Source organism: Polyodon spathula, chromosome 22, assembly GCF_017654505.1.
Source record: "Polyodon spathula isolate WHYD16114869_AA chromosome 22, ASM1765450v1, whole genome shotgun sequence".
NCBI classification, from domain to species: domain Eukaryota; kingdom Metazoa; phylum Chordata; class Actinopteri; order Acipenseriformes; family Polyodontidae; genus Polyodon; species Polyodon spathula.
In genome coordinates this window covers 20476328-20755640 of record NC_054555.1, presented here as the reverse complement: position 1 = coordinate 20755640, position 279313 = coordinate 20476328, and the positions used below count along the sequence as shown (strand labels likewise).

At 39.5% G+C, this 279313-nt stretch overlaps 1 protein-coding gene across 1 annotated transcript; it reads left to right on the top strand.

Annotated features, from left to right (window-relative positions):
- The first annotated feature begins 35828 nt into the window (after positions 1–35828).
- LOC121297027 (mediator of RNA polymerase II transcription subunit 13-like) lies at positions 35829–171241 on the top strand. Its single transcript, XM_041223042.1, has 32 exons — positions 35829–37483; positions 72293–72530; positions 107604–107688; positions 113971–114054; positions 131361–131506; positions 131697–131891; positions 132702–132854; positions 135861–136008; positions 136452–136544; positions 137969–138616; positions 138840–139035; positions 139957–140032; positions 141142–141272; positions 142029–142128; positions 143172–143389; positions 145495–145700; positions 148619–149562; positions 150132–150311; positions 152004–152227; positions 152578–152773; positions 153525–153719; positions 153803–153830; positions 154948–155167; positions 156439–156627; positions 156874–157097; positions 157878–158020; positions 158680–158838; positions 160168–160332; positions 162522–162661; positions 166996–167157; positions 167398–167510; positions 168528–171241. Exons 1-32 carry the CDS (start codon positions 37412–37414, stop codon positions 168658–168660), a joined length of 6204 nt encoding a protein of 2067 aa, XP_041078976.1. The 5' UTR covers positions 35829–37411; the 3' UTR covers positions 168661–171241.
- Positions 171242–279313: the final 108072 nt, after the last annotated feature.

The window sequence follows — 279313 nt, the reverse complement described above, 5'->3', positions numbered from 1 at the left end:
ATACCAAATGGAGGGCGTACAACTAGAACAGGTCTATCAGGAAGAAGACTTGGTTTTGTAGAGTCATTGCTGACCGCAGCCAGGTAGTGCTGGAGGCAATTCAAAACTGGCTTTGCTAAAGAGGTTGTATAATGCACTTATTGGAAGTGAGGCAAGAAAATGTCTTTTGCTAGAGGAGTCACACCAAACCATAACTAATTCTACATCCAAAGCCATTTCAACATAGAAGACACGCACTCCTGGGGAGAGTGCACAAAAAAAAATTACATAAAATCTTTCCATTTCCAAATTCACTCACTCTGCTCTGCAGCCACTGTGACTCTTCCCATTGATAGAAATATATTAGAAAACAACTGGACTCTGCTCTCCAATTGTTCTAGCAGTCCTGCTATTACTCAATAACGGAACAGCAAATAAAGCATGGCTGAGAGAAACACTAGTTAATGTCACCTGTTCTAAAACCACTGCTTACTGCTGAAACACTGCACACAGGCACACTGCTCTCAGAAACTAAGAGTTTCATAATTATAGATTGAGGGAACTGAATCTAATTAGCCCAGAACAAAGAAGGGTTAGAGGAGAGTTGACTGAAACCTGTAAAATCCTGATCTTGCCACTATTTTAAGGACAGCGTAACCAGGACTTTAGAGACCAGCTTGACAACAGAAGACTTTAACTGACTGGAGACAAACTCAGGACAGAAGGTAGAAGGTACTTGTGCGATTGTATGGAATGGGTCAGACAAACGGTAGTGCAATAGAGAAAGTCTTCAACAATATATTTTGGATGTAGACTTTACATTTTCTAGTCTGTTCTAGACCGATTCGTATCACTTAACACTTCCATTCTGGTGTCTGACTGAGTTTTTGCTTCCTCTAAAGGTTCCTTTAGCTTTTTTGACAAAGAACGTCCAAACATGTAGGCTCCAAAACAAAACTCAAACTGCCTGGCAATCCTAGTAATCAGCTCTGTCTGTCTGTATGGTGCTGTTCTTGCTTCTGTGTTTTTGCAGAGCACATTCTGAGCAGCTCCTCCAGCTGGCTCTGTATGGAGATGCCAGACCTACTAAAATAGACAAGTCAGTCTCCAGTTCTGTAACTCCGACACCTTTTGCAGGCACTCTTTTAATCAAAAAGGATTTTTCAAACAAAATAGCAAAAGCAGGCCTGGCTGTCCCTCCGGTAATCCGCAGTCCTCCTGTTCAAGCGCGTTTCTGCTCAGAGCTCTGCTTTTCTCATGCGGATAATTGGAATTATCTGAAAGTAGCCAGTGAAGGAGAGCTGGAGCAGCGTGCCGACTGTTGAGTAATCTTTTAATTGTGTTGCGAGGAGGCAGGCAGGCATGATGACGGGCCGTAATCAAATCCACTAACATTCTATTAGACAGCTCCCTGAGAGGAACGAGGCTGCAGCAGGGAGCTGGGGAGGAGCAGATCTGATCACTCAAAATCATTCCCCGCCCTGTGATGGATGGGGTGTTAGCGGGGTTGGCAAAGTAGGGACCCTGTTCATCTGTCATTCCAATCAGCACAGGCCTCTGTTGAAATGCACACACTGTTATACACACTGGTACACACACACTGATACAGACACACATTGATACACACAGACACTGACACACTAATGTACACAATGATACACACACACACTGACACAAATGACTGATTTTATATATACGTATATATATAATACACACTGATATATTAACCAGGTTAATAATTATACATGCACAGATACTGATAAGCAGTGGTAATGAGGCACATACACGCACTTAATGATACACACAAATACAATGACACACTCATGGTGAAACACACACAGGCGCACACACACTCTAAAACACACATTGCAACACACACAGACGCTCAAACACTTAAACATTTACAAACAGACACTCGACCTGAAACAGACATACACCCATAGGCACCTATCACAGTGACAGGCTCATGTGTCTGTTCTGCAGTAAGGAAGCATTGATAAAGTACTAGAGGCTGGTGTTGTGGGCTAATCATTGCTTTGTGTTTAAATTAGCTATGTGCTTTTCAAAGTGCTAGGGTGTTCATTTTATCATCAATTTTACAGCCACAGAGGCACAATAAATTACTGCCAGTAGGTGGCACTGTGGCTCTACTCACCAACACTACAAATACCAATGTTCTCATTACTCCAGTAACTGGAGGACAACGGTCACCCCTGCAAGTGTCTTCTTGAGCTCACCGGCACCTAGCATCATGAGGAAACACAGTCCGGACAGTTTTGCTTCCCTAACCTGTGTGATGCTCTCTGTGGAATCCCCATCGAAACCCAGCCACTGTGTACATCCTGGACCTTTTCCAGTAAGCTCTTCCTTCTGTGCATTGAAGCACGCTTCTCTGCACTGCCCATGCCTTGCCTGTGGATTACAGATCGAGGTGGCTATCACACAGGAGGATTACCATCTATGTCAGTACCGATGCTGGCCAAATGAAGGTGGTTTTTAAGATGTATTCATCAAAACATTCAAACCCACCATATAATTAGGTTGGGTGGTAGGATCACTGCCCCACTTGCCATTGTTTAGAAACATCTCTGATGAGCAAATCAATGGGGAAGCTGTCTTTGCGTTTCCCTGATATGCTGCTGTTAGAATGAGCACCAATATCATTTGTTCGTAAAGATGACTAGTGCATTTTTACTTTATGTTTAATTCATGGTCTGAGATGCTGATTCATTACAAATTCATTACTAATTAAGGATAATTTTGTAGTTTCATATCATATTCTGTTCAGTATGTGCCTTAATATTTCTGGGGCTGTAGACAACAATACCTCGCCACTCTCCTGTTCAGATAAATTGAAATTACTTTTTTTCTTCCAGTGACAATGGGAGATATTGCATCAATTTGAAAAGTTGGGTGACTGTGCATATATGTTTATTTAAAATAATTAGCAAGACTCCACTAATCCAGCAATCTTGGTTGGCATTTAAATTAATTGCCTAATTATTCCTTCACAATTTAAACAGTCCAACTATGTTCCCTCACTGCAACAACTTCCCATTTGGCTCAGGAGGACTGAAGTTCCTCTGATCCCACAACCAATCCAATTGCCTGCCAGCCCTGAGCTCAACAGGCACCGTGCCAGCAGGGCCCTCTATATTGTGGTTGGTGTTGACTGTCGATTGACTGCCTAACCCGCAGGAGTGCCAGAGTCAATGCAATGCGCCCTGTGGAATCTCCAAAAAAGAACGACTGCTTGGCACCTCCAGGACATGACCCTGCCCTTCCATGACTGCCTGACTCCACTGGAACACCACACAGATGTGTCTTTAATCAAGTGAGCCACTCCAGGGTTTACCATTCCTAATGGATACCAAACACTACCACCACTTAAGCTGCATTAGATGAAAACCTTATCTACTTGACTAGAAAATATGTTTACATTAACCAGTCATATTTACAAGGACAACAATATGGTATTTATATTAAATTTGCTTGCCTGTAATAGTCATATCATCTAAAGATATTCTTCAGTTAAAGCATTTAAACAAAATCTTTGGAAACTATGACAAAATTCCAACAAGAAAAAAAGCTGTCTTTTTATTTGAAAACAGTGAAGTTCACCTATAATAAACTGACCTGTTTTGTTCTGTCTCTTCAGTAATATGGGATTGTGGGTGCTCAAGGAGGAGGCTTTAACTGCTTCACACTCCTGCCAGAACCACAATACCTGGGAGCCTGCGGCATGTTCAGGGAGTGACTGAGGCTGAGGAGAGGCTCTGTATTGCAGGACTTCTATCCAGGCTTCAATGGGGTCTGCTAAGGACAGGTAAATAATGAAAAAAACTACTCATCAATGATTTTTAAATGTTTTATTACACAGGACTGTTCCTGTTAAAGTAAATTTAAAAAAAAAAAAAATAGGGAAAATGAATAGTATAGCCAGGGCAAAAGGAGGGGAAAACTGCAAAGATAAAATGCACATTTACTGGGGTAAGTTGGTATGATCCCATTAATATATATTGTTTAAACCTTAAAAGAAGTGATCTGAGGAATGTACATAATATAGAAAAAAAAAATCAAGTGCAATCAAATAACAGCACACATGTAGGGTACACTGTACTTCTACTGCAACTGTATGGAGGATTAAGAGAACCAAAAATATGTAGTCCCTGGGGTTATACAGGTTATAACCTAAAATCAGGAATCCCAGCTATGTAGCCTGGTTATAACATCACTATGGAAACACTGCTGTAATACACTGAACTCATGATCAGGTGGTCAGCATATCAAAGAATAGTGTGGCTGCACGGAACAGAAGTTTTAAAAAAACAAAGGCAAAGGTTCATTTTGAATCTAGTCGTCTCTGTACAATTGCCTGCATGAATATATGAGACATTATAGTAAAGATACTTCCTGAGTTGACATTTCCCTAAAGTTTGTTAAGATACAACATTTGAATGTGATTCCATTTCAACTTCAATTCTGTTTGTTTCCCCACACCCTGCTGTGTGTAAATGCGCAGCATGTTCCAAATCTGCATGCAGTGGCAAACACACCGCTGTTGTGAATCTAGCTGGCCCTGAAACACCTGTGTAGGTGTGACTGGCATTCACACTGCTGTTTACTATCACTCAGAATCATTAAACTCTCACTAGTGCTAAATTTAGAAATACTGGAAGAAATGTAATAAATTCAGTGACATACACGTCAACTAGGTGTCTCCGTTTTAAATTTAGTTTAACAATACAGCATGCTTTCAAAAAGGGAATTCCCATGGTTAGACTAGCTGGTGTAACACAATGTTTGAAAATGAACGGGGAGGCAAGGGCTGGACGCAAACCAACATCTTACCACTAATGAACTAAAGAGCAAACTCCCTTGTCAAGAGGCATGTGTGTGTCTCATGCTGATGTCAGTATTATTACCTCATTAGCCACTAGGAGGAGATCCATTAGACTTGCAAGAGTCAAGATGTCATCCACTTGAATCAGGAGTGCTGACCAAGCTTATACAAGCCAATGTCTTCCCCCTTAATACAAGCAGAATTATCACTGGTCCTCATATATTAAATAATGGAATATTACTGATATTTAAAAAAATCCTGGAACTAAATCACTTCCTGTGCTGTATTACAATTTCACTCCAATGACCAAGCTGCAATCAGGTCACGTGACTGCAGGAAGTGATTAGATACCAGGAAGAAACAGTTTAAATCTTCATAAGCCAGTTCTATATAAGTTAAAACAATACACCTTGCTCCTGTTTTTTTTTTTCCCCGGTACAATCATTTTCAATACTGTTTCATAATTATAAACAGCTTTGCGTATCTCCGTCGAAGCTTGGTGGCTGTGTTTATATTGTTGGCTGATGTAATTAAGAAAACTGAAACTCTTTGGGATCATGTGGGTTTAAATCTTGATGTTTTAAGTTTGCTATAGGGTTTAGAATAATGATGAATTGGGATCCAGCAATGTTGGCTCTCAATATATTTTATTAGGAGTATGTTTCTGAACAAACTGATGACAACAGGAATTATACAGTTTAGTAAAAATCTTTATAACAGTACTGATGGATATAGCCCTTCAGGTTTGCTTGGTATGCAAATGTAAAAAAAAAAAAAAAAAAAAAAAAAAAAAAAAATCACAGTTACAGGTTTTCAAAACTGAAGATCACAATACAGGCAAAAGTTTTTGAAGCAATTGTTTCTGATTCTGAAATCAATATGTATTGCTATACTAAAGTGTTGTCTTCTACATTGCGTCACAGATTGAATCTTACTTGGCTGTAAAATAGTTGAACAAAGATTTGAATAGAACAATGTAAAGCAAAAGTGCTTAATCCCAGTCCTTCAAGTCCAGAGGTTGTGTCAGTTTGAACTGTAAAGGATTAACCAATAAAAACCCCACAGGCACATTGGTTTTAATGGCTATATACATTAGTAATGAATGTTGTGCACTTTTTTCAGAGCTGCACTAGGAGAGTCAGATGAGATCACAGGAGTGAGCTGGAATGTCACTTGTTCACTGTGCAGAGATTGAGAGCTAGCCAGACTGCGTTGTATGTCATTTCAACTTTAACACAGAGCAGTAAAGAAAGAGTGAGGACTACCTGGAATCATTTCTGTCTCCAATGACGAGGTCACATGGTGAGGTAGTGCTCTTTGGCAGCAAGGTTGCCAACTGTGTGTAAATTTATATAAACCCACAAAATAACAAAACAATGTCTGTGGTTTTGGATCAAATTAAAGGATGGTATATTTTGTATTGCTTTGCGGCTTTCCACCCCAATCAGCTCGAATGACACATACCTTCACCTTATGTGATGGCAGTGATAAGTATCAAAAGAAGAATGCCAATTAGCAATACTGTGCTGAAATTAGTATATGCGTTCTTCAACTATGTAGCCAAAGTACAGCAAGCGAGGGAGACACCTTCCAGCTTGCAATACTTTTCCCACAGATTGTTCTTGGAAATATGTTGGCTAGCCTAGAAATTTAATTTATGTCGTACAAAGTGATTGACTTGACAGATCTTAGACGGGATCTGGCAGCTAATGAATTCTGGCACACAAGTGCACTCTTGTGTACACCTAGCAGAAAGCCACGTTTTCCTACACTTTCCAAGTTTGCCATTAATATATTGGCTTTGAGTCACAGTATTACAGAATTAGAACACGTTTTTTCTCAGATTAACCTTGTAAAAATAGACATAAGAAATCAACTGTTTCTGACATTCTGGATGGAATTCTGACTTAAAAACAGCACCAGCTTCAGATCAACGAAGCAAATGATCTAATCTGCAAATATGTCCATGTATATGGCAAATCAAATGATCATTTAGAGATATCTCAATATCTGAGGCTGGGCGCGAACGGGAGAACTCGCACAGCTCAAGTGAGCATCCAATCACTCCATGTGAATTGGGCTTTAGAGCAAACAATTCGAGATCAGAAAAATAGGTGGTCTTGGCTCATCTGGACAATTGACCCTGGTGCAGATCTACTCTTTTTGCCCTGTGTGAATGCTAACTTGTCTGGGGGCGAATCGTTTGCAATCACACCAGCCCAGGGCTCACGCAGCATGTGTGATCATATTTATTTAAACACTTTAGTATTCATAGACTGTGATGTTTCTGCTAGCTCTGGAAATCAGATCTAGTCTAACAAGTCATTGGCAATAAGTTTGATGCTAATAATAGTCCCAGTCCTTCATTTGACATTTATTATTATTATTTTGAATTGTGTTTTTAAGCACACAGATTTTAAAGCAGACCAAGCAGATTCTAAAGTGGATACATGTATGCTGTTTGTTTTAGTCTTGTCTGGTTCACAGTTATATACAAAGTTGCAATTTTCAACTATGGTATTTTTGCAAAATTGCTACGTGTTGCAATTATACAAAAGCGTTGCAAAGAAGAAAAATCCTACATAGGCCTACATTGTAACGTAACAAAACCTGCCAATTTCTTTGATAGAGAACTTGCAGAAATATAGTTTCCTATCTAAATTTGATTAGTTTTAGTTATGGGAGAATACATCTGAAAAACGTTTTGTTAAAGATTGCAGGTAGTTTACAAACCTTGACATTTCACTGTGCAGGGGAAACGTTGTTCTAAGGCAAATACATTGAGTGAGCATCTTTTTTCTCCTGTATTGAAAAGTTTGTCGCCTTTTGAACTGTCACTGTTGTATCACTTTTCCTGCCCACTTACATCGCACATTGCTACAATGTTGAAATAAAACCTTAAACACAAATGACATAGACATAATAACAAATCCCCAAACTTCATTGCTATTCGTCATTATCTACACATATTGAAAAATACAGTGCAGCATAAAAATCAATTGGGCATTTGATGCCCCTATGTGAATGGACGGTAAACCACAAAGCAAAAGAGCCAGGCTCATTTGCAGTGGTGGTTTTAGAGCTTTTAACATCATCTCATTTCACTGGCACAGGGCAGGATCTGTAATGGCAGTGTGTCACACAACGGTGCCTGTTACATTGTAATAAAATAAGCAGTCACGAAGTGTACAAATAACTGGATCATTTATAGGTTATATTTAAATGTTTAAGCAAGAGGTAGAAGTTGAAATAATTAAAATCTTATAATAATATTGATTGTTAACAACAGAAAATTAAACTAAATATAATGTTTAAAAGTAAACCAGTAAGAGTTGGTAATTTTTTTTTTTTTAATAGAAACTAGTAGGAACTTTTGAGTGTACTGAAATGGAAATCAACACATGAGTTTGTGAGATAGCATTTCCTGGAGGGAATGTTTAGTAGCAACACAGTTCCCCCTTCAGGGTGAAAGCGAGTAGCTTGTTATCAGTGCTCACACAGCAAGCGCCCAGTCCGTGAGTTCATGTTGAATGTCTCTACTGTATTATTGGTCCCTGATTAAAGTCGCCTTGTTGAAGACGAAACCTGGAACGGTTTTCAATTGTTGAAATCCACACGAAGTCTCTGAAAAGTCTTACACAACTTTAAGGTAAACTTAATCCCCCACAACCATAACGCAGGATCCTGCAACGGAAAAACAAACAGCACTTGATCTCCACACTCCCTCTGTATCATCCGCAAGACCTCAGCTTCCAACAATCCCTCAAAACCTTTTGGGTGATTCATGATACAGTGAGTGTAGTTTATCCATGAAAGTTTTGAAGCAGTTTATAATAGATTCTTCTGTAGCTGTGTCATGAATGGCAAGTTCCAATCTGAACAATGCCAGATAGTAATGTGTGTAAATTGATCTTGTGTGATGGGAAGTGTTGTGTGATACACTGCTGTTATGCATTCTGCACTTTGTCAGCTCTATTACTGCGAATGCAGACGAATCCTGGTTAAGACACTCACTTGCGATGTGTGGGGTCGGCGCTTCACAATCATTTTGCAATCCTGCTTTTTTTTATCCAGCACAACAGCAGCAATGTCTGAATCTATCTAGCCTGGAACAAAGAAGAATCAAGAGGGCATGACTGAAGTCTTTAAAATCTTAAAAGGAGTTGACAAGTTAACCCTAACAAATACTTTAAGCTCAGTACAGAAACCGGGACCAAAGAACACAGCTGGAAATTAAGTGGAGATAGACTTAAGACTTAAGGAAACCTTCAGTTAAAAGCCTTTTAAAATCTTAACTTGTTTAGCACAAGTACTTCCTTTATTAACAGTGACATCATCATTTACATGGCAGATCTCTCCAGTGACGGGCATTGCGCGGGTCAGACCAGGTCAAACTCCACAGATGAGAGCGTGAAGCGTAGACGACAATTTACTGTTACATTACAGTTTCATTAAATGGAACAGGAAAGCAGGATTTTTACAATTTTGTAAATGATATGTAAATAGTATTTATTTTTGCTACAAAAAATATGATGTTTCTTTTTTCAGATGGTTCATCTGCAAACTGTATAATTCTTGCCTGTCACTCAGACAAAAAACTTACCTGATCTGGTATCCACTGTGATCCTGCTCTAATGAAACCCTGGAAATAATGTAACCATTTGAGGGTATTGTAGTTCTTATTGGAACTCACTGTTTTATATAATATCTAGTATGACATGATAAGTATTACTAAAATGTAAAGTATACATTTCACGTAACTATTTAACTGACACACATTTCTGTCTGCCACACTCTACACGGTGTACATGATAACTGTATTGGTTTTGCATATGAATTAAATACTTATGCCAGGCAGAGAAAAGTGTTACCAAACCAAACTAAAATAAAGATTCTGGACTATAGATCTCAGTGGTAAGAAACCTTTCACCCAGATGATTCAAAGCTTTTCAAATCCGTTTTAGTAAAGTAAATTGCAAGTTTTGCATTTTAATGATAAACCACAGACATTTTAAAGGTATTTGTTCGGGCGTGTGTGTATATGTGTGTGTGTGTGTGTGTGTGTGTGTGTGTGTGTGTGTGTGTGTGTGTGTGTGTGTGTGTGTTTGTCTCTATGTGGAGAGGTACATTTAATTAGAATCAGACCAACTCTGTGATTCATGAAAAGTTGGCAGGGGGAACTTTTACAATGTGTTCTGGCAGCTCTACAGAAAATAAAGAACTGACAACCAAATTGTGTCATTGGGCTGAGTTTACAAAGTTTAGATTCCAGAGTTATTGAGCATCCACCATCATGTTGCTGCGGTCAGCAAAGCAAAATACTCTGCTTATATCTCTGGGACTTTTAGTTGCACCCTTGGGGACTATACTGAGTGTCCTTTCCCTTGAACTTCTATTCCAAATGGATGTCTAGCAAATATCTTATTTTCTGCTTGTGGTAACAGTATCTCCAGAATGGCTGGATTTACCCTTCATGTAACGGTCTGTCCTGAGATGGATACCAGCAGAACTGGTCAAGTGGGATGGCTTTAGGTTCTCAGCTGGTCATCCTGGTTCAGGAGCTGCTTAAGCTCCTTCTAAAAAGACATTTTTCCAATAAAAACCCCTTTACTATAAAGTTCAAAGTCTACTGTGTTGTTTACATTTTCATGTAAATTGGATCAAAACTGGCCTACTAGTACCCTTATCTATTATTTCCCCTTTTACATTTACATAATGCTGCCAATGGAATTGCGACACTTCATTTGAAGGCATGCTAATTATCCATGCTTGTCATGTATAGTCTTGTGGATAATTACTGGAGATGCCTATCTGTCTTCATATCACACACTTTACCTCTATCTTGATAACCGCCCATCTTATTGTCCAAAAACTTTTGAATATTATGTAGCAGAAATTAAGGGAATTAAAATCCTAACATATACCTAATATTGATTGGCTGAACAATTAAGATTAATATCTTTGAGGTTCACGAGTGGCTCACCTGATAAAAGCATGGCCATCTGGTGTGCAGGGTGACCCATCCAGTCAGGGGAGTGTAGGTTCATGTTCCGGCTGTATGAAGTAGCTGGTGTTCGCTGGGAATTCCGGAGTGAGTGTCGCATTGGTAAGTTCCTTAAGTTAGGGAGGCAAAACCAGAAAGTTTCTCCTCATCGTGCTACAGCAGACCTTACCAGCCAGGCACCTAGTAAGCTCAGGCAGACACCTGCAAGGCTAGCCTTTACCTCTAGAGCCTGGTAGCTCACTGACATCCGCTTTCAAGTTCCTGGGTGTAGAAGAGGAATCTGGCTTGGTTGTGGGATCAGACGATGCCGACTGAACCTTCAGTTCTCCTGAACTGTGTAGAAATTGCTGCAATGAAGGGCACTTTTTATTCTAAATTGGGGAGAACATGTAGGTAAAATATTGGGCTCTCTAAATTGAAAATAAAAATATTGCTTTTTAAATGATATGCTCAAGAGGATTTAAGGACTTGGGTAAACATCTGGATGATGTCTATTGAAACTGAGCCACGGCCAGCTTAAATTAAAACACATGACAAATCATTATAAGAACGTATTTTTAATGTACTGTTCGTTAACCTAAATCGACAGTTACAGAGATCAGGTTTTGGCTCCTGTATTTTTGCTTATTGCTATCGAGGGTGACTGCTCCTGATTGTGCAAAAGCAGTTGAAATGCATGTGGACATGGCTATGTGACAGGAATGAACCCAAACTAATTCTAAAGAGTTCTGTATGTTGTGTAAGATAAAACAAATACATTAAAAGTAGGGCTACCCTTTTGACTCATCTGTCCATAGAACACTGTTCCAGAACTCTTGAATATCATCCAGGTGCTTTTTTGGCAATAACTTTTTCACACCTGAAGATTGCATGTTTGATTACCTTGTACATCAAACAAATGAAAGAAGCACCAAACTTTGGTGTTTCTCTCAGACTCCCTCTATATATTATTACAACCCACAAAAAGATCTGACCAAATTCAATGTGAAAAATGTGCAAAATTGCTGAAAATCAGACAGGGAGCAAATACTTTTTCACGGTACTGTATATACAGGCTACTTTAGATAAGCAAGGTTTCTTGAGTTTTTAACAGTCTTTTTTATTTTTCCTTACCGAGTGTAAATAACACTATGTAACACAATTTTTGTTCCTGGGTAGTAAGTGTTATTTCCTAATTGCTTATGCCTCAAAAGTATAGAATTCCCCACAAACTTTGCTTTTGTCACCAGGAAATACAGTATAATCATAAATCTCGAAAAACTACTCACTTCTAAATCTTTTGTAGTCATTTTTGTATCACTTTAGTATAAATACATTTTAATTTGGATTCATATGCTGTTTTTTTCTGACTTTATGTGAATGAAAAGACACACATTTGCCCGTTTTCCCATTGGAAATAGTGATATTTTGAAATATCACTGTCCTGGTCACAAAAGCAAAGTTTGTAGGGAATAATAGCCATTTTCTATACTGTTGAGGCATAAGCAATTAGGAAATAACACTTACTACCCAGGAACAAAAAAAAAAAAAAAAATTGTTACACGGTGTAATAGGTGACAAATTTGGTGGGTCAAGCAATAGATTTGTATTTAGTACCCTACATTGAATTCCCTTTGTCTGAGCAATGTAATGAAGAAGAAACACCTTGTGTGTGCTATGCAGTAACCAAAATAATCAGAATGAGTCAGGGGCACTGGAATCAATTCTTTAAATGTTCCGACCTCATAAAGTTTAAAACTGAGCAGTGGAAAAGAGGGAGGTGGTGTTTGTTGTCTGTTTTTTAACTCAAGCTCAAATCCCCATAGGCTATCATTGAGTTTGAAAGGAGCCTGTTTGCAAATGGTATCACACTTTTGAGGTTAAGGATGGAGCCTGTCTGTGGGTCAAACCCTGACAAACCCGAGCAGCTCTGATGGCAGTGTTAATGGGGTATGGGCAGCTATCATTGAAGAAATTAACAAGAAATGCCCCAGCCCCATTCATTCTGCATTTGTTTGTCTGTGCCAAAATTGGTTGGCAGCCAATTATTTTTCCATATGTGTTAATGTGTTTGTAAAGCATCACAGATAAACACAATTCATTAGCAGCACCAGGAAGATTATACCTGATTCCCTTTTTTGTGTTGAATCTCCAGTATTTTAGTTTTTTGCTGTTGCTTCCTTAAACCTAATCACAAGGTTGTTCATGCTAATAAGTAAGGAACTGGCGATGAAAAAACATGATAGCAAGGTTAGTATCTGATCAGTGGAACTCAGTAGGTTCCAAGTTGGGTCTTAAAGGATTCCAATGATTCAGCATGAACAAAATGACCAGGTAATCCGTTCCTTACCCTAACCACTCTCTCTGTAAAGCCTGCTATCCTCTTTTGTCTGTCCCCACTTAATGTAAGAACACAAGTACATTCTGAACAAGAGGGGGTCATTCTGACCATCAACGCTAAACAGGTTCCTCGTGACTGATCTCAAACTTTGTCACAAGAACCCTTCAGTAATGAAATCAGCAGCAGATTCCCTATAGACTGCACTGCAAAGGAGCTTGCGTGTTCCAGGGCTACACTAACAATTGGAATTACAACTCCAGTGCAGTATTGGAGTCCCTCATTTGCGAGCTGAACTGGAGTAATTTTCTTGGGGAGATGATGGATGAGATGGTGTGGCAGCTCTTTATTATAATTCAGACAATCAATTACCCTGTCCTGCTTTCTGCCTCCCGCCTCCCTTAGGAAAACCCCAGCCCTACGAAGGAGTCATAGCCAAGCACTGAGATCATTTACTGAACATCACTATTGTGTGTGTGAAAGCGTGCATGTGTTCAATTCAGTATTTTCTTATTTCTAACAGCCCTATTGTCTTGCTTTGTCTTTCTACTGATTCTCCTCGCTTTATAGTGCCTATAGGAAGTATTCACCCCCTTTGGACGTTGTCACAGTTTGTTTTGTTACAACCTGAAATCTTGATTCATTTAAATGGGATTTTTTTCCTCTGACTTACACAACCTACTCAACACTTTCAATGTGTGAAAAAATGGGGGTGAATGTGGTGAAAAAACAAATCAATTAAAAATAAAAACCTGAAAAGTCTTTATTAGATAAGTATTCACCCCCTTTGCTGTGACACTCCCAAATAAGCTTAGGTGCAACCAATTGCCTTCAGAATTCACACAATAAGTTAAGTGGAGCCCATCTGTGTGCAATAAAAGTGGTTCACATGATTTCAGATTAAACACACCTGTCTCTGCAATGTCCCACAGTTGGGGTGCATTCAAAGCAAAGATATTACCACTAAGACCAAGGAACTTTCAAAACAACTCCTGGATAAAGTTGTGGAAAGGCACAGATCAAGGGAGGGGTATAAAAAGATTTCAAAGGCAATCAATATCCCTTGGAGCACAGTCAAGTCGATCATTAAGAAGTGGAAGCTATATGGCACCACCCAGAATCTGCTTAGAGCAGGCCATCCTCCCAAACTGAGTAGCCAGGTAAGAAGGGCATTGGTCAGAGAAGCCACCAAGAGGCCAATGACAACTCTGAAAGACCTACAGCGTTCCATGGCTGAGATGGGAGAAACTGTCCATGTGTCAACAATAGCTCAGGTACTCCTGGTCTGTATGGTAGAGTGGCAAGAAGGAAGCTATTTCTGAAAAAGCCCATGTAAAATCCTGCTTGGAATTTGCAAAAAGGCATGTGGGAATCTCTTTGAAGATGTGGCAAAAGATTTTGTGGTCCGATGAAACAAAAATTGAACCATTTGGCCTAAATGCAAAGCGTTATGTCTGGAGTAAACCCAGCACAGCACATCACCCACGTAGGGGTCTACTTAAATTTACTTATTATTTACGGGTAGGTTGAGGAATAAAATTAGGATTTCCAATAATTTATTTTATTAGCACTAAGTCAAAACAAAGAAAGTGCCTATTCGGGTTTAAAATTCCAACTGCGAAAATGTAAGCAGCAGGGTGAAGCGAGGTGGCTGTGCTAGATCGTTTTAGTACTGATTTAACTTGCAGACAGGAATACTTTTTGTCTGGGCTGACTTTTCAGTTTGGTTTCTGAAAGCTGTTTATTTTACATTCTGTTCAGCAGTCTATGTAGCCTTAAATTAATGTATGATTCTGAAGCTAAATAGCAGTTGATCGTATTTTCTCCAAGGACACATTAAGCTATGCAAAACAATTACCTCAATCTGCATGAACAGTTTCTTTGGGAAATATCTTGAAATGATCATTAGCCGAAATATACTTTGCTTTTTCTGTCGTCCATTTCCACTATTTTATCTCCAATGCTGAAAACTAGATTTTAGCAACCTTAATGAAAACAGTGCAGCACCAACTTTGTCCCACCCCCTACTGCACAGTACATGTCACAGAAAAGCAGAAAAGACGCACTGATAGGCTGATTAAAACTTCGTTCTCATTTAAATAGTAAACAACAACATTAACGGCTTTGGATAATTTTTTGTGTAAATGCTATTTTTGTAAATGGATGTTTTTTGTTTGTTTGTTTTTTGCAATGCACACAGGATGGCGAAGGAATCTACAGAAGGAAGATACATAGTTTGCGTCTCTTGCGTTGTGCAGTAGTTCATTTAAACAAGGTTTTTTTTTCTCCATTCTTGTCCATACACATTGGCCCATAAAAGAGATGAATTTAGTGGTGACCCCTCAATTTCACGATTTCCGTGAAATCGCGATTTAGGTAGATCCCCTACACCCAGGTAACATCATCCCTACTGTGAAGTATGGTAGTGACAGAATCATGCTAATGGGATGCTTTTCATTGGCAGGGACTGGGAAGCTTGTCAGGGTAGAGGGCAAAATGGATGAAGCTAAATACAGGAAAATCCTTGAGGCAAACCTGCTTCACTCTGCAAAAGACCTATGACTGGAACAGAGATTCACCTTTTAGCAGGACAAAGACCCTAAGCAGACAGCCAAAGCGACACTGGAGTGGCTTAAAAACAAGAAATTGACCGGCTTTTGACTGGAGTGGCCCAGTCAAAACCCGGACTTGAATCCGATTGAGAATCTGTGGCTAGATTTGAAGATTGCTGTCCACCAACGATCCCCATCCAATTTGACAGAGATTGAACAATTTTGCTAAGAAGAATGGCTAATATTGCCTGATCCAGATGTGCAAATGTGGTAGATACTTACCCCAAAAGACTCACAGCTGTAATTGCTGCCAAAGGTGTTTCTACCAAGTATTGACTCAGGGGAGGTTTTTTTTTCATTAACTGTTGTTTCACAATAAAAATTCTCTTGCCTCTTCAAAGTGTTGAGTAGATTGTGTAAATCAAAGGAAAAAAAAAATCCCATTTAAATGCATCAAGAGTTCAGGTTGTAAAACAACAAACTGTGAAAATGTCCAAGGGGGGGTGAATACTTACTATAGACACTGTATATAAGTATTGCTAAAGTTAACCAACAAATAATGCTAATATACAGAACCGTTGCATTGAGGGGTCTGTGCTCCTGCTCTGCATTCCAGTGGCAGGTTGCAATACGTTGTGCATACAAAGTTTTTCTACCTTTACCTGAGAGAATATTTTGCTGTAATCTGTACAGTGGAGAATGAAATGGATCTATATTTCTGAGTCATGAATTCAATTTGTGTCTGTCAATGTTGTCACGTGTGACCCTAAAAACACTTCCTCCCTTATACAAGGTGCGAGCACCATTTTTTGAGTGAAAGATCTATGTGGTAGATCTTTGCTTCATTGCTTTGAGGTTTTCCCACTGATGATGGGAATGAGAATGTAAAGATGGAAGCCCTGCTAACAAGTTTTTTGCAGGTATCAGGCTTTTAAAGACACCCACAGTTGTGATGTGCAAAAATGGATAAAAGATCCTCAAGTGGCTGTGACAATCACCGAGAGTAGAAGCAGGACGATCTTTAGGTTACAAATTGAACATTTGTGAAACTACAACAATGTTAATATATAGTAATAACTGTACTGTGTTTTAAAGACTATAAAGCCAGCAGAAAAATTATTGTGAAAAGGGAGAGCAGGCATTGACCCTAATGTTTAAGCATGTCTGTGTGCCAATGCTTATTGGTTCTTGGAAATTGATCATTAACACCTGTGAATTGAATTAAGTTTGTCCTTATTTACATGAGATTAATTTTAAATGAGTTACCAGGACTTTTTAAATATATTATTCACTTAAAGATTAGAGCTGCCAAAATAGACCAAATGTTTAGATTTAATTAAGTCTTCTGATGCACAAAGCGATGGAAAAGTTCTATAAAAGTTGAGGCAAGACTACAGTCAAGTATCATTCAGCTTGCTAGCTCAAGCTGTTTGATCCATTCTCTGAAGATCTCTGAAAAAGCTGGTTGCTGTTCAGTCTTATTCAGAAGCCTCTGTCTTCGAAGACAGTGCTCGTTTTTATACTTTATTCTACACAACACTTCCATATATTGGGATGTAAGCATAATCTTGAATTTATATCTCACTTATATTGAAGCATTGCTATGGTGTTAGGAATTATATTTTAGCTTATGAGTGACCTATTGGATGCTTTAGGATTTAGCGGTGGGTGCTTTAGCATTTTGCATGTCTGGCCTAAGGGCGAAACATATGATAACCAAAATTGTATTGAAGTGTTAATGATGCTGAATCTGTAAAGCACTGGATCACCAGATTGACTATCAGCTACGATCCGATGTGGTCTGTAGCAATCCATTTTTAAGCATTTAATAAATCGAAGGAGTACTAATACTGTTCTGATATGTCAAAACTTGAATTGTGCGATTTTCTTGATTACTTAAAAGTTGTCTAGATATATTGTAAGCCAGTGCACGAACAATCCATATACAGCAGTCCAAAACATCTCTGCATTCTCCTTAAACATCTCCCCTGAGTTTAAGAGTGTGCTCAGAGCAGATATATAGATAAAAGACAGATGTGGACTCTGACACTGTTTTGGATACGTGGATATTGTGTATCTAATCTGTCCAAAGACATTTCACACATAAAAAAGTTAGAAGAAAGGGACCATCTGTATAAAGATGTGCAATCTACAAAAGGGGCCAAGATATATACAAAAAATAATCAGTCCTGTAAAGATGTAATGTAAAAGTTAAACAAGACACAACTGTATTTGTATTGCAGTAGGAACTAGCAGAAACAAGAACAGCATTTCCCAATTCATCTCATTCCTTACAAGTCTGCAGTGTTCCACAAAGGTCTGCCTTCATTTATTGTTTTTCCTCTTCAATATATCGAGTGGTATTACAGTAAAGATGGTTTTGTATGTGATGATAGAGTGGGTGTCTCGAGCTGTCCAGAAAAAGATCATTTTGAAGGGCTCTGAAGCAACCGCTGTCGTGGTGTTGTAATACAGAGCTTATATCACCACCAGCCAGATAAGTATGTCAAGGTGCTTTCACAATACTACAGGAGTACAGTTATATTAATAACTAGAGGAGTAGGCTATACAGGCTTGTAAATATAAAAAGATCTCAAGCATAACGACACAGCTCACAGCTCCCCAAATCTGAGCCAATTCATTAGTGCAATGCAGATCACAGTGTAATATTACAAGTGACTGCCAACACTAGTCAATACAGTTCATCTGTTTTACCCCAGGCAGACAAAACATTGCAAAAGGGAAAAAGAAATGGCATGCTACTGCTACCAATGATTAAATCAGCTAAAATACTGCAAGGGTGGAGTAGTAACATAGGTTAACTGGTAACAGAAGCTGCAGTCTAAAACACAAAGCAAACATTTATTAAAGACGAAAGAAAGAAAAAGACACAAGGGCCAAAATAAAAGGTTAAATAAAACAATCGACTCCAGACTCCAGACTCCAGACTCCAGACTCCAGACTCCAGACTCCAGACTCCAGACTCAGGTGCAAAATTCCTCCACCAAACAAAGGATTTATCCTTCCTTATATGCATATGGCCATTCCCCCAATTAGCATCAATTACCTAACTGGGGAATGGCCACACCTGTGATTGCTGGCAGGGATAGATTTAACCCCATTCCCTGCCGACATTACTTAAAGGGGCAGGGCTGCTGTTCTGCCACACTCAACTTTACAAAAAGGACATTGCGCCTTTGAAGGAGAGTTCAGAGAACAACAACCACATTAACCCCAGGGCTAATAAGAATACTTTACGAGAAGAGGTTGGGAGAACTGAAGCTATTTAGAAAGTAGAAGTGTTAGGGGGGACTTGATTGAAATGCATATGGAATAATCAAGTACAACCGGCACCGCCTAATCGGGATACTGATAATCGGGATTTCTGCTTAAATGGGATACAACTCTGGGGGACGGTTCTTCCCAATGCTATGTATGTTGTGTAATTGGGACGTCACTTCATTTAATTGGGATACAGTATTTTCAAATGAGGATGGAGATCACTTTGCAGAGCAGGCTACGTAGCACAGGGCAGTGAGTGCGTGATTAAACTGTGACTTGCGTAAATTTCGTAAACCATGTCGAACCCTGGCAGGGGCTGCTGGAGTCTCCTGTGGTTTCCTGTGGTGGCGTGTCAACATCACAGGTGTCTCGACTTCAGAAAAAATAGAAAAACAATAAATTATGTATTTAACATTTAATCATAATGTGATGTGATTTCTTTCTTTTTCTTTTGATTTAGAAACAAAAAAGTGTGACTAAGGTCATCTCAAATGCCTCTCATTTATTGGGACAGCTGCTTATTCAGGATATTTGTACTTCTTTAGGGGCGTCCCGATGAAATGGTGCTGACTGTAGCAGTGCATGGTTACAGAGGAGATATTTACATGCAGCCAGCAGGAGTGTACAGTTATGGCCAAAAGTTTTGCATCATCTAGAATTTTAGGTTTGAGACATCATTTAATATATAACTATAGGAACATAATTTTGATCTTATATTTCCATGGTTTAATCAAAGAAACTACAAAATTATATTGAAAAGTCTACCAGAAGCCATAATAGCAGTATTTCATGTTAGATTTTGAAATGTCACATTTTTTTTAATTTTTGTCAGTTTTTCATTAAGTATATGGAAAACTACTTGAAAAAAATTACTCAGCAGGTTTCATTCGACTTTATGAAGCAAAATGTATTAATTATGCAGCGTGATTCAAAACTTTGGATTTGCACTTTATCAAAAGCCTTATGAAGTCCATATACAGTATGTAATGTATAAAGTCCAGTGTGTATGTATATAGAGTCCAGTGTGTGTGTAAATTCCAGTATGTGTATAGAGTCCAGTATGCGTATAAAGTCCAGTGTGTGTATAGAGTCCAGTATGTGCATTGAGTCCAGTGTGTATAAAGTCCAGTATGTGTATAGAGTCCAGTGTGTATGTGTATAAAGTCCAGTATGTGTATAAAGTCCAGTGTGTATATAAAGTCCAGTATGTCTATAGAGTCCAGTATGTGTATAGAGTCCAGTGTGTATAAAGTCCAGTGTGTGTATAGAGTCCAGTGTGTAGGTGTATAGAGTCCAGTATGTGTATAGAGTCCAGTATGCATATAAAGTCCAGTGTGTGTAAAGAGTCCAGTATGTGTATAGAGTCCAGTATGTGTATAAAGTCCAGTGTGTGTATAAAGTCCAGTATGTCTATAGGGTCCAGTGTGTGTATAGAGTGTGTGTATAGAATCATTCAATTGGAGTTGCGGTACAACTGCATGTGAATTAATAAAGTGCAATTCCCTGTGCTCACATATTACATTTTACTTGCATGTGAAGTTCTGTGCAATCCTCTTGCCTAAATACAAATATACATTTTAAACACTCGTGTTACACAGACTCGTTTATATCCTGTGTACCAATGACTATACACCAACATTAACATACAACACAAAATACACAAAGGGGTGGGAACTTTGCCACATATACCCCCCCATGGCCACCTCCCCCCTTAAAATACCAAAAGTCTCGCTCAAATTACTGGGCCAAGAACAGGGACTTTAAGGGGTTGATGGGCGGCAATGTTGCCAACACTTTTGCCTATTGGTAGGTGTCACTGACCTTTTTCTATCAAAGCTGTTGATAGGCCCCCTCCCCTCGGTAACCCCCTCGGTCCTACCTCCCGAGGGTACTTAACCGTCACACAGGGGAGGATCATTCTTTTTCGCTTCTCACAGTTGGTATGGTAAGACCTCTGTGTTGCATTGAGCCTCCTTTTGCTTCTAAAAAGCGCTGCGTAAGCTACTGCTAGTTCCCCTGCACTTTGTGCTGAAAGCTGGCTGTCGCCGCTTTTCCTGGAATCAGTAGTTTAAAAATTTGTAGCCTTTTTATTCTATTTTATTCTATTTCTATCAGCACCTGCGCGTTCCGCGTGTCACTGCTTCTTTCTGCACGTCTGTCTTAGTACGGTAAGTATTATTGTTAAGAATTGTATGTTTTTCACCCTTTCTTACTTCAGAGAGCACTATTACTCCACGGGAATGGGCTTGTGCATAAGACTCTGCCCGTGCTACTTCGATACCATAGTGCGCACGGTGCCCATTGTCGCTGTACCAATATAGGCTAGCGCGCCGGTGCGGCACGGTACTTGGTGTACGCGGTTCACGCGGCACTCGGTGCGCTCAGTGCGCACAGTGCCTGCCGCTGCACGTTACTTGTGCATCTCTGCGCGCAGTTCTCAGTGCAAGCAGTAACCTGGTTCTCAGTGCACGCTGTGCTTGGTGCACGTGGTACTCAGCGCACTCGGTGCTCGGTACAAGCGGTACACACGGTGCTTGGAGCACATGGTGGATATTATACCAGTGCTGCATGGTACACATTGTGCTCAGTGCACGCGGTGCCTGGTGCGCACGGTGCTCGGTGCACGCAGTGCACACGGTGTTTATTGTTGCACGGTATTCGGTGCACGTGGTGCACATAGTACTTGTTGCTCTTAAACCCGGTGCCCCAAGACTCACGGTATCCATGGTGCTCGGTGCATGTGGCGCACACAGTGTTTACAGCGCACAGTGATTTCCAACCCTGCGCTATGATGGGCAGGGCTGGCTTCCATGCCTGCAAGGCCTGTGGAACCAATATCCCACAGGAGGACAGGCACAGCATGTGTGCGCGGTGCTTAGGTCCCGATCATGCCGCCTCAGCCCTAAAAGGCGCCTGCAACATCTGCACGGCTTTTCAGCCCCACATGCTCACTAGCCACCTGGAGAGAGTCGCAAAGGGGCGTTCTTCGTCCCCCGCAGCAGGCCCCTCCCACTCAAGCCTCCTGACGCTGTCACAGAACCCCTCCAGGGAGATCCCCTGTGCTCAGGTGTCTGTTTCGACCCGCAGCCACTCCCTGTCGCCTCCGGCTAGATGGGTGAAAAAGTCCCGGCAGGCACGGGATATCACGGACATTAAAGCCCAGATTGGTCGGATCATAGAGCTTTTGGAGATGCAGGCCCCACTGGCTTCGGCCGTGGGGCGTCCCCACCCCCTCACCACCTGAGCCGGTCACAGTCTCTGTGCTGCCCCCTGACCTCTCTGGGGGAGTACAGAGCGAGAGGATCGAGCGGGCTCTCTGTTCAGACGAGGACGTGCTTTCTATCGCTTCCTCGTGGAGGGAGTCCGCGTTCCCTCAGGATATGGAGGTTGAGGCGGAGCCTGAATTCCAGGCTGATACGGCCCCTAGTTCCGAGGCTGCCTTGGTTACTAGCATCTGCAGTTCCCCTGGACAGCACAGACAGAGCCACGCCAATCCGTATTTCGACCTCATGACGAGGATCCCCGAGCTCAACCCTTCCCAGCGTTCCCCGATTTCGTGGTAGAGGTGCGTACCTCTTGGAACCACCCTGCTACAGCGCCCGCACAATTGAGACATGGTTATCCTCTGGCCTCACTGGAAGGGGCAGAGAAACTGGGCCTGGCCGGGTTTCCTCCTGTGGACTCCATCATTGCAGCCTTGGTTAAGGCTCCGCCGGCAAAAGGTATGCCCAAGAACCCTGTGTACCCGACCCTGCAGTGCAGGATCACAGAGAGGCACGTCCATAGAGCCTATGTGGCGGGAGCCCAAAGTACCTGCCTAGCGAACACGTCCAGGATGCTCACTGCATACCTGGATAGAATTTTACGTGATTCCCCGCTACCAGAGCCTCCCATATCACCAGGCCACACCTTTGGCCCAGCAATAGATGGAGGAGATTCTACAGCAAAGCCTTAGGGAACATGAGGCATCGAGGCAGGTAGCCGCGTTGCTCCCTCTCCACACTCCAGCACAGGTCAGGTCGAACCACTGGCAGACGCATACAGTCAGCCTGATGGTGCCAGTTCCCACAGCCCCACCAGGCCTCATCTCAGGCGAGAGGCAGGACCCTCCCTCAGCATGGTGGACGTGGCCGTAGCCAGCTCATGCAGCAACAACCGCGAAGGCGATTGTAGGGTTTCTGCCCTAGACAACCATGAAAACTAGCCTTGCTCCAGCCTCAGCTGATGCCAGTGCAGTGCATAACGTATGTGGGGCTCCGACTGGACTCCACCACGATGCGCGCATACCTTTCGTATGAAAAGGTAGCAGCTTTACAACACCACCTCTCCCTGTTTCGGCAGGGTTTGAAGGAGTCCCTTATTTTGTGCCAACAACTTCTGGGTCTAATGGTAGCAGTAGTATCAGCCATCGAGCTGGGTTTATTGTGCATGTGCCCGCTACAAGCGTGGCTCAATGAGTTCCGGTTGCATCCCAAACGTGACAGGTGACTGACAGTGTGTCTCTGGTGTACGGCGGCCCTGCACTGGTGGAGGATTCCCTCTCACCTGCATCAAGGATTCCAAATGGGGGCGATGTAGACCTGCAGGGTAGTGATGATGGAAGCCTCCAACTCAGGTTGGGGCATGGTCTGCGAAGGCAGAGGAGTCAGAGGACCCTGATCAGGCCGCTGACCGTCCCTACACGTTGGAGCTGCAAGCAGTGTTCCTTGCCCTCCAGCACTTCCTACCTGTGGTGCAGAATAGACATGTGCTGATCTTCACTGACTATATATCAGTGGCAGCATATGTCAACCACCAGGGTGGCCTTTGGTCCGGGGTTGCATTGCCTAGCCTTCAGGCTGCTGATTTGGGCCCAATAGAACCTACTGTCCCTTCGTGCGACGCATGTTCTGGGCGTGGTGGACCTCCTCTTGAGGGAGGGCCTACAACCACTGGAGTGGGAACGTTTTGGGAAGGCGCAAGTCAATCTCTTTGCCTCGGCGGAGACGACACACTGCCCCCTATGGTACTCCCCCCACCGCTGCGGCGTCCACTTGGTGTCGACACCCAAGCCCACGTATGGCCCAGTGAGCTCCTTTACGCATTCCTCTGTCATTGCTTCCGGCCTTTTTTCGAAAAGGTTCGGTCAGAGAAGGCTTCAGTTCTCCAAGTGGCCCCCAGGTGGTTCTCATCCCTGTGCCAGTTATTGAATGGCCCGCCCTGAGAAATCCTGCTTCGCCGGGATATTCTCCGTCAGGCGTGAGGCATACTTTGGCACCCGGAGCCGGGCAGGCTCCAGATATGGGCCTAGCTCCTGAAAGGGACAGCTGGTCAGCCTTAGGGTTGTCTGACGCGGTCGTTGGTACGCTGCAGAATGGTAGGGCGCATTCCACTATGTCACTCTATGCCTATAAGTGGAAATTTTTTCAAGATTGGCGCCGTACTAATGGTCATGATCCAATCTCCTGTCCCATTCCTGCCATCTTGCAGTTCTAGAAGATCTGCTGTAGGCTGGTAGATCACCTTCCACACTGAAGGTTTACCTAGCAGCTATTTCTGCTTGCCATGCCCCCGTTGACTCAGTGTCCCCGGGCGCGTATTTTTTTTTGGCTACCAGGTTTCTCTGAGGCACTTGTCGATTATGCCCTCCTAGGAGGGCCACTCTCCCTGAATGGAGCCATGAGATTCTACTGGAGGCTCTCACGCAGGCCCCATTTGAGCCTATGTACTTCATCGAGTTTAAGCACATGTCCATGAAGACAGCCTTCCTCTTGGCTATCAGCTCCGCAAAGTGGGTTAGTCAACTGCAGGCATTGTCTGTGCATAGCTCCTGCATGCGTATTTGGGATGATGGTAGCAGAGTGTCACTGCGTGCAAACTCTGCTTTTCTCCAAAAGGTGGTTAAAGCCTTCCACGTGAATCAGTCCGTGGAACTGGAGTCCTTTCATCCTCCACCGTTTGCGACGGAAGAGGATAAGAAGTTGAACCTTCTCTGTCCAGTTTGGGCATTGAGATATGTAGATAGGACGAGAGCGCTGTGTCAGTCTGACCAGCTCTTCGTCTGCCATGGAACACGGACCCTGCTCTCCAAGCAAAGGCTGTCACATTGGATTGCGGACACAGTCTCGACTGCGTATGATAGTGCTGGCTTACCCCCACCTGGGCAGATAGCCGCACATTCCACGAGAGGTGTGGCTATGTCATGGGCTCTCTTCTGAGGTGCCTCCATAGCTGAAATTTGTGATGCGGCTAGCTGGGCTACCCCGCATACCTTTGCCAGGTTTTACCGCCTGAATGTGGTGGATCCCTCATTGCCCTCTGTGGGCACTAAGGTCCTCGAGGTTGCACGCTCACGCCGCTGACCTTGGTCAGGCAGGACTTAGCATCCCTCATATGCTGTCGTTCTCTCTTCCCTCTCTTCCCTGTTTTTATTACTGTGTGTGTAAGCCAATCGCCCGCCACGGCTTCAGCCCTGTCCCCCTGTTGTACGCTACGCGCTGCTCAGGCGTGTGACCACACGGTCAGGGTAGGCACCGTGCACAGCTTCCTCTGCCCATGCTACTTTGGTACCACGGTGCGCACAGTGCTTATTGACTATGAACCCGCTATGGCTTCGGCCCTGTCCCCCTGTTGTACGCTATTCACTGCTCAGGCGTGTGACCACACAGTCAGGGTAGGCACCATGCACAGCTGCCCCGGTGTTTTTTAATAACGATGTTTGGTGGCCATCTTCTCTTTCAGGGAACAAGGTTTACGGCAGGTAAACTAACGGTATGTGTATAAAGTCAGTTGTGTGTATAGAGTCCAGTGTGTGTATAAAGTCCGGTGTGTGTATAGAGTCCAGTGTGTGCATAGAGTCCAGTATGTATGTGTATAGAGTCCAGTGTGTATGTGTATAAAGTCCAGTGTGTGTATAAAATCCAGTGTGTGTATAAAGTCCAGTATGTATGTGTATAGAGTCCAGTGTGTGTATAGAGTCCAGTGTGTGTATAAAGTCCAGTATGTATGTGTATAGAGTCCAGTGTGTATGTGTATAAAGTCCAGTGTGTGTATAAAGTCTAGTATGTATGTGTATAGAGTCCAGTGTGTGTATAGAGTCCAGTGTGTGTATAGAGTCCAGTGTGTGTATAAAGTCCAGTATGTGTATAGAGTCCAGTGTGTATGTGTGTATGTTTATAGAGTCCAGTGTGTATAGAGTCCACTGTATAGAGTCCAGTGTGTATGTATATAGAGTCCGGTGTGTGTATAGAGTCCAGCATGTATGTGTATAGAGTCCAGTGTGTGTATAGAGTCCAGTGTATAGTCCAGTGTGTATGTATATAGAATGTGGTGTGTGTACAGAGTCCAGTGTGTATGTGTATAGAGACCAGTGTGTGTATAGAGTCCAGTGTATAGAGTCCAGTGTGTATGTGTATAGGCCAGTGTGTGTATAGACTCCAGTGTGTGTATAGAGTCCAGTGTATATGTGTATAGAGTCCAGTGTGTATGTGTATAAAGTCCAGTGTGTATGTGTATACAGTCCAATATGTATGTGTGTAAAGTCACTCTGTCACTCTGTTTGTACCCACACTTCTACAGGCCAATTAGTTTTGTCAGAGAGGATCAGCATCATCTTGATCCATGACTATCTATATAATACTGTGATTATGGTGTACAGATCTTTATCTTAACAATTAAGAAGAAATGAGTTGAAATTCATCTCTGTGGGCCAATAATTTATAATGAGAAAAACATCAGAGAGGTTTCCAATGGGCCTGTCCCTGAGAGGAGGCACATAATTCACATTACAGCTCACAGCACGCCTGGTTAACTGGAGAGCAGCCAGCAGGAGCGCCTGAAATGAGCTTCCACACTGTACTGGAAAAGCCTCGCTTTGCAGGGATGGTGTTAGTCTCTCTTTCATAACAGGGACATGCCTAGGTAAAGGGATCTAGCAACTCTCCCTTCATGCATCTGCCTCGATCCAACAAAAGATCACTTAAGCAACCTGTACACGACTGCCCCCTGCTGTTTCTGATCACAGCCACACTGTATCCTCCTCTCATTTAATACTTCCTCTAATTAACTCTGCGCCCCCTTCTGTTTCCGATCACAGCTCCACTGTCTCCTCCTCTCAGCTAACACTGCCTCTAATTCACTCTGCACCCCCTGCTGTTTCCGATCACAGACCCACTGTCTCCTCCTCTCAGCTAACACTGCCTCTAATTCACTCTGCACCCCCTGCTGTTTCTGATCACAGCCCCACTGTCTCCTCCTCTCAGCTAACACTGCCTCTAATTCACTCTGCGCCCCCTGCTGTTTCTGATCACAGCACTGTCTCCTCCTCTCAGCTAACACATCTGCTAATTCACTCTGCACTCCCTGCTGTTTCTGATCACAGCCCCACTGTCTCCTCCTCTCAGCTAACACTGCCTCTAATTCACTCTGCCCCCCTTCTGTTTCCGATCACAGCTCCACTGTCTCCTCCTCTCATCTAACTCAGCTAACACTGCCTCTAATTCACTTTGCACCCCCTGCTGTTTCTGATCACAGCTCCACTGTCTCCTCCTCTCATCTAACTCAGCTACCAATGCCTCTAATTCACTTTGCACCCCCTTCTGTTTCTGATCACAGCCCCACTGTCTCCTCCTCTCAGCTAACATTGCCTCTGATTCCCTTATAAATAAAAAGGTTGTAACAAACAAAAACACAGGACATGGCACTAGTAGCCAAAATAAACAGACAAACAAAATGGACTAACACTTAAACAAACAGTGGACTAACAAACAAACACGGTGAGTGAAAACAATGGTTATATAGTTTTTACTTTGTTTACTTTTCTCACTTTTAATTCTCTCCTCTCCGCACCCGTTCTCCACTCACCGAACACACAACAACCCAGAGTGAGTGAAAACATGTTGCTTTTATGCAGCTGTACTGAGACTCGATTGCTAATCAATCATTCAATTGGAGTTGCTGTACAACTGTATGTGAATTAATAAGTGCAATTCCCCGTGCTCACATGTTACTAAGTTTTACCTGCACGTGAAGTGCTGTGCAATCCTCATGCCTAAATACAAATATACATTTTAAACACTTGTGCTCGTAACCCATATTACATCTTGTGTACCAATGACTATACACCAACACTAACACACAACAAGTAATCTACAACACAGAAATGCACAGGGGCGGGGCAACATTGCAACACCATGAAACTCCTTTCACTTGAGCTGGGCAACTGGATTCAAACTAGACCTCTAGGTATTAGTGAATGAGCTGTTGCACCACCAAACTCCATATCCTGGAAGCCTATACTTGCCTTGATTGGCTGCTCTTTTCCTGGGAGTCTCTGTTGGTAGAGCTAGCCAGTCCTCTCCCACCCATGACATTGCCAGCTCACCTCCCCTAGCTCCTTCTGCCACCGCTCAACTTCATGGATCCCTTCTAATCCCCAAACTAGAAGAATGACAACCTAGCAAGTGCAGAAACAAGCAGACAATGGGCTCTCTGTGAGAAAGACTTGTTTGCCGTAGACAATCCCAGTGCTTTGAACAATTGTAAAAGGGCAGTCAAAATGTCAGCGCTAGAATTGGGACAAATCGAATCTAAATAAGAAACCCATCATTTTTTGAAGTTTGGCTATTCATTTAAAAATTGACTCCTAATGACACCTCCTCTAGTACATAGGAATGAAGACTACAGTACAGAAGGTCCTTGTCTACACACCAGATTGAGAACACAGGACAGGTTGATGTAAGTCTTCTCTTTTTTCTGAGATTCTAATTGTACCCACCTGGAAAATCCAGATATTTGTAACATTTGGAAATGCATGACTTGTTCATTAGGAGGTCTATAAATCCTCCCTGCTGGGCTACTTTAGGGTTAAAGAGCTACTGCTCTTTAGGTTGTTAATATAGATGCATATATTAACAACTTAAAGTAGTGTTTCATATATTCTAGCCGACCAAAAAACATGAAGCTACAAAGAATGAAACACCAACAGTCAGATGTTGTTGATTGGCTCCTCTTCAAATTTCAATGAACACACCTTTATAAAATGGAATCCATCCAGCCCTTTTGAGGGACTGCTTTTCAATGACCTGGTGGGTTCTGTTGCTCCAATATTGAGTTTAAGCTTTTCTGTAATCTCACCTTTACCTGTCTTTGAGTATGTTTGGTGAACAGTAAGACCTTGTGACAATATGACCTTTACACTCTGCCACCTCCACCTACTCTACCCCTCTATATATCTACAGAGAGAGAGAGAGAGTGGGCTGGTGGATCTGGCAGAGCTGAAAGGTCACATTGTCTCATGATTTGAATGAAATGAGAAAGTGTTTTCAATGCAGGCAATCAGACAAGCTCAAAGCCAGATAAATGAAAACTGATAATAACTCATAATTGGCACCCCAGAACCCAGGACCCAAATTGATTGCGAACATCATAAAATAGAAATGTACACAACAAACAGTCAAAATGACAACTGGAACTATTTACTCTTTAAGAAATTTCAATTATTTTAATTTTAATTATTTAAATAATATATTAATTGAATATCATTTTTTTTTTTTGGCTTCCAAATTACTGTTTAAGTGAGAGTTATAATTTCTTAAGTTCTGAAGACCTAAACTGTGGGAGTGAGTATTATAATTCACTGAATTCCTGTCAAATAAAAACTAATGGTAATGGTTAATTTAGATATTTAAATTAATTACAACTGAATTTCATTATTATTTATATTAAACATTATCCCTAACATGAATTTATCATGAACATCAACAGTTATGAACACACACTGGATGGCTTGGCATCTCAGCCCATTGAATTTAACAAAGAAGTAAGGGCTGGATGTGAACCACTACTTTCAAGGTTCAAACAAACATCATGCTATTGAACTAAAGCACCATCCCTGTAATCAAGAGGCAAGTGTCCTTTCCTAATATCAGTTTTATGAACTCATCAGCCACTAGGAGGAGTGTGGCAGAGCACAGCTCTGCCCTTTAGAAATTGGCAGGGATGGGGTTAAATTCCCCTACCTGCCTGAGTTCATTGTGTTCAGGTGGCTGGGGTTGATTAGATGATTAGTTTAATTAACGATCAATCAGCGCCCAGCCACCTGACATAAAAGGAGGCCTCTGCTTTTCATTTAGGGAGAGGGAGCTGAGGAAGCAGGTTTGTGTGTTTGTGTGTTTGTGTGTGTTTGTGTGTTTGTGTGTTTGTGTGTTTGTGTGTTTGTGTGTTTGTGTGTTTGTGTGTGCATTGCCCAGCATGGAAATTGTTATTTTTGTTTTTATGTCTTGCTTTATTTGTGTTTAAATCCCTTTATTTTGGTCCTTGTCCCCTTTCATTTTTGTGTTTATTTATAATAAAATAGTAATTTTTTTGAACTACAGACTGTCTCTGGGACTCTATCCACTTGCCAGCCTGCCACATTTAGTGTCAGCAGTGGGACAGTGCCTCCTAGAAGCTCAGAGCAGTATTTTTGTTTTGTGAAATTTTTGGGATAATTTTTTTAAAATAAAAACATGGGAAAGAGCAGACAACGGCAAAGGCAGGACAAGCAGCAGCTGAAGAAATGTAAGCTGCTGCAGCCACTGCTGGAGGACCCAACCAGCCTCTTCCCCTGGTGTGGGAAGGAGCCGGAGAGGGAGGAGGAGCTGCCGTCGCTCCCAGAGCCCAGAGGGGAGGAGCTATGACCCAAGGATGCCTGCCTTGCACCGCCCAAGGATGCCACGCCCGCTCTGCTCAGGGATGACTCATTTGGATTGCCTGGGGTTGCCTGCTGCTCTGTATCGCCTGGGGTTGCCTGCGTCTCCTTTTTGTCTTCTAGGGCCGCCTCGGCCACTAGAGGGAGCCGGGCTGCCGCCTTGGCCACTAGAGGGAGCCGGGCCGCCGTCGCCGTACTACCTTGGAGATCCGGGGCCCCCTCAACTAAAGAAGGATTGGGGGCTCCAACATGAACCCCGCCCACCACCACCAACCATAACAGCCCACCCAAGGGACATAATTGGACTCGTGGGGGGGAAGGGGGGAGTTGGCCGATTGCGGCAGGTGTATGTTGTACATGGGGGGAGATGTGTGGCAGAGCATAGCTCTGCCCTTTAGAAATTGGCAGGGATGGGGTTAAATTCCCCTACCTGCCTGGTTCATTGTGTTCAGGTGGCTGGGGTTGATTAGATGATTAGTTTAACGATCAATCAGCGCCCAGCCACCTGACATAAAAGGAGGCCTCTGCTTCTCATTTAGGGAGAGGGAGTTGAGGAAGCAGGTTGGTGTTTTGAATGTTTGAATCCAGTGAAGGCATTGCCCAGCCTAGAAATTATTTTGGCCCTTGTGCCCTTTCATTTTTGTGTTTATTTATAATAAAATAGTAATTTTTTTTGAACTACAGACTATAAGACTTCTAAATGTTTATCAAACAGGTTTCTATAGTATTATCATAGGGAAATGACATTAATGACCATCACTGGTGTAAGCTGGGTCACACTGGTTCAGGAGCCTTGGTGCTGGTTGAAGAGCGAGGCAAAAAAAAAAAAAAAGTCCATTCAAAATATTGTTACTGTAATGTTTTACAAAAAACTGTTTGTCCAATTTGTACTAATTGTATCTATTTGCTGTAAACTGTGTCTGGTATTTTATACCTGCTGGGTGTGCAGTGAGGGCCAGATACTCAGAGCTATTTACTCATTGTTCGTTAACACACTTATTTTCTGAAAGGATAAAAAAAGAAATATGAAATACAATTCAAAAACAAACCAGAAATAGCTTACAAGACCACAAATGAAATGTCTGAATGATTTATTTCTGGTACCCTCAGTCTTATATATACTTGTTGAAATTGATCATCAGCTCACTGGGAGTTGCTTTGGTTTTTAGCAGGGTGACTACATGTGCTGTTTTCAGAGCTACTTTGTGAATCTTTATTCAGGAATTACTTCAACATTATGCAACAGGCATGAATGAACATTCATTTAAAATGAAATGCAAACACAATGAGTTATTTCAGGAGGACAAAAGAGAAACAGATGACCTCTACACTTCCTGTCAAGCCAATCGCCCAGTTTCACCCGCTGAACCTGAGAAAAGATGTTACCAAGTTGCCATGGCAGCCTGGGAAGTCTGCCTGGACTCGTGTGGCCCTGACTAGTAGGAGGTGCTAAAGTGCAGTGAAGTGAAATAGCCCCAGTTGACCTTCTTCCATAACATGCCTGGTGTCTACTTTACATATAAATATGAATACAGTAAGTGTTGATTGTGTCATTTAAATTTTTTTTTACTAAAATTCAATATGAATGAGTGAAATCATCTAATTGCTCATATGCAGTTTTTTTTTTCCCCCACAGGAATATTTGAGTGAGAATTTTAAACCAGGAGATCTATTTACTTGATGTGTTATTTAAGGAACATTTGGTTCAGGACTGTTTTTTAAGCCCCTTTTAATGCATTAAATAGTCTTTAGTCTGCAGCTTTACAAGATAATTTAACAAGTATTCTTATTGTACAAAGCACAGATTGATCTATGACAATTCTTATAAACAAAACAGTCCTTAAAAACACTCCTTTAAACAGTTTTGTGAATAAGGCTCAAAATTGATTTCTTTAAAACCTTTTTAGTCTTATGGAGTGTCCTATTGTACTACTGTAGGGAGACCCTTTCGAGTACTATAGGAGGATATTTTTTTAAAAGAATCCTTCAAGATTTCTCTAAAACCTTTTTAGTCCCATAATGTCCTATAGTACCACTATAGGATCCTATAGGACATTTCTGTAAGGGTGGTTTCAATTTTGTTTAACTTTATTTATTAATCATAACTAGTATACACAGTGCTAGATTTCAAAATACCAAAATACAAACATAGCTAAAACATTTGACATTAAATGTTATTACGTTTCTTTTAGTATTTCATAACTGTATTAATATTAGGTTCCACATTCTGTTATGAGCCCGTTAAGATTAAATTATTTTTTAAATAACTTATGATTTATTGTGAATAGGATCCATTATCACTAATGCCTTCATAAAGACTTAATTTTACAATTGACAGCGGAAATACAAACTTCAAGCACATTCATTGCACAAGCATTGTATTGAACTCGAAGGATCTTAGGCAAAACCTGTAAGAAAATGTGTAAAAGAAATAAAAAAGAGTGAAATTAAAACTCAGTAAACTAAACCCAAATAAATTAAGAACATCATTCATATGTAATTAAAATGAATTTAGAGTAATTATTTATTTGTTATTTTTTGTATCAAAAGCTCAAATTGCGATCCCTGATGGAATTATTTTTATAATGGTCACAGTGACTACACCAGCATTACTAAGCAGTTTCCACTCAGCTATTTTTATCCCAGCGATGGTGGTTCACATCAGCATTGCTCCTGTCCCTCACTGGCTGCTGGAATACAGTCCTGCTTCAGCACACCACAGCAAAGGCAGGCTGTTCAGGCTGTGCAAAGCTGCTACCCTCAACAGTTGGGCCCATTTATAGCATGGTATTGACTGGTGATAAATGTTTCCCATAGTAAAAGCACAGAAAGTGTAATAAAGCATAATGACAACATGGTAAAGCATAGGCAAGCATTGTAAAAACTTTCCCATAATAAAAGCACAGAAAGTGTATTAAAGCATAGTGACATCATGGTAAAGCATAGGTAAGCATTGCAAAGCCCAGAGAGGTATGGTAAAGCCTATTCAAATTAAACTATGGTATATGCATAGTAACCATGGGAAAAGCATGGTTCAAACTGCAACATTTTCATGCAGCTTTATTGTGGTGAACTTTTATAAGGGTAAGGATAAACACATCAAATACAGTCCCTTTTAAGTCATTCACAGTAAACTACACTGGACAACAGGAAGTAAAAGGTATAAATGGGAAAGTAATCAATTAATGTAACTTGCAAAAACTATACAACACAAAAGCGTGGGTTGCTCCAATACAGATTTATACAGAACAAAAAGTACTGCTCTTAAAGTATGAACACATGCACAGAACATAAAGCTCTGTTCCTTTTGGTATTTACTGATACCTAATGGTATTGGTAACTACAGTACCTAAAACACAAAGTACTTTTCTTAAATGTAAGTATAGCACTGACTAAAAGGCTAATTACAGTAAGGATAGGACCCCTATGAATCGAAAATGTTGGCAAAATGGTCCCATTTGATTTCAGAAGGTATGTGTTTTGTGCATGCGGGCGGTATATGAAACAACATTAGTGGTGGATTTGCACTGAATGGGCTGAAATAATTATAATACTATAATTATAATAATATAATAACTATAATTATAATAATAGTAAAGCATTGTGGGAGTTAAATAAAACGTATAGGGCTGCTTTATGACTTGTGTTATTCAACACAAAGGGCCAGTGATAATGTTACTAGAGCTAATATGAGGTAAGAAATTGATTTTATCACTTCTATAAAAACATATATACTGCACCACTGGAAACGTTGATTGTCACCACACAATAGCATATGTTTAGTTCATGTGGTAACACGCTCCTATACATGTACATTGTTAGACGTTGAAAAAGTGACAGTTGAAGCCGCAGTAACAGGAGTGTTGAGCTGAAGAGAATCCCTAAACATCCACTCAAAAACCCTTAAGAAAAGGATCAGAACTAACGTGAAGGCCTCATTACAACCTTCCAATCTGTATAGGTTAGGCAATCAATTATAGTTCTACTTGCAAGAACCTTGTGTTGGGATATATGTATGTTGGGGAAGTTACTTTGAAAAAGTAATCTGTTAAAAATCACGAGGAGAGCCCCCCCTAGCTTTATGGAACAAGGGGCCAAGGGGAGCTGAAACAATATTATAGGATCATTTAAACTTGTGGAGGAACTACAATGAGGAGCCAACGATTATACATGAAAACTACAATTAAATTGTCATTGCGTGGGATAATCTTAACAACGGCTCACAAACAATGTCCTTTTCCCTACATTATATAAGAAATATAAAAAGTATGGATTCCTAGGTTACAGCAAAAAATATACAACTTTCAGAAAGATTATTAAAATTTCTGGTTATCCCAGGTGAAGAACTTAAGAGTGTCTACGTGAGGGGAGGCACACTAAATAGTATATTAGTAAGAGCAAAATCTCCACGAGATTCTCCTAACAGATTACAATGTGAGATCAAATCAAATATAGGCTCTTGGGTTCTAATAAAATACAGGCTCTTGGGCTATGTATTGATTTGAACCTATTCATACAATTCGATAAATTGATATTTGAACCAGTTCTTAAGCAGATCAAAGAGATAACTTCTCTTTTTATGAAAGAACCCTCATACTGGCTCCCTTCTCTGATATACATGCCTGGTTTCTAGAAATTAAAAATGAACTACAATTCCATGTGCCCTACTTTTACTTGTTGAAACATTTGTCAATAATAATAATAATAATAATAATAATAATAATAATAATAATAATAATAATAATAATAATAATAATAATAATAATAATAATAATAATAATAATAATAATAATAATAACAACATGGAGAATCAGAAGTAGAGGAGTTTTAAATAAAATGTTAAGGTACATTTTATTAAGATTTTAGTCCAGAAAAAAAATTCAATTTAAAAATAAAAGGCTTTGTAAATGTACTGTAGTAAGTCAAGCCAGTGTCCACACACTCAGCACTCTTCTTGAATACAGTATGTGATATAATAATGACTGTGTGCATATAGTTAGCACACAGCGCCTCCAGCGGCAAGATTTGGGCCGTGTGAAACATTCTAGTAATCTATCCCTTCCTTTGGTCACATGAGGTCTCCGTGCCCAATGAGATGGCGAATTTCCCTCCCATTCGCCGCCATTACATGGGTTGTGCGTGATGGGCAGCCTGTGTGTGTGTGTGTGTGTGTGTGTGAGTGTAATAGAGGCAGCGAGACGTCTCACACATATTGGGAACCACACACACGCACTCTCTTTCTCACACACAAAAATACACTCTCACACAGACACACACGAAAATAACAGTGAAGACACGGAGAAATAAAAACACTGTCTGGGAACAAAGCGACACATACAGACAGGAGCCCGCTGGCTGTGCTACTATCGCTATTTTTGGTGTCATATAATATCCCCGCTGTATTTATTTATTTTGTACATGTTTTTTTTCAGAGGATTTTCTTATTTTTGTTGTGGGCTGGAGACGCGTTTCTCGCGAGTCCATCGTTTTTGTGTGTATTTTTATTTTTTTACATTAAACAAATACATATGAAAATATGTGCCAGACTGGGGTTATTATCGCTGGTATTAAGTAAATGTTATTACCCCACATCCTTGTCGTGTTTTAGGGGTTATTGTTAATTTCTTAGTTCCTGAGGCGCTGGAGGACGTTTCGTCATGATGAATTGAAAGGAAGGAAGGCTTTTTTTTAAACCTCGTCTGGTTTTTTTTGCCTTTCTCCCGATGTAGACTAAAAGACTTTTTTGGGAGGAAAAAAAGAAACAAACATCAACTGGAATACATTTTTGGAGGGAGCTGGGATTATTTTTTTCTGGAACTGAACGGGAGAAACAAAAGCTTCCATACTTGTGTTAGTCACTGTTTATTTATTGGAAAGTGAAACAATGATAAAAAACATTTCTGAGCATCTAACTGCTTACAGCATGGTGGCGGTGAACAAAAAACTATAAATAACCAGTAATATCCGCAAAAACTAATCGGAACTGAGATAACTGGTTATCGGTATCTGGATATTTTGTATTCTTATTTTGCATAGTTTTTATTTATTTACAACATCAAAACGGATTTTCCTTGCCGCAAGAAAGAACAGGACCTGCCAGTTTTTATCAAGCCGAGGTTTATTTAAGTATTGTTATTCGGCACACATTTGGGGATTCCGGGAGTATTATTGCACACCTTTTGCAATTTACTGCTTCAGTCCAGTCTTTTGTTTTATCATTGAAAAATATCCTCAATATTTAGGAATAGCTGGGAGATCAGAATAGTTTATGAATGGAGTTATGAACACAAACTATTTGAATTTATTATTAATCAATTCTGGATCTGTGTTTTTTGTCTTGTAGCTACGGCGAGGGGATTTACTGTTATTTAATAAAACCGGCACAACATGGACCTGTTTTGGATGGAAACACACATTGGCTGCCTGTAGGAATACGGTACTGAAACACGGCATTTTTTGTTTGAATCGGTTCGGATCTGGACCTCCTCAACCAGATCTCAGGAAACTCGTTTTGGATTTACAGATATAGTTAAATTTACTCGTTATTTTGACACTGATATTGAGTTATAAAACCAGTCTATTTTGAGTTATCTTCACCTCGGGTTCGGTCGCGCATTTCTGCGTGTTTGTGGATATCATTTATTTTAGAATTTGATATTTGTCGTGTTTCTCGTGGTGATAGTGACCCGATTCGGCTCGGCTCGGTCTCAGTACCGGTCCCGGATTCCGTCATGCCCAGCTCTGTCGAGCCGCTTCGCGGAGGATCATGACTGCTGCAGCGAACTGGGTGGCTAACGGGGCGAGCCTTGAGGACTGCCATTCCAACCTCTTTTCACTGGTAAATAACCCTTTTAAAATGCAGTGCAATTAAACAAACAGAGAAACCTCTTCAGTCACAATCTGATGGGACCACTTACAAAGAGTTCTTATCATTAGCACAGGTGAACACATTACGGCTGCTGTATGCAATAGCGCAGGCACAACGCAGAGAGGGCTAGCAGCATACCGTGGTCTTTAAACGTAAGTCAAGTTTTATTCTAGTGGAATCATATATATATATATATATATATATATATATATATATATATATATATATATATATATATATATATATATATATATTACAGTATAGGTGACGATAGTATTATAAGTTAAAGGTGTTGCTAAGTTTACGAGCAAAACAAAAGCTCTATTGCGTACAGTGTAATTTGTGGCCAGCGCTAAATTAGGCTTGCATGGGGCGCTTTTAGGGTTGTAAACTTCGTGAATACCAAGTTAGCAATACGTTTCAAATAACTTTAATTGTAGTTGATGATGATTTAGTGATTGATTTGAGCAGCCTAAACCTTTTACACAACCAGAGAATCCTCCTTGGATTGCTTTCACCATGTTTTTTTGTAGTTAATGGAATCCAGGGTGATCCCTGTGCTTTATGGGTTTGAGAAGCAACCCCTCCAGTCACTGAATATTTTGCTTATTCACAGACTGGCTCACATGTTTTAACTTCCAGCATCTTGAATATAATATCAAGAGACTAATGTTAATTGTAAAATTGTGATGCATTTCTATTCTTTGTTCTTTGAAGATTCCGTAATATATTTGAATGAAACAGATTTTACAATAATGTTTGGTCTAATATTTACTGGTAAATATATTCAGTGTTAGTGATAGTAGTCTGTGTACACATTGCCAGAGCAATATGACTTATTGGCCACTTAAAACCTGGTGCGATCCACTGACATGTCATGGCTTAGAGTGGTAGGGAACAACACATTTTAACCAGTGTGTTAAGAGTAATTGAGAGTTTGAGTTTAATTCAGAAATTTTTTTTTTTTTTTGGTTGCACTTTAAAATAATGACCTCAGATTCCTGTGGATTCCAATGTCTTAGCTGCTTTTCCTGTGGTGACCCAGTTGAATTAATTATGAGTTTGTGGTCATTTTTTTAACATGGTCTTCAAAATATTAGTTATTTAGACGTCACTCCTGTGCAATCCTATGAAACCATGTTAAAATGCATATACATTTGCAGACAACATTTTAAAGTGTCACCACAAAAGATGAATGCTGTTTTTAATTGCAAGTTTCTATTCTTATTCTGTCCGTGACAGGCAACGTGAGAACAGTAATAAAGAGTGAGCATTTGGCCTACAGTATGCATACGGTACAATTTAGCAGGCTTTAAAACACAATAAGATGTTTACCATATCTACCATGGTAGTAATACAAAGTACAAGGTTGATGTGCATTTCATATTGGTTGATGCGGTGGGAACCCTTTAATATGACCAAAGGAAATGAGAACTTGTCCGAATAGAAGGCGGGTTCAAATGACTGAAAGAATGATCTTATAGCTGAGGGGGCTTTGTAGTGTTGGAGTTGCAGCTGGTCACAAGGACAGAGTTTACTCTACCTGCATCCTTGAATTATGCTCATAAAAAGGTTAATCCCTTGTTAATAATTTATAGGCGTGGTAGTGCTTCCCATGTCGATGGCTGCTGTTTGTTATCTTATGCCTGGTGATGACACCCAGGGAATTTGGTTCAGGATTAGTATCCTACCCACCAAGCAAGCTCTCAGGCACACAGCATGCAGACGGAGGGTGCCAGGTACTGCCAATTTAGGGACCCCCGTCTCGATCTAATCCAAACATTGCTGTTGTGTGTACAATATCAGGGTGGTGCGGTATCTGTGGGGGAGTGGGGTGGCAGGGAGTGCAATGGTTATGAAATGTATCTGATAATTAATCAAATATTGCAGATAGGAACTATAGCACTGGTTGCCATTTATTTAGTGCTTGTTATAGGAGAGAGACAAGGAAACAGTCAGACCACACCATCTATCGAGTACAAGTTGATGAAGCAGAGGAGTGAAATGGAAACCACATTTCCCATTAAGGTTCTTAAAGGCTCATGCTGCATTAACAGTATTCGTGGGTGGCCAGCAAACTTGAAAAAGATGTAGATGCAGCATTTTAATCAAGATACTCTCCCTAAGTGTAGGGGCAGGGTGTTTCTCATTGTAATCCTTTTATGGAAGAGCATGGTGAGCCTTGATCCCCTCATTAGAAGACTGGATCCAAAAGGAACACTCAGTGCAGTGGGAATAGAGAACAGTGAGGCAGACTGATTGATGTGTGCAGCAGAATCTGGGTTAGCTCATTTCTGGAGCAAGGATATCTTTCTCTACCTATTCATTTAGTCATTCATTCATTCATTCAGTTAGTGGAGCTGGTTGATCATGTATGCATTTCGACAGAGGCAGTAATCCCTACAATAGAACAAATACAGCTTCCTGGTGTTTTTATTTATTTATTTGTTTTTCCCAGCTCCTGTTTGTAAATTTATCCTTGCCATTGCATCTTAACAGCTCATATCGCATTCAAATTGCAATATAAGTGTTTTCACATTTTCATGTTTAAACTGTACCCTTCACTTTGACCTGTGACCTCAGGTGGACATACAGCATCACGGTCATGTGAGTGTTTGGTTTCAAGATGATAAAGACCAATGTACCTTTTCAAATGTTGACTTCACATTTGGTGTCACAACTTTATTCTGTGATTCTGTAGATCAAGATTATAGAATACACCCTTTTTGCTGCTGCAGACCATTCATCCTTTTCCTAAGTCTTATAAACACGGCAAGGTAAATGTGTGAGTAGACTTACCATGACCTCTGATGCAATGTCGCTTCCATTAAGGGCATGTGCATTTTAATAAAAAAAACAAAAAAACAAAACAAAAAAAACTTCACATATGGTCTACATCATTGTCTTACAAGTAGAGCCCTCTAAAAGCTAACAAGACTTTAGTATCTTGAAACTCACTTTTAAACAGCTACATAGCTAGCAGATAATGACAAGCATTGGACATTAACGCTTAAGTAACTCATGAGTTAAAGCTGAATAAGGGACTTTTTTTTTTTCCCTCTGTTTTTAATTAACTTATTCTACTGTCCAGGTAACCATTTCACTGCCACATTGTGTAACTTCAGGCCATATTAATAATTCCGCTACCATAATACATGTAAATCTACAGTAGAATTATTTTCACAAGTTTTTTATTTCTGAAGCTAATTTTTGGGAGTCTTAATTACAGGTAATCAGGGTCTGTGAAAGCAGCAGTTAATGTTTAGTAAATAATTTTCTTGATCAATAAATTACTGTTGTACAGTTCAGTTGCTAATTCAGAATTCTTAGTAAATACCTAAAGAAACAAAATAAGTATCAGCATTATGAAACCACCCTCGTATTTGTCTGGTGAGTGAAATAACAAATCATATGATGTGGCTTTCTCTCCCTTTTGAAAACCGCTATGCTCACAGCACATGGTATTCTGATGCAGTCAAGTTTAGCTTCTAGGTGTTTATTCATATAATTTACATTTAAAAAAAAAAAAGTGACCTTATCAAGAAAATATTTTGGTAATATATCCTTGATTACTTGTACATTATAGTATGTTGATGCTCTGTGAAGCCTGGCACTTCTAGATTTCCTGAAACACATATCACAAAATAAATAAAAAATAGAAAAAAAGATGCTTTTCCTTAATTTTACTTTCATTTATATTTCAAAGGCAAAATATGGGTACATGACTCAGAAATTCTGCAACAGTTGCACACACCGGAACACGCAGACAACATGGTTTTCCTGACTAGACACAAAACATTGCTGTTGACTTGCCTTCCGCACATGATTAACACTAGAGATTATCCAATCTGGTGTTCTGCAGAATCAGAATTTGTGGTGTTTTATAGATTATAGCTGAAAGCTTTTTGGGACCCGTGTAAAGTATTTAACAAGTCATTCTTCTTTCTGTTTTGTGGTGCAGCTTATAAGGGAAGAGTTTGACCAAGCTGCGCCTATTGTTCTTTTGTGTGGTCAACAAATATTTTACTTTTGTTTCAAGAGCATCAACTATGTCCATGTTAAACTTCAAACGAATTGAAACAGATCCCATAAATGAAGTAGAAACATGCAGACTTCTCCAACGTGCACATTTTGTTTCCTAAATATAACAACACTGCTTAAGCTTCAAAAGTAGAAATAGACAAATATGAATGTTTGCTCAAACCTGCTTATTTAGTACAGAAGTGGCACACACAGTTTTTAAAGTTTTTTTCAGTAATTGTCATGATTAAAATGCCAAATCTATTTTATCAATTGTGGCATGCTAATTTTCTGTGCCAGAAAACAAAAATTGTTAATGTATGCCACAAAAAAAGTATTTAATTAGTAAGCCCAATATACAGTTTAGCTCTTAGTATTTTTTACTCCGTTTACTACTCACTGTTTTGTGGTCTTATCCTGTTTTTAGGATGCTCTATGTCAACATTTACAGTGTGTGTGCTTGTGCTGCTGCCTGCAGAACTGGAGTGTAAAACTAGCCATGCAGCTGACAGCAACAGCAGTTTTCGACCAACAAAAAATACATTTGTTTTTCTGGAAAATTGATTCCTAGCATACTTGATTGTAATCTTTTCAAAGAAAGGCTTTTTTGGTATTGTTTCACTGCTATATTTGACCCAGAGGCTAAGTTTTTGAGGTTTGCTTATTTATAGGGACCAGCAGATTGAGTTCTTATTAAGAAGCTCGTTCTCTTGCCAGAACTCTTAATAAAGTACAAACTCTGTTACCAACACTACGAAACCACCTAATTGTGCAGAAGAGACTCCTAAAGCTATTAATCCAGTATGTCAAATTACACAATTGTTGTGACAAAAACAAACTAATCAAACAACTTTTGTCTGTCTGGAACATTCATCCGCAAACCCTTATACAAGTTTCCCACACAAAAAGCAGAGCAAAGTATAATAAAGCATAGATAAGCATTGTAAAATCCAGTGAAGTATGGTAAAACATATTAAAAAACATGACAAACTATGGTAAATGCATATGGGAAAAGCATGGTAAAACTGCAAAAATACTGTAGTAAACTTTTATAAAGGAACACTCATTCTCAAATTGAAATAATTGATCTGGCCCTATCAGTGAAATGTTGCAACAGCAGCTTAAGGTGTCGTCTTACAATATCTCGAGAAAACAATCCAAACAAGCATTTTATAGAACCAAACTGCCTTTTCTTTCACAGTGTGTCAGTTGAGATGGTAGTATTTTATAAGGCAGTGTATTGTTAACAGGAACCACAATCAAAGGAAAAAATCAGTGTGTGTTATTTTGAGATCACTGAAAATAATAGCTCCCACCCATCAAAGATAATGCAATAATTCAAGTCAGTCAGTCCATTCAAAAAAAAAATAAATAGTTGGCGTGTTTTCAAGTTGTGGTTGCCACAGTCTTTAACTTATTTACAGCTCATCACTGTGTTTTATAACAAAAAAAGTAGTTTTCTCCAAATGAAAATGCTTTTGTAAAAAGGGACCTTGATAATGTTTGTGTTTTGCAGTTTCATGGTTAGTTTGTAACAGTTGCTGAAGAATCATTTGCTGTGCTGTTTGCATCTGACACAGCAGCACAAGGCAGTTTTGTGTGAGCATGTGACCACCTCCCAAACCAATGCTGCTAACAAGTATGTCAATAACACCCGTCCTGTAAATTCTAAATCTGAGCCATCAGTATGATGAAAAAGTGGATGACCATGATGTATATCAACAGATAAAAAATGCCAATACATAGTTACATGAAAAATAGGTATGTGGTATTTGATTTCATTAGATAAAGAAGTTGGGCTGTGTGACTCATTGTGTGACCGTGAGCAAGACACTTAACCTCCTTGTGGTCCGTCTTTTGGGTGAGTCGTCGTTGTGACTCTGCACCTGATGCATAGTCCACACTCCCTAGTCTCGTATCTTGTAAAATGCTTTGTGATGGTAGTCCACTATGAAAGGCGCTATATAAAAATAAAGTATTGTTATTATTATTATTATTATTATTATTATTATTAGGAATAATTTATTGTGTTCCCAAGATACCTGTTAAAATGTAGGTGTGACATACAAATGAACAGATAGAGAGAGAGAGAGAGAGAGAGAGACACATCTCCATATATCCCATGGATCAAGGGTGCTGGGGATGTGGTAGCACCCCCTTGGCTCTGAATGGCTTCCATCACAGTTTAAGGCAGTTTTACAGATATATGCACAAGTATGACATACAGATTGACAAATTTACAGACGGTCATTTACAGACCCTATCCCCCCAGAATCCAATCCTCTCAATAGCCAAGTTTCATCACAATTGGGTAAGCAATTTTCTAGGTATGTGGTGAAAAGTTAAAGTATGTTTAGTGTTCGGCATTTCCGGTTTATTACGAATATTACTGAAAAGTTACAAGATTTTTTTATTTTCTAGGAAATACACAATATTTTGATTAAAATGCTGTTTCATTTTGACTCCAACATTGTAATAAGCAGCCTTACACTATATCCTAGGATACAGCAGACGTTTAGACGTCAGAGGATCAAATGACATTCAGATGTCCCATATTGATTCTCTGTTTACAAACTCATTATCACCTGATTCTGTTGGCCAATCAAAGTCTGATTTATTGTGGCAAGTGCTGGATGTAGTAACTAGCTTGATCAAAAGCTAAATTAAAATACTTACAGGGTTCTCCCCAGGAATTCTGTACAGCCGGGCAGCAGAACATTACAGCCAGGAGCACTTTTAATGCAAAAAATAAATTTGCCTTACCTTAAATATATAATACGACAAAGAATTTGAATAATGACTGTATCTGGTTGCGCTTTTTTATGTTCTACATTTTCTTTTTCATGACTTTTATTATGGTAAATTACCGTGCTTATTTAGGCACTCCATGATTTAACTGGGGAAAGATAACGTAGGGTTATTGGAGTTCACAGAAAAAAACAGTAACCTTTTCACTTCCTTTTTAGCTTCGTTATTGAGCTTATTGCTTCATTTAAATGTTTTTTTTTTATGTTAAGTTTTCAGGGCATTTTGTTAATGCATGTCTTTGTTTTTCGCTATTCTACATTTTTTGAATGCAACTGTTCATTCTAATAGTTTTTTTTTTTTTTTTTTTTTTTTTTTTTTTTTGCACAACAGTACTTGCACATGTTTGGCCACCATCATATCTGTTGCATGAAACCACAGTGTAATAATCCAGCACCTCTGCACTTGAGCATTTGTATCAGCTGATAACAGCTGATATCCCATCATGTCTTTCTTCTTAAAGGTGTATAGTTGTAACGATATCACAACAAAAGGAATGTGTTTTTTTTTATTTTGGGTGGGGGGGGGGGGGGGGGGGGGTTGCATATGTATATATCAACAAAAAAAAAAAAAAAAAAAAAAGAAAAACTGTACTGGAATGGAGAACACCAGGAAATAATCCTTTTTTTTTTTTTTTTTTTTTTTTTTTTTTTTTTTTAAATTTTTTTTCTTGCAGTACAATAATTTAGACAAAAAAATGTACTGAATGATAACACCAGAAAATAATCCTTTTTTTTTTTTTTTAAATAAAGTAGCCGGAGCAAATATAGTATTAGGCGTTGTATTGTGCCGATCACCGGCTTATTTTGATCCCCTGCATTCACTGTCACTATTTTTGTTTTGAAAATAATTAGTTATTTTTTTAGCAGTCATTTTTAACGTTTTAAACGCTTCACATAGAAATCCCGCTCCTTCAACTCTCTGATTGTTTAAATGCTGTCAAGACGTAACACGACTGTCGTGTTTTTTTCACCCAGCATCGCACAACTGATCTAGTCTGCTAGAAGCGCCATCAGTCCTTATTGTTAAAGGCACAGTAGCATGTGCAAGACGAGCGGATCGGGTTTTTTCAGCCAGGCGACGACAGCCATTTTGCCGGGCGGCCAGCCTGGCTGAAAAGGCCTGGGTAGAACCCTGACTTACACAGAAATATTATATTTTGAGTGGATGAGGAATGGGGAGAAAACGTAAATCTGTTTATGAATATTAAAAAAAAAAAAATGTTTCGAAGTATGCAAAAAGCCAAATAGCAGAAGTGGGCCAGTTGAGGCCAGGGTTGCAAATACTACTGTACTGAGGTACATGTTTGCAATGACAGAATAAAAGAACACACTGAAAGTAAGCGACACATTAAAAATCACTTTACAAATTACATTTGTTAATACAGATTAGCACAAACAGACACAACACTTCCTTAGGAGACTATAATGAGCTACTATAGGAAATCTGGAGATGCTTCCCTTTTCGGCTGGTGGTTGCAGTCTGTTACAAAACGCTGCAATACACGGCTTACTAGCTTTAATTTGTCTTAAATTAAAGTATGACACTAATTGTAGAAACCACATTAATGTTTATGTAGCACCCTGGAAAAGGGTAAAAGTTATTAACGTAGACTATTTAAGACTTTCAATGTAATAATGTTGTAGCTCAATTTTGCCAGAACGTGTTGCCACGAGAGGCACTCATCGATGAGCCAACTATACAGTTGGTGAGTGCGTAGGAGTAAAAAGTATCAAAGTGAAATCAAACGCAGAGTTAACCCAGTTATTAATGCCTGGATTTTTTATACTGTCTAGTTTGCACCATGCCTTTTAGCACCCTAAAGGCCTGACACACCAGTGATTCGCGGCGCTTCACTTTTTTTGTTTTGACGAGCAGTAGACAGTGGAGACAGAGGAAGAAGAGATTCGTACTGTACATAAGCGTGAACATAAATTTCCATTTGACTTGAACTTCTTAAAAAGTGAATTGAAGTAGGTTCTTTATTTCAGAAGACTTTCTTTAATCATCTTTAGTACCATGCTTATAAACATAGATAGATAACCACAGTATGTGTTTGCGTGTGTGTGGTGTACTTTTGTATATACATTTTCTGATTATGCAGCAAAAAATCTGACCAGTACATCTTGTAGCTCATATAGTGATACTTTGAGTTTTAATAAAGACTGAATCAGCAAAACAAAGCACATAAAAATAAAATAATCAACAGTCATATTAATTGTGCAATGCGAATATCGTTTCCTGAATTAATTGTAAATGCAAGGTTTCAGATCGATCTTAAGTCAAAGCATAAGACATTTTATAATGCTATAACATATACTCACTGTATTTCGTATACTTTGAGTGAAAAAATACGATCTTGCATAGAAAATGCAGGTTGGTTGTTAAAAAAAAAAAAAAAAAAGTTATACTATGTCATAACTTTGCTGTACGGTTATGACTCGGGTATATCATTGTACAGTTCTACCTTAATCACCAACTTCGCTTGAAAATGATCGGTCCATTCACGATGTCCATGGAAAAGCCCATAAAGAAATGCCCTCAGAGAAGGAATCTTTTTCTCGACCTTACATACGTAATGCATTGTGGAAATTGCAGCTATTTTACTGGAGCAAAATAACATTTTGAATACTATTTACTGGAACATACAAGTACAATTCTAACAGTTCTAAACTTTTTTTTTTTTTCTTTTTGAAATAACTATTTAGGCGGCTCAACTGGCAAAGTAGAGTCAATTTAGCTGGTCGTCAGCTGGAAATGAGAAGGCTGTAGTTGTACTCTTGGTATGTTACTTAAATTTACTAGCAATTGTGTTCCAAACCGGACTGAAAGGAACATTTTTTTAAAGTATATTATATATTTGTTGAGGTGAGGTGAGGTCACAGGGAACCTTTTGTGTATCTTGAAGAATTTAGTGAACCTGTCAAGCTACAAGGCTAGATTCACCTCTGTTAATCACTAATTGATTGATTGTGTTCACTGTTAAGTAAAACCAAAATTCTACAAATGATATTCTACTTTTTTGTATGTGTTTTGTGCAATAGGTACACACCCCTGTATATAATATTGCAATTGTGTGTTTACATTTCTTTGGTTTGGAAGATTTTGATGTTATCGCTATTTAAATGCATGCACAATATCGATAAAACATTATCATATCATTGCCCACCACTATTACTTGCTGTACTCATTACATCCTTCTTCACTTCACCACAAAACAGAGAAATAAATAATGTGCTGAATATTCACTTTGTGACTGATATTTAGACCTTCTTGATACAAAAATATGAAAAGTAATTGTACTGAGACACCCCTACATCCCTGTGCAAAGCTGAGGGACTAAAGTACATTTTACATTTAGACAAACTGGCCTAGCTGCCATCCCACTACTTGGATTCATTACCTACAGAGAAAGTGTAAGTGAAGACAATCCGAGAGCAATTTACTACATTGTATGGTAGTTTTAGCCATTCAGCATTTCGTAAGAGCTTCATTAGACACATCTTAGATTAATTTGAGCCATTATGCTAAGCTGTTTGTTTTGTTGATGCTGATATCTCCTCCTGAAAGTACATGGTGCTAACAAAATAATTTCAGTATATCTTACCTAATGCTTTCTTTGATCTCACATTTTCTTTTATTTAAAATGCACATATTATGGTGAAGATCAATTCGATTTTTTAATGATCATTTTTTTTAATCTGTTAGTGAAGACTATGTGTTGAACACTCAGATACTTCGATGCTGCATATCTGGTCAACTTCGAGAGGGTGTCTGAAGCAACCAGGTCGGCAATGAAAACATGTCAGTCATAGCAAAAGCAGAGATTGGTATTCAAAGACAATGTCTGAAGTTTTTGGGAGTTCTTGTAGAGAAAATAAATGGCAAGCATTTATAACATTTTTGGAGAAAAGTGTTTTTTTTTTTTTAAATATGCTTAGGTAGAGTTATAGTCTAAAAAAAAAAAAAAAATGTTCTAATGTTTTTCCTTCTAGAACACCAACTACCTGAAGCAACTCACTTGTCAACTGTGTTCCTTCAACGGGAAGTGCAGCAAAATCAAATACATGTCTAACCTAGTGTGTGCATCTTTCAGATAAGAAAGGCCTAAGAAGTGATGGTAATACATGTTTGTAAAGATTTACTGGAATTATTGTTAGCCCCATGTACTTCAAGGAAGTGAGTGCAAATATACATAATCCCAAAACTGTCATCAAGGCAAAGTGTGAGCTGTAAAGCTATCGGATGCCTGTGCAACTTGACAGTCCCGTTGTCTTTTAAATGACATTCTACCAGGCAGGGATTGCACCCAGGAGTGCTACATCAACATTCTGAGCGAGTACACTAGCATGCACAAAAACAAGGTAACAACATTACATCCTGGGAAAAAAAAAAAGCTGTCTTTGCAATGGAATTATCATTCTAACCGCTAGTCAGATTTAATCCTGAAGATTTTTCCAGTGCTGCTACAGTGTTATATTGTGTAGGTTTTTGTGGTTTTCTACACAGATCCAGCTCACTGTCTCTCAGTATAGTTAGTTTGGTCCTTTTAAGTGTGAAGTATTCAAGCAGGGGAAAGCCAGCTGTGTGCTATAATTAGAACCGTGCGTTTTCTTACTTAAAAACAAAATATGTTTTGTCCAGTAAATTAGGTGAAACGGAAATAGATTTCAGGCAGCACTTTTGTTTTTTTTTCCCCACTAAATACAAATACAGAAAACAGAAAATAAAACTACAGTGTGTTTGTTTTGTTAAGGCCAGTTAAGGAACCAACTAAATGTGGCTTTAATAGGGAGGAGGCCTTGCTTCTGTAGGGACGGAATTGAAATGTATCTCAAAAGATTTTTACTAATATGTGTTTATTTATTTAATATCATGCAAACTATTTATATTTACTGTTTTACTTTCTAATACTTATTTGAATAAGTTAAATTTTTTTGCATCCATGTTTTCAGACTGGTAGTTTGGGACTGCTGTCGGTGGCCTTACTATTAAGGGTAGCTTTTAATTGTGAGGTGGCCTTTTCACTACACCAAGGTTTACTGTACTAACAGACTAAACTGCTATCATGGCACATGTTTTTTACCCTCATGATTTAATAATGATTCATTTCCTGATTGAAAACATTCTATCGATTCCCTACCTACAGTCTCAGTTAGATTATAGAACATTTCTTTAAAGAACGACTATGTGTGAAGATAATGATCCCACTTTGGCTGTTGGCAAGATAATACAATTGAAAAAAAAACATTGTGACCAGTATGTTTTATTGTTTTTATAAAGACAACAATGGTGTTCTTGATAGAGATAGTAAACACTTAAACATCTGAAGTGGGAAAAGTTGCACCTAATGGTGTAGTCTTACTAGTGTCATACCAGCTGTTTGATCTGATAGTATGCAGCAGGTTTTAGGGTCTAAACATTTGCAAAACAACATTTTATTACATATGTAATAGTAATTTAAGCAATATAGCACAGTAGCTTTTTTGGATATCACCACTTGTTGGGTTTGTTGTTGACACTCAGCTTTGCGTTGTATCTCACAACAGGGTCCTGATATAGTTCACACAGTAGTTAACTCTGGTAGAGTGTCTATGGGGGTTGTAGTTTGCAACCACCCTCTCCCATTCGCTAGTGCAGCAACCACATGTATAGTAACAGCCAATGAATAAGTTTGTGACCCATGTGACTTCTGAAGAAGTGGCCATGATTTAGGGAATTTTGTGTGAACTTACGTTCTTAAAGTCTTACAAGTAAGGCTGTATTTTTTTAACGGTTATCATAGTTTTCACGATTTCCGTGAAATCGTCCCATTGTGTGTAATATGGAATTCTCCGTGAAATGTCCAATTTCTGAAAGAATAGTGGAAATCTTTTTTTTTTTTTTAATCACTTAAAACTAAATACAGCAAACATTTGCCTTGTTGACACACTACCAGTTATTAGACCTTGTGTTCAGTTCTAATTACAATTGCAGCAGGACTGTTTGCTGAAATTACAATTACAATGCTGTTTTCTTCAGTTAGTTACACTGCAGTAATTGTAATTCTATTTACAATTACACTAGAACATAACATAAACAGCTACTCATATTAACATGTCTACTGTTTATTCTACTAAGCAGTAATCACAGGTACAAATACAGAAAGCCAATAGTTTTTCAGACAAGTGGGGTCACTAAAAGTTATTGAAATTACGACAAGAATGTTTACTTAATAACACAACATGGAACTGTGACTAAGTTTGGAACACTGTATTTGAACTGTAATTGATCAATTATATGGTAATTACAAATACAATTACAGAGGTTTGCTAAAGTTTAACTACAATTACTTCTATATTAGAGCAGCAACGAAGGGTAAGTTTTGACCTTCAACGGTTCGGTACACATTACTGAAGGAAGGTTCAAACCTTCGATGGTACTCATTTCAATAATGTACATGACGTCACCATAGCTACTTTTTTATATTTGATTTAAAATCATATTTTACAGGTAATTCATATAAAACATTCTTCAAACATTCACATGTAGTTTAAAATATGTTGTATAGAACAGTAATTATGTTTTTATAATTTCAATAAAAATAAAAGTACAAGTTTATTTACATGTAATTGATGCTGCTTGCGATATATACAGTAAGCTTGCATTGCCACAGAATCAACTGCAGCAGACTTAGGAAAACAAAGCTTTATTTAACAGTCACTGTTTCAAGCAGGTTCAATCACAGTCACATTTTACTACTATTAAAAATATTAATAACACTAATAATATGAACTTATGCTTGTCAAGTGACCCTGCAGATTGGTTGTACCGCCATGAACAGTCGCGTTCATTTTGCATTCAACTTTTTTTTTGGTCGCCTCTGCATTTAACAAAAAAATCCCAAACAGCAGAGGGTGTATGCTATACAATGCTTTGCTGTCGAGATGGCGAATGAAGAAATTAAAGGTTTGCTTCTGGATAACACGAGCTGGCGGTGGGAGGGGTGGACGGTGCTCAGTTTTTGAACTTAAAATGATTAGTGTTAGAGTGTGTTTTGTACGTTTCAAACATATTCTACCATAGCACTTCTCTTACACTGTCTTGGTCAATAGGTATTCAGTACATATTTTACTGAAGCACTACAACCGCTATAGTTTTTTAAGTAACAGCTGAACACAGCCCTAAATCTTATTGCAGCTACAATTGTAATTGACACCCTGTCTGCCTTTAGGAACTGCATTTAGGAACCTGGCAGCAGGTTTATTTAGCTTCTGGTAAACGATTGAACAGACTGCATAGTGCTTCGTGGGACATTTGACATTCCTGTTGTTATTTACTTTTATTTATGTTTTTATTTTGTTCGATTAATTATCAGCGTTCACTTTGTATGATTTCAGAAAATGCTGATCCCCTTGGACAGCCCCTAATGTAGGTCATTTCACCAAAGACTGTTGTACTAATGGTCCCTCCTTCTCTCCTGGGTCAGGGAAAAAGAGCCATACTCCAGGGTTCTCCCCAGGAATTCCATACAGCCGGGTGGCAGAACACTATAGCCAGGAGCACTTTTAACGGAAAAATAAACTTGCCTTACCTTAAATATATGCGACAAGTAATTTGAATAATGTGGTGTCTTTCGTTGACTAGATCTAGTTTCTTTTTCATTATTGTTTTTTATTATGGTAAATTACCGTGCTTATTTAGGGACTCTACGATTTAACTGGGGAAAGATAATGTTGTGGTTGTTGGAGTTCACACAAAAAACAGTAACCTTTTCTCTTCCTTTTTAGTTTATTGAGCTTATTGTTTCAATTAAATTGTTTTCTTTAAGTTAAGTTTTCAGGGCATTTTGTTAATGCATGTCGATTTTTGTTTTTCGCTATTCTATGTTTTTTGAATGTTCATTTTAATCATTTTTTATCACAACAGTACTCACACACGTTTGGTCACCATCATAACTGTTGCATGAAACCGCAGTGTAATAATCCAGCACCTCTGCACTTAAGCATTTGTGTGTCAGCTGACAACAGCTGATATCCCATCATGCTTTTATTTGGTGCATATGTATAACTGTTATGTACTAAACATCACCTTACAGTACACTAATACGACAAAAAAATGGACTGAATGATAATACCAGAAAATCATCTTAATTTTTTTTTTAATAAAGTAGCTGGCGAAAACATATTATTAGATGGTGGATTGCGCCGATCGTCGACATATTTTATCCCCCTGCATTCATTGTTACGATTTTTGCTTTGAAAATAATTGGTTATTTTTTTAGCAATCATTTTTTAACGTTTTAGCCTCTTGAAGTGTTTAACACAGAAAACCCGCCCCTTCCACTCTCTGATTGGTTAAATGTTGTGTCAAGACATAACACAGCTGTCATGTTCTTCCAAGATTTTTTTTCACACAGCATCGCGCAACTGATCTAGTCACGCTTAAAGACACAGTAGCATCTGCAAGATGGATGGCGACATCACCTTTACCAAGCGGCTTGTCTGGCTGAAAAGGCCTGGGGAGAACCCTGTACTCATTGCGAGTACTCATTTCTGCTTGTACTCAGGCACTCCCCTAGTTCTTCCTATTGAAGGAATTCCTTCACGCAAGTTATTTCTGGGAGTTTGAGTCCTTGTAGGAAAAAAAAATCAGAATGTTGTTTTTTAAACAATTACCTATTTTCTGTAAAATAATAAAAACTCCCAGAAGCCAAACAGATTGGCTTACATCGGTTCCAGTCACTGCTTTTCCTCTGATTGACATGCTTTCAGTGCAGACTTTCTGTAGCATTGAAGCATCTGGAAGGTTCAGTACTTTTCAGCTTCAAATAAATTACCATTAAAAAAAATCTAAATTCGCTTTACCATAATAGGTGTGTGTTTCATAGAGTAAAATCTGACCTACAAAATGATGGCAATATATTTAGGTAAAATGAACTGGGGTTATTTTGTTTGCATCATATAAGCTAAGAAAGCCTTGCGTGTTTTAAACAGGAAAAAGGGTCTGCAGTCTATAACTAAGATCAAGCAGGGACATTTGCTGTAAACACATAATTATTTACGACATACTGTGTCTGATCCATGTATTGAACATTGTTACATTACTGGGAAATGTATGCTTTTCGGTCTGTCTGTCAAAATCTGTCATCTTTCTAATAAATAATACCATTATTTCCTCCAGGTTGATTTGTTTACTTACCTGGCTATTGTAAATGATAAAAAAAAACAAAAAAAACATGGAAGAAGATGATTTGTAGTAGAAAAAACACACTTTATTCTAGGTTACTTATTTTTTTAGACATGTTCATCTTGTTATTTCTATCAAGTATTTTTCTGTAACTAGTTAACAATATCTGCAAGTTAATACACTTTCAACCTTTAAACTGCCACTTATTTAATTTAAATCTGTTTGTTGTATAATGTTAATCTTTACTTCGATTCCTACTGTATGCAGCTCGCCAGTAGCAAAATGTCTACTTGCTTAGTAAACGCACTGTCCGTTAAGAAGTGTATGCACTGTGCTGTGTCACAAAAACTAGCGGTAGTCTATTTCAAAAATATCAACTGATAAAAAAAAAACAAAAAAAACTTGTAAGATATGTGATGAAAGTCGTTGCACAAGTCACAGTGCCTTCTGTGCACTTTCATTCACTGCTTACTGGATGTCTGAAACGTTTTAAAAGAAACACATTCTAGAAAACATTACATTTTAATACATTTAAAGTTGGTATTGTGTTGGTTTAAAAAGAGCTCTGTTTGGAAGTGATTGAGAGTAACAGAATCTTGGGGAATATGAAGGCAGTTGTCCATCTGTCGGTATGTCAAATGTACTATAGGTGCTTACAGTGGATGTTATGTTACATATAGCTCTAATTTTCAATTTACTGCTGTGGTATGTGGATGAATGTTGCCACTGGTCTGTTTGTTTTGTTAGCTAGAGCTATGCTCTGATTAAAATAAATCAAGATTAAAACCCTAAAATGGTTTTGAAAATGGAACTTTTGCAGTATTCAGTGATTCTAAGATATTTTAGTGAGCAAGGGGTTTGAACGGGTTTGAATTGTCACCCATGCACCCAGTCTGCACTTCATACATTTTGTACAGACTATAACAGATGTTCAGTAAGCAAGGATTCACAGTGTGGTATAAAGGGCAGAGTGTGGCAGATTGGTTTTGCAGTTAAATCCTCTGTTGTCATGTTTGTTTGTGTTGAAATAGTCATCAGGAGTCAAAGACAGAGAGAGCTGTGGGTGATTGGCACATGCTGCAATGATCTAGACCTTATTGTCCAAACAGAGCAACTGATTTTTATACAATATCCAGGCTTGCAGTTCCAGCATGGCCCTGACCTGAAGTGCTGCAGCTGATTCAGCACTGAGATCAACATCACATAAACAGAGAAGCAGCTAACTCCCAGGGGGCCGGGGGCCTCAGCTTGTAGTAAAAATAAGTAAATGAAAGTTAGGTATTGTGTGGGCTATTTTAATGTTCAAAACAGTGGCTGATCTTAGTTATTCAACCTGCTGATGTCCCCCCTGGGGTATTTATTTATCTATTTATTTATTTAATCCCTAATTTAGAAAGTCCAATTCCGTTCACTCACCGCAGCAATTCCTCACACTGTGGGCGTCCTCTGATCCCCCGACCAAGCCAATTGATTCTTTGCTCCCAGGAACTTGAGAGATGATGTCGCCAAGATATTGGCCTCTGGACGACAAAGCCCTGTAGGAGTCTGCTTGTGTCTGACTGTATGAATCACCTTGCACACCACATGGCTGTGCTTTTACCAGGTGAGGGGACCTGTGGAAGGGGTGTGGGTAATTCACTGACTAGGAGACAGACAGGTGTAATTGAAAACACCACACAGGTGCCCAGTTCTTACTTTTTCCGGCAGAGGACACTGTTGACCGTGGGCTGCCTATCAACGATGATAGACAGCACCACAGAAATACCACAGCTGGTACGTGAACAGCAAGTGCACTCGCAGGTGCTCAAAGAAATAATAATGAAAACAGAAGGCGAAAAGAACAATGGAAAATAAAACAGTAATAAAACTACAAATAAAAGGTGCTTTTTAAAGAAACACAAGTTGTTGAACACTAGAATAGGTTAAAGAACATTCCTAGTTTGCTTTCTTTGCGTACCATTACTTTACTTCCTTGGTCATTTCACCTTGGTAGTATCTTTTGAGCAAAGCATGTTACTGGCTAAAAGTATGTCAATCAGTAGGGCAGGGTGGACCGCGGTCGAATCCGGACCACCAGAACGCTTTGACTGGACCGCCAAGTCATATGCCAATCTGTGTTTTTACTTGCATTCACATTGGTAATGCTGTGCATTTTTCAGACATGGTTCTTCTGAGAGTGGCACGCAAGGGTACAGTAGGTGTTGCTGTGATAGTAAGTAGCAGATATAGTGAACGGCATGAATGAAACTGAATGGATAACAGTGTTAGAAGCTAAAATGAAGTGAAACTGCATGTGTTTGCTGCTGTCACCTGTTTTGCAAGTGTCAATCTTTCCCATCTCCATGGCCAGTAATTGTCATTAGTCGTTTTTTGAATATGAATTTTCAATTCATACCTTCTGGATCGAGTTTAGAAAAATCGCAATTGATAAAGAAAAAGATCAGTGAGTACCAGTACTGCAAAACCCATTTTTGTTAAGTAGATTTTCTAAGCAGATGAAAAATATTACCGATAAAACATAATATAACGTTTTTTAAAAACACGTACAAGTCAACATCAATATTCGTGTTATTCTGTAGCATTCTCTGGACTCGGGGAAAGCACACAGTATTTAAGTGATATGTGTGCTGGTATTCGTACTTTGGACTTGGGGAAAGCACACAGTATTTAAGTGATATGTGTGCTGGTATTCGTACTTTGGACTTGGGGAAAGCACATAGTATTTAAGTGATATGTATACTGGTATTCGTACTCTGGACTCGGGGAAAGCACACAGTATTTAAGTGATATGTGTGCTGGTATTCGTACTCTGGACTCGGGGAAAGCACACAGTATTTAAGTGATATGTGTGCTGGTATTCGTACTTTGGACTTGGGGAAAGCACATAGTATTTAAGTGATATGTATGCTGGTATTCGTACTCTGGACTCGGGGAAAGCACACAGTATTTAAGTGATATGTGTGCTGGTATTCGTACTTTGGACTTGGGGAAAGCACACAGTATTTAAGTGATATGTGCGCTGGTATTCGTACTTTGGACTTGGGGAAAGCACACAGTATTTAAGCGATATGTTGGGTAGTATTCATTCTCTAAGATGAACATTATATTATTAATGTTAGTGTTCTGTTTTGATTAATGCAGATCTTTGCGCCTCTGCATTGTTCTTACTGAGCTCACCTGGCGCTCAAGCCCCATGAAGACTTGTCACTTAAGTTACTGTGAGTATTAGCTGATTAGAAATTTTCTGAATGTAAAATTATGAAATTTTGTATTATTTCCAAGCAGTGGTCCTGACAAGCTTTGTATCTACCGTTTTTCTGCATTAAAAAATCCGAAATACACACTAAATTTTAATTTAATGCATAAAAATACTAGTACTTGGATGAACACAGGATTTTCATGTCCAGATGTTTTCTCTCAATTTGAATATTCGTTTGGCTATTCATTAGTTTTCAAAAAGTAATAAAATCCATTATGTTGGTCAGAACGCAGCCAGAGACAGTCTAGTTGCAGGGTCAGGGGGCGTGGTCCGTGCGTGTGCCTTTTTTTCACAGCAAGAAGTTACAATGTGTAACACGTTAAAGTAGAAAAATATCACAGGAGTAAAGAATACATTGTATAGGACTTACTTTATCCCAGTGAATTAACTACAAAACAAAGGATGCCAAATAATATAAAGTTAAGTATTGTTTTCTTTATTCCCGAAGTAAATAGTACATAAAGTTGACACCGCATTCTATTTATTTGTTACTTTTTTTCATTCCTTGCTATTGCCATTTCTTCACACTAAACAGTAGCCCTAGACAGGTTTTTATAAAGTAATAGCATGACATTTACTTGTGCCTTTTTGTATCTGACCAATAAAACAAATGTGGAAATAGTGTTGTAAAATGAAAGGGGGGGGGGAACGGTTTGGTTCTCATTTTATTGCATTCCATATTACAAAGTTGCAACAAAAAATATGATACACTGTGCATTGCAAAAGTATTCAGACCCCTGACCAATTCTCTCATATTACTGAATTACAAATGGTACATTGAAATTTCGTTCTGTTCGATATTTTAAAACACTGAAACTCAAAATCAATTATTGTAAGGTGACATTGGTTTTATGTTGGGAAGTATTTTTAAGAAAAATAAAAACTTGAAATATCTTGCTTGCATAAGTATTCAACCCCCACACATTAATATTTGGTAGCGCCACCTTTTGCTGCAATAACAGCTTTAAGTCTTTTGGGGTAAGTGTGTACCAGCTTTGCACACAGTGTCAGAGTGATTTTGGCCCATTCTTCTTGACAGATTTGCTCCAGGTTGTTCAGGTTTGATGGACGACACTTGTGGACCGCAATTTTCAAATAGTGCCACAGATTCTCAATGGGATTGAGATCAGGACTTTGACTGGGCCACTGTAGGACATTCAGCTTTTTGTTCTTGATCCACTCCATTGTTGCTTTGGCGTTGTGCTTGGGATCATTGTTCTGCTGAAAGGTGAATTTCCTCCTAAGCTTCAGTTTTTTAGCGGACTGAAGCAAATTCTCTTGCAGTATTTTGCTCCATCCATCCTTCCTTCAGTTGTAACAAGATGCCCAGTCCCTGCTGATGAGAAGCATCCCCACAGCATGATTCTGCCACCACCATACTTCACTGTAGGGATGGTGTGTCTTGAGGCATGGGCAGTGTTAGGTTTGCGCCACACATAGCGCTTTGAGTTTTGGCCAAAAAGCTCGATCTTGGTCTCATCTGACCACAAAACCTTTTCACATCGCAGCTGGGTCACTCTCATGCTTTCTGGCAAACTCCAGGCGTGCTGTCAGATGGTACATTTTGAGTAACGGCTTCTTTCTTGCCACCCTCCCATACAGGCCAATGTTATGCAGAACTCTTGATATGGTTGACTGGTGCACCATTACTACACTCCCAGCCACTGAACTCTGTAGCTCCTTCAAAGTGATTGCTGGCCTCTCTGTGGCTTCTCTCACAAGTCTCCTTCTTGTTTTGAGGGACGGCCTTTTCTTGTGGTGTGATGCAGCTTCCACTTCCTGATTATTGATTCAACTGTGCTCACTGGGATATCCAAACACATGGATATTATTTTGTACCCTTTCCCTAATCTATGCATTTGTATTACTTTATCTCTAACTTCTGTAGAATGCTGTTTGGTCTTCATTTTTCTTCAGATTCACAGCCTTACCAATGATCCTTCAACAGTGGGGTTTTTATCCAGAAAATGTGACAGCTACTTTAATGGTTCACAGGTGGAGGCCAATGGTAAGGTAATTGTGTCCTCATTAGGGCAATTTCTTTCCACATTGCAAACTGGGAGCTTCCACAGCACAGGGGTTGAATACTTATGCAAGCAAGATATTTCAGTTTTTTACTTTTCTTAAAAATATTTCCCAACATAAAACCAATGTCACCTTACAATAATTGATTCTGAGTTTCAGTGTTTAAAAATAAAATATCAAACAGAACAAAATTTCAATGTACCATTTGTAATTCAGTAACATGAAAGAATTGGTCAGGGGTCTGAATACTTTTGCAATGCACTGTGTGTAATATATATATATATATATATATCACTACACAACACTTTTTAAGTGAGGCATTTCAGAATGACATGCATATTTTTTTCTGTCCCCTGACTTGCTCTAAAGCAACACAACACGTTTTTGACCCAGATGGCGTTCCTTAGAGATTAGTAGAATCTTCTTCCATATTAATAATTTCTAATAACTTTCTTATTAGAAAGTTCCATATTATCTAAATGGAGAAAGTTTGGGACAGTAGTGAATCTTCCCAGGAGTGGACTTCCAGCCAAAATCTCTCCAAGAGCAAGGCGTAAAATCGTCCAGGAAGTCACAAAGAACCCTAGATTAACATCCAGGGATCTGCAGGTGTCTCTAGCCTCGGCTAAGGTCACTGTTCATGACTCCACCATCAGAAAGACACTGGCAAAAATGAGATTCATGGCAGAGTAGAAAGGTGAGAACCACTGCTCACTAAGAAGAACATGAATGCTCGTCTCAAGATTTCCAAAAAGCACCCGAATGGTCCTCAAGAACCATGTTCTATGGACAGATGAGTCAAAAGTGGAACTTTTTGGCCAACATGGGCCCTGTTATGTCTGGCGAAAACCAAGCACTGCATTCCAGAGTAAGAACCTCATACGAACGGTCAAGCATTGTGGTGGTAGTGTCATGATTTGGGGATGCTTTGCTACATCAGGACCTGGACGACTTACCATCATTGAAGGAACCATGAATTCTGTTCTGTATCAGAGAATTCTACAGGAGAATGTCAGGCCATCCGTCTGTGAGCTGAAGCTGAAGCGCAACTGGGTCATGCAGCAAGACAATGATCAGAAACACACAAGCAAGTCTACATCAGAATGGGTGAAGAACAAGAAATGTAAAGTTTTTGAATGGCCTAGTCAAAGTCCAGACCTAAACCCCATTGAAATGTTGTGGCAGGAACTGAAAGCAGTGGGCCAAAATTCCTCCATGGCACTGTGAGAGACTGATCAATAACTACAGGCGGCATTAGGTTGCAGTTATTGCTGCTAAAGGTGGTGTAACCAGTTACAGAGCCTAAGGGGGCGATTTACTTTTTCACATGAAGGCATTGGTTTCCAATGCAGATTCATTCATGTGCTTCCAAAAAGTAGTACCACAGCACCGTGGCTCCTGATCCTTCTCAAATCACAAGCTCTTCAAGTTTCAATCTTGTAGATGCTTGACGTCGTAAACGGCAGCTCCAGTTCTCTGCCAAACACCACAAAAAACTGCAGATTTTTTCCAACAAGCATTTATCCAACTCAAACAACTTGTACATCCACTGTTTCCATGACAGCAAATCAGATCTTTGTCCCTTTGTAAGATGTAGTCACTGATAAAGTGTCGATCACTCACACGAGGGCTATACTGTAGCCTGTGTGATGCTTTACATGTGCACTCCCAAGCATACCTGTTGCCATATTGTGGAAAACCAAGTATGGAGAAAGTTGCTTCCCTAAAAACTGCAGGATAGAATAACATGTAGCCTATTGTACTTTTAAAACTCATTTAAAATAACAACAAATGCGCCACTAATAAAATCAATTATAAATGTCGGCCGACTATATAGGAATGCATTCATTTTCACATACAAACATTTATTAAAAAATAAATAAATAAATAAAAACCTTTTTGAAGTAAAAGGAAGTTAAAATGTCTTTAGTTTAAACATAAAAATACTTTTTTGTTTATATTTTGATGGCTTTGCTTTCATCTTTAAAAAGCCATAAATAATTACTACTATTTTGTTTCTTGGGTGCTGTGGAAAAGGATGCCGAGTTTATTTTTGTGTTTATGTGCTAAAACTGTGTACAAGTTACATTCATGCCCTGCTGTTGCAGCAGGTAGTTGCAGAAGGATGGCTGATTAGTCACATTTAAGTGACAGAAAGCATGTTTGTATACCCTTTACCATACCTCTCTGGGCTTCACAATGCCCATCTATGTATTCATTGTCATGCTTTTACTGTGGGAAACTTTCATAAAGGTAAAATTAACAGGGAAGCCTAACTTGTTTCACAAGCTTTGAGGCAAGGAGCCATGCCTGATAAATTCGGATGGTGAGATCTTGATATTTTACCCACAGGCCAGATAACCCTATGCTCTTCAGCCAGCAATCTTCACTGATCTGTTCCATCTGAACAAGCCCCAGCCATGGCGGGCCATTTGACATCCACACTGTCTTAAGATCATTATGAAAAGACCATTTCTTTAGTGACCTCTTGTGTTGTGTGTCTGGCAAGGTAGGGAGTTGAGCAGGGCGAATAGGAAATGTATTCCCTCAGTCTCGGCTTCTGCAGAATCCGAACGCTGCACTTGTCTCGATTGCTAAGCTCCTTCAAAGGCTATTAAAATCTCAGCTAAGAGCTGTTAGGGTTTAATCCTAGCCTCGGGTCAGAGGTTTGGGAAACACCGATACTGTGTTTATACTCTGTGCTTGTAGCACATGGAGAGCGTGTATTATACAGATTTGTATATGTATTAACCCTGAACTCTAAGTAGACTGTAGCTTAGGTTTAATAACTTTATATGGAAATGTATGTTATGATTATATATTTTGAGCGTGTTGATGTCCATCTAATTTAATGATTTGAAATATGGATATTTTATATTCATATTACAAAAAAGTGGACTTATTTATTTTTTAGCTTAAAAAATATGAATCATAAATGTAGAATGCAGGCTTATCATACTTTACAGTAGGTAGCTTCAAATGCAATTTCATTTTATTTTTTAAATTTGGCTTTTTATTTTAGAATTCATCTGGTGCTGTAAAATCCTATTTCCGACTCCATTCATTTTGACCCTTGTAAAAGTTTCCTCCAGTGTTGTGTAAAAGAATCCACATGTCTGCACATATGAACACATCCTTGGTCTGCAGTCTTAGTATGAGCAGGTGGGGCCAGGAGTCAGGTACCTCTCAATAGGAGCTGGCAACTAGGGTTCTGCAGGCTCAAGTAGATATCAGATCGGAGCAGTAGAACCATTCTAAATGTGATCAAAAGTTACAGAGAATGTAAAAACAAGTAAAATGAGATTTAAAGTTAGTACAGGTAAAATACAGGTATCTGGTAACACAGGTATGTTTTGGAAACTCTTATTGCGGGGTAGCTATTTATTACGTTCTTCCATACCCATCTGTCCTTTTTTTGTTGTAGCGATTGACCCTTCTTTACAGCTTTCCTTTATTATTTCAGAAATGTGTCAATTTACTCAGACAGCCTTGAGAAAATATGGTACACTTCTGGGAACAGCAGCTCCTGGGGTTTGTTTGCTTCAGGGTTTTCTACATTTCAATGCAGTGACAGGGTCTGAATCTAGCCTGGCTTAATGCGATTAAACCTTAACAGAATCTGTGATGCATTGTAGGCAGTAAGATCCAGTGCTCAAGGTTTAGTACATTGTAAGCCCATTATGCCACATAAAGCACACCAAAAAAAGCAAAAGCTTTAATTTTGGAATAAGTACTGTAAAAGAAATGAGACTCGCGTTTTGGAATAGCGGCTAAACCCACAAGCCTATCTATGGCTTACTTTCCCTTTATGCAAGGAGTTTTCACACTGGTGTTTGCTTTATCGTTGGGCAGGTGAAGTAAGGACTGGGATTGGGCATTTGTTGTCTGTTCTTCACTCCACTCAGTCGCCTCCATTTCTTGAAATCCTGGAATAGATAATTGCCCCATGTTCAAATACATACAAAAGAGTGGCACTGCAAATAGTATCCATTCACTACCAATGCAGAATGATTGAAGTGGGACTGTGAATGTAATTTCAATCTTGGCAGTATATTTATTGATTGTAGTGTTTTTGTAAGTTAGGTGAGAGTACACAAGGCTAATAAAATAATTCTTGTAAATCATCTAATATGTACTGCCATCACTTTAGTCACATTTTCCCGTATGAGAGAGGCACACATTAACACCTTCACTCTCCCAGATGTATTTCTATCATGGGTCTGTTCACAGTAGTAAGGAGATTTCCCAGTCCCCCTGACTAATACCTAGGTTCTGCTCCCACAATATTTTGACTCCAGTCAGGTTGGGGTTTGCATTATCTATTAAAAATGAATATATACCAGAAGCTTTGTATGACTTCTGTAGCCACTGATTTAAAATTTTAACTACTTATAAAGCCTGTGGCATTTTCAGACCGCTCCCTAACAACCTCTTAGGCAGTGATCTACAGTAGCTGCAGCTACCTCCAGAAGTCAGTGCTAGGAGTGTTGCACTTATTTTGTATTAATTCAGGTGTGTCAGTATCCTTCTGTGTATGTCTGATATAATGTATCCTTTTTTGCCAACTTCCCCAATTCACACTGTTACCTACTTTCTTCATTTTATGATTTTTCCATGTAGGAGAGTCTTGATGCATTCCAATGGACTCTTTCAACAGTGCATGTGTCTGTGCCCAGACTGAAACAGTATGAGCTATAACAGGATTAGAACGCATTTGCTGAGGCTGTTCCTGTTCCAAGTAATCGACTGGGGAAAAGGGTATTGGCATCTTCGCTTGAATAGTTACCCAGTCTGGTCTTTCATTCCCTGTTTGAGTTTGAGAAAGCGAAATGATAATGTTTCAAGTTTGTCATTTTTAGACCCTCTTTATTAACTGTACCTTGTAATTTAGTCAGGGCTAGCCATGCATCCAGCCCCCCTCTAAGGCCAGTATAAATAAGAGGGAGAATAAAGGGCAGCCTTGCCTTGTGCCCCTACCCAGTGAGAAAGCGGGGGGAGAGCAGTCCATTTATTACTGCAGATGGGTTACCATGATGCCACTTTGATAAAGTTTGAAAGAGAGAACCAAATCCAAAGGTGTCCCATGTGTGATGGAGATTTCCTACCCCCATTCAATCTTGTCGAATGCCTTAACTACATCCAAGGGATGTTACTGCTACTGGGTCATCTAGGTCCCTGACCTCACGTATCAAATGTGCTCAGGCTGTGTTAGAAGGTTTGTTCGCTAGCCAGGGATTCGAAGATTGTTTTAAACCTTCGCAGGTTTGTCAGACACCATTGACGCACTGTTTGACAATATATGAATACTATAAATCTAGTACTGAATATCTAGTGTACAAGACAGTAAGAGAAGTAATATGGTAGAATATGTTTGAAACATACAAAATATACGATATAATCATTTTAATTTAAAAATCTGAGCACGATCTAGCCCTCCCCCTCCCGCTCTTGTTATCCAGAAGCAAACCTTTAATGTCGTCATTCTTCACCGTGACAACAAAGTGTTGCATAGCATAAGCTGTATTGAAAGAAATGTCTCGAAACCCCTCTGCTGTATGGGATTTTTTTGTTAAATGCCCAGTTGACCAAAAAAAAAAAAGTTGAATGCAAACTGCAAGCGACTCATAGCATGGAGGCATAACTAAACTCTGGGGTCACTTGACAAGCATAAGTTCGTATTAGTAGTAGTATTAATATTTTTAGTAGTAGTAAAATCTGACTGATAACCTGCTTGGAACGATTACTGTTAAGTAAAGCTTTGTTTTGCCTAAGTCCACTGCAGTTGTGCAATGCAAGCTTACTGTATGAATCGCAAACATCTTCAATTACGTGTAAATAAACAATGTGCATTTTTATTTTTATTTAAATTATAAAAACATGATTACTGTTCTATGTAACATATTTTTAAACTACGTGTGAATGTTTTATTCCTTTTATATGGATTACCTGTAAAATAATATGATTTTCAATCAAATATAAACAAGTAGCTGTGGTGACGTCACCAGTAAATTATGCAAATGAGTACAATCGATAATGTGTTCTGAACCTTTGAAGGTCAAAATGTACTCTTCGTTCTGGCCTTAAAATGTGCTACCTTTCGCAGATTGTCAGAAGCATTTCTCCCTGTGACAAAACCTACAGTACTTGATCTGGTTTAACACTAGAACCGCCATGCGGGTCATTGTGACCCATTTTGCAAAAAGTTAATTACTCTTTCGTTGTAAATCGTATGTGTGTGTGTGTGTGTGTGTGTGTATGTTTTTGAATTTTCATATATATATGAATTAAATATCCAGACAGCGTTTGATAACCAGAATCGCAAAAATGATAGTTATAAACAGTTCTACCTAGAACAGCCACGTGGGTCAATGTGACCCAGGCATTTTTTTAATATAATGTATTCTATTATTTTTGAAATGCAGCAAACAAGATACGTCCCCTCGTCCTAGTACACATTTTTTTAAATTTTTATTTCAAGCCTTTGTTTGTAGACTGACTACTAGACAGAGATTGCTATGATAGTGGATTTGTTAAGATGCCAACTCAGTGAAAGTCTAGTTGCTTATTTTTCAATGTACCTGGGAGACAACAATCCTTCGTTTTGTTCCACAAATGCAACTGGAATATATCAGAAGGAAATGTTTAATCTTGAAAGTTAGTAAATGACAGGTAGAATAACAACTTATGTGCCTAATATGAAACATTTTATATATATATTTTTTTTATATTACTTTTAGAAAAAAAACATTTTGGTTTTGCAGGTTTGTGTGTACCAGTTTACACGTGTTTACACAATAGTATTCAATGGAACTGCGTCTGTGTTTACAACACATTCAGGATGGATGCAGGCACAGTCAGCTGGCAGACGCGTACGCTCCTCCATAGAGTACGATGCAGCCGTCATACCGGAAGTAGTGTTATATTTTTTATTTTTATGTAATATTAGAAACAATGATTTCGGTTATATAGTTTTGTGTGTACATATACCCTTTTACACCTGTACACGAGTATATGTACATACCCGTTTCTTTTGAAATGTGTATTTTATTATTTTTTCTTTGTTTGTAGTCATGCTGTATATGCGCTCATTATAAAAATAAAGCATTTTATGTTTAATTTTACATTTAAATAGTGTTTCTGTGTTGCAAATGTTAGATGTGATGTTCATGAATGCAACTTTTCAGTTGTATCCGATGGTATGTCTTTCATTTTCATAACGAAGCAGTAAAAAATGTATGGGTCAAAGTGACGTGCGTGGTTTTAGTGTTAAACAACATATGCATACTTTTATTTAGTCTAATAGCGATAACCTTGGTTAAATTTTATGATCTGCATTCAGTAGAGACACTGACCTGTAGCTTCTGCATTCTATAATGTCTCTTCTGGGTTTTGGTATTATTGTTATTATTGCACTATTATGCTAGTGGGTAATGTCCCTGTATCCCATGCTTCATTGTAAAGTCTCACAAAGGACTGGGGTAAGAATGTCTCGGAAGTTTATGTAAAATCCACTAGGCAGACTGTCTTCCCCTGGTGCCTTGCTTGTTAACATTGATTTTATTGCCTCTGTTATCTCCTCTTCAGTTATTTTTGGTTTATATATTGAGTTTTGGTAATTCAATCTGGGAAAAGAAGTTCTTCTAATCTGGAGTTCCTGCTTTTGATTCTGATTGAATGGCAGTATTCTTTAAAGGTGCTATTAATATATGTCTCTGTGTAGCTGTCCAGTCTCATCTCTAACTGCTGGAATACTGGAGTTCATTTCTATATTTTTAAATCAGCGTGCTAGTAGTGTGCTTGCTTTTTCCTCGGATTGGTAATGGGGTTGTTTTAATCTGTATAGTGCATATTCTGTTTTTTTTTTTTTTATAAATTGAGTTAATCTCAAATTTATCTTTTGTCATTTTCTGCAGTTTTTCTGCAGAAGGATTACATCCATATGTTGTCTATTCCTTAATTTCTCTTTCAAATTCGCGTACCTTTTCTAATTTTTTAATTTTTTATTTGTGGAAGTCATTTGAATTAATCCACCACTTTTAAATGATTTAAAAGCTTCCCATAATACTGAGAGGTATTGTGTTGAACCTTTGTTAATATTACTTCTGAAGTATGGCACTTTGAGCTGAGTACTATCATATACTAGTAATGAGTACTGAGTACTATCATATACTTTAATCGCCGTTTCTGTGATTTTTTAATTAATTAATTATTTTTTAACTTCTTCTCCACATCCATTATAAGATCCACTTTTGAATGGTCTGATATTACAATAACTGCTATATCACATTCATGCTCCCATAACTAGAGTTTTGGAGATTAAAAAATAGTCAATTCTAGATGACGCTTTTTGCACTGAGCAATATAATGTATAATCCCTTTCCGTGGGATGTATTAATCGCCTTATATCTATCAGGCCGAGCTCTCTGCTTAGTTCTGCCAGATCTCTGCAGTTACTGGGATTTTTAGTATTACCTGGTGTTGATTTATCCTGAAACAAGTCCTGGGTCTGGTTAAAATCTCCCCCTATAACTACAGTCTAGTCTCCCAAAGCTAAAATAAGTTTCCCTACATAAGAAAACAACTCCACCACACAAGTTTGCCAGAACTAAATTACAATTGTTTGCTGTTGCCAATAATAACAAGACACTTTATTCATAGTCACTTATTTTCTTCTGGATTGCCAGATTTAATTAAAAATATTAATACTCTACGTTTCTTAAATTTCATTTCTTGTAAAAACATATGTATTAAGACCGTTGACATTCCATGTTACTATTTTAATATTATTATCTAACATTTTGTTAAGCAGGTATTCCATCTTTTTAAATGCAATTGTTTGTACCTTCTTTCTGGGATGCCCCCCACACTGGTATCTCTCAGACTCCTTGCTCTTTCATGTAGTACTTGACCTCGTTTGTGTTTTCAATTCAAAGTGATTTGCTGTAGTTGTTTTTCCACATCTGTATACAGTGATACCATTATTCTCCAGCCAGTAAAATCATAACCATTCCAAACATTGCTCTTTACCTAAAACCCCCATATACCAGCTAAGGTTTGTGGCAGGGTGCCGCCTCTGTGAACTTTATGTTTATATGTATGTGTGTGGTAGTGCATGAAGTGTGGGTTATGTAGCACGGGTGATTTTTAAAATGTATATTTGTATTTAGGCACAGGGATTGCACAATCACGTCATGTGAAGATTAAAAAGGTATGTTGGTATGTGGGCGTGTGTGTGTGTGTGTGTGATAATGGGTGACAGGGAGGGAGTTAAAATCCCCCCTGCAAAAACACATGGGAATGTTGCCGTGAAGTGATTAAATCATTAATTAAGGCTCCAGCCACAGGTTTATAAATAGGGTGATCACGGGTGATACAGGGTTGGTGTGTACACATGTGGAGTCCGGAGGTAGAGAGAAAATATAACTAACAATTATAATTGCTGTTCGTACTGGTTTTACACCAACGTGACTGGTGTGTTCATCTGTTTTGGCTAACGTGCCGTTTTGTTTGTGTTTTAGTGTTTTTGTTCCCTGTTTGTTTAAACCTTTTATTTGGATCATTTGTTATTTACAGCCCTTCATTTAGTCACAGTACTGTGTGTTTCTTCTGGGTCTGATGTCGCCACCCATGCCATCATGTCACAGGGTTATTTAAAAGTACACTCAACTATAACAGGACAAAAGAACAAAAACTGTCCGCACTGATTCAAGCTCCCGACCCCATTCCAAGTCATTTTTTAAGTAAGCAATCATTCATGGAAAAAAAAAAAAAATACCATTCAAGGAGTAAACTTTAAACTCAAACTCCATCAACAATACCTGTCCTACTGCTAATTTGGTTCACATATCAATGGTTCTTCCCTGCAACTACATGCTTTCTTATTGGCTTATAGCAGAAATAGCCTTTCAACATTTCAACAAGATTTCACATTTTAACTTGAACTTAATGTGACTTAAAGGTAAACGTTGAGTTTATTTTCCTTCTTTCTTTTTCCAAATGGGGCTCTTGTGTGTTTCTGCGGCATGCAGTTGCAGTACCATCTCCAGCCTGTCCCCGAGTTGCCCTGTTCTTTAGCAAAACCACCGTGCTTCATCAAACTTTACCATTTTTTCTGCAAGCTCTGACGATTGATCCTGAAATTATTATTATTTTTATTATTTTCTCTCAATTTAGAATATCCAATTATTATTTAACCTTGGCTCACCGTACCACCCATGCACTGACTCGGTTGCGGCGAAGAACACATGCTGTTTTCTGAAGTGTGTGCCGTCACCCAATCGCGTCTTTTCACACTGCAGACTCGCCATGCAGCCACCTCGGAGCTACAGAGTCGGAGGACAAGCAGCTCTGGGCAGCTTACAGGCAAGAACACCCTGGCCAACCTAACGCTAGCCCCCCACCCCCCCCCCCCCCCCCCCCCCCCCCCCCCCCCCCCCCCCCCCCCCCCCCCCCCCCCCCCCCCCCCCATTTTTTAGCATGTAGTTATTGACAGTAACAATTAATATCCGTTTGGATACTTTTTTGATATGTAATACAAACACCTCCTTGGTTTACCTAATGACAACTAGATCTTAAATAGCACTTACACAGTTTTCAATAAACCATTCCGAGCCATTTCTTCTATATTATTCTTACTGTTGTTACACGTCCTTTTCCATCGTACAGACAGCTCTAATTTGAATTTACAGCTGTGACAATGGGGCTGTATGGCACTGACTTGCTTGTTCTGCTTCTTCGTGGTGTATATGTATGGCACTGACACATTTTGTTTTGGTGCTTATGATTTTTTTGTTTTCATTTTTAAATGTTCTGCTGTACATTTCGGTCAAGAATGCAGACACAATAATATTTTATAATACAATAATAATCATCCAAAATACCATAATAAGCCAAGCTATTCTTTAATTATTTCTAAAGTAAATCTGTATAATGATGAAGGCACCCCATATAAAGTGTTTGTAAATTTGCACAGTAATTTAGCAGTTTTTCCAATGTTCCCATTTAGTACAGTTTGTCGTGGTGCTTTTTTAAAATATGCTTTAGCTTACCTCTCTGGCCTTCATAACGCTTACCTATGCTTGATCACTGCATTTCATTACACTCTGCTATGCTTTTACTATAGTAAACGTTGCCCTGATTTACTCTGATCTGAAGAACGGGCTCTCCAGTTGCGCAGACATTGTCACAGTCAGAGAAAATAAAAACATAGCTTTCAGTGGATTTCGGGGCAGGCTGAATGCAGTTTCACATGAAGTGGGCTGGGATGTTTACAGTGTACAGTGGAGGAATGAACAGATCAAACCATGAACAAGCATGCAGAAGAAAGCGTGTGCCACTTACAGCAGTATTGAAAACACTCGGCAGAAGATTTCTCTACCACCTCAGAAGCTAAAAACAGTTTCATGGATATCATAGGCTATTTAATCTATTTTGAAAAGCAGTGTAAAACTGGATGAAAAGAGGGGTCCGTGGGGGGTGGAATTTTGCCAGTAACAAACGAAGAGAAAATGTCACACATGCATCTCTTATGATTTTACGATCTTGATTCTACCACTGACTGAGTAGCACTACTGTAGCATGGTCTGTCAGGTTGGTTACCTTAGACCTGGTGGAACTGTCTCCTAAAATTTCATCCAGTACCTTGAGTCCTGACTTTGGGCAACAGTGACAGTTTGTATTTATTTGCTAAAAAATAAAGATTTGGCAATGAAATCTTGCCATAAGGGAATCCAAATTAAAATCAGGAAATCGCTAATACTCCTGCGATTGCAAAGTTGATGGAGTGCTTTCCCAGCTTAGAAAAGCCCGACACCAGTGCTGTGCTATCTTTAGCACAGATTATCGATGCACCAGTGTTTCTCTCTCAGATTACTCTCTCTGTGATTAGTCAGCTGAGGTGCAAAAGTCCTGGCCGTGTTTAATTAACCCTGCTCTGACCTGAGACACAGCAGCATGGCAAACTCCCTTCCCGAACGCAGCAAAGCAAAAACTATACATTTCAGTTATGAGTTGACCTAATAATATTTTAGAATACAATAATAAGCATTCAGAATACCCTAACAAGACAAGCTTTTCTTTATTTTATTATTTATTATTTTTTATAAGGAACTCAAGTAGACACTTCAGCGAATTTAAGTTTACCTAGGCACGTTGGCACTGTACTGTACTTTAGCAGTTTTACCATGCTTTTCACAGTGGTTGTACTTACGCATTTAGCATGGTTTGCAGTGTTTTTAAATCTACTTTATTATACCTCAAACAACTGAAATCTTTCTTTTTCTTTTACAATGGTTATAGCTAATTAATTAACGTCATAGATCTTCATTGTGATAAAACTTGCAAAGATATTTGTAATCAATGTTTTTTTGAGAGAATCAAAATCTTTCCAATTCTAGTAAAAAAAAAAAAAAAACTTTCCGATACAAATCTATATAACTCTTGTGCTAAAGAATGTCCTTAGCTGGTTTCATAATTGGAAAACTATAAATTACATACAGGAAAGTCGGACAGATAAACAGCCTCCATATACTGTTACCTACGATTCTGATACATTGTGTACCTTGTGTTAAAGAAAGTCCAAAACAAAGACTGACAGACACAGATAGACTAGACTGACTGATATAGAGGAAGAAAAAAAACAGATACTGACAGACTGAAACAAACAGATAGATGGAGAACATATTTGTCAGAACTACTGGGCAATTGTATGCTCAGGAACCTGGGTTTTTAATAACTGAACCACTCTGAGCTATTCAGTTAAAAAACCTGGGCAATACAACTCACTGGCGACTCAAATTAACATTTATTATTGAACAAGGGTGTTGGGGTCAGCATGCTTTGCTAGTGTGCTTGTCTCTGGGCTTGCATTCATTTCACTTCAGTAATTCAAACAACCCGAAGGAGGATAACAGTGGCCACAAGCTACTGGATTTCAGAGTTTACTAATGCTAGTCCAGAGAGAAAACACTTGAAAACTCAGCTGAAAATTCAATGAAAAAGACAGACACTTAATGTACTAGTGAAAACTAAAATCTAGAGTAGCACTCTCCTTTAAAGAAAGATGTTAACAGCTTTCAGCCAGTGCGTTGACCCCGAGGACACTGCTGAGGTGAAATGACCCAGGAAGTGTAACAGATTTACAGAGAGCAAGGCATAGAGACTGATAACTTTCTTTAATGTAATGTAGCCTAATGTCAAAACTGCATGTTTGATCTATGTAGCTAAAGGAAGTCTAGAACAGGTAAGCTTTATGGAATTAGACATAGAACTGAATTCATGGGTCAGACTTCTATGAGCATTATTATGGGATCTGATATTCCTCTGTTTCATAAAAGCGATTCTTTCCAAAGACTTGACCAAAATACTGAAATTTTAAATTCTTGAATGAATTGATATCGAAAAGGTCTGTTCCTAAACTGTCACCACAAAAATGTTGTCCAGTTAGTGTCTCCAGGGCAGTTCCTTTACACTTTTCAAAGTGCTGCCTGTCTATCCTCTTGCAGGCCGAGCTGACTGGTATCAAATGGCGTCGGTACAGTTTCCATGGGAACGGGGAGTGCGGCCCGGTGATCTCGGCGCCGGCCCAGGACGACCCCATCCTGCGCAGCTTCACGCGCTGTGTCCACGCCAACCTGCTCTGTGTGTGGCGCCGGGATGTCAAACCCGACGCCAAGGAGCTGTGGATCTTCTGGTGGGGGGAGGACCCCAACCTCGCTGACATCATCCACCATGAGCTGGAGGGTGAGTACTGCTTCTATACAAGGGCCCTGCGCACAGAGCTCAGGAGTACAGAATCTCCTACTGTGTTTTACAACAAACGCAGTACTTTACCTTTGCTGTATCCTGCATTGCCCATATCGCAGCATTTTTTCAACTTTTATTCAAGAATGTTTGCCAATAGAGTTTTTTTTTCTTTTGAAACATTACAGTTCAGTTCATGCTCCCCCCTGCAACAAAACTATTGAAATGAGTGGCGTATTGTAGGAACAGAAAACAAGAGTTGTTGCAGGAGGGGGCATGACCTGGATACACTGATTATTAGAAGATATTTTAGTTTTCTCTCTCTCTTTATCTCCACCAAGAGAAAGAAGTTGGTGTTGTAAAAGACTTGTCACTGTCAGCAACCACAGTGTGGGGAAGCAATCAAAAAGGCAATTAGAACGCTTGGGTATACAGCTGAAAGTGTAGAGTACAAATCCAAGGAGGTTAGGTTTTATAACGCCAGCTGAGACCACACTTAGTGTACTGTGTCCACCGCAGCACCAAAGGGACATTGTGACCCTGAGAGAATGGTAAGCCCTGTCGTTATTGCTGAATCTTTGGCATCCTTTAAGACCGGACTTGACAAAGTTTTGAGATCAGTCACCGCAATGAGGTGAATCAATCCATGCCAATTGCACAGGAGCATCAGGGCCAGTGCAGCACTCCCTCTTGGACCCCCAGCTTATATCTGGCCACTCCAGGTTCCCGTTAATAGCAGTTTGGGTGGAACTTATTGTCTTCATCAGTTGACACAAGCTTCCGACCCTCTTGAAACCTTATTCCACAATGTCCAACCTTTAAACAAGACTTTAGACATTAAACTTTTCGAATGTTGCCTAAATGATTAATCGTTCTCAAAAATATGCAGGCCAAATATTGGTATTAGACTTAAATAGTATGTTTACAGTGTAGGCCAGTGTATTTCATGTGCAACATTTATTTCATCACAAACTTTCCATATAAAATTAAATATACATACAGTCTTCTACACAAAGACATGTCATGTATTAATGTGTCTTAACATGATGGTTTTTGTGATTGGTTACAAACATCCCCAATATGTTAAAGCATGTAGACATTAATTTACACAGCTTAACAGTCTCCAGAGAGAGTTGATTACAGTGTATCTGTGTAGGGGTATGAGCCTAGAGGACAGCTAAGAGTTAACACACTCCACTTGTCCAATGCAAATGAGGCCTGGCCCCTGTGCTGGGGCAGAGTGGCTGGATTAAGGGGTGTTCTTTCTGGGAAAGTGGTAGGCTCTTCACATCAATACAGAATGACAGGGTTTAAATGTGTCTGTTGTGTCATTCTCCTTCTCAGATTAGTCCACAGCAGAGGGGTTCCCAAGCACTGGGGCCCATAGTCCTGCAGCCTTCCAAGTACGTTTTAATAACACAGGGACACCCATGCAAGCACAAGCTGGGAGAGCGAAGGGCAAGAAACAGAACAAAGTCGGGGCTGTATTGCAGGGATTGGTGGACCAGCACTAGCATCGAAACCAGAGAAGAGATGGTCAGCCTGGCTCACGTTGTTGGGGGAGGGGTCTTGCTTGGTTTCATTCTGAGATTAAAGTACACAAAGCTAGGGATAGAATGACTACTTCATCATGTCTGGTGCTGTATTTGTGAACATGCTATTTTGTAACACTTTGCTGTTTGTGCAGTACATTTTAAAACTGCTTATACATGTTCTAAAATGTCATTTATATGTTAATGGATTGCAACCGCAACTGCATATCCATCCATCTGAAACTGCACACTTCAATTCAAACAGCTGAATATTATAAAAAATTGACATTGCTAGTACTAGTATAAGCTTTATTATGGTGTTGCTGCTTTTAAATAGAAGCGTGTGATTAGTCCACTTTTACTTTTTTGTTGACTGTTTGGTGCATCCCCTACTTAGCGCTAACTAAAGATTCCAACAAATCTTACTTAACATTTATTGCCAGCAATTCTTACGATGAACATTTTTCTGTATGAAAGTTGCAGATACAGTGTCATGGTTTAAACAAAACAAAACAAAAAAAGGTATTTTTCTTGGACTATTCTTGAGAGAAAAGGCCATGTGGCTACAGTACATGATGTTCATTCACATTTTTTTCTTCTAGTTAATATATAGTGCCTTTCAAAAGTATTCAGACCCCTGACCAATTCTCTCATATTACCGAATTACAAATGGTACATTGAAATTTCGTTCTGTTTGATATTTTATTTTTAAACACTGAAACTCAGAATCAGTTATTGTAAGGTGACATTGGTTTTATGTTGGGAAATACTTTTAAGAAAAATAAAAAACTGAAATATCTTGCTTGCATTCAACCCCAGTGCTGTGGAAGCTCCCAGTTTGCATCGATGAAAGAAATTGCCCTAACGAGGACACAATTACCTTACCATTGGCCTCCACCTATGAACCATTAAAGTAGCTGTCACATTTTCTGGATAAAAACCCCACTGTTGAAGGATCATTGGTAAGGCTGTGAATCTGAAGGAAAATGAAGACCAAAGAGCATTCTACAGAAGTTAGAGATAAAGTAATACAAATGCATAGATTAGGGAAAGGGTACAAAATAATATCCAATTGTTTGGATATCCCAGTGAGCACAGTTGGATCAATAATCAGGAAGTGGAAGCTGCATCACACCACTCAGGCATTGCCAAGAAAAGGCCGTCCCTCAAAACTCAGTGCTCAAACAAGAAGGAGACTTGTGAGAGAAGCCACAGAGAGGCCAGCAATCACTTTGAAGGAGCTACAGAGTTCAGTGGCTGGGAGTGTAGTAATGGTGCACCAGTCAACCATATCAAGAGCTCTGCATAACACTGGCCTGTATGGGAGGGTGGCAAGAAAGAAGCCGTTACTCAAAAAGTACGATCTGAAAGCATGTCTGGAATTTTTCAGAAAGCATAAGAGTGACCCAGCTGCGATGTGGGAAAAGGTTTTGTGGTCAGATGAGACCAAGATCGAGCTTTTTGGCCAAAACTCAAAGCGATATGTGTAGCGCAAACCTAACACTGCCCATGCCTCAAGACACACCATCCCTACAGTGAAGTATGGTGGTGGCAGCATCATGCTGTGGGGATGCTTCTCATCAGCAGGGACTGGGCATCTTGTTACAACTGAAGGAAAAATGGATGGAGCAAAATACAGGAAAATACTGCAAGAGAATCTGCTTCAGTCCGCTAAAAAACTGAAGCTTGGGAGGAAATTCACCTTTCAGCAGAACAATTATCCCAAGCACGAGGCCAAAGCAATATTGGAGTGGCTCAAGAACAAAAAGGTGAATGTATTGTGTTTCATTCTGCACTGTTGTGGTTGTGTGCCAGCATGAATGCATTTTTCTCCGGTTCTGTACCGCTCTCTCCCTCACCCTCTTTTCAGCAGCGTACTCCTCTGAGCTTGCTTGTGTGAGCGGAGCGAGAGTGTCACGAGAGGGGTGGAGAAGCGGGCCGAAGTTATACCCAATGAGGGATTGTGTTCTGTTCGGACTAGTGAGAGTGGAGTGGGAGGAGTTTGCATGTTTGTTTTTTTTTTTTTTTTTTTTTTTTTTTTTTAAAAGGGTCTGAAGCAGAGAGTGGGCTCTATCCTGGCTGAGAGCCACAGCGGTGGTGAAACCTCTCTGGAGAATTGACTGAGAGAGGCGCCCAGATGGGAGCTCACCACACTGCACCGCCGTTCCAGCGAAGGCGGGACCCCCCCCTTGTGGCCCACCCTGCAGTCAACTTTTACCAAGGAAGAGCCAGTGGCTCCTGAGCCTCACACCTGCTGCCCACGGAGGATCCAGTTAGAGTTCCCTCAAACAGCTCCTGCCATGGAGAGCGAGCAGCACCCACCACCCGAGAGAGAGGTGGCATCGCCTACCCGGGACGGTCCCTGTCACTGCCGGAGAGGAGCCCGCTCACACCTCCTGCCCCTTCCCAGCAGCTTATTTCATCACAAGGCTGGCATGATTCAATGCCTTCCTCGCCCAGTTCGTGCTGTCCTCCACTGACTTCGCTTAGACAGAGCACAAGAAAGCAACCTGCTTGGCCCAAACCTTGGATGTTGCCATATATGAAGCCTTGCCACATGTACCTAGTCCAGCACTCCATCGATACAGGTGATGCCCGCTCCATCAGACAGCGCCCCCGCAGACTACCCCTGGCTCAGCAGGGAGCGGCAGACTGCATCCTCTGTGAAGTGCAAGACGCAGACATTAGTGAGCCCTCCGACAGTTCATGGGCCTCTGCTGTTGTGCTGGTACCGAAGAAGAGTGTGAGTCGGCTTTTGCGTGGACTATAAATGCCTTAATGATGTGATGGAGAAGGATTCCTACCCCGTGCAGCGAATTGATGAGTCCCTGGATCTGGTGGCTGGCTCTGCCTGTTTCAGGTCATTGGATCTCTGCAGCGGTTATTGGCAGGTTAAACTGTAAGATTACACAAAAACAGAAAATAAAATACTACCTATGTATTCTACACTTGGGTAGTTTACACTCTAATGCATTAATGTTACATTTGGTTCAACTAGGTCTATGGACTTTGCTGAACAGCTTTTCAGATATTAAATTAGCCTTGGGCTTGCACTGGGATCTTCTGTTCTAGATGGTGAAGATCATAGACCTATGTACTGTGCTCTCTGCTTTATTAAACAGCACCTTCAGTCTAGCCTTTTGTTTAAAGGAACTTGCTGTCTCTGGGATTTTCCAGAGGTCTCGAAAACCTCTAAATCATAAAAGAAAAATAGCAATTGCACAAGTGAACGAGCAGCCTCCAGCCAGGCGTGTTAGCTGTCAAACCCAGCCTGTGAGCTTCACACTGTATGGATAGACTGACCAATTTAAAGGGTACATCAGCACTACATGAAAATAAAACATAAACTATCCCACCTTGCTATTCCAAATGTATTTGGTCATTGTATAATAAAGCTGCATATGCCACACTGCTATGTCCAAAATCACTCTTCCCAAGCACCTCTTCTGAGCCAAAAAAGTTGACTTCTGCATGTACGGTCAGAATTATCGGCTCATGACCAATGAAGCATTGTATAAGCTGTATGACCTCCTTGTAGAAGCACTCTTCTCTGTGTGCCAAACATCGTCTATGTGCTGTGTTAGTGATCGCGGTATGTATTACCAATAAATAATAAATGGTGATTAAAGAGGGGCGGTGTGAGCTGGTGGGTATACCGGTTTAAAAAAAAGACAGTATGTATGCAAAAAACCCCAGATAATAATAATTGAAAATGATACTACTGCGGCAAGACTTCCGGGCCTCCTTTTCCACAAAAAAAGCCTTCGTGTTTCTGCACGAGTATGTTTGCCTTTTTAAAATGCATTTGACATTGATCTTTTGACGTTTTTATGACGCATAATCTAAAAGCTTTACGCAGTAACACTGTATACATTATAGAGAGATAAAACGTCAATTGATAAAGTTACATAATAAAATATCGTGATGATATCAGTGCCCCCCCCCCCCCCCCCCCCACACACACAAAAAAAGTTGAGGACAGGAAAGGACCTTTTCTAATTGTAGAGCAGCTTCCGAGTCTAAATTAGATGAATTATTATCCTAATTATAATGTAAAATAAACAGTATCATTGCACAGTTTTTTTCTTTTTTCTTTAGTTTGTAAATACCTGGAGTTAGCCATACTTTATCATGGTTTTGCGCATCGATGTGCAGGTATGCTGCGGGTTGTGAATTATTTCTCAAGGCCATATGTACATTTTGTACATGATTTATAATGACTCGACACTTGTCAAACTATTATGAATTGTGTTGTTACAGTAATACATTCATACATACCTACATTGTTGGGAACACTGTGTTTTACAGACCTTCGGCAAAGCACATAAGTTTCACTATGATATCCACACGCAATCACATCAAAGTGATCACTGCAGGTAAACCAACTGGTTTTCATATCAAAAGCTGGATTAGTGTGTAGGCTATATGATTATGCATGTGTTGTGTTAGGGAATGCAAATGAATAACCAAACACAAAGGATGAAAAAATGCAATATTTTTATATTTTTTGGTCAGATCATCCTCAAAGACCTCATTCCGAAAGGAAATACATTGTTTCTGAATCTCATTTGCAAAGTTTTTTTGATACGTGTCCATTCTGCAAACATTGCTACTACAAACATCTACTGGATTGCCGAAAGCTTCAATGGTAATGCTGACGTGGTCCATGAGTCGGTGGCGAGGCATTAGAAATCATGCACAAAATCTTACGTATTGGTAGTACACACCGTGACCGCTTGGGAAGAGTGATTTTGGGCATTAGCAGTGTGGCATATGCAACTATTTGGGCGCATACAGATTATTATACAATGACCAAATATATTTGGAACAGCAAGATGGGATAGTTTGTTTTATTTTTCATGTAGTGCTGATATACCCTTTAATAACCAGTGTGTGATAAATCAGTTGACTGACTGATTGGCCAGACAGACAGACAGACAGACTGTCCTCAACGACCAAGAGATCAGTTAGTTGACAGATTGGTCGACTGGCTGAATAATGACTAAAAATCCAAACCTGTTGCTGGACAGAGATGATGGAGTAGAACAATCAACCAGAACTATAAAACAGTCAATGATAGTATAGATACTGTACTAATGTAAAACAATAATACTACTACTACTACTAATAATAATAATAATAATAATAATAATAATAATAATAATAATAATAATTCAATGGCACTTGAAGCTACCTACTTATTTGTTGTTGTTTCAAATTGTGAAACGCACTGAAAGCGCTGCTGTTATCTCATTATCTATGTGGAGTGACAGCAGTCTTTCCTGTTTTTCATGAGCACGGGATGAATCATTCGTGCAACAATGCTGCACACATGAGTCATCAGAGAACACTACAGCTTCAAGGAAGATTTAAGACTAAAGGCATCAGCTCTGCCTGTTTACCCCCCACTGCAGGTGCATATGCCTGTAGAGGGAGATCGGCTCTGTACGTATTCAGCATCTTAATTTGTCTGTCAAGAGAACTTGTGAAAATCGATTCTTGTAGTCTTAATCTGGGAGTGTAGGGACAATCACGAATTTCATGTTTTGAATATTCTTTCAATATGCAAATGATTATTTATGGTAAACAAAAGTATAATTCAAATTACTGTAAAAACAAAAAAAAAACAACAAAAAACAAACCTGGAATGAAGAAATACACTGCAGTAGAATGTGCGTTCTTTATTTCAGACGGAATTTACTGATTGGTTTTCATTGCATAATATCTTTTTCATAAAACCATGTAGTCATTATTTTATATGAATAAATATGTAATGTTTTGGCACCAAATACATTTCAAAGTGGTGTTTGTTGAATTATTTAAATGTTTGTCCCAGCACAATAATGTGACCGTATGCATGTCATATTTACAAGGACATTGTGAAGCACAGCTATAATCAGAGCAAGTACTTGGGAATGCATTGACTCCACATTTTCATTGTCATATTCCTCAGTGCACAGTTTCTTTTCAGACTGTGTTTTTTCTTCTTTTAATCCTCTGGCTGATATTCAGCTTAATCTATCGGACCAGAAAGGAGGCCTCTGCTTTTATCATCAATCTCATATCATCAGTCAAGCAAAATTCCTTACTGTTGTGCGCAGAGTTCACAGGGAGTGTGTGGGACAGAGTTGGGGTCAATTCCATTTTTTTCTATTCCATTTCCAATCCCAGTTCCCTTTCATACAATGCAAATTCCACATCTTTTTTACAGCATAGTCTTTTATGCCATAGGCTTTATCGGGTTACCAGACAAGTTAATTAAGTTGTATACAGTATTTGTTTGCTCAATAAAGCCTTTGTTGTAAAATGATTGGAATACAAATTTGCATTGATTAAAAGGAAATTGGAATTGAAAATATGGAATTGACCCCTACTCTGGTGTGGGAGCTCCCTGGCTTCAGGAGAGTGAACACAGTGCTCCTAACAAGCATGACCCTCTCCCCTCTGTTCCCTATCCCTATTTATCCCTTCCTCTCTCTCCTGCTCTCCTCCTTCCTGTTTTCTATACCCTCCCTCTTCACTCCCTCTTCCCTCTCTCCAACTCTTTGCTATTACATCCCCTCTTTGCTCCGTCACTCTCTCTCCCCTATTCTTGCCGCTTCCTGTCCTCTTCTCTTTCTCTCCATCATACCTACCCCTGATCCTCCCCTTCCTGCTCCTCTTTCCCTCTCCTCCCCTTCCAAACCTATTACTCCCTATCCCTGTTCCCTTGCTTCATAATCACTGCTCTTTTCTTCCCTCCCCTCTCCCTTGTTCCCTCCCTGTCTCCCCCCCCCTCACATTCCTCCCTGCTGAGACAGTGTGGCTGTGCTGGAGTGCAGTCAGGGACTATGCCATTGTTTGGATGATCTCACTGCAGCACACCATGGGCTAAAATTAAACACTGAGCTAATCAATGGCTGGAGCAGAAAGCTTTCCTCATTTCATCATTGCTGTTCAAAGTTATGGATGAATTCCCAAGCTGACTCCTTATTTTCCTTTATACGTTAGTGTTTTTAATCATTTTTTAATTGCAAGGCCAGCACAGGGCACTGTAATAATATTATTAGATGGTGTTGCTGCACTGGGTTTTAGTGTAGTCATGTGAGCATTGTTTAATATACATATATTTACTTATGTGTGATATGACAGTATTTGCTTCCATGTAATTGGAAGTTAGGCAAAGTGAGTCATCTAAAATATCAGCTTAGTTTTTGGGGTTGAGAGGGCTCACAACTGGCTCTTTAATTAAACTTGCAAAGTAACATTGTGAGGGGAGGGGAGGGGGGGGGGGGGGGGGGGGCGAAACATTTTTTTTAAAAGAAAAAGTTAGTCACACGACCCCTACCCAATTTTTCACAGTAAATTTAAAAGCCAAAAATAGGGGGGTTGTGGTGGAGGGGGGTGCTGGTTGGTTGGAATGTCAAGATGTACCAGTATTTGTTTCAATGAATCACTCTTGTTTGCATTTAAAGTAAATAAAATAAAAATAATAATAATAATAATAAAAAAAAAATCACCTGTCCAGCTTACGCTATGGTACTTAAATCACTAAGCCAGCTGGTTTTTCAGACAAACTAGTTTTTCAAATGACATTTTCTGATACCGGTTGAACGAAATAAGTTGAAAAATCAGCTTACTTTCCATTAAGATCATACAATAAACTTGTAGTATTGCCTTGAAAGGAAAGTACCGGTGAGCAAATGTTGCAAGTTGCAGTCTTTTTTTCTTCATTCTGAGATATTGTGAAATATTGGGTTTGCCCTCATGTAAATACAGTCAGCACTCGGATATCCGTTACCCAGACACACGTCAGCCATGGTTTGCTGCCCTTGTATTAAGAATAAAATCAATCCCCATTGTATGTATATGTATGTATGTGTGTATGTGTATGCATATATGTATGCACTTATTTTCCGTCACACGCAATTTCCGACAATTTATCTGAATATCTGTCACAGCCCACGTTGTTTTTTTTTTTTAAATTCTCTCTAATTAATGCTAAATCAGTCTGTCATATATTGTCAAGTTACACAGCGCTTCCTCCAGTTTCACCTGACGGAAATGCAGCCAAAACAAAGTGAACGAGACAAGCTAGGCTAATGTATTTTTTTTTATATGTGTGCTCTTTATTGATTAATTGATTCATTATTATTTAATCAATCAACGCTCACAGGTGTGAGTAATCAATTTATATATATGTGTGTGTGTGTGTGGGTTTGTGTGTGTACATATGTTGCCGTAGTGATGGAAGGTTTTTCTTTTTTATTATAACCTAGTTTCATTTCATACAATACAGCAATCCAAAGCTGTATTGTACCGTGACATATCTTACCGAAACTGATCGGAAAACTTACATATCTTATGGAAACTAGTCAACTTATTGTTGTTATTAATTTTTTTTTTTCATTTTTGCTATTTGTTAATATGTTCAAACCCATCTTAATATTGCTTCAACTGGATCAAGTTGACTTCATCAGGAGTTCCCCAATAACCTGGCAAAATAATCATTAAAACAAAAGGTGTTGAATACAGATACACCTGATTTTGTTATGGAACTGAAAATAGAACACTTGGTATTGAATTGATTACAATAGTATTCACTATGAAAATGTGTTTCAACAGTCAGTTTCTTACACTGTACTACACATTGTAATACTTAAAACAACAGAACAGCTAGATTATTCAGTCTAATTCATTACTTTATATTCTGAACCTTTCAGTACTGTAGAACAACTTATTTACATGTAAACCTTCAAATCTTATACCCAATGCTTATAGTCCTATATTTTAGTGATAATAATGCTGTAAGTCAGTTGATATAAACTAGTGTGATAATAACCCAGGTGATATTTGCAGGAGCTTGTACCCCATTGACCCCCATTGTTTACTGGGCAGGCATTTCAATATGGGAATATGCAGAGGGTGACCTGATATTAGTAGGTTTGATTGTGTTGTGTGTTTTTTTTTTTTTTTTTTTTTTAATTATGCATAAACTGCATTATATTAGTTCGAAACATAGCGGTCTCTGAATAGCTAGTTATGATGGTAAGTGCTCAAGAATTACATTGTCATTTGACTTTCTTAAAATCAATGTTCTTATATATCAGTGGAGAAAAAGTAGTTACTGCAGATACATTTACTGTTGGATTTTACAATCGTGTTTTAACAACGCTTGCTTGTCGAGTCAGCACTTTCATAGATATTATTCATGAGCCCCTGCTGTTGCTTGCAATATGCGAGTCAAGCAGATTTTATTTAGTAGCATTTAGAAGGCTTAGTGTCAAAGATTACGTAGCTTCAGATGTCATTTCATGTGCTTTTTTTTCATGTTTCCCTTACTATTTTATGGTGTTTGCAGTTGTTCTGGGTGGTTCTGGTTTCTGTTGCGCCAAAACTGAGTTATAGTCATTTTAATCTACATCTGCCTTTACCTGGCTTTGAGCTGCTTGTAGCTTTTCTGGAGAATCCTAACTGCCGGGACTGAACAGCCTTTCTCATTCTGTTCATGTGACAATTTGACCTTTCAACTACCAGCCCAACCTACTCTCTCTGTCTGTTTCTATGTTGAGAAGGCGAAACTAGTTGAGAAGGCATATTGTCACATGACTGGAATGGAATGAGGATGGCAGTTTACTCCTGCCACATAGGATTCTCTCTAAGCTCACAGCCAAATAAACAGTAAAGGAAATGTAAAATAAAATGAAATGACATTTGAAGTTATTTGCTATTTCACTTTTTAATTATTCAATTTGTTAAATTTATATTTTAAATTGTTTCATTACTACAGTTCCCTGGGATGGCTTTGAATTACTAACTTAGTTATTAGTTACTAACTAATTAATTGAATTGACTCATTTTGTGTGGTTACCTGTTTTATGTAGTGTACAGTTTGTTATTCAGTAAATTACAATGACAGAATATTCATGTGAATTGTGATGTTGAGAGTGAAGCTAGTTGTGAGCCAGTGTGCAGTCTTACTGTTTCCAGCATCGCTGAAGGGAGTGTGTGGGTTTGCGAACTTCCGTTCTGCTCTCTTACAGTTTCATAAAACCACAAGCGGAAAGAATGACAAAATGTGTGTGTGTGTGTGTGTCAGTTTAAGAGTGTGTTATTGTACCTCACATACTATAAAAGTGTGTAGGTTAGCATAGTGAGGGTAAAAATTATAGCACTTAGATAAGAACATCGTGGATGTAAGGTGGCCATCTATGCTTGTCCGGTTCCTAGTTGCTAACTCATCTCAAAACTCTGAGTCTTAAAGGATCCCAGTGGTTCAGCATCAACAACATGACCAGGTTGCTTTAAGAGCCAACTTGTTTGAGATTGAATCTTTCCTAAAAAAACAGATTTGCAAAAAACTTTTCCTTTTGTTTTTTTTTTTTTGTTTTTTTTTTAAACCTTTTCTAAGTTTTTTTAAGGATTTTTGTTTGGCTTACTATTCCTGGGATTGCTAACAACTGTATTAGATAACATAAAGATGGTGAAGTTATGGTAAAGATAATAATAAAAAAAACAACAACAACAAAAAAAAAAAACACATTGTAACTAAATGGTATAACCATGGGAGAAGAGTGGGAAAACGATCTGGCCTTAGTCACTAAGACAGTAAAGTGGACAGTTGTGTTTTTGTACTGTATGTATGATCCTAGTACATTGCAAAAATATTTCCGCACTGGCAGATAATAGTGCTTGATTAGTTTTGTTGCTGAATAGTTGCACAGAGCTCTCACACATGTCACCACATTGGTTTGCATTACAGACCAGAACATTTTATAATTGTATGTACATTTTCAAATTCTTTTGTTGTTTTGTTTTTCCCCCAAAAACAACAAACTGAATTTTCTAAAACCCAAATCAAGCAGTATTACTTTCCATTGTTGCACGGTACCTTTTCTTACGATGTCTTATATTTCAAACATCATTGTTTTACTAGCCAAGATAATCATGTTCGCAGTTTACTAGTTTTGTTGCAATTTCGTTTTACTTCTCTGCACAGCATTCAGGATTTCTCCACGTTGAGATCAAATTGAGATTTATACAGTGCATTATGTGGAACAATATGATTACATTAAATGCTGCAGTAGTCTTGGTAGGACACCATTGCAAAAACATTCAAACAATAGGGACCCTTATGTGCAGATCTTGTCTTGTCTGTCTGTCACACTATACCAGGTGAACACAATAACTGCCTTGATTTTTTGTCTTCAATTCTTTCATACTCTGCTAGCTTCCTATAGATGTTTCAGATTGCATTCGGCAATAATTCGATACTTTTACCCTTATTACTATTACCTGAGGACCCTCTGTAGGTGCATGCACTGCTTTGGGTGTAAAATGAACGAATAACACACCCTCGGTTGACTTTGATAAGGACATCTTTTATTGTAGTACTGCTGCAAATGTCTCAGTTGGAGGGTATTTCACCTGACAATCCTTGTTGCATTGATTTGAAAGCAGTGAGTTTGTCTATGCTGGCAGTTTAAGTCTAGCCCAGTGATTTAAAGTGTGGACTTGGCCTGTGATCACGCTATCAAATAGCAAGGATGAGTTGCCTGACAGCTGGCAGGGCATAAAACTCTCGCTGTTTATCTGCCGGGCCATTATACACACTACAAAGAGGAGTTAGGAATGTGCTGCTTTATTTATAAGCTTTGATATTGTCACTGCTGTTGAATCTTCAATTACTGCGTTGTCTGGTACACCCACAGTGACTGTGTTCTCAACCCTCCTGCTTGTTAAACCTGTCACCATGTTCAAGAGTTAGGTGCAGGATCCTTTCTGGAGTCATTTCCCCTGGTGCCATGTTCTACTTTCATGGTCTGTCATCAAATTACAGGTTTATTTCAATTGATTTAAATGATGGCAGATCTGAGTACAGAACGGTCACCGTTAGTCATTAAAATGTATATACTGTTGCACTTCAGTAGAAAAGGTGTTTTTTAAACAGGCATTTATATAAAGGGACTTTAAAAATCAGAAATGCATTACTGTAATCTGATTAACTTTTTCAATAACTTGTAACTGCAGTGATTCCTTTTTCAGTCAGGTACCTAAATGTGGTCATGCATTACATTATATGTGATCCTTCTGTAGTTTCTTTCAGCAATGTCGTTTAACTCCAGTTAATGCGTAACATAAAGCATGTATCAGGAAGTGATGCAACAGTGGAAGTCAAACCCTACATGTCAGATGAACGCACTTTTTATATCATCTTGCAAGAAAATGATATCCGAGGTGGGAATGAGTGGGTTCAGTAACTGGATCTTTAAAGAATATTTCAAGCTGTAGCCTGCCCAAACTGAAAAAAAAAATCTGTAAAATGTAAACTGTGCCTGAGAACTAGTTACAGTTTTGTTCAAGTAACTGTAACAGATTACTTTTTAAATGTAACTTTCCCTACATTATGTGTAGCTATGTCCATATTTGTTTAGGGTCCTGTGGCAGAGTGAAAGCCCTGTCAGTGCACAGATGTGTGGGGAATATTAGGCTCCAGTCACAGGTTATGTGTGAGAGGAGTGCTGGTGAGTAAATGATTACATGTGGATCAGTACAGTATTGTTTGATGTTTAGGTGAGTGGAGCAATGGGAGATATAGGCCTACAGTGTTGTGAAATGTATGACAGAACGCATGTGGAGTAGTTTTGTTGTATGTTTCACACGTTTTATTTAGTTTTTCTTTTAAACCTGTACTTTTTCTCTGAGCTTCTGGGGGCGCTGGCCCACTTCTGACACACTGTTATTACCAGGAACCGAGACTCAGACACCGCAGTGTGTGCACACTTTTTCAAAAACAAATAACTAACGAACACACAGAACAAACAAAAAAGCACAGTGACCAAAATAAATGGGTGAAACAAACAAGAAAACTACTGTACACTCTTACTGTAACGAACCTATTGGGGACCAGGCCTTTTGTTTGTTATATCGAGGGGGTTGTTATAGTGACAGGACAATCAAAATGAATGATAACTGTTGGGGTAAGTTAATGAGATGAGATTGTGAATAAAAGTAGAATTACACATACCCATTTGTCACCTGTATGCAGTATTCTGCCTTTGCTTTATATAATTTGTTAAAGAATTAAAATGCAGTAGAAAACCCCAAAATCCCGAATTGATGCTGACATGAAATCAATCAATCAAAATCAATGTGACATGAATTGTTTCAAAGTGCACCAAATCTTAGTCCAATATGCAAGAATCCCAAACTGAGTTTTTATTCCAGCTCGACATGAAAAGTTAATCAGATCCTCAAGTTTTTTTTTTTTTTTTTGTTTTGTTTTCTTTAATCAGTTTTGCTTTACCGCATGGTTGCTGAACAAGCCAAAAAACAAGAATGCTTTTTGAAAACCTATATTCACAACTGAGATATGCCCACTTTATTCCTTTTTTCAAACAGTCAATACTGATTTTCGTTTCGGAGGCAGTTACACAGTGTGCGCTTTTTATTAAGACGAAAGAGTTGACTTCACTGCGGAGGTGGCTTTGTGCAGACCGGGATGTTGACAGTGTGTGTATATTATCTCTTTTTTTTTTGGGGGGGGGGGGGGGCAGGTTCATTATAATGAAGAGCGTTATAGCCTTTGTGTACTGTACTCGGCGTTCATTCTGAAATACATTTCCCAACACCATATATCTCCCATGACTCCACTCGCCTAAACACCAAACAAATCATGGTGAACACGCTAGCTACCTTGACTTTGCACTAAACTTACCATACTCCGATAACCACCCTCAAGGATATATCCTCACCAGAGCAATGTGAACACAAACCAGTGCCTTCCTGACTGCCCATGTTCACCCCACACCCTCATGACAGCGTTATGGCAGAGTTTTCAATGTATTTTTTTAATGCTGCTGCACATATGAGGCAGCATATATTTGTATTAACAGTATGATGCAGATTTAAAGGGAAATCTGAATCTTGGGAGATAACGCTCTCTGCGTTATGTTTGTAATTGTGAACAAATGTAGTATTCTGATGTGTTAAAACAACTAGCATGATCGTGAGGGTCTGGAATCAACCCAGTAATGTTGTTGAAGCTGACACCCTGGGATCCTTCAGGAAGCTGCTTGATGAGATTCTGGGATCAATAAGCTACTAACAACCAAACGAGCAAGATGGGCCGAATGGCCTCCTCTCGTTTGTAAACTTTATGTTCTTATGTTCTTATATTGCCCTGCTGTCCCACAGCACCCCCTGCTGTCAGAAGAGTACATATTCCCCTTTGTTCTCTAAGAACCGGAGATATACTCATACCTTGAAGCCACGCAGCAGTCTTTATAGCGGCTGTACTGTATTCAGAACACTGTAAATAGTATAATGAAAGGAGAAACAGTCAGATGTCATTGTTTTTTTGTTTATTGAGTACGCCACAAACATCTGAACAACCGAAGCGCGCGCATATATATATATATATATATATATATATATATATATATATATATATATATATATATATATATATATATATATATATATATATATATATATATATATAACATTTTATATTTATTTTACAAATCAAAACAAGTAAATGTAAATAAACATCTGAACAGACATCGGTTTACAACATACATATTTATAAAACTGAAACGGTAGCAATACATTTTTTACAGCAATCGGTGTATTATCAGATGAGCAAAAGCAACTGAACAACGTAGATAAATAAACTTAGAAGAAAAAACATTTTACAGAAGCGCACAGCACAAATGTCTAATTTCAACACAGGTAATGTGCTTCTCCACATTGCCTTTCTGAACAGGGCACAGCTGTCCAAAGTTTTATTTTTTTGCACTTGCCAACCTGCATTGGCGTCTCTTGTGGCTCTCAACGAGGTTGCCAGCTTCAGCTCTGGGTACACGCTTGGCAGTCTCCCTCTGTTCCAAATGCTTCTTCCGAAGTTCCTGTGCTAACTGTAAAATGTATTCTCTCCTTGGTAAATTCTTTTCTGTGCATTCTTTGTAAAGTACCCAGGAGTTGATGGCTGTTAGGTCCAATACATTGTAAGACACCTGAACAGACCATCGTCGGGAGCCAGCTTTCACAGAATACTTCTGTGCCATCTGATCCAAAACATCAACTCCATATTTTGTTGCGTAGTAAAACTCCACGGTCCCTGGTGTTTATTTTCACTAGTCCCGATGCTAATTGACTGACCAACGCAGTGCAGCTGACAAGCAGACGCCGACCTTCAAAAGTCTGATTGAAAACAATAGACTGTCAGTCATTCACTCAGTCAGAGAGTAGAGATTAATCTGATTACAGCTAAGCACATTGCAGACTGGTAAATAAAAATAATTAAGTAGAATATCGTTCTGTATAATCAAAATACAGTTGCTTTCTGTGTCGCCGTCAATGTGACTGCTCCCTGGACTTTTGGGTATAATGTAATATATCTCCTTTTTTTCTGCTGTCCTGCGTTTCATGCTTTGTGAGAATATTTAATACATACGGACAGAAAGGTACATTAACGCGCAGCCCCGTATGTATTACACGACCTGGAGAAAATTACATTTTAAAACCAAAAACCACCAAAATGACTGCCACGGAGCTCCTAGTGTTAGTCATTGACTGTAGGCAACTTTTGTTCCACTCTTATTGAAGATTCAGTACTTTAACTAGATTGATGTACACAAACAGTGGCAACAAAATATTCCATATATGTCTAGGTATTGTACAGTGTAGTAAACGAGGCATTCAAATTAATAAAGATAATGAAAATATATGAATCTGCATGCCTACAGTTACACTCGAGTTTTTCAAAGCTATTTTTAAATTGTTTTGCATTTTATGTAGAAACAAATTATGATCTTCATTACTACCTGTAACTGATTACGTTTTGGCAAGAAAATTGAAAATGAGAATGTTCCAGGCATGGGAGATTTTTACCAGTTTTTAATCATACATATTAAAAGAAGCTCTTGCTTTGTTTTGCTTCTCTATGCAGCAGCACGGTGCTTGTAGGTGACAAAAGGTTCCATCCTGTTCAGTTCACAGTGTGACCAGAATGTTTCAAGTATTCCTAATTAATGAATTTAATTGGGTAGTTATTATTGCAGTTACTGGATTGAACTACTATGCTGTGTCAAAGTGCTTGACCTGAGTTCAGTTGTCTTCGATGCAGGGTTGATATGTTACCCAGGCTAGATCACTGTATCGATAGAAGCATGAGCCAGCACCACTTACTCACCTGACACTTCGGATCAAGTTTCCTTTAGTTTTTTTGCTGTGCAGTGAGGGTGCCTTAAAGACACTTTGGCTGGTCTAGCTTCCATTGCACATGTCTATGGCTGGTAACTTGAACTGAAGAGCAGCTCTTGAACTCCTCTTCAAAGCAGCACAGACTTCTCCAGTTTCTTTTAAACACAGTATTCCAAAAAAAAACATACAGTGAGAAGAGGACAGTAAAAAAAAAAACAAGTCTGAAAATGTAAATTAAATCTATTAAAAAAAAACCAAACAAACAAAAAACAAAAAAACCTTTTCATAGCCTTGGATAGTGAGTTTCTAAACTTGTCTTTATAGTACGAATAAGATTTTTTCTTATACATGACACTGAACACCAAATCATAAGATATTCAATTATGCCATTCTATTTTAAGAACGAAGTTTCTTCATAGAAATATTATTTTTGTATAAAATCCCAGTATTGTAAAAAGCAATGTATTCCTTTATTGTGTTGCATTATTCAGAGTCAACATGATGCAAGCAAGTTCAGTCATGTCCAAAGTGAGGGAGAACATGTATGAACACACAAGCACAGCAACCTGCTTCTTAAATACCCCTGTAGTACAAACCATAACTCCAAGATTGGACTTATTTATGGCTTGTCTTATCAGATTAAATAAGGCAGTAATTACATCGACAGCAATGCTGTTTAATTAGCCAGTCTCTTCCAATTAATTAGCAGGAATCAGATTTTTGTACACTGCTACACTGATTATGGGCATGGGAAACAAAGAAAACTGCAGTTTAAAAAAATAAACCCATTAAATGAGGTTCAGTAGATAAATATCAACGATGTGATCTGCTAACAGCTTTCAAATGGTTAGTCATACAACAACGTGTGAATAGGGTACATGCTCATTAATGTTTCAGCAACTTAGGTGATAATAACCAGTGATCACGCATGATGCTAAGCATACAGCATGTTTTACAGTCCCCAGTATCAATATTATCAATATTTGGTTTTACTACGCATGGCTAAGTTTCCTTGACTTATTTTATGAAAGTGGCCGCATCTTTTTAAAAAAAAAATTGTATGTATATATATATATATATATATATATATATATATATATATATATATATATATATATATATATATATATATATATATATATATATATACACACATATATATATATATATATATATATATATATATATATATATATATATATATATATATATATACACACAGTAATCCGTCGTGTGTCCGCCCGTCACATATCTGCCCTAACTATTTATCCACCATAATCAAGCTCTTGTGCAAAATGCTACAGGAGAGCTGCTGTGTAAATTACCTGACACTAATGTAAGTGTATACAGCATGGTGGCAGGGCAGGAACCCTGTGCAGGAAAAGGTTTTTTTGTGTAAATGTATATTGTAAGTCGTGTGTATTTATTGTAATTAATTAATGAAGCAGGAGAGAGAGAGAGAGAGAGAGAGAGAGAGAGTGAGTGAGTGAGCTAGGGTTGGATGTCAAACAGTGAGTAAGCAAGTCGAAACCAATGACAGCCAGGTGAGTAGCCAGGGTCACTCGGCAGCGAATGCACTTAGCCACAATTTAATACCCTGTTCAGCTCCCTAATAAAAGCTGGGTCTCAAAACAATAATTGTGTGAATATAGTCATTGTTACAGCTGTGTATAATGGCATTTAAAACAGGATTAATTTATCTGACTTTATACATATCCATCCTTACTCTGGTCTCACCGCAGTCGGATATGCGACAGACTACTGTACTACAACAGAAATGCATTCTGTTGCTAAGCCTATCATTTCAAACTCTTAAAATGTTTATATTCATAAAATAAAAATACTATTTTAAGATGGAGGTAAACTTTGGTAAAATGTTTTACTATTTTAAGAGGGATTTCAAAAGGACTTTTCCAAACAGCGGTCTGAAGAATGCACTTCTCTACACCCTGCTCACGGGACGAGCTCTGCTCTCTTATAAAAGTAATAGATTACCATACCTTCAAATGAGTTCGCAGTGATACACTAAAACTTATTGATCTTATTCATTGAAAATTTAAACTTTCGAGGCATAAATAAGATACGTAATGAAAAATCATGACATGCTGTACTGTATCAATGTTAAGTGAAGGTTTCCAATGTAAACAAAGCAAGGCCAGTTAGTGGAAGCTATGGGTACATTGTTATTTAATACATTCAAGGTAATTTAAAGGAGATGACTACATTTTAAAGGAGAGAAGAACATGTTTTTGCATTACTTTAGCACGACCTACATGGTACATGCAGTGGCAGTCAAAGGGTTAAAAATATCTGAGTGGAATGCAGCCTTTTTTCCAGCATGGCAATTCAGTGAAAGGGCAGATTAATCCCAGGCAAAAGTGAGAGAAGCGTTCAGGGGGATTCATTGTTCGATGGCTGGGCAGTTCCCTGGCTTGTCGGGTAGTCAGGAAGGCTTGGTGTTTCCATGCTGTCTGCAGGGAGTGTGGAGGAGGCTTGGCTGAGCTCCAGTACAGAGTGCCAGCTCCCCCACTCCTATCCCTCCCTCTCTCTCTCATTCCCACAGCTGCGCTCCCAGACACACCCTGCATGGTGGATCATTAACCCCTCACCGTCCACACCACACTACAGAATTCAGTATACCTGATGAGCTGGATGCTGAAGTCCACCACATACTGCAATAACTGAGACTATATTGTACTGAAATCCTAGTTTGTGGATTGGTTTACTCTGACATAAGACCAGACAATTGTGCTCATGTTTTCAGAGACCATACAATGTGTTAAAGCAGTTGTAGTTAACAAAATAATGGTATACCTGTGTGCACTTTCATTAGCTAAATTCGGTCCCCAATGTGCATTTTTGAAAGAAATACATGCTGTATTAAATTAAAACGATATATGTGGTATTACACCAGATTAAATCTTTTTGCAAACCATGCTTTCAGATAGTGTTGTACTTCCTTGCTCGTTTTTACCCGAAGAGTCCCCAGCCCTTCCACGCCTTCTTACCAGCCAATAACCAGTCCGCTGCTTTCCTATTGAATTGCTTGCATCCAGTTACGTGCTTTGACATAGAAGACAGTGCTGAGGTGACATGGCTTGTAAAGTGAAGCTGTATCAGGCTTCCTGAGATTAAGGCATGAACTTTCTTTAACCCAATTAGATTAAAAAAAAAAAAAAAAAACTAAACAAATAAAAAAGTACTTTCAAAAGTGCACATTTGAGACCTGCAAATGAAAGTCCATGATACTATGTGGCATTATTTTGTTAGCTGCAGCTGCCATTAAAGATCATACATTGTACCTGAAAACCTAGGTACAACTTTCCTGTTCTTTTTATTTTTTGTTTTTACCGTTGTATAGCTTATGGTATTGGAATTGTTATATTCAGCCATTTCTGCATTCTTCAGGTTTTTTAAAACCAATTTTCATTCAGGTCTGTTATTTAAGAAATCCGGTAGCAGGTCTAAGTACACAAGCAGTTAATGGCAGGAACAACAACTTTCTGCAGAGTCCTGTCTAATACCACTTGAGCTGGGAAAAACATGCTTATTTATTTTGGCACATACTCTGAAAACATGAGCATGTGAATATGTGTATGCAGTTGGATATGCTGGTTAAACCACAAGATATTTCAAACATCCTACCACTGCAAGAGACTGTTGTGTTATCATTGTTGAACATTGGTGATGTTTGTAATTTCTTCAACAAGTCATTTTCAGTAATGAAAAGAAAGTTTTGCTTTTGTTTCTCATCTCTTTTTGATTTTTTCCATTGGTTTTCATGTCAGTTTTCAGTTGCTTCATATAGCTTGAACAACCAACACAGTTGTGATTGTTTCAGCATTACTTTTTTCATGATATGTCGAATGCAGCAAATAAAATTAAGGTAGGATAATGAGCTACACAGACATCATCTAGCCGTTGAGATGTCAGTGTTTTATTGGAGTATGGAAATGTGTATCTGCTATGTAATGCAGGCTACCACATTTTACATTTCCAAAAAATACAGTATGATGATATGATGCTGACAGCAAAATTCTAGAATAAGAACATTTCACTCTGGATCCTGGAAGTCATTGCAAACATAGCCGCTGTTGCTGGTACTAATTAGAGAACCTTGGTTAGCACTGCTTTCAGTAGACAGGTGTCTGTGTAACAAGCTGTATCTCATGAAAGCTCATTGTTTAACATGAATCGACAAAGAACAACTGCGCGCTGAGCTTGTTGAAAAGGTTCTGCAGATATCATGCAGACAAGCCCCTGTTTCGATGTCATTGTGAGACCACCTCTGTGGAGATTTGACCCTAATTAATTGTGCAATGCTGTGAATCGCAAACAAAGAGGCTGGGCCATTGCAGAACTTACCTGGAGCTGCTACGTCTCATTGTGAGGGACGTCCTGGTTAAATAATTATTGAGAATTATTCCTGCTTAGTGTGTAGGGGTACATGGATTGAAAACACGCTTTTATGAGGACTATAATTAACACAGTAGAAGCAAGAAACATATGAAGGTAGTATTATTAAATATGAATAATGGCTGTAGCCAGGAAGAAAATGTATTGAAAATGTAAATGTGCTTTCTGATGAGACCAAATTTAGGCTTTTATGTGTCATGAAGGGTTGTAATCCACATTAGTATGGCAGCAACCTTTATGATAATTTGAAAGTGCACTGGAATCTCTACTGCAGTAGATGTCTAGCATGTGGCTATGCAGGTCAAACTTATTGATTCAGTATATATGTGATGGCTGTGAAAGGCATATTGTCAGGGATTTTCCTCCAATCTTTGTTGGATATTAATAAGGAGGACTGTGCTGGAAGATGCAGCGAGCCCACGACTCCCACCTTTGTCTCAGCCTGATTTATTTTTGTCAGTGTAAAGCTATCCATAAATAGGCTAGATGTCTTGCTGCTGTATTTTTAGTAAGTGATTTCTTTTTTTATAAACATTTTGTTTTCTTATACTTTATTGTGAACACCCTCTTTAAAGGCTTTGTGTCCTAGATTGTCCACATTGAGCAGCGTGTTCTGTAGCCGTATACTGTGTACAGGCAAGTGCACAGTCAAAGAGGCCCTGCATCGAGAGAGTGAATCAGGATCCTTCCTTTTGGGGCAGTGTGTCAGGTCGCAGGGTCAGTGACCTTACCCTCATGCCAAAGTGTCTTTCACTGAAGGACACAAATCCATTCCAGGGGGGATATATCAGACAAAATCAATACACTAGTGCAGAACACATGTCTGTAGATAATAACATTGATATTGCAGCTTTCATTTTGATTTATTCCAGACTAAAACAAAGGCACTTGATTTAAACAGCTGTAAATAGTGGGTCCATGTTATCGCCAAGAGGAAAGTGACATTGTAATGATCTGATACATAACAGGGCAGCCTTGGCTATTCCAGTCCATTCCCATTACAAGATCTTTATTATCCCCCACTGGGTATGCATTCTCCTGCAAATTGAATATAGTGGAGGCGGTATATGTGTCTCACTTCACACGCAAAGATCTGGAGAGCCGCTTATTCAATTGCCAAGGAACTTTGTATAAACAATATTTACCATCATTGATTGAGTATCAGATTCTGGGGATATAGGATATACACGGATGCCTGTCACCATTCCATTTTTGCATGTTTTTTGAGAAGTGCTTCAACAATTGCCATGAAACTTGGTATTAGCATTATTTAGTTTCAGTTATTGTGAATCTCAGATTCTGGTGCTATAGAGGGTGTCTGGCTGTCCATACATCTGTCTATCTGTATATCACACTTCCATTTTTGTGTATGTTTGGTGAGTCAATTTTATGATTGACAATTCATTGCCACTTATTATTCTGTACTATCCTGTGTTGCTGATGTATGTCATGGTCATTCACTTTTGTATCATACTGATAGCTCTCATTCCATAGGCAGTAATTGCATGATGGCTACTCCATTATAACTCTGGGTTTTTATTTGAAGGTTTACCCAATAAGCTAGATTTCTAGCACTAGAGTTATTGATTGAAAAATCTTTTTCAAGCCCTGTGCACCATAAGAATGTGATACGTGATTGCGGATTTGATTTGCTAAACCAAGAATCAATATGGGCATAGAACTGAGTTTGACACCCCTGCTTCTGACGAACCAACACAGTTAAGGAAACCAACAACAAACTATTTATTTAATTGGAAAAATAATGTAAGCGTTAATGCTGTATTTCAGAATTTAAGTTATTAAAGACATTATATTGAACTGAAAGATAGAAGTGATTTGAAATGTCAACAGATATGCCTTTTTACAGACAGATTACATATACAGTCTTACAGAACCCCCTGCAGGGTTTACAAGAAACACATTGCATTACCTTTGCTGTATCCTGTGTTGTCTATATCACAGCAATTTTATTTTACAACATATACCAGACAGTTTGGATATTTTTTTTATTCACATATCGGGGATAGATAAACAAGAGATTTTTCTGTTCTAAACATCAATGTATCCAGGTCATGCTCCTACCAATGCTGGTATTCTAATTGAAATGTGGGAAAAGAAAACCAGCATTGTTGAAGGAGGGAGCATAATCTGGATACACTGCGATCCTTAGAAGAAATGTTTTTTCTTCTGTATGAACGCTCCTGATGAAATGTTAACTAATGTATTGCCCAGTTGATTATACCAATGTGAGATTACAAATTTCAGATGAGTCCGCAACATGTTTACAAATATAACACTGCAGTACGGACAACACGGGACACAGCAAATGTAACGCATTTCTCCTACATTTTGCAAGGTGTTCTGTAACTCTTTAAACTACTTGCACAGGAGTCAGTATTAATAACTTGAATGATCCTGTCCTGTCTTTTTACTTTTAACAGCTGTAACCACCATAGGAAGCACTTTTATACCCTATTTAAGGTGGAACACTGCCATTAATCCTGACCTTTTGGCAAAGTTTCACAATCTTTTAATCCCTGCGAAAGATAACCCTAGCCAATAATTTAAGCGCAGCACAGAAATCAGGATCAAAGGACACATTTTAAAATTACATGGGCATAGGACAGAGGGTAGGAGACTGCCTCTTTTCCACTGTATAACCGAGCCGCGTCGGGGCCGTACTGAGCCCTCACGGTGCGGTTAAGGGGAGCCTGGGTTGTTTTTCCACTGCAGAGCCGAGCCGAGCCGAGCCGTGCTTCTGACGTCACACGCAACGAAAGACAGTTGTTATTAATTATTGTTATTAATTAACTCAGTTTGCCAAAAGGTATGCAAACAAACGGTGTTCAAAAATGAATAGACGAATGGTACAGCTGTATCTTTTATCGCTCTATTTTGTAAAATATATTTAGGAATTTCTTTAATCCACAAATTGTACTGATTATTTTGACTTAATAAAGTTCAATTAGTTCTGTTGAAAAGGAAAAATGAAGCTTTTAAAAATATGATTTGCTAAAGATTTAAAGCCATTTGCTGTTGTTTTTTCGAGAGTTGTTTTTTGTTTGGTTGCTTAAAAAAAGAAGCTGTGCAAAGCGCAATGAGAGCTGTAGTTGTATGTATGGTACAGCTGTATTTTGTTTTACTAGGTTTTTGTAAATAAGTTTAGAATTGTTTTATTTTCTGCATTACTTTCTTTATATTAATATAATAAAGGTCAAGGATGAGAAATGTGGTAGAATGTTGTGTTTTTGAGTGTGTTGTTAAGTGTACCATACCCGCGGTTTATGTCCATTTGCTTCAAATTGTCAGAAATCTGGGCATAAACTTTCTCATTTTTGAATTATATTCCTGGACACTTGTCTGCCCACAGAGAAACTAGTACTTTCTCATCACACTTGCTGCTTGCCATGTTGCTTGCTGTTTATCTTTGTGGAGTGTATTGACTGATGCAATTGTAATGCCAAAAATCCTTAACCCTGTCCGTGTCAGCTTGGCTCACAGCTGGATTCAGATGTCTTGTGAGACCAGAGTTTCACAGTTTGGTTCTCGCTCGGCTGACAAGTAGCCAGCGGAGAACCACCCATATCGTACCGAGCCCTCATGGGTCGGATGTGTCAGTGGAGAAGGGGTATTCTTTACAAAGGGAAGGGTATGGAATGGGTTACTGTGATCAATCCACTACTAGGAACCCGCTGAGCATAGATGGGCTGAATGGCCTCCTCTCATTCATAAACTTGGTAAACTCATTTGTTTACTATTGAGGATGATCGATACACACTTAATTATATTTCCCCAAGTAATCAGGGAGTCCTGTCAGAAATAGGGAATCTTAGAACTCATTTCCTAAACCCTCGCTCTCAGGATGGCAGATAAGCAAAGCTGTCAGGTTATATAACAGTGCACTACGTGTTCTCGATAGCAGGCCTTTTCCTGTCCCGCATTTCAACTCCTTTAGCAGGGGCTTGGCATGGTTCCAGAGGGCAGCCTGAGTTGTGCTTATCTCCCCCTCACCGCTGGGCTGTGTCAGTACAGACAGACCACACAGTCATGCTTCATACAAACACAGCCAAACTCAGTGTGTGGAGTCTGACGCTGCTGTCACTGGGGCAAAGGAGAACTTCTGACCAGGGCTTGTTGAATTGTACATTACTGAACTCTTGCTCTTGTCCTGTATTACTGAAAAACATTTGAGCATTTCCTAAATCAGCATTATGCCACTCTTATTGCTTGATATCTTATTAGCTAAGAATCGCATCTAATAAAAGAGAAAAATAGCATTGGATGTAAACTTTGATTTGTATGACTGGCATTTACCACTCCAAGCACACCTCCTTCCAGAAAACTTTCTTTCTTCCAACTCCAGCTCATTAATGAGAAACCTTCAGCTGCTGGGTTAAAGGTATTCACACCTGCTTTCTACAGAATAAAATTGATTTACATTATATATTATATGAGTATTAGGTTTGATATTGATCTAATTAATTCCATCATCCCTGGTTTGGTCATATGCTGTGTGTCGCATGTCGCATGCTGTCGGCACTTATTAGGTACATCTTTTACCTAATTAGCTAAAATGACGCTGCTCCCTGGTGAGGACAGAGAATAAAGGTTAAACGGCTACCATACTGTAGCAAATCTTGTTATGTTTAGGTTTATGCTCAACATGTGTGTTGTCGGAAACTGTAAAATCTGCTGGACTGTGTGTAGTTGGTAAGCAGTGAAATAAATGTGACATGAATGGTGATGCCTGAGTGTTTGTACCGGGGATCACAGTACAGTCGAGCCTACCCTTACACCTCCACCCACTGAAAAGAAGTACTACAAGGATTGTGATTTTTATTTTTTTTTTAAAGTATATGAGATTTGATGTCAGAAATAATTCAGGAGTTGTTGTGTGCATGTAAATGCGCTGCTTGATACACACGCAGACTACGAAAAGGCGGCTCTGGAAACAGCAATAAAAGAATGTTCAGAATGAGAAGATAAGAATTTCTAGTGAAAAAGCAGATTGAATCAAACATAGATAAGATGACACTTGCTCTATGTTGTCTAGTTACCAAACATTTTAATATCTCGGGTTTTAATACTATAGAATACAACGTTCTCCAAACTGTAGCCTTCCTTGTACATTGCACATTACAACCTTATGTCTTCTTGCGACAGTTTGTATTTTTATTAGTCATTACTAACACGCACGCGCAAAACTACCGTATATTTGACAGGATTATTCAATTGACAGCTTTTAATTCTTTTTACACTGTTTTGATATGCCTTCTAAACTCTCTGAGTAATGTTTAGTTGTTTTAAAGCTGTGTATTGAGCTCAATATTGGAAGAGTAGGTGGAACTGATACAGATTACAGGTTACATTGAAGGGCAGTGTGAAAGGGGTGTGGGTAATCTGCTGGCAAATGGAGAGACTCAAGGATGGCCAGGAATTATTTTGGTAGCACACAGAGAGAGCCATGGGCTGCTACCAACATTGGTATGAGCCGGGCGACAATACACACTGATGTAAAATAGAGAGGGACAAAAAGATGCCAAAGAAAATACTGTCAAAACACAAATGAAAATAAAAGGTGTAGTGAATACAACGTGCGCTGCTCACACTAAACAGAGGTGTCCTGCTCAACAATCCTTTTGGGGATCTACAAATCCCCAAACTTGTCCATCCCTACAGGAAAATCATCAAACACTGACCCTGGTTCCACACATGGTGGCCAGATGTTGGGCTTGTTTTTATTTTTTATTTTTTTGCTTACCACAAAAGGAGGGTCTGTTCTGCTCCACAGCATGAACAGACTTGTTATGGCTCCAACCAAAGGGTGTGGGGGGATGGACAAATGACAAGATTAACTCCGTATTGATGCAACAGAACCCAGAACCACGCAGAAAGATTGCAGACACTGTGAAAAAGGGAAAAAAAATTATTTAAATTGCTTCTTCATTTTCTGTATTACTTTTTATTATTTTATTTGAATTATCTTTTTTTAATGATGAACAGATATTCTAGGAATTAAGGTTGTGGGAGATGGATGTTACTAACATGAATATTAGACCCACATTTGTAAAAACCTTTTTTTTTTTTCGGCTTTGTAAGATAGCCTCTCTGGAACCCAGAATTAAACAAATAAATAAATTCAGAGAGCAAGAGAAAGTAAAACAAAGGGTTCCACCCAGCAAGTTGTTCTCCCAGAATCAGCTGTCCTCTTTATCTGCTGTTTTAAGGACAAATGGAAACCTCTGTTGCTAACAGGGCCCTCTCTATCTCTCCTCCTAGTGGGCACTAAGAGGTATGGCAGCAGTAATAGTTCTCCGCGGCAGAGAAGCTGTGCTTTGGGTAAGGCTGCACTCAAGAGCTGCGACCCAGTTCAGTCAGAGCTGATTTACGTTTGAGTCGCAGTGCTGTGTGGTGAGTGGCAGCTCAACACTGCATTAGTGCGGGAGGCGGGCTCTATGAAATAAACATGTGTTTACGAGCACACAAGAATGGGCTCTTTAAAAATAAGACGCTGACAGTGACATGCACACAGACACACACACACACACACTGAAACACATTTTTTTAAGACATGAAAAAGACTTATTTTTAAAAAAAATTTCAGTGATTTGATTAAAGTTTATTTTAGTATTTCTGAATTTAGCACTATTGTTGTATAGTTGTTGGTGAAACGCACACAATCATTGACAATCCAACATACATTGACACTGATATACTCACACATCAACATTTTTGTTTCTGTATTCAAAAAATGCTTTAATATTGTTTTTGTACCTGAAAACCTGGTATTAGAAAATTCTGGAAAACTGTCCTGTTTTATGGGGTGTGGATTTTTTATGGCGAGATTTCAGAACTCCCCAATAAACCCAATCCACAGAAGTAGATATTTTTCCAATGAGAAAAGTGTAGAGGCTTCTGCTGTAAGTAAGTGTATATTTTGAAAAGGCATAATGCTACAAGCGTCAGAAAGAAATAGTGGAGGGAGGTCGATACACACAAAAACAGTACTGATCAATAACAGTTTAGCTAATAGAAAGGATTCCAGGCTTGTGTTAGGATATTACTGCCTCAACAGCATGACGAGGTGAACCTATTTGCATGCCCTCACCACTCTGTGTGAAGATACAGGCCAGAATTTGGAAACATAGATTTATACCAATTATGGCAAATGTTTCCTGAACATTTAGTCATTGTCAAAGATATGCATGTCAAATCGGGTTTTTATACAGTGTGCAGTTTAAGGTTATTTATTCAATAAGTCTTTTCTATTTACTGTACACAGATTGTATACTTAGCCTCATCCACAATATTGTAGTATCATAAAAATCACTCATCATGGCTTTTTGATACAGAAATTCCCATTAAAATGTGTTTTGCTGGAAAATTTAAAATGATTAGGAAATGAAATGGGATCTTACATGCCCAATTTATACGATTAGGGTCTAGAATTGTTATCGGCATGATTCTTTAAAAAAAAAAAAAAAAACTTAAGTTCTTAAAGTCTTCAATTTTCAAGCCTGTATTAAATGTACAAGTTTTTTTTTTTTTTTTTTTTTAATTTATGGTTTGGTAATTTTATGGGGTGTATTTTTTTTCTTTTAGCTTTATAGAGCGTGATTCATCATGACTACCCCTCAGGTTTAAAATGACTAAGTACATTTTAGGATTACCACAGTACATGAACTAAACTGTAATGTTCAAACTGAGATATTTATTGATTGTGTCAAATTCACAGTGTGAAGAAGAATGGTATAGAATAGAAACTCACACAGCGAGTTAAACTAACATTCTGAGATTGTGTGATTAAACTAAAACCAGGCTACAAGAACAGTTATGCTCTTCTGGTTCTTAGTGCTGATTGATGTTCAAACAACAGCGAATTCATGAAATGAATGAATTTATCTGGTGGTGGCATCTATTGTAAAAACAGTAAACAGCGGTGGATCTTAATACCATCACTCAAACATTCAGACCTGTCAACTCTCCTGTATTCACAGAGAGTCTCCCACATTTTGGACCCTTCTTCCGGACATCTCCCGGGACACATTTTATCCCGTATTCGACTGTTAAATCCTCTTATGTCAGGAAACTTTTAATGTCTGCAAAATTAATTACTGCAATCCCTGTCTATCTAGCAGTGTTTATGATCCAGGGGAGTCCTGTGGCAGGCATGCATTCAGTGCGTGAGGCAAGTTCACATACTTTGCCACGCCCCCTCGCTTTTGTATTTTTTTGTATAAAGATTTTAGTTTACAAAAGCTCCCGTATTTTGAAAACTCACTGTTGACAGATGTGAACATTTAAAAAAACGATTTTTCACAGCCCACATTTTATTTACATTTCATGTTAATATGTGGGTTAGAAAATCACCCCCGGGGAAAAAAAAAAAAAAAACCCACACAGATTAATAGAGAATTAAACAGCAGTATTTAAAAACGTCACTGATAGACTACATGTAGGACAGCGGGAAGGAGACACTTCACACAGAGTGGTGAGGGGATGGAATGAGCTGCCTAGTCATAATGCTGATGCTTAATCACTTGGATCGTTTAAAACCCAACTTGACAAATTTGATCAATAAGCTAATAGAAACTGGACTAGCATAGCTGGACCATATTGTAGAATTTAGTTTAAATGGGAAGGGAATGGCTAGTATTTATTTCTCAGCACAAGGCACTGACACTTTTTATTGAAAGTTATATTTCTCTAGTTGGGTTAAAGAAACACTGTATTGTTAAGGCTGTATTCTTTTCACGGTTATTACAGATTTCACGATTTCCGTGAAATTTACCCAATGCCATGTAATATGCAGTTCCCCCATAAAAATTAAGATTTTTGTTTTACTATTAAAAAATACAGTCCTACTTATTGTGTAAACAACAATTGATTATTGCATTTATTGATGATCGAAATGATCAGAGAAACAATCAATCAATTATTCAATTTGATAATCAGGTAATACATTAACATCCCATCAAAAAATGAACAGGCAATAGTATCCACCATGTTGTTGATGGCCCCAGTGTATAGTAGAGATGTATTGCAAAGACATGGCAAGGAATGCATGTACCTGCCAGTCTCTATGCATTATCTTTCTGGGGTCTTATCTTGTACATCAGTAATGGCAGAGAATGGTACAATAGACAGATACAGCAAATAAACAGATTGGAAAAGTGTCAGTTATGATGGATAGGTGGATACACAGATAGATGTCAATACTGGGTGATCCAGGGAACCATATTTCTTGTTCGATTGGATAATTGCCTGTAGCAAGATCGCTTCAGTGGCAGTAATATTGAGCAGACAGACAGGACACAGAGACTTAAATATACATGATCTTTGCTGCTATCCAGATCCTTAGCTTTTTTGCCAGGGTTGACAAATATCTTGACGCAACATCCTGGGATTTTGTAACTTCAGTGAAACTTGCTATTAAGGCCAGACAAGGAAGCACCAATGTGTGTCCTTAATAGAGGGGTGGCCTTACTACTAAGTGTGTTCATTGTAATAGAGTTAACACTTTATTGAACATTTTTCTTGATAAAATATTTCTTATTCATACTAACTTACTTTTCTTTATTCTTAATTTTCTCATCATTTCTCTTTATTTTTTGCTAAATCTAGTAAGTTCAATCCTGTTGCATTCACGATTTCAGACAATTTCTTATCAGTAATTAACAGTTTTGATGCATTTGCTGGATGGACTGTCAGCGTAGGTAATGAGTTTTATTTAAAAAAAAAATAACATTGCATTAATACTTTCACAGTAATATACATGTGATTTAGAAAAACATGCAGAGAAAAAAAATGTACACAGAAACTGGAATTCTTCAGTATTGCTTTGGTTAATGGAACCCATATTTTTAAAAAGCAGTCGGTATACATTTCCTCAGAGAACGTGTTCTATTTCTTAAGACATATTTTTTGTGAATGCCAGACCTTGAGAAGTTATTCCCAAAAGGCATTTTGCAGAAATTACTGTGTAAAATGTTTTCTGTGTTTGGAAAATAAAATATGGATGATGCCTTTCTGCATAGTGTATTTGGGTTTTGTTATGACTCTTTGAGTGCTGTCCAGGAACTAATTTTCAGAGTTTAGATTTTTATAAACACATTCTCTATTGGTGACCTTATATTGAAAGTCTACAGTTTCAAAGTCTTCTGCAACAAGGCTCAGAATGCACAGAAAGGCTACAGAAAATATCTTATGCATTATTGTTTTTACCAAATTTGTTTACACAGCTGGAAATTAAGTGGAGATAGACTTAGGACAGATGGTAGGAGACACTGCTTTCCACAGAGTGGTGAGGGAATGGGATACCTGGTCATGTTGTTGAAGCAGAATCAATTGGATCCTTTAGGTCTCAAATTGATCAATCAGCTACTACGAACTGGACCAGCACTGATGGGTCAAATGACCTTATGTCATTTGTAAATGTTCTTCTGTCCTTGCAATTCTGTATTTTTTTCCCATGCTTTTCAATGGTTATACTAAACATTCACCGTAGTTTACAAGGTTTTTCATGTTTTTAATATGCTTTACCATACATCTGTGAGCTTCACAATTCGTATCTGTGCGTTACTATGCTTTATTAGACTTTGCTTTGCTTTTACTATTGGGAACTTGTATACAGTAACCCAGATAGTTGGTATGATCGCTCTTTTAACAAAATAGCCCATCTTTAAATGATCATTTGAGCTTATTACCATTATACAAGTAGCCCATCAGGACCATCACATGTATCGTGAAAATGTGACCTGCATGTTACATTAATGTATCGTTACACCCCAAGTTTGTACCTGGTAGAAGTGAAGGATTGATTAGTTAAATTAAAGGCATTTTTAAAAGATTGCTGCCAAATGCAGTACATTCCCTAGATACTGTGTAACACAGAAGAAGTGATGTTAGGGTTAGGGAGTCATAATGCTGGAGTGGTGATCTGTGGCTGTGTGAGAGGTGTTTCTGGAGTCAGTCCTGTGATCTGTGGAGTTGTTTAAAGCTGGTTGTGGTGTTTCTGGGGTGGCAATCCTGTGACCTGTGGCAATATGAGAGGTGTTTAAAGCTGGCCTTGGTGTTTCTGGAGTGGCAATCCTGTGATCTGTGGAGGTGTTTAAAGCTGGCCGTGGTGTTTCTGGAGTGGCAATCCTGTGATCTGTGGCAGTGTGAGAGGTGTTTAAAGCTGTCCGTGGTGTTTCTGGAGAGGGTGATCTGTGGAGGTGTGAGGGGTGTTCAAAGCTGGCCGTGGTGTTTCTGTGATCTGTGGAGGTGTTCAAAGCTGGCCGTGGTGTTTCTGGAGGCAATCCTGTGATCTGTGGCAGTGTGAGAGGTGTTTAAAGCTGGCCGTGGTGTTTCTGGAGAGGGTGATCTGTGGAGGTGTTTAAAGCTGGCCGTGGTGTTTCTGGAGTGGCAATCCTGTGATCTGTGGCAGTGTGAGAGGTGTTTAAAGCTGGCCGTGGTGTTTCTGGAGAGGGTGATCTGTGGAGGTGTTTAAAGCTGGCCGTGGTGTTTCTGGAGTGGCAATCCTGTGATCTGTGGAGGTGTTCAAAGCTGGCCGTGGTGTTTCTGGAGTGGCACAGCACATCCCTGCTAGACCTTGCTAATGAGATGCAATGCACTTTCTCCTGGCTGCTGGCACTGTGCTCACAAGGAGCCGTTCCCAGTGTAGAATCACAGTTTCCCTGACTTGGCCTACTAGTGGGGGGGATGGAATAAGTGTTGCCATGGTTACCGGGGATCCTGGAGGTAAATATTGGAGACGCTGCTGGAAAAAAAACAGTGTACTCAATTCACTAGAAATATTCAGTCCATTCTGACCAAATTAAAGCCTTGTATTGTAGCACGTTCCCTCAGTACATGTGTAAGTGTATGTAGGCTCACATATTTGAAATATTCAGTCCCCCTCACTGGCTACATTTTCACTTCTGAGAATTTGGTTGTCAAAAAATGTTTTATGTCAATTTGACAAAGCAAGTTCCTGCCTATATTTGAGAACACAAGAAAATGATAGAACGAGAATAGGCCATTCGGCCCATACGTGCTTGTCCGGTGCAAGTAAAAAAGCTTTTTATAATAATATATTTACTGTTGTTTTGAACTTAACGTTTTCCTGATAAGAAATCCAAAGATTTTTCTTTATAATCCAATGTGTGAACAAAAGCAAAGGGTAGTCTCTTTATAAGATTTCTTCCCTGTTGGATTGTACAATGCAAATGTCCTCATTAGAGCATAAACATAAAATAGAGCATTTTCAATGTACAGACGTGAAATGTCTACCGTAGTACTAAAGCATTTCATATTAGATAAGACATCTGTGTTTGTGAAAGTCTGTGTTAACAGTAAATACAATGTATTATGGGTCGCAATCCCATCAGTTGTGATACAATATAAAGATGAAGGTGAGAACTGAAAGGTTGAACAATTCTTTTGAATAAGGTTGTTTTTCATAGCCTTTGGGCATTTCCATATACAATAATAATAATAATAATAATAATAATAATAATAATAATAATAATAATAATAATACCTTTGCCTGCTAGCAAGTGCTGGTGACTGAGGGGTATGTACTGTGTCTGACAGTGAGTGACAGTGGTAATATTAGGCTGTGCACCCTTGATGAATTTGAGTTACAGATAGGATTTAAAACCGTCTGTATTAAACAATAAAAAAAAAAAAAAAGTTGACTTTAAATAAAGAGGTGGTGGCGCAGTGGCCAGAACTGAACACAGAATGCTATGCCCTTAGAATACTGTGTTCTCCTCCTAATCTATAAATGTAGAAAGGCTCTGAAATAATAAATCTGTTAAAATTTCAGTGTGTCGAGGAGGCAGGGCTGAGTGGTGTGTGTTTTAATGTCAAGTTGGTATTGTATGTATTCTAATGATATTCTTGTTCGAGGTGCATGTTGTGTCTGTTAGTAAAGTGTTCTCTCTCTCTCTCTCAGTGGCGGAGGAGGGGCTGTGGGAGAGTGGGCTGTCTTACGAGTGCAGGACGCTCCTCTTCAAGGCCATCCATAATCTTCTGGAGAGGTAAGCACAGCCGACAGAAATCAACCCTCCCTAGAGATTCTGTCAGTTTTTAAGCCCCATAATTTCACTATTTCACTGCTATTAATTTATTTATATCTCATGCTGTAATGCGTTGAGAATCAATGAATACACTTAATGGACATAATATTCAAAACAATGATGTGTCTAAAGGCTGCCACACACCGGACGTGAAATGATGTTCCACACTAGAGACGACACTGATGGAATCTCAAGAGCGTCCAGGCTGTTTTATGATCCTTTGTGTTTTATGTATAGCCATTTCCTCTGTATGAAATAACTGTGTAACCCATGTGGGTTGTAACGATTCATTTTTGTGGAATGTGATTTATGTCTACATATTTAATATTCACGCACTGGTGTAAAGAAACAAACATATCTAGAAAAAAGAAGCAAAAATGAACTGGATTTTCATATACAAATACACACTACTCATAAACACAAATGTACCACTGTCCTCCGCACATTTCAGTGGGTGATTCTCTTTATGGATAACCAGTTTAGATATATTTTTTTACCCTTGATTGTAAATCGCTGCACAGATTCACTAGTCGCACCATGTACGGTGTGTGGCAGCCTTGAACCAATTACCTGTCTAAGTGACTGAATAAAAAGAAGTGCTCAGCTTTCCAATTGTCATATTCAACCAAGCCCTATGACCCACATAACGGGGCTTAAGTTTCTTCTTTTCGTTCCCAACTTCTATATTCAGAGCAAATTGTGTTTTTTTTTTTTTTTTTTTTTTTCCATAGTCAAATATATTCAAAACTAAAAAATAGATGCTCAACCACAAAGACATGTTCTAATATTACCAAAAACTTGGGAGATTAAAAATTACCTGTTTAGTTTGCAGTTAGACGCACAGCATGGATTTTTAATATGGGGCTGAATAGTTTTTCAGCAAGCAGTACATTTAGAGACGCATGGGGTCTGTATGACCTGTATTCATTTAATCCTTGGGGGTAAAAAATTAAATGATGTTGAGATTTTGAAATTGAAAATTGTCCTGAGATCGTTGATCTTAAATTTTCCCTGTCTGTGAGAGATATGGATATATTGAGCAGCTTTTTAATAGGATTTAAACAAACTGTAAAACCTCAACTCATCAGGAAATGATGACTTATTATCTATCCCCTGCTGGGGAGGAAGTCATCTGCGAATGGGATATAGTGGAGGCGTTCGCACACACGTGTGTCACACTCCACTGATCTGGAGAACCGCTTATTCAATTGGCATACCACTTGGTAATACCATTATTTAGTTTAGGCTATTCAGAGTATCAGGTTTTAGTGATATAGTGAGTGAGTGTCTGTGTTCATTCATTCATCTGTGTCACACAATTTTGCATATATCTGGATGAGCCCTTGTAAAATTGTCAATAACACTAGTTTGCATTCTAGACTGATTGTTTGTATTCTATACTGTCTGTACATACTGTTGACAACTATAATATATATATATATATATATATATATATATATATATATATATATATATATATATATATATATATATATACACACATATATAAAGAACACCTCAATTTTTCCAGCTTTTATTGAAATTTATGCAGTATAATGTCTCAATGTACTCTGAAATTAACGCATAGAACAAATAAACAATTGGAGATAAAAAATAAATCATGGAATCGTTTTGTTTAACAAAATTTAATGTAAATTTTTGACTCATCAAAGTAGCCACCTTTTGCAGATATAACAGCCGAACACACTCGTGGCATTCTTTCTACAATGGAAATCAAATATTGTTTGGAAAGTTCTTCCCAACACTGTTGCAGAAGATCCCACAAATGTGTTGCAGTTGTAGGTTGCTTTGCTTTCACCCTTCTGTCCAGTTCATCCCAAACCAGCTCGATGGGGTTTAAGTCTGGAGACTGTGCTGGCCATTCCATGATTTGAAGCCTACCGTCTTGTTCTTTTCTTCTAAGGTAGTTCTGACATCCCCTGGAGGTGTGTTTTGGGTCATTATCTTGCTGTAGGATGAACCCCTGACCAACAAGGCGTATACCAGAGGGTATTGCATGGCGCTGCAAAATGCTGTGGTAGCCGTTTTGGTTCAGGGTGCCACTCACTCTGTGCAAGTCATCGACTTTGGATCCAGCAAAAGAGCCCCAGACCATCACGCTTCCTCCTCCATGTTTGACAGTTGATGTCACACACCGAGGAACCATCCTTTCGCCTACTCAATGGCGTACGAAAACCATGCGTGATGAACCGAAGATTTCAAATTTTGATTCATCGGTCCATAAGACCACCTTCTTCCGGTCTTCAGTAGTCCACTGGCTGTGCTTCATGGCCCAGACAAGCCTCATTTTCTTATTTTGCCATCTTAGCAATGGCTTTCTTACTGCCACTCGACCTGTCAAACCTGCAGATCGAAGTCTTCTCTTCACAGTTGAAACTGAGACTTGCTTACTTCGACCAATGTTAAGCTGTTGTCCTGTGAGCCGCCTATCACGCAAGCTGCTGACTCTCAGAAACTTGTCTTCTGTTTCTGTTGTGGCTTTGGGTCTGCCAGACCTCTTCCTGTCAGAGTTTCCTCCAGTTTTCAAGTGCCTTTTGACGGTGTAGGAAACTGTACTCACTGACACCTTGGCTTTCTTTGCAATTTCTCTAAAGGAAAGACCTACTCTTTTAAGGCTTTTAATGGGCTATCTGTCTTCCTTTGTTAATTGCATTTTTCTCGCCATTATGATAGCAATATACTACTTCCTGCAGTACAATACTGTCCAAATAATGCTTAAGAGGGTGTAGTAACACAGTCTGTTCCAACACTGCTTTTATACAGACAGAGGGTTTGTAAGTAGTCAACAAAAGTTGGGACACCTGTAGGAATTGTTAGCATCAACTTTCAAGGCTTAATTTACTTCCATGTTGCAGAACAGCTGTAAGTTGTTAACCCATTACTTGTTCCCTGAAAAAGGTATTTTTGTGTAACTCTGAAATGTACATTATTTTTCAGTTTTTGGTAACCTAAACTTTTTTTTTTAACCTCTGGCAGTTTACTGCTTACCTTTGTACCATTTCAGGTTATTCACTGGACTTGAACTGCTTAAATTTCAATAAAAACTGGAAAAATGGGGGTGTTCTAAAACTTTTGACCGGTAGTGTGTGTGTGTGTGTATATATATATATATATATATATATATATATATATATATATATATATATATATATATATATATATATATAGTGTACAAAACATTAGGAACACCTGCTGTTTCCATGAAATAGGTTGATGGGGTGAATCCAGGTGAAAGCTGTGATCCCGTATTGATGTAACCTGTTAAATCCACTTTAATCGCGCCGGTTTGAGTGTGTCAAGAACTGCAACGCTGCTGGGTTTTTCACGCTCAGCAGTTTCCTGTGTGTATCAATAATGGTCCACCACGCAAAGGACATCCAGCCAACGGCTGGCCAGTGGTCGAAAATGGCTCATTGATGAAAGAGGCCAAAGGAGGCTGACACGAATTGTGCAGAGCAACAGACGGGCTACAGTTAGTCAACTGACAGTCCAGTACAACATTGTTGCAGAAAGACCCATAAAAGAATGCACAACTCGTCGTACCTTGACACGAGTGGGGTATGGCAGCCAACGACCTAACAGAGTTCCACTTCTTTCAGCAAAACACAAGAAACTATGGTTGCAGTGGGCTAAGGAATGAAAACACTGGTCATGGGAGGATTGGAAAAACATTGCCTGGTCTGATGAATCCTGGTTCCTGCTGTTTCACGCTGATGGGAGGACTAGGGTATGGAGAAAACCACATGAGTACATGCATCCATCATGCCGTGTGTCAGCATTGCAGGCTGGTGAAGGTGGTGTGATGTTGTGGGGTGTGTTTTCATGGCACACATTGGGCCCCTTGATTAAAGTGGAGCAATGTTTGAATGCCACAGGATATCTGAATATCATTGCCAATCAGGTGCATCCCTTCATGGCAGCAGTGTATACATCTGCTAATGGATTTTTTCAGCACAACAAAGCCCCGTGCCACAAGGCTAGGATTGTCCAGGAATGGTTTCATGAACATGACAGTGAATTCAGCTTACTTTAGTGGCCTGCCCAGTCACAAGATCTCAGTCCAATTGAGCATCTGTTGGATGAGATGGAATGAGCTATTCGGAGTATAGATCCACTACCAGCCAACTTGACACAACTGGGGGAAGCATTGGAGTCAACATGGGCTGGAATCCCTGTGGCATGCTTTCGACACTTTGTAGAGTCCATGCCCTGATGAATTGAGGATGTTATGAGGGCAAAAAGGGGTGCAACTCAATATTAGGAATGTCTTCCTAATGTTTTGTACACTCAGTGTGTATGTATATATATATACACACACACACACACACACACACACACAGTACCAGTCAAAAGTTTGAGTACACTTGCTAGAAACTAGTTTTTTTCATAATTGACAATGTTTTACGTCATATACGTTTCTGTAAATACTTGAAAATGAAAACACATGTTACAATATACAAAACAAAACATAAGGAGTATCAAAGCAATGTTCAAGAAAATTTTAAATTGTCTCTAAATCTTGGATTCCTCAAAATAGCCACCCTTTGCCTTAATAAAGCCTCACAAACACGAGGCATTCGGTTAACAAATTTCAGCAGGAAATCACCCGACATGTCTTCCCAGCTCTTCTGCAGCAATTCCCAGAGGTGTATGGCACTTGTGGATATCTTTGCTTTGACTCTTCTGTCCAGTTCGTATCATACAAGTTCTATGGGATTGAGGTCTGGAGACTAGGCAGGCCAGGCCATTAGATTGAGTTGTCCTTCACTTTCCTTCTTCGCCAGATAGTTTTTGCACAACTTTTTGAGGTGTGTTTCGGGTCATTATCTTGCTGAAGAATGAAGGACTGCCCAACTAGCTGTAATCCTGATGGAATGGCATGCCTCTGAAGTATGCTATGATAGCCATGCTGGTTGAGCTTGCCATGGACTTGGTAAAGATCACCAACTCTGTCACCAGCAAAGCAACCCCAGACCATGACACTGCCTCCTCCATGCTTGAGAGTGGGAACCACACATGCAGAACTCATGCGCTCACCCTCTCTGTGTCTTACAAATACTAGGCGGTTAGACCCAAATATTTCAAATTTTGACTCATCGGTCCATAAGACCGACTTCCACTCCTCAAACGTCCAGTTTCTGTGTTTTTTTGGCCCAGGCAAATATTTTCCTCTTATTCTGCACTCTTAACAATGGTTTCTTTGCAGCAATTCTTCCAGTTAGGCCAGCTTCACGCAATCTCCTCTGAATAGTTGAAACATCTGTACTTTTAGTAGCTTGTATTTCAGGGGTAGTTAATCACCGGTTTCTCAGACTTGTGACTCGAATGAACTTGTTCTCTGATTCTGAGGTCACCCTTGGCCTGCCTGACCTTGTTCGGTCCTCATGAGTGCCAGTTTCTTCAAATTGTTTGATGGTCTTGGCCACAGCAGTTACAGACACTTGCAAAGTTCTTGCGATTTGTCTTAAAGATTGTCCTTCGTTTCTTAAAGTAATTACAGACTGTCTTTTTTCTTTGCTTAACTGAGCATATTTTGTCATTTTCTACTCCCTTACATTCAGGAATTACAAACTTGTGCCTATGGTACCTATATTTATAATAATCATGGACCCTCACCTGTTAACAATAATTGGTGACAAAAGGTTAATTACGTAACATGCTAGTTAACTCAGAGAACATCTAACAAAGATACTTTTTTATACTTAGGCCAGTGTTCTAACACTGTGTTATATACATTTCAGACTTTGAACTGACTTGGGCTTCAGACTGAAATCCCCTTGCTTTGGTTGACCATTTCATTGAAATTGACAAGATTTACATTTTCATTTAAAAATTAAATTTTTGAATGCAATTCACTTGTTTGTGAATTTCACATGATTGTCAGCTTATATAAGTACACGTATCATATAATGAAATATTAAGTGTTCATAGACAAGTTTATACAGTTAAAAGCATAGATAATCATGAAAAACCTGATTTCAAGCAGGTGTACTCAGACTTTTGACTGGTACTGTAATCAGTGCTTTCAGCAGATTGATTTCTCACATTTGACATGTATAGCTGTGGCATTGGAGGTATGTTAATGACACTTGTTAGTTCCTCAATTCTATCATTTTTACCATATGTACTCAGACTCCATTGCAATGCATGTAGTTTAGTGAACAAGTACTCTTATTTGTTCCTCTTGCCCCTTTCTCAATGCTTGCTGTGTTTTGTTTACAGGTGTCTCATGGACAAAAGCTTTGTGCGGATTGGGAAATGGTTTGTCAAGCCTTATGGGAAGGATGAGAAAACTGTGAATAACAGGTAGGAAATCTGATTCATCTTACTAATGGGTTTCACAATCATGACTGCCAAGCTCTTTACAACCAGTAATTTATTCAAAGACTGTTGTTTGCATTGAGGTTTCGATGATGAATCACAAGAGCGAACATGAGTGGTTTATGATGAATTCTCCTGAACTCAGAGATGCAAATCACACCAAAACTAATTAATGGTTGTCCCATTTGTTTTATGTTTAACATATAGAGCAGCTTTTGTTAAAATGAATAGGGCAAAGCATTGCTGCAGTAAGGAATTCTGAGTTGTTACTATTTGGTGTAACTGCATTTTGTACTCCGTAGGAATTAATATATTATACAGTGATTCAGGCTAGACAGGCATTCCATAATGGAGCTATTGAGTAAACTTAAGGACGAGACTGCACAGAGGTTACTGGGTTTTCTGCAGACAGATTAACAGCCAGGTTTTAATTTACATCCTTTCAGGATAAGTAGGGCTTCTGTTTTTTGGTGTTTATTCTTTTTTTCAATGCTTATTTTTAGCTGTTTTCGACTTTTATTGTTTTTTTTTTTTCCTGGGCTTTCGTTTTTGATATACTATATAACATTACTTTGTTTGGTTACTTTCCAAAATGTTTCAGCATTTTTTTTTCTGTCAAAATATTTATATTAGTAACTCCACAGCACTTGCATACTTAAGTTGTACCTTCTTTCCTTTGCTGTGTTCCACAACAAAATCCTTATAGTCTTCTACATTCTTCTGGGGTTTTTGTGTATAGGCATGTTTTTTTACATTTCTCCACAATGTGCAATTCTGCTTTAAATCCTCCGTATCTTAACTGTAATACAGCTTTAAATCCGCTAACAACCCTCCATTCCTAATTTTATATCTCGTTTTAAATCTCACAAGCGGAGTCTCCAGTTGAAATATAAGAATGTCATTCAATAGTTTGGGCAGGTTTTTCAGAAAGAGTCAATGATAGATACAAGGCAGGAAAGCGGGACATTGCCTGGCTGCGCTGGGAAATGCAGGGCGGACAAATCGATAGTAGCGCCCGGAACTACCAAAAATTGGGTCCGGACTACCAAACTGTAATGTTCCAAAGCCTGCGGGACTACCGCCGGCTTCTAAAGATTTTTTTTTTTTTTAAGCAGTTACTTCAAAGATCCTCTGTATAGAATATCTTTGGTTGCTTTGTACAGACAGACTGATAAACCAGCTCAGTTTACTTGCTGTTTAGTACACGCCTACTCAGTTGAAGCGGTAGTTATAGTAATCAGCGAAACCTATTGTGATTGGTTCAAGCCTTAAGATTCATGACATTACTTTTTATTTATTTATTTATTTTTTAAATCGCGCTAGTTGGTTGCAAGATCAGTGACATCACAGATAAACCAATCAGAGCGGGGAATTTTCTTTATACTTTACTAGAATGGCACCAGTGGGTATAGTACAAGTATACAGTAGGCTACTATATTTTATCGGAGTTATGGCTGAGGTAATATACATATATATATATATATAAAAAAAAAAATAAACAGGAGATAACACTGTACTCTCAGTGGCTATCACAGTGTTACCGAGGTGCAGGGACACTGCAGCTCCAGCACAGCAGAAAGTTAACAAATGTGCGCTATTTTATTTTTTTATTTCCAACTGAACGTTATTGTGAGGGAGCCCCCTCACATGGTAATGTCTTTATAAAGTATGCAAAGCATTTGTACTATTTTAAATGCATACTCTGATGTTATTGTTGTTTTTATTAAGTCAGCAGAAAGCTGTGTTTAAAGCTTTTGTTTATATTCTGTGTACACGTTTAGGCCACCAAGTTTATTTGTACGGTACCACTGTATTGTATAATAATAATACGTCTTGAAAACAAATGCAACACTTCCAGAGTTTAGTTAATGCACAGTGGATACTGTGAGTGTGAGTGCACAGGGTAAAGGAAAGAAAAAAAAAATCATTTTTATGTTTACGTGTTTTCAGGGGTGGACAAATTACTACTATGTGTGGTAGACCGATGGGCTACCAAAAGGTAAACTATGTAGCCCACCACAAATTTTGGTAGCCCATATTTTTCAGTAGATAAACATTTCCACTTAACACTATGCACCATTAAAATAATGTAGACTGATACATCTGTAAAGTGGTGAGGTTCATCACTTCTGAGGGCCACTAATAAAACGTTCTTTTTTTTTTCTTTTTTTTCTTTTTTATACCATATTTAACCAGATATTGCCAAAGTTTGCTAACAATCTAGTTTCTGTTAATATTTATACCAAACAAAACAGCACACGGCACTTGAGGCCAAAATAAATAGACAAACAAAACAGACAGTGGACGAACAGACAAACAAACACAGAGAGTCAAAGCAACTGTTATTTGCTTTTTCTTTCGTTTCATTTTAATTCTCTCCTCTCCACACCTGTTCTTCACTCACCGAACACACAACCCTGAGTGAGTGAAACACATGCAACACATAACACACAAATACACACATGGGGGGGCACACTGCCACAATATGTCCTGTCACCTGATCTTGCAAGCAACTAATGCACGATTAAAAAAAATAAAATATAAAATAATGTCATGAATCTTAAGGCATGAACCAATCACGATTGTATTCACTGCTTACTATAGCTACCGCTTCAACTGAGTAGGCGTTTACTAAACGGGAAGTAAACTGAACTGGTTTATCAGTCTGTCTGTACAAAGCAACCAAAGATCTTCTATACAGAAGATCTTTGAAGTAACTGCTTAAGAAAAAGAAAATCTTTAGAAGCCGCCGGTTGTCCCGCAGGCTTTGGAACATTACAGTTCGGTAGTCCGGACCTAATTTTTGTTAGTCCCAGGCACCCTCTGCCGATTTGTCCGCCCCTAGTTTTATAGATCATTTTTATGAATATTTAAAAATATAAATGTAAATGATTCTAGGTTGTTAGCAAACTTTGGCAGTATCTGGTTGTATATGGTGGCCCTCAGAAGTGATTTCTTTTCTGAACCTCACCACCTTACAATTGTACCTGTCCACATTTTTTTTTAAATGGTGCTTAGGGTTAAATGGAAATGCTTATCTACTGAAAAATGTGGGCTACCAAAATTTGTGGTGGGCTGCATAGTTTACCTTTTGGTAGCCCTTTGGTCTACCACACATAGTGATTTGTCCACCCCTGATTAAATGTATTTTTTTTTCTTGTAGTAGGTTTTATTTTTTAATGGGAAAGGGATAAAGTCAATGTGAATAGGTTAACCATTTCCACAGTTTTTCCCATGGTTTCCGGTGTTTATTGGCTACCATCGATTACATTTATTTTTTTTGTATTGGGGGTATGTGACAGGGTAGCCGAGAGTAACGTTCCTAGACCAGACAGCTGACAGAAACAACACAGGCAGGTACTCGGGTGAAAACCGCACTGCAGGGCCGTTTTTATTAAACAAAAATAAATACAATATTTTAACAAACAAAAACACTGCTCACTGAGCAAAAATAAAAGTTTAAACAAAACAGAGCTCAACCACAAAACAAGTACTGTGCTGGTTAACGCTCAATTAATCAATTTGGGATGGTCACATTCCACACGAGTTTTGTGGGACGGGGCTTCCCCATCCATGCTGTCAAACAATAATGGAAGATCGTATTTTAAATAAATACAAAATAGATTCAAATCAAAACATACTTGTTTTAAATAAGCACAACACCATACATTTTTAAATCATAATACATTGTGATTTTCAAAATACAAAAGACCCGTTCTAACACAAAAACGATACACATATTTATAAGCAGGGCTTTGCCCTGCTCCCTCTAAGTGCAGGGCATTTCCACCCTGCCGCATGGTGTTTTATTGGTTAAAACCGAAAATCGGAAGCCCTAATCATAATTTAAGAATAGTTTTATCATTACTAAACCAACATCACCTAAAGGCATTAATAGTTACTAATAAAGAGGTTGCATGGCAGCTAAAATACTTTCTTAAATCTTTCCTGTTGTCTACTTTCACTTTATACTGTGGGTCTCAAATGTGCAGTTTTGAAAGAAAAATAAAATATCACAATCCTGTAATTTCATTGAAAATAGATTTTCTTTCCCAAATGTAGAACCAGATATCACCTCTTTCAGATATTCTCATTTGAAACCTATGTAGTGAGTGGATATGCATAGTGTGGAAAACTCAGACTTCATTAGAGTATAATATTTCCTGCACTCCAGTCACATCTTGCCCAGCTATTCATCTCATTTTACAAATGGTGTATTTAGCAAGTTAATTTAATGTGTTGTTTAATTAACAAGTCCATGTTGTTTTTTAGACTGGGTTTACAAAGCTGTGAATTCAATGCACAGGGTTTGCCATGTCCTGTTTAGTGTGAGAGGGCAACTTTGTGTATTGTGAGATGGAGATTGAGCTAGTCAGGTACAGCAATATCTGTCGTGTGAGAGATGTTAACGTGTGGACGTTTTCATTATTGAAGATTACCAGCGATTTTGTTAGTCAGAGAGCGGCAGGAGTGGATTGATGCCTTGTATTTAGTCATTTGAAATACCATCTACAGTTTCTGAATAATCATGCTTTGTCTGTGAAATATGCATTTGAAACAGTACGTTCACTCTCTGTCATTCTCTATTTATGTACTACCAGTGTAATAACTGTCTCGGCAAAAAGGTAATTTTTCTGCCACTTTCTTTAAACGTCTGTCCCCTCGGCGGTGGAAGCAACTGCGAGTTTGTAACTGTTATCTAACTTGTTTATTTTTGGTTTGGTAGCTGGGCTTTAAAAAGAGGTCCTGGTAATGCTTTTGAGTAAACTTCACTCTAGCACTTGAGAGTGCGAGGGGGTAATTGCAGACTTGCTGAACAGTGGTAGTGGAGTTCACCTCGCTGATAATAGAGGGGAACCGCTCCCTCAGATCTGATTGCAGGCTGTGGTTTAGCTTCCCATTTGCTAAATGTGGCGGGATGTTACTACATTATTGTTACCTTGAAATTACCCAGACAGGGGCTGATAAACCCACTCGATACTGTGGAACTGACAGCGTTGCCTGTGTGCTCTGTTAGCAGAGTCCTCCCGCTGTGTGAAAGCGAGACAGTGAATTATTAAGGCAGCTCAGAGGGAGAGGAGGGGGGGTACAAGTCAGCTTGTATTGTATCATCCATAACTATGAAACACTCAATAGTTCTAAATGTAGAACTACTCAAAGAAACATAAGAAATGCATGTCTTCTGAGAAACATTAGCCATTTTGATTTTATTAGTGCTTACAAAACAATGCCATACAACATTTTTAGTTTTCTACTTCTAATAAACACAATTGATTTCAAAAGTTTATTTGATTATATAACATGATATGGTTAAATAAATCTGAGAGCAATGTCTTTCAGGAAGTCTGTCATGGCTTTACTTCCTTGCTCTTAACCTCAGCCAAACTATTATTTTTCACTAGCACAATCTGGGAGCTAAAATTAGCAAATGGCAGTTAATCTACTGCAATTAATTAGACTGAAATGCATTTCATTTTTATTTCTCTACATTTGTTTTCAGCAGTACCGTTCTTGATTACAGTATTTCTATGCGTTCTTTCAAAGTTCTTAAAATGGTGAGTTTAAACTTAGTTTTCTCTGCAACAGCTGACCGTGCTCTAGTGCAAAACTACATTTACAGTTTTTCATTATGCTAGTCTTAAATTACTGTGCCTGCTTCTTTTGCTGGTGATCTAATGAGGGAATCTGCTGCGCAATGAAATCACCCTCAGACTCCTGACAGTAAACAATATTAACAAATCTATTATATCTGGGATTGATGCCGCTGCTAAATAACATGCAACAGGCAGTAACACTTTATTTAGGCACCCTACGATTTGACTGTTGAAAGGCAACATTGGTTTCTTGGAGTTCACAAAAAAATGTCAGCTTTATATGATAACCTTTTCACAAACCATTTTTTTGGTTTAATAATTGGCCTTTTTGCTGTGTTTCAGCCCTTGTATTATAAGTATTAGTTTTGAGTAACACAAAAACCTTAAGAGTATTTTTATTTTTCCTTTTTTGTTCTTGTACCAAATTTCTTGAATGCAAGGGCCTCATTTTCAAAAATGGAAAACAACTGCTTGCATGATTTCTTTGGGTGCAAAGGACAAGTTGCAGCTGCGTCCGATTTTCAGTGTCAGAGTTACACTGAAAAATTAGCCTTGCGGCTCATTGCAACAACTTTGAGGGCATTTCAGGGTGTTCCCTGCTTCTTTTAACCCACCTCCCAGTTTACCTGAAATTTTCAATCAGTAGAATGATCGCATTACGCCTTCTGCAGTAATCAGAAAAGAATGAGGGATTCTGAGGAGATCCCCTGCAAATAGAATATATAGGACCAGTCAGATGAACATGTCTTACAGAGACAGAGACTCTTACAGAGATACCAGCTTGATAAACAGGCTGTAGCAGATCTGTTTTCAGAGTTAAAGGATGATATACAGAGTGCTACTGCCAGGAGCTATGTCATACCAGTACACATAAAGGTTGCCTTAACCTTTTACACAACTGGCTCATTCTAAATACCAGCTGGGGATGTTTCTGGTATCTGCCAGGCTTCAATGTCTAAATGCATCAGCTAGGTAATGGCTGCTTTGGTTAAGAGGGCAAATAAATGCATCGTTTTTCCTATGTCCCCTGCAAGCAACACTTCCAGCTGGACTTCGACTGAAGTGCCAACGTAACCTGCAGATGTTTCTGGCTGCAGAACAGTAGACGGCGCTTACTGAGTCTTAAAATATCCTGGCCACCGACTCCCCCTGATCAGATGTATTTTAATAATTAGACACCTGTTCTTCAGCAGTGTATGTGTGGTTGTGGGAGGCCCCCCTCCAGTACCCCTCATAGTTATTTATTTATTTATTTGTGCTAATTTGTCTTTAGCACAGGCTTTAACATCATTATACCTTTTGCTAATGTCTGCAATGTTTCTTGAAGCCGTGCCTGCTTTTTTTCTGCTTTACAATGTTTTGTACTGGGGCCTTTTCCAAATAAAGCCGGTTAATTCTGTATTACTACTTGCAAAATGATGTGCGTGTCTTCCTCTGTGAAGTTTGCATTTGCTTGTTTTAGGGCAACCTGTTTGAGTACCAGTGGCACATAAAAGGCCTTTTTGAAATTACTGTGCTTGCTTTCAAAGGGACACCTCACACAGGCAGCTTTACATTCTGCTACAGTTGCTCGGCATTATAAGTACAACGGTTTTCCATTTTAATGCGATTGCATAAAAGAGAGAAAATCAACCGTCCAGTTGGGATTAAACATATTTTGCTGTCTGCTCTATGGTGCTTACTTCTGCTCGAAGACATTTTCCTCATACGAATTTAGATAAAGTGGGCAGTGTTTTATCTTGAACTTCAAAGTACAGCCAGTGCTGAACAATATGCATGCATACCATCCAATAGGAAACACACTGTAGCTTCCCACTAAAATCAAGACAGGCAGTACATGATAGTGTGATTTTAGCACTCTTACACAATAGCTCATCATTAAATTATCATTTGATATTATTGTGCATGGCATGTATCATGATACATATTGTATTGCCACTTGTATGTCATGACATGAATGTATTTTTACACCCCTAGTCTACATGCACACAGCAACATGTGTTCTGCATTTTATTAAAAATAGGAAAATAGCTTTAAGCTGGGATGGTCTCATTACTCAGTCTGGGGGTCTACTAAACAGAGTCTGGTTATATCAAGCACTGCCCCTTTAGAAGACGTATTTGCAAGTTGCTTTGTAAAACCCTCTGAAGCCTGAGTTATCCAGCAGTCTGTATGGATTACTGTACTTCCTCCAGTCTGTATCAGAGAACAGGGTTTAGTTTAGGCATTGAAAAGATACATGTTTGACTTGAACAGTAAAAGCAAAGCAAGCAGCTGTGTTTAAAACACCAAAGAGCAACAGTCTTGTGCGTGTGTATGTTCCCTCCAGTTCTGGCAGGGAGTTAATATAATGAATGACATTGAGACATTAGTTGTCGCTGTGGCAACGGACTTCGGTTGTCAGGCGACTTTTTGAGGTCACCGTGTCTCTACCTCAGCTAAATAAAATAAACACAATAACAAATAAATAGAAAAATGTACTGAATTACAAAGACAAAAAGCGTCTTTGTGTGTTACCTGGACCATGTAGTTTTCTGTGGTGTTTTTTCAAGACCAACAGGCTTTTCAGAGGTTGTGTTTTTGTGTTTTTTTTTTGCGGATGTTGTAAGTATTAGTTGAGCAAGAGTTGGCATGTCAGCCCATTGAATGGAAAGGCAACGGCTGGATGCAAACCACAAACCATATGGTTCAGAGACTAACGTCGTACCATTCAACTAAAGAGAAAGCTCTATTGTTGAGAGGTAAGTACAGATCTTATTCTGATGTCAGTATTATTAACTCATCAGCAGCTAGCAGGAGATTCATTACAAGCTCCCTTTGTAAAGGTACATACTGGTTGTACCTGGCCCTGCTTAGCTCAGGGGATACAACTAGACTCCCAGGAGTCTCCACAAGAAGGAACACACACAGGTGCAGTCTCTCTCTTTCACACACATGCACCAACAGGAAACAATGGCAAAACTGACTCTGATAGAAGCACATCTTGCCCTAAACATGCTCTGCCAATCAGTCCGGGGTAAGGCTGCCATGTTTGCCTTTGCAGTAAAGTGAATGGTAACATTTAAATAATTGGCAAAAACTAATCTTAATGAAAAGTAATTTTACCTTTAACCTCATGCTAATTTACATGGAGTGTAATATTACAGGCACACCAAAACCTGTTCAAGTTTCACTTTCATCAAACTTTCTGCACATCTACTGCTAACCTCCACAAGCAAACTAAGAATACAAATACTTTTTCTATTTTGGTGATAAAATTGATTTAGATTTACCAAATATAGCATTTCTTTTTTATATTTATAGCACTTAGTTCACTGGATGTCGATTATATGCAAGTGCAACGCAATACAAAAATGACACAAATTCTTAATTCAATAACAGACATTTCGACTAAGTCTTTCTCAGTGCTTTGAGATTTTTCTTTTTTTTTAAGGCATTGAAAAATTTTGTCTAAACGTTTGTTATTGAATTTAGTGAATTTATTTTAGTGTTTCTAAATTCAGCATGAGTGTGTTTAATAGTAATGGCTGAACTTCAACAGGGCGGTTATTTCGAGCAATAAATAAATAAAGTACACCTAGCTTGTAGGAATTGCATTACTAAACCTACTCTCACTTAAACCACTCAACATTTAGTATCAAACAGCGGTAACTCTTTACATTAAGTGTCTTACTGTGTATTTACATGGTAGTTATGTGTACTTACACATAATTTTAAGGTTATTATGCTTGATACAATTCTTTACTTGCCTATATCGTGCAAAAAAAATCACATGAAGTACACTAACAATTCATAACAATATTGTAATTATATGCGAGTAGTACACGTAAATACATAGTAATTAGAGACACTTAGTGTAAAGTGTTACCCAAACTGCATACATGATTCTTTACCAGTCATGAGTGAGTACTGCTAAGAGAAGCACATGGCTGATTTGAATACAATTCCTTAAACTCAAACTGCACTCTGATGGAGTTAATACTTCCACACTGCAGAACGATGTCACTCACGTGACATTCTGGAATGTACGTGTAGAATAACTATGAACAGCAAACTAACAAGAAAAAAAAAACAAAAGCCTCTGAGTCATGTTTATTAACAGTCATGAAAACAAATCTCTACATTTCAACCAGCGTGCAAAGCTCCAATCATGAGTAGAGCAGGGACATGCCTGAAGCACCGAGTATTGGAGAGCATTATGGGGGATGCAGTTCCTACCAGAGATACAAAATATTCAGTGTTTGTTTATAGTTTATAGAAAATCAGAAAAACCAATTTGCAAGGTTTGATCTAGGGTATGTTCAAAGTGGAATCGGATTACACAATTGAAGTCTGGATCAAAGTTATTAAAACACAGGGCTCCCGAGTGGTGCATCCGGTAAAAGATGTGTCACTATAGGCTGGATGTCCAGGCTATTCCATTGCAGACCATGGACAGGAGTTCCCTGGGGGTGGGGAGGGTTTAGGTCGGCCAGGATGTTTTCTGCTTACCGCGCACCAGCGACACCTGTAGTCTGGCTGGGTGCCTGCAGGCTTGCCTGTAAGCTGCTTAAAGCTGTGTTTTCCTCCAACGCTGTAGCTCCGAGATGGCTGCATGGTGAGTCTGCAGTGTGAAAAGAAGTGGTCGGCTGACGACACACGCTTCGGAGGACAGCGTGTGTTTGCCTTCGCCGCTCCCGACAACTTGAAAATATACAGTGGCTCTCAAAAGTATTCACCCCGCTTGGACTTTTCCACATTTTTTATGTTACAACATAGAATCAAAATGGATTTAATAAAATCTACAAATTGTTCTAAATTAATTAAAAATGTAAAACAGAAAATAATTGATTGCATAAGTATTCACCCCCTTGAGTCAATATTTGGTAGAGGCACCTTTGGCAGCAATTACAGCCATGAGTCTATTTGGATAAGTCTCTACCAGCTTTGCACATCTGGACACCGCAAAAAAAAAAAAAAAAACAACTCTGCTAGGACATTTAATTATGATTACATTTTTTTTTTAATTACAGTCCAAAAATAACTAAATAATAAAAAATATATAAATATATATATATATACAGTACTGTGTGAAACAATGCTGTAAAGTAAGATTGCTTTCAAAAGTAGACATGTTAATAGTTTATATTTATCAATTAACAAAATGCAAAGTGAGTGAACAGAAGAAAAATCTACATCAAATCCATATTTGGTGTGACCACCCTTTGCCTTCAAAACAGCATCAATTCTTCTAGGTACACTTGCACAAAGTCAGGGATTTTGTAGGCATATACAGTAGTCAGGTGTATGATTAAACAATTATACCAAACAGGTGCTAATGATCATCAACTCAATATGTAGGTTGAAACACAATCATTAACTGAAACAGAAACTGCTGTGTAGGAGGAATAAAACTGGGTGAGGAACAGCCAAACTCAGCTAACAAGGTGAGGCTGCTGAAGACAGTTTACTGTCAAAAGTCATACACCATGGCAAGACTGAGCACAGCAACAAGACACAAGGTAGTTATACTGCATCAGCAAGGTCTCTCCCAGGCAGAAATTTCAAGGCAGACAAGGGTTTCCAGATGTGCTATTCAAGCTCTTTTGAAGAAGCACAAAGAAACGGGCAACGTTGGGGACCGTAGACGCAGTGGTGGGCCAAGGAAACTTACTGCAGCAGATGAAAGACACATCATGCTTACTTCCCTTCACAATCGGAAGATGTCCAGCAGTGCCATCAGCTCAGAATTGGCAGAAAACAGTGGGACCCTGGTACACCCATCTTCTGTCCGGAGAAGTCTGGTCAGAAGTGGCCTTCATGGAAGACTTGCGGCAAAAAGCCATACCTCCGACGTGGAAGTAAGGCTAAGCGACTGAACTATGCACGAAAACACAGGAACTGGGGTGCAGAAAAATGGCAGCAGGTGCTCTGGACTGATGAGTCAAAATTTGCAATATTTGGCTGTAGCAGGGCAGTTTATTCACCGAAGGGCTGGAGAGCGGTACACGAATGAGTGTTTGCAGGCAACAGTGAAGCATGGTGGAGGTTCCTTGCAAGTTTGGGGCTGCATTTCTGCAAATGGAGTTGGGGATTTGGTCAGAATTAATGGTCTCCTCAATGCTGAGAAGTACAGGCAGATACGTATCCATCATACAATGCCATCAGGGAGGCATCTGATTGGTCCCAAATTTATTTTGCAGCATGACAACGACCCCAAACATGCAGCGAAAGTCATTAAGAACTATCTTCAGCGTAAAGAAGAACAAGGAGCCCTGATCTCAACATCATCAAGTCTGTTTGGGATTACATGCAGAGAGAGAAGCAACTGAGGCTGCCTAAATCCATAGGACATCTGTGGTTAGTTCTCCAAGATGTTTGGGCCAACCTACCTGCCGAGTTCCTTCAAAAACTGTGTGCAAGTGTACCTAGAAGAATTGATGCTGTTTTGAAGGCAAAGGGTGGTCACACCAAATATTGATTTGATGTAGATTTTTCTTCTGTTCATTCACTTTATATTTTGTTCATTGATAAATATAAACTATTATTTTTGAAAGCATTCTTACTTTACAGCATTTTTTCACACCTGCCTAAAACTTTTGCACAGTACTGTATATATTTATATATATATAATTTCAGATTGTAATGTAAAATATCTTTAAAAAAACAAAAAACATCTGGTATAATTAATACAAATTTAGACCAGCATTATAAATAGCATAATATATTATTTAAAAATGAATATGTAATTAACACAATATCTGCGATACATCATGATTCATCTGGACAAAACCATCATGTGACTTGCCCTAATTAAATTTTCTCTCGGATCATATTCATCACGTGACTTAATTTGCCACTGGACGTAATTTGCCATGACAGCTGCAGTCTTACCCTTTTTTGTGTGTATGAAGCCAGCTTGGTTTTGTGCAGGGCAGTGTTTCTGTTATTCAAATGGATTGCAGTTCCTTTAACTGCAGTGATTCCCTAGAGGAGCACAAATGGAATCACCACATAAGAAGCAGATTCTTCTTCCCAGTCTGTGATTGATTTCTGCATAAAAGCATTAATTGGTCTCTGCACCAGCCCATTACACTGTGCTGTGATCTTGGGGAAAATCACAAATGTGCAACTCTGAATAATTCAGTGCGCCGGGCTCCTGCTTTAACCCCTGCAGCCCAGGCTACACTGGAGTACCAGCACTAGAGATCATCTGTGCTCATTTTGTGATTTCTTCTTTTATTGTCTAAATGGTCTACTGATTCAAAAATAACTGTAATGCTATAGCAACTACAGAGATGTGGGGATCAAAATAATGTGCAATATTGGATTACTAAGAGAACAATATCTACAGTAGCATACAGAAATAGTAGGGACATATTTATAGCAACAAATGTTTGTGTATATAAAATAAAGTATACATAGTGTGGAATTTTGCCTCTAGTGGTGTACTGAGGGCAATACCTCCCTCAGTGCTATGATCGAGGCAGTTTAAAGACAACATAATTATTTTGAGAAATTGCTGGTTTTATTGCACACACTCATTGTGAAAGTAAATTTAACAAAAGTATTGGAAAACTCCCAGCTCAAAATAATAGAACAAACCTTGCCATCAGTGGCACCAACTAAACAAAAGACTCCCAAACTAACAGAGGATAGCTGCTCCCTTTACCTCTCTAAAATAACAGAATAAATGGATTACTAATGCGGTACAAATAATAAATACAAGTTTTTCACACTCAGTCTGTGGAATGCTGCAGTTTGTGTAGCAGGTAAGGTAACAGAGCAACAGCACCTATGTTTTTTTTCCCCCCAACAAAACAAGCAATAGAGAGCAATGACTGCACCTCCTGGCTATACTCCTGCCACAGCTGGGCCCCTAATGGCTAACTAAAATGGAAGTACTCCCAGCTGTGGCTAATCACCTTGTTACCTACTCCATAAACATATAGGTTTATAAAACTACTGGCCACTAGTGGCCTTTATGGGTTTTACAACAAAATGAACCAGTCAACATCTGTGAGATTACTGGACATCATCTGCTTTTGACCAACTCTGAGGACCCCCTGTTTTTTAGCCCTGTGCGAATAGTACTTTAGAGTGCTAATATTTTTTGACACAGAGCAAAACATGGTGAACACAATACAATAAGAACAATGCAATGCATTTCAATTTAATTTGTTTGACATAGTCAAACTCACTTTGTGTCACTCATGTTAATGCCACCATGTGATATCCTGCCCAGGACAAGATCCGGGTAATATCTTTTTGATTGTACCACTCTTTGGTCACATTTCTGTGTTTTCTATTACTAACAATGGCAACAGAATGGACAGTGCAGACAGTTGTCCTGATTTGTGTGTGTTTTGATCATTCCATCTCTAACACTCTACCAATAGGAGCTCCATTACTGGCATTGCCATTAATCACGTTGATAGGAATGCCAACTTTTGAAAGCCATCGATTTGACAGCTCCTCATGTCTGGTAATATATTCCTGTATGAGGACAAGGATCTCGTTTATGGGCAATTCCTGCTTTTTAATTTTTTTTTTATTATCAGTGCATTGTTTTTCAAAAGAGTTGATGCATTGACTAATTTTTCACCAAAATTAACAGCAGTAATAACTATACGTAGGAGTTTGGATAACAGTTGTAATTAATAACTGAAAGTCGCAGTGGTAAAGGCACCTGCCAGATAAATAAATAATAAAAACTGATAACCGATCGAGTACATTGCTATGTTGAAATATATTCGAATATTTGAAGAAACACGGCTTGAAATATATTCAGTGGCAAAAATGACTATGTTTTTAATCATTCATATAACAGAATACATAAATAATTGTATGAAGAAATATATCGTGCAAAGGAAACGTCTTAAATAAATCCCCCATTCTACTGTATAGCCTCCCCTTTCTTTGTGGAATGTCATTGTTATTTTATTCCCAGGAGATTCTTTTACTATAATATGCGATACAAATTATACCTTTGCATTCTAAATTTTAAGGTATATTAGGCATCGACTGTGAACTGACTGCTGGTTTTAATAGCTGTAGGGCTAGCACTGATTAGTTGTCTGGTTGACTAGTCAACTACAAAAGTGACAGTCGACTCCAGAAACCGGTGGCCAGCTACTTGCCCATGACTGTGCAGTAATTGTGAAGTGTGCATTTCAGATGGACGGATATGCAATTGCGGTTGCAATCCATTAAAATATAAATAATATTTTAGAACAATAAACCGTATTTTAAAAAAATAATGCACGGTGTTACAAAACAAGTAGAGCATCAGATATTATCAAATAGATGATTTATTAATATTTTTCTTGAAGTGGTGATTATCTTGACCTCGGCTATTCAGCTTGTCTTATCCCTAGTCTGCTGTGAAAGTCATGACATCACTCCATGCAGTCAGCTGCCAGTCAGGGATGATAGGAGGTGTAAGAGAACAGCCTGGAGGAGCCCCAGCCTGGGTGGCTGTGCGCACCACCACCTGCCAGACAAGCTTCCTGAAGGCACTGCTATTGAGCTACCTTCCAGTGGGCAGAGGAGACAGACTGGGGGAGAATCATAGAAACTGGCATGGTTTATTAGCTGAGCTGAATTGTGCAGCCTGTGTGCACTTGAGAAAGTGAGGCAATGTGGCCTACTGGTTAGAGCTGAATTGGGTTAGCCAACTGACTACTGTCAGTCTTCTATCAGAATATGTTCGGTCTGCTGTCTTGATGTCTCTTTTGCATAAGAAACACGTCAGTACCATACATCCCCCATTGCCACTGCTGTAAATTCAAGTGCAATTATGTGTTAATCTCATAGTAAAGTATGTTAAAGTATAAGTATTAATATGGTTGGAGGTACGCCCCCTGTATCTTCACTGGCCGAGGTCTGTAAAGCAGACGATGATTATAAGGGGCTTATCATGCATATTCATAAACCTGTTCTCACCCCTCTGAACCTGTGCTGAAGCGAGCAGACAGGACAGATGAACCAGTCAAAACAGGGAACTTCATGACAGGAGTCTGGAATCAGTGAAATGTTTCAGATTGAACAGGCTCATTTTAGCACCCCATATTTTGAATTCAGAAGACATATTGAAGGGAGACCCAAAGCTTTACCGATTTGAAATGAAAATAATTGGTCAGAACTGATTTATGACCAGACATATGTTACTAAAATTTCAATACAGATGCAATAAGGTTGAAAAAGATATTGCAGGAATACACACACAAAGCAGAAAGCTAGGGAAAGCAATGTGTTGTGTTGGAAACCGTACAGCCTGTTCAGAATCACTTTACAGTATGTGTTTTCAAGATGCATATAAAAACATATGGATGTGCACACAAGAACACTTGCATATAATCCCTACAGTCTGATACTTTCAATAACTTAGGCTAAAGTCAATCACAATTGAATAAGCCGTTTTCAAAAAGTGACAGACACTCCCTTAAATCCCCAGAATATAATACTGCTAACAACTTATGCTAAATAATGTTACTACCATGTTTAATCAAATCTGAATAAGCAGTTTTCCAGATATAATAATAAAAGCACAGCAAGTACTGATATCATAGTGAGAGCATAATAAGAATCGTAAAGCCCAGTAAAGCATAAAAACCATGGCAAACCATAGTAAACTATCAGACTTTAAAATCATGGGAAAAGTGCAAAATGACTGGGGGGAACTCTTCTAAGGGTATGCACCTGATGTTTAGAAAGTGCAGTTTGACCATTACTGTGGATCAGGGAATGTTATTAATGTAATACAGAATTTAGCATGGACACTCTGCACCCTCTGTAGGGCATTTAGAGAATTACACCATAACAATGTCACGATAACACATCATTAGAAACTACATTTTTAGAGGCCACAAACTGATCATACAATCATCTTTCTATCATAAATATTATAATTTGGGCTTATATGAATAATTAACCAATAATGAAGATGCTCCCATATGTGGGATCGTGAAGACAGCAAATCATAATCTCATTCAGAGCCAGTAAAGTGTGTTCTTGTGGTTGAGCTAAGGTACTGAACAGAAGCTGTATGACCCAGTGGTTAGAGCTGAGATATTGTGAGGTGTAGTGGTTAGACCTGAGTGACTGGTAGCAGTAGTGTAGCCTAGTAGTTAGAGCTGAGGGACTTGGAGGTGTGTGGTCTAGTGGTGTAGCCTAGTTTATTAGTGAATTCATTCATTCATTTTAGTGTATTTATATTTAGCTCATCAGAAATAAACCCCTTGAGAGGCTAATCACATTATACCATTTCTACAGACATTGTATATACCATTTAAACAAAATAATTAAATCCCAATCTATAATCTTCTTTTTAAAAGCAGACCGACTTGATACAGTTAATAAAATAATTTCATAAATTTTCACAATTTCACCCTCCAGGAAAGTGCAAGACAGTTTAAAGCATGGCTTACGAAGAAGGAGATCTTTAACCTGCTGTACTACCAGATACCATGATATCTAAAATGTGTTTCTTTCAAAAGTGCACATTTTGAGACCTATGTTTTGAATGGATGTGCATGGTGGGGAAAAAACAAACCTATGGAACTAATTTGTTAGCCCTAATCACCTAAATACTGGGCATCACAATCTTTAGGAGCTCTGTCCAAAGCCAGGAGACCAAAACCAGCTTAACCAAAGTTAAGCTGGTTTTACACAGTGATGTGTTAGTAAGTCAGAACCAATCTGTTTTGTTTCCCTCAGTGAGCACCTGTCCTGCGCGTTTACATTCTTCCTGCACGGTGAAAGCAATGTCTGCACAAGTGTGGAGATCGCTCAGCACCAGCCGGTGTACCTGATCAATGAAGAGCACATCACCATCGCCCAGAGCAGAGCAGCCCCCTGCCAAGGTGAGTCCTGGGGCCTGAGCCTCACACAGATCACAGGGCTCATTACTACTGGGATAGTAGAACGTGGTACTAATACAAGCACAACACACAGTCAAATACCATCCGTGCTTCCAAATAATGGTAGCTTATGTTACAAAGCTAGACCTGTGGTATTTCTCTGCTGACTGCTGCTGTCTCTCTCTCTCTTCAGTGATTCTGAGCCCCTATGGCCTGAGCGGGACCCTCACTGGCCAGGCCTACAAGATGTCTGACCCGGCGGCCCGCAAGCTGATGGAGGAGTGGTGCTACTTCTACCCCATGGTGCTGCGCAGGAGGGAGAGCGAGCGGGCCGACGGGGAGCCAGGCTACGACAACAGCAGCCACGTGGCGGTGGAGGTCATTGTGGGTATGTAAACCACTCAGCTGCGCGATTTCTTCTTCCGTTCGTTTCCTTTGCATTTTCTGCAAAATAGGCCCTGAATGTAAAATACGAAGACTATACCTTTTGTAAAAGGGATCTTCAAATATAAAGGGTATGTGATAGTGATTTTTATTCCACTCAAAGAAACTGCTTTGTGTTCTTTACAGTTCATTTTTGTGAGTATTGAACTTGTTTGTATTGTAAGTTTAGTGTATGTAACAGGGTGGAGGCTAGGCATGAACCAGCGACTCCGCAAGCAAACATCTTAACCACTATACAAAAAAGCTGGGCTCATCTGCATTTGTGAGGATATATCTTTTAACCTTCTTTCATCTCACAGGGGTCAGAATCTGTAAAGGCAGTGTGTCACGCAACACTGCCCGTCACATATATCATTTTTATGTGCCTGCTGTCAGTCTGGACTCTCTTGAAAGGGAGATTTTGCTCTAATGGGCAGGATGTTAAAGATTGGAAAATAATTTCTAACTCTGCACCCCCACTCTATTTCTGTTGTTTCCATTTTCAAAATGCTATAGGCATAAGTTATTTAAAAGTCTGTTTTGCTAAATAAAGAACTACTGAAACAGTTCAAGACTGTTTTTAAAGAAGCCAACTCTTTTATAACTAATTATATGGAAATAAAAAAAAAAAAAAACCTTCAAAATGATCATGGGCTAGTTATTGTAAGTGACTTATGATCACAGCGTTATGAATAGGGAAAAGGTAATGGTCCTGGTAAGATGTTTTTCTGTTTTGCTTGCAAGTTATTTTATTTGGGGTTGTTTTGTGATGCAGGTGGTGTGCGGATGGTGTACCCCTCTGCCTTTGTGCTCATTGCTCAGAGCGAGCTCCCTGTGGCTCAGCCCTCCCCCAGCGCAATACTGCGGGACCCCACAGGCTGCAGCATCCCCCTGACCCCCCCTAGCTCCCCGGAGCAGACCTGCACAGGTGAGCCCCCACGTCTCTCCCTCATTCCCTCACTTAGCAGCATGGGTATTTGAATGGTTGAAAGGAGTAACATTTCTAATTGTCAACTTTTATCTGTGATTGTTCTCCCTCCAGAAGAACCTTGTTTATCATTTTAAAGTAATTGTAGCTAATACAGAAATTCCATGCGTCTTACCCAATTTGCACTTTCATCTGGTACTGAAATTTCAAATATGTAGTTTTGAAATAAACACATGTTATGGGATACACGTATGTTAATTATAAAACAGATATCTAGTACTACACTAAGTTCTCGGTTTGCTTGCCTTGCCAGGAAGTCAGTTACTGCTTTAGTTCCTGAGTCATTTTACCCCAGTGTCTTTAGGGTCACTGTCTGTCTGTCAATAAGGGAACTAGTTGTGACCCAGAAAATGCAAGAATAGCTTGCAAACACAGATTTATTTAACCCAGTATAGTATCAGATATCATGTTTTAAACTGAGACCTCTATAAAGAATGGATGTGCTTGGTGGTGAAAATGTATGGAAATATTTTGTTAGCTACAATTCAAATACTTTTAGAAAACTAGGAACAACTTTTGCTCTGGATCAAAAAGCTATAATGCTCTGCGGCTGCCCGCCTATCGAAAAACTAGTAGAAACTAACTAAAACAAAAGTCTGGGAAAAACAAATGGAACCCTGTTTTTACAAGGGAAGCTTTTTCGGCACACCCCTAACAATACACTAATGTCACACTATGTATTGCAATATACAGAGCACTGCCTTTGATTATAGGTTATAAAATTGTTACCTTGATTATTATCATGTAAAGACAACCCCATACCTAAAACAGGCCAGATTAAAAACTCTAACAGTATGCTTTTACTGTGTTTAAATGTAAAAAACATATTTAACAAAAGTAGTTAGTATATTATAAAAAGGAACAAACTGCTGCTGTGATTGATTATAATTTCTGGTGACTTGAGTCATCAATAATTTAAAATGTTGCCAGGACCTTAATGAAAATCTTGTAATACACTAGAGAAAATATATTACTGTAATCTAACGTGACCCACTTAGACTGCTACCGAACACCCTGCAGTGCTTACAAGAAAGGCGTTACGTTACCTTTGCTGTGTCCTGTGTTTTCCATATCGCAGAGTTATACTTTAAAATATATTGCTGACTCTTCAGTTTTTAATTATTCATCATGTACTCGGGAGGGTTTGCCAGGAGAAAAAACAAAACAAAACATCTCTTGTAAAGATTGCAGTGCAATAATGCTGCTTTTCTGTTCTCACAATATGACACTCATTTCAACCAGAGCACCAGCATTGTTGTGGGTGGAAGCAGGAACTGGATACACTACGAGGTCAAGAAAAAAAAAAAATCTCTTTCTCCAGTAAAAGCAGACAAGTAATTGCCTAGTTTATTTATAATTGCTGTGATGTGGACAACACGGGATGCAGCAGAGGTAAAGTCTCAAATACCCTCAGCGCATAATTACAACATTTAGGTATCTTGCACAAGAAGACAGTCCACACAGAGATGAATAACTGACCACATTTACACATATACATACCCCTCCCGGTCAAACGTAGCCATTATACCATATATCAAAACATGCAGGAGAGAGAGATGCGAAGGAATACACAAGAAATATCAGCACCAGGTTCCTTCAAAAGCCCCCACATATGTGAAGGATTTGATTCAGCCAGCAAATACAAACTATGGGTACATTAGTAATTGGTTTGAGTCCTGTATGCAAAATGATATCCAGTGAAGAGTTAAAGTTCAGGAAAAATCGACAGTTGAGCAGAGATCTGAATTAAATAACAAGCAGTTAATGTCAGTGTAAATACCTTACACAACCACCAAACCTGTAAAGGGGAAAAGAGAAATGAACCCTCCTTTGAGTGCTTGTTTTACCCCGACAAAGACCTAATTGAGCCATCTGTATCAAGGTGCTTGTTTCACCGATAAAGACCTAATTAAGCCTTCTGTATTGAGGTGCTCGTTTCACCGATAAAGACGTAATTGAGCCATCTGTATCGAGGTTCTTGTTTAATCCCGTTAATAAAAAGACAATTGTCCAAGCAACAATGCCTATTTGTAATCCCATGTCCCAATGGAGAAAACAAACACAACAGGTAAACAAAGCCAGCACAAGAGTGAGTATGAAAATTGCTTTGATCTCACACAGCGTTCTGAAACCTGTCCATAGCCACAGCTCTCAGGAACTTGTCACTCCAGACAAACAAATCTCCAGCATGGAAATGAAGAGAACAGACTTAAATCCCATGGACTTGAAAGCCAGGCCTCCCTGATAGGGGTCCACATGGCATTTCACTGAAGATTTCTGTAAACTCAAAATTAACTCAGCTTAACACAGGTCTCTGCCTCCGATCTTGAATATGTTAATATTGACTGCAAATACTCTGAACTCAGTAAGATGAACCGAAGATAATTTCACATAAACTGGTTTTATTTTTAGTTTGGTTGTGCAGCGGTAGCTTAGAAAGACGTGTCATCCTAACAAAGCCGGAGTCAGCCAGAACCAAAAAACAAATAAAGGAAAAAAGATTGTATTTAAAGACTTAACGAGACATGGCTTAACACCCATTTAGGTAATAACTAAAAAACAATTACCGTTTCATCAGACCACCCCTGTTCCTTATTTACATACTTATCAGTATAATGTTCGGGACAGTTAATATATTTAACAACCAACCTGAGAGGAATAATGTAGAGATACCAATAACATGCATATAGGAAAATAAACAGCGCTTTTTGAAGTGCTTGGTGCATGGAATAATTTACCATGGCAATGTAATGTAAAATACTTGACTGTATTTGCATAGAATGCCCTTGTCTATTTAGCAAACTACTGAGAACAATACGATTGCCTGGCCAGGCATCTGCCACGCAATTAAGTGCTGCAGGCAGCATGCTTCTTGTGCTGCAGTGTGTAGTAAAGTAAAATTTCTTGTAAACACTGCAGCGGCGTACTCCTCTGTGTGTTTTGCAGGTGACAGTGGGATCCAGACAGCGATCAGCAGCCTGCCAGGACAGGAGCCGGGCATCATGACCAGCCCCAAGCATTCGGGGAGAAAACTGGCCAACCAGACTGTTCAGCAGGTGTGGAAGGAGTGCTACCGGAACAGAACGCAGCACAAGTAAGTCCTGAATCTCCAACAGGGGAGCAGAAGACTTCTTAAAGGAAACGGGTAACATCTGTGTAATATTAAAGGTTTGTTTACTTCTCAAAAATAATACTTCTCTACTTGATGTGATTTTCAATAAAAAACGTAACCATATGCGAACTGCACAAACAAATCTTCAAACAAAACAATACTGTAGGTACCCTACAGGACTCTATTGATCGAAAAACTTTCAGTGCCAGCTTGGATAAAGAGTACCGTAGTACTGAAAATACAGAGGTTAAGAAGCCATGATGTAAAATGTCACTTTAGCTCTTCTTGTAACATATTATGTCAGTGTGGCCCCCAGACTCAAGCTAGTACCTGCTGTATTATTTCAGTCTGAGTTGTCGCTGTAATAATGGATACTTGTGTAGTGGTGACGGGAGCCTTGTGAATCCTCTTGGTTCTTTTTGTAGGAGGTCCAACACTGGCAACACGACCCCTGAGGAGGAAATGCCAGCGTGGGGCTTCACCGACCCTATGGAGCGAGTGCCCTGCTGCTGTTCAAGGTACCCCCGCTCATAACTGGCAGAGCTGTGCAGCCACAGGTTGACCAGGGTGTACAATGACTTGGGTGAACACCCCAAGTCTGCTGCTGTTAGGCATCAGTGCACAGGGCTGACCAGGTATACAATGACTGGGGTGAACACTCCAAGTCGTGCTGACCAGGGTATACAGTGACTGAAGTCTTTAAAATCTTTAAAGGAGTTGGCATCGTTAACCCTAACCAGTGCTTTTAGTGCAGCACAGAAACCAGAACCAGAGGACACAGTTGTAAATAAAGTGAAGCTAGATTAAGGACAGAGGGTAGGAGATGTTTCTTCACACAACTCACACACATCAAGAGACTACACAAGATTGCATACATTTCAAACTGTGGGGTCTGTCAGAATGTTGCTAGTACTAATACTAGGAAATAAAAAAAAATCAAAATCTTGATTAGCATTCCTTTGAAGACTTTCATGGTATAGTATGTTGCTCTGGTAAATTGGTCTCTTAGGGGGTTCAAATTGCTGGTACCCCCCCCCCCCCCTCCCCCAAGTGTACCTCTAGTTTTATGCTCTGTCTTCTTCAGTGGCAGTCCCAAAGGTAAACTATACTGGTGACATTATGCAGAATTATTAGTGTGTGTTTAAATAACAAAAGTATGTTATAAAGTTATATATTTATATTTTTGCCTTCTCTGGCTTGAGAGAGAAAGGAAGGGAAGGAGCCAGTGGTGATTTATGTATTTATTTATTTATTTTTCATTTAGTAATCACCAATTTATTTTTTATTATTTTCTCCCAATTTGGCATATCCAAGTATTTTTTAGACTCCGCTCACCACTACCACCTTTGTGCTGACTCGGAAGCAGCGAAGACGAGCACACGCTGTCCTCTGAAGCGTATGCCGTCAGCCGACCGCTTTTTTTTATACTGCAGACTCACTGTGCAGCCACTTCAGAGCTACAGCGTCAGATGACAACGCAGCTCTGGGCAGCTTACATGCAAGCCCGCAGGTGCCCGGCCAGACTACAGGGGTCGCTGGTTCGCGGTGAGCCGAGGACACCCTGGCCAACCTAAGCCCTCCCCCTGTGCGGTGCTCGGCCAATTGTGCGCTGCCCTCTGGGAACTCCCATCTACGATCGGCAATAGAATAGCCTGGACTCGACCCGGCGATCTCCAGGCTGTAGAGCGCATCCTGCACTCCACTAGGAGTGCCTATACCAGATGCGTCACTCGGGAGCACTCACCAGTAGTAATTTTTTAAAGAAAATAAGAACATTTACGAGAGGGGCTACCTAGTCATGTTGTTGGTGCTAAATCACTGGGATTGGGAAGGGGTGGGGTTGGTGTAGGGGGTAGAATTTAAGTAAAACACAACTTAGTCCCTCCTACCCTATTCCTACTCCGAAGTAGGTGGCTGACTAAATCTTCTTGTACATTTTCAGACACAAGCTACAGAAGCAGCGCCAAGCCACTGTAGTAGGCCGCACCCCCTCGAACCCTCAGCCAGGCTGCAACCCCACCCCTCCTGCTGCCCCCTCCCTCCCCCCTCCCACACCCCTCAAGCACAAGGCAGCCGACAAACCTGAGAAGATAGACAAACAGCCCAAGAAACAGGCACCGATCCCCTTCCACCATCGCCCCCTCTTCTGTGAAGATCTCTGCCTGGATCAGGATCCCAGAGCTGGACCCAAGCTGGGATCCATAGACCCCCCCACTGAGGTTCCCCCTGACCGCAAGTACTCCAAGCAGCTCCCCCCTCCCGGTAAAGCCCTTGATTCCCCCCCGCACTCCCCGGCCTCCCCTCTGCCCCCCACCCTCAGCCCGCACCCTCGGGGGCAGGACTCGGATGGGCGGGAGCCTGGTGTGGGGATGCCCATGTACCAGGAGCTCCTACCAGGCCGCAAGCTGCCTGATCTGAGTGAGACGGCTCTATATGCGCCCCCGCTGTGCTCCGGCGAGGATGGGGGAGGCTGGTGGAGAGGCTACAAGACCCCTAACGCAGAGGACTCCGAGTTCAGAACCCCTGAACTGCTTCCCGAATGCAGAGAGATAAAAATGGAGGCTGTGAATGAGGGGGCCGCCCTGAAAAGGTGAGAGTTCAAATAACCTTATCTAAATAGGATTGGGTTTATATTTGTATAGAAAACTGATTTACTGTTATTCCTGTCTTTCTTTACAAATATAAGAGGTACATTTTTGCATTTATCAAGGGGCTGGAACAGTTGCCCGGGGGTGCCCAAGAAATTCTTGTAAAACAACATGCATATTTAGAAAAATGTGATCGTGACAAGACTATGTTTCCCTCTCCCCCAGGCTCTTCGCTCAGCCCCACAAGCGTTTCAAGATGTGTGAGGAGCGTGTCCGTGAGCAGGTGCAGATGGGGGCCGAGGGGCTGGGGGACCCCTGTGACCCTTACACCTTCATGGATGGAGAGATTGAGTACAGCTTCACTGCCAGCAAGAGAGGAAGAGGGCAGAGCCAGGAGAGAGACCCCTGCAGGAAGACAAAGGTATCACAGCGCCTCAGATAAAACATCAAACTACAGCATGTAGTTTAAACAAACTGCATATGTTTTAATACCTAGCCTTCTATCTGAAATGCATTACATTGTACACCCCGAAACTTATGTTAAAAATAGAGGAAAGATTACTGAATTGATACTAAATGCAGACACAATTGTATTGTAAAATATAGTAGACCCTGATATTGATACAGCCATTTCAAATTAATTTGTATCGATTTGTATCAGATCGTTTCAGATGGAAATGACATCACAATAAAATTAGCTATACTGTTTAATTATTGTTTTTTACAATATGTTATAAATACATATATATAGCCTATGGTGCTGTGTAAGATACAAATGATTTGTAAGCCCACTGGGTAGTTGCTCTGACCTCTATCAGCTTATATCGTACAGCACCCTATGCAATAGTATCCGTATTGTACTGTACTCCATAAACCTTGATCAGAACAAAACTCTCAATATTCTCACCAAGCTTTAAACAGACCATCCTTAGTCTAACAGTGTTTCCAGTTTGTTAGACTTAAGATATCGATAACACTTTATATTAAGGTGCTGCTTATTAATAATGTTTTATAAATACATAATGGATGCTTAACAACTATATGAAAGGGTTAATAAAGCGGTAAATCTTACAACCATGCAATAGCCATAGACATAATTACATTTAAATATCCCAAAGTAGAATAGGTGGCTAAAAACTGTTCCCTTTATAAAACTGCAATTCCATCTATGACTATTGCATGGTTATTATTAAATTTATTAAGCATCTATTATATATTTATAAAACATTAATAAGCAGCACCTTAATATAAAATGTTACCGATGTTTCTTTGTTTTATCGTGTACATGATAAGTACAGATATCTTGCTATTTGTCCTATATTCATTCCTGTTCTTCTTGCAGGCGGAAGACGGCAACTCTACCCCAGTGCCTGATGGGAAAGACGCTATGTCAATTTTTAGCTCTGCTCCTAAGTCAGGTAAAACTTACAGTTACTTGCACTTACATTCATGACTAGTTTCAAAAATCTAAAATGTATTTAAAATGGCATAAAATGCCCTTATAAAACTTTACTGCCATATTTTTGCACTGTAATTTTGCATTCTTCCCATGATTTTCACATAGTTTGCTATGTTTTGTAATATGGTTTACCATACCTCTCTGGGCTTTACAATGCTTACCTATGCTTTACCATACTTTCACTATGCTTTGTTACACTTTACTATGCTTTTACTATGGGAAACTTTTATAAGGGTATAGAAGATACAACTGCTATGTTTTTAAATACTAAAAAAAAAAAAAAAATCACTGACCATTTGGAGTGAAGTATTTGTTTGGAGCTGGTTTCTTCATCGAAACATTTAAAACATGTCAACTGATTCCACCACTTCATGTGATACAGCCTGGTAAACAAGAGGAAATCCTGTGATCTATGGAGAATGTATCTATCATCTTTCGAATTGAACTCTTGTGTACATGGGTTTTACACATGATCGACACCCAGCTGGTCTGGCTATCCTCTTAGACGTCCCAGCTGGTCTGAAACAACTAATACATTGCATCACCCACCAAATTAATTTCTTCTCTAAACACTGTATGCATAAAGTAGTGTGCACATGTATTAGAACACCCCATTGTTTCTGTAGTTTGGATTTGATGTGCATATGAAATCAGACCACTGGAACTGAAAATCTTGGAAAATTGCCAGAATAAGCAAATTAGTGATAGTCTAACTGATGACTTTCATAGGTCACACATGCAATTTATTTAAAATAGTACGAGAAAAGGAACACGTAGCCACAAGATAAAGTGCACTGTTTAAGATGCTTAATTAAAGCACAAAGTGGTCTAACATTTTCACACGAGTGCGTATTGTTTCTATATTGTTGATTACTGCCCGAAAATTACAATTCTCACACCCAGGTTTTTATGCAGTTAGGTATATAAAGGATACAAATGACCACTCTTGAGGTGTTCTATTGCATGGGCACACTGGTGCACTTTTCTTGCTCTGCAATGTTGCTACCCGCTGTACAGTGCTTGTTGTGGCTGATTTGTATGTTTCTGACAAATCTCTTGGTCCTGCAGAAGAGCCACAGGAGGACAGTGCTGCAGCCAAAGCCATCCTTAACCCCAGCCTGACCAGGGAGACTGACCTTGTGGTCCTCATCTCTGACCTGGAGAACATATTCGACAACTCTGACTCGGACGAGCTGGGGGTGAGTGACAGGCTCTGGGTGTGTCCTATCACACAGATGATGATGTCCAGCACACCCAGACAAGACCGTACATCTCCACTACACTAGGAGGCATTGAAAGGCAGTGCAATGGAATGCAAATGTTTTCAAATCTAAAATGATTTATTTCAAGTGGAAATGGTTGTCTATTAAATGTGTGTTGTCTATTCCTCTACCTCTCTCCCAGTGAAAATTGCAAAACAAGATTGCATTCGGGCAAACATAGCTTTTTCATATTAGACTATTCTTCAAAAATGTTAATGAATATTCTTTAATTTGGCATTGTAGGCAGGAGAGCAACACTCAGTAGAATGTGTGTTATTTATTTCAAACCTCATCCATCGGTTTCCTTTGCATAATCCAGGCATCTATACATTCTGTCATTTGAACAAACACAAACATGGTAATTTTTGCTGAATATATTTCAAGCAGCATTTGTTCATAAGTTTTGAATACTTGTCCCAGCACTACAAAACATACGCACATCCAAATACAAAGAAACACAAAAACTATGTGTACACTAAAGAAGGCATTAGCTCAAATGTCTGCTTTCCATAGTTTCCCCTAAAATTTTGTCTGAAATTGTAATTTTCATCTGAGAAATCTAATTTTAGATCTAGCAGCTGCTGTTTTTGTGCAAGACTGTTTTAAATAGACCTTTCTAGATTCACCTCTACAATGAATGAGTTATTAGCTGTTTGAACTCCCTTCTGTATTTTGGCCTTTCCTTGTTTTCAGACCTCCTCCCCAACACGCCGGTCCTTGAAGGCCGCCACCTTGGGATCTGAAGATCGCCCCCTGGGGAAAGACTGTAGAACTGCAGTGCCATATCATCCAAGTAAGGACTACTAAACTTTGCACTATACAGTGTTGGGCAGTAATGGATTGCTGTAATCAGTAGTGGTTCCTTTTTCAGACAAGTAACAAAGTGTGGCAACTGATTACATTTATATGAAAAAAATAACATAGTTACTTGTAGGAAGGACTATGGCTAAATTATAACACGGTCGTCAGAAAGGTCTTCAAGCTTAAATGGCGCATGAATGTGTTTTTCATAGCATCTTGCTAATGAAGGTGTCAGGGTAGGAATGAGTGGGATCAGCAGCTGCATCGTCAAATAATATTGAGCTGCAGCCTGTCAAAATCGAAGGCTGTTGTTGTAACCAGTTGCACTGTTTTTGTATTGTTAGTTAGTTTTGTACGGTGCTGCTTATTAATGTTTTATAAATATATAATAGATGTTAAATAACTATGTTATAGTGTGTTGATAAAGTTCTCATCCCCTGTATTATGCACAATTGGTTGTACACGAATACGTTATTTATGTTTTTCATGTACTTTGTGTTAAGGAGCTACATGAAAACTGATTTGAAGTTAACAAAAAACGCTTATATAGGTCTCAAATGTGCAGTTTTGAATGAAACACATGGTATAGCAAACGTGTATTTTTATTTTAAAACATCTCTGAAATGTGTATTTGCAAGCCATGCTTTCGATTAGCAGTGCACTTGCTTGATCATTTCACCTGGAGAGTAAAGTTCTCCCTACCCCTTCAGTGGCTTCTTTCCCATCATTAACCAACCAGCTGCTTCCCCTATTGACTGACATGCTTTCAGTCAGTACCATGACTCTAAAGACACTGCTGAGGGTGAGATATCCTGAAAATAAGCTATAGAAATTGAGGATGTTAACGAAATTAACACCATATATCACATTTTTAAATATAAAATACATGATATTTTTCAAAACTGCATATAGCTAATGGAAGAGCAAGACAGATTTCTGGAATCATTTTGTTCACTACAGTCCCTTTTAAACAAGATAAGTGTTTTGCTGAGTGTGTGTTTGAAAGCTCTGATGACTGTCCACCCCCCACCCCAGCAGTGGCAGATCTGCAGCGCATGTTCCCCACGCCCCCCTCTCTGGAGCAGCACCCTGCCTTCTCTCCTGTCATGACATACCGGGATGCGCTGGGCTCGGAGCCTGCCAACCTGGCCAGCATAGAGACCCCCTTGAGCACGCTTGCCAGCGCCCCCCTCTCTGCCTTCAGGATGGAGGTAGAGGAAGGCATGGCCAGCCCCAAGCCGGAGGAGATCAAGGTGAGTGAAACAGGCCCACAGTACCAGAGTTCAGCTGATCCGAAGTGTGATGATGGCCTTGCAAAGACTGCTGTTTAATTTCTCCTTGCAGTTATTCCTTTTGTGACGCATAGCCTTGTCTAAATGAATACATCATAGGTGTTTGTTTGTTTGTTTCTTAAACTGGTTAGTTTTGAGTAAGTTTTTGTTTTAAAAGTTCTGGAAATCTAAAAAGGGTGTTCTTATTTTGTGCTTAGTTTCTTTAACAGTGTTAAATGTGAATGTCACGTTCATTTTAAGACCTAGGAATAATAGAAAGAACACCTAGGAATAATACTTTCTTGTGTTGTCAAACGGGGGGGGGGGGGGGGGGGGGGGGGGGGGGTTGGATCCCAGGTATTAATCACTGGTCTATATAATGGGTATTTGAAATTACAAAAGGGCAGTGAGAAATCCACCTTTAGGTGGTCAATATTTATTATTTTTATTAATAAATTTAATCATTATTTTTAATCATTATATCATCATTATTAATTAATTTAATCATTATTTTTATGTTTGTCACACCTGGAAAATTTGATAGGACAAGGTAGAAAGGATGTGAATTTTGTCTACTAGTGCCATTTTTAGTATGGAAGTTATTTCACCTTTAATGAAACTATCATAGGCTGTATTGGCAAAACTTGTCTGTTGCCATATTCTTATTTTCCATGTGTATCGAATCCTCTGCAGCTCTTTTTTTCTCTGTGTGTTTTAATGTGTGTGCCATGATTAAACAATTTCATCTTGTAATATTTATAACATATCATGCTAAACAATATGCTGCTGACTGAAGTTTTTTTTAAAGATGTTGCTCACATTAACAATTTGATGTAGGAAAAATGTACTTAAAATTAGCAAAACCTGGCCTACATAAGATACAGTGGTTAATTTCTGCAAATACAACCAGTAGTTGTAGTTACTGTGCCTATAGAAAGTCTACACCCCCTTGAACTTTTCTCACATTTTGTTGTGTCAGTGCCTCAGTGTTTCATGCATTTAAATGAGGATTTTTTTTCCCACTTATCTACAAACCATACTCCACACTGTTAAGGAGAAAAAAGTTTTTATTGAGAAAAAAAATATGTATTAAAAATACAAAACTGAAAGAGCATAATTGGATAAGTACGCTTTGCATTTAGGCCAAAAAGTTGCATTTTAGTTTCGTCAGACCGCAAAACTTTTTGCCACTTTTTGCATACTTCAAACAGGATTCAAGGTGGGCTTTCTTGAGTAATGGCTTCCTTCTTGCCACTCTACCATGCAGGCCAGATTTGTGGAGTGCTTGGGATATTGTTGTCACATGCACACTTTGACCAGTCTTGACCACAAAAACCCGAACCTCTTGCAAAGTTGCCATTGGCCTCTTGGTAGCCTCTCTGATCTGTCTCTTCCTTTCTTGGTAATCCAGGGATGGCCTGATCTAGGCAGGGTCTTGGTGGTGCCATACACATTGCACTTTTTAATAATCGTTTTGACCATGCTCATGATATTCAAGCACTTAGATATTTTTTTATACTCATCCCCTGATCTGTGCCTTTCAACAACTTTGTCCCGGAGTCCTTTTGAAAGCACCTTGGTGCTCATGGTTGAGTCTTTGCTTTGAAATGCACTTCCCAGCAGAGGGAACCTACAGGAACTGCTGAATTTATCCTGAAACCATGTGAATCACTACAATTTAACACAGATGGAGGCCACTTAACTTGGTGTACGATTTTGAAGGCGATTGGTTACACCTGAGCTAATTTAGGATTGCTATTACAAGGGGGGTGGACACTTATCCAACCAAGCTATTTCAGTTTTTAGTAGGTGAACATTTTGAAAGGGGTGTTGACTTTCTACAGGTACTGTACATTAAAGTTGAAACAGCTTCCATAGTAAATATTTCATTTTTGGCTGTCGCTTATAGGCAAAATTCCCTAGACCTTTGCTCTTTCTCATAGTTTCCAAAGGTTTTCTCTGAATGATGATTTTGTTATTTTTATATATATATATTGCAGCTGGTATTTTCTCACTGCTGATACTCACACTAGTTTATTTTGAAGGTTAAGTAATTTAAGGCGTTAACCTTTTCTGTTTGCCCGCAGGATTTTTCCTTTGTGTTCCGGCCGCCCCAAGTGCAGTCCCTGATTGGTTCGTCCATGTTCGCCCCCCTGAGGACCCTCCCCAGCCAGTGTCTCCCCCCCCTCAAGATCCCAGAGTCCTGCTGCTACCGGCCGCCCTGGTCCGTGCCCCCTAAGATCGAACAGCTGCCCCTGACTCCACATGCTCCCTTCAGTCGAGACGGATATGTGTGAGCAAGAACTTTGTTCTTCTATCTGCATGCCTGCTATCAGACTTTATTACTGTGCATTGTGTAGAGCACAAATCAAAGGAGGTTATGATGGTATTGTACAATGCACTGGTAGGACTGCACTTGGAATACTGTGTCCAATTCTGATCACTGGAGATAGTTCAACAGAAAACCACTAGACTAATCCCAGTGTTTAAGGGAAAGGGCTGCAAAGACTATTTAGCCTGGAACAGAGAAGAATTAAAAAGGAGTTTTTTCTAAGCGCACTTCTTTAGATAGAGAGGGTATGGAATGGGTTACCTAGTCATGTTGTTGGTGTGCTGAATCATTGGGCTCCTTTTAAAGTACATTTGACACTTTTTGAGAAGAATATTATCCAGTTAATTTCTTAAAAGTCACAAGAAATGTATAATGACAACAAGTCAGTCATAGGGAAAGCAGTGATTGGTACTCAAATGCAAGCCAATGCATCTAGCTTCTGTGCGAGTTCATTTAAAGAAAAAAAATTACATTTTAGAACGTTTTTAGGTTTTTTTCATATAAGAAAATATGAGATCTATGAAGTGATTAGATAAGATTTAATATCCAACTTGACATATTTTTTATATCGATCAGCTGCTAGGAACCAGGTGAACATAGATGGCGCCAGTGTTCTCACTTAAGAAACTCGACTAATGTTTCCAGACCATTGACAGTCTTGTTAAACTATGATCAACATCTGACAAGTTCTATTTTTGAAGCAGTAGAAACATAGACCTGACAAAAAAAAAAAAAAAATAATGAAAAAGAGAAATGACATGTCAACCAATTTCTTCATTCAGGTTAACTGTGTCAACTCATTTTAAGATTTTAAAGACTTTATCACACAAATTAAAATAGACACCAGTGTTAACTATATACCTACAGAACCCCCTACAGTGTTTACAGGAAACAGATTGCATTGTCTTCGCTGTGTCCTGTGCTGTCTCTATTGCAGCATTACAGTTTTAAACATATTGACTTGACATTTTTCATTATTTACTTAGGAGTGTTTGCCACAGGAAAAGTAAGTCCTGTTCACAATCCCTCTTAAAACAGTGCTGGTTTTCTCTGTGATGTGAGCATGAATTGGATACACTACACTGCGATATTTCCCTAGTTTTTTTTTTATTTTATTTTTTATCTACAATGGGTGAATGCAAATGTCATAACAATCGTTGAAAAATATTTTGCTGCAATATGTACAACATGGGTCACAGCAAAGGGAAAGTCATGTGTTTCTTGTAAACACTGCAAGGGGTTCTGGAACACTTTCATTTCAATAATAAGTCCTTCACTGGACTGGCCAACCCTCAGAATACTACTAACTCGTAGAATCTGTTTGGTGCAGTTTGATATAGCTGCCAGCAGAGGGCATGCTAAGCTCTGATTTTGATAGCAGCTACAGGGCGTGATTACTGCAAAAAGCCTGCACATGGGAATATTTTGGGATTAAAAACTACAGTCGTCTGATAAAACCCTGTATCTGTTTTGATGGGAAGGGATTTGTTTTTTAGAAGACTCTTTATTCCGTGTCAACAGAAAGCTGGGAATGTGACTGCTTTCCTCACCACTGCTGCGCTAATCCCCACAGTTCTTTACAGGATAATCTCATAAGGGATTTGGACACAGGCGAGCAGCAGCCTTTTCGTCGTTGCTGTTGCATTTCATCACGAAAGGACAATCGGGTTCGAATTGCAAGGGCCTGCTTAGGAGGCCGGTGTGTTTGCATGATTATTGCATAAACATAATGTATTAAAACATGACAGTAAAAGCTAATAGGGGATGATCTCTTGTCATTGTAGTGGAAATACTGCAGTGTTTAATTCAGGATATACAGATTTCCTCTGCTGTCTCGTTAAGCATTGGAGTGGCCAACAGCTCAGGATATCATGACATCCAGAAAGCGGAAGCAAACGTAAAGATAGAACATTGTTTTTCAGGTGCCTTTTTTATGGTACATTTATTTTTCACAGTTCAGTAGCCAGATTGTAGCAGTGCAGCTTCGACAAGCTTTGAATTTAGAACCCCCCACAGCAAGGTTAAATCTGTAAAACAAAAATAAAGCACGTCATTAAATCTATTATCATAAGTAAATGGTAAATTATAAGTTGAGTAAAAAGAAATTATAATGGTTCTTTGAGGGGAACTCAAAAATAATCAGTCAGAGGGATAAAACTGTCTGCCCAACTCTGTAGCATAGTTATTATAAACCATCATGTAGCATTATTGGAACAAGGGAGTTCCATTATTACAGAGGGACACGCCACAGCAATGCCAGTATCACTATTATACAACAGAATTTGATTAAAGACATTTTATTTTTAACATTAGTGAATTATCAGACAAAAATAAAAAAAAATAAAAACATAAATAAATGTAAAAATAACAGCAGACACGTGAAATGTCTCCTTCATTTATTGGACAGAATGCTGTTTGGTAGAATTATTTCCGATGCAGCCAATGTTTTTCAATTACATTTTTAATAAATCGTACAGCTCTATGCAGTGTGCTCAATTAAGTAAACTAAACCAGCTGGAAGATTCCTAAATGCAGTATAAAAGGTAGTGCGTCTATAAGGCAAATGTTTGCTGTATTCATTTTTACAGTATTATTTTAGAAATGGGATTTTTTACGGGAAACTACATGGGTACATGTCATGTAAATCGTAAAATCCGATAACAGTGGATAAAATATAGCCTTAATCTTATACATTTCGTAATGAATCCTGCAAATGAAAAGATAATACAAGTATAAAAAAAAACAATAATATAACAATAAAAAATAAAAAAAACAATAAAAAAACAACACAGCTGCTCCTGGTATCTAATTACTTGGAAGAAATGTCAGTCTTCTGCTGAACTGATTGAGGTGTGATCCATCTTTTTCTCACCCTGCAGCAATGTGCCTAGCGTGGGAAGCCTGATGGAGCAGGACTACATTCAGATGAACACGCCCCAGACCAGCACGCCAGCAGCAGTTAACAGTGCAGCCTCTGCCAGCAATACTGCTGTCCAGCCCTCCCCCTCCCCAGCCACCCCTCGCTTCTCCGTGCCCACCCCTCGCACCCCCCGCACGCCCAGGGGAGGAGGGGCCGCCAGCGGGCAGGGGTCAATCAAGTACGACGGGACGGATCTCTGCTCCCCAGCCTCCACTCCCTCCACTAGCCGACCGCTCAGCTCTGTGGAGCCCTCGGCTCTGGCCCCTCTGCCTGAGGCACACAGTCTGTACGTGGTGCTCATCCTGTCCGACTCTGTGCTCAACATTTTCAAGGACCGCAACTTCGACAGCTGCTGCATCTGCGCCTGTAATATGAATGTGAAGGGGGCCGACGTGGGGCTGTACATCCCTGACTCCACACGGGAAGACCAGTACCGCTGCATGTGCGGCTTCAGTGCCATCGTCAACCGTCGCCTCGCTCATGCCGCGGGCCTCTTCCTGGAAGATGAGCTGGATATCTTCGGCCGGGGCTCGGAGATGGGCCAGGCAGCTGAGCGGAGATTGGCACTGTGCTGCAGGACCTCCCCGCTCGGAGAGCCTGCCAGCAAGCGCCCTCCAGACCCCCCCACGGCTCTGCTGATGCTGCTGCAGGAGCAGTGCTCCCAGCCCCTTTCCTCCCTCAGCTCCCTGGACCTCCCCACTACCTGCTCCTGCCCTGGCCGCCAGGGGGCTCTCTCGCAGAGCTGGGCTGCTGAGAAGTTGTGGGCAGATGGGAGTGACTCTTGTGTGGAGTGTTTTAATGCGCTGGAACAGGGGCAGCAGTATGTGGATAACCCGGCTGGGGGCAAAGTGGACCAGGCCCTTGTGAGGAGCAGCGCTCTGCATGACTGGCCTCATAACAGCGGTAAGAACTCTGAATGCACAGTCAGCACACTGGCTTTAGCTGGTCTAAACCCTCAACTTTATAAATAGCAATTTCAAAAGTGTTTTTAAAACATGGACAGTAACGAAGCAGTTTGGTTGTTTTTTGCAGTACCAGACAGGTGTATAAATAAATAAACTGTTTAACATTTGTTGTATTATGTAGAAAGTGTAACAGTTTTTTTTTTTTCAGAAGCAATATTCTTCAGGTCTAAAGTATCACAGTTCTGTTAACTAACGTATTCTTGAGATTACCCTTATCAAAGTTGCCCAGTGTAAAAGCTTAGCAAGGTGTAATTAAGCATAGTTAAAGCATGGTAAAGGATAGGTAAACATAATTAAGACATGGCAAACCATGGTAAATGCTTGGGAAAAGCATGGGAAAACTGCATGATTACTGTGCAAATTTGGTAAACCGTTGCAATACATGCCATCTAATAATTGAGTGTATGCATTGATGATCTGCATGCCTCAGCATACCTAGCCTGTGAAGATTACCGAGCTGGCACAGTAATGACCTGCCTGTCTGTCTTGTCTGTCTGTCCCCTGCAGTGCTGGATGTCAGCGCGCTGTCCTCGCAGGATGTGGTGCGCATGCTGCTGTCCCTGCAGCCCTTCCTGCAGGACGCCATCCAGAAGAAAAGGACCGGCCGGACCTGGGAGAACATCCAGCACGTGCAGGGCCCGCTCACCTGGCAGCAGTTCCACAAGATGGCCGGCCGCGGCTCCTATGGTGAGGGGAAGCTGTGCAGTGGCTACTGGCCAGTTCGCAAAGTCTCTGTCTGGCCTGGCTGTCAGCCTACATCTGCTGTTTAAATCCCACCACATCTCTTCACTTGGAGGAGCTCTGTATGTGCTTCTAGGAATACTGTGGTTATACAGGAACCCTGTATAATACACACTACATTAGAGAGAAAAGGGCAATTACAATGGCGATCAGGGATTCAGAATGGTGATTTTCAATAGTTGGAGATTTTTTTACTATCACAATGTGATATTTGTTTAGGGAATCATTTCTGTATAGGTATATAGTTATAGTGATTTGATTAATTTCATAACACGATTTATGGAAACCACCTGTACCAGTTAAACAGTGGCTGTCAAAATATGGACATCAGTAGTAGTTGACACATTGACAGTTTAATAATATCAAGGTCTTTACTAATACTAGACATGGTGCCTCTATCTTTTATTCCATTTATTTGGTGGTACTTAAAGTAGTTTAAAATGCTTTCTTTAAGCACGCTAGCTCAGCTAGCTCTCCAGTTTAATGTAATGTATAAATCTCTCATCCACACTTCTACAGTGAAATTACCATTCCCTTGTAGTGAAATGTACCATTATGTGCTTCTATGAAAAAAAATCCCTGATCTCCCGTATTTATGGACCTACAGTTGGGGGCGCTGTGACGGATGATAATGAGCACTGAAAAGGGGCTATCTTTGGGTCAATACTTTCAAAGTGTTCAAGATATCTTGAAAGCTGATATTTTGGGATTCTTCCCAAAACAATTCCAGGTACTTTCTTATGCGATCTCAAAAGAGCCTGAGACGGTGAAGTGGGGACCATTGGTCCATTTGGTGTGGAATGACCCAATAAGGAAGACTTGAAGTCTTTAAAATCTTAAAAGGAGTTGACAAAGTTAACCCTAGCCAATACTTTAAACTCAGCACAGTAACCTGGACCAGAAGACACAGTTTGAAATTAAGTGGAGATAGACATAGGACAGTGCTAGAGATACTTCTTCACACAGAGATTCAACTTAAAAGATCCCACTGTTTTGAGGTCAATCAGCTACTAGGAAGCAGATGACCATAGATGACCCGAATGGCCTCTTCTGTTCTAAAGCCCCTTTCACACTGACGTGATCTACCCGGGTCAGAACCTACCTGGGCAGGACCCGGTGTCATGCGGGTCGGGTATGCAATTTCACACTGCTTTTGATAAAGCAGGGTTGACCTGGGTGACAGACGCAAGTAAACAATACGCTTATCAATGCCCCAGAAGCAGCTTGTTACTGATGCTTCCATCCAAGCGTCTCTGGATTGAACCGTTGACCCAAATGTTGATTAGAGCAAATGTTTCTTCATCTCTGCTACGATCTGGCTCATGGTGTGTCTCAAGTAATATGGCTAAAAATATGGCTAAAAAAAATAAAGAGAAACATTCCTTGTGGAACTGAAACTTTCGCTGGAGTCGTGTCTGTTTGTTATTGCATCGGCTCACGAACAGCTGTCAAGCATTTTGTCTCGCGGGTCAAAGCGTGTCAACCCACATCTTGAGGTGGGTCACAAATCCTAGATCTGTTCTGCCTCCTCTTGTCAACAGTTCTGAAAGTTTAAACTGTACCCGCTCCTTGTACAGATGGTAATGATGCCTCAGGGGACAGTACTATGTTCTAATGCTGTAATTGTGCCCCCTGCAGGTTCGGAGGAGTCCCCGGAGCCGCTCCCCATCCCCACTCTGCTGGTGGGCTATGACCGGGACTTCCTGGCTCTATCCCCCTTAGCCCTGCCCTTCTGGGAGAAGCTGCTGCTGGAGCCGTACGGGGGCCAGAGAGACACTGCCTTCCTGGTGGTGTGTCCCGACAGCGAGGCCCTGATCAGCGGGGCTAAGATCTTCTTCAGGGACCTGAGCTCTGTCTACGAGGTGCGTGCAGCTTAACACATTGGATTAACAAATTAAACGCTGCTCACACACCCTCTTAATGAAAGGACTTTTATTAAGGAATGTTTCCGTCGAGCATTTGCAATTGGTCTCTAAGGTTTAATTAACACTGCCTTGAAAAGTGAGAAAGATCTATGGCCTGGTCTATGGCCTATGAATGTTGTTAATATGATTATTGTATTCACTGATACTGATATTATTTCATGTTTATGAACCACTCAATCGGAGATACCATTCACCTTTCAATTGGGCTGCTATGTCCAGTTGCACACACTTTTGAAATGTGTCTTGGACTGACTCTTCCTGCTCTCTCTGTCTCTCTCATGGAGCAGGCCTGCCGGCTGGGACAGCACCGGCCCCTCGCCAAGGTGTCCCGGGACGGTCTGGTGCGCGTGGGCTCCCTGTCATCCAGGCGCCTGGAGGAGGAGCCGGTGGATGAGTGGTTCAGTCAGCCCTGGGGGAGCAATGGGGATGAGGACAACCTGACCAAACTGCGGCTCTACGCACACACCTGCAGACACCAGCTGGGTAGGGAACACTCTCCCACAATGCTCAATTACAAGGAACACTGTTTAAATAACCTCCCATTCAACCAATTCCGTCTAAAAGGGTTAGAAACCAAAACGTAGAACACATAGGGCATACAAATGAAGTCATTCTCATGTCAATCATTGTATTTGCTTCAGTTTTTCATAACAAAAAACAAAAAAAAATAATAATTTAGGAAATACATAACGATGCCTGTAAATAAAATTGCCATGTGTTCTGTAGTTTGAGATCGAGCAGTTCAGTTTGAACCGTGATGAATGTATTTCACCTTTTCAGCACAGCTCAATAATACTGCACTTTTAAAATACATTAAAATAATACTTGAATGTGTAACGTCACCGGGATACTGAGTAAAGTATTGCTTTAAACCAACCCAGGGAACTATGCATAATACTGCAGCTTCTGGAAATTAGCATACCCAGGAAGACCCAAAACATTTTAAGTTCAGTTGTTAAATGATAATCAACGCTCAGGCCGCAGAGAATCCAGGGACTTTACTCAAGGACTTGCCTGCTCCACGCTCCTTCAGCTGGCTACAGTGCCTAAGTGAGGGCTGCTGTGAGTGTTTGTTTTTTGATGTTTAGAAGAAAAATAAAGGTTATTGTTGGTAAGTGTTGTATTTGCCTGTTTCCATTTTTATGTGAAGAGCATACAAAGTATGAATTGTTTTCACCAGTTTAAAGCAATGTGTTCCTATCTAAATGTCTGTTTTTTTGTTTATTCATTTCAGCACCTCAGCTTGCAGCGCTGTCACTAGACAGCACCCTGCTCCTGCCTCCCAAACCCCAGCCCCCAACAGTGCCCCCTACAGGCCAGTCCACACCAAGCTCCCTGCCACCCGCTCCACTGCCCACAGGACATACTTCCACCCATACCCCCCCAGCCGCGTCGCGGGGTCGTCCCCACCTCCCACTCAGGGCTCGAGGTGACCTCCCGTCTGTCCCTGGCTCGTGGGGGCTTCTCTGGAGGGACTTGTGTCTCCGACTCTTACCCGTCATCGGATCGCAGCAACAGGGCAACACGAAAGCCAGGAGAGGTAAGACAGGACTGGGGACAGCCAGGGAGGTCTTCAACCTAGTCAAGCAGACAAACCAAACTGGTGTCTGTGTTGGGGTAGTACCTTTCAAACTAGGGTACAGAGATTTCTGGAAAGTCTCTTTTCATCCAAGAAAAATACTAACTTTCTTATTTTTTATGTTAAAGTAATTGTAAAATAATAAAATTAGGGGCTATCATCTCCAGAAGCAGTGTAGCCTTCATTTAAGAAGCCCCCTCCACCAATTTTAGACCTCTAGCCTGACCTTCCAAGGTATGGCTGTGCAGAAGGTTTTGTTCTTTGTTAGAAAAAGTCCTCTTTGTTGATGGAATTTTAAGGCACATTTCTCGTAGTAAAAGCATAGTAAAGTGTAATAAAGCATAATGAAAATGTGGCAAATCTTTGTAAACTGTGGTAAATAGTTTACCATGTATTACCATGGGAAACTTCAAAATACAGTCACCTTAAGTAATAAATACCTTAAGCAGTCCCAAATATATCAAACCTGTTACATTACCTCTCTAATAAGACCAACATGCTGTAAAACTACTGAGCCCTCTGAAAATGTACTGTAACACATTTGCATTTACATTTACATAAAAATACTATTAGCAGTAAACTAGAACATATTAGAAGAAAACTAAAATAAATAACATCTTTGACAATAAAATGATTTGACAAATGTTTAGGCGATGTAACTTCACTTGAAAGGCCAGTGCTGTTTATTTTCCTGGGACTACAGCACTACTGAAGGAAATAAAAGAACTGACTCTGTTTAGCCAAGAACAAAGAAGACTTAATAATGATTGAAGTCTTCAACATCTTAAAAGGAGTTGGCATAGTTTTTCCAAACCAATACTTTAAGCACAGCACAGAAAACAGGACTAGAGAACACAGTTAGAAATTAAGTGGAGATAGACTTCAGACAGAGTGGTGAGGGTGTGGAATGGGTTACCTAGTTGTGTTGTTGAGGCTGAATCAATTGGATCTTTTAAGACACAACTTGACAAGGTTTTGGGATCAATCCGCTACTAGCAGCCTGATGAGTTTGGATGGGCTGAATGGCCTCCGGTTGGTATGTTTTCTCGTATTCCTATTTCCTGTCCTGTCTTCTCAGCTCTGCAGAGAGGGAGCGAATCGGAATCCCCACTGAGCCGGAGTCAGCAGACAGCCACGCCCACCCTCCGTCGATTGTGGTTTACGTGGTGGACCCCTTCCAGAACGAGGCTGCCGAGGAGGCGGAGCCTGGCAGTGTGTGGCTGCTGGGACTGCTGCGCTGCTACACTGACATCCTGCAGAGCCTGCCTGACACCCTGAAACCAGCCCTAGTACTGCAGGTACCAGCACACTGGCGCTGGATTGCATTACACAGCTCTCTCTCTGTGTTACGCAATCCATAACTATTAAACACGCAATAGTACTGTAATTAGACTATAAATTCAATGACATACCTGTGAAATACTGAAAACAGTGAATTAGTTATGGCCTCTTGACAGTAAATTATAGAAGTACTATAGTTTACTGTACAACGATTAAAGGAAGCGCTCAGTTTCTATGCCTTATTCTTGAGTTAAGCATTTGACATCAGCAGTGTCTTCTGTTACTGACTATAAGCATGTCAGTCAATAATGGTTATTGACAGGAAAGACGCCAATGAAAGGGTGGGGAAAATGTCACCCTCCAGGTAAAATGACCCAGGAAGTGCAAGACAGTCTTAAGCATGGCTTGCAAACAGAAATGTCTTTAACCTAAGCCCCTTTCACAGAGATGCGTTATTACGGCATAGAGCTGGAATAGAAGCAGCATGTTGGGCTGTGTGAATTACCATACCGACACAGAGCCAACATATTTCATGACCTCCTCGCAAGGCAGTTCAGAGACGACACACCGCTCTTAAAGGCCTATGTGAAGAGCTGTACCTGTACTGAAGCGCTGTAGTGGGCGTGGATTAAAAGGCAACATCCCTTACCCAAGTCAAGTGTTCACAGGAGCATCCTTTATATAAAGTAAAAATCCACCACATTTTCCCTCTGCTGTTGCCTGGCCAGCTGAAATCTCTCTCTTAACGATGCTGTATTGCCTTCTTTGCAATAAGATGCGTGACAGTGTGCCTGAACTTCCTGCAATGTGGCACCTAACAGGTTCCTATATTATATAATATAATTGAAAATTAAAAGCAAACCTGTAGCCAAATCCACTTTGATGGAAGTCAGTGTCAATTAAAAAAAAAATTATTTTGTTGAAGGAGTTTCCGTTGCCATCGGAACGATGTTGACTGACAGGTTTAAAAGGTGGTATCTCATGATCCCTTGTGCTGCATGAAAGGGTTATGACGGTATTAGATTTGCATAGATGGGGCATTTTTTTGTGCTGTGTGAATGGGTCTTTTGAAGTATTTTTGAGATGTCTCTGAGAGGCTCCAGAGTAGCACCAGATATCAAGTTTGAAATTAAATTTGAGACGTCTATAATGAATGGTTTTGCATGGTGGAGAAACTTAAACTACTTCATCAGCTACAATAATTTCGATCTAACGAGACCCCTATGTTTTCACCTGCACAATCCGGGTTTGGTTTACCTCACCTTGTCGCACTGTGCCCCCTCCACAGCTGGTGCCCTGCCAGTACCTGCTTCAGCCTGTGAAGGATGAGCGCTCCCACTACATCCAGCACCTGCGATCGCTGGCCTTCTCTACCTACTCACAGTGCCGGCGCCTACTCCCCACGCAGATACACATCAAGAGTCTCACCGGCTTCGGACCAGCCGCCACCATCGACACCGTGCTCAAGAACACAGAGGTTAGGGAGCGAGGGGCACAGTGACAATCACAATATCACAAGCTCACACGGTTTTCGTGTTGTCATGTTTTTTCACAACGCTTTGGTAGGCAATTCCAGATTTTTTTATAGCAAATGACATGCATTGTAATGCACTTGGACATGTGATAAAGTGTGTATCATGTTTAGCCTAGGAGAGACACTGACAGGCTCTGACCCTGCTGCTTATCACCTAAGATGTCCCCTCTCTCCCTCTCCCTCTCCCAGAGGCCCAGTCCTCTGCAGCTGTACTCTCCCCCCTTTGTGCTGGGACCAATGAGGAACCGGCAGCTGGAGATGGGGGAAGCAGCGGGGGAGGCTGCTCAGCGCTACAGTGTTCTCTTGGTGGGGTACTGCCTGTCCCACGACCAGCGCTGGCTGCTGGTTTCCTGCACAGACCTGCACGGGGATCTGCTGGAGACCTGCGTCATCAACATTGACGTGCCAAACCGGTACAGCCACCTCAGTCTGTCTCTGTCTGTCTGTCTCTCTCTGCACTCTGCTGTTTCTTGAGTGTGATACTCAGTAAGCTTGTAAGTCTTGTTGACAGCCCATAGCTGTAAGGCAAAACATGGGAATCCATAAGGGATTTAGACTACAAACAGAATTGTAACAAATTAAATGTAATGAATGAATGTATAGAGTTACCCGCAGGATTCAAATGCCAAATTTGTGGGACTGAAGAGCACAGTGCCAATAGAAAGACATTGACACTGTACAAGAGTTATAGCTGTCAGCAACCAGACAGTGTGGGGAAACAATGAGAAAGTCAAACAGAATGCTTGATTTATATAGTCAGAAGTGTAGAGTACAAATCAAAGGAGGTTAAGACTAGGTTGGGTAGTGCACAGGTGAAACTGCACTTTGAGTGCTACCTGTACATTCTCAGTGTTGGTCCCTGCTTTACAAAAAGGTCAGTGCAGCTCTGAAGAGAGTCCAACAAAGAGCAACCTGATTGATCCCAGGGCTTAAAGGAATGAGTTGTGAAGTTGAATCTTTTAGCCTAGCACAAAGATGGGTTAGGAAAGACTTGACTTAACTTTTTTTTAAGTCATTATTTCAATGCAGGACTAGAGGACATAGTTAGGAACTGAGTGGAAATATAGGACAGGGGGTAGGAGACACTCCTAGAGTGCATTCAATGTACAAATATGTGTTTCTGACAGCACTGTACCATATAAAAACCCTGCCTGAGTGGAAAAGCTAGCCTCCCTCTCTCTCATTAACCCCAGGGCTCGCAGGACGAAAGTTTCTGCCAGGAAGATGGGCTTGCAGAAGGTCTGGGAATGGTGTGTGGGCATCATCCAGATGACATCACAGCCATGGAGGATAGTGATTGGCCGGTTGGGGCGTCTGGGTCATGGAGAACTTAAGGGTATGTACAGCGAGACCAGGCTCAAGTCAGGTGAGAGCTATGGAATAACACTACCTCTAATATAATATAATATAAAGATGGTTCCCAATCGTATTTGACAGACTGCCAATATAGGACCAATACAATAGTTATGAATAATTATTACAAACTATTACTATGACTATTTTTTTAAAACTGCAACACACCTTCCAAATAGCAATGTGCAGTTCAGTTTTAGAAGTGATAAATTCTTGCAAGAGAAACATTTAATTCATTTGAAAGTTCAGATGAATGTGTATAAAGAATACTGCGTCTCAAAGTTTGCTTGTAGAGATGCTGTTACCACACTGTAGTTGAGCAAATTACTAGTTGGAGTGTGGGAATGGAAAGAGTCTTAGATTGTTAGTTACACTTTGAATCATCTGTCAATACATTTTTAATGCAAGTTTTAGTAATGGACAATAAACATATTGTATACTGCAACTAGCAGACTAGAAGTAGTTACACTTGGTAGAGGAAGCTGTTTTTACACTGTTGAATCTGCCTTTAACATAACACTATGGATAGGAACACAGAGACATTGTTGGTGCCACTGTGTTGTGCTGTTGTGAGGGGAGCCCTGTATCTAAGGGTACAGCTGCTGCCCCGTGTTCCAGCCCCCGTCTCTCTCTCCCCCCCAGACTGGAGTATCCTCCTGGGAGAGTGCTCTCTTCAGTCCATCAGTCGGCAGCTGAAAGAGACGTGTCGAATGTGTGGGATCTCAGCCTGCGACTCCCCCTCTATCCTCAGTGCCTGCCTGGTCGCCATGGAGCCCCAGGGATCCTTCGTCGTGATGCCAGGTACAGCACTTATCAGAGCAGCCACCTGAGCACTGGGTCATTCCAGTAAACCCTCTCTAATGTGTGTTACCATCACTTCATAGGTCTCACATTTTCTTATATGAACACAGTTATATTTGATTTTAAATAGTATTGTAGCTGCTATTCCTTCATACATGTATTATTTCAAGCTATTATTGGAATAATAATTGCATTTGTTACAATATATAAGCCCCTCTTGATATATTTTGTGCTTGCGGAGTCTTAAATCGGGGTGGCGCCAAAATATTCCTAATAGATAGTTGTGTGTGTCGTATCGTTGCTATCATTTTGTAAGCCGTTGTTCATGCTGAATCCATGAGGGAGCGCCTGGTTGTGTTCTGTTGATTAGTTGTTTTGAGTCTTCAAGGTGTATCACTGTACTGTCCTTTGATCACCAGGCTTGAGGTACCATTTGTTGTAATTCTGGTGGATGTGTTACTGCGAGATGACGATCAGTAGACTGAGTCTCTTTCAGTGTGAAGGCTCTTCCTATCACGTCCTCTTATAAACAGGACACTCTACTAGTTAAAGGCATCTAGGGGTCTATAAACATATAAACAGTCTTTGTAGGAAAAGCAATTCTGAACATATAATTATTTTTAAATATACTGGGTGATTTCATAATTCGCACAGCGTTTTTGTTTCGTCATCTATTCCACTCAAACTTTGACAATGAACAACCTTCCAGTGGCCAAACAGTATTCCCCGAGTGTCTCTGCCACATCATCCTCTACGCTCCCTCCAGCCCCTGCAGTATGAATCTCCCTGTAAACTTAAAAAAATAAAAGACAGAATATTATGAATGTTTACAATTTATTTTCTAGATGTGTTGGCTCGCATTGAATACCAATCACTAATGATGTGATTTCCATGGCAACCTAATTCCTTCATGCGACTTTAGGAAATTGACCGGAGGTATAGCACTGATGTATCTGCAGGGACCGTTCGATGTACAGGGACATTTTCAAAGCCTAAAAAATAAATATGAACTTTCCACTCTGGGTCCCAAAAGTCTTTGTAAATGTAGTCTTACAATGGATGTATTAATGAATGTAACTAATGGTTGTAGAGGATCATTTCACAGGTTATTAATACTACTGCTCTGAAATGTATAAACCTGATTGTTTGTGGATCTTCCACCACTGTTCATATTATTGTACCCCAGTCTGCTGTCTGCAACACTCTACTATTAGTGATTGCTTTATCTTGTAGTCGTTGTAATCCACGTCATAAGTAATCAGGCTATATTCCACTAATGGCTTCTCCAGGGATCACTGAGCGTTCTGTGCCTCCTCTGTCTCTCCGCAGACGCAGTGACCATGGGCTCTGTGTTCGGCCGCAGCACTGCCCTCAACCTGCAGACCTCTCAGCTCAACACCCCGCAGGATGCCTCTTGCACGCACATCCTGGTCTTCCCCACCTCCGCCACCACCCAGGTGGCACCCGGGACCTACCCCATAGAAGACAACCAAGGTGAGAGGGAAGAGGAGCTGGCAGTGCCGCTGTGTGACCGTGAGGGAAATCGTCTTCCATTCTGTGTCTACCCCAGCAAGAAACATCTGTGTGTCTGTGTGTGTGTGTGTCCGTGTGTGTAAGTGTCTTCCTTTCTGAGTGTATTTTGAAGACATCTTGAACACACTGAAAAAGACATTTGTCATTACATTTATTAGGTCTCTTAAGTTTGTAGGGATATTTTAGATTGATGTGAGGAAATCTAATCCAAGTTATCACACTACAGGTAGCATTGCTCTTTGAGTTTGTTTTAAGAAAGGTGAAATGTGAACTGGCTTGGTAAGCTCTCGTTTGTGCCCGGGGCTGATCTGCACGAGCCACACCTGCCACTCTGGTGCCAAATTCAATTGCGGTTAATATTGTAACACCCAGCCAGCCGTGCTGCCTGAAACCAGTGACTCGGAGAGACTGGGAGTGTTAGACCTGCTACTATCACACTTCCCTGCCCTGGCTGAGCTATTAAAATGCCAGTTTATAGCAGTTCCTAACCCATTATTAAAGATTAACTCAGGTGCTACCGCATTCATGTGCTATATGCGATTTATGGGACTGTGTAAATATTTTCTATATATTTTTTTAAAGATACAAGGAACAAATTAGCAAACTAGAGATTTTAATGTTAGTTTATTAGATTGGCATATAGGTACATATATTACAGATTCACTATAGTTATGTAATACTGAAATTAGACACACTGTTAAATCCAGGACGTTTTCCTTAAACTCAAATCAAGATAATCTTTATAAAGGTTTAGTGCATTCAATTTGCAGTCATTTTAGCAGTTTCCCCCCCATGTGTTTCCCATGGTTAAGCTATGCATTTCCATAGTTTGTCAGGTTTTTAAATCAGCTTTACCTTACCTCTCTAGGCTTTATAGTACTTTGCCTTAACATGTTTTCAGTGTGCTTTATTACACTTTGCTATGCTTTTACTATATGACATTTTAAAAATAGGTAATAAAAGATTGTTTCTTTTTCATATTCATTTACTACAAATCTTCCAACAATGCTGGTTTTCTGTTTCCATTCATTTCAATCAGAGCACCAGCACTGGTGACAGAAAGGAACATGATCTTGATACCCTGCAATGTTTTTAACATTCTCTTTCTCCTGGGCAACGCTCCAGAGTAAAAGTTCAGAAATATGTGAGTCATGATGTGTGAATTAACATATATCAAACCAGTCAGGATTATCTTAAAAAGACATATCCTCTGCAGATAGCAGATATAACTAAAGCAACACTCTTCTTGTAAACACTGCCTGGTGTTCTGAGACATTTTAAAGAACATTGTAAATGTGTCTAATGTAATTAACCAGACAGGCACTGGACGTTTTTGCTCTGTGTAAATGGATTACATATTTATTTTTTCAACAGTCTCTCCTAAACTTTCTTTGAGTCTAAAGCATTTACATCTGGAGTACATGTTGAGCCTCATTCTTTAAATGACTATTTACACCATTTATTTTCTGAAAGGATAAAAAAAAAAAACACAACTACAAGTTGAAAATTAATACCTAACAATTGGCCTGTTATTTATTTCTTGATATCAAACTGAATAAGCATTCTTTCACATGAGCAATAATTACTTTGTCCAGCAGGTGGGGCAATTGCTTTATCAAATTCTGCAATGCTGTTGCACATACAAGATGCCTTAATCTACTGGCTCATTGTATACAGTGCACACTTGTTATTTCATAATTCAGTAATTCAAAAATTCTAGTAATTCACGGTTACGCCATGTTAACAGTACATTTTATATATGCTATACTTTACTTTATAAGGGCCTTTCACTAAGCCACTGTATTTGATATTTCACGATGTATTAATGTGTTAGTCAAATAGCGGAATAAAGAGAGAACAGTGTACTTGGTTTTACCCTTAAAGTTTACCATGCTAAAATTGCACTGTGATTTCTCAGTTATCCCATGGTTATACTGTTCATGTATCATACTTTACCATGCTTTGCCATACCTCACTGGTATACCTTGCTTACCTGTGCTTTATTACGGCTTTACAGTGTTGTATAAGGGTTTGAAGTAGTAATTTCTCTCCAGTGCAGATTGATTAAATGTTGACAATTCTGGGATACCTACAGAAATATAAAGGTGGGCTGCTAATATATTGCCAATGTGCTGCTCTCTTATTCCCAGATGACATGTTTGACATCCCGTTCCCGGACGAGCTGGAGAACGACATTGGGAATGATATGATGCTGATCACCTCCTCCCCTGTCCCGTCCCCGGGGTCCCCCTCGGGGATTGGGGGCGGCTCCCACTTCCAGCACAGCCGGGTGAGCACAGCTTCCGCACCCCTTCAGATTCATTACTGTCCCATCTGGCAGTGGGGATATAGTGGAGGCATGCGTACATACCCAACTTGATATTAACTGATTTCCCATAAGTTATTGGGTGTATCAGATTGTGAAGATATTTAGAGATGTCTCTGTACATCTGCACTGCGTATTGATTTTTGCATACATTGTCAGTTATTCCACATACTGTAAATCAGTCATTGTAAAATACTATGTTACCATATTATATTAAATATACATTTAATGCACTATGATACCAACATACCTCATGACATCTAGGTCTTAAATACCTCGTATTCATAGCAATTGCTAATTCTTATTATATACTATTATGAACTGTTGATTTACATCATGGTTAACTTTTTCGTCATACTTATGGCTCTAATACCTGATTGAATGGTTTGTAAACATGAAGTAAAATAGATACCTGAAAGAGATCTGTATCAATGATGGGGACAGTTTTTCTACCCAAGAAACTTATTAGTTAATAGGATAGCCATGTTTGGTCAGAGGTCAAAGTTGCCAACACATTTATTGTTTTATATGAATAAAATTTAAAAGAAATTCAAAGACAAAAACCTTGACAAGAAATCTTTTTCTCCGTCTTGAAATGAAACGTTTGGCCGTGAACTGATTTTGTTTCTTGGGTATGCTTGTTTTTTGTTCACAAACCTCCCAATAAAGAGTTATTAACATTATCATCAACCTATCAGGCAAGCCCATTGATTGCAGCAATGCGCTAATGAACATTCTAGTGGCATCTATCAGATTTTATGGGGGGTAATAATTATTTCCGCCCATTGTAATACTTGTACAATCTGTGTACGACAAATTAAAGTTGAAAAAACTGTATCATTAATTTGGATACATACAGACGTACTCAAATTTGTTGGTACCCTTACAGCTCATTGAAATAATGCTTCATTCCTCCTGAAAAGTGATGAAATTAAAAGCTATTTTATCATGTATATTTGCATGCCTTTGGTATGTCATAGAATAAAGCAAAGAAGCTGTGAAAAGAGATGAATTATTGCTTATTCTACAAAGATATTCTAAAATGGCCTGGACACATTTGTTGGTACCCCTTAGAAAAGATAATAAATAATTGGATTATAGTGATATTTCAAACTAATTAGTTTATTTAATTAGTATCACACATGTCATCAATCTTGTAATCAGTCATTCAGCCTATTTAAATGGAGAAAAGTAGTCGCTGTGCTTTTTGGTATCATTGTGTGCACCACACTGAACATGGACCAGAGAAAGCAAAGGAGAGAGTTGTCTGAGGAGATCAGAAAGAAAATAATAGACAAGCATGGTAAAGGTAAAGGCTGCAAGACCATCTCCAAGCAGCTTGATGTTCCTGTGACAACAGTTGCAAATATTATTAAGAAGTTTATGGTCCATGGAACTGTAGGCAACCTCCCTGGCCGCGGCCGCAAGAGGAAAATCTACCCCAGATTGAACAGAAGGATAGTGCGAATGGTAGAAAAAGTACCAAAGATAACTGCCAAAGAGATACAAGCTGAACTCCAAGGTGAAGGTACGTCAGTTTCTGATCGCACCATCCGTCGCTTTTTGAGCGAAAGTGGGCTCCATGGAAGAAGACCCAGGAGGACTCCACTTTTGAAAGAAAAACATAAAAAATTCAGACTGGAATTTGCTAAAATGCATATTGACAAGCCACAATCCTTCTGGGAGAATGTCCTTTGGACAGATGAGTCAAAACTGGAGCTTTTTGGCAAGTCACATCAGCTCTATGTTCACAGATGAAAAAATGAAGCTTTCAAAGAAAAGAACACCATACCTACAGTAAAACATGGAGGAGGCTCGGTTATGTTTTGGGGCTGCTTTGCTGCGCCTGGCACAGGGTGCCTTGAATCTCTGCAGGGCAATGAAATGTCAAGACTATCAAGGTATTCTGGAGCGAAATGTACTGCCCAGTGTCAGAAAGCTCTGTCTTAGTCGCAGGTCATGGGTTCTCCAACAGGATAATGACCCAAAACACACATCTAAAAGCACCCAAGAATGGATAAGAACAAAACATTGGACTATTCTGAAGTGGCCTTTTATGAATCCTGATCTGAATCCTATCGAACATCTATGGAAAGAGCTGAAATGTGCAGTCTAGAGAAGGCACCCATCAAACCTGAGACAGCTAGAGCAGTTTGCTCAGGAAGAGTGGGCCAAACTACCTGTTAACAGGTGCAGAAGTCTCATTGAGAGCTACAGAAAACATCTGATTGCAGTGATTGCCTCTAAAGGTTGTGCAACAAAATATTAGGTTAACGGTCCCTTAATTTTTGTCCATGCCATTTTCATTTGTTTTATTATTTACAATATTATGTTGAATAAAAAATCAAAAGCAAAGTCTGATTTCTATTAAATATGGAATAAACAATGGTGGATGCAAGTTTTAGTTTTGTCAGTTTCAAGTTATGTCAGAGAAAATTGTGCATTCTTTGTTTTTTGTGGAGGAGTACCAACAAATTTGAGCACGTCTGTAAATGTATATCCAAATGAAAGGGAGGCTATTGATAATGCTATTGGTGCTAATAAGTAAGATTTTGTTGATTTTGTTATTATGCCTTTAAACAGTGCCTTTTGAAATTCCTGCTGCTGGTTTTTTTTTTTTTTAAAGGTTTGTAGCTGTGTACACATTGTAAAATCTGACACATCAAAGGGTGAAGGCACGTTGAAAGTGGCAGTAACATTCCCAGTGCCTAAAGGCAGGCTGTTCTGCTACAGCAAGCAGGACTGTGCAACACAGAGAACACACAGTTGTATATTAACCAGGCCCTGGTAATTGAGGTTGTAATTCTCAGCTTAGAAAAGCCACCGTCGATGATTATTAGAGCGCAGGTCCACAGAGGTTGGTCTCTTTTCTGTATAAGCAGCAATTGATTAATGATTCAGTGGCCTCTATGTGCATTGCCTGAGTGCCAGGGCCAGCTGCATTGTCAAGGATGCCCAGCCCGGTACTCTAACCACTAACCCTTCCTATCTGCTGCCTAACCACTAGTTCCCCCTGCCCTATCCCACTTCTATACCAGTCCCTCAGCTAACCGCTAGGCCACCCCAGGGATGTTAAAGTAATTGTAGCTAACAATATTATTCCATTTACCTGTCAAGCACTTCCATTTACTACATAGGTCTCAACTGTTTTGAAAGAAAGACATGTTCTAGCAAACATACTGGTACTACACCAGAATAAAGAACCTACACTAGGTCTCCGTTCGCTTTGCCATGCCTTCCAGGAAGTTTGTAATTGCGTTACTTTGGTCATTTCACCCCCGAAGTCTCTTCAGGGTGCATCTAACTGGATGCAAAACAGCTTTGTGCATTAAGGGAAGCAGCCAGTTGGTTACTCACAGGACAGAAGGCTTTAAAGCTGTGGTTTTCAACCTGTGGTACGCATACCTTTACTGGTATGTGTCAGACTTGCCACAGGTATGCACCGACAGTTCTTTATGACAATATGATTCCTCAAAACACAATGCTCCCTCAGTCGCACCATCATCATGTATCAATCTGTTTGTACCACGGAATCACAGAGAAATGAGAAATTATGCTGCAGGGCTCCAGACTGCGACTAAAATGGTTACAAATGCAACAACAAAAACATTCTAACAACTGTTTAAGGGTTAGGCAGAGAAATGCTGCCTCTCCCTTTAAAAGCAAGTGTCAATATTTACGAATGCGACATGACGTCGGTCTGTATAATAAACTGAAGTGTGAGAAGGATGGTAACAATTTGATAGAATACAAATGCTTATATTAACACCAGCAGGATACGTGAAGTCCAGTTTCTTGCAACATTTGCGATGGTGACCAAACATGTGTGAGTACTGTTGTGTAAAAAAGTAGCTTAAAATTAAGTTGCATTTAAGAAATATAGAACAAGAACAGCAACAAATAAAAAATACCGTAATGTGCCTAAACCACGGTAAACCGAAAAACCGGTATACCGACCCATCCCTACCCAGCTCTCTCCCTCAGTCTATCCCTGTGCTGTGTCTGTCCTCAGAGCCCAGCTCTCTCCCTCAGTCTATCCCTGTGCTTTGTCTGTCCTCAGAGCCCAGCTCTCTCCCTCAGTCTATCCCTGTGCTGTGTCTGTCCTCAGAGCCCAGCTCTCTCCCTCAGTCTATCCCTGTGCTGTGTCTGTCCTCAGAGCCCAGCTCTCTCCCTCAGTCTAACCCTGTGCTGTGTCTGTCCTCAGAGCCCAGCTCTCTCCCTCAGTCTAACCCTGTGCTGTGTCTGTCATCAGAGCCCAGCTCTCTCCCTCAGTCTAACCCTGTGCTGTGTCTCCTCAGAGTCAAGGAGAGAGGCTGCTGTCCCGGGAGGCCCCGGAGGAGCTCAAGCAGCAGCCGCTGGCTCTCGGCTACTATGTCTCCACTGCCAGGGCTGACAACCTGCCCCAGTGGTTCTGGGCATCCTGCCCGCAAGCACAGTACCAGTGCCCACTCTTTCTCAAGGTAAGGCTGCCTGCACTCTTACAGAAGGCATCAACAAGCCACCTTCACTGCTTTTGGGGACTAATGGACTAACCACTTAGCTACTCCAACCCACTGCCTTCCACACTACAGCTTAGCACTCTAACCACTGAGCTATTCAAACCCACTGCCTTCCACACTGCAGCCCAGCGCTTTCTTTCTCTAACAAGTGAATTACTCAGACCCACCTCGTTCATTCACAATTTCTCTCTGTTCTTACAGGCTTCCCTTCATCACCACATCTCGGTAGCTCACACAGACGAGCTCATCTTGAACAAAAACTCCCAAAGGACCCCCCACCCGCTCGACTCTAAGACCACCTCTGATGTGTTGAGGTAAGAAGCTGCCATTCCCTCTGCACCCATTGAAACATGTCCTGAAATCCATTTAAATAATGCAGTATTATATAGCAGTGATTAAAACAGTACATGGAATATTACACAGATCCAATTCCAAGTCTCTGTTGTCACTGTACCAAAGCATGTTTCTCTCTTAGTTTATATCAAGGTTTTTATTTTATTACATTGTAGAATGCTTAATGGTGCAAACTGTACAGGGGACATTCCAGGAAGCATAGCATTTATTTAATTTGTTTTTGTAGATCTGCCATATATCATAAACCACTTCAGAATGTCTGAGGGATCTAACAGAACCCTTCACTTTGACCTGTCACCTAATGTGGTTGCCATTTTGTGATCATGAGCCTGGTTTCCAGATGATAAAGACCTTTGATTATACTGACATCTTGCATGTTAGAGAACTCTATTCTATCATTTTAAACGTGGGTATCCTACAAGAAAAATGAGATGCATATTTGCAGGGGTGTATGAACACTCCATGTTAAATGTTTTGTTTACCACTGATGGCGACCATATTGAGGCAATGTGACTTTTTAGGTTTATCCATAATAGAGACAACACAAATATTTTCATTGTTAAATACAAAATCTAAATTTTGTGGACATATTGTTATGAAGTACTGCCATGCTTCAGCAACCCTTAATGAAACTCTGTAGTCGGGAACCAGAGGTAAAAGACTGTGCAGTTTGTATTTAGTCTTATAATGAGATTACATGTGCTAGTGGAATGGCATTATGAGGCAAAACAATCTGTTCTGCGGTATAAAGGGCTGCCTTATAACAAAGGAGCAGTGTACACACTTCACAATCAATGATCATTTTTTCACTTATCCATTTTACTTCATATTTATAAATCTTTGTATCAAAGATGTCATTATCTTACGTTCCACTCCGTGCTTTGTTTGCGATCTAGTTTTCCAATGGTAGAGAAATGGATGTGTTCTGTTAAAGACGCTTCACATCAGTAATGTCTGTCTCCTTTCTCTTCATCCAGGTTTGTCCTGGAGCAGTACAACTCCCTTTCCTGGCTCACCTGCAGCCCTGCCACCCAGGACCGCCGCTCCTGCCTGCCCGTCCACTTTGTGGTCCTCACACAGATGTACAATGCCATCCTGAACATGCTTTAGCAGAGGGAGAGGGCACGCTGCCCAATCCTCCATATGAATATTTAAAAAAAATGAAGATGCCGCCATTTCTGAGCTGGTAAAGAGGCTCGGTGCACTGACAGGGAAAGCCACACTGGCTGACCATCTGCACTTAAGTGCTTTGAGAGTAAACCTAGCAAGGGCTGCATCCTGTTAAGACAGGGTCCCATTTGAGGAGCACCAGTCCATTCCTACTGGACTAAAGAATGGATTCAATCCAATACAGCACCCATGGTACTGCCCAGTTCTGCTGCACTATCCAATCACATTTCCAGACATAGAAAGAAACAACTCTAAAACCAAACTCGCTTTTTACCCGAGTCTCCTAATTGATGATGAAAGGCATGAGAGACAGGTGAATTAGTCTGCTGTACCCCCTAGACCCTTATGGACATCAAGACAGTCTTTCTTGAGAGAGGCCCAGACTGAATGGCAGGCAGGGGGTGTTCAGGTCAGGTACAAGGTGTGGCAAAGTGCCTGCCTCACTGTAACCAGCGCCACTGCCTCTCAACTTTCATGAGCACTACTCAGAAGCACCAACGTGAAGGGAACATTTAAAAAACATTTAATAATCACTTATTTTAAAACACATTTTAGATACCCTGGAAAGACTGAATATTGCAATAGAGAAGTAGGTGTAGTATTTTTCATAATTCATTCTAAATCTTAATGACGACATGTAGAGTTTCCCCACACATCTTTGCTGGTTTCTCCCAAGTCAATCCAGCCAACCACTGTTGTATCGTTTAAAGAGATTTCATGTCTTATTAACACATGTCCTAGCTGATATCATCCTTACCATAGAATACAGTGTTTCATTTGAGAAGTGGATCTGGCTTTAAACCTCAAAATCTACAGTTAAAACTTTCTGTTAAGTGTGCGATTGTCTGCTTAAAAAAACATACACAAAACTGTCAAACATATTGGGTAATGCCTTCATCGGTGTTGTCTTAGAATGAAGTTGTTTGATTTTGGCATGGATTATTTCAGCAGATGGAAAAAAATTTAGCCAAATTCTGGGCAGGACTGCAGCTAAGTAATTGATCAGTAGTCCATCTGCTCCTGAGACATGCTTAAACATAGACTTCTGTGTAACTTAATGCTTACAGATGGATTCATAAAACTTAGCGTGAGTTTTAAGGAGCTATAGTCAAACAAACATATTACCTTTTCTTTCCACTCAAGACATCTTGGTTTTGAAAGCTATTTTATACAGTCTTTACTGATCACAATACCAGTGAGAATCCTTTATCAAAAATGGTTTCTTACTAGTACTTTGGTACTGTAACAATAATGAATTGTATAAGGTCAAGCATGTATATTCAGACTACGGTTTAATTGTGCCAAAAAAACCAAAACATAATAAAGAAGATAAATAAAAGTAAATCATTAAATATGGTTTACAAATGGCTTAGAGAAATCCGTTTTACCTGTGTTAAAAGTGCATATTGCACTAATTAAATAAATAGTTGTCTATAATATAATCTGTCCAGCTATTTACAGTATAAAGCAGGTTTCAGTTCAGGCTTGTATTAGTTAAACAAGAATAATATAGTACACAGCAGCAAGACTAGCGCACTCCAATTAACATTAGTTTTGAATTTCCTTAACTAAGGTAACAGTAGGTCATCCAGGATTAGTGTTAATCAGGGTCTATGAAACCAATCATTGAGGTTTGGAGGAGAGGGACAAGTTGTAGCCTCTGCTTTTATGAATATAGCACTAAGTGTTGGACAGTTGTTGAAAGTCACGCTGAGTTGTGTGAATCCAGGTGTTTGCATGACTGTCTTTGGAAACATGCTTGGGACAGGGTACTGTGTATACTGCTCTATTCCACTGCTGTGTCTTTATTGTGTGCTTTCACTTCCAGACAAGCTCAAATCCCAGTAAAGAAAAGTGGCCACCCTCTATGAAATCCCAGCCATGCTAGCATGCATGACTGGAAAGCTGTCCGGTAGTCGGCAATGCTGGTTCAGTAGTCAATTTATAAAGTTAAGTGCTTGATGTCTACATTCTCTGGAATGCCTCAAATGGGATATTTGTTTTTGTCAGTGTTGTAATTAATAATGCCAGCCCAAGAACGGTGTTCATTAAACTCTCATGGTGAAGTTCTTCCAGTTTTGAAACACAGTTGCAGCTCAGATGTCTTGCACTGCTTACCTTAGGAAGTATTTTTGATTCAAAGTGTTGCGACTGTCTTGTGATACTTGATTTTTGTGTTCAGCAAGAACCTAAAGAAACATAAAAATCAGGGGGAGATGAACTACATCTAATTTGTAAAGTGATACATTTGAGGCACTGTGTTTTTTAAAGGTGACTCTTATTATATCTAACTGTAGATATAAACCGAAATTTAAGAAGAAAAAATTGTTGTGAATAGTGTAAAATTGACATTTAAAAGAATTCTGAGCTATTTTTTATTAATCAAAACATAAAAAAATGAGAAAAAAACGCAAGGCCTTTATTAAATAGAATTTAAAAAATAAAGTTAATAAATCTTTGTAAAGTAGTCACATTTGTATTTTTTAAGTTTTCACTTTTTGTCTTCTTCCCTCCCTGAATCAAACCTTTGGGTGAATAGGTTTTGTTTTTTTATTTCTTTTTGTTGTTGTTATTATTATTATTATTATTATTATTATTATTATTATTATTATGATGATGAAATAATAACAAGGTTATTATACACATTTTTTATTGAAAATACATCTCCATGCTTCTTGTTATTTAAGATTTAAGTTAAAGAAACAAAATCTGTATATTTATATGTTTTTTGCTGCAAAAAACAAAAAACCTTGATGTTTTTGGCAATAGATTTAAGAAAATATATTTCAGCATTAAAAATTGTATTGTATATTTAATAAATATGCATTATTTTAGTGGTGGTTTTAAATCAAATGAAGCATTCAAGCCCTGTTATTATTTTCATTATTACAAACATGTATTTCCAATATACTAGCATGCGTGTATGTATATTTCAGAATATTTTTCCATTTTAATAGCTGTACATTTCATGCCAGTTTAACTTTTCTTTTGTGATTCCTCTTTTTTGCTGTGGGCTTTTTTTATTTTTTATTTTATAAAAATATAACATTAAAAATAAGAAACAAAAAATATGAATTTCATGAGGTTCTTGTATTGCTGAAACAAGTACACTAAAAAGCAAGTTTGATACACCCGTCATCATTTTAAATATCGTTCAGCTCTATCTTGGGAAAGAGATATCTGTATCTTTTACACTCTTTTTTAAAAAGAAGTAAATTATTAAATTATCGAAAAAAATGAAATGACTGGTTTCTTATTTATTTGCAATTGTGTCAGATAGGTCACATCCAGTATGCTCCTGACTGGACTGTTTTTATCTCCCCTAGACCCCTATATATACAGTGCCTATAGAAAGTCTACACACCCTTGAACTTTTTTCACATTTGTTGTCAGTGCCTCAGAGTTTCATGCATTTAAATGAGGATTTTTTTCCACTTATTTACATACCATACTCCACACTGTTAAGGGGAAAAAAGGTTTTATTGAGAAATAAATTATATATTAAAAATACAAAACTGAAAGATCATAACACTGTGTAACAAAAATATTGTTTTTTTTTGTTCCTGGGTAGTAAGTGTTATTTCCTAATTGCTTATGCCTCAAAAGTATAGAAAATGGCTATTATTCCCCACAAACTTTGCTTTTGTGACCAGGACAGTGATATTTCAAAATATCACTATTTCTAATGGGAAAACGGGCAAATGTGTGTCTTTTCGTTCACATAAAGTCAGAAAAAAACAACATACGAATCCAAATTAACATGTATTTATACTAAAGTAATACAAAGATGACTACAAAAGATTTAGAAGTGAGTAGTTTTTCGAGTTGTACGATTATACTGTATTTGCAGTATAATTGTAAATCTTGAAAAACTACTCACTTCTAAATCTTTTGTAGTCATCTTTGTATTACTTTAGTATAAATACATGTTAATTTGGATTCGTATGTTGTTTTTTTCTGACTTTATGTGAACGAAAAGACACACATTTGCCCGTTTTCCCATTAGAAATAGTGATATTTTGAAATATCACTGTCCTGGTCACAAAAGCAAAGTTTGTGGGGAATAATAGCCATTGTTTATACTTTTGAGGCATAAGCAATTAGGAAATAACACTACCCAGGAACAAAAATTGTGTTACATAGTGTAATTGGACAAGTCTCCACCCCCCTGAGTTAATACTTGGTGGAAGCACCTTGCTTTGAGTTTGTTGGGATAGGTCTGTACCAACTTTGCCCACCTTACTTGGGGAGCGTTGATGGACAGCAATCTTCAAGTCAACCACAAATTTTCGATTGGATTTAGGTCAGAGCTCTGACTGGGTCACTCAAGGACATTTACCTTTTTGTTCCTTAGCCACTCCAGTGTAGCTTTAGCTGTGTGCTTTGGGTCGTTGTCATTCTGAAATGTGAACTTCCGTCCCAGTTTCAGCTTTCTTGCAGAAGGCAGCAGGTTTTCCTCAAGGACTTCTCTGTACTTTGCTCCATTCTTTTTCCCTTCTATCCTGACAGGTGCCCCAGTCCCTGCTGATGAGAAACATCCCCATAACATGATGCTGCCACCTCCATGCTTCACAGTAGGGATGGTGTTCTTTCGGTGATGTGTTGGGTTTGTGCCAAACATAACATTTTGCATTTAGGCCAAAAAACTGTTTGCCACACGGCTACTGTTTTTTTTTTTTTTTTTTGCATACTTCAAATGGGATTCAAGGTGGGCTTTCTTGAGTGATGGCTTCCTTCTTGCCACCCTACAGATTTAGAAGTGAGTAGTTTTTTGAGATTTACGATTATACTGTATTTACAATCTTGAAAAACTACTCACTTCTAAATCTTTTGTAGTCATTTTCGTATTACTTTAGTATAAATACATGTTAATTTGGATTCATATGTTGTTTTTTTCTGACTTTATGTGAATGAAAAGACACACATTTGCCCGTTTTCCCATTGGAAATAGTGATATTTTGAAATATCACTGTCCTGGTCACAAAAGCAAAGTTTGTGGGGAATAATAGCCATTTTCTATACTTTTGAGGCATAAGCAATTAGGAAATAACACTTACTACCCAGGAACAAAAACTGTGTTACACAGTGTTATTGATTTTTATTAAGTACATTTCACAATTAAAAAAAAAAAAAAAAAAAAAAAAAAAAAAAAACTTTAAATAGCATTTAATACGAGCAGAAAACTAGCTAATAAAAATAAAAATACAATTAGCAACCAAAAAAAATTAAATCATCATGTATCAGTAGAAAAAATGTTAGCATAAACTTAATTGGTTAATTTTAAACAGTTTTGTAAAGGATTCCAACTAACTACTGAAAATTCACATTAATGGCAGCTAAAAATGAGATGACACCTTAGGAATTACCAATGTTAAGAAACACATCAGATCTTGAAGAAAAAGTATACAGTTTCTGGAGCTCGTGCAACTTTGCTCATCATTGTTCTATAATAAAGTATATACCAGTGTTTAAAATGTTTAATATTCAAAGGACAATTGAGCAGTACAGAAATCAGGAAGAACCTCAGACAGAGTGTTTAACCAAGTGCGTCGGTTACACGCTGCAGTCACAGTGCTACTGAGATTAACTTGCCTGCACACCCTCGGGGCAAGCTTTGAACACAAAATTACTCATTCATTTTAGATTAATGCTGCGTTGGAAGTATAAAGAAAGAACAAAGTTTATAATACCAGGAGCATCGAGAGAGCCTGGCAATGTGGTGCTGGAATGGAAAGTTGTATTGCTGTGCTGTGAGTAGGTTTGCCATCTATTCACAGACCAAATTTCTCAGTCAGCCTACTGTAAGTCTAGCAAAACTGTATACTCTAATGCAGTTTAACACAATATCATCAGATCTCGGTACAAATCAATAAGCATGCAGTATACACAGTATTGTGCTGTTGATTATTTCTAGCACTCAAACTTGCATGCCAAAGTGGATACAGTGAATTAGAAAACGATTGAGTGCGAACAGCCAATCAGCTTCCAGATCTAGCGGGCTTCTATTTTGCATTGATGCCCGCTGGAACGTTAAAGTGCTTAACTGTGAATTAAATTTTAAATCAAACCGTGCACAAAGACATTCTAATCTACAACTAATCTGGTAACATAAACAACTACTTAAACATACTTTCTGATGCTGTTCTAGAGACGAGCGAAATCATGTCTGTGACAGGACACCGTAATGAAGGTTCAATTTGCAGCTACTGGACAGCAAACCAACAGGAAAGACACGACTGGTCTACAATTCTGTCATCAGCTGGATCCAAACAACACCCTCATTCAAGATCAGCCAGTCAAACTGCCAACCCTGTTTCAGTTCTTTCAGCACCAGCCAATCCACTCCCTGCCTGCTTGAATGATGCCCCGCCTCCAACAAGTTTTGCATCAGACTCAACACAGACTATTAAACAACCCTACAGTTAAATTTATCTGGCAATGTCATAATAAAAATAAAAACTTTTCTCTACATGTATGTCGTTTTTCTATTCTAACTACACTGAACAAAAATATAAATACAGCATGTAAAAAGTGTTGTTCCCATGTTTCATGAGCTGAAATAAAAGATCTCAGAAATATTCCCTATGCACAAAAAGCTTATTTCTCTCAAATTTTGTGCACAAATTTGTTTACATCCCTGTTAGCGATCATTTCTCCTTTGCCAAGATAATCCATCCACCTGACAGGTGTGGCAGATCAAGAAGCTGATTAAACAGAACGATCCCTACACAGGTGCACCTTGTGCTGGGGACAATAAAAGGCCACTCTAAAATGTGCAATTTTGTCACACAACACAATACCACAGATGTCTCAAGTTTTGAGGGTGCATGTAATTAGCATGCTGACTGCAGGAATGTCCACCAGAACTGCTGCCAGAGAACTGAATGTTCATTTCTCTACCTTAAACTGCCTCCAACGTCGTTTTAGAGAATTTGGCAGTACGTCCAACCGGCCTCACAACCGCAGGCCACGTGTAACCACGCCAGCCCAGGACCTCCACATCCGACTTCTTCATATGCGGGATCGTTTGAGACCAGCCACTCTGACAGCTGGTGAAACTGTGGTTTTGCACAGCCGAAGAATTTCTGCACAAACTGTCTCAGGGAAGTTCATCTGTGTGCTCATCCTCACCAGGGTCTTGACCTGATTGCAGTTCGGCGACGTAACCGACTTCAGTGGGCAAATGCTCATCTTCGATGGCCACTGGCATACTGGAGAAGCGTGCTCTTCAATGATTAATCCTGGTTTCAACGGTACCGGGCAGAGAACAGAGAGCATGTATGGCATCGTGTGGGCAAGCGGTTTGCTGATGTCAACCTTGTGAACAGAGTGCCCCATGATGGCGGTGGGGTTATGGTATGGGCAGGCATAAGCTACGGACAACGAACACAACTGCATTTTATTGATGGCAATTTGAATGCACAGAGATACCGTGACGAGATTCTGAGGTCCATTGTCGTGCTATTCTTCTTCTGCCATCACCTCATGTTTCAGCATGATAATGCACGGCCCCATGTCGCAAGGATCTGTACACAATTCATGGAAGCTGAAAATGTCCCAGTTCTTCCATGGCCTGCATACTCACCAGACCTGTCACCCATTGAGCAAATGGTAATTGGCGAGGACACAGACATAAATCCTAGATCTACAAAGTAAATACGCACAACAGGTAACATAAAAACCTACTTAAACATACTTTCTGATGTTGCTCTAAAGACTTTTTAAGATTTGAAATGCCTGTTTGAAACTGCAAATAAAATATTGTGCTTGCCTTGGCTCACTTTGTCTAGTTTAATAATATCCTTGATTTTGGAAAGTTTCAATTCGGTTTGGGGTACAGAGATATATTACATATTTAGAGGTGAGCTCTCGACCTTACTACAACGGCATTGTCCAGTAGGATTGTGGGAAGGAGAAGCAAGCATCTCTTCCTTATGGCATTGAGCAGGGACTTCCAAGGGGCTGCACTGTATTTACACAAAATGAAAACAAGAGGGGCGTACCAACACAGAGGTTCTTAACCAGGGTGCAGAATTAAGGGACATATTCACGTGAGGCTTCTCCTTTAAGGAGCAGACTTGTTACACAGCTCTGTCAGCTATTGATATAGAGCACTATAATCAATATGTCTGTTCCTTTGTGGAAGTATTTATATAGTGGTATTTGTATATATTTTGCTCCTTTGGAATTATTTATATAGTGCTATTTGTATATATCTTGGGATAGGAATAGTAAATTGGCTGGGCGGGCTGTTTACCCTCTATGGGTGTGTCATTTGTGTAGTCTTTTTTCATGGCAATACATGTTTCTCATTTTCTGCTTTAGTAAGAAATTGACGAAGCACACCTTCAACTGTAGACTGTCATAAAAATTTTCGCAAAGGAGGTAATAAATTAATGGAGGATATTTAAAACTCCTCCTTTTGACAATATATATGCATGTTTTACTTTTGTTTTTGTCGAACTCTCACGACTTGAGAGTTAGAACAGAACATTGAAATGTGGCTGTCGTGTTGTGTCGTCAACACAGCAGTAGGACAGGGGCACGGCAGGATTCAGAACAACACCAGCACAGCACAGCACTGCAGCAGGACAGGAGCACAGCAGGATTCAGAACAAAACAAAAATTGAAGTATTTTATGTCTGGCGCAAACCCAACACAGCACATGAGCCAGGTAACACCATCCATACTGTGAAGCATGGTGGTGGCAGCATCATGCTATGAGGATGCTTTTCATTGGCAGGCACTGGGAAGCTTGTCAGGGTAGAGGTCAAAATGGATGGAGCTAAATACAGGAAAATCCTTTGGGAAAACCTGCTTCAGTCAAAAGACCTGAGACTGGGACAGAGATTAGCCTTTCAGCAGGACAATGACCCCAAGCACACAGCCAAAGCTACACTGGAGTGCTTAAAAACAAGAAAGTGATTGTCCTAGAGTGACCCAGTCAAAGCCCGGACTTGAATCCGATTGAGAATCTGTGGCAAGACTTGAAGATCGCTGTCCACCAACGATCCCCATCCAACTTGAAAGAGCTTGAACAATTTTGCCAAGAAGAATGGGCGAATATTACACGATCCAGATGTGCAAACCTGGTAGAGACCTATGCCAAAAGACTCACAGCTGTAATTGCTGCCAAAAGTGGTTCTACCAAGTATTGACTCAGGGGGGGTGAATACTTCCCATATATATATATATATATTATATATATATATATATATATATATATATATAGATATATATATATATATATTATAGAGAGAGAGAGAGAGAGACACAGGGTAAACAATGCATCACAGCAATATAAACGTTGCTACATTTGCCATTTGGTTTCTGTTTGTAATAATGCCATATTTTGAAAGCATTTACTCTGTGTTTTGCGGTAAAACTAGAACCAAACAGCTAAGTACAATAATCCAAGTTCTCTTCAGCGGCCTCATGTTGTAACATTTACATGATAATTTTCTCCTTTCCAAAAATAGGACTTAATTAAAGACTGAAAATAAGACTCAAAGCCTGGCCCATAGTGGCTTTTATATACACACACACACACACACACACACACACACATAAAATCATCCTAGAGTTAGGAAAATACCTCTTAGTGTCCCTGAGGTGCTCACCTGGTAAAGGCATTGTGTGGAGGGCAGGATGAGTCACACAAATCAGGGGTGCAGGTTCCTGGCAGTGCCAAGCTGTTGATTTCTGTGGGGGATTCCACAGGGAACATTGCCTCTGGTGCTTCTGCAGTTTAGAGAATATCAAAACAGACACCTGTCTGGATGCAATTTTAAACATTTGCAAGAAAGCCAGCAAACACAGAATGACTACAATAGATCTAGTAGAAATGAATACCTGCATGAACCTCTGTAGCAGACAAGGAGAATCTATGGCCTTCAGCAGTGGCAGCAGCTCATTGTTATGTAAGACAGATGTGGTGTCATCAGCCTGGTCTAAGCAGCTGTCTTCAGAATGATAATATAGTGTGAGAGAGCCAGGAACAGGGCCCAAATTACTGCACACATAAACTCGGCGGTAGCATTAAATACCGTGATTAAATATTCACAGCGTTATACATTACATGAACATAGTAAAAGTAAAATAGGATTAAATATATGTTGCTTACCTTTCTGAAAGTTATTGTAATCCTCTTCATCAACGTACACCGCAAGCACTGAAGGCGGCAGTATTTTCAAATGATGACACTCAATGACGTCATCCAAACACCACAGTGTCAGACGTCTTCACCTTACTCGTTTATTTGTGTATTTGACAATTTTGAACATTTATGACGTGTCATAAGATGTGTTGCACCCTCTGAGAGGGTGTGTGGTTGGTTCACCAAGGACACAGGAGTCAGTGTCTTTGAGACGCCGCCCACGCACATAAGATGTATTATTGACATACAAGTGATGGGTACTGTGTGTGTTGAAATTATAATCCACAATCAAAAGGGAAAATCAAAACATTGCAATAAAACTATAAAAAAAATGCTTCTTTATGCAGGGTTTCGCCACCTCTGCTAACCTGTGAGGTACGAGTGATACTGACCTTCTCCTATTCCTTATCACTTTATTGGAGTGCCCAGATCCCCCCCGAGCTAAAACTAAATAGCATCCACACCGTTTCACCGATACCTCCAGTATGGTCCATATGCAGGCAGACAACAGCTGACAAGGTGCTTTGTGAATCCGTCTGTCTCTGGTGAAGGTTCCAAATAATAAATCCACGTGCTATACCACACAGTACAATGGTTAAAGACGGGGATAGCAAGTACTGTTACAGACACTTGTAGTCCCCTTATCGTCAAAACGGATAGCAATAATACAGGGCACAGTCCCGAACAAAAACGAACACACGGTCACCAGTCCTGGGTGAGTGCAGACGTGCTTGTGGTGGGTGAAGACACTGTATTTCGTGACGGTTCCGTGCAGTGGTGATCCGGATTGTGCTGACCCTGGTCGACAGCTCCGGACCGGTGAGTTAACTGTCTGGTGGTGCAAAACGCAGACAATTACAAAACAAACACAACAAAACACAACACGTAATTCTCTTTACAACGAGAGCTCCTCTCTCGCTCCTTCTCTCTCCAAGCGTTAACCCAAACGAAGGAAAAGACCAGCGTTACCCTGGCCCCTATATGTAATCCCGCATGATATCGAGATAAACGGTTGCAGCTGCCTTATTACTTGCAGCTGCCTCTCGTTTATCTCTCAAATCAATACGGTCTTACAACAGAGTCGCGCTTCCATCCAGGCTGACCCACTTCCCTGACCCGGAAACGAACTGTCAGGCCAGCCCTTCCAGATACTTCTCCTCCCGTTCTTTAGCGCCCTCACAGGTTGGGAGGAAGATTTATCACCAGAACTCATCTTTCCGTCACATATCCCACCGCTCAGAGTGGAGCCGAAGGAACACTCGGCTAAATCTACCTTCCCCATTACTCCCCCCTCCCGGGAAAAATAATCCGCATTTTGGTGGTCTTTCCCCGCACGGTGTACCATGTGGTACATGAAGGGCTGCAATGCCAGATACCACCGAGTTATCCGGGCATTGCTGTCCTTCATTGTGCTTAACCACTTGAGTGGGGCGTGGTCTGTGACCAGATCAAATGAGTGTCCCAGCAGGTAGTATCGTAAAGAGTGAGTAGCCCATTTAATGGCCAAACACTCTTTTTCGACTACGGAGTAGTTGCGTTCCCGAGGTAACATTTTTTTACTGAGGTATAATATCGGGTGCTCTACTCCAGCTACTTTTTGGGACAAGACTGCACCCAAACCTACATTCGATGCGTCGGTGTGGAGGATGAATCTCTTGGTGAAATCTGGTGTGATAAGAGTGGGGGCCTGGCAAAGTGTACGCTTAATAGTATCAAACGCTCCCTGACACTCAGCTGACCATTTAATTAAATTTGGAGCACTCTTTTTGGTGAGGTCGACTAACGGGTTAACCACTGTGGCGTACTCGGGGATAAAGCGGCGGTAATAACCGGCTAAGCCCAGTAGTGACCTCACCTGAGTCTTGGTTTTGGGGATCGCTGCATCAACCAAAGCCTGGATTTTGGTGACTACAGGTCTCACCCTTCCATTCCCCATTAAAAATCCCAAATATTGAGTCTCTGTTTTGGCAAACGCACATTTCCTCAAGTTAGCTGTCAGCCGGGCTGCCCTTAGAGACTGAAGAACGGCTGCAACCCTAGCCAAATGCTCTCGCCAGGTGGAGCTGTAAATCACCACATCATCAATATACGCTGCTGCATATTCATGATGTGGGCGTAAAACCTGGTCCATCAGTCTCTGAAAGGCAGCGGGCGCACCATGTAGCCCAAACGGCATGGTTTTAAAGTGGAACAGCCCTTCTGGTGTTGAAAATGCGGTTTTCTCTCTGGAGCTGCGGGTTAAAGGGATTTGCCAGTATCCCTTCGTCAGGTCCAGAGTGGAAATAAACCTCGCTTTTCCCAGTCTGTCTAAAAGTTCGTCGACCCGAGGCATGGGATATGCATCGAACTTAGCAATAGCGTTCACCTTTCTGAAATCCACACAGAAGCGGTTGGTGCCGTCTTTCTTGGCCACTATGACAATTGGACTGCACCACTCGCTCCTGGAAGGCTCAATCACCCCAAGCTCGAGCATATCACATACCTCTTTGCGAACGCCACTTCGTCGACTTTCCGGGATCCGGTACGGTCTCTCTCGCACTGTGACACCTGGTGGAGAGATAATGTCATATTCAACTAAGTTTGTCCTGCCGGGCACGTCAGAAAAAACATCGCTGAACTCCTCAATAAGCTTACGCAGCTCTCTTTGCTGATCCGGAACCAATTGTTCCCCCATAGAAATCGCTCTTGTGCTCGGGGTCTCTGAACAGGGACCTAAATCATCCTCCATATTGCCTGGGGCTATAAATAAGACCTCCCTTGCCTGCCAGGGCTTTAATAAATTGACATGATAAATTTCACGTTCATTTCGGCGATCGGGCTGTCTAATTTCATAATTCACCTTTCCTATAGCCCGAATCACTTCATACGGCCCCTGCCATTTAGCACACAGTTTCGATTCAGATGAGGGAAGTAGCAGCATTACCTTGTCCCCTGGTCGAAAGGTTCGAATCCGTGCATTTTTGTTGTAATGCTGCTGTTGTCGGTGCTGAGCCGATCTGAGGTTGTCTTGGGCCAAACGACCGACCAAATCCAGGCGATCTCTTAGTAGGAGCACATACTTCACTACATTTTTAGACGAGCCTTTGTGCTCCTCCCACCCCTCCCTCAGCAGGTCGAGAATGCCGCGAGGCTGCCGGCCGTACAGGAGCTCAAAGGGGGAGAACCCCGTTGAACTCTGCGGCACTTCTCTCACCGCAAAAAGGAGGTAGGGAAGAAGCGATGCCCAATGTTTCTGCTCCTGTGTTACAAATCGCCTCAGCATCGACTTTAAGGTCTGATTAAAACGTTCAACCAAACCGTCCGATTGTGGATGATAAACGGACGTCCTGATGGGACGTATTTTTAATATTTTGTACACCTGCTGTAACGTATTGGACAAAAAATTGGTTCCGTGATCCGTCAAAATCTCCTTGGGGATCCCTACTCTAGCCATAATCTGCGCTAACTCGGTGGCTATTGCAGCTGCACTAGTGGACCTCAATGGAACTGCCTCTGGGTATCGCGTTGCATAATCCACCACTACTAATATATGCATATACCCAGAGTCAGAAGGTAGCAAAGGGCCCATTATGTCCATTGCAATGCGCTCGAAAGGAGTGGAAATAATCGGCAGTGGGACCAAAGGAGCGGGGCGCACTCGACCTGGCGCTACTCGCTGGCAGTCTGGGCATGTGGCTACATATTTCGACACATCAGTATGAAGACCGAGCCAATAGAATCGAGCCAATATTCGCTCCCTCGTCTTCTCGGCTCCGAGGTGCCCCGCAAAAGGGATATCATGCGCCAGCCTCATGACCTCGGTCCGACAAGACGGGGGAACCAATAATTGTGTTACAGGCTGTCCTGTGCCCGCGGCTAGGTTTACCCTATATAGTAATTGCCCCTTTATACTGAAATGTGGATATACTAGCGCCCCAGCGCCATCAACATCCTTACCTTCAATGGACCGGACCTGCCCCCAAGCGTGCACCAGTGACGGGTCGTTCTTTTGGCCCCACACTAGGTCCGCGCTTGAGTACCACGGGTCCGGTATATTGAGAGGGGCTGGAATAACCTCTGCCCTAGTCGGCCCAGTAACCTCGCTCTCTCGGTCGCACTGCGTTCCCACTCCCTTCGACTGGCGTTTGTTACCATTACAGCACTCTCCCACCAGACCCCAGCCTTGTCTCAAAGATGCTCCCTCCCATTTCGCGGTCCGTCTCTCCTTATTTGTTTTTCTAGGACGGAACAGAGGGGAAAACATTTCAGGATGAAAAGGAAACACATCACCAATCCGTTCCTTTTTCCCTTTTTCTGCCACGTTTACGTGTGTGGCTGAGACTGCCATTATTTGCACCAATTCTTTGAATTTTGGCCAGTCTCGGCCCAGAATAACTGGGTGCGGCAACCTTTCCGCCACCCCGACTACAAGGTGACGTTTTATCGGTCCTACCGATAAATATACTTTTAGGGTGGGGTATGCCGCCGTGTCTCCATGGATACAGGAGATGGCCACCTGACCTTGTGGCCGCCACGACACACCGCCCAAGAGAGCTGTCCTAATCAAGGTTTGCTCACACCCTGTGTCCACTAACGCGTGGGTTTTCACATTCCCTAAAACCACGTCAATCAGACAGGGCCCCTCCCAACCGTTTTCCCCCTGCTTACCCGTTCCAGGTGTCCAGTTGCATGCAGCCACGTCACACTCCATAGCAGCGGGGCATGACCTGGCCCTATGTCCTGGCTGGTTACACCTAAAACAGAGTGGAGGGACAGAGGGGGCATAGGTTAAATATCTGTCCCGCTGCTGGTAGGGCAACGGGGCAGGGGCAACACCTCTACCCCAGCTGGGGGCCATCCTCGGTCTCCATGGGGGGGAGGCAAGGGGGCCCAACGGGGTCGGCGGTCTGGGAGGTCTGGGTGCCGGGACCGAGGGTGATGGTGGTGGTGTTGGAGGAGAGGGAGGGAGAGGTTGGTTCCTGAGCAGGGCAGGGGCTGACAGGATCCCGACCCGGGCTGACGTCAGAGAGTCCTCAAAATCTTCGGCCAATTTGACCGCCTCCTCCAGGGTGTCAGGGTTGTGGCGCCGTACCCACGCCTGAGTTTCGGCGCCGACCACATGGCAGAATTGTTCCACCACAATGGCTTCCCCCATTTGTTGAGCGGTCTTCTTCTCTGGGGTCAGCCAATGGACCATGTGGTCGCACAACCGCTGTGCCACCACCCTGGGGCGTGTCTCCGGGGCTCTCCGGTACTCGCGGAACCGCGTCCGGTGGGTCTCCGCGGTGATGTTGAGACGACGGAGGATAGCCTGCTTGACTAGGTCATAGTCAGTGGCGTACTGGTCGCTCAGGGCTTGGTAAGCTGCCTGCGCTTCCCCGATCAGGCAAGGTCCTAGCTGGCTTGCCCAGAACTCCCGAGGCCATCCCGCCGCGGTTGCCAGCCGCTCGAACGCCACCAAAAATGCCTCCGGATCATCCTCCGCCGTCATTTTCATGGCCCGTGCCTTCGGGGCCGACATCAATGATGTTCCGGTAGGGGTCGCTCCTGCAGCAACGATCAGCCCTACCCGTTCAATGAGCGCCGTATAGCGCTCCTCCCTCCGTCTCTCCTCTGCATCCCGTCTGGTCTCCAGTGCCTGCAGCAACTCCGCCAGCGCGTTGCGGTCCATAGTCCCGTGTTCTGACACCACGTGTGGCAAAGTGGCTAGTGGAGGGGAACAGGTATAACGGTGATGCGATGCAGGAGTGACAGGCAGACAACAGTTTCCAGTGACAAGGTGCTTTTATTTATAATCCAGGTCTGGTGACCGTTAAATAATAAATCCCCGGCTATACACAACAATGTGTAAAGCACGGGGATAGCAATAATACAGACACAGTCCCGAACAAAACGAACACACGGTCACCAGTCCTGGGTGAGTGCAGACGTGCTTGTGGTGGGTGAAGACACTGTATTTCGTGACGGTTCCGTGCAGTGGTGATCCGGATTGTGCTGACCCTGGTCGACAGCTCCGGACCGGTGAGTTAACTGTCTGGTGGTGCAAAACGCAGACAATTACAAAACAAACACAACAAAACACAACACGTAATTCTCTTTACAACGAGAGCTCCTCTCTCGCTCCTTCTCTCTCCAAGCGTTAACCCAAACGAAGGAAAAGATCAGCGTTACCCTGGCCCCTATATGTAATCCCGCATGATATCTAGGTAAACGGTTGCAGCTGCCTTATTACTTGCAGCTGCCTCTCGTTTATCTCTCAAATCAATACGGTCTTACAACAGAGTCGCGCTTCCATCCAGGCTGACCCACTTCCCTGACCCGGAAACGAACTGTCAGGCCAGCCCTTCCAGATACTTCTCCTCCCGTTCTTTAGCGCCCTCACAGGTTGGGAGGAAGATTTATCACCAGAACTCATATTTCCGTCACATATCCCCAGGACTGTACGTCACCAGTACGGGGCACATAGGACCCAATAGCCTGGCTGTGGATGTCAGCCCTCTCCGCTGCCGGCTCTTTTTCTCCAAGGCTGTTTGCTGCTGTCTCTGCAGTAGGCAGCTTCTCTCTCTTTACTTTTGTTTCTCACTTTGTATACAGTCTGTCACCAGGGTATTCCACTGCTCCAGTCTTGACCTTTGGGAATTCTCTCAAAAACTACCAATATAAGAATTAGAAATGTGTAAATAAATAAATATTTATTGCACATTCTGTTCTTTCGTGTTCAATTCTTCATATGTGTTCTCCAATTTGAAATGTGTTCCCTTCATTGTACTTTATCCAATTTTGCAATTTGTTTACTTTGGTTTAGTTTGAAATTGAGTTTTAATCAATCTGCACTATGTATCTATCTAATGTATCTACCTATCTCTGCTGTCATCTTTTTTTCTTGTTATTATATTCAAATGTACTGTAACTTTCTTTTTATTTGGGTCTTGGTATACAGTGCAAAGTTTGATCAGCATTACATACATTAAGATGTTGGTAACATACAAATAATAATAGTAATTACAACAAAAAATCAGTAAAGAAATAATTATTTATATAAGAAAAATAATAATTGATGTGTATATACATATAAATACATTCATAGACATATCTACACATACATATATACACACATACATATATACACACTATGGGGATACACATTTATGTCATCCTGTCATTTCAATCCATTTCTATGTCAATCTGTTGCTTAGATATTATCTGTCACAGGCATAGTTATATGGGACCAGGTGTATGGGCCCATTGGAGACCATACATTCATGTTTTATGTCACTCCACAAAGAACTATGTTAATGGAAATTCATCTTCAATAAGTGGCAACGACAGTGTTATTATGAACTTTTGTTATAACTCTCTGCAGCATGGTGTACCAGATGTCTTATCAGAAATAAAATGGTTTTCTATTCTTGTGTTGAGTACATTTATCTTTTAAGTGCCTAGATAAATATTGTGTGGCCGGTCAATGACATCACACTAAAGCACCCAAAATATTGTTTAGGAGCTGCCCGTCTATAAATACCACAGAGAAATCAGCAGCCCAACGTGATGTAACCCCTTAAATACAGTTACTTATTACTATAATACATACACTGACTGGCATGTGTGCCATGTTTGCCAGTTGTTTTGACCCTGAAAATAGTGTTGGGCTGAGCAAAAAATAAATGAATATTGTTGAGGAGCTGCCCCTCTATAAATACCCACAGAGAAAGTAGCAGCACAACGTGATTTATCTCCTTAAATACAAAGCCAAGCATACAATTTGGAGCAGATCAAAGTCTGAGTAAGAAACGACGAATAAGAAACAGGCGAATAACGAAACCAACTTGAGCCTCGTGCAAAAACACGACCTTCCGACCCGAACTCGAGCTACGGCTGTGGAAACAGACGTTATGCATTACTTTGTCGGCAGGCAGTGGCTTTCTTGCTTGCTGGGAGCCAGTAATAGTAAACACTAACATAACCACTTACTTCATATTTATACACACTGATGTCTGCAATTCGGTACGAGAGGCCGAGGCTTCAGCGTCGTTCTCACTGTGGCTGACCAGATCGAAATGAAATGACATCCAAGGAGATTGATTGACATTTTCAATTTGTACGATTCCATTTACTTTATGACGGGTTTAAATGACATGCCCCATAACTGATTGCCCCCCATTTATTAAAAAAAAAAAAAAAAACAAACAAAAAAAAAAAAACATATCTATATGGCTTTTAACTACCAACTGAAATGGTGGTGAATTTCACCTTTAAACAGCTATTGGCCCAGAGGTGTTTAATCTAAATACATGGAATGAAATGAGGTCATTTGTTGTATTGGTTTGACCGTATGGCTTTGGAAAGTCAGAAGCCAATCAGAATGCAGGACATTTCCAAGCCATTTTATAAGCTCACTAATAATATAAACAAAATAAATAAATAAATAAATAAAGTAGCCCAGTTTTTTGTAATTCTAAATAAGTTTTAATGACAAAATGAAAGCTAGTGTGTGCTTAACATCGTGCTTGACGTAAATAAACCAGGAGGGTTTTCCCAATGCTCTGTATATTCAATAGGGTGCCTTTTGGACCTTGTGAAAAAAAAAAAAAAAAACAGTGTGTATTTAGGGAAATAAACTTTTTTTTTTATTTTTTTTTATCATAAATATAACATTTAAAATTAATAAAAAAATTTTGCGTCAACTCTGTTATGGACACATAAGTAACTCTCTGAAAAAGTGTTTTTTAGACAAATACCATGTCCTGAAATGCAATTCTTGAAGAATAGAAAAATTATCAAAGAATTCCATTTTTAGTTTCAATAATGTTACGGAATCTACAAACAGAACCTTGAAGCACTGACATTTTTACATGAAAGTGTTAGATACCAGCTTAATTTTCACAAAATATTTATGGATCATTTTCTTACCTTTTGCTATTGGATAAATCAAGTTAGTTATTAAAAAGGGCAAAATTTAATATTTTGGAGTAATATATTTGCATAGTAACAGTACTGACAAAAGTAACATAATTGACAGGTCAGTAAGTGAAGTGGTTATTTTGTTTATTTTTAACAGGCTTCACACATATAGAAGTCACAAATGTCATTGTAATACAGTCCTAAAAATATTTGCATTTATAATTTGCAATAAACAGACTGTTGTCTTATATTAGTACATGCTAATTTTTGGAAACTAAGCCAAGACCTGTGTAACTATGTAACTGCAATACAACAAGGTACGTTTTTTTTGGGGGGGAGGGGTTGGAACTATAATGTTTTTAAATGTACATATTATCATTGTGATGTAAAAATACAAACTTTATAATAACAATACAGATAACAGCGCTGTAAGCATTCAATTTGAAAATATAACATTTTAATGTAAACAAAATGATTTAAATGAAGACAGGCCCTTTCAAATGTAAGCAAGATGTAACTTCATACAGTGCAAATCAACAATATGTTACTGTTATCAACGTGGAAGAGCTGAACAATTTATTTAATACTTATGGGCATCTTTTCTAAAATCTGTTCTAGGTTTTTCTAGAATGTGTGTTTACACCGCTAATTTGGACCATATTTCTTGGAGATCTCTACATGCCGGATAGTCACAGGCCGTGGAGGTGGAATCACACATGACATTATCATGCAAGTACCATAAAATGTCATCACGATTTGGCCAGAATCTGTTGGACCCACACGGTGCATGCATTTTACTTGTGTGTGTGTGTTTCATCGGTTGCAAGAATGATTGCTGGGTACAGTTCCTCGTCATATTTGAGAACACACCATTTTCCAAGAACATCAGGATTGTGCCACTGAATTTGTTGAACAGTCATACTTGGACATGCAGTTGCCGGTCCATTTGTGAAGTTGAAATGTTGTGTGTTATAGCACTGACAATCAAGGTTTTTCTCAGTTCAACACAAGCAGCTAATATCCCGATATATTAGCTTTCCTGGTGAAAGTATGAACAACTGATGGATCGTCATGGTTGAAGGAACAACAGGAATATTTAGTGGCATTTGATCTGTGGCTTTGTCTACGGCTTCACTGTCCACATAAAACAACTTGATAGTTGTATCTACCTCAGATAAAGATGTGAAGAGATCAGATGCATTCAGTATATCTTTCCCTTTGCTGATTAACATGTTAGCAGTTCTTTTCAGAACAGCTCCAACTCTATCAGGAGCACCTTTACCACGACTTGCTTCAAAAAAAATTCCAGGTTCTGGCTGCAAACCATTTCTTGTGCAATTCTGTACTGCACAAATAGAAATTCCCTTTCTGTCGGTACTGTGTGCATGGGCCATCGCTGAAGAAGTGCAGAACCGATACAGAGGGATATTTGGTTTTCACATGACCCAGAATAGGATTGAGATGCTCCCATATTGCTGGAGATGCCGTTTGTTTTATTGGTGAAATTGAGCTAAAGCACACAGGGTCTGCTTTTGTACCAAGATACAAAACTCCAGTGTGTCGTGTTGCTTGCTGGTGGGAGGAAGTGAAATGTACAGCATGAATTTCACTGCTCTGTTTGCAGGAATAGTTTTCAGACAAGTCAACATGTATCAGACACTCGTTTGGAGACAGACTTTTCTTAAATTCATGGCAGTAAGCAAATTGTTGCTTTTTGTTGAAGCTGTGCTTTCTGAATTTGTTAAGAAGGCTGTTAAACACCACAACCTCCATAGTGATCTTCACAGGTGCCTTTTCTTTTTCTTTATCTTTCTTTGGTTTATCCTTTTCCACTGTCTGGTTACCCACTGACAATAGGAAACACTGGTCAATACATGATAAGAATTATTCAATGGAAGTTCTGTCTCCTTGCACTTGGTACATTCCCCATACATGCATGATTTGGAAGGAGGACTACAGCAGGTCTTTTATGCCAAGCATTGAATCATTAATGAGCTTCAGTTGATATATGAAAATATATATGAAAAACTGTTTAGACACATACCTGAAGTTGCTTCCTATGTCTTCCTCCGTTATTATTATGTCACATGCTGAAGATTATGTGACTTGTGGAATAATTTATTATTCTGCAGGGGGGTTTATCTCCGTTAACAGGGTTGACAGTGGATTCAGGGACAGTACTAAATAGTAATATATATTAATACTAATTTATATTAATAAATATACATTGATTGTACAGATTTATAGTTGAAAAACAATGTATTAAGTTGTGTTTTGTAATAATGGTGAGATTTTAAATATACATTAGGATTTAGTGAATTATATTCTTAAAGAACTTAGTAAAAAGATGAAAAGGGACATTGCAGAATGCTGATTTTTCTTTAAATATTGTTGTCTTTTATACTTTAAATGCTATGTAATGTGTTTTTACAAATGTTTTTGTGTAGAAATTACTTAATACTTTATGATACATTAATTACTTTGAATATAATCAGTTATTTTATCCAAAATATGGCACAGAGACACAAAAGGCACCCTATTGGAAGAATGACCTACATATATATATTTCTTGAGAAGTTCCTGCCCATCGTTTAACAATGCCGTTTACTTTACTGCAGGTAGTTTATACATTTACAAAAAAAAAAAAAAAAATTCAACGTGAGCCTTAACCAGGGTTTATTTGGTCTTCAAACCGTTAACTTTTTTATGTTTTAGGTACAGCATTAGATTTTACAGTGGCTCTGTAATCCAACACAAGCAATACAGGATTAGACAGGTTTTACTGTATTATAAACATTTTAAAAAAGCACAGTGAAGGTAAACCCTGAAAGCTCTAATCAGAAAGATGAACAAACATGAACTCCACCTGACCTGGAGCTGCCACTTGCTAAGAGAGAGCGAGTGATCAGCTATTGGGAATGCTTTTAACAGAGGCCAGGTCAAGCTTTTATAGAACTTAAATGTCCCATGACTAAATGCATTTCTCAATGATACTTACCTACCCGACCAGAAAAGAAATAAGAGATACCACCAACTGCATTTGAAATCAGGGTCAAATGAAACAAAACAAAACAAAAAACCACAGAGAAATTAAATGGACTTTAAAATCCCGCTGAGTGGCTTTACTGTCAAGATCCCGGGTCAATTCGTTTTTAAGTTCCTGAGCACTGATTTATAGCATGTGCGTCTGTCTGCTAATGCCTCTTTTTCTAAAGGTTGTTTTTTTAGAGAGGGTCTCCGGTTTAATTGACTTCCCTCACAGACACAGACAAGCTATTAAGCATTGTCATTCGCCTCGGTGGGCGCTGCAGTCAGGCTGCACTACACGCCCGTCATAACAAGGTTATTGCATGTCTTACAATTAGATCAGTGCACACAATTTGACACACAATTGGTCTTGCAATAGAGGACTTGGGAGATGCATTTAACCTTTGGATTGATAATGACAAAACTGATGCTCAGCAACCCTTTAAATTGAGCTGGTTTGGGTTATGTATGCAGAACCGTACTGGGTTGTTTTTTTGACTGCAATAAAATATTTGGGGAAGGGTTCAAATGATAGGTATGACAAATCTTTTTTTTTGTGTGTGTGTTGGTGGTGTGCGTCATGCTGTACCAGTGACATCCACCCAAGTATTAAGCCAGCTGGGTTACACAGTTTAAAGAACCGAAGTCTAAAAATATATTTATATGCCCTGATAGATTGCAGATTATGAAACGGCTGTGCAAAGCAAGCTCTCTAATTCGTTATAGCAATCACATGAATTCAGGAGCTCATTTTTTACCACACACATATTAACCTGCCATGAGCTGTTAGAATAAACCAATTTAAAATAACTCATATTTCCAAAGCACCATCTACAATAACTGAGCAGCTGTAAAATGAGCAGCTTTGGTCTTTTCAGGGGACTTTCAAAGGAAGATGGCTGGATGAACTGAATGACTGCCATCCATCTCAAAAGAAAATAAAAACAGAAAGTTTAAGTAGACAAGAATCTAGTGAAGAAGTACTGAATGATCTTGAACAAAACAAAAGAAAAACACAACCCCCCCCCCCCCCCCCCCCCCAAAAAAAAAAAAAAAAAACACCATGGGATATGAAATGAATGACCAGATGCTGGCATAATAATTGCCATAAACCTGAAAACGGTAACAACTGTAGAGTTAAATACGATTTTGAGGGGGTGTATGGCAGTCAGAAACGTGGAAGGAATATGCAACAGTTTCCAACTTCCTCAAGCTGAGAAAAGGAATAAATTCACATCTGAATAGTAGAGAACGGAGGAAACATAAATGTGATTTCTGACAGTGATTTCAAATAATTATGTGTTTGTCTGAGTTATTAAATTATTTAGAAAGACTAGTAACGGCTAACGCTGAAGGATCCACTTTACAGAGAATGATTTTGAAAAGCTACACATTTTAACACTCTTTCTCCTGACACAGCTGTTACTGTATAACTTCATTTGGCAAGGCACAGTTGACAAGGACTAAGATCTTTAACAATAAATTCATTAAATTACTTATTTCCATATGCTAGATTAATGGTATTCAATAAGAAACCTTTAACACGTGTTGTGTACACATTTCAGCATCTGTATAAATAGATGAAAACTCAACTACCTGCAGATTGTGTTGCCATGGCTACTGGGGCACTGTTGTGTTCCTGTGATTAGTTTGAGGAGATGGATCCCTCAGCAGCAAATCATCTACAGCAGGATAAGACCCTTAATCCAGTTTGAGTGGGAGGTGTATTAGGAAGACTAAAGGAGCTGCCGTATAACACTGAGGGCCAGCTCGGATCCACTTTCATATCTAATCATGAGAGCACATTGCCTGTCTTTCTGAGTTTCCAAAACAGAGCCTAGCTAAGTACAATAGGTCGTGCTTTTGTATCTGTACATATTGCGTTGCCATTTTCAGCTTGTAAAATGAACCCGGGTGATCTCCAATGGCTGTTACATGTTAGCTGGAAAACTTTTGGAATTTTTTTTTAGTCTAGTTGGTTTATGTTGACTGCAGAATACTTTTTTAGTTGATGGCCGCTGTATTCTTTTTTTTTCAATACTACTACTATGACTACTACTACTAATAGGAAAGCAACAAAGAGCACTTGGGTGTACAAATTAAGGCTGTTGTTCATGTAAATCGGGAGAGTGATGTATTTTATTTGCTATAATTAGTTGTAAACAATTTGATGAATTTGTTGTGAACTAAGTTCAATATTAAAAGAGTAGTATATGAAAGCAGTGCTGCATTTAAATAATTGTGGCAATCAAATAATTCCGTATTAACACTGGTATTGCACTCCCATTAGCTGCGTACTGTATGTATGTCTCAAATGTGCAGGGAGGTATTATAGTAGACTTGTATGTTTCACCTTACTTCCGGTAATCTGCTTGCACTGCCTAGGTGGTCTCAGTAGTGTCTTCTGGGACAAAGCATGTTGCTGGCTGAAAGCATGTCAGTAGGCTGATGACAGGAAAGAAGCTGCTGAAGTGGTGGGGACATCACTCTCCAGGTGAAATGATCAGGGAAGTGCACCTGAAAGCATGGCTTGCACACAGATTTGTGTAACCGAGTGTAGTACCTGATATCAGGTTAATACAGGTAATATAACGTGTTTCTTTCAAAACCCTATAGAATTAACACATTTTGCTTCATAAAGTCGAATGAAACCTGTTGAACAATGTTACGTTAATGGATTTGAATTACAAACTGACACAAATTGAAAAATGTGACATTTTGACGTGAAACACTACTACTATTATGGCTTCCGATAGACTTTTGTGATATCATTTTGTAGTTTATTTGATTACATGATGCTAAATAAAAGATTTAAATTATGTTCATATTGTTGTATTTCTTTAACTATGTCTCAATCCTAAAATTCTAGGTGATGCAAAACTTTTGGCCATAGCTGTATATAACAAATGGATGTGCCCAACAATAAGATTTATAGAATAATTTTAAAACCACTTGCAGAAATATGCAACAATTATGTAATTGATTGGGGTGGAGTGGGTTGGGCTGCAGCAGGCTCACTCTGTTGTTTCTTGCTGGGATATGATTCGTTTCACTGTTGTTGTTATTTGCTGTTTATTTATATACTTGAATCACACAAAATTCAGAGAAGTTCAGTTGAAGTTGACATTGAGACTGAAATAGGTCAAGCTTGTCTGTCCTGACTGAAATCCCCCAGTGGGTTCATAATAACTGCCTGGAGGGTTCTATGTTTTGTTTTACCTACTGTTAATTAAGTTTGATTTGTCTGGGATCCTTATTAATATGTAAAGACATTTGATTTAATGTTGGTATTGTCGGTATTAAACACAGCCAGATATAAGGTTACATCACTCAGTGATGTACAGCAGGGGACAGTAACTTCAAACAGGGCCATTTCATCTACCATCACCTCAGAAACACAAACAAGCAAAGAATTATTATTCTCCTTTTTTAAATGTCACTCAGCGATCTCATGGAGCAGAGCATTAAGTCCTTTAAATCTGCTCAGTGTGCTTTCTGAGCTCTCTCACTCTGAGCGGCTCACTTACTGAATGCGCCAAGTATTTCATAATGTTATAGCCTTCATTGTGACACACACTGCACTGAAAATGCATTCTATTGCTAAGCATACTGTGTATCATTTAAAACAGATTATTTACAAAATGTTGATATCCACAAAATAACAAATATTAGATCAAAGTAAACACTGATCACTACCGTCTGTACTGTGAAACCGCCAGGAGCGCTGCTCATCAGCCTTCAAACTTTTTGTTGGGCTCCCCAAGTGGCTCACCTAGTAAAAGCACAGCCACGTAGTGTGCAGGGTGAGTCATACAGCGAAGGTTCATGCTAGTGTTTGCTGGGGATTCTGAAGGGAGCGTCGCATTGGCCCTGGCACTCCCGTGGGTTAGGCAGGGACTGTTTCTCCTCATCGCGCTACAGCGAACCCTGCTGGCAGGACGCCTAGTGAGTTTAGGCAGACACCCACAGTGCTGGCCTTTGTCCTCCTGAGGGGGGTAGCTCACTAACATCCGCTCTCAAGCTCCTGAGTGTAAAGAGGCAATTGACTTGTTCATGGGATCGGAGGATTCCCTCTGACCTTCAATTCTCCTGAGCTGTTGTGAGTAATTGGGGAATTTAATAATGAAAATTATGAATAATAGTAGTACTACAAGTCTAATAATAATACATTAATAACCATAAACAGCTCTACATTTAAAAAAAAAATGAAATTGAATGATAAAAATTCGAATTTTTATCATCTTATTTAGCTAATTAATACGAAACATATCTGTCAATCCTGCCTGTCATCTCCACTTGTTTCCTGCAGGTGGCCGTTCCGTCCGCTCACTCTGATCACTGATGAGAGATGCTCAGGAGCGCTCTAAGCGGCTCAGCAGAAAATGAACTGAGCAAGTCGTTAAGTTGATTCTTTTACTGAGCCGCTCACTTATTTAATGCACCCACTGCTCTATGAAACAGAACTCTACCAGAACTGTGTTTTAGAAATGCTGAAACTGGCTCCAGGCCTCGTTAAGTGTTACGGAACACCCTGCAAAGTTTACAGGAAACACATCATGTTACATTTGCCGTGTCCTGTATTGTCTGTATTGCAGCGGTATATTTGTAAACATACTGCTTTTTACATTTTTAATTATGGGTCATAAAAATCAAATGGGCTATACATTTGTCAACATTTATTCGGGAGCGCCAGGAGAAAAAAAAAAATCTCTTCTAAGGATCGCAGTGTCTCCAGATCACACTCCCTCCTACAACAATCCTGCTTTCTTTTTCCACAAGGTCCCACTCAGCACTGTTGCAGCAGGGAGCACAAACTGGGCACACTGTGATGTTTAGAAGAACAAATCTCTGTCTCCTGGTGAACATGATTGTGTAAAAGTTGGAAAAAAGTAATTCCCTAGTTGATTTACTTATGATGTGTGAATAAAAATCTCAAAACAAGCAGGGATATATTACAAATTGCTGTGATAGCTGGACATCACAGGATACAGCACATGTGAAGTCACGTGTTTCCTGTGAACACTGCAACGGGTTCTGGAATACTTTAAGGTGTATGTTAAGGCTTTCTTATTAAAAAAAAATAAAATAAAAAAAATAACCCAGCAACATATGTCTAATCTTATGCTGAACCAGGAATGAACTCTACCTGTAACTCATGGACTGCCGGGCCTGCCTGCCTGCCTCGTGGCAGAGCCCCGGGTTCCTGTGTTTGATTGGCTAGCAGCATGTCTGTGGGAGGGGTAATGGCTGCTGTTTGATGCCAAGGAACCGTGGTGGGTCTCAGGGTCAGTGCAGGATCATTGTGAGAGAAGTGTAGGAGGGGCACCTCAAAGTCAGAACTGAATCCCTCATAGATAATAATTTGTTTTTATGAGATAGGACATAGAACCATTGCAACAAGATACAGGGTGCACAGTAAGGTTAGGGAATATTTTCTCTTATAATGGCTGTATTCATTAAACCTATGCTTGATTTAAAGAGGGTTTAATGAATTTTTGCCTCATGTCCAGGCTAATCCCATATTAAATGTGATCACAAATAGGGCTGTAATGGACAACATGGGATGCAGCAAGCGTAAAGCAATGTGTTTCTTATAAACTCTGCAGGGGTTCTGCAACACTTTCAGTGGTGTGCATACACACTTTGAATTCCATTTGTTGTCCTGTTGGGTGACGACACAATTGTAATTTTTCAGTCTGATGATGATTTTAAGGTTAATTTAAAGAGAAGGTAGCTTGAAATGCCATTTCTAATTGTTTAAAGTGGTTCTGGAATATAATTTTTATCAAACTCGGTCAGGCTTTGAAGTTGCATTGAGCTTGTCTGGAGAATCCTAAGTGCCGGGACTGAACGGCCTTGCTTATTCCATTCAAATCTTATAACAATGTGACCTTTCAACTCCCATTTCAGTCCCTTTCAATTCTCCAGACAAGCTCATGGCACGCTCAAGACAAGTTCATGGCAAGCTCAATGCAAGTTCAAAACCAGGTAAAGGCAGAATCAATACTGGAACAACAGAGCCACTAAGAATGATTGCAAACACCATCAACTAGTAAGCACAAGGTTAAAATAAAAAAACAACACACAATTATATTTTAAGCTTCTTTTTAAAATGTGTGGGTTAAAAGTGTGATCATGGGTAAGGATTAGGTTTGCATGTTGTTGGAGTATTTTTCTCCAGGTAAATTGACAATTTGCTATATCATTGGCCATTGCTCTTTGTGCAGAACTATTGATTTGTAGTACCACTGCCTAATAAAGTTTACAATTGTTTCTTATACTTTATTAAGAATTCACAATGCTTTATTACACTTATCTATGCTTTTATTAGGGCCTCTTTGCGTGCTCTTGCAGCCGGTGTATCCTTGTGTTCTCCCATTCCCATACCTCTGCATGCTCTTGTAGCCGGTGTATCCTTGTGTTTTTCCATTTCTATGCTGTGGAAGCTGAAACAGGAGCCTGTCTCCGGCACTGTCCCCAGAGGCTGTGTTGCGGTGGGATCTGTCTACCTTCTTCATTATTAATTGTGGTGTAGTGCTGCTGATTCTTTTAATCTGTGCCCAGTTCACATTTACAATACACACCCACAGTTTTAAATTACACTCATCAAAGCGGGCAAAGGAGTAGGCAATGGAAGTGGTGGGGAGTGGAGGGAGATAATAGCTGTGAACATTGCGTACAGGCATTCTGAAATGTGCAAGGCTTTAGAAACATTTTTCTACCACTGAAGTACATTTAGCTAACACAATAATCCCAGTAAATCGTGCCATGTATGTATTACTGTCCCCTCGTAGATCTCACATTTTCCTGAAAGATGCTCACAATGCTTTTAATGTGTTTTCACGAAGACGGCTGTAGTACGTGACATCAGACCAGAACCAGGAACCAACAAATAAACACCAGAGAGGTGGAGTTTGGTGAAGCTGCACACTTGGGTTGCGCTCAGCATTTAGTAAATGAACAAGCAGAAAATAAAAGGTTGTAAAGACAAACAAAACACAGGACACGGCACTTTAGCCAAAATAAAGAGACAAACAAAACGGACTACACAGACAAAACATGGTGAGCTGATATTTTAACTTTACCCTATTCTTATTACCTCCGTCTCCAATCCCGTTCTCCACTCATTGAACACACAACCTCATGTGAGTGAAAACATGCTGCTTTTATGCAGCTGTACTGACACTCAATTGCTAATCAATCTTTCAATTGGAGTCTCGGTAGAACTGCACGTGAATTAATAGTACAATTCCCTGTGCTTGCATATTATTACATTTTACCTGCACGTGAAGTGCTGTGCAATCCTCGTGCCTAAATACAAATATGCATTTTAAACACTCGTGTTACACAGACCCGTTTATATCCCGTGTACCAATGACTATACACCAACATTAACACCCTACACGTAACATACAACACAAATAAATAGCCCAGGGGTGGGGCACTTTGCCACATGTGTATTTCATTTTTAGTAGTGTTTTTCACAGCATTTCTCTTGCATTGTTTTCCAGGCTGCACTGGACCGTGTTTGCGTTCTTGTAAGAAAAACATTTAAGAACATTTAGGTTTTTATACATTTTGTTAGACGATTAGTACTCATAAGCGTATTTCTTTTTTTATAAATTAAAAAAAAGGTACAAAATGAAACCATCAAAATGTTTGCTATTTATTTTAAACTCAAATTCCTAAAAGCTTCACACATTGGCTTGCCTTTGAGTATGAGTGGGTGCTTAGCTCCTCTCAAAGTTGAAGGAGGTGTAGTGTTACAGTATCTGCAAGGAGCATATTTTACACACATTTTAGTGGAAAATTATATTTCGATAAAAAGAGATTCCGGTTTTATCCATTCCCACCACCCAGCTCACCATGTGCTTCCAATACATTTGGTAGCCTTAGCTTCAAGGCCGTAGGACTAAGAATGGCCACGTTACCAGCACAATAGAATCGTTATTGCAATTGGATAAGTGTTTTAAGAGGTAAGGACATGCATTTGAAGAGCTTTGCTTATCAACGTTACAGCAGCTCCTGACTTGCATCCTGCCCGTGGAATGTGAGCCCTACTGAACCTCTTACTGTGCAGATCTGCAGCTTCTGCTTTATGTCAGCTCAGGTTTTTTAATTGAATTCAGAGCAGTAAAAGACAAGACATTTACAGCCACTGCAGTCTCTTTGCCACACATAGAGACACCCAACCCCACAGTCTGGTCACTGTTACTGTGTCCTGGAGGCCAATTCAATCTGAAGCTGAGGAAATGGGGCGGCTTTCCACCAGCATCAAATCAAACAATTCCTGAAATTTAAGGCACTGCAAAATGGGAGGAGAGATTTCAGGCAGGGTTGTTTCATCTTTTGAGAGGGAACTGAAGTTCCCATTTGTATGAATGGAACTAACGTTTACTGAAATAAATGAAGGGGCTGAAAATAAAGCATCTCGCCCAGATATTTTGGTATTTAGGAGTTTTAAAATCGTTGGAACTTTTTAAGACCCAACGTGACAACGTTTTGGGATCAATTGGCTGAATTGACGGATGAGCACTGAAGGGCTGTGCAGCCAGTTACTTTTCAATGTTCTTATTCTACACAATTCAACTCTTTTTACATTGTTCAAGTGTTCAGTGTTGTATACATTTCCAATAACTTTGACTTGTTGAATTTTTTTTTTTAAAGCTGCAGTAGCACTGCTCTTCCTGGCACAATAAAGACATACAAGGCTTAATATGTCAGCATTATATTGCCTGTACTGGACCAGACTAGCCTGCACTAACAATCTACCTTTTATACAGCGCAGATGCTTGTTAAAGCAACTAATGAGCCCATAGTGGTGACAATGTGAAGGACATCTTGCTGCAACCCTGTACACTATGACTCATCCAGCATGTACAGGGGTGTCCATTCACTCATGGTTTTACAGGTAAAATGAAATCATTAACTACTTTAAAGTCTGGATGAAGGGTTAATTGGTTCAATCAAACCATTTAGAACAGGGTTGGAACAAAGACCAGGACTAGAAGGGCCAACTTTGGCCACCCCTGGATTAGAAAGTAGATTCTGGATTCAACACAGAGAGCTGCAGGAGATGTTAGATTCCAGACCATAAAAAAGGGATGGTATCTGGTACTGCTTAAGGTTAAAATAAGTGTTCTGCCTGCACTTCCTGGGTTTCATTTCACCTCAGCAGTGTCTTCTGGGTCAAACCATGCTGCTCGCTTAATGCATGCCAGTCGAAAGCAGCTGGTTGGTTAATGAAAAGAAGGCATTGAAGAGGTGGTGAATGACCAAGAAAGGTGCAACATTAACTGAAAGCACAGCTTGCAAACAGAGGTTTATTTAACCAAGTGTAGTATAATTTATCAAGGTTTGTTTACTATAACGTGTTTTTTTCGAAACTGCACATTTTGCCACATACGATAAACTAACAAATGGAAGTCCACCAAAGCTACAATTCTATTGAATTATTTTGTTAGTTATAGTCACTTTAACCTTTCAGTTCTGAATTACTTTTGAATGCGAAATTAAGTTATATCATTCCAAAAGGAACTCCTTTCTCCTTTATTGAGTATACAAGCGAACAGGACAAAATATATAATGTTTTGTACATGTATTTTGGTAAATGGGACATTAAAATCCTGTCAGTACTCTAAACCATGCAGAGGTAAGGACTGAAAGGGTTAAAGAGGACTAATCAATAACTTAAAATGCATTTTCTTATCAGTACTAGCGTGTTATTGTCTTTTGTTCAGAATAGGCTAAAGCAATGCAAGCTGCTGCTCCTTAGTACCAGTTTGTTGTGTGCTGTACTGTAGCTCAGTTTCATGCCATTGGTAAAGCTGCACTCAGGCCATGTGACCTAACATACATGAAGTGAGTAAATACAGGAAAAAACTGAAAAAAAGACAAGCAAAGAAACAAAAGGTCTTCAACACATGAAAAGGGGCAGAGAGGATGAAGCTGCTGATATTAAGAGACACCGCAATATGGATTTAAGTACCTTGCACTCATGGCCAATGAAGTTGAGATAGGCTGGCTGACTTATCCTTATATATTTTTGGGACAATCCTGTTCCCTACCACTAGATGGTGCTGTATGAGTTGCTGCAGTGAGAGACTTGTTTTCTTTTTTCCTTTAAGCTGTGGTTTTAGAAAGCAGAGAAATGGCTGCACCACAGAAGAAAAAAACAACTTGATGTGGTTGATACTATTTTATTTGTTTATTTGGCAGACTTCTTGTATTTAAATATTTTTTTTGTATTGGATTTTCATTAGTATATAACAATAACAGTCAATAGCAGATGAAAAACAAGCTTTTCTCAAGAGAAACCAAAAAAAAACAGAAGAAAAGAGAAAGAAAAAAGGGACCAAGAGAAGGAAGGAAAGCTAAGAGAAGAAGGAAGAGAAAGAGAGAGAGAGTCCCGCTTTGATTGTAAGTTTATAGGATTGGAGTCGGCCAGAGTTGGTCACATACACTATTTCTTGATTTGAGTTTAAATAATATTTTTCGATACTGCTACCATAATGACGAGCTGTCCAGCTTCTTATTAGCAGCTTGGACCTGTGTCCTGGATCAATTTGTACTACATTTCAACTAAAAACTAAGCAGAGATCTTTTTTTTTTTTTTGCCAGATAAATTCACAGCTTCACATTTTAGTTACACATCACATTCATAACTGCTAGGAATGAATACACATAAACACCTGCTGTAAGATACTATCATGTATTTGTGTGCTTGCAAATGTAGCTTTGATGACAGGTAAGAGACACAGGCAATGTTATTTTAGGGTAGATGCTGTACTTCTTGCAAGATGGCCCTGTGTAAAGGCTTGATTATTTAAAGCAGTTGATCATTTTCTTACTTTTGAAGTTCAAGGAGTGTTTGCACTGAGATGTCAAAAAGCTCAAACTAAATCTAAAGTATTACTGCAAAAACAAGAACAAACTCATCATGATTTATATAGAGGGTTAATCCTTTCCTGAGGCTCACAAAATACTACAACAAATCACTCACCTCTTAGAGAACGTGTTTGACCGGGGTTCTGCATTGGAACAAGCCTGTTCATTATACAACAGGCTTCGCCACTTCCAGTTGATTGGTTGTTTCTGACCGACATCCAGTGATTAAGTGGGGCAGGAGTTCATTGCATCGGTACCTTTTTTGGTGAGAATTATAGTTTGCAAACTAAAAAAAAACTGTTTTGGGTTAGTGACTTACCCTAATTTCCATAGCAGCCTAGCTTGAGACCACCACACTTAGTTGAGCCAGGCCTTCAGAGGTGACAGCCTAGTGAATTAGTACTGCTGTTATCCCTATATATTGTCTGCTGTTATGTGGTGAAGTGCCGACTGTGTTTACCCCACTGACCTAATTGTTAATGAGATGTTGCCCATCAAGGGCTTTTATATTGGTGGAATATAAATACAAATATATAGAAATGCATATAAAACACTGTCTAAGAACTGTGGAGAAAATCCCCCAGGTCTTCCTGCTGCCCCTATAAATCCCATATAACTAACTGAGCACTGTTAGGGATTTTAAAAATTCTAATACAGTACATCTTGTCATCCTATGCATAGAACATACAATATCGTTCAAAAGGAAAAGAACCAAAACAAAATAATACTTGATATACTTTTTAGTTCACAAGTACAGTTACAAGATATTACTTTGTGTGCAGGGTGTCTCTTTTTATTACAGAAATAATTTCTATAATAAAAATTGCACAAGATTATAACAATAAGAGACACCTTCCATACAACGTATTTATTAATATGATCAGATTAGCATCTTAAGAATACTGAAGAACCCTTGAATTGAATTCCTGGGTTTATTTATTTATAGTTGTGTAACTCTTCAATGGGTGTCTTCCAATTTTCAGTGTTGGGAAAGTTACTTTTAAAAATCAATCCATTACAGTTACAAGTTACTTAAACAAATTGTAACATCCAGGTTTCGAACCCGTTCGTTCCCTCCTCTGACATCTTGCAAGGTGATATAAAAAGTACATTAATGTAACATACAGTATAAGGTTTGACTTGCACTGTTGAAGCGCTTTTTGATTTCCATATCATGCATTAACCGTGTCCTTTTTAAAAAACAATATATATTTAGTTACCTGTCTGAAAAAGGAACCATTAATTACAGTTGCAAATTACTGAAACATGTCATTGCTCAAGACAATTTGCAGTAGATGGCTTTGTCCCACCCCCCCTTCATCTGTTATGTACTTTGACAGCAATCTGAATATCAGAAATTTATTTAAAATCTCTTATTTAGTTTATTTTAATACTTTAGAGTAATAAAGTGCCTAAGACGTGAAAGCTGAATGAAGCAGAAGCAGTCAGTTAAAGGGGGAGGGGGGGGGGGGGGGGGGGGGGGCTTGTTCATATAGAGTATCTCAGAGTTGTAACACATAACCTTTTTTGTTTTTGGAGTGACCGACCAAGTAGTCCAAGTAGCCGTGACGACTGCATTAAGAAGCGCTTTTTAATTTGTATTGCTGCTCTTCCAGTGTTATACTTGGTTTGTAAGTTACAAACTTTCTGAAACACTGGCTTTATCACAGTCTGAATATAAAATAATTAAAATGGAAACACTAAACTGTGATAGAACTTAGTTTAATGACTTTATTTTCCTGGCACAACAGATAAAAGGAATTAGTTATGCTTTATTTTAAGCTTTAGTGCATTATTTTATTATTTAAAACAAATTTGAGCTCAGGTTTGTGTTTGTTGTTTCCAAAATGAGTTTTCATTCATTACATTTTTTGCACATTACACATTTCTTGATAAATGTGTTTTCCAACGCTACTTATTAATAAAATGCTAACCACTGCATATTATTTACAAACATTTCAAAAGAAAAAAGAAATACCAACTAGCCTATTGTCAATTCTTTTTACCTGTCTGTGTAAAATAACTTTACAGCACCCTTCGCGTAACTACATTGAAGTCCTTCATTCAATGTATAAAGACATACAGTACATTCTTGAGTAGTCTTTACATTTCATAATCTTCGAATACAATTTCATTTTGAATTACCTGAAGAAATGAACAATGAGTTTAATAAACCCAGTACACTTTCTGAAAAAAACGAGAAAACACTGTTCTGTATAGTTCAATGTAATTTATTCCAGGCCTCAGAAATGCATTGGTATCCTTTGCAAGGTTGTCTTTTTGATACAGTATTTTAAAAACTATTTCTGGGGTGCAATTATATTTCAAGCAGTGTTTGTTTGAGTAACAATGTTATTTATTAGTGAAGTTCTTTCAAAAAACTCTAATTTACTTTATAGAAAACTTTCCCAACAAAACCGGGCCTTCTGACTTGCACAAAATTACACCATTGCAAACTAATTGCTTTCACATTGAGGGGCATGTAATAGAGATACTTCAGATTCTCACTGTTCACCTGCACTTCACTTCTGCTGCACTATGACATCTTTATCGCTGATGAAAACTGTCTCGTAATAATGCACTTATAATTGCGAAACAGCACAATATTATTCTGTACTTTTTAAAATGGCATTGAAAATACATCTACTACTATGACTACTACCACTACTACTAAATTAAATAGTATATATATATATATATATATATATATATATATATATATATATATATATATATATATATAAAATATATACAACTAGAAGCCTTTTCTTTGTAAAATACGCAAATACAATATTAAGATAGAGGAAATAGAAAACACGATAAATTGTCTAAATCTTCCTTTTAAAATAGGTCTCACCAGGAATGTTAAACCGCCTTTAAATCTACCGAAACGTTCCACTAATGTAATTGGCAAAGACAGGTTTTCAAACAAACCCCCGAAGCACAGCCTCTGAACTTACTGAAGCTGTTTGAGAATCAAACCTGCCTTACACACAAATGGTACCATTTACCGCTTCCTCCTCTTCCCGCAGCAAACTGGCTGAGCCGCGGCTATGGTGATTGAAAGTGGCCGGGGTCAGGCAAGGGGAGAGAGGGGTGCGCTCAGTTTTCTTAGCAATCTGCGGGGCGAGAGGAAGTTATTGTAGCAAACACCATTTGCCGACTGCAAATGTCTTCAAGATTTTAACTTCGGTTTATTTAGATGAAATTATTTCTTAGGGCGGACCATTGGTGCTAATATATCAGCATTATATATTATATAATATACGGAGATATATTTCTATATATCTATATGCATATATATATATATTATATATATCAGACGACGAAAGAAATTATTTAATAAGGAAAATTGTCTTTTACTAAAAGGGTCAAAACTTCTTGTATGCACGGATATCTTTAACGCCTACTTCCGGGCGTATGTTTTAGAGATAGTCAAATATTAATTGTACAGTCAGTAATCTAGCGATCGTAGCACCATAGAATCTCATATAAATTTACGTACGACTTGGATACACCTCTGTGGACACGTTCATCAAATGGACTCAGTAGTAACATGATACAAATTATGTGTACGTTTTTATTTTATTATCCAATAACGATGGTGTTTTTTTTTTTTTTTTTTTTTAATTAAAATTAGGCTAATGATTAAAACGCAAGGCATTTTGGAACTGTCGTTTTCTTTTTAACGTTTTTGTGTCATTTTTTTTTTTTTTTTTTTTACAATAGTTTGAGATGAGCCAACTTAACATTAACATTGTATTTTTTATTTCGAAGGCGTAAACTTCTACAAAATATAATTATCTGCTCTACTGTTACTTACATATGATTGTATGTGACGGAATTTAGTATTTAGTCATTAATTAGCCTAATTTTTTTGAAAAAATAAAAACATGCTTTTATGTTATTATTATTTTTTTTTTTTAATTTTAAACAAAACCTCACACCAAACAACGGAATTATTATAATTGAAAGCATCACAAACCTCTTTTTCTCTATTTTTAGTCATATTCAACATGGAAAATTAATTTATATTCTTATTATTTTATTTTTAAAAAATTGCGAAAAAAAGAAAATATATTTATAATTAAAAAATAATAACAATGATATTAATATTAGATATGTGCATACAAGTGCCTACACACAATTGTATCTACGTCTAATTTTACTATTGAATGTGAATTTAATAACTTTTGATTAGCTTTATTTTCAATAAATAAATACAACAATTCTCATCAAATATACATTCAGATGGCCATTTTAAAAGTAAGTCCACCTTGGTACCTCCTTAAAAGGATTCACCGTAAGGGGGAATAGTGTTCATTATTTTAACATTAGGGGGCGCTGTAGCACTGCAGAACCGTCGCATCATTTTTTTTTTTTTTTTTTTTTTTACCCAAACCACCACATATCTACGACAGAGTTAAACAGGCAGCTGGACAGATTTCCCATGATTTCTATCAGTGTTTATTTTCTCTGCAGAAACAAATGACCACAAAAAAGAAATACATGGGCACGGTCTAAATATAAATGTATTTATAACAGAGAAAAGTAATGGCTACAACTTGCTTTTGCCTTCAAAGGGACGGCTGAAACATCTAGATATAGTACGTGAAAACAGTAGGCTACTCTAACCCAAGTGCTGGTATACAAGAAATAGCCTATCATTATTAACAGGCTACAGTTTTTAAACTCAGTATTAGTGCTAAATATGGGGCTGTATTAATGTATCAAAACACTGCCGTGTAAACATTACTAAATTATACCGCCTTTTACAATAGTATTAATGTTAGTGTCTATTTGAATTAACATTCTCATATTACGACGGAGTTGAAGCCTGTAATGCCGTTTCAAAAACGTTCTCCAGCAGTAACACATTTCTACTTAGCGCTCAACATATTAACCAACACCACCAGGCTACTTAAAACACAAGCCTAAACATTACAAATACCAAGGAAAATAAAACATAAATAAATACATTAATTAATTAAATGCTACTCTACACAAGTCTAAACCAAGCAGAGACCAAGTTATAAAAACTCGGCGAACCGTTGTAATTACCCTGCACAGTTTGGTCTAAAAATGTAAATTACAGCAGACACAGAGTTGTTAAAAACAGTTAAAAACAAACAAACAAACAAAAATACCCATTGTTTTACAATGGGAGATAAAATGTACACAAACGCCCAACTTAAAATAAAATAAATAAATAAATACATAATAATAATAATACCAGTAAAACTTATTTTAAAAATGAAATTCTTTAGACTTCTTTAAGAGGCATTATCCAATAGGTCTGTCTGCATGAGAAATTACCAAGAAAAATGGAACGAATCAGTAACACTGATGCAAATGTATTTTATGAAATAAACTATAATGTGTAAAACTATTGCTATTGGAAGTTACTGTCTGAATGCTGCTATTTTCTAGGGGCCTCTGGATCAAAGCTGTAGCATTCTACTGCTGTTATTAAAACAAAGGGCAATGGACCGGTGTGCTTTGCTGAAGGGTTTTATTGTTGAATTGTTCATTCTGTAAAAAAAAAAAAAGATGATAGTATTAAAATAATATAATCCTTTGCAGAAATGTCTATTGTACAGAACTACAAATCAAAAAATATTACAATGAATAGATGTCTAGGATATCTTGCATATGCAAAGTTTATTTACTGTGCACCAATTAAAATAATTTAGTCACAAATTGTGAATTAATCCATTGTTTGATCAGAAAAGAAACTTCTGCCTATGAAACTGTTCTAGTTACTCTAACTTTCAGATAGTATAAAAGTAATTGCAGTTTTTGAAGCGCATATTGTAATGTGTTGTCTTAGCAGTTCAAATCAACATAGTAAAACAATATGCTTGAAACAAATGCTTGAACTAAGAATCTAATAATATACTTGAGGAAAAAAAATCCAATGACAACTACATTTTTACTGTGGTCAATTTCTTCATAAGATCTAAGCACTTAAATATCAGAAGAATAGAACATGTTCTCACTTTTTATAGACTATTTGCAAATAGATGTCTTGGAATATTAAATATGAATAGACCTGTTTTCATACTTCTTGTTTGTGTGGCAGCCTTCAATTCTTCCCTCAGATTTCTATCAAGTACCTATGCTGAACACCAAGATGAAAGATACTCACAGTATACAGTAATGCGAAAAGAAATGTCTGAGCTATTGTTATACTCAGAATACAGTTGAGTGTTAGATTTTGAAGGATGCACTGTTAAATATGCATGTCTTCTGATACTACAGGACAATATTACATCTTAATCTTTTATAGCACTATCTACTGTGGATTTACAGAGATGCTTAATCAACAAGTCAAGATAATGGACGTTTAGCAGGGTGGGGGGGCGGATGAAATTCTATGTTTGGTGGCTTGATCTTAAACTAATTATGGCTTGTTCTGATGGTTAACTAGATATGAAGTTATGACCCTACATTATAAAATATTCACAAAAATAGTAATAATCCATCTGTGGTATGAATACCATTTTTCCCTGTAAGTATTTGATGCAAAAAAAAGGAATTTTGTATTTGATCCATTCTATCACAACTAATTCAGCCGATCTGAATATACGTGTTTCCACTAGAGCTCGCAAAGGGCTTCATTTATCATAGTTCAATGTGGTTCGTTTTTGTAAAGTGGGCATATCTGTGCTGTTCCGCATGCAAAGTTTAGGAATAGGGTTTTTTTTTCTTCTTCTTGGTGAAGCCTTGTTAATAGGATCAGTTAAAATCTCTTCTTTAGGGAGCAGTGGAAATTGAAGGCAAGAAAATTCCTCTCATATATTTCAAAATATACAGCTATGGCCAAATGTTTAGCATCACCTATCATTTTAGAATTGAGACATAATAAAAATAAATAAATAAATAAAACTACCAGAAGCCATAATAGTAGTACAGCATTTCATGTTATATTTCAAAATGTCACATTTTTCAATTTTTGTCAGTTTTTCATTAAGTATATGGAAAACTACAAAGCGGTGTGTAATTCAATATATTAACGCAACATTATTCAGCAGGTTTCATTCCACTTTATGAATTAATCCTATAGGGTGATGCACAACCTTTGTACAAAGCAGTTATTCAAGCATGTTTTGAGTTGATTGCTGGGTACTGATTTTCCACTTCTCACCTAAAGAAACATGTTGTCCCAAAAGCTAATGTTGTTATACATTATATTATATATTGTTATACATATTTTAGCTGATTATCTTAAAAAGGTATCTGCAAAAAATAAAACTTGTTCATGTTTTACTTTCTGTACAAGTAAAACAAAGCTGTCACAATGAAAGGGTTTAGGTCCTCTATCGTGGCAATTAACAATAGTTTCTCAAGTAATAAGCAACTGATTTTTGTCTGTCATTTTCATCCTTAGTCTGGCACTAAGGTGTGCACATAGATTACGAAATGCAAATGTAATTCAGCATAAAGAATACAATGACGAGTGAGCTGGTCGCCTGACATGACATATCTACATATCTTATTACTGCGCACATCTCATTTCTGCACTAATGAGTGTACTGGTTACATCAGTAAATACGAATGCAGACAGTACAAAGAGTAATACTCACTTTTAGCAATTAAGTCAAGTTAAATTACAGATCCAGAATATTTTATAAACTGATTTGCACCTTTACCAATAAAGCTTTAGCACAGAACAAAATGACAAAAACTAATTGGAATGTAAGGGATCCCAGCTGCAGTAGTGTCAGGACTGAATGCTGATGCCCCCTGCATTTAATGAAATATCAACTAATACATTGATAAATAAATTAAACTTTGTTGACTCAATTTCACAAGTCCTGAGCAGAACGGCTGTCTCTGTGTGCTGTTACAACAGTACTATGAAATAGAAATATAAACCAAATGTCTACTAAATACAGAATTTATTGTGCTGTGTCTATTACAGATGTACAAGATGATTTTTTTGTTAGCTGTCCAAATTAGACTTTCATAATGACCACAGATTTCCTAATTTTGTCACTTAATCTATTTTATACCTCCTTACCAAATTACTAGACCAAGGTCCTGGAAATATAACTCGCCAGAAATGCACAAGCTGACAGGTTAAAAACTTGTCTGCAATCCCTGAACAACTGTGAACACCAGAGGCTAGGAATAACATTCTCACTCACCCTGAGGAAGATTTTATGGGACTACTTTTAGTATACAAAACCTAAAATGCAAACAATAACACAATCATAATTTCACCGCAATAAAACAAATTAAGTTAACTCCTCTTTCAAGCATTCTTGCTCAATCCATTTCCTCAGTTTAAATGCAAAACTCACACAATATCTTGTCTTCAATCCAATGGCTTTAGTAGGACGGGTAGAAACACATTATTTAGCAGCTGTAGTCAGGTATAATGATACACCAGGGTAGTATTAAATGGCCTATTTGCTTCACTTACACTGCAGTCTGACCTTCGCTAGCCTGCCATGCACTAATGTGACTCTTTAGACCAAAGAGTAGCTTTAGGAAGGCATCCTGTCTGGCTTCATAAAGGGTTAGAGAGTGGAGTACTCCTGAAACCATTGCTGCTGCCTCACATTCATTTGGAAGCAGTGGCATTGTCTGTATTCCAGTGTGTGCTTTTGGGATTTGTGCTGATGTACTGGACATGGTTTCCTATCCAGAGCTTATCCATCTTCATATATCTAGAGATACTTTTTTGTTTTTGTTGTGTATATAAAATGGTATTACAATATTATGGGGGCATTATATGAAGCTGTATATAGTAAACATTTATGAAATATAATACTGCACTTACTATATTGTAGCATTGTAGCATTTTTATGCTTTACATGTAAGCAGTAATAGTGTAACATAGAGATTTGTTTTTCAAGTGTAGTGCTTTTAAATAAGAGGTAAACAATGTGAATTCTAATAGTCGCTGTTATACACCATTACTTTATAGAAAAAAAAAATCTGTTGTTCTCTTGTTCTCTTTCTTTGGCTGTTTGTTCCTGGATACTTGTATAAATCTAGCCATTTTTGCTTTCTACTTTGAATTGATTGATCTTCAAATCTAGTTGGGTCTTAAATGATCCCAGTGCTTCTGCCTCATCAACATGACTACCCATTCCATCCCCTCACCACTCTTCGTGTGAAGAAGGGTCTCCTTCCCTCTGCCTTAAATCTCTCCACTTAATTTCCGACATTATCTTCTGGTTCTGGTTTAACTGTGTCAGCTCCTTTTAAGATTTTAAAGACTTCAACCCCAATACATTACAGCTTTTGATTTCCATAGTGAATCACCATAGTGGTGATTCACTATGGAAATCAAAAGCTGTAATGTATTGTAACTTCAGTCTTGACTTAACTGGTGTCAACAAAGTGTCATTTATTTATCAACTTATTATTTATATTTTGTGATTAAAAGTGGGGACATTCACACTGGCTGCAGTCCAACACTGTCGGTATAAAGTTTCTTCGGGTGTATCACCTGCTGTGTTTAGCTGACGTAGAGTGCTGAATTTGGTCACATAATTTTTTGTTTACAATATTATTCATTGAAAAGAGGCAAAAGGCTTGTTTACAAGGGCATCCCAGTGGGAAAGCAGGAGCAGACATGCATGCAACAAACGCACAGCTTCACAGTCCATGTATTATTGTATTTACTTCAGATTGATTAAGTGCAATCACAAGGCTGGTTCAAAGGATCAGATCAGGATCTGTAAGTAATTATTCCAGTCTGAGGGGTCAGCACATGAGTGTTAATTTCACTGAGTAACATGAGGCTGAATGGATGAGCTGAGTCCTCAAATGCATTGCTTTATAGCTGCTCATAGTGAACTGTGTTAGATACACGTGTGAGCTTCAACGGTGCCATCTATGGCCATTTATTTATTGCATCTTTGTATTCCCCATTGAATGTATCAAAATCTCTGCAAACTATTGCCTTTCCAGAAACGCAACCCTATAATTAGACTATCATGCAATATTTTCATCTAGTCCCCCCTTTCTTTCCTATACTTGAAACACCCTCAAACACACTTAGCTTGGTGCAGTGCACTGCTGTGCATTAAAACTCCCAACAATGTTGTGATTTAAGAGGTGAAATTAATAGTATGTAAAATCATCTTTGCAATGGGTTTATTAATGATAAACATCTCTGGTGTTGCTCATGTTACAGCATTCTGGAGCCCAGTGTCTGAGAGGGAATATAAGCTTGCTCACTCTCCCTCTCTCAGGCAGCGTGCTCCGGAGGCTAAATCAATCGCATAGCATCTCTGTTTACACTGTACTCCCCATTCCAACTGGGACCATACCTTAAACACACACACACGCACACACACTATATATTACCCATCAACAAGTACAGTACTGATCAATGGGAGTCAGGGCTGCCCATATTACCCCACTCAGACCGCTTACTGATTAACACTATTCTGAAATTCTCTTTAAAAACATGCAAGACTCCCACACATACATCAAATGTCATTCATTTGCTCCCGGAATGACTAGGGCATTTGTTCTTCATTTTAGCCACCAAATTGGGTTTCTCCAACCGTGACTGCCAAGACTGCAAGCATATTGAATGTCTTTGTGATGTTTTCTCTACTAAAAACCACAAACAGTGTTCTGTTCTGTTGTTTAGAATGCACATGGTAGAGCAGAGTTTTGTTTTTCAGTAGCAGATCTTACAGTAACAATGAAGTGTCGTACAGGGTTTACTTTGTTTAGGTGTCATTTCGTATGCAGAGTTTACTTTTGTATTCGTAGTTTTATTACAATGTCATTAATTGATCTCTTGACCTTGTCGGATGCTGAAAGATTGGTTCATACTTTGGTCATGACCTGGATTTATTATTGCAGTGCTCTTTTCATTGGCCTTATGAGTAGGCTACTATTTGTTCAGAACTTTGCAGCTGTTATTTTAACAAACACTAGGGCTGGACAGCTTCCGTTACCATACAGATTTGGTTTTAAAGTTTTATTCCTGACTTACAAGTTTCTAAATGATCTTGCTCCTGCTTATATTTCAGAGATACTCCCTAGTTGTAATAATAATAATATTTGTAATAATAATACTAGGGCGTGTGAACTATGCATCAGTTGCAGAGTCACTTACAACAACACCTCACCTGAAAATCAGAGTACAGGGAGGTTAAATGACTTGCTCAGGGTCACACAATGAATTGGTGGCTGAGCTGGGATTTGAACTGGGCACCTCCTGGTTATAAGTCTGTTTCTTTAACCACTGGACCACACAGCCTCCTTAATACGTCCCTAGTTGTGCCCTGCGGTCACATGATCTTGTTTTATTGAAGGAGAAGAGCGTTAGACCCCAAGTAGTGCATGCTTTCCTCCTCAAACTATAGCACCTAAACTCTGGAACTCAATTCCAAAAGGTATTTATTAGGGCTTGGATTCTGTTCGATCCTTCAAAACTGACTTGGAGACTTATTTATATAGTTTGGCCTTTGCTACTGCTTAAGCCTGTATCTTTTAATCTTATTAGTGCAGTTTTCTATTCACTATGTACAGCTCTGTAAGGTGTGTCTCACATGTAAGTCAGTCTACGTTTGTTGTTGTTGTCGATGTTTTTTTGTTTATTGTTGTTGTTGCACCCAGCTCTATCCACTAATGTCTACTTCTACCTAGCAACTGGAACCTGGATACTGGACCAATGGTTATAACAGTTACAGTGTTGTCATTACCTCTGGGTAAAGTGTTGGACAAATGTCCCACCCACTCATTCTGTTTTGGTTGTAAATGAATAGTTTTATTGGTACTGGGACAATGTGGCCATTTAAATCTCTTGCCAGTATTTAAGTAGGGGTCAGTTATATGTCCAGGAAGCAAGAAGTATGAGTGAGTTAAAACTTACAACAAATGCCCCAGCCTGCATTGTACATCTGTCACAATATTTACTGGAGGGTGCTGTATGCAGCAGGCCTATACCGTTCAAAGGCAAGACAACATTTCGAAACACATAACAGGAAGAAAGTTTCAGTCAGACAGACAGAAGATCTGGCAGGCTTTGATAAAGACATTTATTGGTCACTCAGTTGGCTGGTGCTATCCATGACTGTGCACATGGAATCACAGAAGACACTCATGTGCTTTGAAAAGTTTCATCCCCTGAGATAGCAAATAGGGCTAAAATGCACACACGGAAGGGAACTGCAATGGCAGGAAATTCAAACCTGTATGTTAAACATGTTAGCAATTGTCTTTGTTGAAATATGTTACATACATGTTTGAAAGCAATCATAATATGACAGTTGTAGTTCTGAAAGTAACAATGCAGCGTACTGAGCACAGCAAGAGAGCAGAGCTCTGTATAGTTTAACCTCCATTGCATAGCAGTTTGAGCAGCTCATGTGTGTATTTAGATGCAAAAAAACACTTTTCTAATACAACATTTGCTGTGGAAGATATATAAAAAATAATCCAGTTTGAGACTTCTGCATGCTTATTGTTTTGAATCCAAACAAATCTAATTTAATGTATATAGTGGCTTTTGTGACAAAGTCATACCCAAGCACTTTACAAATGAATACAAATCAAAATCTAAGATAAATCAAACATCACAGTGAATAAAAAAATGAAGACTGCAAAAAGAATGCTTAAGAATGCAAAATCAGGATTCTGTTTTGGTGCAGGTTGGGGAATTGAAATAAAATGCAACCCAGTTCTATTAGTTTCCTTTCTCATCAAGCTGAAAGATCTAGCTGCAGGTTTATTGGCATCACTGCTGTGATTTATAACTTTTCTGCAGCCCGCAGCTGGCAACAACATTACAAATAGCTGTTGTTTCATTAAACGATAGTGTGTTTTGTGCACAAATACATCCTAGTTTTTCAATTTAATATTTTTATTCCCATATCAATATTATTTAAATGTGTTTCTTCATTTATAAGAAAGTCTGATTCAATAACTCCTGGCATGGGTCAGTTGTTCACGTGCCCTGTATCCTGAGAGAAGGAAGCAGATGAATGGAATATTTGTTGAAGCAGAAATAGCACATCAACCCTGTGTAGGGCTAGAATCTTCGAAATGGAAATGCACAGTATGCTATACAATAAACCAAAAATAGTGTGTTTTAAAAAAGGACAGATGTAAAGCACTGAATCTGACAAAAGTGGTCGTGGAACGGAAAAGAAATTAACTGCAGCTGAGAGACTGCGAAGGCAAGGCCACCTGCTGCACTCTAATGAAAGGGGTTCTAGAACAGGGTTTGTCACGGGTCCAGCAAGGTTACTTGTCACAGCTGAAGATGTTTCCAGCTCAGCTGCTTTTACTGCACTGCCACCTGTATATCTCTGCCACTGAACACACACATCACATGAGCTTCATGATTTTCAATCAAGCATGATTCGTGTTACCCTAAAAGATACATGAGTTCTAACATTTCTAACATTATATATATAGGAGATACATGGTGAATGTTCATAGAGTACTGCAGTTATTCCACAAATGAGGATAGCTGATTTATGGCTATCCTTATTCGTATCAACATAATGCTCATTTTGTGTACAATATGTTTGGTAATCTCCAATCTATTATTATGCATGTATAGTAAGAGCTCACATAGAAGGCATTTCTTATTCAATACAATTCTGACATAGTGATACATGTTCATCAACTTTTTCATTATACAAGGAATGGATGTAAGTTTTCTCCTATAAGCTGACATGCAATCTGTTCTCGGATTAGACAAATTTCCTGATACTACACATTTTCCACATAGTCCTGGCTAAAGTTAGCAGTTGCTTATTGTAAATTACTTTTTATAATACAAATTCACTTGACACAAATTTCGTATTATTGTACAAATTATTTTGGAGCCGCCAGGGAAGAAATATTTGAATAAAATGAACCGCCCTAATTCAAACAGCTGAGTGCAAAGGATATTGGGAAATGTAGTAACTTGCATCCACATTAGCGCCTCTATACTGTATTTTAGTGTTGTTTTGGGACTGCTGATCCTATGTTGCAGTGATCACGCATCACTGCCATTTCTAAATACATGCACTACCTTTACAGACAAGTGGAGTTAGTGAAAGCAGTGGATAATGCACCACCATGCAGGAAAAATACATTGCAACATTCATTAGTTATCCATTCTGAGAATCTAGGCTACACTAATACAGGCCTATGAACAGCAAACTGTGGATGCAAGTCGTCAGCGTTTCCCATTTGCTCAATACCTGATGTTGATGAAGTCTTGCTTTCGTGAGTTAAAAATGCTGTGATCAGAATGGTACAGGCACGTTTCAAGTGCAGTTCATTTTCAATGTATACTTTTTAAACATATTTTTAAATGTATAATACTCTAGATTGTTCTGTAATTTAAATTTGATTTCAGTATTACTGTAACTTCAATTAAAGCTAACAGTATGCATTTGGCTGAGACTCCTGAGAGTACAAATAACTGATAATGCACATTTTTTTGCTGCTTCTTTGAAATTTGTATTAACGAAAATTGGCTGTATCTGGATGAGTGCTTAATTGTGAAGAAACTTGATTGAATTACTAAGCATATCAGAATCTGATATATTGAGGCATATCCACAGTTTTGATTATACTGCAGTGAAACAAGTTGCTGCGTTTTATAAAAGCTTCAGAAAAGCATTAATAAAGAAAAATATTTTTGCATATAAATATGTATAATTAATGCAAGGATATTTTTCTAGCAATAAAACATTCTATCACCATGGCAACATACAATGTCAATGAAAAAATACATATCGCAAATACATCTCATACAGTATATTTAAGTCGTGTAGGATCTTTACATAAGCTTGTGTGGAGTAAGGGATATTTAATCCCCAAGCTAATTGGGGATCAGTGGCTGTGTGGTTAAAGAAACAGCCTGTAATCAGTAGATCCCTGGTTCAAATCCCAGTTCAGCCACTGACTCATTGTGTGACCCTGAACAAGTCACTTAACCTCCTTGTGTTTTGTCTTTCAGGTGAGACATTGCTGTAAGTGACTCTGCAGCTGATGCATAGCTCACACACCCTAGTCTTGTATCTTGTAAAGCACTTTGTGATCGTGGTCAACTATGAAAGGTACTATATAAAAATAAAGATTATTATATTCTACTCCTGCCAGCATGGCTAAATGCTTGAGGACATTTAATGCAACTCTTCAACTCTGTAATTGTTCCTTAATAAGGTTATAGCTCCCCTTACAAAATCACTTTTTATGTGTATTAATTTATATCTCTCTTACTCCTTTAAGAAAACAAACACTCCCCCACCCTCTTTCACTTCAGACAGTGATCAAAGCTAAATGGGAGGGACAGGAAAATGTATAACCAACACCAAGACATTCTCAAGCCTGTCTTTGTTCTCCAGAGCATTGTCAAGGCCTGGAGCTAGGGGAAGCACTGCAGTATGTTCATGACATTTTTACTGGGCTTCAAAGTTAGTGGTTAGGGGTGACTGAATTCAGGGGTCAACCAAGCCTAAATACACAGGAATCTGGACAACTGGAACCCAGTTTTAACTCAATGTTACTAGCCAAACCATACTGGCCAAACCATCTTCGAGCAAGGCCTGGAGTGTGGGGTGAGTCACATAGTCAGGGAAGTGCTGGTTCTCGCCCTGGCTGTGCAAATTTGTTGGTTGCATTGGCTCTGGCGCTCCTGGGGGCTATGGAGGCAAAACCAGAAGGGAGTGTTTCTCCTCATCGCACTGCAGTGGACCACTGGTGAGCTCAGGTGGACACCTGCAGAGCTGACCTTAGTCCTCCAGAGGCTGGTAGTACACTGACTGCTCTTGAGTTCCTGGGTGTAAAGAGACAATTGGCTTAGGGATCAAAGGAAGCCCACTGACCTTCAGTTCTCCTGAATTGTCGGGGGAATTTTGAGCGATGAGGGAACATAATTAGACATTCTAAATTGGGGAGAAAATAATTGGGCACTCTAAATTAAAAAAAAAAAAAAAATATAATAATAATAATAATAATAATAATAATAATAATAATAATAATAATAATAATCACATTCATCACATTAAAAAGGGGACCAGTGATATCTGTCATTGTCAACTTTCTCTCTTTGACTCTGATGAAGCCTGTAGATTCTGCTGCGACACTATAGGTTCACTTCAGGTCTCCATCTTGCAGCAAAGTGATTGAGACACAGGTGGGGTACTAATACTGGTTTCACTGGAAGGAAGGGAATCAGTAAAAGCTGTCCAACTAGCTCATTGAATCCAGCAATAATGATAATAAAGTGTCTATTAAATGATGAATGTCTTTGCGATCCTATAGGAGACAACTGGAGAAAGTTCTGAGATCAATCTGCTACTAGGAACCATACAAGCAATGATGGGCTGTATGTTCTCCTCTCGTTCAGGATATTTGAAAACTACAAGGGATATGTTGGTTATATTTGGGACATGGGATACAAAGCAAGTTCCTAAATCATTTTGAAATGGTAGCTGGTGAGTTGGAGTTCATTAGGAGACACAGCTTTGAGGAAAATATACAGTGAGGGATCTGAGATTGTGTTCAGAGAAAACTGGAATGAAAGATACACAGGATGTCAAAGGAAACGGGTGGATAGAGGTTAAAGAATGAACCAGAAACAAGTGACAGAGCAAAGGTAGAGAGGAGGAAAGATTGAAAAAGGAGAGGGAATGAGAGGAAGAAAGGAGAGAGGGAAAGGGAAAGGAGAGAGGAAGGGAGAACAATGGAAGACCACATGAGAATCATAAAGGAGGGTAAATAAAGGATGGGAGAAATAATAGCGTAAGAAAGGAACAGAGATCATCGATGAGAGGAAGATAGAGGAAATTAAGGATGTAAAAGAAAAAACAGAAAAGAAAGGGATTGAGAAAAGGAGATAGAGGGAGAGAGACAAACGGCAGCAAAGTGGTTGAAGCACTTTCACAAGCTCAACCCTCATCCAGCTAATAAGAGCCGAGCTTTGGACGAAAGATACACATTATTTTTGGTGCATTGTGCTTGCTTCCAGCTGTATTTATGGGATGGCTTTTGTGTGTCGGGAGCTAATAATCCTTCAGGACCGGTAATGCTTGAGTCTCCCCACCCCCACCCCTCCCAGAGTTAAGTCTACACTTGAAACAGATCAAACGAAGCAGCCGGAGAGGCCTCCCAATACAACATTAATTGTGCGCCTATTGTTCCCACGTACAACAAAAAGAAAAAAAAAACCCTAGCCTTCATAATGAGCTTCCTGCAGCTGAATAAATACAACCTCCTACCTAAACAATATTGTTAACCGCTTTGAAGCCCCCCTTTCGGTCTCTAATCAAGTTATTTTGTTCAAATTCTCATTTTTACCTCCAGATTGGAGGTCTTTTCAAATCCTAATGGCACTACCAGCTGCAAGAAGTAGGACTAAAGCAACTATAGGCTCCCTCACAGTCTTTGCAAGTTTGTGTCTGTCACACAGAAACGAGTGTTTACTGAAATCACCATCATTTAACCATTGCATTAATGTACAGCCTTTTTTTAAATTGTAAACAATGTTACCTTACTTGAAAGGTCATTGTATTTTAAGCTGACTAAAAAATAGGATGTTTTCTGAGAAGATGGTTGGTGTTGTAGTATTCTATGCATTTTTCAAGGCCAGTTATATGAAGTCTTGAACAGTAGCTATGAGAGCCGAACAAACCACAGAGATTAGGAAAGCTGAAGAGGTAGTACTCACATTGATCTGTTCTGCAAGGCCAAGTGCAAGCCAACAATCGACTGCAGCTAAAAGCTTCACCCTCTGTTACGGGTTTGCAACAGAAGCCTTGAATATCAAAATGGTTACCAAGCTTAGTGAGAGATTGGAGTTGCCCAAAGCTGTCACACAATTCTGAAAGGCATTTCACATAAGAACAAAATGTATGAACAAGAGGATGCCATTATGCCCATTTATGCTTATCAGGTTCCTAGTAGCTCAGTGATCTGAAAACGTTAGCAGGCTGACAGTTCCCAGTGATGCAGCATCAATAACATGACTAGGTAGCCCATTTCTTATATTCGTCACTGTGTGAAGAAGTGTCTCCTTCACTCTGTCCTGAGTCTATCTCCACTTCTTTACCAATTGTGCCCTCTGGTCCACGTTTATGTGTTGTGCTTAAAGTACTGGTTAGGATTAACTTTGTCAGGTGATGGCACGCAATTATGTAACGACAAATACATCTTCAGCCAGACTGGATAAAAAAAGGGCAGGTTATTCAATAACAAACAAGAATGCCATTGAATCAGTAGGCGATTGCAGTGCGATACAAAAATAAACCTGGGTTAAATAATACAGCCTTGTCAGCTGCTCCGTGATAGCTTATTCTGTATGGATTTTTAAAATGTTTATCAGTAATAAATTAAATGAAAGCTATAGAATGTGTTTTATCTTTTTATTAAAAACTGCTAGAACTGAGTTGAACATTGGTATTACAAATGCAGAGTGACTGCCAATGGATACATTAACAGCTCTGGGAATGTGATGTGCTGCTGGCACCCCTATAGTGATTCACTATTGTAGACTATTGCATGCTGTACATTCATCTGGGCAGTACATGTGCTTGCTTAATCACCAGCCACACCCATCTATCTTCTGTCTTTTTTTTTTTAAATGCACATCTGCCCCTCTGATAATAAAAATCAAAATCATGTGAATACACAAGTCCATCTGGTGTGGATTTGCAGTGGCTGGATATAAGTGCAAGTAACGGTGAAGAGGCAGGGCTTGGTTTGATTGCTTGTCGAGCTGCCCTTTGAAAAAGCCACAAGAAAACCCTGGGTTTTAACCACCAAACCTGTGAAACTCTCTAGTCAGGACAAGCTGGAAACCCTGGCTCTCAGCCCTGCTGGCCCAATAAGGGCACTGTTATATAGGGGGCTCATAATGATGCAGGAGGGGACCTGGAGGATGATGTGCAATGGAAAATGTCTGGGAACGAGATGCATTGTTCGGCCACCAGAGGGCTGTTCAATAATTTCCACATTTAAGTAGAATCAAAAACAATGCAAAACAGCAATGTTGTGTGAATTAAGAATCACGTTCTATACTGAATCAGGGGTAAAAAATAATCCTATATTGTATAATAGCGCAAATAGGCTTTGGATTCTTATATAGACCATGCGTCTGTCGCTCAGTCTCGCTGAAGATAAATGTAAATGCAAGGTGTGAGGGCTGAAATGTTTGTAAATAGGCATTGCTATACACCAGCATGGTAATCTGTGGAACTGGATTGCTAATATATCTGAACTTTTTTTTATTTTTCCTAAAGCTTTTTCTAAAATAGTCCAAAGCCCATGCGCTTCTCTCGTGTTGACATAAACAGGAAGACATTTTCTAACTAGTAACATATTTTTATTACATACTACAGAACTTAGGCAGTCATACCTGAAAGAATAAAATAATAAAAAAAGAAAGACATATACCATTGATTATTATAATTCAATGAGACCAGTACAGATCAATTCATTTCAGTCTGTATTTCATTAATTTAATATTTTACACATCCTGTAAAGTGTATAAGAAATGCATTACGTTACCTCTGCTGTGTCCCATGTGTGTATTGTAGCGTTGTATTTTTAAACAGGTGTCACTGAATTGCTGTGTATTTACATAGTAGTTACATAGTAAATACTTACACATCATTACAATGTTATTGTGCAAGTTCACAATTGTATCAGAAAAGGCAAAAGTAAAGTGTTTAGGTTAGAGTTAGGGGTTGGAGTTAGGGTTAGAGTTACATTTAGAGTTAGGGTTAGGGATAGGGTTAGGTTTAAAGTTATATCATGCAAGAAAATCTAAACATTAAGTATATTGTAAACTGTGCATAATAACATTGTAATTGTGTACAATTACACATGCATTTACTATGTAACTATGATGTAAATACACAGTAATTAGAAACATGATGTAAATTAATGTATATACTGATCCAGCCAATGGTAACTGTTCATTTAAATGTTATTTTATACATTTCCTGATTGACATTTCCTGATATTTTATAAAGTGACTGATTTCACACAGTAACCATAGCATATATACTGTATAGATATTTGGAAAAGCAACACCACATCCTGTCCCGGTTTACTCTTCTCTTCTCCCAGATGCGAAGGCACTTGGTACATCGGAGTATGAAATGTCTTTGTATGTGGTTCAGTAGAGTTCTCGTTTGAAACCCATTTTATTATTTTTATTTTTAGATAATTTTTGCGCTATTTATTGTTTTTGTTTTTTTTTGTGGTTTGTAAGGAAGTGAGTTCAGCTCAAATTGAAGTTCTTTAATCCTCTAAAGGGTTACAGCTGAAACGTTCTTGGATGGAAACATCACATACAGGTGACATTCTAATCAGAATATCAGGACACAGTCACAAATGGGTTAATTGTTTAGAGAGATAATATATTGAATTGATCTGTTTCTCAGAAATCCATCAGTGTTCTTAAATGTGGTCTACTTGACATACATGATTTAATAAATCAAAAGGAAATACTTCTATTGTGAAAAAGTGTACAGTAAATATTTCCAAATGCTAAATACACTTGCCATATAAAATATTTTCTTTAATTTATATATATATATATATATATAATATATATGATATGACTATATATATAAATTATATATATATATATATATATTATATATATATATAATATATATATATGTATATATGTGTGTGTGTGTGTCATATGTATCTTCTATATGGCAAGTGTATTTAACCTTTGGAAATATTTACAGTGCCTGTATTTGTCTCCCTCTCACTCTCTGTCTGTTAGTTTGTCTCCTTCTCTATCTATGTAAGTCTGCCTATCTATTTCTCTCTCTCTCTCTCTCTCTCTCCTCTCGCGGAGAATTGTGGGATTTATATATCTTTGTTTCGTTTGTTTTGGTTTGCATTTTACTGCTTACTGTGTAGTGTTGTGTGTGTGTGTGTAGATCCCGTGAAGGGATCTCACTCTGGAGGGCTGGGGGCTCTCAGCCGCCGACATGGGGTTAGCTGCTTGCCGGATACTGGCGTGTCAGTGGAGGAGTGTCTACTGGCAGTAGGAGAGGTAGTCGGCTATGAAAACATAGTGTCGGCTTCCCGCATGAATAAGAGATTTGTTATCTTTTTAAAAGAGGTATCGCTGGTCAATCAACAGGTGGAGGAAGGATTTTCAGTGAAAGGAGATTTTATTCAAGTGTCCACCTTAGTAACCCCTGCTACCAAGCTTATTATGTCTAACGTGCCTCCGTTTAAAAAAAATGAGATCTTGGAGAATGAACTTGCCCGGTATGGCAAGCTGGTGTCCCCAATTAAACACATTCCATTAGGGTGTAAAAATGCTAATGTTAAGCACGTCCTGTTTTTTCACAGACATGCGTTTTTACTGCTGAATAACCGGGGCAGGTGATTGATGTCGCTTGGAGCTTCAGTGTGGAGGGTACGGGCTGTGTTGTATTTGTCAGCTCAGACACAATGCGGTGCTTTAACTGTGGGGAACAGGGACACCAAAGGAGAGCCTGCCCGAGAAAAAATAGAAATGAGGAAAGGCAGGAGCAGGGTACTGATGATGGGGAGGAGGCTGGGGATGTTGGGGGTGAGTGGGAGGATGAGTCGGCTCCCCCGTTGCAGCGGCAGCCGGAGTCTGCAGAGACCAGGGAACCGCTGAATCGAATGGAGCCACCGACACCACAGCCGAGGCTGAAGAGACTCAGCCACGGGCCTTCACAAAATTAAGTTACTGAAAATGATGAGTCATATGTCATGGTAACTAAACAAAAACTAAAAAAAGTGAAAAATAAGGAACCTGCAGATCTGTCCTAACAGCGAACGGGGAACGGAGCAGAGCCCCGAGTCTGGAGGGGAGCCTGCAGTCTAGGGCAGGGTTGTCTGTCCCTCCTGATATGGAGGGAGAGGGGAGTGGCACCATGACGTGCTCCAAACCCGGTGCTGTGCGGCGCTCTTCTCTCTCTGAACCCCAGCAAGCAGAGGCAGAGGCAGAAGCAGCGGTGATGGCTGTGGCTGTGCTGGGAGGAGAAGAGGAGAGTGGGGCGGTGGAGGTGGAGAGAGCCGCGGAGGAACGGACAGTCATGGATGGCGGAGCAGACAGCGAGGACGGAGCAGAGGAAATGGAGGGGGAGCTCTCTGACTCCTCGCTTATCTCTGACATCCCCGATAGCCAACCCGTTAACAGGGGGAAAAAAATTTATACCCTGGATGAATTTAAACATTTCATGGAAAATACAAAAGGAAAAAGGGGGGTTGAAATTGAAAACTTCTTCCCAGATCAGAGATTGTTCCTCCACTCAGCACACATCGTCACACAAAAGGCAACATTAGAGGAATTTGACCAGCAAAAAAGGTACCGTCTTAAAAAATATGTTCAAACAATTAAGAAAAAGATTGCTGATGTTGCCAAATAATAATATTTTTAATGGATACTTCTTTTAAGAATTTTTTTATTGTTGCTTGTTTTACTCTGTCAGTTTTATTATTTTTAGCCACTATGGAAAAGTGTGTTTTTATTTCTTTTAACGTGAATGGCTGCAGACAGTCTTTTAAAAGAGCGCAGCTGTGTGAGTTTTTAGAGCAGAAGCGGGCGGGGGTAGCGCTGCTGCAGGAGATGCACTCAGACAGTGAGAATGAGGCGGCGTGGCTGGCAGAATGGAAGGGGCCATGTGTACTGAGCCACTGCTCAAGCACTAGCGCAGGAGTGGCAATTTTATTTAAGCCCAGCCTAGGAGCAACAATTTTAGATATTGAAGAGATTGAAAAGGGGAGGTTATTAAAAGTGAGAGCAAGGTTGGGTGGCACTGTATTTGTTTTTACTAATATTTATGCACCAAATAATGGGAGGGAACGTATTGGAATTTTTACCAAACTAAAGCAAGCTCTTTCAGGTGTTGATAATGATGATGTGGTGGTAGTGGGAGGAGATTTTAACTGCACTATTGATTTTACTATGGATAGAAACAATGAGGAGCCCAATCCCCAATCCTCCAGTGAATTAGCTGCAGTTCTTCAGTTCAGTGGCCTGGTTGATGTCTGGAGGTGTCTGCACCCTAATGCAAGACAATACACCTGGTCTCATTGTCGCTCACAGCAAATATATAGAGCAAGGTTAGACCGCTTCTACACGTCACACACTCATTTGAATAAATTCATTAAAGCCATCATCCCCAGTAGCCTATCTGACCACCACTGCCTGTTAGTTACAGTAATACCTATCACTGACTCTCACAACACCTCCTACTGGCATTTTAATGTAAAGTTATTACAGGACACAATTTTTGTAAAGCAATTCAAGCAATTTTGGAACATATGGAAAAAAGAAAAAACACTCTATAAAAATATGAGGCAGTGGTGGGACATTGGCAAAACACAGATTAAAATCTTTTGCCAGCAATACACACTCAATTCAACTTGGTCACTAAACGCAGCCCTGAGAGAATTGGAGCTTAAAATTCTCCAGTTAGAGAGCGGCCTGGACACAGACCACCAGGAGCAGACCCTGCAAACCCTGAGGGAGCAGAAACACATGCTGGGCAGCCTGCTGAAGAAGAGAGTGAAGGGGGCGCTGGTGCGCTCTTGCTTCATGGAACTGAAAGACATGGACACCCCCTCCAGTTTCTTTTTTGGCTTGGAAAGGAGGAGAGCAGACAGCCGGCAGATGCATTGCATCCGGATACCTTGCGGCAGGGAGCTGTACAGCCGGGAGGAGATTAGCAGGGAAGCAGTAAAATTTTATACTGAATTATATAGTAAAGAGCCATTTGACCAACAGGATATTGACCTGCTGCTTCAGAATTTGCCCACCCTTATCGAAGATCAATTACATAAGCCGCTAACATATCAGGAGCTGACCACTGCTGTTATACAGTTTTCAAACAGAAAAGCTCCTGGCATTGATGGACTGCCCGCTAAATTTTTCTAAAAATTCTGGACTGTGATTGGAGAGGACTTTTTGCAGATGCTGGGAAAGAGCCTCTGGAATAAAGAACTGCCCCTCAGTTGCAGTAATCACACTACTGCCCAAGAAAGGAGACCTGTGTTTGTTAAAAAACTGGAGACCTGTTTTGCTTTTATGTTCTGATTTTAAAATAATTTCAAAATGTCTAGCCATAGACTAAAAAAATGTATAGGAGCTGTAATTCACATGGACCAAACCTACTGTATACCGGCACACTCCATTTTTGATAATTTGTTTTTAATTTGAGACTTTTTATCAAAGGCTAATACATGTGATTTGAATGTTGGGCTGGTCTCTTTAGATCAGGAGAAGGCGTTTGACAGGGTCGACCACACATACCTTTTTAAAACCCTGGGAGCCTTCGGGTTTGGCCCTGTTTTTATTTCTTACATTCAGCTTTTATACTTAAATGTTTTTAGCATTTTAAAGATCAACAATGGGCTGAGTCAACCCTTCCCAGTGTGCAGGGGTAATAGGCAGGGCTGCTCCCTGTCTGGAATGCTTTATTCACTGGTCATAGAGCCCCTGCTGCACCTACTGGGGGGTAGGCTGGTTGGCTGGGCAGTGCCCTCCTCACCCTCCCCTGTCACAGTGAAGGTGTCTGCATATGCAGATAATGTGAATGTGTTTGTGTGCTGTGACGGAGACATCAAGGCACTACAACAGAGCCTGCATGCATTCCAGAGAGCATCTATGGCAAGAGTTAAATGGGCAAAGTGTGACACCTTCCTGTCTGGCAGTTGGCATGATTGCACACCCCCTGTCCTGCCCGAGGTGCTGAGATGGGACAGGACAGGTAAAAAAGTGTTGGGTGTGTTTTTCAGAGTGGAGACTTACATACAGAAAAACTTGGAGGGCCTGGTGGACAGGGTGAGGGGGTGGCTGCAGAGATGGAGGGGACTGCTGACCTAGCTGTCCTTTAGGGGAAGGGTTCTGGTGATTAATAATCTGGTGGCCTCCATGCTGTGGCACAGGCTGGTGTGTCTGGACCCTCCCCACGGTATGGTGCAAGAGATCTAGAGAATACTGCTGGAGTTCTTCTGGAGCGGGAGACATTGGTTGCGGCCAGCAGTCCTGTATCTCCCCACTGATGAAGGGGGGCAGGGGCTGGTCACCATTGCCAGCAGGGTAGCAGCCTTCAGACTGCAGGTGGTTCAGAGGCTCCTGTACCCTGGGGAGGAGGCTCATTGGAAGAGGCTGGCTTGTTTTTTTCTCAGCAGAGTAGGGGGGCTGGGGATAGGCAAACACCTGTTTTTAATTGAGAGTACTGGATTAGCTAAAATAGGTCTCCCTTGTTTTTACTTGAGTGTTTTAGATGCCTGGAGGGCAGTGAGGGTGGAGAGAGATGAGGGGTCTCTGACAGGCAGGGTGCTGTTGGAGGAGCCCCTATTCTTCAATCCGCTCTTCCCTGTGCGTTTCTTTCAGTCAATGGCGCTCTGTGCCAGTTTTGTGAGGGCAGGAGTGACCAGGCTGAGCCATTTGATCAACCTTGACCTCTCCTGCTGGTTGACTGCTACACAGCTGGCCAGGCAGCTGGGCTGGCACTCTGAGAGGCTGGCAGAGAAAATGGTTAGTGAGCTGAGAAGCTCTCTCTCCCCCGAGCTCAGGGAGGCTTTGAGGGAGGAGATGTCCAGCGGCACAGGGCAGAGACAAGACTTCATCTTTCCAGGGTTGCTAGTGTGTCCAGCAGTAGGTGAAGGGGAGGGGGATGGAGGGAATGAGGGAACGCTACTCAACCTTAACACAGTTAAAGACTTAACTCTTCACACAACAGGGAGTAAGAAAATCGACCAGTTGTGTGTGAAGATATCACATTTTCACCAGTTGAGGGGGTTGGTAGATTCAAGGTGGAGGGCATGTCTGGAGGTAGAGGAGGGGCACAGGCCAGTATGGAGGGTGCTGTATAAACAGCCTCTCACCAAGAGAGCGGGAGACCTGCAGTGGAGGATCCTGCACTGTATTGTGTCCACCGGCAGGTTTCTCCACAGAGTTGATTCCAGTAATAGCTCAGAGTGCTGTTTCTGCTCTGCAGAGGAGACAGTGTTCCACATGTACAGCGAGTGTGTTAGGCTAGGACCACTCTTCCATCTCTTACAGGAGCTCCTGCAGGGCCTGGGTGAGGAGTTTAATAAACATATTTTTATCTTTGGGGTTCCCTACAGTTTTAAAAAGAGAAAAAGGTGTGTTTTAATTAATTTTATAATGGGTTGGGCAAAAGTAGCCATTTTAAAGTCCAGAAATTACAGGATTTCTGGGACTGGGCTGACTGATGCCATGCTGCAGTTCAGGGTGTTGGTGGTCAGCCAGATAAGAGTGAATTTTGAATTTTTTGAACTAAATAATAACCTGGAGGACTTCCAGGAGAGGTGGTGTTTGGGAGACGCTTTGTGTGATGTGAGTGAGGAGGGGGAGCTCCAGTTTTTGTTCTAATTTTAATGTAATTTTTTTTTTTTTTTTGTGTTTTACAGTGTTTTTATTAATTTTGGCTTTAATCTGTTTTTAACAAAAAGAAAACACTGTTTTTTTTTTATAGATTTTCCTTTATGATCCTTTTCTTTTGTTTAAAATCTGTTTTTAAGGAGAACATGATGGATTTTAGGATTTTTTAATTCTGCTGAGACAGTAGGAATCTTAATTTATGTTGTGTTTTACCTTTATTGAATTTTAATGGATTTTATTTGGAATGTTTAAATAAAGGATCTTAAAAGTCAAAAACATCTCTCTCCCTCTCTCTCTCTCTTGAAAACAATGTATAAAGTGCTTTGGACTCTCCCAGCCCCTTTGCCCTCACTTCACCGCTCATCTGGAAAAATATTTATCTCTACCTGACCCCACACTCCTAATGGGTCTCCTCTCTTATTGAACCCCCCCCCCCCCCCCCCCCCCCCCCCTTGGTGGTCTGGACTCCTCCCATAGCCCCTCTCTATGTGTCTCTGCGATCGACTCTAAATGAAATTTCCCATCACTTTGATGGATGGTTCTGTTCGGGTGGGCTGATATAATTTTGAGTATAATTTCTGCAATCTATATGTAAACCTCTTATCGGGCTGCAGATGGGAGTGGATAATTACTAAAGTGCTTCTTCTGAACCAGGCTACAGAGTCAGCCAGAATGGTGGCAAGTTCTGCTAATTGTATTATTATTATTATTATTATTATTATTATTATTATTGGACTTTGCAAGCTTAATACAAACAGAGATCATTTTCTCACACTTACTGTATCTTTTCATTGTGTAATTTCTATACTGTGAATAAAGTATAAATGCAGTAGTGATGTACATTTAAAAACATTTGTCTAAATGTATTACTAATGGGCAAAGTTAATTTGCTACTTGCCTCTCAACTCCCCCTTTCTGTTGCTTGGGTGAAATCAAATCAATAGAATGCAACAGATACATAGATACAGTAGTCTGGCTAAGAGAACACCCCTCAGGAAGCAAGCAGTATTCTCTTAGGTGAAGTGTTCTCTAAGACCACCAGATACAATATGCCATGGCTAATCAAGATATGAACCAATAAATACAAATGTGTTTATTACTTATGTCATGATGCACGGGAATCATAACAGAATAAGTAAGAGAAAAGCAATAGACAAGCGTATGTTGGTAAACAAATTGACAAACTAATGTTAATAAATTGACAAACAAAATTTAAAAAACACCCCTACACATGGTAAAAATGCAGCAGCAGCTCTAGATTACTCTCACAATGAGATTGAATAAAACATTTGAAATTGAGTTTGATGATGATGAGTTATCAGGTTACAAAACAGTACTGATTCCGTTTGAATCGGTTAGCAAACAATTGCTATCGTATTAGCGCCAAAAAACGTGTTCTTTTAAGCGAAGTTCCTGTTTGTTTAGGCAGAGCATTTACAAATGGGGAAAATTTCATTTCACCACAAGGTTGTTCCCTAAGCCGAAATGTTCACTTAGGAGGTGTTTCTGTATGGGGAGACTACTGTACATTAAAAATAGCAACAATAAATCCACCCAAGTACCACAGAACACCCAAGTAAATAAAACATATACACTGCTGTGCAAAAGTCTTAGACGTGTTGCATTTTTCTACTCTGATGTATTTTGAGCATCAATGATTTACTCAAAGCCTCCACTAGTGTTTTCTACTATTATAACAACCTTGACTTGCATAAAAAAGGAAAAACGTTGAGTGAAATAGCTTGCATCATTCAATTTTCAAGGTGTGGTATCCAAAGCGTAATCAGCAAGTACAGAAAAACCATTGACAAACCCAGGACTGGAAGACCCAAAACAGTGTCTAACAAGGATGAGCGATAGAACTGAACAGAACTGGCAGAAGGCACAGGTGTCTTTGTCCATCAAATCAACAGTACGACGGTCACTCTTGAAATCAGGACTTAAAGGATGTGTTGCAGTAAGAATACCTCTGTTAAGAAAGAAAGGAGAACAAGACTAAAAGGGGAAAATATGCACAAGAACACAGAAATTGGAAGATGAAACAATGGTCAAAGGTGCTTGGGAATGTTGGTGGTTGAGATTGTAGGATTGTATATACACTCGGTTCACTGATGGGTTCTTAATTCAAATTACAAATAATATAATTTTAAATTAAACAATGTTGCTGTTTTCTTTTTCTTTTATTGATTCATAATTTGTTATAATTTAAATCAGATTAATCATTGTCCAAAATGTTCTCTCTCCACAGCAAATAGTCTGGACCAGCATTCCAGTGGATGAAACTTGGGTATGTGCCACCAATGATGGAACAGTGGACACAATGTAACTACTGTATGTGTTAAACAAAGCAAGGAGACGTAGGCTCAAATCTCAGAACAACATGCACATTTTATACAGAGCTTTCCTAACAAACTATGTGCAAAATAGCTGCAAGATTGCATAGCAGCAAGCATAACAAAAACAAACACAACACAACTGTCAAAACTTTCCTTTTGATCTATCAACAAATTCTGTTGGCAATGAGCATGAAAACAGTGCACAGTATGGGGGATTATCTGCTTATAATTGTTATGAAACTTGGCATTAACAATTTTTAGCAAAACTAATTGAGAATATCAGATTATGGGGATTTATGTTTGTCTGTATGTCACACTTATATACAATGGTTTGCAGAAATATTCACCCCTTACCAACAATGTCACATTTTGTTGAATTACAAATAATGTATGCACAGTTTTTCAAATGAACTTTTTTTAATTCAAAGCTGTAGTGGTTTAAACTGAATAATGTTATATGAAGAGGAGGTTAAATGTCAATAAAACTTGCAAAGAAAATGTATAAAATTAAATTTACTGGTTGTCATAAGTATTCAGCCCCATAGGTCAGCACTTGGTAGAAGCACCTTTTGCAGCAATTACTGCTAAGAATGTTTGTACAGTAGGATGGTGATATTTATGCCCATTCTTCATGGGAAAATTGCTCCAGTTCTGATAAGTTTGTTTGGGATCATCGATGGACTACAATCTTCAAGTCTGGCCATAAATATTTGATTGGATTCAAATCAGGACTGGGCCACTCAAGAATATCAATTATCTTCTTGTTCAACCACTCCAGTTTGGCTTTGGCTTTGTGCTTCGGGTCATTGTCCTGCTGAAATGTAAATTTCCTCTACAGTTTCAGAGTCTTGGCTGACTCGAACAGGTTTTCCTGAAGGATTCGTCTGTACTTTGCACCATCCATTCTCCCCTCTATGCTGACAAGCTTCCCAGTTCCTGCTGAAGAGAAGCATCCCCATTACATGATGTTGCCACCACCATGCTTGACAGTTGGGATGGGGTTGACTGGGTGATGTTCAGTGTTGGGCTTGCATCAGACATAACTTGGAATTTAGACCGGAAAGTTAATTTTTGTCTCGTCTGACTACAAAACCTTTTTCCACATGTCTGCAGTATAATCTGAATGCTTTTTTACAAACTCCATCTGTTCTTTAAGATGAGGCTTTTTGAATAATGACTTCTTTCTTGCCATCCGTCAATACAGGCCAGCTTTGTGTAGGGCCTGGCTTATTGTTGATGTGTGAACACTGACTCTCAGTTTCCTGCTTGCCCGGCTGCTCAGGTTGGTGATGCCAACCTGTGCTGAGAGGGATAATCAGCGCCTTTGAAATTGCCTTCACCTTTCTCCTGCTCTGTGCTTCTCTACCACTTTATCCCTGACTTGTTTCAAAAGCTTCTTGGTCTTCATGGTTGCTTTTTTGGATCACTGTGTGAGTTGCATCTTGAAAGTCTTTATATACCTGAGGGAAATTATCTACAATTTAAACCACTTTGAGTACACACAGACTGAAACCATTTCACTAATATTGTGACCTTTCAAACAAATCATTTGCACCTGAGCTGATTTAGGGCTGCAGTAGCAAAGGGGTTGAATACTTACATAACTGAGATTAATCTGTTTTTCTCTGTAAACCTTACTTATTTATATTATATATGCATTTTTTAACTTTATCAATGTGGAGTAGTTTGTGTAGATTCTACTGTAAAGTTTAATTTGAAAGCGTCGTGGACTACGCTCAGGTGGCAACAAAATGTGAAAACTTTGCAGGGGTGTGAATACTTCTGCAAACCATTGCAGTGTACGCAATTGCACCCTATCCTATGGTGTTTCACCTGGAGTGATTGTCCATTATTGCTTGCGATCGATTGCATGCTGTTGCATTGCACAGATATTGCATAGTCTATCGTGACCTTAAAAATAGTGATTTGCTGAAGAAATAATTGAATAGAAAACAGCTGTTTTGGATTACCTGACTGTGGATGAAAGCGTAAAAGGAGACACTTGTTCACTTAGAGAGTAGTGAGGGTATGGAATGGGTTATCTAGTCATGTTGTTGGGGCAGAATGACTGGGATTCTTTAACACTAGAAGGACCGGAGATATACTCATACCTAGAAGCCCCTCAGCAGTCTTTCTGATGGCTGTATTCAAAACACTGTAAATAGAAAAGAAAAATAGCCGATGCAATTTGTTTTTTACATTTTTTTTATTGAGTACGCCACAAACATCTGAACAACCGAAGCACGCATATATATATATATATATATATATATATATATATATATATATATATATATATATATATATGAACATTTCTTTACAAACCAAAACAAGAAAATGTAAATAAACATCTGAAAAGAAATCGATTTACAACATACGGTACATATTTATAAAACAAACGATAGCAATACATATTTTACTTTTCAACAGCAATCGGTTTATTATCATATGAGCAAAAGCAACTGAACAACGTAGATAAATAAACTTAGGAAAAAAAATACAGAAGCGCATAGCACAAAAAGTTATAAAAAAAGTCTAATTTATTTTTCTTTAAATGGACAAAAGGCTATTCCTTTACCTTAAGTCTAAGGCTGTGTTCACAATCAACACAGATAATACGCTTCTCCACACTGCCTTTCTGCACAGGGCACAGCTGTCCGAAGTTTTATTTTTAGCCAGCTTCAGCTGTAGGTACATGCTTGGCAGTCTCCCTCTGTTCCAAATGCTTCTTCCGAAGTGCCTGTGCTAACTGTAAAATGTATTTGTAAAGTACCCATAAGTTGATGGCTGTTAGATCCAATACATTATAAAACACCTGAACAGACCACCGTCAGGAGCCAGCTTTCACAGAATACTTCCGTGCCATTTGATCATAACATCAACTCCATATTTTGTTGTGTAGTAAAACTCCACGGTCTCTTGTATTGATTTTCACTAGTCCCGATGCTAGTCGACTGACCAAAGCAAAGCAGCTGGCAAGCAGGTGCCAGCCTTCAAAAGTCTGATTGAAAACAATAGACTGTCAGTCATTCACTCAGTCAGAGAGTAGAGATTAATCTGATTACAGCTAAACACACTGCGGAATGGTAAATAAAAATAATAAAGTGGAATATCGTTCTGTATAATCAAAGTACAATTGTTTTCTGTGTGGCCGTCAATGTGTCTGCTCCCGGGGCTTTTAGGTATAATGTAATATATCTCCTGTATTTCTGCGCTCCCGCGATTCATGCTTTGTGGGAACATTTAATACATACAGACAGACAGGTACATGAACACGCAACTCCGTATGTGTTACACGACTGGAGAAAATTACATTTTAAAACCAAAAAACACCAATGACTTCTAGTGTTAAAGAGTATGGAGTGGGGTTCTGAAAATGTTACACGAACCCACGTGTTGCTACAACTGTTTAAATAAGGGATCACTCATTTTCATTTTCTTTCTTAATATTTTGACAACTTTTTACATTTATAACTTTTAAGTCTGTTTCAAAGCTCTTTTTAAAATGTCTGTCCTAGTGCACTTATAGTGTAAGGATTGTTGCTCACATTGTAAAACAGGTAACACAGCAATAACGATCCATGAAGTGGTACAGAACAGAAAAGCTAGAGTTTTATGTTTTGCTTTGTTTGATTTAATCGCTCTTCCTGCAGTGATTTAGAAGACAGATCTCAAACCCCAGTGCACTAGGACAGACATTTGGAAAAAAGCTTTTAAAAATATATGTGTAAAAAGAAAAATGACATGTCCTTTATTTAAGCAGTTGTAACAACATGTGGGGGCGTATATCGCAATATTTTTCAGAACCCCGGACTGGATTTATTTTAGAGAGTCTCTGTGATGGAAATATAATGAGTTCTGGTTGGAAATCTCCCTCCTGACCTGTGAGGGCACAAAATAGCAAAAGGGAAAGTCCTGAGTCTGGCTGGCCTGACAGTTCATTTCCAGGGTCGGGAAGTCGGTCAGCCTGGATGAAGGCAAGACTCCATTGCAGAAACGAATTGACCTGGAAGGTAAACGAGGTAACAGCTGCAAGCAATAAAATCAGCTGCAATCGTTTACCAAGGGGTCATGCGTAATAGCATAAAGGGGGCCGGATAATTGTTAATCTTTTCCTTTGCTTGGGTTGTGTGCATATACAGTACCTAGAAGGACTGAGAGAGCCGCAGTAGTTATTGCCTGAAAACCAGTATTGTGAAAAGAATATTTGTGAATGTATATTTGTTTTACGTGTTGTTAGTAATTGTCTTGTTTGTTGAACCACAAGACAGCTAAGCACGTTTCCGGAGCTGTCGCTTTTGGGCTAGCACAAGCCGGAACTGCACCTCACGAACTGTCACAAAATTACCTGTTATCACCCACCACGAGCACTAATACACACACCCTGGACTGGTGACCGTGTTTTAGTATTGTGAGGCAGATAACACTTATTGTTTGGGACTGTAAACCTGTTTATTTGGCTCCACGCCAGACACATCTTCTTTTGGTCACCGGATCCAGATTAAAAATAAAATCCTTTCCAAACGGATTACAATTGTCTGTGATTACTCCTGCACTGCATCTCCTCTACACCTGTTCACAATCACCAGCCACTTTGCCACAGTCTCCTTATCAGTCTTCATGTGTTTCGAGAGCAAGCTGAAGCTGGCTCCTTGTGCATTCTCAAGATAAATGTGAAAAAGGAGGGAGAAATGGCTTCTTGGCTGTTTTTGCTTAAGGGATATACTAGCTTGTCACAAAGACGGCCGGTGTGGGTGACGTCAGACCAGAAACAGGAAATAAACAAAAAGAGAGGTGGAGTTTGGTAGAGCTGAGCGAATGGTCTCGCTCAGCATTTAATAGTGCACAGACAGACAGAAAATAAACAGTTGTAATAAACAAAAACACAGGACACAGCACTGGTAGCCAAAATAAACAGAGAAACAAAACGGACTATACTAAACAAACACGGTGAGCAGATATTTTTTAACTACTATTTCTTCTTCTTCTTATTACCTCTGTCTGCAATCCCGTTCTCCACTCACCGAACACACAACACCAAGTAGATGAAAACATGCAGCTTTTATGCAGCTGTACAGAGACTCGATTGCTAAATCAATCATTCAGTTGGAGTCGCGGTACAACTGCATGTGAATTAATAAAGTGCAATTCCCCGTGGTCACATATTATTACGTTTTACTTGCACGTGAAGTGCTGTACAATCCTCTTCCTAAATACGTATACATTTTAAACATTCGTGTTACACAGACCCGTTTATATCCGTGTGCCAATGACTATACTCCAACATTAACACACAACACAAAATATACACAGGGACGGGCACTTTGCCACATAGCTGTTATTTTTAAATTAACAGACTAGCTTTTCAATCTTATTTTAAATTATATTTTACAAACTATTCATATATTTATTTCTTGAATTTTAATTATTGATTAGGGTTTGTTTAACCAGATAACCGCATTTTATTTTAAAATTATTTATCATTATTTGTGGTTATGTTTTCATTTATAAATTGAATTGTTTGTTTTGTTTAAATGCAATTGTAAAATAATCTGAGCTACAACTATAGGAAAGGTGATGTACAAATGTAATTTATATTTTGTAGTATTATATCTTAAAAAAATATTACCTGTTAGAAATTTCAACAGAAATATAAATCTATTTTTTCCAATATAGCCTGATTTTGAAAGTTTAACACGTTTCACCTGAAAATGCTGTTAATTTGTTAAACATATTAGAAAATAAACATTTTCCCAGTTTTCCCTCTGAATTTAATAAAATCGGACACCATAAATATATGTACAATAGACCACCTCTTCCAATGAAGGGGTACCCCAAAACATTTTCATTGCCAACTCTAGCGAGCATAATTGATCTCAACACCCATAACAACATTTTCTAGCAGTGTTTGAAAACAGTTCATTTAAAAGGGAGATTTATCTGGGTAGTATTTTTTGCAAAGTGAAGGTATACATGTTCTAAAGCTCACCCTTTCAAAGCTGCTCCCTCCTGAGGGAAAGTTATGGTGTTATTTTAATGAAGTACTGCATAACAACAGGTTTAGGAGGGCCAGTGTGACCTTCCTCAGCCAGGGCTGATCTGGATTTGGAGAACTGACACATCCCAAAGGCATAATTAGAGTCAGACCACATCTGAGTCACTCTGCATCCAGGCTTATTGTGAGGCTAGGCCCCGTTTTATACACTTTCAGTATAGGTTTGAAGATGGCACTTAATTAAAGCTAGTTATATACAAAACATGATTTTAACATGTAGTACAGTGACACCATTTCTTTTATCAACGATAAATGGATATAAATTCACTTCCTTTGCAGCAAGTACTGGGTACCAGCTACATGTTGTCGCTTTGGCTGGAATGCTCTTACTGGTTGTTGCACTAATTGCGTCAGACAAGCTGATCTCATTCAGGTGGCAAGATAAGCTGTCTTCACATGAGCTAAAGTGAAAATAACATCTTGAAAATTAAACACAACAAAATGATAGTGGACAAGGAAGGTGGCTTAATAAAAAGGACAAGGATCTGTAAAATGGTAATTTTGCTTACAAACCCCATAGGGTATATTAGAAGAAATGCAAAACTGTAAAAATGGCCTTATTTGCAAAACTGGGCCTACATGGAATTCAATAACACACAGAAAAAAATAAGAACGTGGCAATAGACAAGTTAACTTCTGCAAAAATACCCACAAAAACCTAATTTACGGTAACAAGTGACGGCCATAATATTTCACTAATAATAATATTATGGCTGCCACTTGTAGGTTAAATTCCCATCTTATAAACTTTGGTCCCTTTTAACTGTGGTACAGCCAATTTCACAGTGTCTATTGCTAAAATATCTGTTAATAAGAGATGTGTGAAGTAACTGAGCACATCTTCAAGGCAGCAGGACTTTCAGCTTCGACGGGCAAGAGCAAATAGACTATAAGTGAACGGTTTACCGAGGTCTCCTCTGTTTCATCCCTGGACCCCAGCGATCCTTTGTGGTTGTTCCTGACCCCCTACATGCATGCTGTGTAATTCCTCGGCGAGCTGACAGCTGCTGTTATCCGCTTGGACAGGGTGAATATGCAGCAGGAGCTCGCTGGCTCCGGACGCTCAGACTGTCTCCTCGGCTCACCGTCATCCTCTAAAGTAGAAATTAACTTTGATGCCCACTCCCACTGCCTGCATCTCTGCCTTGCTGCAGGGCTGGCCTCATTCAGTCCAGCTCTGCACTCTCCCCAGTGTCGAACGTGCTTCTGAAGTTTTCTAAAATAATAACACAACCAGAATCAGTTGCATTGGACTTGTTGTACACATTATATTGAAACTTTGCCTCAAGCTGGCTTGGCTGTGTCAGAGGGGTTGTTGCCTTACGTTTTGAGAGGGGGGAGGAGGCGATGGGAATTGGGGAGATGCTGGTTTCTGATTGAGCATAAATACAATGGAGGTCAGTTGTTAGTTTAAAGAGTGACACATTACGTGTTGGGAGTTGTTCCTCAAAATTTTACAAACTCACTAAATAAAAAAATAACCCAATACAAAAACATACCCACTTGAAGGTCAGACTGTTTTAAATGAAAAAACAAAAACAAATACAGTATTGCAACATTTTCAGGGCAAGCATTAAATAGTGTTGAATAAATTATACTGCAGATAGCAGTAAATGCAAGCTTATAGACAGAATAAAGTAAACTGTCACTGAATGCACATTTAACATACAGTCAGATAAACAGGCCGTCATATTTCCAGATTCTCACTCTCTCAGATGTGCTAAAAAAAAGTCCTACCAAGTGTCATCACAATTGAACACGCGCTTGTCCAGATGTATGTACAAATTGGCCACTACACTACAATCTGTTCTGCATGATGACGACTGGGTGTTGAATCTGTTTAACCACAAACAAATTAGAATAAAATCTGGAACAGCCCAGCTCCGTCTTTCATAAATAACTGAACTTAGATGTTTGGTCAATCAAGTATGTCCTGCATTGAGTATTTTCTGGTTCACCAGAGTCTGTTTCTGAACATCACTTGGCTGTGAACTTTGCCTATTACCAGTTTTGACCTCGTACCAGATCTACAGCTCACAGAACTGCAGTACCATCATTGACTTGCACTATAATCAAATATCTTCCAGATCTGGTATACGATTCTACATCTTCACACTTGCATTCATCTATATGCTAGCCCTGGCTAGGAGACTAGTTCACACTTGCATTTGTTCGACCCAAGGGACTTTTTCAGCCTGAAAAAAGAAACAAGGACCAGTGGTCACAAATGGAGTTTAGACAAAGGAGCATTCAGAACAGAAAATAGGAGGCACTTTTTTACACAGAGAATTGTGAGGGTCTGGAATCAGCTCCCCAGTAATGTTGTTGAAGCTGACACCCTGGGATCCTTCAAGAAGCTGCTTGATGAGATTTTGGGATCAATAAGCTACTAACAACCAAACGAGCAAGATGGGCCGAATGGCCTCCTCTCGTTTGTAAACTTTCTTATGTTCTTATGTTCTTATATGCTAGCCCTGGCTAGGAGGCTATTTTGCCCTTTGGTTAAAAATCTGTTCTGGAAGAAATTGTTAAAATGTCATTTTAAAACGGATATTGGGTACCATAATAGGTTAAAAAACATTCTCATCGTTATGTCTTACTTTCAGGCAGTCTTTTATAGTCTTGGTTATTTAATCTGAGTAGGGATTTCAGGATCAGTAAGATGGGTAGCAGTTGGTTGGCTAAGGACAGACAGGAAGGCTTTGCAGTGGTGCAAGACAACTTGAAAGTATGTAGTATGCAAACCAATGTTTTAACGTATTTTGGTAGCAGATACAGTACATGTTTGCTGTAACATGTTTCTTTTGAAAAGCATTTGTGAGAATTACAGTATTATAACACAGATTTCAAGTGGCTTTTAATTAGATTCTTAACTTGTACTGTGCAGTTAAGGTGGTTCCAAAGAAGGGTGCTATAGATACCCCTGTGTTTTGGTAGGATATGATTGTAGTTGATTTTCTACCCCTGTTGTATTGGTAAGATATAATTGTAGTTATTTTTCTACATTTCTCTTCCTATTGTTACAATCAATCTAAATAGTTATGGTTTATGTTACTCCTATATTGAAGTTTTGTTTTTTCTAAATTTACCTTTACCTGACTCTGAGCTTGCTTTGAGCTTGTCAGAAGAATCCTAAATGCTGGGACTGAACCGCCTTCCTCATTCCACTGAAATCCTTTGACAGTGTCACCTTCCAGCTCTGCCAGTCTCACCTACCCTGCATTTATATAGACAGAGAGCAGCTTGCACTGGTGGAGGTCACATTGTTACATGATTTTAATACAATGAGGAAGTCATTCTGTCTCAACAAGCTCAAACCAAGTTTAAATCCAAGTGAAGGCATTTTTCTCTCTATTGTGGAATAACAAAACCAAGAACCAGGAGAGGAAACATTATAAAACAGAAAGGGAAATGCTGACATGAATCTAAAAGGACGTTGGAAACCCACTTACTTTCTAAAACCCTCAATACAGAGGCCTTGATTTTCTTTTCAAAGGACATCACCTCCATCTCCAAGTGTCCCCCAAAGCAATGCCCTCTCATGCTGCCATTCCTTGGACATGGCTCAGATCTGGGAGTTTCTGGCATTTGCTGTTAAGCCTACAGGACCTCTTGGGTATCAACAAGTAAGCAGCACTCTTAAAAGCTTATTATACATGAGCTTCTGCTCTGACCTTAAGCTAGATGACAAGTTTGGGAATGCGTGTCCTTGTTGAAAGGCTAATGCATTGCTTCTTAATTAGATGTTTGGATAAAAGATGCCTTTCAACTTTATTCTTGTTATTAATTCAGAGCCCGAAGACATTTCTATATTTTGTCCTCTTGCGTCCATTAATCAGACTTTCTTCCAATTCTATTTAGCTCAAAGTCAGCCACGCAAAAGGTTTTTCTCCCTCACGTGGTGCTTCCATGAGCTCTCTGATTACTCGCTTTAAGTTCTCGTTTTTCGTAAGCTGTGGGTGGAGAACAAAAGCCTAAATGAGGGAGAAAGCAACCACTTGAAAGGGTAGCTCTAAACAGATCATCATGTTTGTCAGGCTATTAAGCTTCCTAGCTAGTTAAACCTATAAATGTAGAACATAACGTACCATCCATATTTAACCTAGAAAAGGTTGGAAAATGTCTGAAAATAACATTGCACACATTATCTGAAACAAAACAAATAAAAAGATTTGTTTGAAGAACACCATCATGCTTTTGCTTTGTGATTGTTTCTCTTATCTTCAACAAAAATGATTGTGTCCTAAGGGACAAATGTAGTACCTGGACAGAAATAGAAATACTGGATGAACCATTAGAAGAATGCAACCACCTTAGCAATGGTATCCCAACCCATGCACTGTCTGCTGCAGTATCATACCACCATATCTGTGTGCTTCTATATCAGGACCACTGTGCAATATTGGTTCCATTTCCATTGTGTTTCTAGTGTTGGCTATGCTTTGGTTTCTTCAGAGTGCTGCACCGGGATAAAAAAGCAAGCCCAAAGGGACAATTCACATTGTCTGGTCAGGGGTTCCATTCTGGAGAGCTTTCTGACCAGCTCATTTCACAAACTGCATTCTGCTGTGTGTCTTGGTAAATTACTATATAAAAACACAGTGGCCAGGGTCCACGAGTGCCTCCACTGGTAAAGGCATGGTTGCGTGGCATGCAGTCTAAGTCATAAAATCAGGAGACCGTCGGTTTGTATTCCACCTGTGAAAAGTTGTCGTTCTTTGCTGGGGATTCCAAAAGGAACATCGTATTGGCTCTGATACTTCCAGGGGTTAGAGAGTCAAGATCTCCAGGGACAGTTTCTCTTCAGTGCTCTACCTACTAGCCAGGCACCCTGTGAACTCAAGAGGACACCTGCAGCTCTGTTCTGACATCTCTGTGGAGCTCCTGGGTGTAAATTTATCTTGGCAATCTGTGACAAAGTGGGTAATAGTGTGCAGGTGCAGGTGATCAATGAACAGACAGACAATTATAATCCAGGTGCATAGTTTGTTTAATGATCATTTTTGTGTCCAGTGCTTGATGGCAAAACAAACAGTAAACAATAATGATGTTAAGTAATTGTCACAAAGACGGCTGTAGTGGGTGACATCAGACCAGAACCAGGAACCAACACAGAATAAACAGAGATGTAGAGTTTGGTGAAGCTGAGCGCTTGGTTGCTTTCAGCATTTAATAAGAACAAACTAAGAGCACAATAAGAAAATAAAAGGTTGAAAGACAAACAAAACACAGGACACGGTACTTGTAGCCAAAACAGAGACAAGCAAAAAGGACTACACAGACAAACATGGTGAACTGCTATTATTATATCTATTCTTACCTCTGTCTCCAATCCCAATCTCCACTCACCAAACACACAACCCAGAGTGGGTGAAAACATGCTGCTTTTATGCAGCTGTACCGAGACTCGATTGCTAATCAATCATTCAATTGGAGTCTTGGTACAACTGCACGTGAATTAATAAAAGTGCAATTCCCCGTGCTCACATATTATTATATTTTACCTGCACATGAAGTGCTGTGCAATCCCCATGCCTAAATACAACTATACATTTTAAACACTTGTGCTCGTAACCCATATTACATCCCATGTACCAATGACTATACACCAACATTAACACACTACACGCAACATACAACACAGAAATACACAGTGGTGGGGCAACATTGCCATAGTAATACAGCAGTGTGTATTACTTAAATTATATCCCCAGGTTTGCCCAGCAAATAATAGTCCCATTTTTTATTATACACCCACAGAAAACATGAAACACATACACACGTCTGTTAGTGCGTGAATTAGTGGTAGTGATGTAAATACAGTTTATTGTGATACAGTGCAATGCTGTTCCAGGTTTGTGCTGGCCTCTGGCGACAGCTCTGGAATTGTGTTTAGCCGTCTCATAATATACAACACAAGACAATTACAGACAAACAAAACAAAACACTCACATACATTTTTATTTCTCACAGGGTCTTTCAGAGTGCTTAAAGTTCAAAAGCTTTAAACCAAATGAGGGAACAGATACATCACTTTGACCCCTATTTATACCGTCACTCATGATCCCTTGGTAAAAGATTGCAGCTGCTTCTGTAATCCTTCCGGGTCAATGAGTTAGTGTACCGAAGATCCATCTCTTTTCTACATGACCGACTTCGTTTAACCCTCAGAACGAAGTGTCAGGCCAAGTAGTCCAGAGTACTCTGTTCCCGTTACTTAGCACCCTCAGAGGTCGGGAGGAGATTTACCACCAAGAATAATTGTCTTTCTGTCACACAGCCTCAGTACTCTGGGCAGTTGTGGGGCGTTGCTGAGGTGAGGGTGTGTATGTTTACAGATGTGCTGTATAATTATCATTGAAAGTCGTATTGAATGTTAACACAAGTTGGGAGGGGTTGGTGGGCTCCCAACTTAGGGTGGATGGGCAATGACCAAAGATCTGAAGTCACAGGATATAGTTTACATTGTAAAAATGATTTCAATCCATTAAAACCCTGAATACATCAAATATTTCCCCTGTAAATCCATTTAAAATATTAAAAGTAGATAAAATATACATTTACATATGTCCACAGTGAATTTGCTTTAAAAAGCGAACATGCAGCGTGACCAAACCAGCGAGAACACAGTAATGTTACATTGTAAGCAGTTATTTAATATAATGAAAACTAGTAAATGACTTACCATTGCCTAGTTAGTAGCCTCTCGTCTCTGTTCTATCTTACAGGGCACGGTGTCTGGGCTTGCTGCTGAATATTGCAATTATAGAGTCATACTCCAGAGAATCGCACAAGCCTCTTTCAAACCACAGGAGAGACAACAAGTTCAAGTGACTTGTCAGCATTGATGCTCGCACAGCTGCCTTAATTCTGCTCACGATGGAGAAGGGCCTGAAAAGTGCTTGCATATTTGGAAAGATAATCAACTGGCAATCATCTCAAACTTAAGTTAGCATTGGATCATTTTGCGCTTTATTTGTTGAACGAAGACTAAAAACTTTAGTTTCATATATATTAATGTTGTACAACAAAGTACACGCCAGTAATAAACTTTCTCTATTGCCAAGTGTATCCGATGTTCGCAAGCATGCAGACATGGTTTTCACAAGGCCATATGTGTCATTTTGAAAGCGGCTGTTCAATTCGCAAAGTTGACTATCTAGTAATCTGCATTAGAGTGCTGCTCCCTGGTTGACTTTGCCAAAGATGCAGTAACAAACAAATCATCCAGTCGATTTGGTAATTTTCAATTTGACATTTATTTTCACATGTTGCCATTTCCACTGCTGAAGTAGATGGAAATGAATAATTTGCAGATTTGGAGGAAGAGGATGATATGTGAAATGATTTTGTGGCTTCATTACCTGTCCGTTGTCTTTTTAAAAAATGAAATACTCATTTGTTTTGGCATGTGGACTGCCACACCACTACTAATTAGTCTGCAAGTTTGCTTAAAAAAATGAAAATAAAGTTGGAATATGAAAATCCCTTGGACTTAACAGATCGGCTCCAATTGCCTCACAATCTGTCCATTAAACTTGGCTTGCATATGATTCGTTTACTTAAACTTGGCGTTCAGATAGGCGCAGATTTGGATGGGCCTGTGTGCTAACTGGGTGGGCCGTGGCTATGCCCCTGCTGCGGATTCAGGACTTCCTATGTATGGAAGTTTGAATGAATAGCTGCAGAGTACAGGGAAAGTTCGTATTCCCATTGAAGCCCCCAGTAGAAGAGGGTACAAACCCGGTCCCGGAGGTCCGGAGCCATCCTTGTCTTTGTTCCACCTATACCCCAAATTACTTAATTTTCAGCCAATTGAATCTCCTTCCAGATCATTATTTAATGACACCTATCAGACCTGCAGGACTCCAGACCTTGAGGACTGGATGTGTGCCCCCCTGCCTAGTAGTTTAGTTAGAGTAACATCTTTTACATTTTGGCTTGTAATCATACTGCAACAGCACTGTTTTTAGATCTAAATCCTGAAAGACTGTGTCACAACTGCAGCGGCGCTGAGTTAAGAATGAGGACTTTGTGTTTCATATTTTTCTCAAAAGAAACCTCTCAAAGCTCTGTGTTGTTTGCAATCATTTGTATGGGTTCATTCCTTTATACGCCTACAAAACATGCCATTGTTGGGGGAGAGCAGAGTGAGATGGGACTGACTGGCTGGAGAATTTTCTTTCACTTTTGTTTAGATGGCAACACATGAGCTGGTGTGCCCAATTATCTTTGCGACCTGTTCTGTGAAGAACAAATAAACTACTCTTCATGATCATCTGATACATTTCGGTTTGTAGTATCTAAGGTCAGAGAAGGGTGGATTATCTTTAGCACTTTATTTAGTTGACACGGGTCTCAGTTTTGTTTGTACCAGTTGAAATCCCCCCTCCCCCCTTTTTGGGCATTTTATTTATTACTATTTGTATGGGGCTATTGGTTCCACAGTGCAGTGTACAATAAATCAAATAAGTGTTTTTGGATCATTGATAAATATTCTTATTTAAGAATTGTTATTTTCTTTTTTAAAACTGCAATTCAAGAATGAATAAACCTTGTCTATGTGTATATGTTGTTATTGTTCTAGAGACCTTGGACTGCAATGCTAATAAATAGGTCTGCAGTTTATTCATGTGATTCTATATAACATTCCATTAGCGTAACAATATTCTCACCCTGTGATGGGGATATAGTGGAGGACCCTTTAGAATGATGTACTGAGAATATCAGCATATAGAGAGGTACATATTGAAGCAGTTAGTGGGGTCGGCTCATGGTGCGGAGGACAGGACACACAGGAGTCTGAGTTTATGCCCGAAACAAACCCAGACAGGTGAACAAGCTTTCATTTATTACAATGGCTCTGAGAATAGGCAGGAGTGACCTGCAATATCTCTATACTGAGCACCAGGCCATAGCTGTGCAAGGTGCCTCACCAAACTGGTAACCTGCTTTTCTGAACTGAATGTGTAAGATGCAAGTTTAGGCCTAAATTAAATAGCTGGATTCTGAGAATGACTATGCTTAGATCAAGCATCTGCTTAGCAACTCGGTGCAATGGTCACTAGGTAAATTCCAAAATATTGACATATGAAAAAGTTATTAAGTAAATACTGTAGATGCACTTATATTGTTTATGGTGATCTGCTTTTTCAAGATACTGATAGCTCTAATTTTGCCATGGGGATATGATGGAAGTTGCTTTATAAATAATGAGAATTTGCCTATTGAGATACATGGAGGTGCCTGTTTGTCTGTTTGTATTTTTCGTATTTTGTATGGTAATCTACTTTTTTTTTTAACTGACTTCTATTTTGTTGTTAATCTTTTTGATTTCCTAGACTTATTCCAGACTTTTTTACCCTAGACAATATTTTAATGCATCACAGAAACCAGGATCAGAGGACACAGTTGGAAATGATGTGGATATAGACTTAGGACAGAGTAGGAGACACTTTTTAACACAAAGTGTGGTGAGGGTAGGGATTGGGTTACCTAACCATGTTGTTGATACAGGATAATTGCTATTCTTTAAGACCCAATGGGACAAAGTTCTGAGATCAACCAGCTATTAGGAACCAGGCAAGCACCAATGAGCCGAATATGCTCAATGTTCTTAAACCATTTTAGGAATCCCCTTTATCCTGCCACATATTTTAGTGGATTTTTATTTTGTTTCATTAAGGCTACAAGGAAATTCAATGCACAGGGTGTCAGTAGAGGTTTGATTATATTGGACCTCCAGTAGACCCCCATAGTTTCCTATGGATAGCATGGTGGTGCAGTTGCACGTGGAAGATATTTTGGCTTCACCCAAGTCCATATGAAAAACTTGTAAAATAAGTAGTTTAACTTCAGCGAGAGGTATGGCATTTTGTTGTTGTTGTTGTTTATTTAAATCTTAAGACAAACATAACAATATTATTTGATTTTATAACATATTTTTCACATACCTGTAACATATATCAATTGTTTAATTGGCTATACATGTAACACACATCCCTTTGTTTTTAGTAGTCCAGTTTTGTAAACGTGCAGTTTTTAAACATTTGAAACATTTTTCTTTAAAAACAGGTTATCTGTTAATACACTAGGTCAAAAGAAGTACCTGTTTGCAGGCCATGCTTTTAGACTGCCTAGAACTTACTGGGTCACCTGGAAAGTGAACTTGTCCCCACCTCTTTTCAGTGGATTCTTCTCTGTCAACAACCAAGGAGCTGCTTCCCCTATTGGCTGACTTGCTTATTACATCCAATAACATGCTTTGACCCCAGAGATACTGCTGGGGTAAAATGATCAAGCAGTAACAGGCTTCCAAGAAGGCAAAAGGCAAGTAAACTGAGAACTTAGTGTAGTACCAGCTGTCTCTTTTAAACTAAAAATACATTGCTGTTTACTACAACATGGCTTTCTTTAAAAACTTCACATTTGTGACCTATGTAGTTAATAGAAGTGCAAAATGTGCACAAGATTTATGAAATTGTGTTGTTAACTACAACTAATTTAATCACAATTTGACAAGCAGATCTCTCTATATATTTAAAACTTTAAAAAGCTTAACATTTGTATCCTTTGAGACAAGGGTTCCTGGTTTACAACTGGGGGGGCAGTATAGTGCATGAAGAGGCCTGTAGATGGGGATATTCATTGAAAAAATAATTTCAGAAGCAAACCTGTGAAAGCTAAAAAAGGAAACAGGAAGTGAGTTACAATAGGGGAGACCTTTGATCCTGTACCCCTGGGAAGACTTTCCGTAGTGAGGTATCTGATATGAAAGTGGTTCTGCCCTAGACACATAATAATGGGGCTAAATTTAACACACAATGCCGGGCAGTCAGGAGGGTCCAACACTGTGCAGTGTGAAGGGAGGGAGAGGAAGCAGTTTGTATGACTATGAGCCATTTCCAACAATAGTCACTTTAACTTGTCGTGAATGTTGGCTCTTTACTGCAGCACCCTCCACTGCTACATCTCAAAGGAGTGGTTCCTGATTTCTAGGTTAGCCTTTCCCAAAGGACATTGTTTGTTTCGTGTTTAATGAGGATGTTCTTGTTTGTTCCAGTACTGCAGACTCTGCCCAGCACGGTGCTGTATTTTCAGAGGTCTGCACTGCTGACAGTGGATGTATGTTCTGCAGTGTGGGCAGTGTGTGTTGAGTAGATGACATTGGACGTTCACATACCTTAAGGAGTGATAACTAAGCTTTAAAATCCATTGTATTTTCTTACTGCTTAGTAGTATGCCCCCCCTTTGTCTTTGTGCTGGAGGTCTTTTAGTTGTAGGGATATGCAGATTTTGAAGTTTGATTGATCTTCCTAATATTGTTTCATTTTTTCTTTTTCCGACTATAGCATTAAGTGAAGGAAGTGATTCGGTAACAGGTAGAAGAAAGTATAAACTTTTTCTTATTACAGTGACACGCTTTAAAAAAATCTGCATATCATACATTTAAGTAAAAAAAAAAAAAAACATTACGGTCAAGGAGTACTGCAGTTATTCCATGAGTGAGGAGAGCTGAATAATCCACGAGCCCCCAAAGGGTTGTATATCCTCATGAGAGAAATAATGAACGTTCAGAGAGTATTGTGCTCACTGGTGCAAGATATGGAAAATAAATTATTTAAAACCTGAATTAAAAAAACTGAAATCTGAGAATTACTTTCTTTAGCTCAAGCTCTGAATTTGCTTAGCAGCGTAATTTGGAACAATATAATTCACCCGCCATACTATTGTTAGATTTGAATGAATGCTGGAGAGCAGCCTCCAGTGCACATTGTGAGTTTAACCTTATAGAATCACTTCATGCAGATCTGATACATTTTAATGCTTCCACGGGGAATCACAACATGTGCTGTTTCTTTATAAGCAGACGCTGGTAACAATGATGGTCTTTTGACAGCTCTAGAGTACATTTGCTTTTAACATCATACAGAACGTTCCCCAGATAGTAAAGTATAAGAGGCACTGGGTGGGGATGTACCTGAATGCTAATTTGCTACTTTACCAGCTGAGAAAGTGATATTTGCAACTGTGTACACAAGCATATGCCAAAAAAAAAAAAAATGGTTTCTTCCAAAAAAAGGGTTCCATGTGCCTCATTTCTGCCCCTTTCAAGAACAGGACTAGCAGGGATTAAGAGGTTTGAATTCCCTGGTAAACTCTTTGTTTAAAACACAAAAAGGGTTTCCTAGCAGTTTGTATATGTCAGAAAACTGAGGGCTGTTAAATATTTTAAATCCTGGTAACTGAAGCCAAAGGCTGGCTGTGAGGATTATGCAAGTTCCAGGCTTCTGTGGCTGAGAAAGGCCCTAGGGCAGAAAGAGATCCCACTGAGAAAACTTTGCTTGACCTCCTGTAATGGAAACTGTAAGGAATTCGAGAAAACACACAACAGAGCTGTTCAGGATCCTAAAAAAAATATGCCAGACATCTTGGAGGGAAGGTGGAAGTACCTTTTTCATAAAGAGTGGTGGTGCAGAAAGCAAGCTTCCTAAACCCTTATGGAAAAGGTTGAAAAATACCACCCTAGATAGAGTTAAAGCCTTCTAGCAACATCTTCAAACTGTATCAATAACTTAACAAAATCAGCAAGGCATAGGCTTGTTTCTGCTAGCCGGTGCTTCGAAATGGACAGCAACATGATTCTCGTCTGTCCCATTGAAGACTGAATATACAGTACTGTGCAGAAGTTTTAGGCAGGTGTGAAAAAATGCTGTAAAGTAAGAATGCTATCAAAAATAGACATGTTAATAGATTATATTTATCAATTAACTAAATGCAAAGTGAGTGAACGGACGAAAAATCTACATCAAATCAACATTTGGTGTGACCACCCTTTGCTTTCAAAACAGCATCAATTCTTCTAGGTACACTTGCACACAGTTTTTGAAGGAACTCGGCAGGTAGGTTGGCCCAAACATCTTGGAGAACTAACCACAGTTCTTCTGTGGAATTAGGAAGCCTCAGTTGCTTCTCTCTCTTCATGTAATCCCAGACAGACTCGATCAGGGCTCTGTGGGGGTCATACCATCACTTCCAGGACTCCTTGTTCTTCTTTATGCTGAAGATAGTTCTTAATGACTTTCGCTGTATGTTTAGGGTCGTTGTCATGCTGCAGAATAAATTTGGGGCCAATCAGATGCCTCCCTGATGGTATTGGATGATGGATAAGTATCTGCCTGTACTTCTCAGCATTGAGGAGACCATTAATTCTGACCAAATCCCCAACTCCATTTGCAGAAATGCAGCCCCAAACTTGCAAGGAACCTCCACCATGCTTCACTGTTGCCTGCAAACACTCATTCGTGTACCGCTCTCCAGCTCCTTGGCGAACAAACTGCCTTCTGCTTCAGCCAAATATTTCAAATTTTGACTCATCAGTCCAGAGCACCTGCTGCCATTTTTCTGCCCCATTTCCTGTGTTTTCGTGCATAGTTGAGTCGCTTGGCCTTGTTTCCACGTCGGAGGTATGGCTTTTTGGCTGCAAGTCTTCCATGAAGGCTACTTCTGACCAGACTTCTCCGGACAGTAGATGGGTGTACCAGGGTCCCACTGTTTTCTGCCAATTCTGAGCTGATGGCACTGCTGGACATCTTCCGATTGCGAAGGGAAGTAAGCATGATGTGTCTTTCATCTGCTGCAGTAAGTTTCCTTGGCCCACCACTGCATCTACGGTCCCCAACATTGCCCATTTCTTTGTGCTTCTTCAAAAGAGCTTGGACAGCACATCTGGAAACCCCTGTCTGCCTTGAAATTTCTGCCTGAGAGAGATCTTGTTGATGCAGTATAACTACCTTGTGTCTTGTTGTTGTGCTCAGTCTTGCCATGGTGTATGACTTTTGACAGTAAACTGTCTTCAGCAACCTCACCTTGTTAGCTGAGTTTGGCTGTTCCTCACCCAGTATTATTCCTCCTACACAGCTGTTTCTGTTTCAGTTTGATTATGTTTCAACCTACATATTGAATTGATGATCATTAGCACCTGTTTGCTGTAATTGTTTAATCATACACCTGACTATATGCCTACAAAAGCCTTGACTTTGTGCAAGTGTACCTAGAAGAATTGATGCTGTTTTGAAGGCAAAGGGATATAGATTTGATGTAGATTTCTCTTCTGTTCACTCACTTTGCTTTCAGTTAATTGATAAATATAATCTATTAACATGTCTATTTTTGAAAGCATTCTAACTTTTTTCTAACTAATTTTTTCACACCTGCCTAAAACTTTTGCACAGTTCTGTAGTTCTTACGTTTTCTGAGGCTAGAGAATGAACGTTCTGCAATGCAGAATGAAACACAAGTCTTCATTACCTTCAGTTTGTAAAATATAAACACAGCATGTAAAGTGTTGGTCCCATGTTTCATGAGCTGAAATAAAAGATCCCAGAAATTTTCCATACACACAAAGAGCCTATTTCTCTCAAATTTTGTGTACAAATTTGTTAGTGAGCATTTCTCCTTTGCCAAGATAATCCATCCACCTGACAGGTGTGGCATATCAAGAAGCTGATTAAACAGCATGATCATTACACAGGTGCACCTTGTGCTGAGGACAATAAAAGGCCACTTTAAAATGTGCAGTTTTGTCACACAACACAATGCCACAGATCTCTCAAGTTTTGAGGGAGCGTGCAATTGGGATGCTGACTGCAGGAATGTCCACCAGAGCTGTTGCCAGAGAATTGAATGTTCATTTCTCTACCATAAGCCGCGTCCAGTCGTTTTAGAGAATTTGGCAGTACGTCCAACTGGCCTCACAACCACAGACCACGTGTAACCACGTCAGCCCAGGACCTCCACATTCAGCTTCTTCACCTGCGGGATCACCTGAGACCGGCCACTCAGACAGCTGATGAACTGTGGGTTTGCACAACTGAAGAATTTCTGCACAAACTGTCAGAAACCATCTCAGGGAAGCTCATCTACGTGCTCGTCGTTCTCACCAGGGTCTTGACCTGACTGCAGTTTGACGTCGTAACCGACTTCAGTGGGCAAATGCTCACCTTCAATGGCCACTGGCATTCTGGAGAAGTGTGCGCTTCATGGTTGAATCCCGGTTTCAACTGTACCGGGCAGATGGCAGACAGCGTGTATGGTGTCGTGTGGGCGAGTGGTTTGCTGATGTTAACGTGGTGAACAGAGGGCCCCATGGTGGCGGTGGGGTTATGGTATGGGCAGGCATAAGCTATGGACAATGAACACAATTGAATTTTATTGATGGCAATTTGAATGCACAGAGATACTGTGACGAAATCCTGAGGCCCATTGTCGTGCCATTCATCCACCGCCATCACCTCATGTTTCAGCATGATAATGCACAAGCCATTGAAGAGGAGTGGGACAACATTCCACAGGACAAAATCATCAGCCTGATCAAGTCTATGCGAAGGAGATGTGTCGTGCTGCATGAGGCAAATGGTTGTCACACCAGATCCTGACTGGTTTTCTGATCCACGCCCCTACCTTTTTTTTTTAAAGGTATCTGTGACCAACAGATTCATATCTGTATTCCCAGTCATGTGAAATCCATAGGTTAGGGCCTAATTAATTTGTTTCAATTGACTGATTTCCTTATATGAACTGTATCTCAGTAAAATCTTTGAAATTGCTGCATGTTGCGTTTATATTTGTGTTCAGTATATATATATATATATATATATATATATATATATATATATATATATATATATATAATATATATATATATATTTAACTTTTTTGAAAAAATTTGGGGGGATGCTTCTCGCGCCCCTCCCGTTAAGAACCACTCTGTAAATGTGATGGAATAACCACCACAACAGCTCACACCAGCTGCCCATGCACAGCTCACCCTGAGATGTCGTGATCTCAAGTTCTTGAAGACCCTGATCAACATGAATCAAAGACTGCTAAACGACAAGCCTGGCCTCCCCCCACCCAAAAAACCAAGCAGAATCAACAACAGTGAAAGCAGCACAACAGCATAAAACACCAGTGGAGCCCCGGAGTAGACCACTGAGCTCACAACATCGATAAAAACTGTAACTCCTGAATGTGTCCAAGACTTCTGCAGAGCAGTGCACATATAGGGAAGTTGGCTCTTGAGCAAATTATTGTGTGTTTGTTTTTATTTATTTTCAAGAAGCAATAGCAAACAACTTCATACTGTGATATATTGGAGAGGGACATGTGTACAACACATCTGCAGTGAAATTAGTGAGGTCCAATGGAAGGTTTTTTTTTTTTAATACTGTAAGTGCCAATCTGCATAAATAGCATATAACGACTATAGGGCTGATGTGCTTACTGTAAGTAAAAAAAAAGCTACAGGAAAATTATCTAATGCATTGAACTTAGAAGTCAAATGGAAGATTTGTTATATATATATTATATAACTTTTTTCACATTTTGTTGTGTCAGTGCCTCAGAGTTTCATGCATTTATATGAAGATATTTTCCTACTTGTCCTCACACCATACTCCACACTGTTAAGTGAAAAAAGTTTTTATTGAGAAAAAAATTATATATTAAAAATACAAAACTGAAAGATCATAATTGGATAAGTCTCCACCCCCTGAGTTAATACTTGGTGGAAGCACCTTTGGCAGCAATTACAGCTGTGAGTCTGTTGGGATAGGTCTCTACCAACTTTGCAGTCCTATATTTGGCAATATTTGACCATTCTTCTTTACAAAACTGTTCAAGCTCTGTCAAGTTCCTTGGGGAGCATTGATGGACAGCAAGTCATGCCACAAATTTTCGATTGGATTTAGGTCAGGGCTCTGACTGGGCACTCAAGGAGATTGACCTTTTTGTTCCTTAATCACTCCAGTGTAGCTTTGGCCATTGTCATGCTGAAAGGTGAACTTCCGTCCCAGTTTCAACTTTCTTGCAGAGGGCAGCAGGTTTTCCTCAAGGACATCTCTGTATTTGCTACATTTGTTTTCCCTTCTATCCTGACAAGTGCCCCAGTGCCTGCCAATGAGAAACATCCTCATAACATGACGCTGCCACCACCATGCTTCACAATAGGGATGGTGTTCTTTGGGTGATGTGCTGTGTTGGGTTTGCGCCAAACTTAATGCTTTGTATTTAGGCCAAAAAGTTCCATTTTAGTTTCGTCAGACCACGAAACATTTTGCCAAATGGCTACAGAATCTCCATGGCTACAGAGTGTTTTTGTGCTTACTTCAAACAGGATTCAAGGTGGGCTTTCTTGAGTAATGGCTTCCTTCTTGCCACCCTACTATACAGGCCAGATTTGTGGAGTGCTTGGGATATTGTTGTCACATGCACACTTTGACCAGTCTTTGCCATAAAAACCTGTAGCTTTTGCAAAGTTGCTATTGGCCTCTTGGTAGCCTCTCTGATCAGTCTCCTTCTTGCTCGGTCATTCAGTTTGGAGGGGCGGCCTGATCTAGGCAGGGTCTTGGTGGTGCCATACACCTTCCACTTCCTAATAATCATCTTGACCGTGACTCTTAAAATGAATTAAAGGGGAATCAAAGTTAACCCAAACCACTGCATTAAACACAGTACAAAAAATAGAACCAGAGGACACAGTTGTAAATTAAGTGGAAATAGATTTAGGACAGAGGGTAGGACCCTCCTTTACACACAGAGTATTGCAGTAAGTGTAGAAAGTGTATAGCACGTTTGATTTATGGAATTGTTGGTTTGCTACAATCACTGGAGTGGTAGGTAGGTCAGTTCACTCCCTTGTTGTGAAGGGATCGTGCCTCTCTGTACACAGAGCCATTGTCTTTCAATTTTCATGAGCACTACATTCACAGAAGCTTACAATAGGGTGTGAAGTAACCTTGAGTCAGAAATAATGTGAGAACAGGTTCACAATAAGGGGTGGGATTGTTTTTGTAGTCAACACAAGACTGTGTTTTACATGAAGAGTTTTGTTAGTTAAACCGGTGTATCCCCGAGCTCTTGAACAAGGGCGCAGAAGAAAGAGCAGCTTTGATACGAGTTCAAAGTGACTATCAATCCATCTGCAACAGGGATTTTTTTTTCTCCACTTTGCCAAGAATGTTGGAAGACATCCAGAATTATGTAAAGAGGAAGTACATTTTATGTCAGTGTGCACTGTGGTAAACCTCTTCAAACACTGCCCTGAATGTGCTTGACATTTAACTAACTTCTTACCACAAGAACTGCGTTTTACTAAAAGTGCAGCCAACAAAATAACTCCATAAATGACTTATGTACTGCAGTTTTGAAAGAAACATGTTTTAGCAAACAAATGTTTTTTTTTAGCTTTTTTTTTTAAACCTATTCCAGGTTAAAGAAATCTCTGTTTGCAAGCCATGGTTTCAGATAGCTTTGCACTTCCTTGGTCATTTCATCTGGAGTGTGTAATTGTCCCCACCTCTTCACTGGCTTCTTTCCTGTCGTTAACCAAAGCTGCTTGCCCAATTGACTGACATGCTTTCACTCAATAAAGACTGGTTCATATGTAGCTATACGTGACAAAAGATGTTCATTGTTACACACACTGAAGAAAGCAATAGCCAAAACGTTTGCCAGCTTGACTTAGTTCCTTATATGATTTACCTTAAAATTTGTATTTCACAAATGAATAATTTCTAGATAACAAACAAAGGTGTATCTGATATTTCCACTTGTCCACCTTTTTTTCCCTCCAAGGATGTTAAATGTTTCCCTCGTGATTGATGAACTGTGCAAACTTCAGGCCAAGAGGCTTTCACTATTAATTCCACTGAAGTTTATTTTGTGAGCTATGTTCTATTACAATGTGTTTCATGCAGTTACCCTTCTTACCCTTCCTCACTCAGTAATGTGTTCATCAGTAGCAATAGCTTCACTGTAAATGGAATTTCAAATGAAAGTGAAATATGTCTGGTAAAAGATATACGATTCTTAACTCCAAATCAGTTACATTTTTAAAGAGTTATAAGTACTAAATGTTATACTTATAATAGTATTAAAATCCTTTATCAGTGTGATTCGTTGCTTTGATCATAAGATTTGTAAGCATAGGCTTTATTGATTAAGTTACACACAGAGTTTCACTTGCCGCTAAGATTTCAGTGGTTTATCAGTAACAGTTTAGAGGTGTGTATATCTCAACTATGTACTACCTGTTCTAAAGTTGTGTGATAAGTATTACTGAGCACAGGACTATTCAAGGATTAGTATTACAGGGGAGAAGGATGCGTATTGCTGTATCTGTAAATTGATGATTCTTCAATTTGTCTTTTGAATTTGATGCATTTTGTCCCATGGGATGATGTCTATCTGACAAAACTGGCACTGGCCTACCCCCTCAAGACATTCCATGATGGCAACATTTCCAAAATCTACAACAGTAGTGCACAGTAACAGTACGATGATATCAAACTTCTACAAAAAGAACGGTACACTGTGGGGGTGAACAGTCTTTGTAAACAAAGCCAATGATAAACTGCTTCTCAATTTGCAGGATGTTACCAACTAGGCTTAATATCCTTAATACAAATATATAATAATAATAATAATAATAATAATAATAATAATAATAATAATAATAATAATAATAATAATAATAATAATTATTATTATTATTATTATTATTATTATTATTATTATTAGTTGTAGTACTAGTCCTATTTAAATATCCATTGTGAAAAAATGTATTTTGCACCTTTAACCAGAGGGTGCTAACGAGGACAGATATTTAACTAAATAAAATGAAACAAGTGTTCACAAAGTTCTTCAAGAGGGACAAGTAAATTTTATGTTTTCAGGTCTGTGATAAATAAGCCAAACTAAGGGTTTCTGGTGGACCACTCCATTTAGTGCTGAGATTGACAAAGGACTAGGTATCAGCAGTGGACTCCTCATGGGGCCTGACCACATGAATCAGAACAGGTAACTCCACTGTCAAAGAGACCTTCCCCATTGGAACCAGGACCCGGAGCACTCACTAGGAGCTCCCCTGCCTTGTGATAGTAATGGTGATAGCTGCATTAAATATGAAGAGATTTATTTTCGTTATAAATAAAAGCAATCATCAATTACAAAGTAGCTATAGTTATTTGTTTTCCAAAAAATTTCGTTCAATTTTTTAAAAGCAAGTTTCATTTGTGAAAATATAGTTCGTTAGTTCTCCAAGCAGGTGAGAGGTAATGCCACTTTAGCGTGTCGAAGAAATCGCACAGCTTGTATATACAATTGAACTGCAATACATCATATATAAAACTACGAAGGGTCTGATTCATGTTTAGTTCCACACTTTGTATAGCATTGGTGTCTTCATATAAAAATTCCCTAATACACCTTCCTGTGATTTTAAACAAATTTTATTGAAAAACAAGTTAGGCCTCAGAGCAAGTATGTAGAGCTCACAGGGTTGCCAGTGTGAGTCTAAGCTCCACTTGTCATCTTCAGAGTGTTTCACGAAAGGAATGCTGCTCTCTCTGTTTGCTTTGTGCTTGTTTTTTTTAAGCATTTAGGGAAAGTTGTTTGTCTTTTCAAAGGGAATGATACCCTTTTGAATTCACTTCTAGTTCAAACCTGACACCTCATTCTTCTTTGACAATGTCAAACACACCTAAAGATGAGAGGAACACCACCCCCTAAAATGCACTCCATATAGATTTGTAGAGTGAATTGTCGGATCAAAGTCTTGTTTCTCTTTTAATACAAATATTTACAGGACATTTAATACAATACAATGTATATGTTTAGATTGTATTGTTGAAACTGGAGAAGATGCATTACTCAAGTATTTTTCTTTTTAGAAATACTAAAACCAATCTGGGCTCACAGTTCAGCCAGCTATGGACTGTTTTGGAAAGTAATATATGACATGAGTTAGAAATCCAGTCGCAAATGTAATTTAAGTATTGCATCTTTATAGCACCTTTAAATATGTACCAAATAAGAAAACCAGCACAACTGTAATACAGCGATTTAAGCAGAACCATGCTATGTCTTTTATTGCTCAGTGATACATTAGGCACATAAATAAAAAAAAAAAAAAAACTTGATTGTATTGAGTAATTATACTATTTTGTGTTTTAGACTCTGTCAACATGTTATATTGTTGTAAATAGAAACGTGTAATTTAGCACGGTATACAAGGCCGAAGGGCATTCATTTACCATGGCAGTAAAATAGGTACATCCACTATATGACTAGTAGCTCCATGTTTAACAGTTGTATCCAGTCTAGTATGTGGGGTGTGGGGACGTGTGTTATTGACACACTTATTAGCAATATCAATGATGTAGGTATCATTGAGATGAAGGGTTTTGTTAGAAACACAGTAAATCCAGTTTGTTAAATTGGTACTGGGATTTAAGAAGTGAAACTAATGCAGAGACAGAGCAAGGACATTTGATTCAGAAAAATGCGTCTGCAAGTGCCAAATGGGTTAAATGAGCTCTTAATGGAAATAGAAATATTATGATTAATGTTGTTCGGGTGAAAGCCACAGATGGTTCTGGGTATTTAATAAACATGTTGACACTTTAGTTTCCCTCATTAGGTGATCGCAAAAGCCCATGCTGTCCATAAATCAAGGCCCAGGTTATCAAGGCCTCTGATCTTAACTGTACTGGGGCGCCCAGCTGTCTGCTGGATAGGGGCTGCGAACAGCAGGCCATAAACAATTAAATTCCTTGCAGTTATTCTTTCCCTTCTTTCTTGAACACATACACACACACACACACACACACACACAATGCCAAGCTTTCACAATTAAGAAAGTCTTTGTCTCTCTCCCTTTCACCAACAAAGACATGCTAAGGATGAATGTATTTAATGTAATTGTATTTGGGGTGTAGTTACTGTACAAGTATCAAGACTCTAATGTAAGAGTGGCAGCAATATTTGGCATCCTTAACCTGGGACAGACAGGCGTGGCATGGCACTGCAGGGCATCTTCACGGTGCCGTACCAGTTGTCTGCACCCGGACACACAGGAGCAGTATGCACTATGGGGTACAGTAGTGTCAGTACCACATTGTAGGCTATGTAACTGAATATAATTTATAAAAACAACTATATCAAAATATTGATATTTTATTTAACATCATGCAATCTAAGAAACTACAAAATGGTATCTCAAAACTACAATAGTAGTACAATGTTTCATATTAAATTTTGAAATGTCACATTTTTCAATTTTTTGGAAAATTACAAAGCAGTATGTAATTTCAATATGTCAACATAACATTATTAATTCTTTAGGGCCATAGCTGTAATGCCCCCAATACAATATACAAAATAAAACCACTGGTTTGTTGCTTTTCTGTCATCTATATGCAGGTGTATGAAATGAGTGATCCGAGCTTAGCAAAGACACATATAATACGTTTCCTACTACTGAAGTGTTTTACAGCCAGTTACTTAGTAAAAATAGTAGTGAACTACAGAAATAATAAAAAAGGCAGCAATGATGCTTATCAGAGGTGATCTATAAAATACTGACTTGCCTGTCCTTGTATGAAATATGGGAGGGATCAAGCACTTCAGGATGCTTGGACACCTCCGTAGACAACAGTTTCATTTTTGATTATTCCTGGCAAGCACATGTTGTCTGCACGTGGCTGTGATTGGTTAATCCATGATGGTACCATGCTGTATTCTATTTGAGCGGTACCACTGATCTGTCCAACACCATATGAAAGCAATGGCAGCAATGCAGGAGGCAAAATGCCTTGTGCACCGCGTCTGTCTGTCCCGGGATTTACACTTTGTACATAATTCAACAAGTATTGGGACAGATGAATAAACACAGAACCACTGGCAGTTGTGCTTTGAATATGAGCATAAGGCCACAAGAAAATGTATGAACGTGATGCGGCCATTTGGCACATCAAGATTATCTGGTTCTAGTAACTGATTGATCTCAAAACTTTGTCTAGTTGGGACTTAAAAGATCCCTGTAATTCAGCATCAACAGCATGACTAGGTGTCACATTTCATAGCCTCTCTATAAAGAAGTGTCCTCACTTAATTTTGTACTGTGTCCTCTGGTCCAGGTTAACCTCCTTTACAAATATAAAGACTTCAAGCAAGCCCCCTCTCCCTAATTCTTCTTTGTTGGGGGCTAAATAGAATCATGTGATCTGATACCAGTCTTTGTAGTTATCCTTGTAGAAATTCATACTGGGGTAAAATGCACTGGGAAATTGATTATATTTAGGGTGGAACAGTAGGTTTCCAAATGTACATGGCCATGGCCAAGTTATGCGAAAATTTGCCTGTCTGTACTGATAGGAAATTATGTTTTATTATCAGTACTTAGGAATGACACCTGCTTAATGTGATAATCCTTACCAAATGATATTCCTTGGTAGTGGAAGAGCAGGGGCAACACAATGGTATTGTACTGAGGGGCAGTAGTCCCACAGGGACAGCTGTTGAAGATACCAGTGTAGAAGTAACTCTGTATAGGTAAGACAAGTTTGAACTTGTGCAATACAGTATTAGTAGTAGTCTGCTAATGGTTTTGCTACGGATTTAGGGTAGTTCATTGAGATCTGAATTTCATCCCATTTATGTTAGGAAGGCTACAGTATTTCTATGGGTATGTTGCATCCCATTTGCAGTTGTACTATGTATATATTACTAATTATATTATTAGTCTTTTGATATTGTTGGATCTTGAGAACTGAAAGTTCAAAAATGTAGAACTGTATGAACAGAATTGCAGAGGTATTTGTTACAAAAGACACATCTACCCTTTTCTGTACAATACATATTTTTACATATTAAGAAATCCTTATCTGATTGTCATAGACCTTGACGGACACTCTTTAGTCCTTATTATTGTGAGTTTCAGAGTCTGAGAAGCATAGTAAGTAGTTACTAAGTGTGGTATTTGTGGTGCTCTACATTTTCACAATATAGTATTTCCAGTGGATGTGGAGGTTATTTAACTGTACTGTATACATGACTAGTTATTCTAGTTAGGTAGTTAGGTTACATAACAAGTACTGCACTCACATGTTTGTGTGAAGTTTGAAGTACAGTTTCTAAAGAGCGCCAGTGCGTGGAATGTTTTTACACTTTTACCTTTATGGCACTGGATTCTAACAGCAGGTATCTACTACCACTCAATCTGAAACATAGACACTTCAAAACCTTTAACATACTGGGGCTGCAGCTGATATGTGTCTCAATAACTTGTCTCCTCAAAACCCATCTAGGATGAACTATCCCATGAGGAGATTTAGTGGAGGTGTAGCTTGTCAGATCTTTTGTGCATATATCTGGAGAACCGCTTGTGGTGATGTGATGAAACTTTCTGAGGGCCTCCTTTACCTTTCAGGGTATATGGAGGCTGTCTATGTGTCTGTTCTACTCTCTGTTTTTACATATATCAAGAGAACTTCTTATCCAATTGTAATGAAACTCAGTAAACATTATTGAGAATATAGGGTAAAAAGAAACTGGTCCAATTTTTATGAAACTTGCAAATAATCTTATTTAGTTAACTTACTTAACCTTTATATTTAAACATGTCTGTCCATCTTTCCCACATATAATTATATTAGTAATTCTTACTAGTATGTATTGATTCATAAAATACTTCTTTGTACAACACATACTGTTTTGTGTACTTTATCATGCCATCGTTTGGAACTCTCTTAAAATGGTGACAACTGAAATCAGTCGTTAAATAGGGGCCACTGATACCATGATTACATGGCTGGGGGTTTCTTATTATGGTAAATTTTAAAAATAAACATGTTTAAACTGAGATATTTTAATTGTAACTAATTGTTATAAACCACTACATAATGAATGTTTAAATAAAATAAGAAATGGGGTCCCTGAGTGACGCACCTGGTAGAAGCAAAGCCGTCTGGTGTGCAGGGTGAGTCATACAGCGCAGGTTCGTGTCCTGGCCATGCGAAGTAAGCCAGTCTTCGCTGGGGACTTTGGTGGGAGCGTCGCATTGGCCCTGGCTCCCGTGGGTTAGAGAGGTAAAACCGATAGGGGACTGTTTCTCTTCATCGCTCTACAGTGAACTCTGCTGGCCAGGTGCCCAAGGCTCGGAGTGGACACCTGCAGGGCTGGTGACATCCACTCTTGAGTTCCTGGGTAAAAAAGGAAGCTGACTTGGTTGCTTGGTTGTGGGATCGGAGGATGCCCACTGAATCTCTGGGTCTCCTGAGCCATGTGGGGAATTGCTGTGGTGAGGATTAAAGCAATTGGGAATTCCAAATTGGGAGAAAATCAGGGGAAAAATTAAAAATAATAAAAAAAAAAAATAAAAAGGAAAAAAAAAGGAAATTAAATAGGAAAAATAATTATCCCTACACATTTCTTTCATTTGAAATGTTCAAGTTTAACAAGGGAACTGCTGTAAGAAACGCCAGCTTGCACGTCTCCTGATCACAATTGTGTAGCAAATCGTACCAAGATTTTGCTTTGTGTTTCTTCTTTCATTGGCGTTAGTATTGATTGTTGAAGTTTTGAAGAGTTGAAGTTTTCAGTTTTCTGATTTATTTCACTTTTTTTTCAGCGTGTGTGCTGTGTACTGAAACCAGATGCTTCCTTGAGCGAGTCTACCAAAACTCTCCAAGAAAGAAAAACGATCGGCAACAAGCAATGGCACAAATAATAATAGCAATAAACAAAATAACACCACTGTATCAGAAAATATTTCCCACTTAAGATCTCACACAGTTAATGATTGTCGCTTGATTAATTGATCTTCTCATCTTTTTTTCATTAAAATTTAATGTTTTACTACATTTTCAAATTTTCCATGTCTTATTTTAATTTTTTTTATTTGTAGTTTGACATTGTTTTATTAAATATATTGCCTGCGTGACTTGTGCTAACTAGTCATTCACACACTCCTTTTAATGGAATAAAACGTGCATGTTTGAGTGTTTGGGGGGGTGGGGGTGAGGGGGTAATAGGGCTGGCAGGGAGAGGGTTCAATTCCTGGAGCCGTACATTGAATAAATGATGATTAATTAAGCTCCTGTCACAGGTGTATAAAAAGGGTGATCACGGGTGTTAATGTTATAATTAGTGAAGGTGTGTTGCTGTGCTGTGCTGTGCCATGCTGTGCTGTGCTTTGCTAGGTCTCTGAATTTTTTGTATAGCCCTTTTGCTTTGCCCCTTGTGCTTTTTTATTTGTTAATATGTTTTGTTTAGTGTGTGCTTCTTTTTTATTCAACGTGTGTGATAGCACTTCATTGCAGCTTCTCAAACTCAATTTAAACATAGAGAATGACTGCGAGTCGAAACGTTTGTCATTGAATTTATTTATTTTCTCTTAGTATTTCTATGACAACACACAATGTAATGGAACAACGGGACGCTATCATGGTCCCTGCCAGTGTCTTTGTCCCTCAGCACAAAATTCACCAAAATAAACACATTTCAATAAACTTTGACTCCACAACACTTAGGGAGAGAGTGAAACTGTCCAATGTAAGTCAGGAAATCTTTTTTTTTTTTTAAATGAAAATGCCTGTGCGTTAACCATTAATAACTGGTCTTAATCTGAGTGTCTCGGTATCAGGAAAACATTGGGTGATTATATTAAAATCAGTCCTTCACAGACAGGGCAATGGGCCAATCTCATATGCCTGGGGCAAGGCTAGGGTTACAGGAAAAGCTGGACAAATGCGTCTAATTTCAGATTGTCTGCGTCCAAAAAGCAGGGAACCACAGAGAGGCCTGGCAACATCTTTAACTTGTTAAGATGGGAATGATGTCATGATTAAAAGAGGAAATTGGGAAGCCTCCAAAATGTAAACATTCTCAGGCAGCCACACTTCAGAAAATCAGCCCGAGGGGAAGGCCATACTTTTAAAAGCTCTGAGCCTGACCTGGGGTGGCAGATCAAAGGGAAGCGGCATTTTGGCTAGCCTGACGTGAGGGCCACGCCTCTATCGGCAAACATCAACTCAGTCCCAGGCTCCATAGCAACACCAACCTTTCCAGTACTGATTTACAGCCCTGAATGCCATAATGATGCTTTTTAAGATACATACGGCTACCATATTGAACAGATTCACAAAGTGGGAATTATTTCCTACAATGGCTGTACTGTTATGATTTAAATAGATATATTTCTCTTGTGCACAGTCTTCTTCAACTCAGACCAAAAAGTTTAAATTGGATTTAGATCAGAACTTTGACTAGGCCTTTCCAGAACCTTGATTTTATTCTTCTTCAACCATTCTGAAGTAGATTTTGATGTGTGCTTTGAATTGTTGCTGTGTTGGAATGTCCAGTTGCGCTTTAAACCAAGTTTTGTAGTGGAGGGTTTCAGATGATTGACCAATATCTTTTGGTATGCTATGGAATCCATCTTACTATGTATTGGAACTAAAGTTCCTGTGCCATTAGAGGAAAATTCTAGCATTTTCTGGACTTTTCTAGAATTAGGTTCTGCATTATCATATGGAAATTTCTAGCACCTTATAGACAATACTATCATAGCATCAAAGGGTATTAATACTTTTGAATTACCATTTTTGGAGTTTTGCAAAAATATTGCTGAAATAAATAATTGTAGACATCTATTTCATGTAACTTTTATTCCTCATCAAAACTTTTTTTTCCACAAAAGATGTTTCATAAAGTTCTTTGTTTGAGAAATGTCTAGAAGTTATACATTTCCATTGGATTATGTAAAGTTTTGATTACAACTCTATCTCTCTCTCTCTCTCTCTCTCTCTCTCTCTCTCTCTCTCTCTCTCTCTCTCTATATATATATATATATATATATATATATATATATATATATACCGGCCGTACATGTGGCCCTTTCCTCTCAGGAGAGGTTGGATTGTTTAAACATTGATTGAGCATTCAAAACATTAATGGGACAGTCACTTAAACAAAGCTGTTTATATATCATAACTATTGAGGGCCCCCTTTACAACTTGTGAATTCAGTTCTCTTGAGAGGTGAGGGACAATGGCACGGGGTACAGTCAGAGAGAATGTCAGCAGGAATCATGAAAGTTTGTCCTCACAGTATTTTTTCCATATCCACATAAATATAACCCAATGAAAGTAGGGTACTCTATTTGACTCTAAATGTTCTTGTAAAAGCTCTTTAAGATGTATGCTCTAAATTCCTCATATTTGGTAAATAAGCCACAGGAAAACAGATCTAACAGATCACAAAGAAAGTATTTTGTAATGACTTATAAGAAAACACCTGATTGTAAAATCTGTTTGTGCTTCATCACTTGCATTCCCAATAAAATGCACAGGTTTCTCCATAAATCCCAGATTGAGAAATGCTCAATATATTGTGCTGAAGAATGTCATTACATTAAATGGATAAGTGGATTTTTAGATGTGAATGTAACTGCATAAGATCATGGTTCACAGATACAGAGATACAGACAAGGGGCATTTATAAACCCCCAGATTCTGACACAGTATCTTGTGTTAAAAAATAAAAAAAGCCTTTTTAAGTTTAATTGTAACTAGATAAGTAGTTCTCTAGATATGTCAAAATGTAAGTGTAACTTAAAAAAGATGATCAAACAAACAGACAGACAACCTCCATATTCCCAGAGATTATGGCACACTCAATAATATGCTAAACAGGGTCTTTAGCTAGCTTCATCAAAATGTGTCAGACAGACAGAGGGACCGAAAGACATACCGCCTCTTTTTCCCCAATAGTCTTCTGATGAATGCACAGGTTCAAGATGATTGGGCCATATCCAATATGTCTCCCGGCAGAGATTTGAATCCTTAGCCAGGGAGTGCCTTTCATGCAGGCACCTGAAAGCTCTCAACAATTATGGTATTAATGTTAATTTACAAAATGTTACACCTGTGGTAAGCGTCTGACCCACATTCATGCTGATTTATCCACTGAAGTCTGTTCAACAAAGAAACAAGGTTGAATAACTTGTATTTAAAAGACAGAACGGATACATTTGATGAACAACACTAATTAGCAGCAATAATGCAGCTTATAAGACAGTAATTAAAACAGTGACTTAGTCAGAGAAAATTGAACAAATGCTTTATCCCAGAAGACACTGCCGGGCTGAAGGAAAAAAAGCTATAACAAACTGAGAACTTAGTGTAGTACCAGATGTCTGTTTATATAAAAAAAAAAAGTGTTTGTGTTATAACATGCGTTTCTTTAAAAAGAAAATGGAAATGCAAAATAGATACGATTTATGGAAACATTTTCTTAGCTACAATTACTTTAACCAAAAGGGGCAATATTTATTGTAAAATAATACTACTACGACTACAATGACTACTACTACGACTACTACAACTACTACTACTACTACTAATAATAATAATAATAAATAATAATAATAATAATAATAATAATAGACAAAATAAATAAAGTATATCAATCAGTTAAAGAAAGTGATTAAAAGGAAGGACACCTGCTGTACATGCACAGCCTGAGAGGGAACCATTCAGTTATACAGCTACGTATAGGTAAAGTGAAGCAGTAAGATTATTTTACTACATAACCTGTTCTATATCAACATATTTTTTATGGAGGTGCTGGGTGTGTTTTTCATCAAAGGCACATAGAATGCATTGTAGAATGACCCTGTTACAGGAGCTTCATCAAAGACTATCCTCTACCTAAACATAAAGCACTTTGAAATAGAGTTTCAACATCTAGAAGAATCGTGGATGGTTTAAACTGTAAATGAAAGTGCCTGGCCAGATCTTCTCTTTAGCTTTGATTGGTAGACGGAAAAGCAGACGCTCCCTAACATGACACACTCTATCTGCAGCCCAGGGATACAGCACTGTCTCATGGAAGCCAGAACTTTTCATCCTGGGTTAAAATAATTATTTATGATTAATTACTGTACTCTCCCGGACTGAAAGCCATATGCTAATGGCCAATAATTCAATTATCTTGAACTTCTTTTTACAGTTATAATTGGAACATTTTCTGCTCGGAGCATAGTCTATCTCGGGCTCATTTCGGTGGAATTAGTTAAAAAACTAATTTTATAACAAGGATATATTTATTTAAAAGATACTGTTGTTAGCACCTCGGCTTCTAAATGCGCGGTTAAGAAGTTAGTCCAGGCATGTCAGTATGGGGCGCGTTTGACATAATCCCCCAGCTGGGTTGAGTCAGCCCAGATGGAATTGTGATTAAAACCCTCCAGGGCAGCTTACCCTGGCCGTGTTCGAAGCTTGGAAACCCTGCTTCGTTAGGAATACAGTTGAGGAATTCTGTAGAATGCTGGGATGCCAATAAGTGTTGGGCTGTGCATTATTGGGGTTTTGGGGCTTGGGAAGGGGGGTGGGGGGTTGTTGTGAATGTCTTGTTTGCCGCCTGGATTGATGATTATGTTCTTATGCTCAATTTTAACAGGAGTAAGTTCTGGGTAGATATGGACACTGTTTCGTTTTTAAGAGTATCAGAATCTGGAAAGATATGGAGGTATCTGTGTGTGTGTGTGTGCGTGCTTGTGTGTGTGTGTGTGTGCACTAGGCAGTATTGTAAACCAGACAAGAATGGATTCATATTTTGTAACCTTAGATTGTGGAAACTGCTTTTTTCAGTTCGTACAAAAAAGCCATTGCATGTCTTAAAATTCTTTAATATGCTCTTTTTACAATACGTTTCTTGTTTTTGAAAGTACACATCTCCCATTGTTATTTGTTTTTCAATAATTCCATTAGATTTGGACAACGTAGTTCCCAATCCAATGTTACAATCGTCCAGTTTATGCTATTCAGTGTGCAGTATGTGTTTGTTATCCAATGTTACAATCGTCCAGTTTATGCTATTCAGTGTGCAGTATGTGTTGGGCTTTGCTGGCTATGCTATTCAGTGCCCAGTATGTGTTGGGCTCTGCTGGCTATGCTATTCAGTGTGCAATATGTGCTGGGCTCTGCTGGCTATGCTATTCAGTGTGCAATATGTGCTGGGCTCTGCTGGCTATGCTATTCAGTGTGCAATACATGCTGGGCTCTGCTGGCTATGCTATTCAGTGTGCAGTATGTGCTGGGCTGTGATTGGCTATGCTATTCAGTGTGCAATACGTGCTGGGCTCTGCTGGCTATGCTATTCAGTGTGCAATACATGCTTGGCTCTGCTGGCTATGCTATTCAGTGTGCAGTATGTGCTGGGCTCTGCTGGCTATGCTATTCAGTGTGCAATACATGCTGGGCTCTGCTGGATATGCTATTCACTGTGCAGTATGTGTTGGGCTCTGCTGGCTATGGTATTCAGTGTGCAGTATGTGTTGGGCTTTGCTGGCTATGCTATTCAGTGTGCAGTATGTGCTGGGCTGTGCTTGGCTATGCTATTCAGTGTGCAATACGTGCTGGGCTCTGCTGGCTATGCTATTCAGTGTGCAGTATGTGCTGGGCTCTGCTGGCTATGCTATTCAGTGTGCAGTATGTGCTGGGCTCTGCTGGCTATGCTTTTCAGTGTGCAGTATGTGCTGGGCTCTGATTGGCTATGCTATTCAGTGTGCAATACGTGCTGGGCTCTGCTGGCTATGCTATTCAGTGTGCAGTATGTGCTGGGCTCTGCTGGCTATGCTATTCAGTGTGCAGTATGTGTTGGGCCCTGCTGGCTATGGTATTCAGTGTGCAGTATGTGTTGGTCTTTTCTGGCTATGCTATTCAGTGTGCAGTATGTGTTGGGCTGTGCTGGCTATGCTATTCAGTGTGCAGTATGTGTTGGGCTTTGCTGGCTATGCTATTCAGTGTGCAGTATGTGTTGGGCTGTGCTGGCTATGCTATTCAGTGTGCAATACGTGCTGGGCTCTGCTGGCTATGCTATTCAGTGTGATAACTGCATAGTATAACCATCAAAAAAGTATGGGAGAACAGTAAAAATGCATTTAAAAATACTGTGGTAAAGTTGTATCTGCCTGCTTAATTTAGTTATAATTGGTAATTTATTATTGAGTGCTTTGAGTTGTAAGTAATGTCTATGTTAATATGTATGATGGACCCTGTCTTTTATAGGATAAGAATATATATTTTTTAACTCTTGGATGAGTATAGTAAAGTTGAGCAGTTCTATCAATTGGGAAATGAGTAACTGCTCTTATAGCAGAGGAGTAAAGGTAAACTATACATATCCATTTATTATAATCATGTTTCAATAGAAAAGAACACAAGATGTAGTCAATGCCGTTATCCATCAGTAAAATTGTTGTCAGCTGTTCCAATGCATGAGACAACACTTGTGTAATATAATAATAATAATAATAATAATAATAATAATAATAATAATAATAATAATAATAATCCCAAATGAAAGTAAAATATGGCAAATGTGTATACTTGTTTTCATCATTTTGAACATGTGTTGCAATGTTGCCCCGCCCCTGTGTGTATTTCTGTGTTATATGTTGTGTGTTGTGTGTTAATGTTGGTGTATAGTCATTGGTACACGGGATATAATATGGGTTATAAGCGCAAGTGTTTAAAATGTATATTTGTATTTAGGCACGAGGATTCCACAGCACTTCACATGCAGGTAAAATGTAATAATATGTGAGTACAGGGAATCACACTTTATTAATTCACGTGCAGTTGTACCGAGACTCCAATTGTATGATTGATTAGAAATAGAGTCTCGGTACAGCTGCATATTATTTTGTCCACCAGGAGCCAAGGTGATACCAGCAAACTCACTTGAGCCAGATGTGAACCCAGGTGACAGACACAAGACACTGTCAAATTATCCAAAACATTTCCAACAATTCTGATTTGAACAGAAAACTGACAGGGAAATGAGAACCATCTTCTAATAAATAATAGTGATTCAGAGGTTTTTAAAGGCTGTATTCACCGCCGCTGCCGCAGCACCAGAACATGGTTTCTGCAGCAGCTTTACAGCTGCCTTGAGAGCAATTATTATAGGAATCCCCACTGTGTTTGTGTACTGAACTTCTAAACACACATATAATAGGTACAGAACAGCAATGATCTAATTTCTACAAGATGTTTTTTTCCATCTTCTCAGAATAGTTACTTTGTGTTGGTAGCAGAACGATGATATCTGAGCCAGGTTTTGGCGTAGCTGAGAGGATTCCACTTGGATGAGCTTTGTTTGTGTTTGTGTCCACAGTCGTAGTCGATGCATTGTTCTTGTCGTCTTCATCAGCATTTTTTGTAGTTCGAAAAATAAGTTCCTAATGCTTTTGTTATTACATCAATAGGAATTACAGTTGTGCAGGAGATGTGAGTCATGTGACTTAGCTGGCCTATTACTCAAGTTCTACACCACTGCTACCTACAGAAAATAGTACCAGAACGGCGTCCCTGTGCGTTCCGGCTCGACTACACCACAGCTTGAGAGACCATGACACAAGGCCATTACAGTGTATTTTCAGTGTATTGGTTTGGCTGGTATACTTGTCCTTGGTCTTCAGGGGTCAAAGCCCACCAGGTAAAGAAAGTGCAAAGAGCAGACCTCTTTATAACCGCTCTTTTTAAACTACTTTAGGGTTACAAGAAGGGTAAGCGCCTTTGTGTGAGAGAATATCGGCACACTTAGAAGTGAATGAATCGAGGCTGAATGGTCTTTTTAGGCACTACAAGTGTAGTATCTACAGCAAGGGTCTCCAACCCTGGTCCTGGAGAACCTCAGCCTTGCAGGTTATATAGGTGTCTTTACATCTTCATTGTCTAAAGAGCTGTTAATCTTGACTAATTAAGCCAATAATTGGTTCAATTAAGTAACTCGGAGCTCAGTTGAAATGAAAACCAGAAGACCCTGCAGTTCTCCAGGACAAGGGTTGGAGACCCCTGATCTACAGTGTAATTGTTATATATTGCTTTATTGATATTATACTTGTTAGAAAACCCAGCTGCATTTTTTGACCAACCTTTATTTAGACCACTGTGATTTTCATTCGAAAGAGGGAAAAGGTTGCTGAAGTGGCTGAGGTAGATGGCAGATTGTGATGTCACAGCTTAGAATTGACTTTGCAGTTAAAGTGAGTTCTAAGAGGTCCCTCATATGTTTTTTTTTAAAGATGACATCAACAATACCAATATGTAGAATAAAGCATTGTTGCAGGAAGGAGCTTAATCTGAAAAAAAAAAAAACTTCTGAGTGCATTTCAAGAGTCAATAATATCTTTAAAAATATAATGCTGCATTACGGACTCAACAATATGTTTCTTATAAAGTTTGCTGTGGGTTCTGTAACACTTTAAACTGATATATGCAATAAGTATCCATCTTTTAGTTTTAATTATTGAGGTTCTTTCAATTCTAAAATAGCCATCAACTAATTGGTATCACCGTCAGGTGATAGGATTATGCTGAGCTTAATATAAAAGCTGCCTTTAGGCCTCTGTAGCTCTGATGTCAGCACCCCGCCCCTCGGGTACTGAATGACTGTGCAGAGCGTAGGAATCCCAGCCTCTTTTGCTTTCAGCTGCTGATTAGAATTAAGCGTAATCTATTTGTTGTTCTACAACACTCTCTACAAAAATAAAAAAATAAAATTCAGTGTTTGTACCCTCCGTTGCTTTAATTGTGCACAGGAAGCTGGCGGCTGCCCCTTCCCCGGGTTTATCTCACTGAAAGCCAAGTTACAATTCACCGGGCTTGGTTGAATTTTGCGCCCTCCTTTATTTCTCATATACGGCATGCCGGCTGGCACTGCCCCTTAAGCACTCGGCTGAGTCGCTTATTCAAGCATTCTTGCTCTTTTCAGCTTGCTGACTCTTTGAGTCTGTCTCGCTGACTATTATTATTTATTACTTTGAGAGCTTATTGTTATTACCTGTATATTTTATTACTTGTACTAACATTTGTTTTTCTTTCTTTCAGAGAGAAACACGAGGTGTGTGTGTGTGTTGGGGCCAGACGGAACACTACAGCAGCGATCTTTTTAGATCATAGCCTGATAGACACTCAGCAGCGATCTTTATTAAATCATAGCCTGCTCCAGACGCTAGCTGCACATGGAGTTTTTTTCCCTGTTTGGCTCTGTCCAACACAGCATTCTGCGCTATCTGCGGGAAGTTCCAGAGGCGGGTCCTAAAGGCTAGAGCCAAAAGGACAGTGGGGCTGGGATCTCCTTCTAGCAGCGGATCTCATTGTGAGTCTATTCCCCCATCAGGTGGTACAGCATCATCTCCTGCCTGCCTGCAACTATTTAGGTCACCCTCCCCATCTCTCGGGCGACGCACTCACTCACCTACCAGGAGCGTGGGGCAGCTTAGGCGCTCCCCTCCTAAGGAGCGTTCACCTCCCACGCAGAAGCGTATGTGCCCCAGGTACAAACAGCCTAGTTGTATCTCGGCCCTCACAGACCAGATTGGTCATTTTATGGAGGTGGTGATGGGACAACAGTCACTCATGATGAGTATGTTGTCGGCCCCTGGCACCATGGCTGCGCTGGTTCCCCAGCCACCCGTTCCAACTGTTGAGCCTGAGCCTGAGCCTGAGCTTGAGCCTGAGGACATCTCAGACTATGAAGAGGACATCTTCTCTGCAGGCATCTGGTGACGACGAGCTCGTGCAGGAGGGACCTTCTTGCAACTCGGTGGATGAGCTGCAACAGGACCCGGAGGTATCTCCAGGGCCAGCGTTTGAGGCTTTGGTTGTGCAAGTGGCTCAACGCCTACGGGTGGAATGGCCCAGGGACAAGGAGCCCCAGGGTACCCCCTTTTTCCTGACTTTGTCAGGGAGATCCAGTTTTCCTGGTCCAACCCAGTGTCAGCACCTAATACGGTGGCTGGAGCTTGGGTTTTTTCTTCCATGCAGGGAGAGGATGGTGTCGGCTTGGCAGCCTTCCCCCCAGTGGACTCTTGCACCGGGCATTGGACCGGCCAAGGACCTACAATGTCCTAACAGACAGTGTCTGGCAACAGAGATGCACCTCAAAAAGGCATATGACGCTTGCTCCCAAGCTGCCCTGCTTTCCAATGTGTCGAGCATGCTCTCTATCAGGCCATCCTTATTAAGAAGTTCCCTGATATGGTCACTGAGGCTCACACACAAGAGCTGAACCTGGTCTCTGAGGCAGTCACCAGACTGGCCCAACTCACGGCCAGAGTGGAGGACCGATGCCTCGCGGCGCTGGTGGTCACCAGACGGCAACTCTGGCTTTCCCAGACTAGAGTTCAGGAGCAGGACAAGTCCTCTCTCCTGGACGCCCCTATTACTCCTGGCCATACGTTTGGCCCCGCAGTGGAGGAGATGCTTCAGAGGATTCTGAAGACCAGGGAGGCATCAAGGCAGTATGCCCAGTTGCTTCCACGGAAGCCTGCCTTGCCTGCTAGGGCTTCCTCCCTGTGGGGGTGACAGCCTACGCCCAGGCCTGGTCGTGCTCCTACGACACGCCCAGCAGCACCTGCCCCGCAGTGCGGTCGGCCTGCAAAGAGGGGCAACTGACGCCCAAGGGGGGGCGGCAGTCGCCAGCGACCCAAGGGTCCCTTCACTGCGCCGCCAGTGTGGCCTAAGGCTTAGCATGCCTGAAGGGCCACAGCAGCCTTCAACCCCTGTCTCCCTGTTAGTATACTGGCAAACCAGCACCAATGACAGTTGGGTGCTCAAGACTATGCGGGCTGGATACAGCCTTCAGTTCCAGTTAAAACCACCCCCTTTAGGAGGGTGATTGTAACTGCAGTGAAGGATACACTCCAACATGAGGCTCTCCACACAAAAATCCTGGTGCTTCTCTTGAAGTGTACCATTTATGAAGTAGATCCCTCCTCTTGCAGGGAGGGGGTCCTATTGAAAGTACTTCCTAGTGCCCATGAAGGATGGCGGGTTCCGCCCTATATTGGATCTGAGACTTCTGAACAAACACCTTTGTGTTATGTTTCAAGATGCTCACGCACCAAAGCCCCATTCTTTCGGCTGGGTGATTGGTTTACCACCATAGACCTGAAGGATGCGTACTTTCACATACCCATCAGGCCCGGGCACTAGAAATACCTTTGCTTCGTGTTTCAGGGCAGGTTCTACGAGTACTGCGTACTACCCTTCGGCCTGTCCCTTGCTCCTTGCAAGTTTTACAGATGCATGGAAGCCATTCTGGCACCCCTGCGGGTTCAGGGCGTTCCACTGATGAATTATTTAGATGACTGGCTCATCTGTGCTCAGTCACAGGAGCAAGCCCTGGCTCATACGCTGTTGGTCACAGACGACCTCCAGCAGCTCGGTCTCAGGATGAACCTGCAAAAGTGTCACCTCATGCCAAGCCAGCAATTGGATTTTCTGGGCCTCCACCTAGACTCGGTGTCTATGAAGGCCACGTTAACAACTCAGAGAGTTACCACAATAGAGTCTTGCCTCTCCCTATTCAGGTTGAGATAGACAATAAACATGTGCTTTGTTAGCGCATGCTGGGGTTGATGGCTGCTCCCCTGCCAGCTCTTCCTTTGGGCCTTCTCCACCAAAGGCCTTTCCAGGCCTGGTTCAACTCATTTGCGCTTCACCTGCAACGAGACAGACATCGCAAGCTGGTGATATCCCAATCCTGCTGGAGAACGTTGCGCTTGTAGAGGATCCCCTCTAACCTTTGTCAGGGGACAACCAAGGGTCCCATCTTCCGGAGGGAAGTAATTACAACAGATGTCTCCAACCACGGCTGGGGCGCAGTCTGGAATGGTATGGAGACTTAGGGAGTGTGAACGGGGCCTTGGGCCTCAGCCCACATCAATGTCCTGGAACTCAGGGAAGTAGATCTCGCCCTACAGCACTTTCTTCCAGTGGTCTGGAACAAACACGTGCTGGTGAGGTCGGACAACACCACAGTCGTGGCATATATCAACCGACAGGGAGGCCTGAGATCTCCAAGCCTTCACCGCATGGAGGTTTGGCTGTTACTGTGGTCGCAGCCCCGGCTGGCTTCTCTTCAGACCAGTCCACTTATCGGGCCAAATCAACCACGCCACGGATTTCCTCTTCAGAGAAGGTCCCCTGGCCTCTGAATGGTGTCACCACTCCAAGGCGGTGGAACGCATCTGGGAGTGGTTCAGCAGAGCAGGCATAGATAAGAACATAAGAACATAAGAACATAAGAAAGTTTACAAACGAGAGGAGGCCATTCGGCCCATCTTGCTCGTTTGGTTGTTAGTAGCTTATTGATCCCAGAATCTCATCAAGCAGCTTCTTGAAGGATCCCAAGGATGCCCCTTTGTCTAATCTCCATTTGTGACCCCTGGTCCTTGTTTCTTTTTTCAGGCTGAAAAAGTCCCTTGGGTCGACACTGTCAATACCTTTTAGAATTTTGAATGCTTGAATTAGGTCGCCACATAGTCTTCTTTGTTCAAGACTGAACAGATTCAATTCTTTTAGCCTGTCTGCATATGACATGCCTTTTAAGCCCGGAATAATTCTGGTCGCTCTTCTTTGCACTCTTTCTAGAGCAGCAATATCTTTTTTCTAGCGAGGGGACCAGAACTGAACACAATATTCAAGATGAGGTCTTACTAGTGCATTGTACAGTTTTAACATTACTTCCCTTGATTTAAATTCAACACTTTTCACAATGTATCCGAGCATCTTGTTAGCCTGGATACATTGTGAAAAGTGTTGTCATGCACTGCCCTCTTTGATTCTTGATGAGAGACCTCGACAGTCCCTTAGGAGTCGACGCCCTGGCCCACGAGTGGCCCGCTTGTCTTATATGCCTTCCCACCCATACCACTGCTCCCCGCCTTCCTAGTGAAGGTCAGGGTAGAGAAAGCTACAGTGCTTCTGGTTGCTCCTCGGTGGCCCCGAAGGACCTGGTTTTCGACCCCGGTGCAACTCCTGCATGGCCAGCTGAGGCAGATCCCCCTGCGAGTAGATTTGCTCTCTCAGGCCCAGGGCGATCTGTGGTACCTGAACCCCCAACTGATGCAACTATGGGTCTGACCCCTGAAAGTGAATGCCTGTCAGCTCTAGGGCTGTCATCGGCAGTTATTGCCACTATTCAGAGCGCAAGTGCTTCCTCCAACAGGTCGCAATACTGTATAAGTGACAGTTATTTCAGGACTGGTGTCTGGTGATGATGGTAGGTCCCCTTTCGCATTAAAGGTGTACCTGGCAGCCATATCTGCTTGTTACACGCACAATGCCGGGTTATCGCCTGGAAACCACTTCCTGGCATCCAATTTCTTAAGGGTGTGAGGAGGCTGTGTCCTCCCAGGACATCTAGCCACCCCTTGTGGCGCCTTGATGTGGTGCTGGAAGCCCTTACAAAAGCCCCATTTGAGCCACTCCACACTCTGGATCTGAAACTCATGTCCTTAAAGACTACATTTTTGCTGGCTATTGCTTCAGCAAAACGGATGAATGTGCTGCATGCACTCAGTGGACCCTTCTTGCACTCGCTTTGCTGGAGACGGGTCTAGAGTCTCCATGCGACCAAACTCGCCATATTTCAAATAAATAATATCCCCGTTCCATGTGAACCAATCTATGGAGTTGATGGCATTCCATCCTCCTCCCTTCTCTTCTCTGGAGGACCAACGGTTGCACATCACATCACATGCTCTGCCTGGTGCAGGCATTGAGGAGCCATATTGACCGTACAAGGGGTGTCAGACTCATTGAACAGTTGTTTGTGTGCTATGGTTCTAGGACTCTGGTTCAGGCATTGTCTAAACAGCACCTGTCCCATTGGATAGTGGATGCCATTGCTCTGGCTTATGAATCTGCTGCGAACTATGAATCTGCTATATATATATATAATATATATATATATATATATATATATATATATATATATATATATATATATACATTGCCAATACGTTATTCTTTGATCTTCCATTTTCTGAAGAACCCCTTTGCTGAAATCAGTTCTCAGCGATGCAGTTGGACAGGATCCAGGGTCAGGTGGTACAGGGGAATCATGACTGCAGCTTGACGAGAGCCAGCATGTTGATTTGAAAGATCATATGAGTCCTGTAAGATAAGGTAGGATTGGGGAGAATTGACTGGGGTTTCTGGAGTCAGTCATTAAAAAATACAATGTCTGCAATAATACAAATATATTAGCTTTTTGTTTTGTTGTTTCAGACATTTGACTTCGATAAAGGCAATTTTATTGTTTCTCAGGCTGTCAAGCAGCATGGTCTTATATATCTCTATATTTTTTCGCATGTGTTAAACTTCATTTAAAAGGGTGTATTAATTTGTGAATTGGGTCTTCTAGCCCTCACCTTTTAGAGGAACATAATGAAAGGTGAACAATTCTAAGTTGTAAAGCCATACCTGTGTTGTAAGTCATACAGTCAGGGCAGTGCAGTTTTGAGTCCTGGCTGTGCCAATTTGCCAGTTTTACCTTTGCATTGCCCTGTCTCTCCAGCAGGAATTGGTGAGACAGAATCATCAGGGACTGTATCTCCTCATCGTGCTACAGCACACCCTACTGGGAAAGTCACATGTGAGCTCCAGCAGACATCTGTGGGGCTGGCCTTTGTCCTCCAGGGCTGGTAACTCTACTTCACTGACAAGCTTTTGAAAATAAAGGCTTGGCAGAGGGATGCCCCCTGACCTTCAGTTCTCATGAGCTGTTATGGAGAACTGGACACTGTGAATCACACCTTCCTGACCATCATTTTTTAAAAGCCTTATCACAATTTGTAAGTTTCCAATTAAATTCGAACCTTATGATTTAACATGTTACAACACTACTGTACACAAAGATACAGCCTTGGTTTCTTGCCCAAGCGTACTTCCTGTGCAGCAGGTACTGTATAGGTCCACATCTGAACACACACTCTATGTGGATGTGCACAGATGTGCTATGGCCCTGAGGGTGATGGAAGCAATTTCCAGTCAGCCCCAGACCTGATCTAATATCATTTCAGATACATGCTCAGCATTGGTTGGCCTAGAACCTTTATAACTAATTCATTAGAAACCTCAGAACCTTCATCCACCAATCAGGAAACTCCATTAGATGACACTATGACATAGCAGTCTAACCCTAACCCTAAATCCTAACCCCAAAACATTAAGATAGAAGTTCTAGCTTAAAAAAAATGAAAAGGAAGAAAGCCAGAACAACACTAAAAAGTTAAATCTACACATATACCGTGTTTTTCTGTTCAGGCTGTGTTACTGTGCTTTCAGCTGAGCCCAGGAGCTGCTCTTCAGTTCTAGTTGCATGTTACAAATTTTTCAAGTATAGGCTGGATCAGCCAATAAAATCATCTAGTAACCTGTCAATTTCATACACGCTGCTGTGCACCAGAGCATGATAGCGATTACTAATACTAAGACACTTTGGATAATCTAGTCTACGTTGCATATGTTTATGGCAGGCAACTGGAACTGAAGAGCAGCTATTGAACTCATAGTTAAAACACCTTAACACAATGACGTAATATTTCATTAATTGATTGCAAACACTATAGCAAAGGGAGATTAGTGTTTTTTTTTTTTTTATTTGAAGCAACATTATCTTTAATTATCAAGTTGAATCCTGTTAATAATTGTACCCCTAGGAAGCTTTAAGAAATCGATCACTTACTGCCTTTTAGTTTTTTAAAATATCATAATATTTATAAAGAAAAATACATAAACATTAGATTTTTAAAAGTTCTCTTCATTTATATCAGAACTGTATTAAAATACATTAATAGAATGGATAATAATAATTTAATGGAAAATCATTTCCTTAAACTATTGCAAATATTCCCCAATGTCACTTACAAGTCTGGGAAGAAGATCATGAAAAAGTTGGCAGGCAAAGCAAACTTCCTTCCTCCCCAACACAGGTGCAACAAATGGTGGCTTTGCAAAAAAAAAAAAAAGAAAAACCTACTAATAAAATAACCTTTAGCACTGAGGCATCTGTTTACTCAATTGGATTGGATCTTCTCTTCTAATGAGCAATGTAACTTCCTGAGAACAAATAAGTGTAATCCCAAACGACTGAACCGGGTTTAATTACAGGGGAATTAAGGCGGTTTATTAAAAACAAAATAACCTTTTAACCTCAGTGGGATCAAGTGTCATCACAGACACAATGGTAGTACTCTGCTTTATGAAGGACGTCTTGTCATCGCTGGCGGGGGTGGACTTCATGTGAAGGCCAGGTTCTTTCTGGGCATGCTCGAGACTGGAGGATTCAGATCTGGAAATGGGCCAGCCATTATGTGACTTCCTGTGTTGGGACAGCTGTGTGGCCATGCAGCTGTCAGCAAAGTGTTAATGAAGATATGTTGGTTGGGACCCATTGGGGAGGATGGCTCCTTCTGTTCGATGTGCTGGAAGCTACTGAGCGAGAGATTACACTGCTGGTACTCTGCTATTCAGAGCCTTCCCTTTTGTAATGGCAATCCTATTAGCCAAAATTCGATATGTATTGAGATCTGAAGTCATTTTATATTATTCTATTATAATGCACAACCCAAAGCTTTTCCAGGAAGGGATTAAATGAATTGTTTTCAAAATGAAAGAAATGTGACAAAGCATATTTATCAGCACCAATTGCCATTTTTTTGGTACTGTGTCGACCACATTCAGTAAACGGAACAGCAAAGTTTAACAAATGGACAAAGTCTTAGCAAGAAAAAATAAATCTTAGTATATAAAAATACCTTTTAATTGGGCATTATACTGTGCTTCCCATTTGCTACCAAGCAGTAGCTTAGACACGTTTCAGTTAAGGCAGAACTCTCAATTACAGCACGCCGTTAAGATGAATGTTAGTTTATAGTTAATGGATTTTTAAACACTTATTATTAGTAATCCAAATGGATGAGTTTAAAGGTGGCAGACTTATCGGTATGACTTGAATTTTGTACCAAATCAGATGATTTTCACTAGAGATGTACAGATTTTCCATGGCATGCAGCAGAACCAAATCTAAGACAATCAGCAACTGTAATCCCATCCAAACTTTTACATTTCTTGTGGGTCATCCCAGAGTAGAGTAGTGGGGCTAATTGCTGATAGAAATCAGTAGGAAAAGCCCATCATTCATAATTAGTTTAATATGACTGTGTAGTCTATTTTTGTTTTTGTTATAGTACATGTAATACTGCCCAG

Bases quoted from the DNA above. Each gene is read 5' to 3' on its own strand.
- LOC121297027 (XM_041223042.1), top strand. From the start codon at position 37,412: ATGACTGCTGCAGCGAACTGGGTGGCTAACGGGGCGAGCCTTGAGGAC. The intron at 158,021-158,679 runs GTATGTACAGCG...TCTCCCCCCCAG, and splicing joins GGGTCATGGAGAACTTAAGG to ACTGGAGTATCCTCCTGGGA. The intron at 160,333-162,521 runs GTGAGAGGGAAG...TCTTATTCCCAG, and splicing joins CCCCATAGAAGACAACCAAG to ATGACATGTTTGACATCCCG.